At 46.7% G+C, this 288,358-nt stretch overlaps 4 protein-coding genes, 2 long non-coding RNA genes and 1 pseudogene across 14 annotated transcripts in view; 4 read left to right on the forward strand and 3 right to left on the reverse strand.

Annotated features, from left to right (window-relative positions):
* The first annotated feature begins 302 nt into the window (after positions 1–302).
* On the forward strand, positions 303–67,909 carry LOC148144177 (uncharacterized). The gene is made up of 4 exons (XM_087975305.1): positions 303–916; positions 2,112–2,118; positions 4,258–4,519; positions 67,020–67,909. The coding sequence occupies exons 1-4, from the start codon at positions 303–305 to the stop codon at positions 67,562–67,564; spliced, it is 1,428 nt and encodes a 475-aa protein (XP_087831431.1). The 3' UTR covers positions 67,565–67,909.
* Positions 67,910–89,306: 21,397 nt separating this feature from the next.
* LOC148144178 (uncharacterized) lies at positions 89,307–120,841 on the reverse strand (annotated as a pseudogene). The gene is made up of 2 exons (XR_015751403.1): positions 120,761–120,841; positions 89,307–90,744 (listed from the first exon to the last, which is right to left on the reverse strand). The product of XR_015751403.1 is annotated as an uncharacterized LOC148144178 (transcript).
* A 46,231-nt stretch (positions 120,842–167,072) lies between these two features.
* LOC148144179 (uncharacterized) lies at positions 167,073–171,396 on the forward strand. Its single transcript, XR_015751423.1, has 3 exons — positions 167,073–167,117; positions 168,240–168,296; positions 170,703–171,396. It is a non-coding gene; the product is annotated as an uncharacterized LOC148144179 (long non-coding RNA).
* Positions 171,397–180,487: 9,091 nt separating this feature from the next.
* LOC148144180 (uncharacterized) lies at positions 180,488–183,466 on the forward strand. Its single transcript, XM_087974602.1, has one exon. The coding sequence runs from the start codon at positions 180,886–180,888 to the stop codon at positions 182,860–182,862; it is 1,977 nt and encodes a 658-aa protein (XP_087830728.1). The 5' UTR covers positions 180,488–180,885; the 3' UTR covers positions 182,863–183,466.
* Positions 183,467–186,874: 3,408 nt separating this feature from the next.
* Positions 186,875–210,183, reverse strand: LOC148144181 (sulfhydryl oxidase 2-like). Of its 8 annotated transcripts, none has more exons than XM_087974626.1 (3): positions 209,906–210,183; positions 196,979–197,083; positions 186,875–187,255 (listed from the first exon to the last, which is right to left on the reverse strand). In XM_087974626.1, the coding sequence occupies exons 1-2, from the start codon at positions 210,154–210,156 to the stop codon at positions 197,017–197,019; spliced, it is 318 nt and encodes a 105-aa protein (XP_087830752.1). In that variant the 5' UTR covers positions 210,157–210,183; the 3' UTR covers positions 186,875–187,255; positions 196,979–197,016. The 8 variants fall into 8 exon arrangements, 4 of the variants coding, with proteins under 4 accessions (XP_087830752.1, XP_087830750.1, XP_087830748.1 ...); XR_015751402.1 differs by lacking the exon at positions 186,875–187,255 and adding an exon at positions 190,112–193,049 and having other exon boundaries at positions 210,049–210,183; XR_015751399.1 differs by lacking the exons at positions 186,875–187,255; positions 209,906–210,183 and adding exons at positions 190,112–193,049; positions 201,797–203,974.
* Positions 210,184–212,684: 2,501 nt separating this feature from the next.
* The window catches only part of LOC148144182 (uncharacterized), a gene marked incomplete at its 5' end in the record, with an annotated part of 303,554 nt that continues 227,880 nt past the window's right edge, over positions 212,685–288,358 (reverse strand). The window contains 2 exon segments of the mRNA XM_087975306.1: positions 212,685–213,978; positions 241,623–242,056. Of these exon segments, the coding sequence (XP_087831432.1) occupies positions 213,351–213,978; positions 241,623–242,056 (1,062 nt within the window).
* Positions 267,240–279,241, forward strand: LOC148144183 (uncharacterized). Its single transcript, XR_015751420.1, has 3 exons — positions 267,240–267,358; positions 276,118–276,222; positions 279,116–279,241. It is a non-coding gene; the product is annotated as an uncharacterized LOC148144183 (long non-coding RNA).

The following is a 288,358-nucleotide window of genomic DNA, read 5'->3' on the forward strand; positions in this document are numbered from 1 at the left end:
GAAGTTTCAAAATCAACAGATGAAGGGCTCTCCATTGTCTGCAGTCCTCACTTTGACATCAATGTCTGACAGTCACTCAATCCATCGGGACAACAACAATTTTCCAACTATGATTCTGTGAGAAGGAGCAAAGCTTTTTGGTTCCTGTTTGAGTACGTTTTCAGCATCAGTGGGACTGGATGAGAGACCCTACTGTTGCAGTGCACTGAGTGTGGAGCCTGAAGCAGTTATACGGCCTGGAAAAAGAAATTCACGGTGGGGAGGGGCTCCACACGCGTTTGTGTGTGGCTGAAGCGTTGGCCATGGAGAAACCCGAGGAATCCTGCCTCGTAGAGAAACCGTGGAAGTGTGGCGACTGTGGGAAAGGTTTCCATGTCCCGTCTGTCCTGGAGACTCATCGGCGCAGCCACACCGGGGAGAAGCCATTCTCCTGCTATGTCTGCGGGAAAGGCTTCAGCGATTCCTCCACCCTGCTGAGACACCAGCGGATTCACACGAGGGAGAGGCCCTTCAGCTGTCCCGAGTGCGGGAAGGCCTTCAGCAATTCCTCCGCCCTGCTGACCCACCGGCGGGTCCACATGGGGGAGAGGCCGTTCAGATGTCCCAAGTGCGGGAAGGACTTTACCCAGGCCTCTGCCCTGCTGAGGCACCAGCGGATCCACATGGGGCAGAGGCCGTTCCCCTGTACAGAGTACGGGAAGGCCTTCAGCAATTCCTCCAACCTGCTGACCCACCGGCGGGTCCACACGGGGGAGAAGCCATTCCCCTGTCCTGTCTGCGCGAAGGCCTTCAGCAATTCCTCCAACCTATTGACCCATCAGCGGGTCCACACAGGGGAGAGGCCTTTCAGCTGCCCCGAGTGTGAGGAGGGGTTCAGTCAGGTGATCCACCTGCAGAGGCACGAGCAGCTCCACTAGTGGAGAGAGGCCCTTCAGGGGCCCCGAGTGCAGGAAGGGGTTCACCTGCTCGATTAAGCTGCTGACCCACCAGTGTCTCCACACCAGGGAGAGGCCGTTCACCTACTCTCAGTACGGGAAGGGCTTCACCTGCTCCTCCCTACTGTGGACGCACTGAAGCGGCGACGGCCAAATGCCATTATCAACTGGACTATCAACCCAGTTTCGGGACTGCTGGGTTCGAATCCAGCCACGGCAGATGGCGGAATTGGAATTTGGTCAGAAACTGGAGTTCAGAATCTAACGATGAAACCATTTTTTGCGGGGTGGAGAAAACCCCCATTTGATTCACTCACATCCTTTTTAGGGGAGGAAACTGCTGTTGTGGGAAAGGATTCACTCAGTCGTTCCAGCTGCATCCTTTACCCAGGCTGGTCTACACATGACTCCAGACCCACAGCAGTGTGGTTGACTCGACACTGCCTGTCCAACTTACTTGAATACAGGATACAGGTTGAAATTACTGAGTGAGACAATACTTCCCACAGGTTAAGGCTGTACCAAGAATCCAATTACAAAGGGATAACTCGGTGGTGACCAAGACTAAGGAAAGTGTGGTTGTGGGGGGATGTGTGCGCACTTCGGTCTTGAGCTGTTTGAAAAGTAGCTACTTTTTCTCTGCCTTTTTGCTGGGGGGATCTGAAGCTGTAACAAAGCTGGATCGCAATAAAGGTTACCTGAACTTACTGCCGGGCTCAGACTCTCATTGAAAGTTTTGAGCTCCAAGAGGTTTTTGTTTTAAAGCTGCTCATTTCTTTCAGCCTCCTGCACTGAGTTTCCAATGTCATGTATCAGATGGAGCAGTGAATGAGTAGGTAGTATTGTTAGAAATTGTAAATTTTTCAGGAGTGCAGGTACTGCGTCATTTCATCAGCATTGTAAAGTTTCCTGGCAGCACTGGGACGTTTGGGCTGTGTTCACTAGATGTGGAGGTGCCGGTTTTGGACTGGGGTGGATAAAATTTAAAAACTCACACAACACCAAGTTTATTTGAAAGCACCAGCTTTTGGAGTGCTGCTCCTTCATTGGGTAGCTGTGGAGCAGGATTGAAAGACATTACATTTTATAGCGAAAGATCACTATGTCATGGATATATTGAAGAAACCTAGATTGCTGTTAAGTCTTTCATCTTTTAGAATGGGTTGCAGGTTTCAGTTTGTTCGTATGTAAATCATTGAACATCTTTCAAGTCATGTTCTTGAGATGACCTAAGGTTTGATTTTTTAAAAAAGTCACATCTCGGCTCAGACAATGCCTTAAAGGTGTGAGGTTCGAGTCTGTCAGAACCTGTCTAATTCAAGGTTGGGATCCTATTTCCCAAGTAGGAATTTATAAAATATTACATGGATTGAGTGCCTGCAGACAGTGCGCTTTTTAAGCAAAATTGAATGTATCTGCAAATATTCTGCCAATACAAATTCACCCCGTGTGTGTGCGCGTGTGTGTGCGTGGGCGCGCGCGCACGTTTCGTAAAGTGTGAGTGTGATAGAGTATATGTCTGTGAGAGGCTTGGTGTATGTGTGTATGAGATAGGTATGAACGCAAGGGTTTACGTTTTACTAAAACAAGGAAGTGCAGTTAATTGTAGCACCCTGGGTCATGTTGTAAAAGAGAGAGACATAGAGTCATAGAGATTTACAGCATGGAAACAGACCCTTTGGTCCAATCTATCCACACCGACCAGATATCCCAACCCAATCTAGTCCCACCTGCCAGCACCCGGCCCTTATCTCTCCAAACCCGAGACATGGGGTGGGGGGTTAGGTACATAGTTCTTTGAAAGTTGTATCACTGGTAGGCAGAGTGGTTTAGAGTACTGGGTACAGTTCTGGTGGCCCTGTAATAGGAAGGAGACTGTTAGAGAGGGTTTGGTAAAGATTAATCAGGACTGAATACAGTTCTTCCTTCGCGTCGGGAGCTCAAAACTAGGGGGCATATTCTTTCAAGGTGAGAGGAGAGAGATTTAAAAGGAACCCGAGGGGCAACGTTTTGACAGAGGGTGGTTTGTGTGTGGAATGAACTTGCTGAGGAAGTGGTAGATGCAGGTACAGTTACAACATTTAAACGACATTCAGATGGGTGCATGAATAGAAAGGTTTAGAGGGATATGGGCCAAATGCAGGCAAGTGGGACTAGTTTAGTTTGGGAAAGCTGGTCAGCATGGACGAGTTGGACCGAAGGATCTGTTTCTGTGCTGTATACCTCTCTGAATCGGAAGTGATCTTATTGAAACCAGTAGAATTCTGAAAGTGGCTTGACAAGATAGATGCCGATAAAATGCTCCTTTTTTGGGGGGGTGTCATAGAATCCTGACAATGTGGAAGCAGGCCATTCGGCCCATCTATTCCACACTGGCATTCTGAAGAGCATCTCACCCATACCCACCCCCTTACTCTGTATTTCCCATGGCTCATCCACCCTAACCTGCCCATCCCGGGGCACTATGGGTAATTTAGCATAGCCAATCCACCCTAACCTGCACATCCCTGGGCACTATGGGTTATTTAGCATAGCCAATCCACCCTAACCTACCCATCCCAGGGCACTATGGGTAATTTAGCAGGGCCAATCCACCTTAATCTATAAATTAGATTAGTCCACAAGGGTGAAAAGTACAAGGAATTAAAAACAAACAGTGAGGGTAAAAAGCACAAGCCCAGTGACGGGTGTCTGCCCTGGGTCGCGCAGCACCATTTTCCTAACGGCCGCCCTCCCGCCGCTTCCCCGCTCGAGCGACTTCTCCTCCCAACCGCCTTCGCCCCCGCGTGACGTCTGCACGGGGTGATGGGCGGGGCCGGGGGAGCCTCACCGTCACCAAGCAACAGCATCACCAATGGACCAACAATCGAAACTGGATACTGATGTCACAAAACCTGAAACGATACCTGGTGTGTCTGAACGTGTGCCACATTGTAACAAAAGTTATGAAAGATATTAACTTTCAGGTGGAGACATCCAAAATGCAGAGAGATGTCAGTCTTGATGTTTTTGCTTTTCTGCCCCAGTAAGATCCTGAATCAGCACCTTCAGGGGAATTAGAGCGGAGTGAGAACAGAGGGGGAGAGAGAGTGGGATGGAGCACTGAGTGTGGAGTCTGAAACAGCTATACGGCCTGGGAAGAGGAATTCAAGGTGGGGACAGGCTTCACGCCCGTTTGTGTGTGGCTGAAGCGTTGGCCATGGAGAAACCGTGGAAGTGTGGCGACTGTGGGAAAGGCTTTCATTTTCCGTCTGCCCTGGAGACTCATCAGCGCAGTCACACCGGGGAGAGGCCATTCCCCTGCACCGACTGCAGGAAGGCCTTCAGACATTCCTCCCACCTGCTGACCCATCAGCGGATCCACACTGGGGAGAGGCCCTTCAGCTGCACTGTGTGCGGGAAGGCCTTCAGCAAGTCCTCCAGCTTGCTGACCCACCAGCGGGTCCACACGGGGGAGAGGCCATTTCCTTGCCCTGAGTGTGGGAAGGCCTTTACCCAGGCCTCCAACCTGCTGAGGCACCGATGGGTCTACAGATGGGAGCGGCCCTTCAGCTGCCCTGAATGCGGGAAGGCCTTCACCCGCTCCTCCTACCTGCGGAGCCACCAGCAAGTTCACGTACCATCGCAGGGTGATTGAAGGAATGACAGCCGAGTGCCATTATTGACTGGACTATCAAACCATTTCTGGGGATTCCTGGGTTTGAATCCCACCGCAGCAGCTAGTGGAATTGGAATATGGTCAGAAATCTGGAGTGAAACCGTTGTCAGTGGGGTTGGGATGGAAGAAATCCCCATCTGATTCACTCAGCTCCTTTTTAGGGAAGGAAACTTGTTGTGGGAGAGGATTCTCTCAGACATCCCAGCTGTCTCCTTTACCTAGTCTGGCCGACACGTGACTCCAGACCCACAGCAGTGTATTTGACTCTACACTGCCCATCCAACTTACTTGGATACAGGATACAGGTTGAAGTTCCTGAGTGAGGCAAAACTTCTTCTGGGTGAAGGCTCTAGCAAGGATCCAATTACAAAGGGACAACTTGGTGGTGACCAATAATGAAGAAAGTGAGGGGTTGGAGGGAGTGTGTGCACTTTGACCTTGAGCTGTTTTTAAAACATTGCTACTTTTTCTATGCCTTTCTGTTGAGAGATTCTGAAGCTGTAACAAAGTTGGGTCAGAACAAAGATTACCTAAACTTCACACCGAGCTCAGCCTCTCATTGAGAGCTTTGAACTCAACAGGTTTTTGTTTTAAAACTGCTCATTTCTTACTGGCAACAGTGAGAACTGCTGATGCTGGAGATCAGATTCAAGATTAGTGTGGTGCTGGCAAAGCACAGCAGGTCAGGCAACGTTGATTTTCCTGCTCCTTGGATGCTGCCTGACCTGCTGTGCTCATTTCTTACAACCTCCTGTACTATGTTTCCAATGTTGTGTATCGGTTGCAGCAGTGAATGAGTAACCGGTATTGTTAGAAATTGTAAATTTTTCAGGAGTCCAGGTACTACATCATGCCATCGGCATTGTACAGTTTCCTGGCAGCACTGGGAGGTGTGGGCTGTGTCCACTGGAAACGATGTGGAGGTGCCGCTGTTGGACTGGGTGGATAAAGTTAAAAATCACACAACACCAGCTAATCGTCCAACAGGCTTATTTGTAAGCATTCGCTTTCAGAGCGATGCTCCTTCATCAGGTAGCTATGGAGCAGGGTCATTAGACACAGAATTTATAGCAAAAGATCACACTGTCATGCAACAGATAGGACATATTGAACAAATCTAGATTGCAGATTAATCTTTCATCTTTTACCATGGGTTCCAGGATTCAGTTCATTAATATGTAATCCCCCGAACTACTTTTAATTCACCTTCTTGAGATGATTTAAGGTTTTGTAAAAATAGGTGACATCTCAGCTCAGACACTGCACAAAAGTGTCTGTGTCCCAATCTTCAATCAGACTGGTTCTATTAATCAAAGTAGGAATTTATAAAATATTACATGGATTGACGGCCTGCAGTTTGTGTGCTTTTTGAGCAAAATTGAATATATCTGCAAATATAATTCTGCAAATGGAAATTCACCCCATTGATTTATGTGTAATTGTATCTGCATGAGTGTGTGTGTGCGTGCATGCGAGTTTATGCATGCATGCTAATGAAGTGTGTGTGAGATGGCGTATAAGCCTGAGAGATGGTGTGAGTGTTAGGGTGTGTGTGTGTGTCTGAGAGAGCGACAGGTAAAGACATGGGGTGTTTGTGGAGCAGGATCATAAGACACAACCACCTGATGAAGGAGCAGCGCTCCAGAAGCTAATGCTTGCAAATGAGCCTGTTGGAGTATCACCTGTTGTGGTGTGAATTTTAACTTTGTACACCCCAGTCCAACACCGGCATCTCCAAATCGGGGACATCGTTCTTTGAAAGTTGCATCATTGGTAGACTGGGTTGTGAAAGAGGCGTTTAGCACACTTTCCTTCATTGTTCACACCGTTCAGTGCAGGAGTTGGGACATCACGTTGAGGTTGTACAGGATATTGGTGAGACCACGTGGAGAGGACTGAGTACAGTTCTGTTCGCCCTATCGACGACCACAAGTTGATGGGTGACCTTATTTCGATTTATAAAGTCATGGGGCGTATAGGAAAGGTAAATATCGCAGGGGGGGAAAAAATATGCATCTCCCCTTTTTTATTTCTCTTGGCATTTAGACACTTAAATCCTTTCAGTCACAGCCTCATCGCCAGAGAGCATACTGCGCGTGCTCGCCGGCGTCTGGATGAAATTGCGCATGCTCCTCAGTGCCCGCAAGGCACGCCTCGCGACTTTCTTTTGATGGGCCATTCAGGAGGACCGGAAGGTGACTGGTCCTCCTGCCAATCAGAGCCTTCCTATTGTCTGAATGCAGAAGTTGGAACAGGAGCTTCGGAAGTTGCTGCTCTCTCTCTGAATGAAGATTGAGTTTGTTCCAGACTCCCTTACTTCAGCTAATCTAATCGTTTTACCACATCTGTCTGTAGCGTGCAACCCCGCCCCCCCCCCCCCTCCCCAACCGATAACTGGGTCTTATTACTTTTGCTGATGCAACACAGGGTCTTATTTGGTTATCCTCTTCTTACTAACTCCCTATGTGCGTGACCATTGCTACTGTCATGTTAATACGCCTGCTTCTACCAGTCGAGCACCTCCCTTTTCAGTTAGTTATTTCTTGGAATATACCCTCATGATTCTGCCTTGCGATTTTTGCAGAAGCAAGATGCAGCTACTTGTAACTGCTTGCAAGCATATCTAACTTAACATATTCCCCCCAGCACGGACGAGTTGGGCCGGAAGGTCTGTTTCTGTGCTGTAACACTGGAATTGTCTTCGGTGAATGCAGAGTGTGGTTGGACTTTCAGAGCAGCTTTCCAAGATGTTGTTCCCTTACTGGGAGCAAAAGAAGTTGCAATGAAGTCTTTAGTTTGTGAGACAGCAACTGAGTGAGTGAGTACATCTGAGAGTTTGGTGGAAAGTGGGAATTCATTGCACTGTGGGGATGAAGCCCTACCCTATCCAGTCATTTCTGCTGGTGGATGAGACCAGGCCTCAAGTTGAGGGGAGTAGATTTAGGACAGAAATGAGGAGGGACTGCTTTTCCCAGAGAGCAGTCAATCTATGGAATTCTCTGCCCAATGAAGCAGTAGCAGCATCTTCATTAAGTATATTCAAAACACAGTTGAATGGGTACTTGCGTGGTTGGGGAATTAAGGGTAGTTGGGACAATGCAGTGAGAAGGATCTCATACAGTGGATATATCAGTCATGATCGTAATGAATGGTGGAGCAGGTTCGATGGGCCAAATGGCCAACTCCTACTTTGTTTACTATGAAACTATTACCCTGCATTTCCCATGGCTAACCCACCTAATCTTCACATCTCTGGATATTATGAGCAATTTAGCATGGCCAATCAGAAATGTAGTGATGTGGAAAATGAACATCAGAGAACGATATTTAGGGACAAGGTGAGTAAATGTACCAGCAATCAAAACGGGATTCTGAAAATCACAAAACTTGAAACTAAAAACGATGTTTCTGAATGGTGTGGTGCATTGTAACAAAATTGACTGCACACATTGAAGAGAATAATTATGATCTGAGACTCCTTACAGAGGCATGGCTTCAGGATGACAAGGTTGGATCCTGAACATCGAGGTGGTAGTCAATGGGAGGAGAAAGTGAGGTCTGCAGATGCTGGAGATCAGAGCTGAAAATGTGTTGCTGGTAAAGCATAGCAGGTCAGGCAGCATCCAAGGAACAGGAGAATCGACGTTTCGGGCATAAGCCCTTCATCAGGAAAATGGGAAGCTAGGTGAAGGTAGAGGCTTGGCGCTGCTCATCAAAGCACTAATCACAGGGAAGTCTGGCGTCAGCTTGGATTCAGGACCTGATTTCTCTGTCCTCTGATGTCTCTGTTCTCACAGACTAAGATATTGGTCTGTTCTTTGCTCTGCTGGATTTCTGCTGAAGCTTTGACCCCCCACTCCTACACCTTCTGGAACAATAAAACGTTCGGTCAATCAAGACCCAAGCCACGATCTCCCAGCCTGTCAACCATCCAGACACAGAGTGTAGTCCTAGCCAGGAATCAAACAAGAAAAATAGAACAAAATTAAAAATAAATAAATGCTCATGCTTAATATTTGTTCATGAGGAAGTAAACCAGAAATAGGGCTCTCCCACGATTCTTATAGTGCCCCTCTTGAGGCATTCTCTCACCCTAACATCTAACTATTCATACCCAGCTATGATTTACAACAATATTTACACCAGCAGAATTAAAGCATCTGTTATCGAGTAGACATCGGGATATACAGCACAAAATAGACTTTTCTCTGTCTCATTCACACACATACATCCATGGGGGTGAATTTGTATTTGCAGATACATTCTATTTTTCTCAAAAAGTGCACAATATACAGGCAGTCAATCCATGTAATATTTTGTAAATTCCACTTTGGAAATAGAACCAGTCTGATTGGGATACAGACAGATCCTGACTTCACACATTTAATACATTGTCAGAGCTGAGATGTCACCTTTTGTAATAAAACCTTGAGTTATTTCAAGAAGATGTCTTTCAGGAAATTCCACGATTTACAAATGAATGATACGAGCAGCCCATACTAAAAGATGAAAGACTTAACAATCCAGGGTTTTTCAATATATCATTTCAGTGCACTGTAATGTTTTTCCATCCATTCTGTGCCTTATGATTTTATTCTCCACAATCACCTGATGAAGGAGCCATGCTCCGAGTGCTAGTCATAGAGATGTACAGCATGGAAACAAACCCTTCGGTCCAACCCAACCATGCTGACCAGATATCCCAACTCAATCTAATCCCCCCTGGCAGCACCCAGCCCGTATCCCTCCAAACCCTTCCTATTCATATACCCAACCAAACGCCTCTTAAACATTGCAATTGTACCCACCTCCACCACTTCCTCTGGCAGTTCATTCCATACATGCACAACCCTCTGCATGAAAAGTTGTCCCTTAGGCCCCTTTTAAATCTTTCCCTTCTCACCTTAAACCTATGCCTTCTAGTTTTTGACTCCCCTACCCTGGGGGGAAAAGACTTAGGCTATTTGCCCTATCTATGCCCCTCACGATTTTATAAACCTCTCTAAGGTCACCCCTCAGGCTCTGATGCTCCAGGGGTAAAATAAATGCCCCAGCCCCCCTCTCAGTCTGTGTAACTGGTTAAAGCTCCTTCCCATTGTCAGTTCACTGGGACACATACACTCATTCTGTGTAACCAGTTAAAGCTCAGTTCACTGGTGTGTTCCTCTCTGAGTGCTCCTCTGCTCACACTGATGTCCAGTACCTTTTGAAGCAGGTCGAATGGATTTCTCTTTCCAGACTCAACCCCCCCAATGATATTGAGTGACCCTGTCAGATCTTGTTTCGGAATTTCTTCCAAGATTGCTGTCTGCAGATCCTCCCCTTCTGATACCCTGTTAGCAAAGTTGAAACAAGTCATCATTCTCTGTACCGAATAGAAATTCTGATTATATTGTATGTGTCTGTGTTTAAAGTACTAACCCAGTAACATGCAAACGGTACTATTGATTTAAAATACACAGGAGATGTGAGGAGGGAGGTGTCAGGACCTGGCACACTCTGAACCCTAATAGGGTGTTCCAAAACATTTCAAAATGAAGTGGATGGCCATAGAGCTGTACAGTACAGAAACAGTCCATCTCGTCCATGCTGAATAGATATCTGAAATTAATCTATCCTATTTACCAGCACTTGCCCATATCCCTCTAAACCCTACCTATTCACATACCCATCCAGCTGCCTTTTAAAAATTGTATTTGTGCCAACTTCCACCACTTCCTCCAGCAGCTCATTGCACACACGCACCACCCTATGTGTGAAAAAGTACAAATCTATGCCTTCGTCATCCCCTGTTTTACCTGTACTGATACCTTCGGGGATCTCTGAACTTTGACAGCAAGGACCCTTTGTTCCTCAGCACTCTGTAGGGATCTACTATTTATTGCTTACTTCCTTCCCTTATTAAATTTCCCAAACTGCCTGGAGATTAAATTCCATAGTTCTGCCCCATTTACCAGCTGATAGATATCAGAGTGTAGCCGGAGACCATCTTCCTCCCTATGAACAATACCACCTTTCCAGCATTTACTCCTGGACAGAGGGGGCAGCACTGTCTCCAGCTGAGCAGTGTGTTTGTTAGCTTATCAGCATGTTCAACTATATTAATCAAAATACCTCACGCTAGCTACACAATAAACCAGCAATGTTTCCCTCCCCTCCCCTTCACTGTTTTTGATCACACAGCACTGCCCTTTGATGTGAAGGGTAGTGTTTGTCACTGGCCTCTCGGGTATTTTCCTATCTTCCTGGTGGTGGAAATTGAATAAAGATTCGTGCACTTTGTGTCTTTCACTGTGTCTCACACCTGCACACACACACCATGGGTGCTGGGGAAAAAATAAGCACTACCGCACTTAGGTGGTAGTGAAGAAAAATAAACCATGATGTTAGTTCCCATTATCTCTTTAGTTGCGCCCTTATAGTTTTTCCTACACTCTACTTAATGTTATTCTCATGTCACGGTTAGAGATTTAGTGTCAGCTTTTGGAACAATGGTCTTGCATTCCAGACCCTACTTAATATTTTCCTAATGTCATGATTAGATATTTATTATCAATAGTCTCAAGCAGGCTGACTCTACTAATTATTAATTAGGTATTTAATTAATTAGGTATTTAATGTCATGTCCCAATATTTATTGTCCCAATCCTGTCAATCATATTTAGCAGGTGAGGCGAACTTTACTGACTGTCATCTCATCTTGCCATAGTGACCTTTCAGCCTCCAATAGGCAGCATTGGAGGACTGGAAGGAGACTGGTCCTCCTGCCAATCAGAGCAATCCCATTGTCTGAATGCGGAAGTTGGACCATGAGCTTCTCAAGCTGCGACTCCTGATCCTCTATCTCTGAATAAAGATTGAGCTTTACCCAGACTGCAAATTCCTTCCTGTGTCCCAGATATGTGAGTATGGCACTCTCTTATCTCGCCACCTTTTCCATTTTTTTTCATTCTGTGGTTCAATTGTAGACTTGCAGCAACTAAAAGGCAAGAGAGTGAATTCGGCAGGGACAGACTCCAGAAACGTTGATCCAAGTCTGTATCTTAATTGGCAAAATAGTTAGGCAGGAGGCATCAGATGGTAGAGAAGTCGACGTATCAGGTGTAACCCTTCTTCAGGGCTGGGGCTGGGTGCAGAAGCTGCAGATAAAAGGGGGTGGTGGTGAAGTGGGGATAGGTTGAGACAGTTAGAGGGTACGACCTGGTTGGTCAATGGGAGGAATAAATCTGGTTGGTGGCAGGGAGGAGGACGGGGATGGGAATGGAGAGGGAGGTTTTTCTGAAATTGGAAAACTCAACGTTGAGTCCTTTGGGCTGTAGGCTGCCCGGAAGATGAGGTATTGTTCCTCCAATTTGCGGTGAGATTCGTTGTGGTAATGGAGGAGGCCAAAGATGGTCATGTCAGAAAGGGGGTGGGAAGGGAAATTGGAATGGGTGGTTACTGAGAGGTCTGGTCGCCCTCGGCAGACACAGCTGCGATACTCGGCGAAGCGTTGCCCAAGTTTGCACTCGCTCTCCGATATAGAGAAGACCACAATTGGTAAACACATGGCAAATGCAGTACCACAATATGAAGTTATACCCTTGGCTGTGGAAAAAAAATGCAGAAAGGAGGTGCATTGTTTAAATGGAGATGTATTTGAATGTGGAGAAAGTGAGAACTGCAGATGCTGGAGATCAGAGTCAAAAAGTGTGGGACTGGAAGAGCACAGCAGGTTAGATAGCATCCGAGGAGCAGGAGAGCTGACGTTTTGGACACGAGCCCTTTATCAGGAATGATGTGTGGATGGACAAAGAGGCCTCAGCGTCCTTCACCACCAGTCACTGTCATTTGTCAGACAGGTGTAGCAAGCAATCAGCAAGGCAAGTGTATATTAGCAAGAGGAATTGAGTTTAGAAATGGGGATGTCTTCCTGCAGTTAGGGGGTCATTGAATATATTCAAGGCTGAGTTCATCTGATTTTTGAACAACACAGCAATGGATTTTGTGGAGGAAGGCAAGAAAATGGTTTTAAGACCAGTTCCAGAGTCATACAGCACAGAAACAGACCCTTTAGTCCAACTAGTCATAGAGATGTACAGCATAGAAACAGACCCTTCGGTTCAACCCGTTCATGCCAAGCAGATATCCCAACCCAATCTAGTCCCACCTGCCAGCATTTGACCCATATCCCTCCAAACCCTTCCTCTTCATAATACCTGTCCAGATGTCTTTTTAAATGTTGCAATTGTACTAGCCTCCACCATTTCCTCTGGCAGCTCATTCCATACACGTAATACCCTCTGTGTGAAAAAGTTGTCCCTTGGGTCTCTTTTATATCTTTCCCCTCTCACCCTAAACATATGCCCTCTAGTTCTGGACTCTTTCCCCCCGACCCCCTTCCCCGGATAAGGCTTTGTCTATTTATCCTATCCATGCCCTTCATGATTTTATAGGTTACTCCTTAGCCTCCAACGCTCAGGGGAAAACAGCCCTAGCCTCCCTATAGATCAAATCCTCCAACCCTGGCAACATCCTTGTAAATCTTTTCTGAACACTTTGAAGTTTCACAACATCTTCCTGATAGTAAGGAAAATAGAATTGGACACAGTATTCCAAATGTGGCCTTACCAATGTCCTGTACGCTACAACATAACTTCCCAAATCCTATGCTCAGAAGATTGGGAAAGTTTTCAAAACCTACAAAAGACAACTGGGAAAGAATGGAGGGACAAACCGAACCTTTGAGGGTCAGCTTGGAGGCATCAAGGTCTCAGGACAGGGGGTGGGGTTGAACCCAGCTATAGGCCACATACCAGCAAATGGGACTAGATTGATTTAGGATATCTGGTCAGTATGGGACCAGAAGGGTCTGTTTCTGTGCTATATATCTCTATGACTCAGGCTTTCCACTAACATTTGCCACGTCAATAGGTTCACTTTCTCTCTAATGTCGATGTTAATGCCTTGACGTCTCATTTTGCTCCCACCTTCCCGGGGACGTTAACCATTTTGTGTCTGGTTGTTCCTCAAGAAGCTGCGTGGCAGGTTCACCCTGAATTGACACTTTCTTTTTGCTTCCCAAAATCAGACCTGCTCACTCTCAGCAGATCCCAGTGTTGTGAAAGATATTAGCTTTTCAGATGGAAGTATTCAAAATTCAGAGAGATGTCAGTCTTGATGTTTTTGCTTTTCCGCCCCTGAAAGATCCTGATCAGCACCTTAAGGAGAATTAGTTAGAGCGGAGTGACAACAAAGGGGGAGAGAAAGTGGGATGGTGCCTTCAATTTTGTGGAATAACAAAAGAAAAGAATGTTCTGCAAAAAGTAGAATTGCTTGTTCAGAATTTCTACCCTGCACTGGCAGTGATGAGCTTTGTAATCTATTCTGACAGAGTTTTTGAAGATTTGAAGAGGGAAGTTTCAAAATCAACAAATGAAGGGCTTATGCCCGAAACATTGACCCTCCTGCTCCTCGGATGCTGCCTGACTCCCCTGTGCTTTTCCAGCGCCACGTTTTTCGACTGACTCTCCAGCATCTCCGGTCCTCATTTTGATGTCAATGTCTGACAGTCACTCAATCCACTGGGGCCAGCAAACATTTTCAACCGTGATTTCTGTGAGAGGGACCAAAGCCTTTTGGTTCCTGTCTGAGTATGTTTTCAACATCAGTGGGACTGGACGAGAGACCCCACTGTTGCAGCGTACTGTGCGTGGAGCCTGAAACAGTTATACGGCCTGGGAAGGGGATTTCACAGCAGGGAGGGGCTCGACACGTGTTTGTGTGCAGCTGAAGCTTTGGCCATGGAGAAACCAGAGGAATCCCGCCCCGTGGAGAAACCGTGGAAGTGTGGCGACTGTGGGAAAGGCTTCCGTTTCCCGTCTGCCCTGGAGACTCATCGGTGCAGTCACACCGGGGAGAGGCCATTCCCCTGCACCGACTGCGGGAAGGCCTTCAGACATTCCTCACACCTGCTGGCCCACCAGCAGGATCACACTGGGGAAAGGCCCTTCTGCTGCCCCAAGTGCGGGAAGGCCTTCGTGTTTTTCTCCGCCCTGTTGGCCCACCAGCGTGTCCACACAGGGGAGAGGCCATTCAGCTGCCCTGACTGCGCGAAGGCCTTCAGGTATTCCTCCACCCTGCTGAGCCACCAGCGGGTCCACATGGGAGAAAGGCCCTTCAGCTGCCCCAAGCGCGGGAAGGCCTTTACCCAGGCCACCACCCTGCTGAGCCACCAGCGTGTCCACACGGGGGAGAGCCCCTTCAGCGCCCCGAGTGCGGGAAGGCCTTCAGCAGTTCGTCCACCCTGCTGAGGCACCAGCCGATCCACACAGGGGAGAGGCCATTCACCTGCTCTCAGTGCGGGAAAGGCTTCACCTACTCCTCCCACCTGCGGAAGCACCAGCGAGTTCACGTGCCATCGATTGGACTATCAACCTGGTTCCGGGGACTCCTGGGTTTGAATCCCACCACGACAGATGGCAGAATTGGTATTTGGTCAGAAATGTGGAGTTCGGAATCTAACGATGAGACCATTTTAGGGAGAGGGTGGTGCAGGGGAGAAAGCCCCCATCTGACTCCCTCTCTCCCTTGTGAGAGAAGTGAACCGCCATTGTGGGAAAGGATTAACTCAGTCGTTCCAGCTGCATCCTTTACCCAGTCTGGCCTGAACGTGACTCCAGACCCACAGCAGTGTGGTTGACTCTACACTGTCTCCCCCCCCCCTCCCCCCCCCCCCCCCCCCACTGGCAAAGGAGCGGGGAGAAACTTACTTGGAGACAAGGTATAGGTTGAAATTGCTGAGTGAGGCAATACTTCCTCTGGGTTATGGCTGTACTAAGGATCCAATTACAAATGGACAACTTGGTGCTGGCCAATAGTCAAGACAGTGTGGTGGGTGGTGGGGAGGGATGGAGAGGAGGGGAGGTGTGGTGTGGTGTGTGCACTTTGACCTTGAGCTGTTCAAAAAGCAACTACTTTTTCTCTGCCTTTTTGCTGGGGGATCTGAAGCTGTAACAAAGTTGGGTTGCAATAAAGGTTACCTGAACTTAACACCGGGCTCAGACTCTCATTGAAAGCTTTGAGCTCCAAGAGGTTTTTGTTTTAAAGCTGCTCATTTCTTTCCGCCTCCTGCACTAAGTTTAGAACATAGAACAATCCAGCGCAGAACAGGCCCTTCGGCCCTCGATGTTCCGCCGACCTGTGAACTATTCTCAGCTCGTTCCCCTACACTATCCCAAAATAAACCATGCGCTTATCTAAGGATTGTTTAAATCTCCCTAATGTGGCTGAGTTGACTACCTTAGCAGGTAGGGCATTCCACACCCTTACCACTCTCTGCATAAAGAACCTGCCTCTGACATCTGTCTTTAGTCTATCACCCCTCAATTTGTAGTTATGCCCCCTCATACAAGCTGACGTCACCATCCTTGGAAAAAGTCTTTCACTGTCTACCATATCTAATCCTCTGATCATCTTGTATGTCCCTATCAAATCCCCCCTTAAGCCTTCTTCTTTCCAATGAGAAAAGACCCAAGTCTATTAGCCTTTCCTCATAAGACCTTCCCTCCAGACCAGGCAACATCCTGGTAAATCTCCTCTGCACCTTTTCCAATGCTTCCACATCCTTTCTGTAATGGGGCGACCAGAACTTTACACAATATTCCAAGGGTGGCTGCACCAGCGTTTTGTATGGTTGCAGCATGATATTGCGGTTCCGGAACTCAGGCCCTCTACCAATGAAACCTAACACACCGTATGCCTTCTTACCAGCACTATCCACCTCGGTTGCAACTTTCAGGGATTTATGCACATGGACTCCAAGATCCCTCTGCACATCCACACTACCAAGAATCTTTCCATTGACCAACTACTCTGCCATCCTGTTATTCTTCCCGAAGTGCATCACCTCACATTTAGCTTCATTGAACTCCATTTGCCACCTCTCAGCCCAATTCTGCAGTTTATCCAAGTCCCCCTGCAACCTGTAACATTCTTCCAAACTGTCCAGTACTCCACCGACTTTAGTGTCGTCTGCAAATTTACTAATCCACCCACCTATGCCTGCGTCTAAGTCAGTTACAAAAATGACAAACAGCAGTGGTCTCAAAACATCCTTGTGGAACACCACTAGTAACCGGACTCCAGACTGAATATTTTCCATCAACCACCACTCGCTGCCTTCTTCCAGTTTCTAATCTAAGCTGCTAAATCACCCTCAATTCCATGCCTCTACATTTTCTCCATCAGCCTACCATGTGGAACTTTATCGAAGGCTTTACTGAAATCCAAGTATACCACGTCAACTGTCCTACCCTCATCTACATGCTTGGTCACCTTCTCAAAAAACTCAATGAGGTTTATGAGACACGACCTGCCCTTGATGAAACCATGTTGACTTATCTGAAATTATATTGTTGCTTGCTAGATGATTATAAATCTTATCTCTTATAATCCTTTCCAAAATCTTTCCTACAATAGAAGTAAGGCTCACTGGTCTATAATTACCTAGGTCATCTCTGCTGCCCTTCTTGAATAAGGGCATAACATTTGCAATCCTCCAGTCCTCAGGTACTAAACCCGTAGACAATGACGACTCAAATATCAATGCCAAAGGCTCTGCTATCTCCTCCCTAGCTTCCCAGAGAATCCTCGGATTAATCCATCCAGCCCAGGGGACTTGTCCACTTTCACTCCTTCTCGAATTACACCTGTGTGTAACTAACCTCGATCCTTTCTAGTCTAATATCTCGTACCTCATTCTTTTCTTGAGTGAACACTGATGAGAAATGTTCATTTAGCACCTCTCTGATCTCTACAGTCTCCACACTCAACTTCCCACTTCTGTCTTTGACTGGCCCTATTCCTACCCTCATCATCCTTTTATTCCTCACATACCTATAGAAAGCTTTAGGGTTCTCCTTTATTCTATTTGCTAAAGACTGCTCGTGTCTTCTCTTTGCTCTTCTTAACTCTCTTTCAATCCTTCCTCAGTGATCTGTAATTCTCCATCGCCTCATCTGTACCATCTTGCCTCATCGACACATAAGCCTCATGGAACAGCATCATATAACACACAACTTATATCAAAAGATCAGTGTCATGCAACTGATAGAATATATTGAACAAACTTAGATAATCTTCATCTCTTAGAATGGGTGCGGGCTTTGGTTCATTAATATGTAACAATTTTCTTGAGATGACTTAAGGTTTTATAAAAAAAAAGACATCTCCGCTCAGACAATGCATTAAAGGTGTGAAAGTTGAGTCTCAGTATTTCAATTTTGAATCAGACTGGTTCTGTTTCCAAAGTCGGAATTTGTAAAATATTAGATGCATTGACTGCCTGCAGATTGTGTGCTTTTTGAACAAAATTGAATGTATCTGCAAATATAATTCTGCCAATACAATTTCACCCCAAAGAGTAATGTGTGTGCGTGCATGAGAGAGTGAGTGTGCGCAGAAGTGTGTGTGTACATGCTTGGGAAAGTGAGAGTGTGATGGAGTATGAGCCTGCGAGTGTGAGAGAGTGTTGAGGGGTGTGTGCGTGTCTGTCTGAGAGAGTATGTGTTTGAGAGAGAGGCTTAATAAAAGTAAGGGGTTGCATTTTTGCTAAAACAAGGACTTGTACAGATTATGGTCGGACCATGAGTCGTGTTATAGAACAGACAGACATGGTGGGGGGTGTTCAGGTACATAGTTTCTTGGAAGTTGCACGACAGGGTGGTTAAGGTGGCATTTCACAACATTGCCTTCATTGTTCACACCATTGAGTATAGGGGATGGGACATCATGTTGAGGTTGTACAGGATGTTGGTGAGGCCACTTTCAGGGTACTGAGTACAGTTCTGGTGGCCCTGTAATAGGAAGAATACTACTAGAGAGGGTTGAATAAAGATTTCCTAGGATGTTGTAAGGACTGGAGGGTTTGAGTTATAAGGAGAGGCTGGGACTTTAATCACTGCAGCACAGGAAGTTGGGGGTGACCTGATTGAGATTGATAAAATCATGAGGAGTGGAGGTAAGGTGAATAGCAAATGGCTCTTCCTTAGCGTAGGGGAACTCAAAACTAGGGGGCTTTTTTTTAATGTGAGGAGACAGATTTAAAAGGAACCGGAGGGGCAAAAGTTTGAAAGAGGGTGATTTGCATGTGGATATGGTAGATGCAGGGACAGTTACAACATTGAAACAGCATTCGGATGGGTAGATGAATAGAAAGGCTTAGAGGGAAATGGGTCAAATGCAGAGCTTTTCTAAGAAAAATGTCAGTCTGACTCAACATTGGGACACAGACAGAATTCACACCTATTGTCTCTACTTATAAATCGGGCAACGTCTCTTCGAAATGTAGATTCATTTAGATATAACTGCGTCACTTTACATATTAAGATATCCCTTTGAATGTGCCCACACCGCTTTGAAATGTAATCTTGTCCATTTAAACCTCTTTATTTGCAAAAGTAGCCCGTTAAAATGTCCACGTCCCTTTTAAAATGCAGATTGTCCCCTTTAGATATGACACCGTTCCGTTAGATGTCGGAATATCTGTTTAAATTGAGCCGTGAGCTTTCCCAATGTAGACAGGGCTCCTGGAAACGTGGCAGTGACCGCCCTGCAGCTGCAGAGCGAGACAGGAGAGTTTGTTTTTGTGAATGAGCAGTTGTAGCGCGAGGTGGCTGTTGCTTGGTGACGGTGAGGCTCCCCCGGCCCCGCCCATCCTCCGTGCAGACGTCACGCGGGGGCGAAGGCGGTTGGGAGGGGACGTTGCTCGAGCGGGGAAGCGGCGGGAGGGCGGCCGTTAGGAAAATGGCGCCATGCGGCCCGGGGCAGACACCCGTCACTGGGCACCGCCGCCTTCCTGGCGCAGCTGCTGTGTCACGGCCACACCGGCCGGCTGTACAGCAGGCAGGAGCCGGTGAGCATTCTGGAGGCGGATGGGGTTAAGGGCCTGTTTGGGAACTCGTCGGCCGCCTGGGTGGTGGAGTTCTACTGGTCGTGGGGCGGCCCCTGTGTCAACTATGGGGCCACGTGGAAGGTACTGGGCCCGGGAGGTGAAAGGTGAGGCAGGTTGTGGGGGGGACGGAGGGGAAGGAATGTGGGGCCTGTCCTGTCATAGTGACATTTTACACTCACTTTCCATCTGCTTTTACTGGGGCTTGTGCTGTTTCCCCCTCACTGTTTGTTTTAATCCTTGTGCTGTTTACCCCTCACTGTTTGGTTTAATCCTTGCGCTGTTTACCCCCTCACTGTTTGTTTTAATCCTTGTGCTGTTTCCCCCTCACTGTTTGTTTTAATCCTTGTGCTGTTTCCCCCTCACTGTTTGTTTTAATCCTTGTGCTGTTTCCCCCTCACTGTTTGTTTTAATCCTTGTGCTGTTTCCCCCTCACTGTTTGTTTTAATCCTTGTGCTGTTTCTCCCTCACTGTTTGTTTTAATCCTTGTGCTGTTTCCCCCTCACTGGTTTATTCCTTGTGCTGTTTCCCCCTCACTGTTTGTTTTAATCCTTGTGCTGTTTCCCCCCTCACTGTTTGTTTTAATCCTTGTGCTGTTTCCCCCTCACTGTTTGTTTTAATCCTTGTGCTGTTTACCCTTTGCTGTTACTTGTGCAATTGCTGAGGGTAGTGTGTAAATACTAGTGAAGGAGATTATGCACCAGCATGTATATGTTCCTCAGTCATTGAAGGGGCAGGACCTGTTGAGAATGGTTAGTAAAGCATGTGGTGCACTAAGCCTTGTTAACATGGATATAGTTTGTTATTTGGAGAAGTAGACTTTATTATTTAGAGTCACAGATGTACAGCATGGAAACAGACCCATTCGGTCCAACCTGTCCATGCCAACCAGATATCCTAAATTAATCTAGTCCCATTTGCCAGCATTTTGCTCATATCCCTCTAATCCCTTCCTATTCATATACCCATCTAGATGTGTTTTAAATGCTGTAATTATACCGGCTTCCACTACTTCCTCCGGCAGTTCATTCCATACATGCACCACCCTGTGCATGGAAAAGTTGCCCCTCAGATACCTTTAATATCTTTCTGCTCTCACCCTAAACCTAAACCTATGCCCTCTAGTTGTGAACCTCACCCCTACACTGACGAAAAGACATTTTAAAAAAAAAAGTTGAGCAGCCAGAGAAAATGCAATAGCTATAAGAGCCACATGGGGAAAAAGAACTGTGGCTCTACCCTTTAGTTCTCCTCTTGGCATTTGAACACTTAAAATCTGTCAATAACACCAGCATCGCCACAGCATATTGTGTCTGTTCCGCGCACCTGCTCGCTGGTGTCACCCAAAACCTTGTCCATGCTCCTCGTTGTCGGCAGAAAAGGTGACATCGCTTATCTCTGTTCCTAAAGGTCTTCCTTTTATTTTTAAAGCTGTGTCCTCTGGACCTAGTCTCTCCTACCAATGGAAACATCTTCCCAATGTCATTGCATTGTGGGGATGAAGCCCTACCCTGTCTGCTGGTGTGAGAGACTAGGCCTCACGTTTAGAGGGAGGAGCTTTCAGACAGATGAGGAGGAAGTGCTTTTCCCAGAGGGTTGTGAATCTATGGAATAGTCTCGATTAGAGTGGTGCTGGAAAAGCACAGCAAGTCAGGCAGCATCCGAGGAGCAGGAAAATCGATGTTTTGGGCAAAATGCCTTTGTATGTGAGTTTGTGTATAAGACTGTGCATCAGTGAGTGTGTATTTGCATGTGTGCATGCTTGATAAAGTGTGATTGTGATGGAGAATGAGCCTGCGAGAGGGTGAGTGTGTTGAGAGGGTGGTGTATGTGTATGTCTGAGAGAGAGCGTGTGTATGAGAGAGGTATGGATATAAGTGAGGGGTTGCATTTTACTAAAATAAAGGAGGGCAAGACTTGTACAGGTAATGTTAGGGCCTGGGTCGTGTTGTAGAACAGAGACCTGGGGGTGTTCGGGTTCATTGTTCTTGAAAGTTCCATCACTGGTAGACGGGGGTGAAGAAGGTGTTCCGCACACTTGCCTTCATTGTTCACATAGGTCAAACCTACCTCTTGCAAAAATGCCATCCCTTATTCCCAATGCCTCCGCCGTATCTGCTCCCAGGAGGACCAGTTCCACCACAGAACACACCAGATGGCCTCCTTCTTTAGAGACCGCAATTTCCCTTCCCACGTGGTTAAAGATGCCCTCCAACGCATCTCATCCACATCCTGCGCCTCCGCCCCCACCCCTCCAACCGTAACAAGGACAGAACGCCCCTGGTGCTCACCTTCCACCCTACCAACCTTTGCATAAACCAAATCATCCGCCGACATTTCCGCCACCTCCAAAAAGACCCCACCACCAGGGATATATTTCCCTCCCCACCCCTTTCGGCCTTCCGCAAAGATCGTTCCCTCCGTGACTACCTGGTCAGGTCCACGCGCCCCCTACAACCCACCCTCCTATCCTGGCACCTTCTCCTGCCACCACAGGAACTGCAAAACCTGTGCCCACACCACCTCCCTCACCTCCATTCAAGGCCCTAAAGGAGCCTTCCACATCCATCAAAGTTTTACCTGCACATCCCCTAATATCATTTATTGTATCCATTGCTCCCGATGCAGTCTCCTCTACATTAGGGAGACTGGACGCCTCCTAGCAGAGTGCTTTAGGGAACATCTCCGGGACACCCGTACCAATCAACCTCACCGCCCCGTGGCCCAACATTTCAACTCCCCCTCCCACTCTGCCGAGGACATGGAGGTCCTGGGCCTCTTTCACCGCCGCTCCCTCACCACCAGACGCCTGGAGGAAGAATGCCTCATCTTCTGCCTCGGAACACTTCAACCCCAGGGCATCAATGTGGACTTCAACAGTTTCCTCATTTCCCCTTCCCCCACCTCACACGAGTTCCAAACTTCCAGCTCAGCACTGTCTCCATGACTTGTCCTACCTGCCTATCTTCTTTTCCACCTATCCACTCCACCCTCCCCCCGACCTATCAGCTTCATCCCCTCCCCCACTCACCTATTGTACTCTATGCTACTTTCTCCCCACACCCAATCTCCTCTAGCTTATCTCTCCATGCTTCAGGCTCTCTGCCTTTATTCCTGATGAAGAGCTTTTGCCCAAAACGTCGATTTTACTGCTCCGCGGATGCTGGCTGAACTGCTGTGCTCTTCCAGCACCACTAATCCAGAATTCATTGTTCACATGCTGAGTACAGGAGTTGGGACATTATGTTGGAGATGCACACAGGAAGTACTTCACTCAGAGGGTGATAGATGTCTGGAATGCATTGCCAGCAGAAGTAGAGGCAGGGACGGTAGATTCATTTAAGGTGCATCTGGGCGGGGGAGATCCAAGATGGCGGTGACCCAGCAAGTCTGAGTCTGTAGTGCTCTGCCCAAGACTCAGGCAAAGTAGGCTGCCTGCCTCCACCACACCTGCCAAATCATTTAAATAGCTTTTATTTAAATACAGCTAGTTATTTTGCACCAAACTTGAGCAATTTAGTGCCCCATTAAAATGACTAAAGGAAAGAATGCCAGCAGCTCGCAGCACATAGGAACCCCACCCCAGCTGCAGAGGAGGTGTCCGCAGCTGCCCCAGGGAACTTAACTATGGTGGCGAGCCTTGTTGCAGTGATTTCTAAGCTTGAAGAGATAATCGACACCTTCATAGAGTCCAGGAGCAGGTGGGAGTCGCTCTCGGTCACGCTGCAGAAGCACGACCGAGATATTGAAAGAATCGAACATCGAGTCGGAGGGGCGGAGCTAAAGGTCGCCACCTCTGAGGCTGCTGCAGAATCAGCCGTGGGTCGGGTCTGGACTCTCGAACAGCGAATCCGGGCCTTGGAAGATCACATCAACAACCTCAAAAATCGAGGTCGTCTAGAAAATATTTGTTTGCTGGGCCTTCCCGAACGGGAAGAGGAAGGCCAGTTTACGACGTTTCTGGAGCAGTGGCTTCCACAATTATTGAATCTGGAGGCTGGATCAGGCCAGGTCAGGGTAGAATGGGCCCACCGGGTTGCAATACATAGGCCCGGCTTGGACCAGCGCCCCTACCCGGTCCTGTTCTGGCTGCAGTGCTTTTTGGAGAAGCCGATGCTCCTGGAAGCTTCCAGAAATCTTGGGAAAGATCCCCAAGCCATGATTTACAAAGGATCCAAGATTATGCTATTTCAGGACTTTCCCCAGCTCTGGTCCAAAAGAGGAGGGCGTTTAAGGGATTTAAACATTCAGTGCTACCCAGCGGCACTACGTTTTAGCCACGAAGGGTCCGTGTATAACTTTGGATCGCCGGAGAAGGCCAAGGAATGTTTGGACTCTCTTAGTTAAATTGTAAGAGTTAACTCGTGTGGTGAATGATGTTGTTCTGCCCTCCCCCTTCTCTGGTTCACCTTATTTTTTCTCTTTTATTACTTTATTGCTTAATATTATCTCCAGGGAGTAGGGAGGGGGGGGGGGGGGGGGGGCTTATTTGTTCTCCACTCTGCGATTTTCTCCTTTTTTTTTTGTAAATATATATAGGCCGGGTGGTCTAGTAGATTTAGGTGAGGAGGGGTCTTTGCTTTGTCTTATTCTTTCTCTTAAAACGGGGTTATTTCCCCCTGTTATTTTGTATTACCATAATTAATTATTATCTGCTGAGACTGTAATTTTATAGTTTTATATGTTTATACGTGGTATTAACATCACCAAATATATGTAGGTGTTGATGTGGGTGGGTGGGGAGGGGGAGGAGGGTAGGGTACTCATTGTTAACTTTAGCTTGGTCATACACTTGAATTTTCTTCACTTTATTATGGAGTGCCTGGGTCGAGGGTGGGGAACTGGTCAGGAGAGTATATGATGGGTTTTCGGAAAGGAAGTGATTCCCCCGGAAACGTGGGGAAAAAATCTCTGTTTAAACATGTTATGTTTTTTTATTTAGAAATCATTTTTTATTATATTAGTGTGAGTGTTATAAAGAATCTCTATTTTTGTGAATTTTCTATGGTCCATGCTCAGGGTGTTTTGGATGGGGTTTCTCCTCCCGGGGGTCTCTGACTTGCCTGGACGATTATGGTGTGTCATTCGCTTAAATGGTGCACTTGGAATGTCAAGGGGAGTAATTCTCCAATGAAAAGGAAGAAAATATTACCAAACCTCAAAAAAGAAAGGGTTGATATAGCTCTTCTACAAGAGACCCATTTATTGGATTAAGAACACTTGAAATTACAACAGGGTGGATTTGATCAGGCCTTCTTTTCTTCCTTCAGCTCAAAATGTAGGGGAGTAGTCATTCTTATTTGGAAGAATCTCCCTTTCGAAATCCTAAGTCAGATAAAAGATGAATCTGGGCGACATATACTAATTAAAGCCCTTATAAATGGAGAGGAATATGGGATTTTAAATCAGTTTTGTCCCCGGCACATCCTTTCAAATTTATAACGGAAGCCTTCTCCAAACTGATGGTTCTTGGTGCTTGTCATACAATTATAGGGGGAGACTTGAATTGCATTATGGAGCCGGAAATAGACAGGATACCCAAGAGTACTGCGGGTGGATGCCCCAGATCTGGACAATTGGCGGATTTGAATCAAGAATTAGGATTAATAGATGTGTGGAGGTGCATCCACCCGCAAGGCAGAGATTTCTCTTTTAACTCTAATCCACATAAATGTCACACTAGAATTGACATGTTTTTTGCCCCCTCGAGTTTTTTAAATTACATATCATCCTGTAAAATAGGTGATATGATAATTTCTGATCACGCTGCTGTGTACATGGAAATCAAGGCTAGGAACAATGAGGCATTCCCCTGACATTGGCGTATGGATTCCTTCTTAATGAAGGATAGTAAATTTGCAAAATATTTTTCTCAAGAATTTAAAGCTTTCTTGGAAATTAATTCAGGTACGGCTAGTAACCCGTCAATGATGTGGGAGACTATTGAAGCTTATGCGCGAGGACTGATCATTTCATACTCGGTGACCCAGAAAAAATTAAAGGGAGAACAACAGCGTCTACTTGCTGCTCGCTCAAAAGCAGCTGAAACAGCATACGCTGACAGACCTTCTATTGCCAAATTACAAAGGGTTATGACCCTTAGGACAGCTCTGAATACCGACTTCACCCAAACGGCAAAGAGGGAAATATTATTTGCAAAACAAAGATTATATGAATTTAGCGATAAACCTGGGAGATGCTTAGCATTTCTTGCAAGGAAAAAAAAGGGCCCCTCAAGCTATCACAGCTATCAGGGAAGTGCTGGTACTCTGACTCACATCATAAAGGGATCAACACAATCTTCAGAAAGTTTTTTTATTCTGATCGCAGGATTGTGAAGATAGAGCCAGGAGGATGCAGTCCTTTTTTAAAAGCCTGGCCTTTCCGGACTTAATCCCGGAACAGGTATCGGTCCTGAATGCTCCCCCAACAACCCAGGAAATACTTGACACAATCAGGCAACTTCAGAGCAGTAAGGCACCTGGCCCAGAGGGCATTCAGGTTGAATTTTACAAAGAGTTCACAGGAGTATTAGCTGGCCCACTTATGGGCATGTATAACTACTCATATAAGTCAGGGCTGCCTCCTGCCTTTACTAAAAAAGGTGAATATCTCCCTTATTTTCAAAAAAGGAAAGGATCCAGAAGATTGTGCATCATACAGACCAATATCCTTGCTAACTGTAGATTTTAAAATTCTCTCTAAAACATTAGCATTGAGGCTAGAGAGGGCCAGAAAAGAGGAGCAGACTGGGTTTATTAAGGGCCATAGATCATCTGATAATATTAGAAGGGTCTTGAATGTGAATCAAGTCTGTCATCAGGAGAAAATACTGGGAATAGTAGTCTCATTGGACGCGGAGAAGGCATTTGACAGGGTTGAATGGTCATACCTGTTCTATACATTGGAAAGGTTTGGCGTTGGAAACGTATTTGCCAAATGGGTCTCAACACTGTATAATGATCCCAAAACAGTTGTGATCACCAATGGATTAGGCTCAGGTAGCTTCAGTGTGGGTAGGGGCTGCTGTCCGGGATGTCCTCTCTCTCCGTTGCTATTCACGCTAATAATTGAACCACTGGCGGAAGCGATACGGGCTGACTCTAATATAACGGCCCCGAGGGTTGGTACAGGTAAACATAAAATTACCCTATATGCAAATTATCTCCTTTTTCTTAGTAATCCTCTGATGTCCAAGCCCCTCTCCATCCAAGTTATTAATGCATTTATAGGTACAAAATTAATTTTTCAAAATCAGAGGCATGCCTCACTAGTATGTCCCACTTATTGGACCGATCCCACTTCCCCTTTCGGTGGTCTCTTGGGCATTTTTATTACCCCAGTATTTGGCCAGCTATCCAAGGCCAATTTTGTGCATCTATTGGAAAGGGTAAGACAGGACCTTTAACGTTGGGGAGACCTTCCAATTTCCTGGCTAGGTAGAATAGCCCTAATTAAAATGAATGTCTTGCCCCGTCTCTTATACCCTACGAGAATGCTTCCGGTGATGCTGCCGAGGACGGCACTCCGCAAATTGTATGGTTGGCTGGGTTCTTTCATCTGGAATCCTAGACGGCCCCTCATTAAGTTAAGGAAGCTACAACTTCCACAGGCAAGGGGGGAGGGCTGGATTTTTCAGACTTTAGGAAGTCTCAGTTAAGCTACATAGCTGATTGATTGCGGGTCAGACATGACCCAATCTGGATGGACATCGAGGCTTCTCAAGTACAGTGCCCTCTTATTAACCTCTTATTTTTAGATCAGATGAAAATCATTACGAGCCACTGTAGAAACCCTACAATACTCAACACAATTAAAGCTTGGAATATAATGCGGCAAAACGAGGGTAATTCATAAAAAACATCCCCCTATACTCCTATAGTGGGGGCATGGGGCTTACAGATGCCACATTCAAATCCTGGAGATCCAGCGGTATCTCCTGTTTAGGGGATCTGTTTGAGAAGGGGATCCTGATGTCTTTTGAACAGCTGCATCAGAAATTTGGATTACCTAATGGAGACCTCTTTCGATACTTCTACATTCGAGACTACATACAGAAGATGACTGCGTTATTAGATGTTCTTTATAAATCAGATAGAGAAGGTAGATTGTTGTGGCCAATGGGTGTACCCTCGGTCAGCACTCTTTATCATTTATTACGTGATGATGTGTCGGAAGACATGGACCATCTGCTTAGAACATGGGATCAGGATTTGGGGCTGGAAATTTCTACAGAAATGTGGAATGACATCTGGGAAAATGCCAAAAAAAAATCTCCGTTTGTAACAGAACCCAGGCCATTCAGTTAATGATACTTCATAGGGCCCATATGGCCCCGGAACGATTGGCAAAATTTAGGAGCATCTGTAATGCGTCCCAAATGTAAAACAGAGGTGGGCATTCTTACACACCGCTTATGGACATGCCATAAGATCCTCAAATACTGGACCGAAGTAGTAAACGCCCTGACAGAAATCTTGGGAATGGAAATTACAGTGGATCCAGTATCTCCTCTTCTGGGTTTCTCAAGCTTACCTTCTGTGGATGTGCACGGGAGGAAATTATTTTCCATTCTCTCCTTCTATGAAAGGAAAAATATCTTGGTAAACTGGGTGGCTGAGGGCTCTCTAGGACTTCCAAATTGGCACAGATTAATCATGGAATGTATTCCCCGTGACTTCCTTACAAATATGGTGCACCAAAAAACTGAATTATTGTATAAAATGTGGCAGCCCTTTTTGAATTACATAGATACAGATATTTCGGCCATTCTTTCAAGGGCTTTCATTTAGTTGAGGTAACAGTTCTGGCTGGTTCCTTGGGAGAGGAATCCCGCATGAATACGGGTTTTATTACAACTTATGTTAACTCATTACGAGCATGTATTTCACTACTTCATTACCATGTTATCCTTTTTTCTTTTGACTAATGTAAGATATTTGATCATACACTCTGGTTAGTTATAGGTTAGGTTAGTAGTTAGTTGAGTTTTGTCTTTTTCTTTTCTGTATCTCTTTTTGTTTCACAAGTTTTGGGTATTTATTTAAGATTTAATTGTATATTAGTGTTCGTACTTGTGCTTTTCTTACTTGTAAACTGGTAAAAACATGTTAAATTTTCAATAAAAATATCTTTTTTTTTGAAAAGTACATCTGTACAGATGCATGAGTAGGGGGAGAGCAGAGGGATACAGATTCAGAAATTGTGCAATAGGTTTAGACAGGGGATTTGGATCGGCTTAGGCTTGAAGGGCTGAAGGGCCTGTTCCTGGGTTGTAAATTTTCTTTGTTCTATGTTGAGGTTGTACAGGATGTTGGTGAGGCCATTTTGTTTAGAGTACTGAGTACAGTTCTGGTCACCCTGTAATAGGAAGAATATTATTAGAGATGGTTCGGTAAAGATTTACTTTGACGTTGCCAGGAATGGAGGGTTTGAGTTATAGGGAGAGGCTGGGATTTTTTCACTGGAATGGAGGAGGTTGAGGGATGACCTTACTGAGATTTAAAAAATCATGAGGGGTGAAGGTAAGGAGAATAGCGAGGAACATGCGGGGTTATGTAGAGTCAGGGGTGGGGAAGTGAAACAAAATTGTGGCACTACCCTTTTTTCCTCCTTTTGGCATTTGTCCGGAAGGGGCCTGGTCCTCCTGCCAATCAGAACCCCAGCCATTGTCTGAATGCGGAAGTTCGACCATGAGCTTCTGAAGTTGCTGTTGCTCCTCTCTCTCTGAATGAAGATTGAGCTTCAGTCCAGACTGCAACTTCCTTTCTCTGTTTAACATCTGGGAGTACCGCATTCTCTTTTCTCGCCCTCTTTCCCATTTCTTTTCTCATCCTTGGGTTCAGCTGTTGGTTTGTAGGAGCTGAGGGAAAAAGAAAATCAATTGAGGTGAAGGGACAAACTCTGGAAAAGGTTGGTCTAGATCTGTGCCTGTTAATGTTTGACAGGCTTTGTTTCCTGAGCATGACACATTTACTTGTCTGCAAAAAAGGATGGCCTCTTAATCCATGTTGGGGATGGAAGTGGATTATGCTGTGGGTGACTTGCTCGTAGTAGTCCAATAAGCATTGGATAATTAATCATGACACACAAACCTTGGGTTATTGACTGTTTATTCGGAGCTCACGGGGAGAGACAAGTCGACCTAATAGTCTCAAGTCACTCCGACGAGAAACAGAATTGTGTGATTCTATAGGTTACAATCATTTAACAATTAGCAAACTGTTAATTGCAGGAAATTGAGCAAACTGAGACACTTTACCCAGTCACGTAGTGTCTGGACAGTGTTGGTTAGTAGCTGATGTGTACAATAGGTCCTTGCAAAGAGAAAGATATTCCCATGCAAGGAAAGAATTTGTTTATCAGGTAGCAGTACAGCTGCAAGGCAGACTGTCTCTGTTGAGTCTGGGAATTAAGGGTAGCTGGGACAATGGATAGATCAGCCCTGATCTTAATGAATGGCAGAGCAGGCTGGATTGGTCAAATGGCCTACTCCTGCTTCTATTACTATGAAACTGTAACCCTGCATTTCCCATGGCTAACCCACCAAACCTGCACATCCCTGGACACTGTGGCCAATTTAGTATGGCCAATCCAAATCCCTTCAATGTAACTATTAGTATTGGGGCAAAGTAACTTGTGTGTCAAATCGTTTAAAGCAAAGTAGTCAGGAGAGGAGACCTTGAGCAATTAACTAGCTTTATTCATTGCCATTGGGGAATACCTCTTAGTTTAAAACAAAGTCCGACGTATTCCAATAAAATACAGAATGTTACAAGTTTTATGGTAAAACACAAGCCCCACTCTCCATTAATTATGCAACTGAGGGGCAGTCGTAAGGTTCACATACATTGTCGAGACCTACATTTCTTAATGTCTACAAAACTGAATGTTATCTTATACTGCAGGTTCAGCTAGGTTCTAATTACCGATAAGGGACAGAGAGAACGAATCCATCATTCTATGAAGCAGCACAGTCTAATGGCCTGAGGAGCAGAGACAGCCTGCAGTTGCAATGTCAGTCTATCAAAACAGAATTCCTTAGCCAGGGCTCAGACAACATTATGTTAACAGGCTACATTTTACTGCAAACATTGCTTTGTGACAAAATGGCTTCCATGCAGTTTTGTCAATTTTGATCAAATTCTCCCACAATCCCTCCTTTTTATTAAAAAGAAGAGATTGTGGGTGTCAGCAAAAAGGGGGATTATACCCAGAGCCAGTGGGATTGTCAGGGGTTGGTGCTTGGAGATCGGACTGATAGTCCTCGGGTTCAGTAAGGACAGGGGCAGAAAGCTCCAGGGATTGGGAATCATCATCAGGAATGGGAAATCTCGGCATCTGGGAGATCGCTGGAGAGGAGGGCCACAACAGTGAACTGAGCAGAGCACAGGATTGTCTGCGGGGTGACTTTGGTATCCAGTTCCAAAGGCAGGGGGAAAGAAAGCTGCAAGTTGCTCAAACTCCATAAGGGCTCGCTTGGTACGAGTTCAGGATGGATAGGGATATGGGCACATACCTAGCAGCTAGAGTGGTTGACCTAAAAAAAAGCATTATAAAAAAGTATTAAACTGTAATTCCTGTTTACTAGAGGTTATCAGGCCCAATCAAACATAGTTAGTGAAAGAAAGATAAGGAATAGTGCAGTGAAAGGCAGAATGATCAGGCTGAGCCATTCACGGACGAAGGCTGAAGATGTGTCTCTGACGGGGTCTTCTGGTGTTCCTCCAGGAGGTGGCGCTCGTTTGCATTGTGTTGTGTGTGTCCATGCGGCCTCCCCTTGACCCTGACTGCTGACCGGGTAACCAGCAGGACTAGGAATGGGCCCATCCATCTCAGCTCCAATATGCCCCGGTCCTAATGCTGAGGGTTGCCGTACCCATGAATGTGAATTCTGAAGAGTTTTGGTTAACTGATGCAAATATTTACCACTTTTCCAACATTAGAGTGCCAGCTGTTTCAGTCATTGGGATGGTTTGATTCATCTACTAAATACATCTACTCTTATTCGACAATATTCATAACAATGTACGTGAGGTGATTCTATGAAAGCAAGTTGTAGATAGGGAAAAAGGCTGACCAGGCAAGGAGGTGGTTAACAAACACACTCTCTGCCTGCCTGCGGCTCTCTGTCTATTATTTTTCTGTCTCTATTTGCATGCCTGCGCCTCTCTCTCTCTCTGCCTGCCTGCACCCCCTCTCTCTCTCTCTCTCTGCCTGCCTGCGCCTCTCTCTCTCTCTCTCTGCCTGCCTGCGCCTCTCTCTCTCTCTCTCTCTGCCTGCCTGCGCCTCTCTCTCGCTCTGCCTGCCTGCGCCTCTCTCTCGCTCTGCCTGCCTGCGCCTCTCTCTCTCTCTCTGCCTGCCTGCCTGCGCCTCTCTCTCTCTCTGCCTGCCTGCGCCTCTCTCTCTCTCTGCCTGCCTGCCTGCGCCCCTCTCTCTCTCTGCCTGCCTGCGCCTCTCTCTCTCTCTCTGCCTGCCTGCGCCTCTCTCTCTCTCTCTCTGCCTGCCTGCGCCTCTCTCTCTCTGCCTGCCTGCCTGCGCCTCTCTCTCTCTCTGCCTGCCTGCGCCTCTCTCTCTCTCTGCCTGCCTGCGCCCCCCCTCTCTCTCTCTCTCTCTCTGCCTGCCTGCGCCTCTCTCTCTCTCTGCCTGCCTGCGCCTCTCTCTCTCTCTCTGCCTGCCTGCGCCTCTCTCTCTCTCTCTGCCTGCCTGCGCCTCTCTCTCTCTCTCTCTCTCGGCCTGCCTGCGCCTCTCTCTCTCTGCCTGCCTGTCTGCGCCTCTCTCTCTCTCTGCCTGCCTGCGCCTCTCTTTCTCTCTGCCTGCCTGCGCCTCTCTCTCTCTCTGCCTGCCTGCGCCTCTCTCTCTCTCTGCCTGCCTGCGCCTCTCTCTCTCTCTCTCTGCCTGCCTGCGCCTCTCTCTCTCTGCCTGCCTGCCTGCGCCTCTCTCTCTCTGCCTGCCTGCGCCTCTCTCTCTCTGCCTGCCTGCGCCTCTCTCTCTCTCTGCCTGCCTGCGCCTCTCTCTCTCTGCCTGCCTGCGCCTCTCTCTCTCTCTCTGCCTGCCTGCGCCTCTCTCTCTCTCTGCCTGCCTGCGCCTCTCTCTCTCTCTGCCTGCCTGCGCCTCCCTCTCTCTCTGCCTGCCTGCGCCTCCCTCTCTCTCTGCCTGCCTGCGCCTCTCTCTCTCTCTGCCTGCCTGCGCCTCTCTCTCTCTGCCTGCCTGCGCCTCTCTCTCTCTCTGCCTGCCTGCGCCTCTCTCTCTCTCTGCCTGCCTGCGCCCCTCTCTCTCTCTGCCTGCCTGCGCCCCTCTCTCTCTCTCTGCCTGCCTGCCCCCCTCTCTCTCTCTCTGCCTGCCTGCGCCCCTCTCTCTCTCTCTGCCTGCCTGCGCCCCTCTCTCTCTCTCTGCCTGCCTGCGCCCCTCTCTCTCTCTCTGCCTGCCTGCGCCCCTCTCTCTCTCTCTGCCTGCCTGCGCCCCTCTCTCTCTCTGCCTGCCTGCACCTCTCTCTCTCTCTGCCTGCCTGCGCCTCTCTCTCTCTCTACTTGCCTGCGCCTCTCTCTCTCTCTACCTGCCTGCGCCTCTCTCTCTCTCTGCCTGCCTGCGCCTCTCTCTCTCTCTGCCTGCCTGCGCCTCTCTCTCTCTCTGCCTGCCTGCGCCTCTCTCTCTCTCTGCCTGCCTGCGCCTCTCTCTCTCTCTGCCTGCGCCTCTCTCTCTCTCTGCCTGCCTGCGCCTCTCTCTCTCTGCCTGCCTGCGCCTCTCTCTCTCTCTGCCTGCCTGCGCCTCTCTCTCTCTCTCTCTGCCTGCCTGCGCCTCTCTCTCTCTCTCTCTCTGCCTGCCTGCGCCTCTCTCTCTCTCTCTCTGCCTGCCTGCGCCTCTCTCTCTCTCTCTCTGCCTGCCTGCGCCCCTCTCTCTCTCTCTCTGCCTGCCTGCGCCCCTCTCTCTCTCTGCCTGCCTGCGCCCCTCTCTCTCTCTCTGCCTGCCTGCGCCCCTCTCTCTCTCTCTGCCTGCCTGCGCCTCTCTCTCTCTCTCTGCCTGCCTGCGCCCCTCTCTCTCTCTGCCTGCCTGCGCCCCTCTCTCTCTCTCTGCCTGCCTGCGCCCCTCTCTCTCTCTCTGTCTGCCTGCGCCCCTCTCTCTCTCTCTGCCTGCCTGCGCCCCTCTCTCTCTCTCTGCCTGCCTGCGCCCCACTCTCTCTCTCTGCCTGCCTGCGCCCCTCTCTCTCTCTCTGCCTGCCTGCGCCCCTCTCTCTCTCTCTGCCTGCCTGCGCCCCTCTCTCTCTCTCTGCCTGCCTGCGCCCCTCTCTCTCTCTCTCTGCCTGCCTGCGCCCCTCTCTCTCTCTCTGCCTGCCTGCGCCCCTCTCTCTCTCTCTGCCTGCCTGCGTCCCTCTCTCTCTCTCTGCCTGCCTGCGCCCCTCTCTCTCTCTCTGCCTGCCTGCGCCCCTCTCTCTCTCTCTGCCTGCCTGCGCCCCTCTCTCTCTCTCTCTGCCTGCCTGCGCCCCTCTCTCTCTCTCGCTCTGCCTGCCTGCGCCCCTCTCTCTCTCTCTGCCTGCCTGCGCCTCCCTCTCTGTCTCTGCCCGCCTATGCCCCCCTCTGTCTGCACGCCTCTCTCTCTCTTTCTCTCTCTCTCTCTCTCTCTCTCTCTGCCCGCCTATGCGCACCTCTCTCTCTCTCTGCCTGCGCCCCTCTCTCTCTGCCTAGCTGTGTCCCTCTCTCTCTGCCCGCCTCTGTCCCCCTCTGCCTGCGCGCCTCTCTCTCTCTGCCTGTCTGCGCGTCTCTCTCTCTGTAACACTCTTCAGCTTTCTACATGTCTCAGTTAATAGTTGCCCAATGTGTCCTGTATGCCAAATTCATTCAAGTTTGGACATCCTGAAGCGAGCAATTATACTTCAGATTTCTACTCGCCAATTAAAACTAACATTGGGCACTCAAACAGATCGGGGGCACCTTGAAGCATGCCACTGACCTCAGTGTGGGTCCTGGGCTTATCAAATAGGGTTTCACCTCTCGTAACCATGGGGTAAGCAAATTCATTATTACTAACTTTGTAAAGCACAAGTGCTCTCAGCAACATAACGTCAGGACACTAGGACCCTGTTGAGTTCTCTCACTAGTATCTTGTGGCTGAGTAGGGAGAATTGTGTCATCATTTCTAACAGCATTTTTGTCCCTGGCCAGCTTTCCCCTTTATTTTGGACACAACAAAAGCAGCAACCGCCCTCTATATTTCATCTCTCAAACGATATTGGCCGGTGACCTGGCAGGACCCGGGTATCTCCTGCCTGACCCGCCAACTGTGGGGGATGGAAATAAAGCCCCATGTCAGGAAAGAATTTGTTTATCAGGAAGCAGTACAGCTGCAAGGCCAACCGTCTCCGCTGAGCCTGGGAAACACAAGCTTTAGCAAGCAGGCTCTAAGCTGAGATTCAAAATGGTTTCCAGGCTTTAATATGTGACAAAATGGCTGACCCAAATCTAACAATTCTCCCACATCATCGCAGGGAATAAAACAAGAAAAATGAAACAAAATTAGAAATAAGTAGGGGATCGTGCTTAATGTTTGTTCATTACGAAGTAAACAAGAAATAGCAGTCTCCCAGGATTCGTATGGTGCCCTACTTGAGAAATTCTGTCCAACAAGTTTAATTGGAAGCAGTAGCTTTCGGAGTGCAGCTCCTTCATCAGGGGATTGTGGAATATAAAATTGTAAGACACAGAATTTATAGCAACAGTTTATAGTGTGATGTAACTGAAACTATATATTGAAAAAGACGTGGATTGTTTGTTAAGTCTCTCATCTGTTCGAATGACCATGATAGTTTCAGTTCTTTCAAATGTAAATCACAAAACCTTTTAAAATAGTTAAATCCTCAAGTGAACTTTACCAATTGGTGTCGTGTCAGTCCAGATAATGTATTGAAGGTGTGAGCTCCCCTGTGTGAGACTGTCTGTGGCACAATGGTTAAACTGATTTTTTTTTTAGATTAGATTACTTTACAGTGTGGAAACAGGCCCTTCGGCCCAACAAGTCCACACCGACCCGCCGAAGCGCAACCCACCCATACCCCTACATTTACCCCTTACCTAACACTACGGACAATTTAACATGGCCAATTCACCTGACCTGCACATCTTTGGACTGTGGGAGGAAACTGGAGCACCCGGAGGAAACCCACGCAGACACGGGGAGAATGTGCAAACTCCACACAGTCGCCTGAGGCGGGAATTGAACCCGGGTCTCTGGCGCTGCGAGGCAGCAGTGCTAACCACTGTGCCACCGTGCCGCCCACAAATTTACAGAATCATACATGGAGTCATGCAGTTTTTGAGCAAAGTAAGACATAATTCTGCAAGTACGAATTCACCCAACAAATTTGTGCATGTGTGTGTGTATGTGGGGGGTGGGGGGGGGGGGAATGTATATTTGCAGATACATTCTATGTGCATTTTTTTAAGGAAAACTCTGCAGGCAGTCAATACATGTAATAGTTTGTAAATTCGACTTTGGAAACAGAACCAGTCTGACTCAAGATTGGGATACAGGCAGACTCTGACCTCACACCTTTAATGCATTGTCTGAGCTGAGATGTGAGCTTTTGCTATAAAACCTTGTTATCTCGAGAAGGTGACAACAAGAAGTTCTGGGGTTTACATTGTAATGATATCTGCAACCTATTTGAAAAGGTGGAAGACTTAACAATCCAGGTTTGTTCAATATACCATTTCAGTGGCAGGACACTGGAATGTTTTGCTCTAAATTGTGTCTTAGGATCTTATCCTCCACAACCACCTGATGAAGAGGCAGCACTCCAAATGTTACTGCTTCTAAAGAAGCTTGTTGGACTACAGCCTGGAGTTGTGATTCTAGAATCTGGTTTCTAGTATCTGCAGTCCTTGTTTTTACCGAGTTGATTTTAACCTTACAGTGAATCCTCTTGCAAAGATGCCTGCCTTGAAGAAGTTTTCCTCCTCTCTCTACAAGAATCTCAAGGAATCCCTCTCCCACTGCAACTTCCAGGTCATTTCCTCTGATCTGAAGCTCTTCAACCATGTCCTGAAACAGATTTGCTTCCTCAGTGCCTGTCTCCGTAAGCAATTCATCCTACACAGATTCTGGACCACCTTTAAACCAGCAGAGTTCGGATCCGAACAGGCCACTCCATCCTCCTGTCTGACCTATCACCTTCATCCCCACCCCTATTCATCCATTGTACTCTTTGCTACCTTCCCCCACCCTCCTCCCTGACCTATCCCCTCCATCCCCACTCCCATTCACCTATTGTACTCTACGCTACTTTCTCCCCACCCCCACCCTCACCCTCACCCTCACCCTCACCCCCACCCTCACCCTCACCCCCACCCTCCTCTCATTTATCTCTCCACCCTGCAGGCTCTATTCCTGATGAAGGACGTTTTCCTGAAACATCGATTTTCCTGCTCCTCGGATGCTGCCTGAACTGCTGTGCTTTTCCAGTACCACTCTAATCAAAAGTGGATTGGCCATGTTGAATTACCCATAGTGCCCAGGGATGTGCATGTTAGGGTGGATTGGCCATGCTAAATTACCCATAGTGCTGTGAGAAACGAACCCCACTTAATCAATAATTTTCAGTCCGAGTCAAAGAGTTCTGAAGCAGCACTTTTATTCAAACATCTTGCAAGATGGGTGGCTGTATGAAGAGAGACATACCCGACAGTAAAATACAGAGTGTTTTATACTTTTCTGAGGGCTCTCTCGACACCCCTACACTGAGCAATAAACCTATTATGAGTGTCTATTACATTGTATCCCTTTATTTGGTGATTACTTGCGCCCGTTATTCCTTCATTTGGTAATTCACTGCACCCAAGCCTAAGCCTATCATACTTATTAATTACCTCGCTTGTTTTTCTTTAAATCTGCCTTATTTGGCTGTCCTTGTTCGTTACAGCCTTCCTGTTACTTTGTCCAGTTCCTCTTATCTTATCTAAATGTCTGACTTCTGAGATCATCCTTTACTATCTTGATAGTCCAAAAAGCGGACCTACAAACTGAGCTTATTGCGAAATGCCCCTGCTGCCCTTTTTTTTGTGGTCAGCTATAAGTAATTTCCTTGCTTAAAACTATTTCTTAAAAGACCCTTTATATTCTTTAAAATCAACGTACACCTGACAATTTATCTTTCTCAACCCCAACCCCAACCCCGCGCCCCTCTCATTTATCTCTCCACCCTGCAGGCTCTATTCCTGATGAAGGGCTTTTGTGCGAAACGTCAATTTTCCTGCTCCTCGTATGCTGCCTGAACTGCTGTGCTTTTCCAGTACCACTCTAATCTAAAGTGGATTGGCCATGCTGAAATACCCATAGTGCCCAGGGATGTGCAGGTTAGGGTGAATTGGCTATGCTATATTATCCATAGTGCCGAGGGATGTGCAGGTTAGGGTGAATTGGCTATGCTATATTATCCATAGTGCCGAGGGATGTGGAGGTTAGGGTGAATTGGCCATGCTAAACTACCCATAAGCGCCCGGGGATGTGCAGGTTAGGGTGGATTGGCCATGCCTAAATTACCCATAGTGTCCAGGGATGTGCAGGTTAGGGTGGATTGGCCGTGCTAAATTAGGCATAATGTGCAGGTAAGGTGCATGATTCAGGGTTAAATGTAGGGCAGTGGGTGTGGGTGGGTGACCCTTGGGAGGTTCGGTGAGGCCGAATGGCCTGCTTCCACACTGTGGGGATTCTCAGAAGGGAGGGGTTATTTTGGAAAGTGTTTTCTCGTCCTCGTCTGCTGCGGGCGTGGCGCATGCGCGGTGCGGCGGCCCGCTGTTGGCCATGCCCCGCCCCTTCAGCTGTCACTTTTCCTCGCCCCGCCCCTAGTTTCTCTGTGACGTCACAACGCGGAAGTGGCCCTGTCCGTTTCAAAGTGAATCTCCCGCCCTCCTGACGACTCTTCATCCTGGGAGGGAGACAGAGATGGGTGGAGGGTAAATTGGTCACTTGTAGCAACGAGAGTGAATGCAGGGAGGGAGCAGACTCCGCAAACTCAGGTATGTGTCTTAGTTAGCCAGGTGAGGAGGGACTGAAGGATAGAGATTGGGAAGTGGGAGGGCTGGATATCTTTTCTGTTTTTATTTTTAAAATGCACCCGATTCCCACCAATAACTGCAACAGGTACAAGTACAGCACATGCAATATTCCTCATTGCAGCTTCAAGCCGGTTTTGCATCCTCTGTTCTTCCTCCACTTTGGCTCCAGCACATTCAGCTTCTTTCCCTCATCCACATTCCTCCCCCCGCCCCGCCCTGCCCTGATATTCCAAGCTGACCCGCAAAAGATCGGTTTGTCCCTCCATTCTTTCCCGGTGGCGCCCATTACTCTTGTCTATTTCTTGCCTTATTCGGCCTTGTGCGTGAACAAAGTGTTAGCCTATGTCCTCTTTCACTGCCAGCTGCTTCCTTGTTTCCGAAAGCAACATTTCCTCCCATTTTTCGCCGAAACTGAGCCTTCTGACCTCCTTGATTGTGTTTTTTTTGTTTTTGCAGAAGCAGGAAACAGATGGTTATAACTTTGTACGAGCATATCTAGCTTAACCTACACCCCCTCCCCTCACAGCACCTTATCTGTTTGTCTGTAATATCTACCATTGTTTGCAGGCACATTTCATGTATGCACATTTTAGCTAATACAAAAGCAATTATATATTTCCTTCACATAGCTTTCATTCTTGTTAACTCCACTCTTGGCTGAAACAATTATACCCTGGCGTTAGTTCATTTACCTTGCAGAAGCAATTATGGTTGCAGAAGTAACACTGCTTTACCTATATCCCACAGGGGTGACCCTACAACCTTGTATAAAATAATGTGGGGCATGGCAAGGGTAAATAGATAAGATCTTTGATCTGGGATTGCTCGTAGGTTTAGGGTGAGATTTAAAAGAAACCGAAGGGGCAACTCCTAAATACAGAGGGTGGTGTGTGTAAAGAATGAGCTGCCAGAGGAAGTGGTGGCTGCTGGTACAATTACAACCGCTAAAAGGTATATGAATGGGTATATATTGGGAAGCATTTAGAGGGACATGGGCCAAGTGCTGGCAAATGGGATTGGATTGATTTAGGATATCTGGTCAGCATGGACTGAAGGGACTGTTTCTGTGCTGTACATCTGTGATTCTGGCTTGCCACTAATGTTTGTCACGTCTGTATGTTCAGTTTCTCCCTGGTGTTGGTGTTAATGCCTTGGTGTCTTATTTGCTCCCCACATCCTGGGGACATTAACCATTTCCTGCCTGGCTGTTCGGACTGCTAGTCCGGATCTTCGCATTTCTAGGATTGGTCAATAAACACACCTGGAAATGACTCTTTGTCAATCACACAAGCAATAGTTTATTCTTTGATACAGCCAGGTTGCTAGACTCTGATCAGACCAGAAGGATTAGATTAGATTAGATTAGATTCCCAACAGTGTGGAAACGGGCCCTTCGGCCCAACCAGTCCGCATCGATCCTCTGAAGAGTAGCCCACCCAGACCCATCTCCCTATAACTAATGCACCTAACATTATGTGCAGTTTAGCATGGCCAATTCACCAAACCTGCACATCTTTGGATTGTGGGAGGAAACCCACGCAGACACTGGGAGAATGTGCAAACTCCACACAGACAGCCCCCTGAGGCTGGAATCGAGCCTGGGACCTTGGTGCTGTGAGGCAGCAGTGCTAACCACTGGGCCACTGATGAGTACTCCTAGAGTGCCAAAAGAATCTGCCGACTTATACAGAGTTTGTATAGAACTTATGTACATTGTTTAGAGTCAGACATTGAGCATGATCACATAGTAACAACCAATCAGATCCCGCAAGGTCCTCGTGCATTTTTGACTTAGTCTATCATAATTTCTTGTAGACAACCTGTTCTTGGAATCGTATTTGTCTGGATTTACGTCAGTCTGTGGTTTCTTGTTTGCTCTGAGTCACGAGTATCTGCCTGACTCAGTTCTGACCGAGTTAGCCAAGCAGAAGCCATTTTGTCCTACCTCCCATGTTAAAGTGGAGATTTGAGGCGGCCCAGGGAATCCCTCGTGGACTCAGACCTGTAAAGCCTCTCTCTTGGTTTGTCCTGGAGATCGTACTCTTTGGAAGCCTGGAATAAAACCCTCTTACAGTTTAGTTTCATTTTAGTCATCCCCTTTATTCACTGACAGCATCACTGTTGCAGCATAACACTGACACCTATAAGCTGAACTAACCAGGTTCTAATAACTCGGAGAATCGAGTACCAGCTCTTCCAGTGCCCCAGCAGGCTACTCTGATGTATTGATACAAAGTGGCTTCCTTCATACAAAAGTTTGCAAAAATATTGCATGTTTTTAATTAGACAGATAACAGTGAAAGACAACAATTTGTAAGGAAGAAAAGTTAATTAATAGATCTGTGTGCGCTTGACTGATCGCTCGTACAGACTTTGAACTATCCGTCAGGTGGGAAAAACCTACCCAGCTTGCTAGCAAGATAAACTCCTATCATAAAGAGATACCAGTCTGAGCTAATTGGAGAGTTCATAAAGTAAACTTGCACAACTTGCATGTCTGATATTTTTTATTACAAAAATATACTTTATTCATAAAATAATTTGATGGTCTGTACAGTTGGTCATGCCATACATACGTAACCATTTACATACAGAGATCAGAATTTATAATTTTTATATACAGGTCTGTACATTTATCAATCATATGTCCATATATTTAGCTGAGCCATCAGCAGAGCCCAAATGACTGCGTGGGCCCCCTGTTCTTCTTTAGGCAGGCAGATATTACAGGGTGGTCTTTCCCCACCGCGCCTTGGCGGCAGCTGCCCCAAGCTTCAGTACGTCCCTCAACACGTAGTCCTGGACCTTGGAATGTGCCAGTCTGCAACACTCAGTCGGGGTCACCTCCTTCAGCTGGAAGATGAACAAGTTTTGGACCGCCCAGAGAGCGTCCTTCACTGAGTCGATGATCCTCCAGGCACAGGTGATGTTCGTCTCAGTGTGCGTCCCGGGGAACAGACCGTAGAGCACGGAGTTCCGTGTCACGGCGCTGCTCGGGACGAACCTTGACAAACACCACTGCATTCCTCTCCTGACTTCTTCTGCATAGGCACATTCCAGAAGGAGGTGTGTGACAGTCTCGTCCCCCACTGCAGCCACTTCGAGGGCAGCGTGCGGTGTGGCTGAGAGTCCGGGCGAGCATAAAGGATCTCTCAGGCAGAGGCCTTCTCACCACCAGCCAAGCCATGTCTTGGTGCTTGTTGGAAAGTTCTGGCAATGAGGCATTCTGCCAAATGGCTTTGACAGTCTGCTCAGGGAGCCGCTCGATAGGATCCGCCCTCTCCTTTTCCTGAAGGGTCTCAAGGACACTACGTGCTGACCACTTCCTGATGGACTTGTGGTCAAAGGTGTTTTTCTTCATAAACTTCTCCACGAAGGACAGGTGATACGGAATGGTCCAACTACTCGGACCGTTCCGCGGCAGCGAGACCAGGCCCATCCTTTGCAACACCGGGGACACATACCTCAGTACGTAGTGACACTTGGTGTTTGTGTACCGGGGATCCACGCACAGCTTGATGCCACCACACACACAGGTGGCCATTAGAGTGAGGGTGGCATTGGGTGTATTTTTTCCCCCGTTGCCCAGATCTTTGTACAGCGAGTTCCTTCGGACCCAATCCATCTCTGACCTCCATATAAATTGGAAGATGGCCCGGGTGACTGCAGTGGCGCAGGTTCTGGGAAGAGGCCAGACCTGTGCCACGTATAACAGCGATGACAGTGCCTCACACCTGATGACCAGGTTTTTTCCCGTGATGGAGAGCGACTGTAGCTTCCATCTGCCCACTTTGCTGATACGCTCCTCCCAAGACTTGGCCCATGCCCCCCCCCCCCCCCCCAATACCCAGCAACTTCAGGTGGTCAGTTCTGATGGTGAAGGGGACCGAGGATTGGTCTGCCCAGTTCCCGAAGAGCATGGCCTCGCTCTTGCCTCGGTTTCACTTGGCCCCCGAGGCCCGTTCGAACTGGTCACATATGCACATGAGTTTGCGCACGGACAGTGGATCTTAGCAAAAAACGACAATGTCATCCATGTACAGGGAGGCCTTGACCTGCAGGCCCCCGCTGGTGTAGCTAAGTATTTGGTCAGTGTTTGTTGGTTTTCTGTATACGCCGGTTTGTAGTTCTCCGTTGTCCTTTCTTTCGACACCAGCAACCATCCCAACACACACAAACAAAGCTGTATCAGAAGACGATTCCGACGAGCCACCATGAACTTTGGAAAACACAGGAGAGCCACCTATACAATGTCTTCAAGAAGAACAGATACTCAAATAATACAGTGCACAGATTCCTCAAGAACAAACTACGACAAGCAGACCAAACACAGCCAGAAACCCTCACCACCTTATCATACATCAAAGAAGTTTCAGAAATGACAGCCAGACTACTAAGACCCCTCAGAATCCTAGTAGCACACAAACCCACCAACACTCTGAAACAGAAACTAACAAACTTTAAAAGATCCAGTACAACCCATGGACAAAACCAACGTCATCTACAAAATTCCATGCAAGGACTGCCACGAACACTATGTAGAACAAACAGGAAGAAAGTTAGCCACCAGGGTACACGAACACCAGCTAGCTACAAAAAGACACAACCCTCTCTCCCTCGTAGCCCTACACACGGATGAAAACAAAACACCATTTCGACTGGGACAACACATGTATCCTGGGACAGGCTAAGCAAAGACATGCCAGAGAATTCCTAGAGGCCTGGCACGCCAACCACAATGCCATAAACAAACGCATAGATCGAGATGCCATTTATCAACCCCTCAGAAAACGAACAGGAAATGACATCACCACAAACCCCAGGAACCCCATCCAGGAGAAAGATATAAATAGAAAGCAGGAGACAACAGCTTCGCTTCACTTGGAGGTCACCACTGATGTTGTTACCTAACGAGGTAATGAAACGTCTGGATATCAAACCTACAGCTCATCGAGCAAACCTACACCTAAAGTGATATTTCTCTTCGGAGGGTTGGCAGAAGGAAGTCTGATTTAATAGATTGGAATGGGGGACTGGGGACGGGGCAAGTTAGTCATCTACCGATAGAGAGGAGTAACATACTACTACTACCTCTGGGGTGAAGAGGGTTCTGTGGGCCTGTATAAATAAGTTGTTTGTGGACTGAGGAGTTTCCCCTGTCAGGTTTCCCTTTTCTCGAATAGGCCCGTCCTGTAACATTCTTCCAAACTGTCCAGTACTCCATCGACTTTACTGTGGCCCATCCACCTATGCCTGCGTCTCAGTCAGTTATAAAACTGACACAGCAGTGGTCCCAAAACATCCTTGTGGAACACCACTAGTAACTGGACTCCAGACTGAATATTTTCCATCAACCACCACTCGCTGCCTTCTTCCAGTTTCTAATCCAAACTACTAAATCACCCTCAATTCCATGCCTCTGCATTTTCTCCACCAGCCTACCATGTGGAACCTTATCGAAGGCTTTACTAAAGTCCAAGTATACCACGTCAACTGCCCTACCCTCATCTACATGCTTGGTCACCTTCTCAAAAAACTCGATGAGGTTTGTGAGACACGACCTGCATTTCACAAAACCCTATTGACTATCTGAAATCAAATTGTTGCTTGCGAGATGATAAATCTTATAATCCTTTCCAAAATCTTTCCTACAAAAGAAGTAAGGCTCACTGGTCTATACTTACCTGGGTCATCTCTGCTGCCCTAGTTGAACAAGGGCACAACATTTGCAATCCTCCAGTCCTCAGGTACTAAACCCGTAGACAATGACGACTCAAAGCCAAAGGCTCGGCTGTCTCCTTCCTAGCTTCCCAGAGAATCCTCGGATAAATCCCATCCTGCCCAGGGGACTTGTCCACTTTCACTCCTCGAATTGATAACACCTGTGTGTAACTAACCTCGATCCTTTCGAGTCTAATATCTCGTACCTCATTCTTTTCCTGAGTGAACACCGATGGGAAATGTTCGATTAGCACCTCTCAGATCTCTGCAGGGTCCACACTCCACTTCCCACTTCTATCTTTGACTGGCTCTATTCCTCCCCTAATCATCCTTTATTCCTCACATACCGACAGAAAGCTTTAGGGTTCTCCTTTATTCTATTTGCTAAAGACTGCTCGTGTCCTCTCTTTGTTCTTCTTGACTCCCTCTTTAAATCCTTCCTACGTGATTTTGTAATTCTCCATCGCCTCATCTGTACCATCTTGCCTCATCGACACATAAGCCTCATGGAACAGCATCATAAGACACAGAACTTATATCAAAAGATCAGTGTGATGCAACTGATAGAATATATTGAACAAACTTAGATAGTCTTCATCTCTTAGAATGGGTGCGGGCTTTGGTTCATTAATATGTAACAATGTTCTTGAGATTACTTAAAGTTTTATATAAAAAAAACTCCACTCCGACATTGCATTAAAGGTGTGAGATTTGAGTCTGTTGGTATTCCAATCTTGAATCAGACAGGTTCTGTTTCCAAAGTCGGAATTTGTAAAATATTAGATGCATTGACTGCCTGCAGATTGTGTACTTTTTGAACAAAATTGAATGTATCTGCAAATATAATTCTGCCAATACAATTTCACCCCATAGAGTAGTGTGTGTGTGCATGAGAGAGTGGGAGTGTGCATGTGAGTTTGTGCATGAGAGTGCGCAGAAGTGTGTGTGTGCATGCTTGGAAAAGTGTGTGAGATGGAATATGAGCCTGCGAGTGTGAGAGTGTGTGTGTGTGTGTGTGTGAGAGAGAGAGGCTTAATAAAAGCAAGGGGTTGGACAGATGATGGTCGGGCCATGAGTCGTGTTTTAGAAAATAGTTCTTTGGAAGTTGCGTCACTGGGAGGCAGGGTGGTTAAGAAGGCATTTCGCAACATTGCCTTCATTGTTCACACCATTGAGTATAGGGGTTGGGACATCATGTTGAGGTTGTACGGGATGTTGGTGAGGCCACTTTCAGAGTATGGAGTACAGTTCTGGTGGCCCTGTAATAGGAAGAATACTATTAGAGAGGGTTTAATAAAGATTTACCAGGATATTGTAAAGACTGAGACTTTATTCACTGGACCCCGGGGGGGGGGGGGGGGGGGTGGTGACCTCATTGCGATTGATAAAATCATGAGGATTGGAGGTAAGGTGAATAGCAAATGGATCTTGCTTAGCATCGGGGAACTCAAAACTAGGGGGGCATTTTTTTGTAAATGTAAGGAGAGAGATTTAAAAGGAACCGGAGGGGCATTTTGAAAGAGGGTGATTTGCATGTGGAATGAACTTGCTGAGGATGTGGTAGATGCAGGTACAGTGACAACATTGAAACAGCATTTGGATGGGTACACGAATAGAAAGGTTTAGAGGGATATGGGCCAAATGCAGGCAAGTGGGACTGGTTTAGTTTGGAATCCTGGTCGGCATGGACCGAAGGGTCTGTTTCTGTGCTGTATACCTTTATTGAAACCAGTAGAATTCTGAAAGGGGCTTGACAGGATAGATGCAGATAAAATGCTCCTTTGGTGGGGAGGGTCATCGAATTCCGACAATGTGAAAGCAGACCATTCAGCCCATCTGTTTCACTCTGGCCCTCTGAACAGTATCCCACCCATACCCAACCCCTTACTCCGTATTTCCCATGGCCAAGCCACCCTAACCTGTACATCCCTGGTCACTATGGGTAACTTAGCACGGCCAATTCTCCCTAACCTACACCCGAATCGAGAAATTACCTTTTCAAGAATGTAATTTAAATGCAGAGCTTTTCTAAGTAAAATGTCAGTCTGACTCAACATTGGGACACAGACAGAATTCACACCTATTGTCTCTACTTATAAATAGGGCAACATCTCTTCGAAATGTAGATTAATTTAGATATAACTGCGTCACTTTACATATTAAGATATCCCTTTGAATGAACCCACATCCCTTTGAAATATAATCTCGTCCATTTACATCTCTTTATTTGCAGAAATACCCGTTAAAATGTCCATGTCCCTTTAAAATGCAGATTGCCCCCTTTAGCTATGACGCCGTTCCGTTAGATGTCGGAATATCTGTTTAAATTGAGCCGTGAGCTTTCCCAATGTAGACAGGGCTCCTCGGAACGTGGCAGTGTCCCCCCCTGCAGCTGCAGAGCGAGACAGGAGAGTTTGTTTTTGTGAATGAGCAGTTGTAGCGCGAGGTGGCTGTTGCTTGGTGACGGTGAGGCTCCCCCGTCCCCGCCCATCCCCCCCGTGCAGACGTCACGCGGGGGCGAAGGCGGTTGGGAGGAGAAGTCGCTCGAGCGGGGAAGCGGCGGGTGGGCGGCCGTTAGGAAAATGGCGCCGTGCGGCCCGGGGCAGACACCCGTCACTGGGCACCGCCGCCTTCCTGGCGCAGCTGCTGTGTCACGGCCACACCGGCCGGCTGTACAGCAGGCAGGAGCCGGTGAGCATTCTGGAGGCGGATGGGGTTAAGGGCCTGCTTGGGAACTCGTCGGCCGCCTGGGTGGTGGAGTTCTACTGGTCGTGGGGCGGCCCCTGTGTCAACTATGGGGCCACGTGGAAGGTACTGGGCCCGGGAGGTGAAAGGTGAGGCAGGTTGTGGGGGGACGGAGGGGAAGGAATGTGGGGCCTGTCCTGTCATAGTGATATTTTATACTCACTTTCCATCTGCTTTTACTGGCGCTTGTGCTGTTTCCCCCTCACTGTGTGTTTAATCCTTTTGCTCTTTGCTGTTACATGTGCAATTGCTGAGGGTAGTGTGTAAATACTATTGAAGGATACTATGCGCCAGCATGTTTATGTTCCTCAGTCATTCAGAGGGCAGGACCTGTTGAGAATGGTTAGTAAAGCATATGGTCCACTAAGCCTTGTTAACTTGGATATAGTTTGTTATTTGGAAAAATATACTTTTTATTTAGAGTCGTGGATGTGCAGCATGGAAACAGACCCATTCGGTCCAACCTGTCCATGCCAACCAGATATCCTAAATTAATCTAGTCCCATTTGCCAGCACTTGGCTCATATCCTACTAATCCCTTCCTGTTCATATATCCATTCAGATGTGTTTTAAATGCTGTAATTGTACCGGCCTCCACTACTTCCACTGGCAGTTCATTTCATATGTGCACCACCCTCTGCATGGAAAAATTGCCCTTTAGGTACCTTTAATATCTTTCTCCTCTCACCCTAAACCTATGCCCTCTTGTTGTGAACCTCATCCCTAGACTGATGAAAAGACATTTTTTTTTTAAAAAAAAGTGAGCAGCCAGACAAAATGCAAAAGCTATAAAATGTTGAACCACATGGGGAAAAAGAACTGTGGCTCTACCCTTTGTTTCTCCTCTTGGCATTTGAACACTTAAAATCTGTCAATAACAACAGCGCACCTGCTCGCTGGTGTCACCAACACATTATCCATGCTCCTCACTGTCAGCAGAAAAAGCGACATCGCTTATCTCTGTTCCTAAAGGTCTTTCCTTTATTCTTAAAGCTGTGCCCTGTTGTCCTAGTCTCCTACCAATGGAAACATCTTTCCAATGTCATTGCAATTGGGGATGACGCCCTACCCTGTCCAGTAATTTCTGCTGATGGGTGAGACTAGGCCTCAAGGTTAGAGGGATTAGCTTTCAGACAGAGATGAGGAGGAACTGCTTTTCCCAGAGAGTCGTGAATCTATGGAATAGTCTAGATTAGAGTGGTGCTGGAAAAGCACAGCAAGTCAGGCAGCATCCGAGGAGCAGGAAAATAGATGTTTTGGGCAAAAGGCCTTCATCAAAATCTATGGAATACTCTCTGGCCAAGGAAGCAATAGAGGCAGCTTCATTAAGTATATTCAAGACACAGTTAGGTGGGTTTTTGCCTGATAGGGGAATGAAGGGGTTCCTTGTGACAGTGCAGGGAGGAGGAGATGAGACGATGGATAGATCAGCCATGATCTTAATGATTGTGGAGCAGGCTCACTTGTAGCAACTGGAGTGAATCCAGGGAGGGAGCAGACTTTGTGACCTCAGGTATGCGTCTTGGCTACCCGGGTGAGGAGAGACATAAGGACAGGCTGGGACTGTTTTCCGTAGCGTGCCAGAGTCTGATGAGTGACCTTATACGCTTTTATATCGTCATGAGGGACATGCATAAGGTAAATAGACATGGTATTTTCCTTTGGATGGGGGAGCCCAGAACTAGAGGGTAATAAGTTTAGGATCAAGAATGTGGTATTGCAGCAAGTCAGGCAGCATCCGCGGAACAGGAAAATCAACGTTTCGGGGAAAAGCCCTTCATCAGGAAAGTGTGTGTAGTGTGTTTGTGTACAAGACTGTGTGCGTCGGTGAGTGTGTATTTGCATGTGTGCATGCTTGATAAAGTGTGATTGTGATGGAGAATGAGCCTGCGCGAGGGTGAGTGTGTTGAGAGGGTGGTGGATGTGTGTGTCTGAGAGAGAGCTGCAATACCACATTCTTGATCCTAAACTTATTACCCTCTAGTTCTGGGCTCCCCCATCCAAAGGAAAATACCATGTCTATTTACCTTATGCATGTCCCTCATGACGATATAAAAGCGTATAAGGTCACTCATCAGACTCTGGCACGCTACGGAAAACAGTCCCAGCCTGTCCTTATGTCTCTCCTCACCCGGGTAGCCAAGACGCATACCTGAGGGGTTGCATTTTGCTAAATTAGAGGGCAAGACTTGTACAGGTAATATTAAGGCCTGGGTCGTGTTGTAGAACAGAGACCCGAGGGTGGTCGTGTTCATTGTTCTTGAAAGTTCTATCACTGGTAGACGGGGGTGACGAAGGTGTTTTGCACGCTTGCCTTCATTGTTCACATACTGAGTACAGGAATTGGGACATCATGTTGGAGATGCACACAGAAAGTACTTTACTCAGAGGGTGATAGATGTCTGGAATGCATTGCCAGCAGAAGTAGAGGCAGGGACGGTAGATTTATTGAAGGTGCATCTGGGTGGGGGAAATCCAAGATGGCGGCAACCCAGCAAGTCTGAGTCTGTAGTGCTCTGCTGTGGTTCTGTTCGCCGAGCTGGAAGTTTTTGTTGCAAACGTTTCGTCCCCTGTCTAGGTGACATCCTCAGTGCTTGGGAGCCTCCTGTGAAGCGCTTCTGTGGTGTTTCCTCCGGCATTTATAGTGGCCTGTCCCTGCCGCTTCCGGTTGTCAGTTTCAGCTGTCCGCTGAAGTGGCCGGTATATTGGGTCCAGGTCTATGTGTTTGTTGATGGAGTTTGTGGATGAGTGCCAAGCTTCTAGGAATTCCCTGGCTGTTCTTTGTTTCGCTTGCCCTATAATGGTAGTGTTGTCCCAGTCAAATTCATGTTGCTTGTCGTCTGCGTGTGTGGCTACTGGGGATAGCTGGTCGTGTCATTTCGTGGCTAGTTGATGTTCGTGGATGCGGATCGTTAGCTGTCTTCCTGTTTGTCCTATATAGTGTTTTGTGCAGTCCTTGCATGGGATTTTGGACACTACGTTAGTTTTGCTCATGCTGGGTATCGGGTCCTTCGTTTTGGTGAGTTGTTGTCTGAGAGTGGCTGATGGTTTGTGTGCTGTTATAAGTGTGTATTAACATCACCAAATATATCTAGGTGTTGGGGTGGGTGGGGAGGAAGGAGGGTACTCACTGTTAACTTTAGCTTGGTCATACACTTCAATTTTATTCACTCTTATGGGGTGCCTGGGTCAAGGGTGGGGCACTGGTCGGGAGAGGATATGATGGGTTTTTGGAAAGGAAGTGATTCCCCTGGAAACCAGGGGGAAAATCTCCGTTTAAATATGTTTTTGTTTTTTTTATTTAGAAATAGTTTTTTATTATAATAGTGTGAGTGTAATAAAGAATCACTTTTTGTGAATTTTCTATGGTCTATGCTCGAGGTGTTTTGGATGGTGTTTCTCCTCCCAGGGGGTCTCGGACTTGCCTGGATGGTTATGGTTAGTCATTCGATTAAATGGTGCACCTGGAATATCAAGGGGAGTAATTCTCCAATCAAAAGGAAGAAAATATTATCAAACCTACGAAGAAAATATTATCAAACCTTGAAAGAATGGGTTGATATAGCTCTTCTGCAGGAGACGCATTTATTGGATAAAGAACATTTGAAATTACAACAGGGTGGATTTGATCAGGCCTTCTTTTCTTCCTCCAGCTCAAAGTAGGGGGGGTAGTCATTCTTATTTGGAAGAATCTCCCTTTCAAAATCCTAAGTCAGATAAAAGATGAATCTGGACGATATATACTAATTAAAGCCCTTATAAATGGAGAGGAATATGGGATTTTAAACCAGTATTGTCCCCCGGCGCATCCTTTCAAATTTATAACAGAAGCCTTCTCCAAACTGATGGCTCTCGGTGCTCATCATACAATTATAGGGAGAGACTCGAATTGCATTATGGAGCCGGAAATAGACAGGATACCCAAGAGTACTGCGGGTGTATCCCCCAGATCGAGACAATTGGCAGATTTGAATCAAGAATTAGGATTAATAGATGTGTGGAGGTGCCTCCACCCACAAGGCAGAGATTTCTCTTTTTACTAGATTAGATTGATTGCATTACAGTGTAGAAACAGGCCCTTCGGCCCAACAAGTCCACACCGACCCGCCGAAGCGAACCCCACCCATACCCCTACATTTACCCCTTACCTAACACTACGGGCAATTTAGCATGGCCAATTCACCTGACCCTGCACATCTTTTGGACTGTGGGAGGAAACCGGAGCACCCGGAGGAAACCCACGCAGACACGGGGAGAACGTGCAAACTCCACACAGTCAGTCGCCTGAGGCGGGAATTGAACCCGGGTCTCAGGCGCTGTGAGGCAGCAGTGCTAACCACTGTGCCACCGTGCCGCCCACTAATCCACATAAATGTCACACTAGAATTGACATGTTTTTTGCCCCCTCGACTTTTTAAAATTCCATATCATCCTGTAAAATAGATGATATAATTTCTGAACACGCTGCTGTGTACATGGAAATCAAGTCTATGAACAATGAGACATCCCCCCCCCCCCTCCCCCGCCCCCGACATTGGCGTATGGATTCCTTACAAAATATTTTTCTCAAGAATTTAAAGCTTTCTTGGAAATTAATTCAGGTACGGCTAGTAACCCGTCAATGATGTGGGAGACTATTGAAGCTTATGCGAGAGTTGTGATCATTTCATACTCGGTGACCCGGAAAAAATTAAAGGGAAAACAACAGCATCCACTTGAGTTTCGCTTAAAAGCAGCTGAAACAGCATACGCTGACAGACCTTCTATTGCCAAATTACTAAAGGATTATGACCCTTTGGACAGCTCTGAATACCACCTTCACCTAACGGCAAAGAGGGAAATATTATTTGCAAAACAAAGATTATATGAATTTGGCGATAAACCTCGGAGATGCTTCGCATTTCTCGCAAGGATAAAACGGGGCCCCTCAAGCTATCAGGGAAAGTGCTGGTACTCTGACTCACGATCCTAAAAGGATCAACACAATCTTCAGAAAGTTTTATTCTGATCGCAGGATTGTGAAGATAGAGCCAGGAGGATGCAGTCCTTTTTTAAAAGCCTGGCCTTTCTGGACTTAATCCCAGAACAGGTATCATTCCTGAATGCTCCCCCAACAACGCAGGAAATAGTTGACATAATCAGGCAACTTCAGAGCAGTGAGGCACTTGGCCCAGAGGGCTTTCAGGTTGAATTTTACAAAGAGTTCATAGGAGTATTAGCTGGCCCACTTATGGACATGTACAACCACTCATATAAGTCAGGGCTGCCTCCCACCTTCACTGAATGAGGTGAATATCTTCCTTATTCTCAAACAAGGAAAGGATCCAGAAGATTGTGCATCATACAGACCAATATCCTTGCTAACTGTAGATTTTTAAAATTCTCTGTAAATCATTAGCATTGAGGCTAGAGGGGATACTGCCATATATCATAAAAGAGGAGCAGACTGGGTTTATTAAGGGCCGTAGATCATCTGATAATATTAGAAGGGTCTTGAATGTGAATCAAGTCTGTCATCAGGAAAAAATACCAGGAATAGTAGTCTCATTGGATGCGGAGAAGGCATTTGACAGGGTTGAATGGTCATACCTGTTCTATACATTGGAAAGGTTTGGCGTTGGAAACGTATTTGCCAAATGGGTCTCAACACTGTATAATGATCCCAAAACAGTTGTGTTCACCAATGGATTAGGCTTCGATAGCTTCACTGTGGGTAGGGGCTGCCGTCAGGGATGTCGTCTCTCACCGTTGCTATTCACGCGAATAATTGAGCAAATGGCGGAAGCTATATGGGCTGACTCTAGTATAACAGCCCCGAGGGTTGGTACAGGTAAACATAAAATTACCCTATAATTCCGAGCATGTACTTCACTACTTCATTGCTATGTTATCCTTTTTTCTTTTGAATAATGTAAGATATTTGATCATACACTCTGGTTAATTATAGGTTAGATTAGTAGTTGAGTTTTGTCTTTTTCTTCTCTGCATCTCTTCTTTTTGTTTGACAGGTTTTGGCTATTTATTTAAGATTTAATTGTATATTAGTGTTTGTACTTGGTTTTTTTAAATTTGTAAACTTGTAAGAACATGTTAAATTTTCAGTAAAAATATCTATAAAAAGAAAAGGTACATTTGTACAGATGGAGGAGAAAGTGAGGTCTGCAGATGCTGGAGATCAGAGCTGAAAATGTGTTGCTGGAACAGCGCAGCAGGTCAGGCAGCATCCAGGGAACAGGAGAATCGACGTTTCGGGCATGAAGAAGGGCTTGTGCCCGAAACGTCGATTCTCCTGTTCCCTGGATGCTGCCTGACCTGCTGCGCTGTTCCAACAACACATTTTCAGCATCTGTACAGATGCATGAGTAGGGGGAGAGCAGAGAGATACAGATTCAGGAATTACGCGATAGGTTTAGACAGGGGATTTGGATCGGCTTAGGCTTGAAGGGCCTGTTCCTGGGTTGTAAATTTATTTTGTTCTATGTTGAGGTTGTACAGGATGTTGGTGAGGCCATTTTGTTTAGAGTACTGAGTAGAGTTCTGGTCATCCTGTAATAGGAAGAATATTATTGGAGAGGGATTTACTTGGACTTTGCCAGGACTGGAGGGTTTGAGTTATAGGGAGAGGCTGGGCCATTTTCACTGGAATGGAGGAGGTTGAGGAATGACCTTATTGAGATTTGAAAAATCATGAGGGGTGAGGGTAAGGAGAATAGCGAGGAGCATGCGCGGTTATGTAGAGCCGGGGCTGGGAAGGTGAAACAAAATTGTGGCTCTACCTTTTTTCCTCCTATTGACATTTGGCCAGTTGAATCTGTCAGTTACGCCAGCATATCTACAGAGCCTACTGCGCGTGCTCCTCGGTGTCAGCAAGCGCTGCGCATGTTCGCCGGTGTCTGCAAAAAACTGCACATGCTTCTATCTGTCTGTAAAAATGGTGCATGACTTACATTTACCGGCCCAATGAGGAGCCTGGTCCTCCTACCATTCAGAACAGCCCTATTGTCTGAATCGGAGACGTCGATTTTCCTGCTCCTCGGATGCTGCCTGACGTGTGCTTTTCCAGCACCACTCTAATCTTGACCCACGAGCTTCTGAAGCTGCTGCTGCTCCTCTCTCTCTCTCTCTCTCTCTGAATGAAGATTGAGATTCATCCAAGACTGTAATTTCCTTCCTCTGTCCAACAGCACTCTCTTCTCTCACTCCCTTTTCTATTTCTTTTATTTTCATGCTGGGATCCAATTGTTGACTTGCAGCAACGGAAAAGAAAGGGAGTGAATCCAGAAAGAGGACAGACTCTGGAAAAGCTGGTCCAGGTCTGTGCCTCAAACACATGGCAAATGCAGTACCACAGGGTTCCTGGGTTGTAACTTTTGCTGTGGGGAAAAAAAAGCAGAAATGAGGTGTATTGTTTAAATGGTGATATATTGGGAAGTGGAGAAAGTGAGGACTGCAGATGCTGGAGATCAGAGTCAAAATGTGTGGCGCTGGAAAAGCACAGTAGGTCAGACAGCATCCGAGGAGTAGGAAAGTTGACGTTTCTGGTAAGAGCCCTTCATCAGGAATGATGTGTGGATGGACAAAGAGGCCTCAGCGTCCTTCTACACCAGTCACTGCCAGTTGTCAGACAGGTGCAGCAAGCGATCAGCAAGGCAAGTGGGGTATGAGCAAGAGGAATTGAGTTTAGAAGTGGGGATGCCTTCCTGCAGTTAGCCTTGAATATATTCCATGACCCCCTGAGTTCATATCATTTTTGAACAACAGAGAAGTGGATGGTTCTTGGGGAAGGCAAGAAAATAGTTTTAAGGCTAGTACAGAACAGTGACAGTCATACAGCGTAGAAACACACCCTTCAGGTCAACTAATCCATGCTGACTATATTCACAAACTAATCCCATCTGCCTGTGTTTGGCCCATAATCCCTCCGAACCTTTCCTATTCACATACTTATCAAAATGTATTTTAAGCATTGAAACTGTACCTGCATCCACCACTTCCTCTAGACATTCATTCCACACACCAACCACTCTTTTTTTTAAATAAAACATGTGCTCCTCATGTCTTTAGACTCGTTCTACTCTCACTTTAAAAGTTTGCTCCCTAATCTTGAAATGACACCTGCCATTCACCTCACCTATACCTCTCATGATTTTTTAAACCTCTCTAAGGACACCTCATAACCTCCGATGCTCCAGTGAAAAAAGTCCCAGCCTCTGCATCTCAATGTAGGGAGATCCATATCCATTTGTGATCTGTTCAATGCTGGTGCAGACTTAAAAGACCAAATGGCCGACTCCTGCTCCCAATTCTCAATGTCCTGGACAGCAAGAGGCTATAAGACATCGGAGCAGAAAGTAGGTTATTCAGCCCATCAGGTCTGCTCATACAATTCAATCGTGGCTGATCAGTTTCTGAGCGCCATTCTGCTGCTTTCTCCCTGTCACCCTTGATCCCCTCAATACTCAAGAACCTAGCTATCTAAGTCTAAATATCCTCAGTGACCTGGCCTCTGTAGTTTTCTATGCCAATGAATTCCATAGATTCTTCACTCTGACTGAAGAGATTTCTCCTTATCTCCATTCTAGAATGTCTTCCCTTTACTCTAAAGCTGTGCCCTCGGGTCAATGGAAACATCTTCCCAACAACCACTCTGTCCAGGCCATTCAGTATTCTGTATGTTTCAATTAGATCTCCCCTGAGTATGGCCCTGCTAATCAGCATGAACCAGACCCTTCAGGATGAGGTACAGCAGGGATTAGGTTCAGCAAATTGAAAATGGAGGGAGAGTGGGATGGAGATCTTCAGCTTCTAAGGAATAAGAGAGGAAAGAGAGTTCACTATAAATTAGAATTGATTGGATGGGGTGATAGGCTAAGGAGGGGCAGATGGAGTTGAACTTGGAGAAATGTGATGTGTTGCATTTTGGTCAAGCAATGCAGGCAGGATTTACACAGGGGGAGTGTTGCAGAAGAAAGAGACCTTGGCGTGCATGTTCATAGTTCCTTGTAAGTGGAGTTGCAGATAGACAGGATAGTGAAGATGATGTTTGGTATGCTTTCCTCTATTGGTCAGAGCATTGAGTGAAGGAGTTGGGAGGTCATGTTGCGGCTGCACTGGACAATGGTTAGGCCACTTTTGGAATATTGTGTGTAATTCTGGTCTCCATCCTATGGAAGGATGTTGTGAAACTTGAAAGGGTTTGGAAAAGGTTTATAAGGCTGGTGTCAGAGTTGGAGGGTTTGAACGAGAGGGAGAGGCTGAATAGGCTGAGGCTGTTTTCCCTGTAGTGTCGGAGTCTGAGGGGTGACATTATAGAAGTTTTTAAGGGGCATGGATAGGTTGAATAGCCAAGGTCTTTTCCTCTGGGTAGGGGAGTCCAAAATTAGAAGGCAGTGGTTTGAGCTGAGAGGGCAAAGATTTAAAAGGGACCTGAGGGGCCACTTTTTCTCAGAGGGTGCTGCATGTATGGAACGAGCTGACAGGAAGTGGTGGAGGCTGGTACAATTACAACATCTGGATGGGTACATGAATAGGAAGGGTTTTGAGGACTATGGGCCACATGCTGGCAAATGGAATAGATTGATTTTGGATATATGGTTGGCATAGACGTGTGGGCGGAAGGATCTGTTTCTGTGGTGTATGACTAACTGTTTTCGGTGAAAGCAGAAGTGTGGTTGCAAAGGCAGGGCTTTCAGAGCAGCTTTCAAAGATGTTTTGCCCTTACTGGGACCGGAAGAAGGTACAATGAAATCTTTCATTTGTGAGACAGCAAGCAATTAAGTGAGTACATCTGGGAAGTTGGGAGAAAGTGGGAATTTGTTGCAATTTGCGGATGAAGCCCTACCCTATCCAGTCATTTCTGCAGGTGGATGAGACTAGGCCTCAAGCTTTGGGGGAGTAGGTTTAAGACAGAGTTGAGGAGGAGGAAGTGAGGGCTGCTGGTTTTCCCAGAGAGTAGTGTATCTGCGGAATTCTCTGCCCAAGGAAGCAGACTGCAAAATGCCCCGGTCCTAATTCTTCAGCTTGCCGTACCCGTGACTGTAAACTTTGAAGTGTTTTGGTTAACTGATGCAAATATTTCCCACTTGTCCAACAATCCAGTGTCAGCTGTTTCAGTCATTGAGATGGTTTTGATTCATCTACTAAATACATCTACTCTTATTAGACAATATTCATGACTAAGTACGCGAGGTGATACTATATACGCCAGTTGTAAACCAGTAAAAAAGGCCGACCAGGCAAGGAAGTGGTTAACAAACAAAGGGCATCCCTCTTCGAGTATGCATCTTGTTTGTTTACAAATTAAACACGCTTCAGATCTTTTCCTAGCTGCTTACCCAAAATCTGGGTGCCACCAGATTTGTGAGTGTTAACAATAATGTACATTAGCAACTGAAATAGGCAGCAGCAAAGAATGAACACAAACCAGTCCAGCAGGGGTCACCCACATTTTGGTTTGAGTATTGAGGGAGTACCCTTTTTGAGGCCCCTGTGATATCAGTACCATACCCAGGCTAATGTGCATTGAAATCAGATTATGAAGTGTTAACTTTTCTGCAAACTTCTGCCTGTGTGTATCTCTCTGTCACATTTTCCAACTTTCCTCATATCTGTTTGTCAGTTTTTGTTTATTCATTCCTTCCTTCCTTCCAAGGCTAACGAAGCACACACTTTCCAGAACAGTCCAAATTAGGGATTTGAGCCTCCTAAATCCTGGCTATGGCATGTAGCTGCTTAACCAAGTGTGCAAACTCTCAATATCTGTCAGCCGTTCCATTTGCAAATCGAACACTTATCAAAGTAAGTTGTTCGTGTCTCTGCATGAGTCCACAACCCGGTGAAATACAACGGATTCTTTAATGGTTGCCCAATGTGTCCTGTGTCAAATTCATTCGCGTCTGGATGTCCTGAAGCGAGCAATTATACTTCAGATTTCTACTACCCAATTAAAACTAATGTTGGGCACTCCAATGGATCGGGGGCATTTTATATAAATAATTATTCCCTCCGGTGTGGAAACGGGCCCTTCAGCCCAAAAAGTCCACACCGACGCTGCGAAGAGCAACCCACCCAGACCCATTCCCCTACATTCACCCCTGACGAATGCACCTAACACTATGGGGCAATTAAGCATGGCAAATTCACCTAACCTGCACATCTTTGGACTGTGGGAGGAAACCCGCTCAGACACTGGGAGAATGTGCAAATGCCACACAGACAGTTGTCCGAAGCGGGGATTGACCCAAAACACTCCAAAAGTTACTGCTTCCAAAAATAGACAAAGTCTTTTCCCTGGGGTCGGGGAGTCCAGAACTAGAGGGCATAGGTTTAGGGTGAGAGGGGAAAGATATAAAAGAGACCTAAGGGGCAACTTTTTCATGCAGAGGGTGGTACGTGTATGGAATGAGCAACCAGAGGAAGTGGCGGAGGCTGGTACAATTGCAACACTTAAAAGGCATTTGGACGAGTATATGAATAGGAAGGGTTTGGAGGGATATGGGCCGGGTGCTGGCAGGTGGGATTGGGTTGGGATATCTGTTCGGCATGGACAGGTTGGACCGAAGGGTCTGTTTCCATGCTTATGTCTCATATCACTCCAAAGGTTACTGCTTCCAGAGAAGCCTGTTGGACTACAACCTGGAGTTGTAATTTTAACCTTTATCCAAGTTCAGGTGGATTGGCTATGCTAAATTCCCCATAGTGCCCAGGGATGTGCAGGTTAGGGTGGATTGGCTATGCTAAATTCCTCATAGTGTGCAGGTAAGGTGCATGACTCAGGGTTAAATGTAGAGCAATGGGGATAGGGGAGTGGGTGTGGATCGGGGGCCCGTGTGGATCACTGCCCCGTGGCCCAGCATTTCAACTCCCCCTCCCACTCTGCTGAGGACATGGAGGCCCTGGGCGTCCTTCACAGCTGCTCCCTCATCACCAGACGCCTGGAGGAAGAACGCCTCCTCTTCCACCTCGGAACACTTCAACCCCAGGGCATCAATGTGGACTTTTACAGTTTCCTCATTTCCCCTTCCCCCACCTCATCCTAGTTCTAAACTTCCAGCTCAGCACTGTCCCCATTACTTGTCCGGACTTGTCCTACCTGCCTATCTCCTTTTCCACCTATCCACTCCACCCTCTCCTGTCTGACCTATCACCTTCATCCCCTCCCCCACTCACCAATTGAATTCTATGCTACTTTCTCCCCACCCCCACCCTCCTTTAGCTTATCTCTCCACGCTTCAGGCTCACTGCCTTTATTCCTGATGAAGGGCTTTTGCCTGAAACATCGCTTTCGAAGCTCCTTGGATGCTGCCTGAACTGTTGTGCTCTTCCAGCACCACTAATCCAGAATCAGGTTATAGCACTAGCTAGTGCTTCCAATTAAACCTGTTGGGCTGTAACCTGGTGTTGTGATTTTTAACTTTGTACATCCCAGTCCAACACCGGCATCTCCAAATCATTCCGTAGAAAAGGCGCGCAACTTTATTTTGATAGACCAATAGGGAGCCCTGTATCTCGCTCTCTCTCGGGCTCTCTCACTCTCTCTGGCACTGGAAAAGCATACCAGGTTAGGCAGCATCCGAGGAGCAGGAGAGTTGACGTTTCATCTCGAATGATAGTGGATGTAGGAAGGGGTCTCAGCATCTTTCTACACCAGTCACTGCCAGTTGTCAGACAGGTGCAGCCAGCAATTAGCAAGACAAGTGGTATATTAGGAATTGAGCTCAGAAGTGGGGATGCCTTCCTGCAGTTAGGGGGTCATTGAATATATTCAAGGCTGAGTTCATCTGATTTTTGAACAACAATGAAGTGGATGTTTATGGGGGTTGGCATGAAAATGATTTTAAGACCAGTACAGAACAGTTGCAGAGTTATACAGCACATAATAGCATATATGATCTTTTTGAATGCTGGTGCAGGCTTGACCAGCCAGATGGCCTACTCCTGCTTCCAATTCTCGCCCCCTCTGTCCAGGATAGCAAGAGACCGTAAGACACAGGAGCAGAAATTAAGGCCATTTAGCCCATCGGGTCTGCTCCGCCATTCAATTATGGCTGATAGGTTTATCAAACCTGTTCTCCCACTTTGTCCCCATAATCCTCGATCCCCTTGATGCTCAAGAACGTCTCTATCTCAGAATGATCAAAGAAAGAGTAGAGTCGATCAGGGATAGCATAGGGAACTTGTGTATAGAGTCTGAGGAGGTAGGGGAAGCCCCAAATGAGTTTTTTGCTTCTGTCTTTACTAAAGGAAAGGACCTTGTAGTGAATGAAACCATTGAGGAGCAGTTAAGCATGCTGGAGCAGATAGAGATTGAGGAAGCCGATGTATTGAAAATTTTGACAAACATTAAGATTGACAAGTCGCCAGGGCCAGACCAGATTTGTCCTCTGCCGCTTTGGGAAGCGAGAAATGTGATTTCTTCACCGCTTGCGAAGATCTTTGCATCCTCGCTCTCCACCAGAGTCATACCTGAGGACTGGGGGAGGCAAATGTAATTCCTCTCTTCAAGAAAGGAAATAGGGAAATCCCTGGCAATTACAGACCAGTCAGTCTCCCGTCTGTTGTCTGCAAGGTGTTAGAAAGGATTCTGAGGGATAGGATTTATGACCATCTGGAAGAGCATGGCTTGATTAAAGGCAGTCAGCACGAATTTGTGAGGGGCAGGTCATGCCTCACAAATCTTATTGAGTTCTTTGAGGATGTTACTTGACAAGTTGATGAGGGTCGAGCGGTGGATGTGGTGTATATGGACTTCAGTAAGGCATTTGATAAGGTTCCCCATAGTAGGCTCGTTCAGCAGGTCAGGAGGAATGGGATACTGGGAAATTTAGCTGTCTGGATACAGAATTGGCTGGTCGACAAAAGACAGCGAGTGGTAGCGGAAGGAAAATATTGTACCTTGAAGTCAGTGGTGAGTGGTGTTCCACAGGGCTCTGTTCTTGGGCCTCTACTCTTTGTAATTTTTATTAATGACTTGGATGAGGAGATTGAAGGATGGGTTCGCAAGTTTGCAGACGACACAACGGTTGGAGGTGTCGTTGACAGTATAGAGGACTGTTGTAGGCTGCAGCGTGACATTGACAGGATGCAGAGATGGGCTGAGAGGTGGGAGATGGAGTTCAACCTGGATAAATGCGAAGTGATGCATTTTGGAAGGTCGAACTTGAAAGTTGAGTACAGGATTAAAGACAGGATTCTTGGCAGTGTGGAGGAACAGTGGGATCTTGGTGTGCAGGTACGTAGATCCCTTAAAATTGCCACCCAGGTGGACAGGGTTGTTAAGAAAGCATATGGTGTTTTGGCTCCCATTAACAGGGGGATTGAGTTTAAGAGCCGTGAGAGCTTGTTGCAGCTCCATAAAACTTTGGTTGGACAGCACTTGGAATACTGTGTCCAGTTCTGGTCGCCCTATTATAGGAAAGATGTGGATGCTTTGGAGAGGGTTCAGAGGAGGTTTACCAGGATGCTGCCTGGAATGGAGGGCTTATCTTACGAAGAGAGATTGATTGAGCTCGAACCTTTTTCATTGGAAAAAGGAAGGAAGAGAGGGGACCTAATTGAGGTGTACAGGATAATGAGAGGCATAGATCGAGTTGATAGCCAGAAACTTTTTCCCAGGGCATAAATTGTTAACACGAGGGGTCATAGTTTTAAGCTGTTTGGTGGAAAGTATAGAGGGGATGTCTGAGGCGGGTTCTTTACGCAGAGAGTTGAGAGAGCTTGGAATGCATTGCCAGCAGCAGTTGTGGAGGCAAGGTCATTGGGGATATTTAAGAGACTGCTGGACATGCATATGGTCACAGACATTTGAGGGTTTGTACATTAGGTTTACCTCACATGAGGATCAATGGTCGGCACAACATCGTGGGCTGAAGGGCCTGTTCTGTGCTGTGCTGTACTGTTCTACGTTCTAATTATCCTCAGTGACCTGGCCTCCACAGCGTTCTGTGGCAGTGAATTCCATAGATTCACCACTCTCTGGCTGAAGAAGTTTCTCCTTACCTCCATTCTGAAAGGTCTTCCCTTTACTCTAAGGCTGTGCCCACTGGTTCTAATCCCTCCAACCAATGGAAACATCTTCCTAACTTCCACTCTTTCCAGGCCGTTCAGTATTCTTTGTTTCAGTTAGAACCCCCCTGCTTGTGGGCCTATTAACCAGCGTCAACTGCATCCTTCAGGATGAGTTACAGCAGGGATTAGGTTCAGCAAACTGAGAATGGAGGGAGAGTGTGTGGGAAAGAGATTTTCAACTTCTAAAGAATAAGCGAGGAAAGAGAGTTCATTATAAATTAGAACTGATCAGGTGGGCTGATTGGCCAAAGTGTGGTAGATGGAGTTTAATTCAGAGAAATATGTGGTTTGCATTTTGGTCAAGCAATCCAGGCAGGACTGACACCGTTAAGGGGAGTGTTGCAGAACAAAGAGACCTTGGAGTGCAGGTTCATAGTTCCTTGAGAGTGGAGTTACCAGTAGACAGGATAGTAAAGGAGGCATTTCCTTTATTGGTCAGTGCATTGAGTATAGGAGTTGGGAGGTCATGTTATGGCTGTGTAGGACATTTGTTAGTCCACGTTTGGAAGACTGCATTCATTTCTGGTCACCCTTTTACGGGAAAGATGTTGTGAAACTTTGAAAGATGTCGGAAAAGATTTACAAGGTTGCTGTCAGAGTTGGAGGGTTCGAGCTACAGGGAGAGGCTCATTCGGCCGGGGATATTTTCCTGAGAGCATTGGAGGCTTAGGGGTGACCTTATAGACGTTCATAAGAGGCATGGATAGGGTGAATATCCAAGGTCTTTTCCCCAAGGTAGGAGAGTTCAAAACTAGAAGGCATATGTTTGAGAATTTCTAAAGGCACCTGGATGCGTACATGAATAGGAAGGGTTTAGAGGGATATGGGCCACTTGCAGGCAAATTGGACGAGATTAATTTAGGATAATTGTTTGGCCGGGCAAGTTGGACCAAAAGGCCTGTTTCCGTGCTGTATGACTCTAATTTTCTTTGGTGAAAGCAGAAGTGTGATTGTGAAGGCTGGAGTTTCAGAGCAGCTTTCAAAGATGCTTTGCCCTTAATGGGAGCAGAATAAGTTACAATGAAATCCTGCATTTGTGAGACAGCAACTGAGTGAGTGAGTACATCCAGGATTTTGGTGGAAAGTGGGAATTCATTGCACTGTGGAGATGAAGCCCTACCTATTGAGTCATTTCTGCTGGTGAATGAAACCAGGTCTCAAGATTAGGAGGAGTAGATTCAGGACACAGATGAGGAGGAATTGCTTTTCCTGGAGTGTAGTGAATCTATGGAATTCTCTGTCCAAGGAAGCAGTAGAGGCAGCTTTGTTAAGTATGTTCAAGACACAGTTGGATGGGTTTTTGCAATGGTAGGGGAATTAGGGTAGTTGGGACAATGCAGGGTGGGGAGGATCTGAGAGAATGGATAGATCAGCCATGATCTTAATGAATGGCAGAGCAGGCTGGATATGAAACTACAACCCTGCATTTCCCATGGCTAACCCACCTAACCTCAATATTATGGACAATTTAGCATGAACAATCCAAAACAAGGCCAGTGAGCAGTGTAGTGATGTGGGAAATGAACTTTAGAGAATGATAGGGACAAGGAGAGTAAATATACCAGCAATAAAAACTGGATTCTAAAGATCACAAAAATTGAAACCAGAAACAGTATCCGAATGTGTGCTGCATTGTAACAAAAGTGAATGAGTTGACTGCACACATTGAAGAGAATAATTATGATCGGAGACTCCTTACAGAGACATGGCTTCAGGATGGCAAGGATTGGATCCTGAATATCGAGGGTTTGGTCAAATGGGAAGTGAGGTAAAGGTATAGGGTTGGTGCTGCTAATGAAAGCACTGATCACAGGGTGTCAGCTCGGATTTCAGGTCCTGATTTCTCTGTCCTGTGCTGATCTCCCTGTTCCCACAGCGTAAGATGTCGGTCTGTTCTCCGCTTTGCTGGATTTTTGCTGAAGATTTGCCCCCCCCACCCCCCCCGCCGCTTCTTTTTTTCACTTTCCGGAACAATACAGCATTCAGCCAATCAAGCCCCAATCCACAATTTCCCAGCCTGTCAACCATCCAGACACATAGTATCATCATAGCAGGGAATCACACGAAAAATGAAATCAAATTTGAAACAAATAGGTGCTCACGTTTAATGTTTGTTCATTCGGAAGTAAACCAGAAATGGGGGTCTCCCAGGATTCTGATTCTGTCCTACTTGAGGAATTCTCTCTCTCTTACATCTATCTATGAGAACCCAGCTATGATTTACAACAATATTTACACCAACAGAAGTAAGGCATCTGTTCTCAAATAGACAGAGATAAACAGGATGGAAATAGACATTTTCTCTCTCATGCGCGCACGCACACAAGTCCACAGGAGTGAATGTATATATGCAGAGCTGAGCAGAAATGACACTTTGTTATTAAAATTATATGGAGAAGGTGCCTTCCAGGAAGACTGGGGTGTGCATATTAATGATACCTGCAACCCATTTGAAAAGATGAAAGACTTAACAATCCAGGTTTGTTAAATGTATCATTTCAGTGGCAGGACACTGTCATGTTTTTCTATAAATTCTGTGTCTTATGATCTTATTCTCCACAATCACCTGATGAAGGAACAGCGTTCCAAAAGCTAGAGCTTCTAAATAAACCTGTTGGGCTATAACATGGTATTGTGATTGTTAACTTTGTCCAAGTTAGGGGGGATTGGCTATGCTAAGTTATCCATTGTACCCAGGGACGTGCAGATTAGGTGTGATAGTCAGGGAGTAGAGCAACAGGTCTAGCGGAATCGGTGTGGGTGGGTTACCCTTCGAGTGTTGGTTTGGACTCGTTGGGCTGAGTGGCTTGCTTCCACGCTGTGGGGATTCTGTGAAGGGAAGGGATTCCTGCAAACTGTGCACCTTGCCCTGACCCTTTTGTTTCGTCCCTTCTCCCTCCCCCTCCCTCACCCATTGGCGTCACAACACGGAAATGGCCCTGTCAGTTTGAGTGAAACTCCCTCTCTTTGGGCAACTTTTCATCCTGGGAGGGACAGAGAGGGGAGGGGGGAAATCTATTCACTTGTGGCAATTGGAGTGAATCCAGGGAGGGAGCTGACGCTGCAAACTCAGGTATGTGTCTTAATTACCTGGGTGAGGAGGGACAGAAGGATGGGGAGGGGCTGTTTTCCCCATTGCGCCACAGCCTGAGAGGTGACATTATAGACTTTTATAAAATCATGAGCATGGATAGGATAAATAGTCAAGGTCTTTCCCTTGGGATGGGGGAGTCCCGAACTGGAGGGTCATAGGTTCAGGGTGAGGGCAGTGGGGAGATGTAAAAGAGACCTCAGGGGCAACGTTTTCATGAAGAGGGTGATGTGTATATGGGATGAGCTGCCAGAGGAAGTGGTGGGGGCTGGTACAATTCCTACAGTTAAAAGGCATCTGGATGGGCGGATGAATACAAAGGGTTCAGATGGAGAGCGGCCACGTGGTGGCATATGCGACTGGCGTCATAGAGATGTACAGTACGGAAACAGACCTTTCGATCCAACTCGTCCTTGTCGACCAGACAGCCAACCCAATTTAGTCCCAGCTGCCAGCACCCGGCCCATATAGGGGCCAAGTGATGGCAAATGTGACTAGATTAATTTAGGAAATCTGGTCAGCTCGGACAGGTTGGGCCCAAGGGTCTGTTTCCGTGCTGTGTGACTCTAATCGTCTTCAGTGAAAGCAGAAGTGTGGTTGTGATGACTGGACTTTGAGGATGTTTTGCTCTGACAGGAAGCAGCAGAGCTTGACTGAAGTGTGTAGGTGTTAATGCCTTGATGTCTCCGTTTGCTCCCACCTTCCTGGGGTCGTTAACCAAGAAGCTGCATTGCAGGTTCACCCTGAATTGACACTTTTTTGTTTGCTTCCCAAAAGCAGACCTGCTCACTCTCAGCAGTATCCCAGTGTTGTGAAAGATATTAACTTTCAGGTGGAATTATCCAAAATTTGGAGAGATGTCAGTCTTGATGTTTTTGCTTTTTCTGCCCCTGTAAGATCCTGAATCAGCACCTTCAGGGGAATTAGTTATATCAGAGTGAGAACAGAGTGGGATGGTGCTTTCAATTTTGTGGAGTAACAAAAGACCAGAATATTCCGCAGAAAGTAGAATTGCTTGTTTTGAATTTTTACCCTGCACTGACAGTGATGACTTTTGTAATGTCTTTTAAACAGTGGATTTGAAGATAGAAGCTTCAAAATCAACGCATGAAGTTCTTATGCCCGAAACATTGACTCTCCTGCTCCTCGGATGCTGCCTGACCTGCTGCGCTTTTCCAGTACCACACATTTCGACACTGACTCTCCAGCGTCTGCAGTCCTCACTTTGATGTCAATGTCTGACAGTCACTCAATCCATCGGGACCGGAAACAATTTTCAACTATGATTCTGTGAGAAGGAGCAAAGCATTTTGGTTCCTGTTTGAGTACGTTTTCAGCATCAGTGGGACTGGATGAGAGACCCTACTGTTGCAGCGCATTGAGTGTGGGGTGTGTAGCAGCATCTACAGCCTGGAAAGAGGAATTGACGACAGGGAGGGGCTGGAAGTGTGTGTGTGTGTGTGTGTGTGTGTGTGTGTGTGTGCAGCTGAAGCTTCGGCCATGGAGAACCCTGAGGAATCCCGCCCCGTGGAGAAATGGTGGAAGTGTGGTGATGGCGGAAAAAGCTTCCATTTCCCGTCTGTCCTGGAGACTCATCGGCGCATCCACACAGGGGAGGGGCCGTTCTCCTGTCCAGAGTGTGGGAAGGCCTTCAGCAAATGCTCCGACCTGCTGAGGCACCAGCGGTCCCACACGGAGGTGAGGCCCTTCAACTGCCCCAAGTGCGGGAAGAGATTTACCCGGGCCTCCCACCTGCTGAGGCACATGCGGGCCCACACAGGGGAGAGGCCGTTCTCCTGCCCTGAGTGCGGGAAGAGATTTGCCCAGGTCTCCAACCTGCTGACCCACCGGTGGACCCACACCGGGGAGAGGCCCTTCAGCTGCCCTGAGTGTGGGAAGGCCTTCAGCGATTTCTCTTCCCTGCTGACCCATCGGCGGGTCCACACTGGGGAGAGGCCCTTCAGCTGCCCCGAGTGTGGGAAGGCCTTCAACAATTCCTCTTCTCTGCTGATCCACCAGCGGATCCACACTGGGGAGAGGCCCTTCAGCTGCCCCGAGTGTGGGAAGGCCTTCTGCCATTCCCCCAACCTGCTGAGGCACCGGCGAATCCACAATGGAGAGAAGCCTTTCAGCTGCCCTGAGTGCAGGAAGGCCTTCAGCAATTCCTCCAACCTGCTGACCCACCAGCGGTTCCACACCGGGGAGAGGCCCTTCAGCTGCCCCGAGTGTGGGAAGGCCTTCAGCAATTCCTTCAACCTGCTGACCCACCGGCGGGTCCACACAGGGGAGAGGCCCTTCAGCTGCCCCGAGTGCGGAAAGGACTTCACGCGCTCCTCCCTCCTCCAGAGGCACCAGCGAGTTCACATAGGGTGATTGAAGGCATGACGGCTGAGTGCCATTATCGACTGGACTATTAACCCAGTTCCAGGGGGTCCCGGGTTTGAATCCCACTGCAGCAGATGGCGCTATACAGGGTATGGGTTGAAATTGCTGAGTGAGTCAATGCTTCCTCCAGGTTAAGGCTGTACCGAGGATCCAATTACAAAGGGACATCTTGGTGCCTGACCAATAGTAAAGAAAGTGATGGGGGGGTGCGGGGAGTGTGTGCGCTTTGACTTTGAGCTGTTTAAAAAGCAGCTACTTTTTTCTCTGCCATTTTGCTGAGCGGATCTGAAGCTGTAACAAAGTTGGGTCGCAATAAAGGTTATTTGAACTTGCTGCGGGGCTCAGACTCTCATTGAAAGCTTTGAGCTCCAAGAGTTTTTGTTTTAAAGCTGTCATTTCTTTCAGCCTCCTGCACTAACCTTCCAATGTTGCGTATCAGATGGAGTCGTGAATGAGCAGCCAGTATCGTGAGAACTTGTCAATTTTTCAGGAGTGCAGAGTGTGTCATTTCATCGGCGTTATAAAGTTTCCTGGCAGCATCAGGAGGTGTGGGCTGCGTTCGCGAGAAATTATATGGAGGAGCCGATGTTGGACTGGGCTGGATAAAGTTAAAAATCACACAACACCAGGTTATAGTCTAACAGGTTTACTTGGAAGTATGAGCTTTTGGAGCACTGCTCCTTCATCGGGTAACTGTGGAACAGGATCATAAGACACAGATTTTATAGCAAAAGATCACAGTGTCATGCAACTGAAATGACATATTGAACAAACCAAATTGCTGTTAAGTCTTTCACCTTTTAGAATGAGTTGCAGGTTTCAGTTCATTAATCTGTAAATCCCAGAACTACTATTAATTCACATTCTCGAGATGACTTAAGGTTTTTTTTTAAAATAAGTGACATCTCAGCCCAGACAATGCATTAAAAGTGTGAGGTTCGAGTCTGTCTGTATCCCAATCTTGAATCAGACTGGTTCTAGTTCCCAAGTAGGAAATTATAAAATATTACACGGATTGACTGCCTACAGTTTCTGCACTTTTTGAGCAAAGTAGAATGTATCTGCAAACATAATTCTGCCAATACAAGTTTGCCCAAAAAGTGATGTGTGAATGCGTGCATGTGAGTTTGTGCATGAGAGTGCACGTAAAGTGTGTGCATGTTTGGTAAAGTGACTGTGTGATGGAGTATAAGCCTGAGAGAGTGTTGGGGGCGTGTATGTGTGGGTGTCTCAGAGAAAGCATGTGTATGAGTGAGCTATTAAAAGCGAGGTCTTGTGTTTTGCTAAAACAAGGAAGGGCAGGACTTGTACAGATAATGCTAGGGCCCTGTGTAGTGCTGTAAAAGAGAGACATGGTGGGGTTCAGGTACATAGTTCTTTGAAAGTTGCATCGTTGCTAGACAGGGTGGTCAAGAAGGCATTTAGCATACTTTGTACTCAATGTAGCATACTCAATGTTCACCCCATTGAGTATAGGGGTTGGGACATCATGTTGAGGTTGTACAGGATGTTGGTGAGGCCACTTGTAGAGTACTGAGTACGATTCTGGTGAACCTGTAATATGAAGAATTCTATGAGAGAGGGTTCGGTAAAGATTTACCAGGATGTTGCCAAGACTGGAGGGTTTGAGTTATAAGAAGAGATTGGGACTTTATTTATTGGAGCACAGGAGGTTGAGGAGTGACATTATTGAGATTGATAAAATCATGAGGAGTGGAGGTAAGGTGAATAGCAAAGGGCTCTTCCTTAGCATAGGGGAGCTCAAGACTCAGGGGCATATTTCTTTAAAGTGAGAGGAGAGAAATTTAAAAGGAACGTGAGGGGCAACGTTTTGACAGAGGGTGGTTTCCATGTGGAATTTGGATGAGTACATGCATAGAAAGGTTTAGAGGGATATGGGCCAAACACAGGCAAGTGGGACTAGTTTAGTTTTGGAATCCTGATTGGCATGGATGAATTGAACCAAAGGGCCTGTTTCTGTGCTGTATACCTCTCTGAACCAGAAGTGATCTTATTGAAACCAGTAGAATTCTGAAAGGGGCTTGACAGGATAGATGCAGACAAAATTCTCCTTTGTTGGGATTCTATGACTCCCCCGACAATGTGGAAGCAGGCCATTCAGCCCATTTATTTTACTCTGGCCCTCCGAAGAGTTTCACCCATATCCATTTCCATCCTCCGTATTTCCCATGGACAATCCACCCTAAATTGCACATCCCTGGTCATTATGGGTAATTCAGCACAGCCAATCCACCCTAACCTCTACACCCTAATCTATAAATTACCTCCTCAAAAATGAAATTTAAATGCAGAGTTTTTCTCTAAGAAAAATGTCACTCTGACTCAATATTCGGATGCAGACAGAATTCACACCTATTGTTAGAAAAGCTCTGCATTTGAATGATATTCTTGAGAAGATAATTAAAATCAAATTCTGGGATGAACATACCAAAGAACAGAAACCCATTCGAAAGGTGAAAGATTTAATCTAAAATTGTTTGATGTATTACATTTCCATGACACTGGACTCCATTGGCTGTAAATTCCATAATCATGATCTCATTCTCCACAACCACCTGATGAAGGAGCGGCGCTCCGAAAGCTAGTGCTTCCAAACAAACCTGTTGGATTATAACCTGGTGGTGTGTGATGTTTAACTTTGTCCGTGGGAAGCACATGAGTTGTGGGACTGGAAACAGTTCTTATTTTGTGATCTATTCCAAGTGAAATTTCTCCTCTGCGCAGGCACGGGTGAACAGTTTGGCTTTTGTGCTTTGTGAGAGATCGGGCTAGCAGCTTTTAAATCCTTATGTTAAACAGTTCAAGTAAACTGTTGATCAGCAATTGTATTCCGAGAGTGGTACTTCCAGCTCTGGTAATCCTGTTGCATCAACAGAGAGAGGGAGAGGATGTCACATCTAAAGAGCAGACAGAAAAGTTATTTCGCTTGTTCAGTCAGTTGAGTTGGTTCCGCACTCAGATGAGACTGGATACTGCTTTTAATGGATCATAATTAAATGCTACAATGGAACACCTTAAATTCGAGGAATTTTGAAAGGGCAAATGGAACAGTAACTTTGAAGAGAGATGTTCTTCCATTTCTAACCTTGGGTGAACCATATGAGGCATTTTTATTGATAGCTCCATAATCATCATCCTGCTGGATTTTTTTCAGGGCAAACAATTTCTGGTGGGAGAAATTCTGTATCCTGGGAAGGTGGGGAAATTTAAAAAAAAAAAGGCTGTTAAAAGCATTTGAACTGTGGGCCCACAAGCTCTTGTGGGAGCAGTGCATTTGCCAAAAACATTTCGGAGGAATTCTGTCTAACTGTTGGACTGAAAGTAGTTTCCCACTGAACGTTAAACAGGTATTGAGAACGTTGTGCATTATAGAGTGTGTTCCAGAGGACCGGAGGAGGATTGAACTTGCCAACGTGAACACCACTTTGCAGAGAGAGGAAATTTCTCAGGAGGTTGATGGAAGTCAACAATTGTCAGATTATTTCATGAAAATAACAGCTTATATGGGGATCCCAGAAGAGGGGTATCTGTAATGAGCACACAGAAACAAACCCTTCAGTCCAGGCCAGCCAGATATGCTAAATTAATCTAGTAACCCATTTGCCAGCATTTGGCCCATATCCCTCTGAATACTTCCTATTCATGTCCCCATCCAGATGTATGTTTTTCTTTGGAGAATACGGTGAGAGCCTAGATATGCTATTACTCAGCCTTTCCCCACTGAGCTTCACCTTTCCTTCATGCTAATTGTAGCTGGAGAAGCCCGAAAGTTGAAAAGGATTTCCTGGGGGAAAAAAACGTTTATTTAAGATCGGGCTCAGTGATGGATTTTCTAAAGCTTGGCTATTGTAGATTTCAATCAGACAAAAAAAAAACTTTCAGTTGTTCTTGTCCAAGGCAGAGTAGATATTCTTTTAAGGTATAATTGAGATATCTACATTCTTTACAATGTTTTTCCATCATTACCAGTGATTGTCCATCATTTGGTTTATTGAGCATCATCTTTTTGTGATTCGCCAGAGATGATTTGAAGTGAATTCTGTAAGATGCTTTTCTATTTTATTTAACTTTACCTGGCTCTTTAAGGCAACCATTTTCTTTTCATGCGATTGGTATTAAAATATCTGTGTATAATAATGAAGCAGCTCATTTATTCTGAAATTATTTCAATTAGTTGGTCAATTGCCAAATAATTGCTGCACAACTGTTGTCAATATTGATACCCAGGAAAGCTATTTTGTTTATTTTGTTTAATATATTTCCTTTCTAAAGATCTTATCCAAATTATAAAATGATTGTATTTTCATTTGAAATAAAGTTTGCAGTGTCTTATTAAATAGTTGAAAGTAACTTTGTACTTAATTGCTCCGTTTGGGATTAAACATTGTGACTTTGATAAAAGTGGTCTTTCACAATTTATGGTGAATCTATTAACAAACGAATGTTGCCATTTGCTCTTGAATTACCACAAATTCAATTTGAAATTCTTGAATGAGTTGAACAAGGGGTAAAAAGTGAATATTTATTGCACTTTTTCTGAAATTCTCTGCACTGCCATTGTATTTGGTTAAATGTATGTAACCCTCTTCATACCTTTGTATTTCTTTGATATTTCATTTGTCAGTGCTACTGCCCAAATAGCCTAAAAAAAATGTTTTGGCAGTTGGTGAAGTTGTGAATTTTTAGTCTAGTAACATTGTTTCACAATTGAATAATCTGAAGATTAATTTAGGCACATACAAGAACGTCAAAGAGATTGTGATGATAGAAAGTCAACATGCAGAATTGCCAATGAAATGTAAACTGGCTGCTCTTAATTTGGTACAGACTAAGTAGAAATAATGGCATTGTACACAAACTGTGTGTAGTGTGAGTTCAGAATTGTTCTGATCCTTTTAATTCTGGCACATGCAGTGATAGCAGCACCATAATCTGTTTTATTTGTTCGTGGAATGTGAGCATCACTGGCAGAGCCAGTATTTGACTGCTAAGAACACAGATATGAATATTCGGTGAGGTTGAGTTGCAAGTTCGACTGTGGCATAACAAATTGTACTGGCTTGCACTGTACTCTGACAAGACAGAGACTTTGGGAGGAGAACAAAAATAGGAATTTCTTCTTCAATATTGATGCTCCCATTTATATCTCTCAAAAGGAGATTGTTTGGTCCATCAAATTAATAATGGCTCTTTTGTTGAATTATTTCCCTGCATCCGCATATATCTGGAATCGTTTTCTTTTCAAGAATTTTGCAATTACCTTTGCCATTTACTGGTTACATTACCCCTTCAAGATCATTTCAAATCGTAATAACTTGCTTATTTCCTTAAAAATTAACCATCTCACGGCAACCCCAAACCCCTTTTTCAAAGTGGCTGCACTATTTCCAATATGGTCATGCTTTGTAAATATTACCATATACCATTAATTATGTCCAAGTCTCTTTAGATTTCAATGTATCGTTTTAAATATAAAAATGCCCCGTACTTGTAGCTCAGCCCTTTAAATATGTTCTGCTCCTCTAAGCGCAATGTATATTTACCCCTTTAGATATGAATATGTCTCTTAAAGGGATATTTCTGCTTACAAATAGGCAACATCTCTTCGAAATGTAGATTCATTTAGATATAACTGCGTCACTTTACATATTAAGATATCCCTTTGAATGTGCCCCCATCCCTTTGAATGGTAATCTTGTCCATTTAACCCTCTTTATTTGCAGAAATAGCCCGTTAAAATGTTCACGTCCCTTTAAAATGCAGATTGCCCACTTTATATGTGACGCCGTTCCGTTAGATGTCGGAATATCTGTTTAAATTGAGCCGTGAGCTTTCCCAATGTAGACAGGGCTCCTCGAAACGTGGCAGTGTCCCCCCTGCAGCTGCAGAGCGAGACAGGAGTTTGTTTTTGTGAATGAGCAGTTGTAGCGCGAGGTGGCTGTTGCTTGGTGACGGTGAGGCTCCCCCGGCCCCGCCCATCCCCCCGTGCAGACGTCACGCGGGGGCGAAGGCGGTTGGGAGGAGAAGTCGCTCGAGCGGGGAAGCGGCGGGAGGGCGGCCGTTAGGAAAATGGCGCCGTGCGGCCTGGGGCAGACACCCGTCACTGGGCACCGCCGCCTTCCTGGCGCAGCTGCTGTGTCACGGCCACATCGGCCGGCTGTACAGCAGGCAGGAGCCGGTGAGCATTTCGGAGGCGGATGGGGTTAAGGGCCTGCTTGGGAACTCGTCGGCCGCCTGGGTGGTGGAGTTCTACTGGTCGTGGGGCGGCCCCTGTGTCAACTATGGGGCCACCTTTTTTTTAATTTCAAAAATATACTTTATTCATAAAATAATTTGATGGTCTGTACAGTTGGTCATGCCATACATATGTAAACATGTACATACAGAGATCACAATTTATCATTTTTATATACAGGTCTGTACATTTTTCAATCATATGCCCATATAATTAGCTGAGGTGTCAGCAGAGCCCAAATGACTGCATGGACCTTGGAATGTGCCAGTCTGCAACACTCAGTCGGGGTCAACTCCTTCAGCTGGAAGATCAGCACGTTTCGGACCACCCAGAGAGCGTCCTTCACCGAGTTGATGATCCTCCAGGCACAGTTGATGTTTGTCTCGGTGTGCGTCCCGGGGAACAGGCCGTAGAGCACGGAGTCCCGTGTCACAGCGCTGCTCGGGACGAACATCGACAAACCTCTCCAGACTTCCTCTGCATAGGCACATTCCAGAAGGAGGTGTGTGACAGTCTCGTCCCCCCGCAGCCGCTTCGAGGGCAGCGCGCGGTGTGGCTGAGAGTCTGGGCGTGCATAAAGGATCTCACAGGCAGAGCCCTTTTCACCACCAGCCAAGCCATGTCTTGGTGCTTGTTGGAAAGTTCTGGTGATGAGGCATTCTGCCAAATGGCTTTGACAGTCTGCTCAGGGAACCGCTCGATAGGATCCGCCCTCTCCTTTTCCTGAAGGGTCTCAAGGACACTACGTGCTGACCACTTCCTGATGGACTTGTGGTCAAAGGTGTTTTTCTTCATAAACTTCTCCACGAAGGACAGGTGATACAGAACGGTCCAACTACTCGGAGCGTTCCGCGGCAGCGAGGCCAGGCCCATCCTTCGCAACACCGGGACAGGTAGAACCTCAGTACGTAGTGACACTTGGTGTTTGCGTACCGGGACGCACAGCTTGATGCAGCCACACACACAGGTGGCCATCAGGGTGAGGGTGGCATTGGGTGTATTTTTTCCCCCGTTGCCAAGATCTTTGTACAGCAAGTCCCTTCGGACCCGGTCCATCTTTGACCTCCATATAAACTGGAAGATGGCCCGGGTGACTGCAGCGGCACAGGTTCTGGGAATAGGCCAGACCTGTGCCACGTATAATAGCAATGACAGTGCCTCACACCTGATGACCAGGTTTTTTCCCGCGATGGAGAGCGACCGTAGCGTCCATCTGCCCAGTTTCTGCCTCACTTTGCTAATACGCTCCTCCCAAGACTTGGCGCACGCCCTAGCCCCCCCGAACCAAATACCCAGCACTTTCAGGTGGTCGGTCCTGACGGTGAAGGGGATCGAGGATTGGTCGGCCCAGCTCCCAAAGAGCATGGCCTCACTCTTGCATCGGTTTACTTGGTCCCCGAGACCCGTTCGAACTGGTCACATATGCACATGAGTCTGTGCACGGACAGCGGATCCGAGCAGAAAACGGCGACGTCATCCATGTAGAGGGAGGCCTTAACCTGCAGGCCCCCGCTGCCAGGAATAGTCACCCCTCTCAGACTCGCATCCTTCCTGATGGACTTGGCAAATGGCTCTATGCAGCACACAAACAAGGCAGGAGAGAGAGGGCAGCCTTGCCTGACTCCAGATCTGACTGGGAAGCTATCTGATTCCCACTCATTGATTGAGACTGCACTGACAATGTTGGTGTAGAGCAGTCTGATCCAATTGCAGATTCCCTCACCAAAGCCCATTTTGGAGAGAACATCTCTCATATACCTGTGTGATATCATGTCAAAGGCTTTCTCCTGGTCCAGGCTGACCAGGCAGGTGTCCAACCCTCTGTCCTGCACGTAGGCGATCATATCCCTGAGGAGTGTGAGACTCTCAGCGATCTTCCTGCCCGGCACAGCACAGGTTTGGTCAGGGTGAATCACCGACCCCAGAGCAGACCTGACCCGGTTGGCGATTACCTTTGACAGAATTTTGTAATCCGCATTCAACAGTGAGATTGGTCTCCAATTTTTGAGTTCCTCCCAGTCCCCCTTCCGCTTGTAGATGAGGGTGATAATGCCTTTCAGTGCAACACTTAACAATCCAAGTTTGTTCAAAATATCGTTTCTGTGGCAGGACACTGATATTTTTGTAGAAATTCTGTGCCTTATGATCTTATTCTCCACAATGTGGAGCAATAGGGGTAGTGAAATGGGTGTGGCTTTGGAGGGTCGGTGTGGACGTGTTGGGCTGAGTGGCCTCTTCCATACTGTGGGGATTTTCTGAAGAGAAGGGGTTATTGCAAACTCATTGTTTTTTTTTGCTTCCAAAAATCAGACCTGCTCACTCAGCAGTATCTCAATGTTGTGAAAGATATTAACTTTCAGATGGAGGTATCCAAGATGTAGAGAGATGTTTTTGCTTTTCTGCCCTTGTAAGATCCTGAATCAGCACCTTCAGGAGAATTAGTTAGAGTGAAGTAAGAACAGAGGGGGAGAGAGGCTGGGATGGTGCTTCAATTTTGTGAAATAACAAAAGAAAAGAATATTCCACAGAAAGTAGAATTGCTTGTTCTGAATTCCTACCATGTACTGACAGTGATGACTTTTGTGATCTCTTTTTACTGATTATTTGAAGATCTGAAGATGGAAGTTTCAAAATTAACAGATCGATCTCCTGCTCCTCGGATGCTGCCTGACCTTCTGTGCTTTTCCACCGCCGGACTTTCCTACACCGACTATCCAGTAACCACTGTCCTCACTTTGACGTCAATGTCTGACAGTCACTCAATCCATCGGGACTAGCACGATTTTTGACTGTGATTCTGTGAGAAGGAGCAAAGCTTTTTGGTTCCTATTTGAGTGCGTTTTCAGCATCAGTGGGATTGGATGAGAGACCCACCTTTGCAGCCTACTGAGTGTGGAGCCTGAAACAGCTATATGGCCTGGAAAGAGGAATTCATAGCAGGGAGGGACTCTATATGTGTTTGTGTGCAGCTAAAGGTTTGGCCATGGAGAAACCGGAGGAATTCTGCCCCATGGAGAAACCATGGCAGTATGGCGACTGTGGGAAAGGCTTTTATGCCCCGTCTGACCTTGAGACTCATTGGCAGTCACACCAGGGAGAGGCTCTCCACTGCCCAGAGTGCGGGAAGACCTTTACCCAGGCCTCCCACCTGCTGACCCACTGGCACATCCACACGGGCGAGAGGACCTCCAGCTGCCCCGAGTGCGGGAAGGCCTTCAGTAATTCCTCCGCCCTGCTGATCCACCGGTGGATCCACACAGGCGAAAGGCCCTTCAGCTGCCCCGAGTGAGGGAAGGCCTTCAGTTATTCCTCTGCCCTGCTGAGGTACTGACAGGTTCAGTGCGGGAAGGGCTTTACCCACACCTTCCACCTGCAGAGCCATCGCAAGAGGTTTGAAGGAGCGACGGCCGAGTGCCATTATCGACTGGACTATCAACCCAGTTCCGGGGACTCCCAGATTTGAATTTCACCACGGCAGATGGTGGAATTGGAAATCAGTCAGAAATCTGGAGTTCAGAATCTAACGATGAAACCATTTTTGGGGAGTGGGGGTCGAGAAATTCCTATCTGATTCACTCACTTCCTTTTTAGGGAAAAGATTCACTCAGTCGTCCCAGCTGCATCCTTTATCCGGTCTGACCTGCACATGACTCCAGACCCACAGCCATGAAAAACTTAGTTGGAGACAGGGTATAGGTTGAAATTGCTGAGTGAGGCAATACTTCCTATGGGTTCAGGCTTTACCACGGATCCAATTACAAAGGGACAACTCAGTGCTGACCAATAGTAAAGAAAGGCAGGGGGATGGGAGTGTGTGGGCTTTGACCTTGAGCTGTTTTTTAGAAAAGCTACTTTTTGTACACTTGTTTGCTGGGAGGGATCTGAAGTTGTAACAAGGTTGGGTCACAATAAAGGTTACCTGAACTTACCCTGGGCTCAGACTCTCATTGAAGGCTTTGAGCTTCAAGAGGTTTTTTTTTAAAGCTGCTCATTTCTTTCAGCCTTCTGCACTAAGTTTCCAATGTTGTGTATCAGATGGAGCAGTGAATGAGGAGCTAGTATCGTTAGAAATTGTAAATTTTTCACGACTGCTGGTACTGCGTCATTTCATCAGCATTGTAAAGTTTACTGGCAGTTCTGGGAGGTGTGGGCTGTGTTCATGAGAAACTATGTGGAGGTGCTGGTATTGTACTGAGGTTGATAAAGTTATAAATCACACAACACCAGGTTATAGTCCAACTGGTTTATTTGGAACTACCAACTTTAGTGTCAACTGCAAACTTACCCATCCACCTATGTCTACGTCCAAGTCATCTATAAAAATGACAAATAGCAGTGGTCATAAAACACATCTTTGTGGCACACCACTAGTAACGGGACTCCAGGCTGATTATTCTCCATAAATCACCACTCACTGTCTTCTTTCAGCAAGCCAGTTTCTGATCCAAACTGCTAAATCACCCCCCGTCCCATGCCTCTGCATTTTCTCCAACACCTACAATGTGGAACCCTATCAAAGGCTTTACTAAGGTCCATGTACACCACGTCAACTGCCATAACCTCATCCACATGCTTGGTCACCTTCTCAAAAAACTCAATGGGGTTTGTGAGAGATGCCCTGCCCTTGATGAAACCATGTTGACTATCTGAAATCAACTTGTTACTTGCTAGATGATTATAAATCCGATCTCTTATACTCCTTTTCAAAAGCTTCCCTGCAACAGACGTAGGGTCACTGGTCTATAATTACCTGGGTCATCTCTACTGCCCTTCTTGAACAAGGGCATAACATTTGCACCCCTCCACTCCTCTGGTACTAAACCTGTAGACAATGATGACTCAAAGATCAAAGCCAAAGGCTCCACCATATCCTCCCTAGCTTCCCAGAGAATCCTCAGATAAATCCCATCCGGCCCAGGGGACTTGTCTACTTTCACTCCTTCTAGAATTGATAGCACCTCCTCCTTACTAACTTTGATCCTTTCTAGTCTAATATCTCGTATCTCATTCTTCTCCCCTACAATAGTCTCCTTTTCCTGAGTGAAGACCGATGAGAAATATTCATTAACAGCTCTTGGATCTCCACAGGGCCCACACACAACTTCCTAATTCTGTCTTTGGCTCTATTCCTACCTTAGTCATCCTTTTATTCCTCATATACCTATAGAAAGCTTTAGGGTTCTCTTTTATTCTACCTGCTAAAGACTGCTCATGTCCTCTGTTTACTCTTAAATCTCTCTTTAAATCCTTCCTAACTAATCTGTAGCTCTCCATGGCCTCATCTGAACCGTCTCATCTCATTGTCACAAAAGTCTCCTTCTCCTGCTTAACAAGAGATGCAATTTCTGTAGAAAACCATGGTTCCCTTACCTATCACTTCCTCCCTATCTGACAGGGACATACAAACCAAGGACACACAATATCTGTTTCTTAAACCAGCTCCACATTTCAATTGTCCCCATCCCCTGCATTTTGCTACCTCATTCTATGCATCCTAAGTCTTGCCTCATTGCATTAGAATTGCCCTTGCCCCATCAATAATTCTTGCCCTGCGGCACGTTCCTATCCCTTTCCATCGCTAAATGAAACCTAACTGAATTATGGTCACTCTCTCCAAAGTGCTCACCTACCATTAAATCAAACACCTGGCCTGGTTCATTACCAAGTACCAGATCCAGTGTGGCCTTCCTTCTTGTCAGCCCTTTGACATACTGTGCCAGAAAACCCTCCTGCACACACTGGACAAAACTGATCCATAAGACGTACCAGAGTGAAAGCATTTCCAGTTAATGTTGGGCAAGTTACAGTCCCCCATAATGATCACCCGTCTACCTTAAATAAAAATTGATTTCGCCCTCTCCTCCCTCTCCCTCCCACTTCCCCTCCCCCTCCCAGGATGAAGAGCTGCCCAGAGGGAGGGAGTTCCACTCAAACCTGACAGGGACACTTCCGCCTTGTGACATCATCAATGGAGTGAGGCCCAAAAACATGCTGCCGCACTGCGCTTACTCCGGACGGCCGCTTGCACGCACTGCGCCAGTGCTGCCCTGTACAGTTTCCAAAAATCCTTTCCCTTCAGCGAGGCCATTCGGCCTAACGAGTCCACGCCAACTCTCCAAAGGGTAACCCACCCACACCTATTCCCCTACCCCTAGTGCTCTACATTTACCCCCCCTGACTAATACACCTAACCTGCACATCCCTGGGCACTATGGGTCAATCCACCCTAACCTGCACAACCCCTGACCCTACATGAACACACTGGTGCCTCTACAGTTGGGTGCAGTGTGTGAAGCCCTTCCTGAACTGAAAGCGGGTGAATGGCCACTACCCCCACCAGTGGGTCAGCAGCTTTACCGAGCAGGTGAACCCCTTCCCGAAGGGCCTGTCCCTCTCGTGGAGCTGCTCATGCCTCCACAGGTCGCTCAGCTGACTGAACCCCTTCCCACACTGAGCAAGTGAACAGCCTCTCCCCTGTATGGACCCGCTGATGTTGCGGAGGAATCGCTGAAGGCCTTCCTGCACTCGGGGCAGCTGATGGGTCTCTCCCCTTTAGCAGGGTAGAGGAAGCACTGAAGGCCTTCCAGCAGACTGGGCAAGTGAATGGCCTCTCCCCGGTGTGGATCCGTCAGTGGGTCAGCAGAGTGGAGGCCCAGGTAAATCCCTTCCCGCACTCGGTGCAGCTGAAGGGCCTCTCCCCTGTGTGGACCCGCTGATGCTTCAGCAGGGTGGTGGAATAGCTGAAGGTCTTCCTGCACTCTGGGCAGCTGAAGGGCCTCTTCCCCCGTGTGACCTGCTGGTGGGTCAGTAGGTTGCAGGCCCGGGTAAAGCTCTTCCTGCACTCGGTGCAGGGGAACGGCCTCTCCCCGGTGTGACTGTGCCGATCAGTATCCAGGACAGGCGGGAAACGGAAGCTTTTCCCGCAGTCGCCACACTTCCATGGTTTCTCCACGGGGCGGGAGTCCTTGGGTTTCTCTATGGCTGAAGCTTCAGTTACACACAAACACGTGTAGAGCCCCTCCCTGCCGTGAATTCCTCTTCCCAGGCCGTATCCCTGTTTCAGGCTCCACACTCAGTGCACTGCAACGGTAGAATCTCTCATCTAGTCCCACTGATGCTGAAAATTTACTCAAACAGGAACCAAAAAGCTTTGCTCCTTGGCACAGAACCATAGTCAAAAATTGTTGTGGTCCTGATGGATCGAGTGACTGTCAGACTTTGATGTCAACGTGAGGACTGCAGACACTGGAGAGTTAGAGACAGAAAGTGTGGCGTTGGAAAAGCACAGCAGGTTAGGCTGCATCCGAGGAACAGGAGAGTCAATGTTTCTGGCCTAAGCCTTCCATCTGTTGACTTTGATACTTTCGTCTTCACAACTTCAAATATTCTGTGAAAAGAGATTACAAAGGTCATCAGTGTCAGTCCCTGATAGAAAAGAAAAGATAAAGTAAAAACAGAAAAGACATCTATCCCATCCCCTTCCCAATGTTTTATCCTTCTGTCCCTCCTCACTGTGTAATTAAGACACATACCTGAGTTTGCAAGTGAAAATCAGACCCCTGGTGGGGTCACTCGGTTCCGCGATCAATGAACCCTCACCATCGGTGTGACTGTTTTAGACTTCACTCTTTATTTCTTCATATGGCTGGATACAGTGTGTCCGGAAACATTTCTGTATTCCTCAGAGGAACTGCACACATGGCTTAATACAGAGGCACTTGTACACTTTTCTTAAAGGAAAACATGGGCCGTGATCGCATTGTATATTCAGACAATTACCAATCAATACATGATATCACTTCATTGACAGATAGTTGATCCACTGATATTAACTGGTAAATAACTGAGGTCATAACGTTGAGGTCACTTTTATCTTGTGATTCAGTGACACTGCACCTGCATCGAGAGCCAACAGTGTGGTTAACATTTCCTTATCGTATCAAGCTCCTTCTGTATTCTAGTGGATGCATTAGTTATGCTACTCCCTGTGGCCTTATTTCAGGTGCGATCCACGTCTGTAGGTGAGACACGACTGTCTCCAGCTGAGATTCCCTGCAGTTGCCCGCTCCGTACCCCTCGGAACAATTCGGCTCCCTCCTCAGTCCACTTCCACCACATGACCGAAGCAATGATTGGCTATGTTCTTGCTCTAACTAACGTTGTGCGTGCGGCCTACGGCAATGTTCCCTCCCTTTCAGCCTTGTCATGGATAGAGCCTGGTTCATTGGTGCTCGTTAAGATGGGATGGCTCCTTCTAGGTTTTACTTCCCACCCCTACGGTGGTCAAAGTCGCTGGGCGCACGGCTTGGGTCCACCTGGACCATTGTAAATTGACTGGCCGCACCAATCAAAAGGGGGGAAGAGGAGGAGAGAATACTGGAATCCCAAGACAAGGAGTGGACCCTGTCCATTTGGGTTTTTGAATTTTGCTGTTGTTCTAATGCTATTCTTAGTTCAAGTATCTGTAATAAGAGAAGGGACATGTGGGAGATTGCACATCTACTGACCTGTTTGATCACATACAACATCCTGATGGAGAAAGCCACTAAATATGGATGCGACCAGGAATGATCAGAGATTATCCACCACCCGTGCTGAGGAGATGTCGTCCAGTGCACTGGACCAGACGCCTTCGACGTGTGGAACGTGATGAAGATTGATTATTGCAATGGACTCTTACATCAGAAAGACCAGATGGTCCATCTGGACAGTAGAAATCATGTCGTTACCGAACCTGTCTTTTTGATTTTACCTGCAGACGCAAGCCGAGTGAGGATAAAACTGATCCATTCCGTTATTATGGTAAATATTTTAAGGACGCCTGGGAACACCATCCCTTTTTGCAGGACAGGCCTGCTCGAGAAAAGGGAAGCCTGATAGGGGAAACTCCTAAGTCTACAAACAACTTATTTATACAGGTCCACAGAACGCTGCTCACCCCAGAGGCAGTAGTACGTTACTCTTCTCTATCGGTAGATGACTTTCTTGACCCATCCCCAGTCCTCTGATCCCAATCTATTTGTCAGACTCCCTACTGCCGACTCTCTGAAAGAAATACAGTATCACTTTCCAATACTGTATTAGCCCTGCTGCTACCTGTTTACAGACACCTTTTAACTCCACTGTCGTATGAGAATTTCTTTAATGGTACCAGCTATGGGTGTGCAATTGTTCATGTTCCACATAACATCTCCTGCCTAATTGAGACTTGTCTCACCCACTTGCGTAAGGCAAATGAGCCTCAGACCTCCTCACTGTGTACATCAACGGCTTGCGTTCTATTGGCTGGGGGACAACAGGCCTTTTGCGGCATAAGTAACTACACCCATATCCATGTATGGACCCGGAACAGAACCCCTCCCTTGCACATATTTTAGGTCTTTTCTCATTTCAGAATCTGATGCTGTCGCCAAGGCCATGTGCAACAGAACTAAGCGCCAGCCTAATAGGAACAGAACTCTGAGGACCATTGTCTACCAGCTATACAGCACAGGATTAGTCCCTTCGGTTCAACTCATCCATGCCGATCAGATATCCTTAATCAATCTGGTCCCGTTTGGCAACACTTAGCCCATATCCCTCCACACTTCCTATTCATATACCCATCAAGACGCCTTTTAAATGTGGAATGGAGTGGGGATGGGAAAGGAAGCCAAATGTGCTGGAACCAAGGCAGAGGAATATCAGAGGATGCACAGCCGGCTTGAAGCTGCATGTGCTGTACTTATACCTGTTGCAGTTACTTGTGGAAATTGGGTGCATTTCGCAAAGGAAAACAGAAAAGATATCTAACCCTCCATCTTCCCAATCTCTACCCTTCTGCCCCTCCTCACCTGGTAATTAAGTCCCATACCTGAGTTGACAGGGTCTCCTCCCTCCTTGGATTCACTCCCGTTGCTACAAGTGAACAGATTTCCCCGCCCCTCCCACCCCAGGATGAAGAGTTGCCCAGACGGAGAGATTTTCACTCAATCTGTTTGTCACTTCCACGTTGTGACGTCATAAAAGGAACGGGTGGGCGTGGTGAAGCAGCAGCCAGCTGTCCCACACTGCGCCTGCGCTGTCCTGCACCGTTTGCAAACATCCCTTCGCTTCAGAGAATCCCCACAGTGTTGGAGCAGGCCACTCGGCCCAACGAGTCCTCACCGACCCTCTGAAGGGGAACCCACCCATACCCATTCCCCTACCGCTCTACATTACCCTGACAAATACACCTAACCTGCACATCCCTGGGCACTATGGGTAATTTCTCACGGCCAATCCCAATCAAAGCTGAAAAATGTGTTGCTGGAAAAGTACAGCAGGTCAGGCAGCATCCAAGGAACAGGGGGTGGGGGCGGAGAGGTCAGGAAGAAGATTGCAGGTCAAGAAGAAGGCGGTGCTGAGTCCAGGGTTGGGAATGAGATAAGGTGGGGGGAGGGGGAAAATGAGGAAGCTGAAGAAATCTGTATTCATCCCTAAGCAGAAGATGAGGCGCTTTTCCTCCAGGCGTCGTGTTGCCATGGTCTGGCAATGGAGGCGGGCAAGGACCTGCATGTCCTTGGCGGAGTGGGAGGGGGAGTTAAAGTGTTCCGCTATGGGGCGGGTGTCCCAGAGGTGTTCTCTGAAACGTTCTGCAAGTAGGCGGCCAGTCTCCCCAATGTAGAGGAGGCCACATCGGGTGCAGCGGCTGCAATAAATGATGTGTGTGGAGGTGCAGGTGAATTTGTGACAGATATGGAAGGATCCCTTGGGGCTTTGGAGGGAAGTGAGGGGGGTGGTGTGGGCGCACATTTTGCATTTCTTGCGGTTGCAGGGGAAGATGCCGGTAGTGGAGGTTGGACCTGACGAGGGAGTCACGGAGGGAGTGGTTTTTCCGGAATGCTGATAGGGGAGGGGAGGGAAATATAGCCTTGGTGGTGGGATCTGTTTGGAGGTGGCAGAAATGACGAAGGAAGCTGAAAAATGTGTTGCTGGAGAAGTGCAGCAGGTCAGGCAGCATCCAAGGAACAGGAGAATCGATGTTTCGGGGACAAGCCCTTCTTCAGGAATGAGGAAGGTGTGCCAAGCTGGCTAAGATAAAAGGTAGGGAGGAGGGACTTGAGGGAGGGGCGTTAGGAATGCGATAGGTGGAAGGAGGTTAAGGTGAGGGTGATAGGCCGGAGAGGGGGTGTGGGCAGAGAGGTCAGGAAGAAGATTGCAGGTCAAAAATGCAGTGCTGAGTCCGAGGGTTGGGACTGAATAAGGTGGGGGGGACCCAATCAAGGCCAGTGAGCAATGTAGTAACATGGGAAATGAACATCAGAGAAACGATGGAGACAAGGAGAGTATTTGGATTCAAAACTGGATTTTAACGATCATAAAAATTGAAACTAAAAACAGGGTATCTGCACGTGTGCTGCATTGTTACAAAAGTGAATGAATTGACTGCACACATTGAAGAGAATAATTATGACATGGCTTCAGGATGACAAGGATTGGATCCTGAATATCAAGAGAGTAGTCAAATGGGAAGCTAGGTAAAGTCAGAGGGTTGGCACTGCTAATCAAAGCACTGATCACAGGGCAGTCGGTGTCAGCTCGGATTTCAGGTCCTGATTTCTGTCCTCTGTTGATCTCCCTGTTCCTACAGAGTATGATGTTGGTCTGTTCTCGGCTCTGCGGGATTTCTGCTGAAGTTTTGACCCCTCCCCGCTTTACATCTTCCAGAACAATAAAACATCCAGTCAATCGCAACCTAACCCACCATCTCCCAGCCTGACAACCAACCAAACACAAAGTGTAATCATACCAGGGAATCAAACAAGAAAAATGAAACAAAAATTAGAAATAAATAGGTGCTGATGCTCAATGTTTGTTCATTAGGAAGTAAACCAGAAATAGGGGTCTCCCAGGATTCTGATAGTGCCATACTTGAGGAATTCTCTTTCCCTTACATGATTTACAACAATAATAAAGCACCTGTTATCAAATAGACAGATATACAGCACGGAAATAGACGTTTTTGTTGTCTCATGCATGTAAGCACACACAAGTCCTTGGGGGTGAATTTGCAATTGCAGAATTATATTTTCAGATACATTGCTCAAAAATGTACAATCTGCAAGCAGTCAGAACATATTGTATTTTATAAACTCCTACTTTAGAAACAGAACTAGTCTGATTCAAGATTGGGATATAGACAAACTCTGACCTCATACTTTTAATGCATTGTTTGAGCCGAGATTAGATTAGTTTCCTACAGTATCAAAATAGGCCCTTTGGCCCAACAAGTCCACACCGACACTCCGAAGAGTAATCCACCAGGATTCATTCCCTGTATTTACTTCTGACTAATGCATGTAACACAATAGGCAATTTAGCATGGCCAATTTACCTAACCTGCACATTTTTGGATTGTGGGAAGAAACCGGAGCACCCAGAAAAAACCCACGCAGACACGGGGAGAATGTGCAAACTCCACCCAGACTGTCGCCAGAGGCTGGAATCGAACCCAGGTCCTGGGGCTGTGAGGCAGCAGTGCGAACCATTGAGCCCAGATGTCACCTTTTGTGATAAAACCTTATGTGATCACAATTTGCATACGAATAATAGTTGCAACCCACTGTACAAGATGAGAGAGGTAACAATCCAGGTTTGTTCAATATATCATTTTAGTGGCAGGACACTGTGCCTTATGATCTTATACTCCACAACCACCAGTGCTCTGAAAGCTAGTAATTCCAAATAAACCTGTTGGGCTATAACCTGGTGTTGTGTGATGTTTAACTTTGTCCAGGTTCGGGTGGATTGACCATGCTAAATTACCCAGTGTTCAGTGTTGTGCGGATTCGGTTGGATTGGCTGTGCTAAATTACCCATGGTGTCCAGGTAGGTGCAGGTTAGAGTGAATTCATCATGTTAATTACCCATAGTGCCCAGTGATGTGCAGATTAAGTAGGTTAGCTATGGGAAATAGTTTCGTAGAAATAAAAGCAGGAGTTGGCCATTTGGCCCTTCTAGCCTGCTCCATTATTCATTGCGATCATGGTCAACCTATCCATCATCTCAGCTCCTCCTACCTGCATTGCCCCAACTAACCTCAGTTCCCCTACCATGCAAAAACCCATTCAACTGTGTCTTGAATATACTTCATGAAGACAATTCCCTAGATTCACTACACTCCAGGAAAAGCAGCAGTCCTCACTGTCTCCTCCTCATCTCTGTTCTAAATCTACTCCCCCTAATCTTGAGGCCTGGTCTTACCCACCAGCAGAAATGACTGGATAGGACACGGCTTCATCCCCACAGTGCAATGAATTCCCACTTTCCACCAAAATCCCAGATGTACTCACTCACTCAGTTGTTGTCTCACACATGAAAGACTTCATTGTAACAACTTCTGCTCCCAGTAAGGGCAAAACATCTTTGAAAGCTGCTCTGAAAGTCCCGTCTTCACAACCACACTTCTGCTTTCTCCAAAGACAATTAATGCTAGTGTCATATAGCACGGAATCAGACCCTTGGTCCAATTCGTCCAATCAGATATCCTAAACTAATCTAGTCTCATTTGTCTGCATGTAGCCCATATCCCTCTGAACCCTTCCTATTCATATTCCCATCCAGATGCTTTTTAAAATGTTGTAATTGTACCAGCCACCACCACTCCCTCTGGCAGCTCATTCCATACATGTACCACTCTCTGCCTGAAGTTGCCCCTCAGATCCCTTTGAAATCATTCCCATCTCACCTCAAACAGGGTAGGACTCCCCTACCCTGGGGAAAAGACCTTGGGTATTCACCATATCCATGCCTCTTACAAACGTCTATAAGGTCACCCCTCAGACTCTGATGCTTCAGGTGAGGATCCAAAATTTGAATTTAGGTTATTGTCAGATGCAACAAGTATATGTAGATTTTTACTAACCACAAAATGGCTTTTCAATTTAAAATAATACAACAAAATGGCTGAGAATAATGATTGAACTCTGAACTTGTCCTGCTGTTTTGCAGAATTAAGCTAAAATCCAAAGATAAGAGGACAATGGACTTTTCTTAAAATGAACACTGACACATTAATTGACCATTTGAACTAACCTTGAACTGCTACCATGGCATGATGATTTACGTACTTAAGACCCCTTTCCCAGGAAATAACATTGGATTAACCTACTGTAAATCATGTCACCTTTTTACATTTGATTGGTCTTTTGTAATTAAGACTGTACTGTTAAAAAAAACACAAATAAATAATGTGTAATTTTCTAATGTAATCACGCAACATCGCCATGGAACACAGAAGCTTTAATCACTGTGTTGCTGGACAGAATTGCGTCAAGCTGCCTTATTAAACTGATAACCTTGCTTTGTACAGACTGCATTTAATTGATTCTTTTGACCAATCTCCAACCAAAAGGCCCCTTAAGAGAGGTCAAGATCTTCACTATGGGTAACTTAGCCTTGCCAATTCACCATAACCTGCACATCCCTGAACACTATAATTTAGCACAGCCAATCCACACAAACCTGCACCTCCTTGGGCACTATGGGTACTTTAGCACGGTCAATCCACCCTAAACTGGACAAAGTTAAAAATCACACAAACCCGGGTTATCATCCAACAGGTTTATTTGGAAGGACCAGCATTTGGAGTGCTGCTCCTTCATCAGGTGGTTGTGGAGAATAGGCACAGAATTTATAGAAAAAACATTACAGTGTCTTGCCACTGAAATGATATATTGAACAAACCTGGATTGTTAAGCCTTTCAACTTTCAGATTGGGTTGCAGATATTTCTACTTTGCTCAAAAAGTGCACAAACTGCAGGCAGTCAATCAGTGTAATATTTTATAAATTCCTACTTTGAATTAGACTGGTTTTAGTTTCAAGATTGGGATACTGACAGACTCGAACCTCACACTTTTAATGCATTGTCTGGGCTGAGATGTCACTTATTTTAAAAAAAACCTTAAGCCATCTCGAGAACGTGAATTAATAGTAGTTCTGGGATTTACAGATTAATGAACTGAAACCTGCAATTCATTCTAAAAGGTGAAAGACTTAACAGCAATCTTGGTTTGTTCAATATGTCATTTCAGTTGCATGACACTGTGATCTTTTGCTATAAAATCTGTGTCTTATGATCCTGTTCCACAGTTACCCGATGAAGGAGCAGTGCTCCAAAAGCTCATGCTTCCAAATAAACCTGTTGGACTATAACCTGGTGTTGTGTGATTTTTAACTTTATCCAGCCCAGTCCAACATCGGCTCCTCCACATAATTTCTCGTGAACACAGCCCACATCTCCTGATGCTGCCAGGAAACTTTACAACGCCGATGAAATGACACACTCTGCACTCCTGAAAAATTGACAAGTTCTCACGATACTGGCTGCTCATTCACGACTCCATCTGATACGCGACATTGGAAGCTTAGTGCAGGAGGCTGAAAGAAATGAGCAGCTTTAAAACAAAAACCCCTTGCCGCTCAAAGCTTTCAATGAGAGTCTGAGCCCAGCAGCAAGCTCAGGCAACCTTTATTGCGACCCAACTTTATTACAGCTTCAGATCCCCTCAGCAAAAAGGCCGAGAAAAAGTAGCTTTTTTAACAGCTCAAAGTCAAAGCGCGCACACTCCCCACCCCACCCCCAACCACTTTCTTTACTATTGGTCACCACTGAGTTGTCCCTTTGTAATTGGATCCTTGGCACAGCCTTAACCTGGAGGAAGTATTGACTCACTCAGCAATTTCAACCCATACCCTGTATAGCGCCATCTGCTGCAGTGGGATTCAAACCCGGGACCCCCTGGAACTGGGTTGACAGTCCAGTCGATAATGGCACTCGGCCGTCGCTCCTTCAATCCCCCTGCGATGGTATGTGAACTCGCTGGTGCCTCCGGAGATGGGAGGAGCGAGTAAAGTCCTTTCCGCACTCGGGGCAGTTGAACGGCCTCTCCCCCATGTGGACCCGCCGGTGGGTCAGCAGGTTGGAGGCCTGGGTAAATCTCTTCCCACACTCGAGGCAGGAGAACGGCCTCTCCCCCGTGTGAATCTGCTGGTGGGTCAGCAGGTGGGAGGAATCGCTGAAGGCCTTCCCGCACTCGGGGCAGGGGAATGGTCTCTCCCCCGTGTGGACCCGCCGGTGCTTCAGCAGGGTTGAAGAATTGTTGAAGGCCTTCCCACAGTCGGGGCAGCTGAAGGGCCTCTCCGCCGTGTGGACCTGCTGGTGCCTCAGCAGGCGGTAGGAATCGCTGAAGGCCTTCCCACACTCAGGGCAGCTGAAAGGCCTCTCCCTGGTGTGGACCTGCCAGTGCCTCAGCAGGTTGGAGGAATTGCTGAAGGCCTTCCCACACTTGGGCAGCTGAAGGGCCTCTCCCCCGTGTGGACCCGCCGGTGGGTCAGCAGGTCGGAGCAATTGCTGAAGGCCTTCCCGCACTCGGGACAGGGGAATGGCCTCTCCATTGTGTGGATGCGCCGATGAATCTGCAGGGCAGACGGGAAACAGAAGCCTTTCCGGCCATCACTACACTTCCACCGTTTCTCCACGGGGCAGGATTCCTCGGGTTTCTCCATGGCCGAAGCTTCAGCTGCACACAAACACGTTTCCAGTCCCTCCCTGCCGTCAATTCCTGCTGCTACACACCCCACACTCAATGCGCTGCAACAGTAGGGTTTCTCATCCAGTCCCACTGATGCTGAAAATGTACTCAAACAGGAACCAAAACGCTTTGCTCCTTCTCACAGACTCAGTTGAAAATGGTTTCCGGTCCCGATGGATTGAGTGACTGTCAGACATTGACGTCAAAGTGAGGACTGCAGACGCTGGAGAGTCAGTGTCGAAATGTGTGGTACTGGAAAAGCGCAGCAGGTCAGGCAGCATCCAAGGAGCAGGAGAGTCAATGTTTCGGGCATAAGGACTTCACGCGTCGATTTTGAAACTTCTATCTTCAAATACACTGTTAAAAAGAGATTACAAAAGTCATCACTGTCAGTGCAGGGTAGAAATTCTGCACAAGCAATTCTACTTTCTGTGGAATATTCTTGTCTTTTGTTATTCCACAAAATTGAAAGCACCATCCCACTCTCTCTCCCCCTCTGTTCTCACTCTGATCTAACTAATTCCCCTGAAGGTGCTGATTCAGGATCTTACAGGGGCAGATGAGCAAAAACATCAAGACTGACATCTCTCTGAATTTTGGATACTCCACCTGAAAGTTAATATCTTTCACAACACTGGGATACTGCTGAGAGTGAGCAGATCTGATTTTGGGAAGCAAAAAAAGTGTCAATTCAGGGTGAACCTGCAATGCAGCTTCTTGAGGAAGGACCAGACACAAAATGGTTATCGACTCCGGGAAGGTGGGAGCAAAATGAGACATCAAGACATTAACACCGACACACTTCAGTCAAACGCTTCTGCTCCCAGTCAGGGCAAAACATACTCTGAAAGTCCAGCCTTCACGACCACACTTCTGCTTTCACTGAAGACAATTAGAGTCACACAGCACAGAAACAGACTCTTTGGCCCAACCTGCCCAGATATCCTAAATTAATCTAGTCACGTTTGCCATCACTTGGCCCCGATGTGGGCCGGGTGCCGGCAGCTGGGACTAAATTGGGTTGACTATCTTGTCAGCAAGGACGAGTTGGATCGAAGGGTCTGTTTCCGTGCTGTACATCTCTGACTCCAGTCGCATTTGCCACCACTTGGCCACTCTCCATCTGATCCCTATCTATTCATATGCCCATCCAGATGCCTTTTAACTGCAGGAATTGTACCAGCCCCCACCACTTCCTCTGGCAGCTCATTGCATATACGCATCACCCTCTTCATGAAAACGTTGCCCCTGAGGTCTCTTTTACATTTCCCCACTGCCCTCACCCTGAACCCATGACCCTCCAGTTCGGGACTCCCCCATCCCAAGGGAAAGACCTTGACTATTTATCCTATCCATGCTCATGATTTCATAAAAGTCTATAATGTCACCTCTCAGGCTGTGGCGCAATGGGGAAAACAGCCCCTCCCCATCCTTCTGTTCCTCCTCACCCAGGTAATTAAGACACATACCTGAGTTTGCAGCGTCAGCTCCCTCCCTGGATTCACTCCAATTGCCACAAGTAAATAGATTTCCCCCCTCCCCTCTCTGTCCCTCCCAGGATGAAGAGTTGCCCAAAGAGAGGGAGTTTCACTCAAACTGACAGGGCCACTTCCGTGTTGTGACGCCAATGGGTGAGGGAGGGGGAGGGAGAAGGGACGAAACAAAAGGGTCAGGGCAAGGTGCACAGTTTGCAGGAATCCCTTCCCTTCACAGAATCCCCACAGCGTGGAAGCAAGCCACTCAGCCCAACGAGTCCAAACCAACCCTCAAAGGGTAACCCACCCACACCCATTCCCCTACACCTGATGCTCTACTCACTGACTATCACACCTAATCTGCACGTCCCTGGGTACAATGGATAACTTAGCATAGCCAATCCCCCCTAACTTGGACAAAGTTAACAATCACAATACCATGTTATAGCCCAACAGGTTTATTTAGAAACTCTAGCTTTTGGAACGCTGTTCCTTCATCAGGTGATTGTGGAGAATAAGATCATAAGACACAGAATTTATAGAAAAACATGACAGTGTCCTACCACTGAAATGATACATTTAACAAACCTGGATTGTTAAGTCTTTCATCTTTTTAAATGGGTTGCAGGTATCATTAATATGCACACCCCAGTCTTCCTGGAAGGCACCTTCTCCATATAATTTTAATAACAAAGTGACATTTCTGCTCAGCTCTGCAAATATGCATTCACTCCTGTGGACTTGTGTGTGTGCACGCATGAGAGAGAAAATGTCTATTTCCATGTCTATTTGAGAACAGGTGCCTTACTTCTGTTGGTGTAAATATTGTTGTAAATCATAGCTGGGTTCTCATAGATAGATGTAAGAGAGAGAGAATTCCTCAAGTAGGACAGAATCAGAATCCTGGGAGACCCCCATTTCTGAATGAACAAACATTAAACATGAACACCTATTTGTTTCAAATTTGGTTTCATTTGTCATGTGATTCCCTGCTATGATTACACTATGTGTCTGGATGGTTGACAGGCTGGGAAATTGTGGGTTGAGGCTTGATTGGCTGAATGCTTTATTGTTCCGGAAAGTGAAAAAAAAAAGGGGGGACAAAGCTTCAGCAGAAATCCAGCAAAGCGGAGATCAGAACAATATCTTACTCTGTGGGAAGAGGGAGATCAGCACAGGACCAAGAAATCAGGACCTGAAATGCGAGCTGACACCCTGTGATCAGTGCTTTCATTAGCAGCACCAACCCTATACCTTTACCTCGCTTCCCATTTGACCAAACCCTCGATATTCAGGATCCAATCCTTGTCATCCTGAAGCCATGTCTCTGTAAGGAGTCTCGGATCACAATTATTCTCTTCAATGTGTGCAGTCAACTCATTCACTTTTGTTACAATGCAGCACACATTCAAATACCGTTTCTGGTTTCAATTTTTCTGATCTTTAGAATCCAGTTTTGATTGCTGGTATATTTACTCTCCTTGTCCCTATCATTCTCTAAAGTTCATTTCCCACATCACTAGACTGCTCACTGGCCTTGATTTGGATTGTTCATGCTAAATTGCCCATAATGTCGAGGTTAGGTGGGTTAGCCATGGGAAATGCAGGGTTGTAGTTTCATATCCAGCCTGCTCTGCCATTCATTAAGATCATGGCTGATCTATCCATTGTCTCAGATCCTCCCCTCCCTGCATTGTCCCAACTACCCTTAATTCCCCTATCATTGCAAAAACCCATCCAACTGTGTCTTGAACATACTTAACGAAGCTGCCTCTACTGCTTCCTTGGGCAGAGAATTCCATAGATTCACTAAACTCCAGCAAAAACAGTTCCTCCTCATCTCTGTTCTGAATCTACTCCTAATCTTGAGACTTGGTTTCACTCACCAGCAGAAATGACTCAATAAGTTGAGCTTCATCCCCACCGTGCAATGAATTCCCACTTTCCACCAAAATCCTGGATGTACTCACTCACTCAGTTGCTGTCTCACAAATGCAGGGTTTCATTGTAACTTCTGCTCCCATTAAGGGCAAAACATCTTTGAAAGCTGCTCTGAAACTCCAGCCTTCACAATCACACTTCTGCTTTCACCAAAGAAGATTTGAGTAATACAGCACGGAAACAGACCCTTTGGTCCAACTTGTCCGGCCAAACAGATATCCTAAATTAATCTACTTCCAATTTGCCTGCACGTGGCTCATATCCCTCTAAACCCTTCCTATTCATGTACCCATCCAGATGCCTTTAAAAATTCCCACTCACCTCAAACATATGCCTTCTAGTTTTGGACTCTCCTACCTTGGGGAAAAGAGCTTGGATATTCACCCTATCCATGCCTCTTATGAACGTCTATAAGGTCACCCCTCAGCCTCCAATGCTCTCAGGAAAATATCCCCAGCTGAATGAGCCTCTCCCTGTAGCTCGAACCCTCCAACTCTGACAGCAGCCTTGTAAATCTTTTCCGACACCTTTCAAAGTTTCACAACATCTTTCCTGTAAACGGGTGACCAGGAATGAATGCAGTCTTCCAAACGTGGACTAACCAATGTCCTACACAGCCACAATATGACCTCCCAACTCCTATACTCAATGCACTGACCAATAATGGAAAGCATACCAAATGCCTGCTTCACTATCCTGTCTACTGGTAACTCCACTTTCAAGGAACTATGAACCTGCACTCCAAGGTTTCTTTGTTCTGCAACACTCCCCTTAACGGTGTCAGTCCTGTCTGGATTGCTTGACCAAAATGCAAACCACACATTTCTCTGATTTAAAATCCATCTACCAGACTTTGGCCAATCAGCCCACCTGATCAGTTCTAATTTATAGTGAACTCTCTTTCCTTGCTTATTCCTTAGAAGTTGAAAATCTCTATCCCACACACTCTCCCTCCATTCTCAGTTTGCTGAACCTAATCCCTGCTGTAACTCATCCTGAAGGATGCAGTTGACACTGGTTAATCGGCCCACAAGCAGCGGGGTTCTAACTGAAACGTAATGAATACTGAATGGCCTGGAAAGAATGGAAGGTGGGAAAAAGTTTCCATTGACTCGAGAGACTAGAACTAGTGGGCACAGCCTCAGAGTAAAGGGAATGGAGGCAAGGAGAAACTTCTGGCATTTTGGAAATAGAACCAGTCTGACTCAAGATTGGGATACACACAGACTCTGACCTCACTCTTTTAATGAATTGTCTGAGTTAAGATGTCACATTTTGTTATAAAGCCTTATGTTTTCTCGAAGGTGCCTTACAGGAAGTTCTGAGATTTACATTAATGATACCTGTAACCCATTCTAAAAGATGAAAGACTCAACAATCCAGGTTTGTCAAGATATCATTTCAGTGGCAGGACTCTATAATATTTTTCCATAAATTCTGTGCCTTATGACCTTATTCTCCACAACCATCTGATGAAGGAGCAGCGCTCCAAATAGGAGCCCTTCCAAATAAATCTGCTTAACTCTAACCCGGTGTTAGTCCAGGTGAAGGATGTATTGACCATGCTAAATTACCCATAGTACCCCGGGATGTGCAGGTTAGGGTGGATTGGCTGCGCTAAATTACCCATACTGCCCAGTTCGGTGTATTAGTTGGGGGTAAATGTCGAGCAATCGGGATAGGGGAACGGGTGTCGGTGAGTTACCCTTTGGTGAGTCAGTGTGGACCCATTGGGCAGAGTGACCTGCTTCCACAATGTGAGGATTCTCTGAAGGGAAGGGATTTTTGCAAACTCTGCAAGGCAGCGCGGACCATCCGGCCGGCCATGTGCAGCAGGTGCAGTGTGGGGGCCCGCCTTCAGCTTGGCCCTGCCCCTTCCCCAGCACATTACCCAGACACCTCGCCCCAACCTCTTGCTCCATTGTTGATGTCACTGTGTGGAAATGATCTTCTGAGTTTCAGAGTGAAACCTCCTCCCTCTGGGCAACTCTTCATCTTGGGAGGGAGAGAGGGAAGGTGGGGGTTGGGGGAACCTTATCAAGCAGAGGATGGTGCGTGTATGGAATAAGCTGCCAGAGGAAGTGGAGGAGGCTGGTACAATTACAACATTTAAAAGGCATCTCGATGGGGATATGAATAGGAAGGGTTTAAGAGGGACATGGGTCAAATTCTGGCGAATGGGTCACTAGGTTAATTTAGGATATCTGGTCGGCGTGGACTGAAGGGTTTGTTTCCATGCGATACAACGCTATGACTATTTCTGCATCGTCAGAACCCATGTCACAAGACTAGGAACAGGCCATTCACCCCTTCCAGCCTATCCTGAGCTGTGGCCTAACTGCACATATTTCAGTGCAAGTTTCAGAAAGATTCCAGCAGCTCTTAAAAAATTGAACATGCTTTCAGACTTTAATAATGTTTCTGAATGTATAATTTTACCTGTTCTCAATTTTAAATATAACCTATTTCTGGCCCCTCCTGTCTCCCAGCATCCATTCTCTCTCTTCATCAGCTTGATACACAGCGATCAAAGAGGGCTGCAGGAGGGGCACACAGCAGGGAAAGACAATGGACGGGGGTGAGCTGAGGGAGGGGGACAAGAGAGAGAAAATGGACAAGGGTGCAGAGGGTGGCATGACAGAGAGAATGGAGGTGTTGGGCGAGAGATGGAATGGACACAATGCTGTGGAACATGGAGGGCAGTGGATTGGGGGCATAGTGGGTGGCAGGCGAGAATGCACAGGGGCACCGTGGGTGGTGGTGATATATTTCATTTCAATGCAGAACTTTTCTAACAATAGTTGTGAATTCTGTCTGGGTCCCAATGTCGAGTCAGACTTGACATTGTTAGAAAAGCTCTGCATTTAAATTACATTCTTGAGAATGCTATTTAAAACACGTTCTGGGATTAACAAACCAAAGAGCAGAAATCTATTCTAAAAGATTTAAATCTAGAATTGTTTAATGTATCACATCTCTGTGACACTAGACTCCTTTGGATATAAATTGTGATCATGATCTTATTCTCCACAACCACCTGACGAAGGAGCAGCGCTCCGAAAGCTAGTATTTCCAAATAAACCTGTTGGACTATAACCTTGTATTGCGTGATTTTTAATTTTACCCACCCGAGTCCAACACCGGCTCCTCCACATTATTTCTACTGAACACAGCACCCAGCTCCCGGTGCTGCCAGTAAACTTTACAATGCGATGAAATGACAAACTCTGCACTCCTGAAAAATTTACATCTGATACACAACATTCGAAACTTAGTGCAGGAGGCAGAAACAAATGAACAGCTTTAAAATAAAAAGCTTTGCAGCTCAACTGAGAGTCTGAGCCCAGGAGTAAGTACAGGTAACCTTTATTGCGATCCAACTTTGTTACAGCTTCAGATCCCCTCAGCAAAAAGGCAGAGAAAATGTAGCTGCTTTTTAAATAGCTCAAGGTCAAACACTCCTTCTCCCCCTCCTCCCCCTCACCGAGTACCGGGGGGCTGGAAGGATCGGCTGGGGTGATAAGTCAAAAGAACCACAATTCCCGCTGTTACAGCCTGACTATTCTCGGGAATAAGACTAAAGAGGCTCTGGAACAGAATAAACTGGGATTATCAGATCTGCATCTTTACTCTATGCAGAATCGGTATGCCTTAGACTATATACTCGCCCAGGAAGGTGCGGTCTGCACCATTGTCCAAGATAAATGCATTATGGGCATTCCTGATCGCACTATTACTAAGATACAAGACGAGATCCAGGTATTCCTTGAAGGTACCAGTTGGGGAAAATGGGGATCGGGCTCTTGGTACAATTGGCTTATCAATTTAGCTACGTATGTCAGAATAATTTTCTTCTGTTTGTCGGTATTGTTAGGTATTTAATTGCTAGGCTTATGAGGTCCCTTAGTGATATAGATTTGCCCCAGAAGATGCTCCTTTTGCAATCCCATGGCTCACCCACATGTTGATGGCCATGATAAATATGACCAGATGAGCTGCAAAGATGGTGGTGCCACTCTACAGGATGTTGATGGCTGGTCCACCTTGAAGGGCATTTAGAGCCACAGATGTACAGCATGGAAAAAGACACCGGTCCAACCTGTCCATGCCGACCAGATATCCCAACCCAATCTAGTCCCACCTGCCAGCAGCCGGCCCATATCCCTCCAAACCCTTCCTATTCATGTACCCATCCAAATGCCTCTTAAATGTTGCAATTGCACCAGCCTCCACCACATCCTCTGGCAGCTCATTCCATATACGTACTACCCTCTGCGTGAAAAGGTTGCCACTTAGGTCTATTTTATATCTTTCCCCTCTCACGCTAAACCTATGCCCTCTAGTTCTGGACTCCCCAACCCCAGGGAAAAGACTTTGTCTATTTATCCTATCCATGCCCCTCATAATTTTATAAACCCCTATAAGGTCACCCCTCAGCTTCCGACTCAGCTCCAGGGGAAAACAGCCCCAGCCTGTTCAGCCTCTCCCTGCAGTTCAGATCCTCCAACCCTGGCAACATCCTTGTAAATCTTTTCTGAACCCTTTCAAGTTTCACAACATCCTTCCGATAGGAAGGAGACCAGAATTGTATGCAATATTCCAACAGTGACCTAACCAACGTTCTGTACAGCCGCAACATGACCTCCCAACTCCTGTACTCAATACTCTGACCAATAAAGGAAAGCATACCAAACTATCCTATCTACCTGCGACTCCACTTTCAAGGAGCTATGAACCTGCACTCCAAGGTCTCTTTGTTCAGCAGCACTCCCTAGGACCTTACCATTAAGTGTATAAGTCCTGCTAAGATTTGCTTTCCCAAAATGCACACCTTGCATTTATCGGAATTAAACTACATCTGTCACTTCTCAGCCCATTGGCCAATCTGGTCAAGATCCTGTTGTAATCTGAGGTAACCCTCTTCGCTGTCCATGACACCTCCAATTTTGGTGTCATCTGCACACTTACTAACTGTACCTCTAATGCTTGCATCCAAATCATTTATGTAAATGACAAAACGTAGGAGGGCCCAGCACCGATCCTTGTAGCACTCCACTGGTCACAGGCCTCCAGTCTGAAAAACAACCCTCCACCACCACCCACGGTCTTCTACCTTTGAGCCAGTTCTGTATCCAAATGGCTCGTTCTCCCTGTATTCCATGAGATCTAACCTTGCTAAACAGTCTCCCATGGGGAACCTTGTCGAACGCCTTACTGAAGTCCATATACATCACATCTACTGCTCTGCCCTCATCAATCTTCTTTGTTACTTCTTCATGTAAGACATGATTTCCCATGCACAAAGCCATGTTGACTATCCCGAATCAGTCCTTGCCTTTCCAAATACATGTACATCCTGTCCCTCAGGATTCCCTCCAACAACTTGCTCACCACCGAGCTCAGGCTCACTGGTCTATAGTTCCCTGGTTTATCCTTACCATCCTTCTTAAACAGTGGCACCACGTTTGCCAACCTCCAGTCTTCCGGCACCTCACCTGTGACTATCAATGATACAATTATCTCAGCAAGAGGCCCAGCCATCACTTCTCTAGCTTCCCACAGAGTTCTCGGGTACACCTGATCAGATCCTGGGGATTTATCCACCTTTAACCGTTTCAAGACATCCAGCACTTCCTCCTCTGTAACCTGGACATTTTGCAAGATGTCACCATCTATTTTCCTACAATCTATATCTTCCATATCCTTTTCCACAGTAAATACTGATGCAAAATATTCATTTAGTATCTCCCCCATTTTCTGTGGCTCCACACAAAGGCCGCCTTGCTGATCTTCGAGGGCCCTATTCTCTCCCTAGTTACCCTTTTGTCCTTAATATATTTGCAAAACCCCTTTGGATTCTCCTTAATTCTATTTGCCAAAGCTCTCTCATGTCCCCGTTTTGCCCTCCTGATTTCCCTCTTAAGTATACTCCTACTTTCTTTATACTTTTCTAAGGATTCACTCCATCTATCCTGTCTATACCTGACATATGCTTCCTTCTTTTTCTTAACCAAACCCTCAATTTCTTTAGTCATCCAGCATTCCTTATAGTTACCAGCTTTGCCTTTCACCCTGACAGGAATATACTTTCTCTGGATTTTTGTTATCTCATTTCTGAAGACTTCCCATTTTCCAGCTGTCCCTTTACCTGCGAACATCTGCCTCCAATCAGCTTTTGAAAGGTCTTGCCGAATACCGTCAAAATTGGCCTTTCTCCAATTTAGAACTTCAACTCTTAGATCTGGTCTATCCTTTTCCATCACTATTTTAAAACGAATAGAATAATGGTCACTGGCCCCAAAGTGCTCCCCTACTGACACCTCAGTCACCTACCTTGCCTTATTTCCCAAGAGTAGGTCAAGTTTTGCACCTTCTCTAGTAGGTACATCCACATACTGAATCAGAAAATTGTCTTGTACACATTTAAGAAATCCCTCTCCATCTAAACCTTTAACACTATGGCAGCCCCAGTTGATATTTGGAAAGTTAAAATCCCCTACCATAACCACCCTATTATTCTTACAGATAGCTGAGATCTCCTTACAAGTTTGTTTCTCAATTTCCCTCTGACTATTGAGGGGGGTCTATAATATAATCCCAATAAGGTGATCATCCCTTTCTTATGTCTCAGTTCTACCCAAATAGCTTCCCTGGATATATTTCCAAGAATATCCTCCCTTAGCACAGCTGTAATGCTATCCCTTATCAAAAATGCTATTCCCCCTCCTCTTTTGCCTCCCTTTCTATCCTTCCTGTCGCATTTGTATCCTGGAACATTAAGCTGCCAGTCCCCTGAGCCATGTTTCCGTAATTGCTATGATATCCCAGTCCCATGTTCCTAACCATGCCTTGAGTTCATCTGCCTTCCCTGTTAGGCCCCTTGCATTGCTACGTTCCCCTGAGAATCCATCACCCCCTACATTTTCCAAAATAGCATACCTGTTTGGAGTCTTTTGTGGATATACCCATTTCAAACAGTTTTGCTGTTTTGGAAAATGTAGAGGGTGATGGATTCTCAGGGGACGTAGCACAAACAGCCAAGTTTCTGGTATTGAGACTGGCTCTAATGCAACGAGGGGTACGTCGGCTTCCAAGAGATCAATCGTGTTAGGGGATTCTGTAGTCCGAGGTACAGACAGACGTTTCTGTGGCCAGCAGAGAAAAAGCAGAATGGTGTGTTGCTTCCCTGGTGCCAGGATCAAGGATGTCCCAGAGAGGGTGCAGAATATTCTCACGGGGGAGGGGGGCCAGCAGGAGGTCATTGTCCACATTGGAACCAACGACATTGGAAGGGAAATGGTTGAGACTTTGAAGGGAGATTAGAGAGAGAGAGTTAGGTAGAATTTTAAAAAGGAGGTCCTCAAGGATGGTAATATCTGGATTACTCCCAGTGCTACGAGCTAGTGAGGGCAGGAATAGGAGGATAGAGCAGATGAATGCATGGCTGAGGAGCTGGTGTATGGGAGAAGGATTCACATTTTTGGATCATTGGAATCTCTTTTGGGGTAGAAGTGACCTGTACAAGGAGGATGGATTGCACCTAAATTGGAAGGGGACTAATATACTGGCAGGGAAATTTGCTAGAAACTGCTTGGGAGGATTTAAACTAGTAAGGTGGAGGGGTGGGACCCAGGGAGATAGTGAGGAAAGAGATCGAACTGAGACGGGTACAGTTGAGAACAGAAGTGAGTCGAACAGTCAGGGCAGGCAGGGACAAGGTAGGACTAATAAATTAAACGCATTTATTTCAATGCAAGGGGCCTAAAAGGGAAGGCAGATGAACTCAGGGTATGGTTAGGAACATGGGACTGGGATATCATAGCAATTACTGAAACATGGCTCAGGGATGGCAGCTTAATGTTCCAGGATACAAATGCCATAGGAAGGATAGAAAGGGAGGCAAAAGAGGAGGGGGAGTGGCATATTTGATAAGGGATAGCATTGCAGCTGTGCTAAGGGAGGATATTCCTGGAAATACATCCAGGGAAGTTATTTGGGTGGAACTGAGAAATAAGAAAGGGATGATCACCTTATTGGGATTGTATTATAGATTTGTTTGGATTAGCCTTCCCTTTCCATTATCGTGGTGCGATCAAAGGGAGGAATGAGGGTGTGGGCATCTGGGAGGTAGGACAAAATGGTTTCTGCTTGGCTAACTCGGTTGGAACTGAGTCAGGCAGATACTCATGACTCAGAACAAATGTGAAACCATAGACTGACGTAAATCCGGTGAAAAAAATTGCAAATGCCGAAGTAACAATGTGAACCTAACCATTAATTGCAGAAGTAACAGCTTAGCCCTAATCACCAGAGAGGACAAATACAATTCCAAGAACAGGTTGTTTACAAGAAATTATGATAGGCTAAGTCAAAAGTGGACAAGGACTTTGTGGGATCTGATTGGTTGTTAATATGTGATCATGCTGCATGTCTGACTATAAACAATGTACACAAGCTCTCTGCAAACTCTGTAAAAGTCGGCGGATTCTTTTGGCGGTCTAGGAGTACTCATCCTTCTGGGCTGATCAGAGTCTACCGACCTGGCAGTATCAAAGAATAGACAATTGCTTGTGTGATTGACAGAGTCATTTCCAGGTGTACCTATTGACAGGACGTGGGGAGCAAAATGAGACATCATGGTGTGGAAAATAAGAAATGTAGTTTGCTGCAGGCGATATAGAAAGGTAGTTGTTGTAAGAGCTAGTGGAGTGTCATTTCTGTAGATGGGGAGGGGTGGGACATTATACAAACGGTCATGGAATTCTTGTTGCATGTAGTATACTTAAGGCTAAGACTTTAATGAATATAGGGGTCTTTTAAAGAAGTAGTTTTAAAGAAAATAGTTTTAAGCTCGGAAATAACTATGGAGTGTTGTAGCTGACCACAAAAGGAAGAAGTAAGGGCATTTTCACAATAAAGCTTATAGTAACAAGACAAAGAATGCAGTCATCCAAGGGCAGCCTGGTACAGAGATAAGGAAAGAGAAAAACAAGTGAAGTAATTATCTTAAGGTTTGTCCAAATAAGGGAATGAAATGAAATAAATGATTATGATAGGGTAAGAATAGGGAAAGGGATGTGAGCCTGCAACACACAAACCGTATAAAAATGATTGCATAACTTTGCACTCTTTGCCAGGCTGGCGGGGTGCCCGGACTTGCAAGTTTGTAATAAATTGTCCTTGTTTCCACGGCTTTGTCTCCGATTTATAAGTGAGTTTTGATTCTAACAATGGCATTTACATTAACAGCAGAGAGAAACTGAGCATTAGTGGCAAGCCAGAATCACAAACATACAGCACAGACACAGTCCCTTCAGTCCAACTTGTTCATGCCGACCAGATATCCTAAATCAATCTAGTCCCATTTGCCAGCACTTGGCCCATGTCCCTCTATCCCTTCCTCTTCAAATAGCCATCCAGATGCCTTTCAAATGTTGTAATTGTACCAACCATCACCACTTCCTCTGGCAGCTCATTCCTTGCACGCACCAACTGCTGAATATAGGAGTTGCCCCTTTTAAATCTCACCCTCACCCTGAACCTATGACCCATCCAGGGAAAAGATCTTGTCTATTTACCCTATCCATGCCCCTCCTGATTTTATAAAAGTTTGTAGGGTCACCCCTCAGCCTCTGGCGCTCGAGAGAAAACAGCCCCAGCCTGTTCAGCTCAAGCCCTGACAACATCCCTGTCAATCTTTTCCGAACACTTTCAAGTTTCACAACATCTTTCCTCTAGCAGAGAGACCAGAACTGCACACAACATTCCAAAAGTGGCCTAACCAATGTCTGGTGCAGCTACAACATAACTTCCCAACTCTTATAATTAGAGGATTGGGAAAGCTTTCAAAACCCACAAAAAAAGAATGGAGACACAAACCGATCTTTTGAGGGTCAGCTTGGAACATCAGGGCGGGGGGATGGGAATGAGGGAAGGAAGCTGAATGTGCTGGAGCCAAGGTGGAGGAAGAACAGAGGATGCCAAACCGGCTTGAAGCTGCAATGAGGAATATTGCATGTGCTGTACTTGTTGCAGTTATTGGTGGGAATCGGGTGCATTTTAAACATAAAAACAGAAAAGCTATCTACCCCTCCGCCATCCCAACTCGATTCTTCAGTTCCTCCTCACCCGGGTAACTAAGACACATACCTGAGTTTGCAGAGTCTGCTCCCTCCCTGCATTCACTCCAGTTGCTACAAGTGACCAATTTCCCCTCCTCCCATCTCTCCCTCCCTCCCAGGATGAAGAGTTGCCCAGAGGGAGGGAGACTCACTTTGACAGGGCGACTTCCGCGTTGTGACGTCAATAAAGGAACCAGGGGCGGGGCGAGAATAGTGACGGAAAGAGGACTGGGCGAGACCGTCAGCGGGCCACTGCGCATGCGCTGCCCTGCAGCAGGGGAAGGACAACACTTTCCATAAACCCCTTCTTCAGAGAATTCCCAGAGTGTGGAAACAAACCTCTCGGCCTCACCGACCCGACCCTCCCAAGGGTCACACCCACACCCACTCCCCTATCCCCACTGCTCGACATTTCACCCTGAGTCATGCACATTATGCCTAATTTGCATAGCCAATCCACCCTAACCTGCACATCCCTGGTCACTATGGGGAATTTAGCATGGCTAATCCACTTATTAACCTGGATAAAGGTTAAAATTACACAACTGCAGGTTGGAGTCCAACAGGCTTCTTTGGTCGCAGTAACTTTTGGAATGTCAGAGACGTACAGCATGGAAACAGACCCTTCGGTCCAACCTGTCCATGCCAACCTGCCCCACCTGCCAGCACCCGGCCCATATCCCTGCAAACCCTTCCTATTCATATACCCATCCAAATGCCTCTTAAATGTTGCAATTGTACCAGCCTCCACCACATCCTCTGGCAGCTCATTCCATACATGTACTACCCACTGCGTGAAAAGGTTGCCCCTTAGGTCTCTTTTATATCTTTCCCCTCTCACCCTAAACCTATGCCCTCTCGTTCTGGACTCCCCGATCCCAGGGAAAATAATTTGTCTATTTTTGGAAGCAGTAACTTTTGGAGTGATTTGGGTCAATTCCCGCTTCGGGCAACTGTCTGTGTGGCATTTGCACATTCTCCCAGTGTCTGAGCGGATTTCCTCCCACAGCCCAAAGATGTGCAGGTGAGGTGAATTTGCTATGCTTAATTGCCCCGTAGTGTTAGGTGCATTCGTCAGGGGTGAATGTAGGGGAATGGGTCTGGGTGAGTTGCTCTTCGCAGCATCGGTGTGGACTTTTTGGGCTGAAGGGCCCGTTTCCACACCGGAGGGAATACTTATTTATATAAAATGCCCCCAATCCATTAGAGTGCTCAACATTAGTTTTAATTGGGTCGTAGAAATCTGAAGTATAATTGTTTGCTTCAGGACATCCAGACTTGAATGAATTTGGCACAGGACACATTGGGCAACCATTAAAGACTCCGTTGTATTTCACCGGGTTGTGGACTCATGCAGAGACACGAACAACTTACTTTGAAAAGAGTGTTCGAGCAGCAAATGGAACGGCTGACAGATATTGAGAGTTTGCATACTTGGTTAGGCAGCTATGTGTCATAGCCAGGACTTGTGGGCGGCACGGTGGCACAGTGGTTAGCACGACTGCCTCACAGCGCTAGAGACCCGGGTTCAATTCCCACCTCAAGCGACTGACTGTGTGGAGTTTGCACGTTCTCCCCGTATCTGCGTGGGTTTCCTCTGGGTGCTCTGGTTTCGTCCCACAGTCCAAAGATGTGCAGGTCAGGTGAATTGGCCATGCTAAATTGCCCGTAGTGTTAGGTAAGGGGTAAATGTAGGGGATTGGGTGGGTTGCGCTTCGGCGGGGCGGTGTGGACTTGTTGGGCCGAAGGGCCTGTTTCCACACTGTAAGTAATCTTATCTAATCTAATCTTTACGAGGCTCAACTCCCTAATTTGGACTGTTCTGGAAAGCGTGTGCTTCATTAGCCTTGGGAGGAAGGAATAAACAAGAGCTGACAAACTGAGATATGAAGAAAGTTGGAAAATGTTACAGAGAGACACACAGGCAGAAGTTTGCAGAAAAGTTAACACTTCATAATCTGGTTTCAATGCACATTAGCCTGGGTATGGTACTGATATCACAGGGGTTTCAAAAAGGGTAATCCCTCAATACTCAAACCAAAATGTGGGTGACCCCTGCTGGACTGGTTTGTGTTCATTCTTTGTTGCTGCCTATTTAAGTTGATGATGTACATTATTGTTAACATACTCAAACCTGGTTGCACCCAGGTTTTCGGAAAGCAGCTAGGAAAAGATCTGAAGCGTGTTTAATTTGTAAACATACCTGAAGAGGGATGCCCTGTGTTTGTTAACCACTTCCTTGCCTGGTCGGCCTTTTTTACTTGTCTACAACTTGCATATATAGTATCACCTCGCATACATTGTCATGAATATTGTCTAATAAGAGTATTTAGTAGATGAATCAAAACCATCTCAATGACTGAAACAGCTGATATTGGATTGTTGGACAAGTGGAAAATATTTGTATCAGTTAACCAAAACCCTTTTCTTTTCACAGCAGAAAGCGGCGGGAGCTGGGCGGAAGTTCAGGCGGAGCGCAAAGCCGGTCGGGAAGGTAAGTGATTGCTATTAGAGTGGGTGAGTTCTAAACCCCAGGTCCACAGACTTGCCACAAAAAGAGGGTCTAAGGAAGTTTGGATCGAAGAGTGAGGCTTCAGCTCAGGAATCTTTGACAAGAAGTTTGAGTGAAGTGATTACACCACAGTTGAAGAGGGTGAAGACATGACTGCCCAGCTGGTTCAGTGCGCTACGTGCTTGATGTGGGAGGTCAACGACTCTGGTGTGTCTGGCTCGTATATGTGTGGAAAGTGTGTGCACATTCAGCTATTGACCGAGCATATTGCAGCGCTGATGAAAGAACTCGAGGACCTTAGGCTCATCCGAGAGAACGAGATCTTTCTGGATAAGACCTTCAGTGAGGTTATTACACTGACCATACCAGAAGAGAGCAGACGATGAGGAAGGCAGAGAGGAGACAGGTGCAAGAGACCCCGGGAGAAGTACCTGTGAGGAAGAAGTTGAAGCTTTTGGAAACAGTAGAGACTGATGACACTGCCAGTTCGCAAGGCGGCCAGGTCTGTCAATCAAAAGTTGGCGCAGAGGCAGAGCGGAAGAGTTGGACATCGCACAGAGCCGTGGTAATAGGGGACTCCATCGTGAGAGGAACTGACCGGGGTTTTTGTGGCAGCAGATGGGATTTAAGGATTGTGTGTTGCCTTCCTGGTGCCAGGGTGAAAGACATCGTGTACAGAGTGCAGGAAATCCTCAAGGACGAGGGTGAAGAGCCAGAGGTGGTGGTACATGTCGGCACAAATGATGTCGGGAAGAAGAGGAGGAACATACTACAGCGGGACTTCGGAGAACTAGGAAGAAGGCTGAAAAGCAGGACGTCCAAAGTGGTTATCTCTGGTTTGCTTCCAGTTCCTCGTGCTGGTGTGGCCAGAAACAGGGAGATAATGGACTTGAACGTGTGGTTGGGGAACTGGTGCAGGAAGCAAGGATTTAAGTTCTTGGATCATTGGGGTATATTTTTTGGTAAACATAAATTCTACAAGAGAGACGGTTTGCACCTTAATAGGTTAGGGACCAGCATTCTGGCAGGCAGGTTTTCTACTGCAGCACCGCTACATTTAAACTAAGTAGCAGGGTGGAGGGGACAAACTAGATGGTTAAAAAGGAAATTGAGGGGAAAGTTAGAACAAGAGAAGTCCAGAAAGACAACTGTACCAATGAGGCAGAAAACTCGGAAAGGGATCATGCTGTAAGGTTGAGTGAAATAGGGGTTGATGGGAAGGGTGAGAGCAGTAACAAATTAAAAATACTATACATGAATGCACGAAGCATTAGACATAAGATGGATGAGCTTGAGGCTCTTTTGGAAATTGGCAGATACGATATTGTGGGGATAACTGAGACGTGGCTTCAAGTGGACAGGGCCTGGGAAATGAATATTCAAGGCTACATGTGCTATCGTAAGGACAGACCGGCAGGCAGAGGGGGTGGGGTGGCCTTGTTAGTAAGGGCATATATTCAGTCCCTTGCGCGGGGGGACCTAGAGTCAGGGGATGTAGAGTCAGTGTGGATAGAGCTGCGAAATACTAAGGGTAAAAAAACCCTCTTGGGAGTCATCTACAGGCCCCCAAACAGTAGTCTGGATGTCGGATGTAAGTTGAATCAGGAGCTGAAATTGACCTGTCTTAAAGATGTTACTACAGTTGTTATGGGGGATTTTAACATGCAGGTAGACTGGGAGAATCAGGATGGTATTGGACCTCAAGAAAAAGACTTTGTGGAGTGCCTCAGAGATGGATTCTTAGAGCAGCTGGTGCTGGAGCCGACCAGGGAGAAGGCAATTCTGGATCGGGTATTGTGTAACGAACCAGAATTGGTCAGAGACCTCGAAGTGAAGGAGCCATTGGGAAGTAGTGACCATAATACATTAAGCTTCAATCTGCAATTTGAGAGGGAGAAGGTACAGTCGGAAGTGACAGTACTTCTGTTGAATAAAGGGAAATATGGAGCTATGAGGGAGGAGCTGGCCAAAGTTCAATGGTGCAATACCTTAGCAGGGATGGCCGTGGAGGAACAATGGCGGATATTTCTGCATATAATGCAGAAGTTGCAGGATCAGTTCATTCCTAAAAGGAAGAAAGATCCCAGGAGGCGACATGGGTGGCCGTGGCTGACGAGGGAAGTTAAGAAACATATAAAGTTAAAAGAGAAAAAGTATAACATAGCTAAGATAAGTGGGAAAACTGAGGACTGGGAAGCTTTTAAAGAGCAACAGAGGATTACTAAGAAGGAAATATGCAGAGGAAAAATGAGGTACGAAGGTAAATTGGCCAATAATATAAAGGAGGATAGTAAAAGCTTATTTAGGTATGTGCAAGGCAAAAAATGGTTAGGACTAAAATTGGGCCCTTGAAGACAGAAACAGGGGAATATATTACGGGGAACAAAGATGGCAGAGGAATTAAATGGGTACTTCAGATCTGTGTTCACTGGGGAAGACACAAGCAATCTCCCTGAGGTAACAGTGGCTGAAGGACCTGAACTTAAGGGAATTTATATTTGCCAGGATTTGGTGTTGGAGAGACTGTTAGGTCTGAAGGTTTATAAGTCTCCGGGGCCTGATGGTCTGCATCCCAGGGTACTGATGGAGGAGGCTCGGGAAATCGTGGATGCGTTGGTGATTATTTTCCAGAGTTCGATAGATTCGTGGTCGGTTCCTGAGGATTGGAGGGTGGATAATGTTATACCACTTTTTAAGAAAGGTGGGAGAGAGAAAGCAGGAAATTATAGACCAGTTAGTCTGACCTCAGTGGTTGGAAAGATGCTGGAGTCTATTATAAAGGATGAAATTACGGCACATCTGGATAGTAGTAACAGGATAGGACAGAGTCAGCATGGATTTATGAAGGGAAATCATGCTTGACTAATCATCTTGAATTTTTTGAGGATGTAACTCTGAAGATGGACAAGGGAGATCCAGTAGATGTAGTGTATCAAAAGCTTTCTGAAAGTCCAGATAAAGTCCCACATAGGAGGTTAGTGAGTAAAGTTAGGGCGCATGGTATTGGGGGCAAAGTACTACATTGGATTGAAAATTGGTTGGCTGATAGGAAACAAAGTGTAGTGATAAACGGCTCCATTTCGGAATGGCAGGCAGTGACCAGTGGGATACCGCAGGGATCCGTGCTAGGACCGCAGCTTTTTACAATATATGTTAATGATATAGAAGATGGTATCAGCAATAACATTAGCAAATTTGCTGATGATACAAAGCTGGGTGGCAGGGTGAAATGTGATGAGGATGTTAGGAGATTACAGGGTGACCTGGACAAGTTAGGTGAGTGGGCAGATGCATGGCAGATGCAGCTTAATGTGGATAAATTAGATTAGATTAGATTACTTACAGTGTGGAAACAGGCCCTTCGGCCCAACAAGTCCACACCGACCCGCCGAAGCGTAACCCACCCATACCCCTACATTTACCCCTTACCTAACACTATGGGCAATTTAGCACGGCCAATTCACCTAACCTGCACATCTTTTGGACTGTGGGAGGAAACCGGAGCACCCGGAGGAAACCCACGCAGACACGGGGAGAACGTGCAAACTCCACACAGTCAGTCGCCTGAGGCAGGAATTGAACCCGGGTCTCTGGCGCTGTGAGGCAGCAGTGCTAACCACCGTGCCACCGTGCCGCCCACAAATGTATGGTTATCCACTTTGGTGGCAAGAACAGGAAGGCAGATTACTACCTCAATGGAATCAATTTAGGTAACGGGGCAGTACAGAGAGATCTGGCTGTTCTTGTACACCAGTCAATGAAGGCCAGCATGCAGGTACAGCAGGTAGTGAAGGCGGCTAATAGCATGCTGGCCTTCATAACAAGAGGAATTGAGTATAGAAGCAAAGAGGTGCTTCTGCAGCTGTACAGTGCCCTGGAGAGACCACACCTGGAGTAATGCATGCAGTTCTGGTCTCCAAATTTGAGGAAAGACATTCTGCCTATTGAGGGAGTGCAGCGTAGATTCATGAGGTCAATTCCTGGAATGGCGGGATTACCTTACACTGAAAGACTGAAGCGACTGGGCTTGTATGCCCTTGAGTTTAGAAGACTGAGAGGGGATCTGATTGAGACAGCTCAAACCACTGCCTTCTAGTTTTGGACTCCCCGACTCAGAGGAAAAGACCTTGACTATTCACCCCTATCCATGCCCCTTATAAACTTCTATGATGTCACCCCTCAGCCTCCGACACCAAGGGAAAACAGCCCCAGCCTATTCAGCCTCTCCCTCTCGCTCAAACCCTCCAACTCTGACACCAGCCTTATAAACCTTTTCCAAACTCTTTCAAGTTTCACAACATCCTTCCATAGGATGGAGATCAGAATTACACACAATATTCCAAAAGTGGCCTAACCAATGTCCTGTGCAGCCGCAATATGTCCTCCCAACTCCTTCACTCAATGCTCTGACCAATAGAGAAAAGCATACCAAACATCATCTTCACTATCCTGTCTATCTGCGACTCCACTTACAAGGAACTATGAACATGCACTCCAAGGTCTCTTTCTTCTGCAACACTCCCCCTGTCTAAGTCCTGCCTGCATTGCTTGACCAAAATGCAACACATCACATTTCTCCAAGTTCAACTCCATCTGCCCCTCCTTAGCCTATCAGCCCATCCAATCAATTATAATTTATAGTGAACTCTCTTTCCTCTCTTATTCCTTAGAAGCTGAAGATCTCCATCCCACACACTCTCCCTCAATTTTCAATTTGATGAACCTAATCCCCTGCTGTACCTCATCCTGAAGGGTCTGGTTCATGCTGATTAGCAGGGCCAAAGTCAGGGGAGATCTAATTGAAACATACAGAATACTGAACAGCCTAGACAGAGTGGATGTTGGGAAGATCTTTCCATTGATAGGAGAAACTAAGATCCGAGGGCACTGCTTTAGAGTAAAGGGAAGACTTTTTAGAATGGAGATAAGGAGAAACTTCTTCAGAGTGGTGAATCTATGGAATTCATTGGCATAGAAGACTGCAGAGGCCAGGTCACTGAGGATATTTAGACTTAGATAGCTAGGTTCTTGAGTATTGAGGGGATCGAGGGTGACAGGGAGAAAGCAGCAGAATGGTGCTCAGAAACTGATCAGCGACGATTGAATGGTATGAGCAGACCCGATGGGCTGAATAGCCTACTTTCTGCACCGATTTCTTATAGTTGAAACTTTATTGCTGAAACAGCACAGGTCAGGCAGCATCCAGGGAACAGGAGATTCGACGTTTCGGGCACAGGCCCTTCTTCAGGAATGTGCCCGAAACGTCGAATCTCCTGTCCCCTGGATGCTGCCTGACCTGCTGTGCTGTTCCAGCAATAAAGTTTCAACTTTGATCTCCAGCATCTGCAGACCTCACTTTCTCTCCGATGTCTTATAGCCTCTTGCTGTCCAGGACACTGAGAATTGGGAGCAGGAGTCGGCCATTTGGTCTTTTAAGCCTGCACGAGCATTGAACAGATCACAAATGGATATGGAACTCCCTACATCGAGATGCAGAGGCTGGGACTTTTTTCACTGGAGCATCGGAGGTTAAGAGGTGTCCTTAGAGAGGTTTAAAAATGATTTAAAAATCATGAGGGGTATAGGTGACGTGAATGGCAGGTGTCATTTCAAGATTAGGGAGCAAATGTTTAAAGTGAGAGTAGAACAAGTCGAAAGACATGAGGAGCACTTTATTTAAAAGAAAAATGGTTTGTGTGTGGAATGAATGTCTAGAGGAAGTGGTGGATGCAGGTACAATTACAATGTTTAAAATACATTTTGATAAGTACGTGAACAGGAAAGGTTCAGAAGGATATGGGCCAAACACAGACAGGTGGGATTAGTTTAATTTGTGAATATAGTCAGCATGAATAGAAGGGTGTGTTTCTATGCTGTATGACTGTCACTGTTCTATACTAGCCTTAAAACTATTTTCTTGCCTTCCCCAAGAACCATCCACTTCTCTGTTGTTCAAAAGTGATATGAACTCAGCCTTGAATATATTCCATGACCCCCTAACTGCAGGAAGACACTCCCACTTCTAAACTCAATTCCTCTTGCTCATATACCACTTGCCTTGCTGATTGCTTGCTGCACCTGTCTGACAACTGGCAGTGACTGGTGTAGGAGGACATTGAGGCCCCTTTGCACATCCACACATCATTACTGATGAAGGGCTCGTATCTGAAACGTCAACTTTCCTACTCCTTGGATGCTGTCTGACCTGCTGTGCTTTTCCAACGCCACACACATTTTGACTCTGATCTCCAGCATTTGCAGTCCTCACTTTCTCCACTTCCCAATATATCACCATTTAAACAATACACCTCATTTCTGCTTTTCTTTTCCACAGCAAAGGCTATAACTTCACACTGTGGTACTGCATTTGCCATGTGTTTGAGGCACAGACCTAGACCAGCTTTTCCACAGTCTGTCCTCTTTCTGGATTCACTCCCTTTCTTTTCAGTTGCTGCAAGTCAACAATTGGATCCCAGCATGAAAATAAAAGAAATAGAAAAGGCAGTGAGAGAAGAGAGTGCTGTTGGACAGAGGAAGGAAATTACAGTCTTGGATGAATCTCAATCTTCATTCAGAGAGAGAGAGAGGAGCAGCAGCAGCTTCAGAAGCTCATGGGTCAAGATTAGAGTGGTGCTGGAAAAGCACACGTCAGGCAGCATCCGAGGAGCAGGAAAATCGACGTCTCGGATTCAGACAATAGGGCTGTTCTGAATGGTAGGAGGACCAGGCTCTTTCCGGTGTTCCAGTGCTCCTCATTGGGCCGGCAAATGAAATTCATGCACCATTTTTACAGACAGATAGAAGCATGTGCAGTCTTTTGCTGACACTGAGGGGCACGCGCAGTAGGCTCTGTAGATATGCTGGTGTAACTGACAGATTCAACTGGCCAAATGCCAATAGGAGGAAAATAGGGTAGAGCCACAATTTTGTTTCACTTCCCCACCCCCAGCTCGACATAACCGCGCATGCTCCTCGCTATTCTCCTTAACCTCACCCCTCATGATTTTTCAAATCTCAATAAGGTCATCCCTCAACCTCCTCCACTCCAGTGAAAAAGTCCCAGCCTCTCCCTATAACTCAAACCCTCCATTCCTGGCAACGTAAATCAAAGTAAATCTTTACCGAACCCCCTCTAATAGTATTCTTCCTATTACAGGATGACCAGAACTGTACTCAGTACTCTAAACAAAATGGCCTCACCAACATCCTGTACAACCTCAACATAGAACAAAGAAAATTTACAACCCAGGAACAGGCCCTTCAGCCCTTCAAGCCTAAGCCGATCCAAATCCCCTGTCTAAACCTATCGCGCAATTACTGAATCTGTATCCCTCTGCTCTCCACGTACTCATGCATCTGTACAGATGAACCTTTTTCTTTTTATAGATATTTTTATTGAAAATTTAACATGTTTTTACAAGTTTACAAATAAAAAAAAACCAAGTACAAACACTAATATACAATTAAATCTTAAATAAATAGCCAAAACCTGTCAAACAAAAAGAAGAGATACAGAGAAGAAAAAGACAAAACTCAACTACTAACCTAACCTATAACTAACCAGAGTGTATGATCAAATATCTTACATTATTCAAAAGAAAAAAGGATAACATAGTAATGAAGTAGTGAAGTACATGCTCGGGATGAGTTAACATCAAGTCGTAATAAAACCCGTATTCATGCGGGATTCCTCTCCCAAGGGACCCCGGACCAGCCAGAACTGTTACCTCAACTAAATGAAAGCCCTTGAAAGAATGGCCGAAATATCTGTATCTATGAAATTCAAAAAGGGCTGCCATATTTTATAGAATAATTCAGTTTTTTGGTGCACCATATTTGTAAGGAAGTCGAGGGGAATACATTCCATGATTAATCTGTGCCAATTCAGTTTACTAAGATATTTTTTCTTGCATAGAAGGAGAGAATGGAAAATAATTTCCTCCCATGCACATCCAGAGAAGGTAAGCTCGAGTAGCCCAGAAGAGGAGATACTGGATCTACTGTAATTTCCATTCCCAAGATTTCTGTCAGGGCGTTTACTACTTTGGTCCAGTATTTGAAGATCTTATGGCATGTCCATAAGCGGTGTGTAAGAATGCCCACCTCTGCTTTACATTTGGGACACATTGGCAAAATTTAGGACAGGAGCATCTCCAATCTTTCCGGTGCCATATGGGCCCTATGAAGTATCTTTAACTGAATGGCCTGGGTTCTGCTACAAATGGAGATTTTTTTTGGCATTTTCCCCGATGTCATTCCACATATCTGTAGAAATTTCCAGCCCCAAATCCTGATCCCATGTTCTAAGCAGATGGTCCATATCTTCCGACACTTCATCACGTAATAAATGATAAAGAGTGCTGACCGAGGGTACACCTATTGGCCACAACACTCTACGTTCTCTATCTGATTTATAGAAAACATCTAATAACGTAGTCGTCTTCTGTATGTAATCTCAAATGTAGAAGTATCGAAAACGAGGTCTCCATTCGGTAATCCAAATTCCTGATGCAGCTGTTCAAAAGACATCTGGACCCCCTTCTCAAACAGATCCCCTAAACAGGAGATACCCCTGGATCTCCAGGATTTGAATATGGCATCTGTAAGCCCCGGTTGAAAACCCCATGCCCCCACTATAGGAGTATAGGGGGATGTTTTATGTGAATTACCCTCGTTTTGCCGCATTATATTCCAAGCTTTAATTGTGTTTAGTACTGTAGGGTTTCTACAGTGGTCCGTAATGATTTTCATCTGATCTAAAAATAAGAGGTTAATAAGAGGGCACTGTACTTGAGAAGCCTTGATGTCCATCTAGATTGATTGCGGGTTAGACGTGACCCAATCGGCTATGTAGCTTAACAAGGAACTTAACTGATACTTCCTAAATTCTGGAAAGTCCAGCCCGACCTCCTTGCCTGTGGAAGCTGTAGATTCCTTAACTTAATGAAGGGCCGTCTAGGATTCCAAATGAAAGAACCCAGCCAACCATACAATCTGCGCAGTGCCGGCCTCGGCAGTATCACCGGAAGCATTCTCATAGGGTATAAGAGACGGGGCAAGACACTCATTTTAATTAGGGCTATTCTACCGAGCCAGGAAATTGGAAGGTTTCCCCAACGTTGAAGACCCTGTCTTACCCTTTTCAATAGATGCACAAAATTGACCTTGTATAGCTGGGCAAATACTGCGGTGATAAAAACGCCTAAGTATAAGAAACCCTCCGTCCAATAAGTGGGACAGACTAGTGAGGCATGGCCTCTGATTTTGAAAAATGAATTTTGTAGCCTGAAAATGCACTACATGTATTAATAACTTGGATTAAGTGAAGCACGGACATCAGAGGATTACTAAGAAAAAGGAGGTCATAATCTGCATATAGGGTAATTTTATGTTTAACCTGTACCAACCCTCGGGGCCGTTATATTAGAGTCAGCCCGTATAGCTTCCGCCATTTGCTCAATTATTAGCGCGAAGAGCAACGGTGAGAGAGGACATCCCTGACGGCAGCCCCTACCCACACTGAAGCTATCCAAACTTAATTCATTGGTGATCACAACTGCTTTGGGATCATTATACAGTGTTGAGACCCATATCTCTAGCCTCAATGCTAATGTTTTAGAGAGAATTTTAAAATCTACAGTTAGCAAGACACACAATCTTCTGGATCCTTTCCTTTTTTGAGAATAAGGGAGATATTCACCTCTTTCAGTGAAGGCAGGAGGCAGCCCTGACTTATATGAGTAGTTATACATGTCCATAAGTGGGCCAGCTAATACTCCTGTGAACTCTTTGTAAAATTCAACCTGAAAGCCCTCTGGGCCAGGTGCCTTACCGCTCTGAAGTTGCCTGATCGCGTCAAGTATTTCCTGGGTTGTTAGGGGAGCATTCAGGACCGATACCTGTTCCGGGGTTAAGTCCGGAAAGGCTTTTAAAAAAGGACTGCATCATCCTGGCTCTATCTTCACAATCCTGCGATCAGAATAAAACTTTCTGAAGATTGTGTTGATCCTTTTAGGATCGTGAATCAGAGTACCAGCACTTTCCCTGATAGCCGTGATAGCTTGAGGGGCCCTTTTATTCCTTGCGAGAAATGCTAAGCATCTACCAGGTTTATTGCCAAATTCATATAATCTTTGTTTTGCAAATAATATTTCCCTCTTTGCCGTTTGGGTGAGCGCGGTATTCAGAGCTGTCCTAAGGACCATTATCCTTTGTAATTTGGCAATAGAAGGTCTGTCAGCGTATGCTGTTTCAGCTGCTTTTAAGCGAGCAGCAAGTAGACGCTGTTGTTCTCCCTTTAACTTTTTCTGGGTCACCGAGTATGAAATGATCAGACCTCGCGCATAAGCTTCAATAGTCTCCCACATCATTGACGGGTTACTAGCCGTACCTGAATTAATTTCCAAGAAAGCTTTAAATTCTTGAGAAAAATATTTTGCAAATTTACTATCCTTCATTAAGAAGGAATCCATACGCCAATGTCAGGGGAATGCCTCATTGTTCCTAGCCTTGATTTCCATGTACACAGCAGCGTGATCAGAAATTTTCATATCACCTATTTTACAGGATGATATAGAATTTAAAAAAGTCGAGGGGGCAAAAAACATGTCAAATCTAGTGTGACATTTATGTGGATTAGAGTTAAAAGAGAAATCTCTGCCTTGCGGGTGGAGACACCTCCACACACCTATTAATCTTAATTCTTGATTCAAATCCGCCAATTGTCTAGATCTGGGGGATACACCCGCAGTACTCTTGGGTATCCTGTCTATTTCCGGCTCCATAATGCAATTCAAGTCTCCCCCTATAATTGTATGACGAGCACCGAGAGCCATCAGTTTGGAGAAAGCTTCCGTTATAAATTTGAAAGGATGTGCCGGGGGACAATACTGGTTTAAAATCCCATATTCCTCTCCATTTATAAGGGCCTTAATTACTATATATCGTCCAGATTCATCTTTTATCTGACTTAGGATTTTGAAAGGGAGATTCTTCCAAATAAGAATGACTACTCCCCTACTTTTTGAGCTGAAGGAAGAATAGAAGGCCTGATCAAATCCACCCTGTTGTAATTTCAAACGTCCTTTAACCAATAAATGGGTCTCCTGTAGGAGAGCTATATCAACCCTTTCTTTTTTGAGGTTTGGTAATATTTTCTTCCCTTTGATTGGAGAATTACTCCCCTTGACATTCCAGGTGCACCATTTAATCAAATGACTCACCATAATCGTCCAGGCAAGTCCGAGACCCCCCCGGAGGAGAAACACCATCCAAAACACCACAAGCATAAACCATAGAAAATTCACAAAAATAGAGATTCTTTAATACATTCACAATATAATAAAAAACTATTTCTAAATAAAAAAAACAAAAACATATTTAAACGGAGATTTTCCCCCTCGTTTCCGGGGGAATCACTTCCTTTCCGAAAACCCATCATATCCTCTCCCGACCAGTGCCCCACCCTCGACCCAGGCACCCCATAATAAAGTGAAGAAAATTCAAGTGTACTACCAAGCTAAAGTTAACAGTGAGTTAACTTTACAATACAACGGATACAATAAATGATATTAGTGGATGTCCAGGTAAAACTTTGATCGATGTGGAAGGCTCCTTTGGGGCCTTGGATGGAGGTGAGGGAGGAGGTGTGGGCGCAGGTTTTGCAGTTCCTGCGGTGGCAGGGGAAGGTGCCAGGATGGGAGGGTGGGTTGTAGGTAGTCACGGAGGGAACGGAAGGTGGAAAGGGGTGGGGAGGGAAATATATCCCTGGTGGTGGGGTCTTTTTGGAGTTGGCGGAAATGTCGGCAGATGATTTGGTTTATGTGAAGGTGGTAGGGTGGAAGGTGAGCACTAGGGGAGTTCTGTCCTTCTTACGGTTGGAGAGGTGGGGTCTGAGGGCAGAGGTGCGGGATGTGGACGAGATGCATTGGAGGGCATCTTTCACCACGTGGAAAGGGAAATTGCGGTCTCTAAAGGAGGAAGACATCTGGTTAGTTCTGTGGTGGAACTAGTCCTCCTGGGAGCAGATACGGCAGAGGAATTAGAAATACAGGATGGCATTTTTGCAAGAGGTAGGTTTTACCTATGTGAACAATGAAGGCAAGTGTGCGAAACACCTTCTTCACCCCCGTCTACCAGTGATGCACCTTTCAAGAACAACGAACCCGAACACCCCCGGGTCTCTGTTCTACAACACAACCCAGGCCCTAACATTACCTGTACAAGTCCTGCCCTCCTTTATTTTAGTAAACTGCAAACCCTCACTTATATCCATACCTCTCTCATACACACGCTCTCTCTCAGACATACACATACACCATCCTCTCAACACACTCACCCTCTCGCAAGTTCATTCTCCATCACAATCACACTTTATCAAGCATGCACACATGCAAATACACACTCACTGACTCACAGTCTTATACACAAACTCACATACACACACACTTTCCTGATGAAAGTCTTTTTCCCCGAAACGTTGATTTTCCTGCTCCTCGGATACTGCCTGACTTGCTGCAACACCACATTCTTGATCCTAAACTTATTACCCTTTAGTTCTGGGCTCCCCCAGCCAAAGGAAAATACCATGTCTATTTACCCTATCCATGTCTCTCATGACGATATAAAAGCGTATAAGGTCACTCCTCAGACTCTGGCACACTACGGAAAACAGTCCCAGCCTGTCCTTATGTCTCTCCTCACCCGGGTATCCAAGACACATACCTGAGGTCGTAAAATCTGCTCCCTCCCTGGATTCACTCCAGTTGGTACAAGTGAGCCTGCTCCACGATCATTAAGATCATGGCTGATCTATCCATCGTCTCATCTCCTCCTCCCTGCACTGTCACAAGGAACCCCTTAATTCCCCTACCAGGCAAAAACCCACCGAACTGTGTCTTGAATATACTTAATGAAGCTGTCTCTATTGCTTCCTTGGCCAGAGAGTATTCCATAATTTTGATGAAGGCCTTTTGCCCAAAACATCTATTCTCCTGCTCCTCGGATGCTGCCTGACTTGCTTTCCAGCACCACTCTAATCTAGACTATTCCATAGATTCACGACCCTCTGGGAAAAGCAGTTGCTCCTCATCTCTGTCTGAAAGCTCCTCCCTCTAACCTTGAGGCCTAGTCTCACCTACCAGAAGTTACCGGACAGGGTAGGGCTTCATCCCCACAGTGCAATGACATTGGGAAGATGTTTCCATTGGTAGGAGAGACTAGGACCAGAGGGCACAGCTTTAAGAATAAAAGGAAGACCTTTAGGAACAGAGATAAGCGATGTCGCCTTTTCTGCCAACAGCGAGGAGTATGGACAATGTGTTGGTGACACGAGTGAGCAAGCGTGCTGTTGTTCACACCACGGAACAGACACAATGTGCTCTGTGGCGATGCTAGTGTTATTGACAGATGTTAAGTGTTCAAATGCCAAGAGGAGAAATAAAGGGTAGAGCCACAGTTCTTTTATCCAATGTGGCTCAACATTTTATAGCTTTTGCATTTTGTCTGGTTGCTCAACTTTTTTTTAAGTGTCTTTTCGTCAGTGTAGGGGTGAGGTTCACAACTAGAGGGCATAGGTTTAGGGTGAGAGCAGAAAGATATTAAAGGTACCGAACGGGCAACTTTTCCATGCAGAGGGTGGTGCATGTATGGAGTGAACTGCCAGAGGAAGTAGTGGAGGCCAGTATAATTACAGCATTTAAAACACATCTGAATGGATATATGAACAGGAAGGGATTAGTAGGATATGGGCCAAGTGCTGGCAAATGGGACTAGATTAATTTAGGATATCTGGTTGGCATGGACACGTTGGACCAAATGGGTCTGTGACTCTAAATAATAAAGTCTACTATTCCAAATAACAAACTATATCCATGTTAACAAGGCTTAGTGCACCACATTCTTTACTAACCATTCTCAACAGGTCCTGCCCCTTCAATGACTGAGGAACATTTACATGCTGGTGCATAATCTCCTTCAGTAGTATTTAAACACTAACCTCAGCAATTGCACAAGTAACAGCAAAGGGTAAACAGCACAATGATTAAACAAACAGTGAGGGGGAAACAGCACAGGCGCCAGTAAAAGCAGATGGAAAGTGAGTGTAAAATGTCACTATGACAGGACAGGACAGGCCCCACATTCCTTCCCCTCCGTCCCCCCGTCCCCCCCAACCTGCCTCACCTTTCACCTCCCGGGCCCAGTACCTTCCAGGTGGCCCCATCGTTGACACAGGGGCCGCCCCACGACCAGTAGAACTCCACCACCCAGGCGGCCGACGAGTTCCCAAGCAGGCCCTTAACCCCATCCGCCTCCAGAATGCTCACCGGCTCCTGCCTGCTGTACAGCCGGCCGGTGTGGCCGTGACACAGCAGCTGCGCCAGGAAGGCGGCGGTGCCCAGTGATGGGTGTCTGTCCCGGGCCGCACGGCGCCATTTTCCTAACGGCCGCCCTCCCGCCGCTTCCCCGCTCGAGCGACTTCTCCTCCCAACCGCCTTCGCCCCCGCGTGACGTCTGCACGGGGGTGGGGGGGGTGGGGGGGATGGGGGGATGGGCGGGGCCGGGGGAGCCTCACCGTCACCAAGCAACAGCCACCTCGCGCTACAACTGCTCATTCACAAAAACAAACTCTCCTGTCTCGCTCTGCAGCTGCAAGGGGGACACTGCCACGTTTCCAGGAGCCCTGTCTACATTGGGAAAGCTCACGGCTCTATTTAAACAGATATTCCGACATCTAACGGAACGGCGTCATATCTAAAGGGGGCAATCTGCATTTTAAAGGGACATGGACATTTTAACGGGCTATTTCTGCAAATAAAGAGGTTTAATTGGACAAGATTACATTTCAAAGGGGTGTGGGCACATTCAAAGGGATATCTTAATATGTAAAGTGACGCAGTTATATCTAAGTGAATTTACATTTCGAAGAGACGTTGCCCTATTTATAAGCAGAAATATCCCTTTAAGAGACAAGAAGTGTGAATTCTGTCTGTTTCCCAATGTTGAGTCAGACTGACATTTTTCTTAGTAAAGCTCTGCATTTAAATTACATTCTTGAGAAGGTAAGTTATAGATTCGGGTGTAGAAGTTAGGGAGGATTGGCCGTGCTAAGTTACCCATAGTGACCAGGGATGTACAGGTTAGGGTGGAATGGCCATGGAAATATGGAGTAAGGGGTTGGGTATGGATGGGATACTGTTCAGAGGGCCAGAGAGGAATGGATGGGCTGAATGGCCTGCTTCCACATTGTCACACTTCTATGACCCTTTCCACAAAGGAGCATTTTATCTGCATCTATCCTGTCAAGCCCCTTTCAGAATTCTACCGGTTTCAGTAGAGGTATACAGCACAGAAAAAGACACTTCGGTCCAATTCGTCCATGCCAACCAGGATTCCAAACTAAACCAGTCCCACTTGCCTGCATTTGGCCCATATCCCTCTAAACCTTTCATTCATGTACCCATCCAAATTTTGTTTCAATGTTGTCACTGTACCTGCATCTACCACATCCTCAGCAAGTTCATTCCATATGCAAATCACCCTCTTTCAAAATATTGCCCCTCCGGTTCCTTTTACATCTCTCTCCTTACATTAAAAAAAACGCCCCCCTAGCTTTGAGCACGCCGATGCTAAGCAAGAGCCCTTTGTTATTCACCTTTCCTCCACTCCTCATGATTTTATCAATCTCAAGGAGGTCACCCCCCACCCCAACTTCCTGTGCTCCAGTAAATAAAGTCCCAGCCTCTCCTTCTTACTCAAACCCTCCAATCCTTACAACATCCTGGTAAATCTTTATTAAACCCTCTCTAATAGTATTCTTCCTATTACAGGGCCACCAGAACTGTACTCAGTACTCTGAAAGTGGCCTCACCAACATCTTGTACAACCTCAACATGATGCCCCAACCCCAATACTCAATGGTGTGAACAATGAAGGCAATGTTGCGAAATGCCGCCTGAACCACCCTGTCTAGCAGTGATGCAACTTCCAACAAACTATGTACCTGAACATCCCCCACCACCCCCATGTCTGCCTGTTCTATAACACGACTCATGGCCCGACCATTATCTGTACAAGTCCTTGTTTTAGCAAAAATGCAACCCCTTGCTTTTATTAAGCCTCTCTCTCTCACACACATACTCTATCTCTCAGACAGACACACACACACCCCTCAACACTCTCTCACACTCGCAGGCTCATACTCCATCACACTCACTTTCCCAAGCATACACACACACTTCTGCGCACGCTCACGCATAAACTCACATGCACACACACACTATTCTATGGGGTGAAATTGTATTGACAGAATTATATTTGCAGATACATTCAATTTTGTTCAAAAAGTACACAATCTGCAAGCAGTCAATGCATCTAATATTTTACAAATTCCGACTTTGGAAACAGAAGCAGTCTGATTCAAGATTGGAATACTGAGACTCAAATCTCACACCTTTAATGCACTGTCTGAGCGGAGATATCTTTTTTTTATAAAACCTTAAGTCATCTCAAGAACATTGTTACATATTAACGAACCAAAGCCCGCACCCATTCTAAGAGATGAAGACTTTCTAAGTTTGTTCAATATTTTCTATCAGTTGCATGACACTGATCTTTTGACATAAGTTCTGTGTCTTGTGATGCTGTTCCATGAGGCTTGTGTTGATGAGGCAAGATGGTACAGATGAGGCGATGGAGAATTACAGATTACCTTGGAAAGATTTAAAGAGAGAGTTAAGAAGAGCAAAGAGAGGACACGAGCAGTCTTCAGCAAATAGAATAAAGGAGAACCCTAAAGCTTTCTGTAGGTATGTGAGGAATAAAAGGATGATTAGGGTAGGAATAGAGTCAGTCAAAGACAGAAGTGGGAAGTTGAGTGTGGACCCTGTAGAGATCGGAGAGCTGCTAAATGAACATTTCCCATCGGTGTTCACTCAGGGAAAGAATGAGGTCCGAATTATTAGACTCGAAAGGATCGAGGTTAGTTACACACAGGTGTTATCAATTCGAGGAGTGAAAGTGGACAAGTCCCCTGGGCTGGATGGGATTTATCCGAGGATTCTCTGGGAAGTTAGGAAGGAGATAGCAGAGTCTTTGGCTTTGATATTTGAGTCGTCATTGTCTACAGGTTTAGTACCTGAGGACTGGAGGATTGCAAATGTTGTGCCCTTATTCAAGAAGGGCAGCAGAGATGACCCAGGTAATTATAGATCAGTGAGCCTTATTTCTATTCTATGAAAGATTTTGGAAAGGATTATAAGAGATAAAACTTATAATCATCTAGCAAGCAACAATTTGATTTCAGATAGTCAACATGGTGTCATCAAGGGCAGGTCGTGTCTCACAAATCTCATTGAGTTTTTTGAGAAGGTGACCAAGCATGTAGATGAGGGTAGGGCAGTTGATGTGGTATACTTGGACTTCAGTAAAGCCTTTGATAAGGTTCCACATGGTAGGCTGATGGAGAAAATGCAGAGGCATGGAATTGAGGGTGATTTAACAGTTTGGATTAGAAACTGGAAGAAGTCAGCGAGTGGTGGTTTATGGAAAACATTCAGTCTGGAGTCCAGTTACGAGTGGTGTTCCACAAGGATGTTTTGGGACCACTGCTGTTTGTCATTTTTATAACTCATTTAGACGCAGGCATACGTGGATAGATTAGTAAATTTGCAGACGACACTAAAGTCGGTGGAATACTGGACAGTTTGGAAGAATGTTACAGGTTGCAGGGGGATTTGGATAAACTGCAGAATTGGGCTGAGAGGTGGCAAATGGAGTTCAATGCAGGTAAATGTGAGGTGATGCACTTCGGGAAGAATAACAGGATGGCAGAATAGTTGGTCAATGGAAAGATTCTTGGTAGGGTGGATGTGCAGAGGGATCTTGGAGTCCATGTGCATAAATCCCTGAAAGTTGCAACCCAGGTGGATAGTGCTGGTAAGAAGGCACATGGTGTGTTAGGTTTCATTGATAGAGGGATTGAGTTCTGGAACCGCAATATCATGCTGCAACTATACAAAACGCTGGTGCAGCCACACTTGGAATATTGTGTACAGTTCTGGTCACCCCATTACGGAAAGAATGCAGAAGCATTGGAAAAGGGGCAGAGGAGATTTACCAGGATGTTGCCTGGTCTGGAGGGAAGGTCTTATGAGGAAAGGCTGAGAGACTTGGGTCTTTTCTCATTGGAAAGAAGGCGGCTAAGGGGGGATTTGATAGAGACATAAAAGATGATCAGAGGATTAGATAGGGTAGACAGAGAAAGAATCTTTCCTAGGATGATGACATCAGCTTGTACGAGAGGACATAGAGCTATCACCCTCAATTTGTAATTAAGACAGATGTCAGAGGCAAGTTCTTTACACGGAGAGTGGTAAGGGCGTGGAATGCCCTACCTGCTAAGGTAGTCAACTCAGCCACATTAGGGAGATTTAAACAATCCTTATTTAAGCGCATGGATGATTTTGGGATTGTGTAGGGGAACGAGCTGAGAATAGTTCGCAGGTCGGCGCAACATCGAGGGCCGAAGGGCCTGTTCTGCGCTGGATTGTTCTATGTTCTAAACTTAGTGCAGGAGGCTGAAAAAAATGAGCTTTAATACTAAAACCTCTTGGAGCTCAAAGCTTTCAATGAAAGTCTGAGCCCGGTGGTAAGTTCAGGTAACCTTTATTGCAACCCAGCTTTGTTACAGCTTCAGATCCCCCCAGTAAAAAGGCAGAGAAAAACTAGTTGCTTTTTGAACAGCTCAAGGTCAAAGTGCACACACCACATCTCACCTCCTCTCCCGGCCACCACACTTCCCCTCCTACTCACCCACCACCAACCCCCACCCCCACCCCCCACCACCACACTGTCTTTGCTATTAGCCAGCACCAAGTTGTCCATTTGTAATTGGATCCTTGGTACAGCCTTAACCCGGAGGAAGTATTGCCTCACTCTGCAATTTTAACCCATACTCTGTCTCCAACTAAGTTTCTCCTCGCTCCTTTGCCAGTGGGGGGAGGGCAGTGCAGAGTCAACCAGACTGCTGTGGGTCTGGAGTCACGTGTAGGCCAGACCGGGTAAAGGATGCAGCTGGAACGACTGAGTGAATCCTTTCCCACAATGGCGGTTCCCTTCCCTAACAAGGGAGATGGTGAATCAGATGGGGGCTTTCTCCCCCCCACCACCCCTCCCTGAAACGGTCTCATTGTTAGATTCCGAAATCCACATTTCTGACTGAATACCAATTCTGCCATCTGTCGTGGCGGGATTCGAACCCAGGAGTCCCCAGAACCGGGTTGATAGTCCAATCGATAATGGCACTCGGCCGTCACTCCTTCAATCCCCCTGCGATGGCACGTGAACTCGCTGGTGCTTGTGCAGGTGGGAGGAGTAGGTGAAGCCCTTCCCGCACTGAGTGCAAGTGAACGGCCGCTCCCCGGTGTGGACCCACTGGTGCCTCAGCAGGGTGGAAGATGTGCTGAAGGCCTTCCCACACTCGGGGCAGCTGAAGGGCCTTTCCCCCGTGTGGACCCGCCGGTGGCTCAACAGGGTGGAGGAATACCTGAAGGCCTTCCTGCACTCTGGGCAGCTGAACGGCCTCTCTCCTGTGTGGACCCACTGGTGGGCCAACAGGGCGGAGAAAAACATGAAGGCCTTCCCGCACTCGGGGCAGCAGAAGGCCTTTCCCAGTGTGGTCCTGCTGGTGGGCCAGCAGGTGGGAGGGATGTCTGAAGGCCTTCCCGCAGCGGTGCAGGGGAATGGCCTCTCCCCGGTGTGACTGCACCGATGAGTCTCCAGGGCAGACGGGAAACGGAAGCCTTTCCCACAGTTACCACACTTCCACAGTTTCTCCACGGGGCGGGATTCCTCTGGTTTCTCCATGGCCAAAGCTTCAGCTGCACACAAACACGTGTAGAGACCCTCCCCGCCGTGAAATCCCTTTCCAGGCCGTATAACGGTTTCAGGCTCCACACACAGTGCGCTGCAACAGTGGGGTCTCTCGTCCAGTCCCACTGATGCTGAAAACGTACTCAGACAGGAACCAAAAAGCTTTGATCCCTCTCACAGAAATCACAGTTGAAAATCTTTGCTGGCCCCAGTGGATTGAGTGACTGTCAGACATTGACATCAAAATGAGGACCGGAGATGCTGGAGAGTCAGTCGAAAAATGTGGCACTGGAAAAGCACAGGGGAGTCAGGCAGCATCCGAGGAGCAGGAGGGTCAATGTTTCGGGCATAAGCCTGCATCTGTTGATTTTGAAACTTCCCTCTTCAAATCTTCAAAAACTCTGTCAGAATAGATTACAAAGCTCATCACTGCCAGTGCAGGGTAGAAATTCTGAACAAGCAATTCTACTTTTTGCAGAACATTCTTTTCTTTTGTTATTCCACAAAATTGAAGGCACCATCCCACACTCTCTCCCCCTCTGTTCTCACTCCGCTCTAACTAATTCTCCTGAAGGTGCTGATTCAGGATCTTTCAGGGGCAGAAAAGCAAAAATGTCAAGACTTGATATCTCTCTGAATTTTGGATACCTCCATCTGAAAAGCTAATATCTTTCACAACACTGGGATCTGCTGAGAGTGAGCAGGTCTGATTTTGGGAAGCAAAAAGAAAGTATCAATTCAGGGTGAACCTGCCACGCAGCTTCTCGAGGAACAACCAGACACAAAACGGTTAACGTCCCCGGGAAGGTGGGAGCAAAATGAGACGTCAAGGCATTAACACCGGCATTAGAGAGAAAGTGAACCTATTGACGTGGCAAAAGTTAGTCGAAAGCCAGAGTCATAGAGATATATAGCACAGAAACAGACCCTTCTGTCCAACACGACTGTACTGACCAGATATCCTAAATCAATCTAGTCCCCACTCCCTGTCCTGAGACCTTGATGCCTCCAAGCTGACCCTCAAAGGTTCGGTTTGTCCCTCCATTCTTTCCCAGTTGTCTTTTGTAGGTTTTGAAAACTCTCCCAATCTTCTCCCAAGCATAGGATTTGGGAAGTTATGTTGCAGCTGTACAGGACATTGGTTAGGCCACATTTGGAATATTGTGTGCAATTCTAGTTTCCTTACTATCAGGAAGATGTTATGAAACTTCAAAGTGTTCAGAAAAGATTTACAAGGATGTTGCCAGGGTTGGAGGATTTGATCTATAGGGAGGCTAGGGCTGTTTCCCCTGAGCGTTGGAGGCTAAGGAGTAACCTATAAAATCATGAAGGGCATGGATAGGATAAATAGACAAAGCCTTATCCAGGGAAGGGGGTCAGGGGGAAAAGAGTCCAGAACTAGAGGGCATATGTTTAGGGTGAGGGGAAAAGATACAAAAGAGATCTGAGGGGCAACTTTTTCACACAGAGGGTATTACGTGTATGGAATGAGCTGCCAGAGGAAATGGTGGAGGCTAGTACAATTGCAACATTTAAAAAGACATCTGCCGAGCATCGCAGCTGTGTCTGCAGAGGGCGACCAGACCTCTCAGTAGGTGGGCGGCACGGTGGCACAGTGCTTAGCACTGCTGCCTCACAGCGCCAGAGACCCGGGTTCAATTCCTGCCTCAGGCGACTCTCTGTGTGGAGTTTGCACATTCTCCCCGTGTCTGCGTGGGTTTCCTCCGGGTGCTCGGGTTTCCTCCCACAATCCAAAAATGTGCAGGTTAGGTGAATTGACCATGCTAAATTGTCCATAGTGTTAGGTGAAGGGGTAAGTGTAGGAGTATGGGTCTGGGTGGTATACGCTTCGGAGGGTCAGTGTGGACTTGTTGGGCCGAAGGGCCTGTTTCCACACTGTAAGTAATCTAATCTAACCACCCATTCCAATTTCCCTTCCCACCCCTTTTCTGACATGACCATCTTTGGCCTCCTCCATTGCCACAACGAATCTAACCGCAAATTGGAGGAACAACACCTCATCTTCCGGGCAGCCTGCAGCCTGAAGGACTCAACATTGAGTTTTCCAATTTCAGAAAAACCTCCCTCTCCATTCCCATCCCTGTCCTACTCCCTGCCACCAACCAGATTTATTCCTCCCATTGACCAACCAGGTCGTACCCTCTAACTGTCTCGACCTATTCCCACTTCACCACCAACCCCTTTTATCTGCAGCTTCTGCACCCAGCCCCAGCCCTGAAGAAGGGTTACACCTGATACGTCGACTTCTCTACCATCTGATGCCTCTTGCCTAACTATTTTGCCAATTGAGATACAGACCTGGATCAACGTTTCTGGAGTCTGTCCCTGCCGAATTCACTCTCTTGCCTTTTAGTTGCTGCAAGTCACCATCCCTCCAGAACTACCCCTCTCTGAGGATGAAAGATCAGTCCTCAGCAGAGGCCTCACCTTCATTCCCCTACGCTCCCGGATTAACGAGTTCAACACACGGCGTGACATCGAACAATTCTTCCGCCGCCTTCGCCTCCGCGCCTACTTCTTCAACCAAGACTCCCGCCCACCCCCTGACGACCCCTTCACCTGCCTCCAACACACCCCATCCACCTGGACACCCCGTGCTGGCCTCTTACCCGCCCTCAATCTCATCATAGCCAACTGCTGCCGCGAAATTAACCGCCTCAACCTCTCCACCCCTCTCACCCACTCCAACCTCTCTCCCTCGGAACGTGCAGCCCTCCACTCCCTCCGTTCCAACCCCAACCTCACTATCAAACCAGCAGACAAGGGAGGTGCGGTAGTAGTTTGGCGCACCGACCTTTACACCGCTGAGGCTAAACGCCAGCTCGCGGACACCTCCTCCTACTGCCCCCTTGACCATGACCCCAGCTCCCACCACCAAACCATCATCTCCCAGACCATCCAGAACCTCATCACCTCAGGGGATCTCCCATCCACCACCTCCAACCTCTTAGTCCCACAACCCCGCACCGCCCGTTTCTATCTCCTGCCCAAAATCCACAAACCTGACTGCCCCAGCCGACCCATTGTCTTAGCCTGCTCCTGCCCCACCGAACTCATCTCTGCATACCTCGACACGGTCCTGTCCCCCTTAGTCCAAGAACTCCCCACCTACGTTCGGGACACCACCCACGCCCTCCACCTCCTCCATGATTTTCGCTTCCCTGGTCCCCAACGCCTTATCTTCACCATGGACATCCAGTCCCTGTACACCTCCATCCCCCATCACGAAGGACTTAAAGCCCTCAGCTTCTTCCTTTCCCACCGTACCAACCAGTACCCTTCCACCGACACCCTCCTTCGACTGACTGAACTGGTCCTCACCCTGAACAACTTCTCTTTCCAATCCTCCCACTTCCTCCAAATCAAAGGAGTAGCCATGGGCACCCGCATGGGCCCCAGCTATGCCTGCCTCTTCGTAGGATATGTGGAACAGTCCATCTTCCGCAACTACACTGGCACCATGCCCCACCTTTTCCTCCGCTACATCAATGACTGTATCGGCGCTGCCTCGTGCTCCCACGAGGAGGTTGAACAGTTCATCCACTTTACCAACACCTTCCACCCCGACCTCAAATTCACCTGGACCGTCTCAGACTCCTCCCTCCCCTTCCTAGACCTTTTCGGGTGACCGAATCGACACGGACATTTACTATAAACCGACCGACTCCCACATACCTAGACTACACCTCCTCCCACCCTGCCCCCTGTAAAAACGCCATCCCATATTCCCAATTCCTTCGTCTCCGCCGCATCTGCTCCCAGGAGGACCAGTTCCAAAACTGTACAATCCAGATGGCCTCCTTCAAGGACTGCAATTTCCCGCTAGACGTAGTCGACGATGCCCTCCATCGCATCTCTTCCACTTCCCGCTCCTCCGCCCTTGAGCCCGGCCCCTCCAACCGCCACCAGACAGAACCCCACTGGTCCTCACCTACCACCCCACAAACCTCCATGTACAACATATCATCCGCCGTCATTTCCGCCACCTCCAAACGGACCCCACCACCAGGGATATATTTCCCTCCCCTCCCATATCAGCGTTCCGAAAAGACCACTCCCACCGTGACTCCCTCGTCAGGTCCACATCCCCCACCAACCCAACCTCCACTCCTGGCACCTTCCCCTGCAACCGCAAGAAATGTAAAACTTGCGCCCACACCTTACTTCCCTCCAAGGCCCCAAGGGACACTTCCATATCCGCCACAAATTCACCTGCACCTCCACACAAATCATCTATTGCATCTGCTGCACCCGATGTGGCCTCCTCTATATTGGGGAGACAGGCCGCCTACTTGCGGAATATTTCAGAGAACACCTCTGGGACACCCGGACCAACCAACCCAACCACCCCGTAGCCCAACACTTTAACTCCCCCTCCCACTCCACCAAGGACATGCAGGTCCTTGGACTCCTCCATCGCCAGACCATGGCAACATGACGGTTGGAGGAAGAGCACCTCATCTTCTGCCTGGGAACCCTCCAACAACAAGGGATGAACTCAGATTTCTCCAGTTTCCTCATTTCCCCTCCCCGCACCTCGTCTCAGTCAAATCCCTCAAACTCAGCACCGCCTTCCTAACCTACAGTCTTCTTCCTGACCTCTCCGCCCCCACCTCACTCCGGCCTATCACCCTCACCTTGACCTCCCTCCACCTATCGCAATTCCAACGCCCCTCCCCCAAGTCCCTCCTCCCTACCTTTTACCTTAGTCTGCTGGACACACTTTCCTCATTCCTGAAGAAGGGCTTATGCCCGAAACGTCGATTCTCCTGTTCCTTGGATGCTGCCTGACCTGCTGTGCTTTTCCAGCAACACATTTTCAGCTCTAAATCTACTCCCCTCAACTTGAGGCCTGGTCTCATCCATCAGCAGAAATGACTGGCTAGGGTAGGGCTTCATCCCCACAGTGCAATGAATTCCCACTTTCCACCAAACTCTCAGATGTACTCTTACTCAGTTGCTGTCTCACAAATTAAAGACTTCATTGTAATTTCTTTTGCTCCCAGTAAGGGCACAACATCTTGGAAAGCTGCTCTGAAAGTCCAACCACACTTCTGCATTCACCGAAGACAATTCCAGTGTTATAGCACAGAAACAGACCTTCCGGCTCAACTCGTCCGTGCTGGGGGGAATATGTTAACCTAGATATGGTTGCAAGCAGTTACAAGTAGCTGCATCTTGCTTCTGCAAAAATCGCAAGGCAGAATCATGAGGGTATATTCCAAAAAATAACTAACTTAAAAGGGAGGTGGTCGACTGGTAGAAGCAGATGTATTGACATGACAGTAGCAATGGTCACGCACATAGGGAGTTAGTATGAACAAGGTAACCAAATAAGACCCTGTGTTGCATCAGCAAAAGTAATAAGACCCAGCTATCGGGGGGGTTGCACACTACAGACAGATGTGGTAAAACGATTAGATTAGCAGAAGTAAGAAGGGAGTCTGGAACAAACTCAATCTTCATTCAAAGAGAGAGCAGCAACTTCCGAAACTCGTGTTCCAGCTTCTGCATTCAGACAATAGGAAGGCACTGATTGGCAGGAGGACCAGTCACCTTCCGGTCCTCCAGCGCTCCTGATTGGCCCATCAAAAGAAAGTGGCGAGGCGTGCCTTGCGTGCAGTGAGGAGCATGCGCAATTTCATCCTGACGCCGGCGAGCACGCGCAGTCTGATCTCTGGCGATGAGGCTGTTACTGACAGAATTTAAGTGTCCAAATGCCAAGAGAAGTAAAAAAGGGGAGCTGCATACTTTTTTCTCCCCTGTGATATTTACCTTTCCTACACGCCCCATGACTTTATAAATCGAAATAAGTTCACCCGACAACTTGTGGTCGTCGATAGGGCGAACAGAAGTGTACTCAGTCCTCTCCACGTGGTCTCACCAATATCCTGTACAACCTCAACGTGATGTCCCAACTCCTACACTGAACAGTGTGAACAATGAAGGAAAGTGTGCTAAACGCCTCCTTCACAACCCTGTCTACTAATGATGCAACTTTCAAAGAACTATGTACCCGGTTTGGAGATGCCGGTGTTGGACTGGGGTGTATGAAGTTAAAATTCACACCACACCAGGTGATACTGCAACAGGCTCATTTGCAAACATTAGCTTCTGGAGCGCTGCTCCTTCATCAGGTGGTTGTGTCTTATGATCCTGTTCCACAAACACCCCATGTCTTTACCTGTCGCTCTCTCAGACACACACCCTAACACTCACACCATCTCACAGGCTTATACTCCATCTCACACACACTTCATTAGCATGCATGCACAAACTCGCATGCACGCACATACACACTCGTGCAGATACAATTACACATAAGTCAATGGGGTGAATTTCCATTTGCAGAATTATATTTGCAGATATATTCAATTTTGCTCAAAAAGCACACAAACTGCAGGCCGTCAATCCATGTAATATTTTATAAATTCCTACTTTGATTAATAGAACCAGTCTGATTGAAGATTGGGACATAAACACTCTGGTGCAGTGTCTGAGCTGAGATGTCACCTATTTTTACAAAACCTTAAATCATCTCAAGAAGGTGAATTAAAAGTAGTTCGGGGGATTACATATTAATGAACTGAAACCTGCAACCCATTCTAAAAGATGAAAGATTAATCTGCAATCTAGATTTGTTCAATATGTCCTATCTGTTGCATGACAGTGTGATCTTTTGCTATAAATTCTGTGTCTAATGACCCTGCTCCATAGCTACCTGATGAAGGAGCACCGCTCCAAAAGCTAATGCTTACAAATAAGCCTGTTGGACTATTAGCTGGTGTTGTGTGATTTTTAACTTTATCCACCCAGTCCAACAGCGGCACCTCCACATCGTTTCCAGTGGACACAACCCACACCTCCCAGTGCTGCCAGGAAACTGTACAATGCCGCTGGCATGATGTAGTACCTGGACTCCTGAAAAATTTACAATTTCTAACAATACCGGTTACTCATTCACTGCTGCAACCGATACACAACATTGGAAACATAGTACAGGAGGTTGTAAGAAATGAGCACAGCAGGTCAGGCAGCATCCAAGGAGCAGGAAAATCAACGTTGCCTGACCTGCTGTGCTTTGCCAGCACCACACTAATCTTGAATCTGATCTCCAGCATCAGCAGTTCTCACTGTTGCCAGTAAGAAATGAGCAGTTTTAAAACAAAAACCTGTTGAGTTCAAAGCTCTCAATGAGAATCTGAGCTCGGCGGGAAGTTCAGGTAATCTTTGTTGTGACCCAACTTTGTTACAGCTTCAGAATCTCTCAACAGAAAGGCATAGAAAAAGTAGCAATGTTTTAAAAACAGCTCAAGGTCAAAGTGCACACACTCCCTCCAACCCCTCACTTTCTTCATTATTGGTCACCACCAAGTTGTCCCTTTGTAATTGGATCCTTGCTAGAGCCTTCACCCAGAAGTATTGCCTCACTCTGGAACTTCATCCTGTATCCTGTATCCAAGGAAGTTGGATGGGCAGTGCAGAGTCAACTACACTGCTGTCGGCCAGACTAGGTAAAGGAGACAGCTGGGATGTCTGAGTGAATCCTCTCCCACAACAACAGTTTCCTTCCCTAAAAAGGAGCTGAGTGAATCAGATGGGGATTTCTTCCACCCCAACCCCACTGACAATGGTTTCACTCCAGATTTCTGACCATATTCCAATTCCACTAGCTGCCGCGGCGGGATTCAAACCCAGGAATCCCCAGAAATGGTTTGATAGTCCAGTCAATAATGGCACTCGGCTGTCATTCCTTCAATCACCCTGCGATGGTACGTGAACTTGCTGGTGGCTCCGCAGGTAGGAGGAGCGGGTGAAGGCCTTCCCGCATTCAGGGCAGCTGAAGGGCCGCTCCCATCTGTAGACCCATCGGTGCCTCAGCAGGTTGGAGGCCTGGGTAAAGGCCTTCCCACACTCAGGGCAAGGAAATGGCCTCTCCCCCGTGTGGACCCGCTGGTGGGTCAGCAAGTTGGGGCAAGCTGAAGGGCTTCCCGTACACAGTGCAGCTGTAGGGCTTCTCCCCCTTGTGGACCCGCCGGTGCCTCAGCAGGGCAGAGGCCTGGTAAAGACCTTCCTGCATTCGGGGCAGGGGAATGCCCTCTCACCCGGGTGGGTCAGCAAGCTGGAGGACTTGCTGAAGGCCTTCCCGCACACAGTGCAGCTGAAGGGCCTCTCCCCAGTGTAGATCCGCTGGTGGGCCAGCAGGTGGGAGGAATGTCTGAAGTCCTTCCCGCAGTTGGTGCAGGGGAATGGCCTCTCCCCAGTGTGACTGCGCCGATGAGTCTCCAGGGCTGACGGAAAATGGAAGCCTTTCCCACAGTCGCCACACTTCCACGGTTTCTCCATGGCCAACGCTTCAGCCACACACAAACGGGCGTGGAGCCTGTCCCCACCTTGAATTCCTCTTCCCAGGCCATATCGCTGTTTCAGGCTCCACACTCAGTGCTCCATCCCACTCTCTCTCCCCCTCTGTTCTCACTCCGCTCTAATTCCCCTGAAGGTGCTGATTCAGGATCTTACTGGGGCAGAAAAGCAAAAACATCAAGACTGACATCTCTCTGCATTTTGGATATCTCCACCTGAAAGTTAATATCTTTCATAACTTTTGTTACAATGTGGCACACGTTCAGACACACCAGGTATCGTTTCAGGTTTTGTGACATCAGTATCCAGTTTCGATTGTCGGTCCATTGGTGACACTGTTGCTTGGTGACGGTGAGGCTCCCCCGGCCCCGCCCATCCCCCCGTGCAGACATCACGCGGGGGCGAAGGCGGTTGGGAGGAGAAGTCGCTCGAGCGAGGAAGCGGCGGGAGGGCGGCCGTTAGGAAAATGGTGCCGCGCGACCGAGGGCAGACACAAGTCACTGGGCTTGTGCTTTTTACCCTCACTGTTTGTTTTTAATTCCTTGTACTTTTCACCCTTGTGGACTAATCTAATTTATAGATCAAGGTGGATTGGCCCTGCTAAATTACCCATAGTGCCCTGGGATGGGTAGGTTAGGGTGGATTGGCTATGCTAAATAACCCATAGTGCCCTGGGATGGGCAGGTTAGGGTGGATTGGCTATGCTAAATTACCTATAGTGCCCTGGGATGGGCAGGTTAGGGTGGATTGGCTATGCTAAATTACCCATAGTGCCCCGGGATGGGCAGGTTAGGGTGGATGAGCCATGGGAAATACAGAGTAAGGGGGTGGGTATGGGTGAGATGCTCTTCAGAATGCCAGTGTGGAATAGATGGGCCGAATGGCCTGCTTCCACATTGTCAGGATTCTATGACTCTCCCCCCGAAAAAGGAGCATTTTATCGGCATCTATCCTGTCAAGCCGCTTTCAGAATTCTACTGGTTTCAATAAGATCACTTCCAGTTCAGAGAGGTATACAGCACAGAAACAGATCCTTCGGTCCAATTCGTCCATGCTGACCAGGTTTCCCAAACTAAACTAGTCCCACTTGCCTGCATTTGGCCCATATCCCTCTAAACCTTTCTATTCATGCACCCATCCGAATGTCGTTTAAATGTTGTAACTGTACCTGCATCTACCACTTCCTCAGCAAGTTCATTCCACACACAAACCACCCTCTGTCAAAACGTTGCCCCTCGGGTTCCTTTTAAATCTCTCTCCTCTCACCTTGAAAGAATATGCCCCCTAGTTTTGAGCTCCCCGACGTGAAGGAAGACCTCTTTGGTATTCAGTCCTGATTAATCTTTACCAAACCCTCTCTAACAGTCTCCTTCCTATTACAGGGCCACCAGAACTGTACCCAGTACTCTAAACCACTCTGCCTACCAGTGATACAACTTTCAAAGAACTATGTACCTAACCCCCCACCCCATGTCTCGGGTTTGGAGAGATAAGGGCCGGGTGCTGGCAGGTGAGACTAGATTGGGTTGGGATATCTGGTCGGTGTGGATAGATTGGACCAAAGGGTCTGTTTCCATGCTGTATACCTCTATGACTCTATGTCTCTCTCTTTTACAACATGACCCAGGGTCCTACAATTAACTGCACTTCCTTGTTTTAGTAAAACGTAAACCCTTGCGTTCATACCTATCTCATACACACATACACCAAGCCTCTCACAGACATATAATCCATCACACTCACACTTTACCAAACATGCGCGCGTGTGCACACACACACACACACACACACACACACACGGTGAATTTGTATTGGCAGAATATTTGCAGATACATTCAATTTTGCTTAAAAAGGGCACAGTCTGCAGGCACTCAATCCATGTAATATTTTATAAATTCCTACTTGGGAAATAGGATCCCAACCTTGAATTAGACTGGTTCTGACAGACTCGAACCTCACACCTTTAAGGCATTGTCTGAGCTGAGATGTGACTTTTTAAAAAAATCAAACCTTAGATCATCTCAAGAACATGACTTGAAAGATGTTCAATGATTTACATACGAACAAACTGAAACCTGCAACCCATTCTAAAAGATGAAAGACTTAACAGCAATCTAGGTTTCTTCAATATATCCATGACACGGTGATCTTTTGCTATAAAATGTAATGTCTTTGATCCTGCTTCACAGCTACCCAATGAAGGAGCAGCACTCCAAAAGCTGGTGCTTTCAAATAAACCTGGTGTTGTGAGAGTTTTTAAATTTTATCCACCCTAGTCCAAAACTGGCACCTCCACATCTAGTGAACACAGTCCCAGCTGCCAGGAAACTTTACAATGCTGATGAAATGACGCAGTACCTGCACTCCTGAAAAATTTACAATTTCTAACGATACTAGCTACTCATTCACTGCTCCACCTGAAACACAACATTGGAAACTCAGTGCAGGAGGCTGAAAGAAATGAGCAGCTTTAAAACAAAAACCTCTTGGAGCTCAAAACTTTCAATGTGAGTCTGAGCCCGGCAGTAAGTTCAGGTAACCTTTATTGTGAACCAGCTTTGTTACAGCTTCAGATCCCCCCCAGCAAAAAAGCAGAGAAAAAGTAGCTACTTTTCAAACAGCTCAAGACCGAAGTGCGCACACATCCCCCCACAACCACACTTTCCTTAGTCTTGGTCACCACCGAGTTATCCCTTTGTAATTGGATTCTTGGTACAGCCTTAACCTGTGGGAAGTATTGTCTCACTCAGTAATTTCAACCTGTATCCTGTATTCAAGTAAATTGGACAGGCAGTGTCGAGTCAACCACACTGCTGTGGGTCTGGAGTCATGTGTAGGCCAGCCTGGGTAAAGGATGCAGCTGGAACGACTGAGTGAATCCTTTCCCACAACAGCAGTTTCCTCCCCTAAAAAGGATGTGAGTGAATCAGATGGGGATTTTCTCCACCTCCCCCCCCCCCCCCCCTCCCCACCCCGCAAAAAATGGTTTCATCGGCACGGTGGCACAGTGGTTAGCACTGCTGCCTCACAGCGCCGGAGACCCGGGTTCAGTTCCCGCCTCAGGCGACTGACTGTGTGGAGTTTGCACGTTCTCCCCGTGTTTGCGTGGGTTTCCTCCGGGTGCTCCGGTTTCCTCCCACAATCCAAAGATGTGCAGGTCAGGTGAATTGGTCATGCTAAATTGCCCGTAGTGTTAGGTAAGGGGTAAATGTAGGGGTATGGGTGGGTTGCGCTTCGGCGGGGCGGTGTGGACTTGTTGGGCCGAAGGGCCTGTTTCCACACTGTAAGTAATCTAATCTAATCTAATCTAATCGTTAGATTCTGAACTCCAGTTTCTGACCAAATTCCAATTCTGCCATCTGCCGTGGCCGGATTCGAACCCAGCACCCCGAAACTGGGTTGATAGTCCAGTCGATAATGGCACGTGGCCGTCGCCGCTTCAGTGCGTCCACAGTAGGGAGGAGCAGGTGAAGCCCTTCCCGTACTGAGAGTAGGTGAACAGCCTCTCCCTGGTGTGGAGACACTGGTGGGTCAGCAGCTTAATCGAGCAGGTGAACCCTTTCCTGCACTCGGGGCCCCTGAAGGGCCTCTCCCCCTAGTGGAGCTGCTCATGCCTCCGCAGGTGGCTCACCTGACTGAACCCCTCCCCACACTCGGGGCAGCTGAAAGGCCTCTCCCCCGTGTGGACCCGCTGGTGGGTCAGCAGGTTGGAGGCCTGGGTAAAGTCCTCCCCGCACTTGGGGCAGCTGAACGGCCTCTCCCCCGTGTGGACCCGCCGGTGCCTCAGCAGGTTGGAGGCCTGGGTAAAGTCCTTTCCGCACTTCAGGCAGCTGAATGGCCTCTCCCCTGTGTGGACCCGCTGGTGGGTCAGCAGGTTGGAGGAATTGCTGAAGGCCTTCGCGCAGACAGGACAGGGGAATGGCCTCTCCCCCGTGTGGACCCGCCGGTGGGTCAGCAGGTTGGAGGAATTGCTGAAGGCCTTCCCGTACTCTGTACAGGGGAACGGCCTCTGCCCCATGTGGATCCGCTGGTGCCTCAGCAGGGCAGAGGCCTGGGTAAAGTCCTTCCCGCACTTGGGACATCTGAACGGCCTCTCCCCCATGTGGACTCGCCGGTGGGTCAGCAGGGCGGAATATTTGCTGAAGGCCTTCCCGCACTCGGGACAGCTGAAGGGCCTCTCCCTCGTGTGAATCCGTTGGTGTCTCAGCAGGGTGGAGGAATCGCTGAAGCCTTTCCCGCAGACATAGCAGGAGAATGGCTTCTCCCCGGTGTGGCTGCGCCGATGAGTCTCCAGGACAGACGGGACATGGAATCCTTTCCCGCAGTCGCCACACTTCCACGGTTTCTCCACGGGGCAGGATTCCTCAGGTTTCTCCATGGCCAACGCTTCAGCCACACACAAACGCGTGTGGAGCCCCTCCCCACCGTGAATTTCTTTTTCCAGGCCATATAACTGCTTCAGGCTCCACACTCAGTGCACTGCAACAGTAGGGTCTCTCATCCAGTCCCACTGATGCTGAAAACGTACTCAAACAGGAACCAAAAAGCTTTGCTCCTTCTCACAGAATCATAGTTGGAAAATTGTTGTCGTCCCGATGGATTGAGTAACTGTCAGACATTGATGTCAAAGTGAGGACTGCAGACAATGGAGAGCCCTTCATCTGTTGATTTTGAAACTTCTGTCTTCAGATCGTCCAATACTCTGTTAAAAAGAGATTACAAAAGTCATCATTGTCAGTGCAGGGTAGAAATTCAGAACAAGGAATTCTACTTGCTGCGGAATATTCTTTTCTTTTGTTATTCCACAAAATTGAAAGCACCATCCCACTCTCTCTCCCCCTCTGTTCTCACGCCACTCTAACTAATTCCCCTGAAGGTGCTGATTCAGGATCTTACAGGGGCAGAAAAAGCAAAAACATCAAGACTAATGTCAAGATAAATCTACCTGAAAGTGAATATCTTTCACAACACTGGGATACTGCGGAGAGCGAGCAGGTCTGCCCCTCAGGTTCCCATTAAATCATTCGCCTCTCAGCTCAAACATATGCCCTCTAGTTCTGGACTCCCATACCCAGGGGAAAAGACCTTGGATATTCACCCAATCCATGCCCCTATGAACATCCCAGTCCTCCGATTTCCCATTCATCTTTGCTATGTTATACTTTTTCCCCTTTGTCTTTACATGGTCCTTAACTTCCCTCGTCAGCCACGGCCACCCCTTCCTCTCCTTAGGACCTTTCTTCCTTTCTGGAATGAACTGATCCTGCATCTTCTGCATTATACCCAGAAATACCTGCCATTGTTCCTCCACTGCCATCCTTGCTAGGGGATTGCACCATTGAACATTGGCCAGCTCCTCCCTCATACCTCCATAGCTTCCCTTATTCAACTGAAATATTGTCACTTCCGATTCTACCCTCTCCCTTTCAAACTTCAGATTAAAGTTTATTGTATTGTGGTCACCACCTCCTAATGGCTCCTTTACTTCGGGGTCCCTGAGCAAATCCGATTTGTTGCACAACACCTGGTAGGCTCCAGCACAAGCTGGTCTAAGAATCCATCTCAGAGGCACTCCACAAACTCCCTGTCTTGGGGTCAAGTACCATCCTGATTCTCCCAGTCTACCTGCATGTTGAAATCCCCCATAACAACTGTACTAATATCTTTGTGACAGGCCAATTTCAGCTCCTTATTCAACTTACACACTACATCCAAGCTACTGTTTGGGGGCCTGTAGATAACTCCCATTAGGGTCTTTCTACCCTTAGAATTTCTCAGTTCTCGCCATACTGACTCTACATCCCCTGATTCTGGTCCCCCCATGCAAGGGACTGAATATCATTCCTTACCAACAAGGCTACCCCACCCCCTCTGCTAGTTAGTCTGTCCTTATGATAGCACGTATACTCTTGAATATTCATTTCCCAGGCTCTGTCCACTTGAAGCCACATCTCAGTTATCCCCACATCATCGTAACTGCCAATTTCCAAATGAGCTTCAAGCTCTTCCACCTTATTTCTAATGCTTCGTGCATTCATATTTAATATTTTTAATTTGTTACTCCCCTCACCCTTCCTATCAATCCCTATTTCACTTGACCTTATGGCATGATCCTTTTCTTTTGAGTTTTCTGCTCCATTGATTCCATTGTCTTTTTTGACTTATCTTGTTCTAACTTTCTTCTTAAACTTCCAGTTTGTCCCCTCTACCCCCCCCCCCCCCCTGCTATTTAGTTTAAACGCAGCTGTGTTGCAGTGGCAAACCTACCTGCCAGAATGCTGGTCCCCCACCTTTAAGGTGCAACCCATCCCTCTTGTATAATTTATTCTTACCCCTAAACATCAGCCCCTCATGCTCCAGGGAAAATATCTCTGGCCTATTCAGCCTTCCCCTGCAGCTCAAACCCTCCAACTCTGGCAACAGCCTTGTAAATCTTTTCCAACTCCTGTCAAAGTTTCACAACATCTTTCCTCTAGCAGAGAGACCAGAACTGAATGCAGTATTCCAAATGTCGTCTCACCGATGTCCTGTACAGCTGCAACATGACCTCCCAACCCCTGTACATAATGCTCTGACCAATAAAGGAAAGCATCCCAAACGCTTTCTTCACTATGTTCCTGAGACTCTGCTCTCAAGGAACTATGAACCTGCCCTCCAAGGTCTCTTCGTTCTACAACTTAACATTTGGATAAGTACATGAATAGGAAAGGTTCGGAGGGATATGGCCCAATCTAGGTGGGACTAGCTTAGTTTCTGAATATAGTCAGCATGGACTAGTTGGACTGAAGGGTCTGTTTCTGTGCTGTCTGACTAACTATTCTGGACTGGTCTTGAAACCATTTTCTTGCCTTCCCCCACAAACATCCACTTCTTTGTTGTTCCAAAATCAGATGAGTTCAGCCTTGAATATATTCAATGACCCTCTAACTGCAGGGAGACATTCCCACTTCTGAACTCAATTCCTCTTGCTAATATACCACTTGCCTTGCTGATTGCTTGCTGCACCTGTCTGACAACTGGCAGTGACTGGTGTAGGAGGACGCTGAGGCCCCTTTGCACATCCACACATTATTCCTGATGAAGGGCTGGTGCCTGAAACATCAACTCTCCTGCTCCTCGGATGCTGTCTGACCTGCTGTGCTTTTCCAGCACCACACTTTTCGACTCTGATCTCCAGCATCGGAAATTCACCTCCTTTCTGCTTTTTTTTCCACAGCAAAGGCTGTAACTTTACATTGTGGCACTCCATTTGCCATGTGGTTGCCAACTGTGGTCTTCTCTACATCGTGGAGACTGAGTATAAACTTGGGGAATGGTTCGCCGAGCATCGCAGCTGGGTCCACAGAAGCTGACTGGACCTCCCAGTCACCACTCATTTTAATTCCCCTTCCCAATATGACCATCTTTGGCCTCTTCCATTGCCACAACAAAGCAAACTGCAAATTGGAGGAACAACACCTCATCTTGTGCCTGGGCAGCCTGCAGCCCTGAGGATCAACATTGAGTTCTCCAATTTCAAATCACCTCCCTTCACCATCTGGAAAAAGGTGGTGAGAAAAGAGAGTACCGTGCTCAGAGATGTTGGACACTGGAAGGGCATTGCAGTCTGGGGTGAAGCTCAATCTTCATTCAGAGAGAGAGAGGGGAGCAATAGCAGCTTCAGAAGCTCATGGTCCAACTTCTGCATTTAGACAATGGGGGGGGGGGGTCTGACAGGCAGGAGGACAATTCCAACTCTGGACTCCTCCTGTGGGTTAAACTTGTATGTCTGATGATCTTGCTCTATGGGTTATTGACTGTGTACATTATGCAACTCACGATGGTGCCCGTTCGGTCGCACTCTTTCTCCTGACGGCTTGGTGGCATCCCCGCCTCCAACAACGAGCTCAAAGGGTTAGCAGCCAGTGTCTTATTTGTCAGGAACATAACCCCGGAAAAGGCTTGCCTTGCACTCCGGGTAGAACTCCCTTGCCGGAGGGTCCCTTTGAGACACTTCAACTGGACTTCATTGAGTTGCAGAAATGTCAGTGTTATAAATATGTTTAGCTTATTGTTGATGTTTTTTCTAAGTGGATTGAAGTCTACCCTTCCCCTAACACTGCTGCTGAGACTGTGAAGATTTTGCTTAAGGAAATTATTCCCTGCTTCGGTATACCTGCGTGCATTAGCTTGGACAATGGATCGCACTTTGTTGGTAATAGTAATGAAGAACTCTTGATGAAGTACAGATTTGAGACGGCCCAAGGAATTCCTTATGAACTCAACTTGTAAGCCTTTCTTGGTTCATCCCGGAGATTGTACCTTTGGTAGTCTGGAATTTTACAAAAACTCTTGCAGACAGTTTTAGTTTAATTTTAATCATCCCTTTAATTTACTAATAGCATCACTGTAACAACATAACACTGATACCTATAAGCCAGGCTAACTGGATTCTAATAACCCAGGAGAGTAGGACATTGTTCTTCCTTCAAGAGCCCTGGCAGGCTACTCTGTTGTACTATCACAAACAGACTATCTTTATAGCTGAAAACGTGTTGCTGGAAATGTGCAGCAGGTCAGGCAGCATCCAAGGAGCAGCAGAATCGACGTTTCGGGCATGAGCTTCTGCTCCTTGGATGCTGCCTGACCTCCTGCGCTTTTCCAGCAACACATTTTCAGCTCTGACCTCCAGTCCTCACTTTGTCTTAGAAGACTACCTTTATACACAAGTTTACAAAGACTATACTGTCACAAACACAAAAAGTTAACAAAAGCACTGCATGTACTGAACTAGACAGATAATAGTGAAGGACAATAATTCAAGGGAGAAGTCAATTTGTAGCGAGTTTCATTTTGAGGTCAGAATCAAACATTGTTATTAATTTCACAAAGGAACAGCCATGAATGTTATCACTCGGTGTCCTGTTTATACAGATTCACTGATGTTCAGGCAAACGTTCTTAATTGTCTTACTCTCCCTGCCTATTTGCTATTGTGCAGCAAATGTGTTGTATAATTCAAAATTAAACATTTTAGTCAAAATGCTTAAGGATAAGTTTTCCAATACTGTATGAGCCCTCCTGCCACCTGTTTGCTGATGTCTTTTAACTCTTCTGCAGGGTCGTATGAGAATTGCTTTAATGGAACCAGCTATGGGTGTGTATGTTCCACATAACATCTCCTGCCTATTTGAGACTTGTCTCACCCACTCCTGTGAGACAAAGGGCCATATACCTCCTGCCCGTATAGACAAACAGCTTGCGTTCCACTGGCTGGGATACAGCAGGCCTTATGCGGCATAAGTAACTATACCCATCTCCATGTACGGAATCCTTCCCTTGCGCATTTATGGGTCCTGTTTCTTTTCAGAATCTCATACTGTCACCAAGACCATTTGCAAGAGAGTTAAGGGAAAGCCTAATGGGAACAGAATTTTGAGGACCACTGTCTACCAGATGTACAGCACAGAAACAGGCCCTTTGGTCCAACTCATCCATGCTGATCAGATATCCTAAATCAATCTGGTCCCATTTACCAACACTTGGCCCATATCCCTGTAAACCCTTCCTATTTGTGAAGGGCACTGCTTGTCATTGGCCACTCGGGTGTTTCCTTTCTTCCTGGTGGTGGAAATTGAATAAAGATTCATACACCTTGTGTCTCTCACTGTGTCTCACACCTGCGCACACACAACATGGGTTCTGGGGAAAAAATAAGCACTACCGCAGTTAGGCGGTATCGTGGGGGTTAAAAGGAAAAAAGATTTTTTTTAAAATACACAGGAGTGACAGACATCCTGTTCATTCTGAGAGCTGCCAATTTAAAAAAATAGAACCCTTCCTATTCATTTACACATCCAGATGCCTTTTAAATGTTGTGATTGTACCAGCCTCCACCACTTCCTCTGGCAGCTCATTCCTTACATGCACTACCCTCAACATAGGCATTGCCCCAAAGGTCTCTTTTAAATCTTCCCCACACCCTCACCCTAAACCTATTACCCTGTAGTTCTGGACTCCCCCATCCCAGGGAAAACACCTTGTCTATTTATCCTATCCATGCCCCTCATGATTTTATAGAAATCTGTCGGGTCACCCTTCAGCCTCTGGCGCTCGAAGGAAAAACAGCCCAACCCTGTTCAGCTCAAACCTTGACACCATTCTTGTCAATCTTTTCTGAATCCTTTCAGGTTTCACAACATCCTTCCTCTAGCAGAGAGACCAGAACTGCACACAACATTCCAAAAGTGGCCTAACCTGGTGCAGCTACAACATAACTTCCCAACTCATCTACTCAATTAAAGGATTGAGAAAGTTTTCAAAACCCACAAAAGACACTGGAGAAAGAATGGAGGAACTTTTGCGGGTCAGCTTGGACATCAGGGCGGGGGGATGGGAATGAGGGAAGGAAGCTGAATGTGCTGGAGCCAAGGTGGAGGAAGAACAGAGGATGCATAATCGGCTTGAAGCTGCAATGAGGAATATTGCAAGTGCTGTACTTGTACCTGTTGCAGTTACTGGTGGGAATCGGGTGCATTTTAAACATCAAAACAGAAAAAATGTCCACCCCTCCCCCTTTCCAATCTCTATTCTTCCGTCCCTCTTCGCTGGGATAATTAAGAAACCTACCTGAATTTGCGGAGACTGCTCCCTCCCTGAATTCACTCCTGTTCTACCAAGGGAACAGACTTCTCCGCCTCCCGTCTCTCCGGACCTCCCTGGTTGAGGAGTTGCCCAGAGGGAGGGAGTGTCACTCAAACTGACAGGGCCACTTCTGCCTTGTGACGTCATTACAGGGGCGGGGAAAGGTGACGGTAAAGGGGCGGGGCGAGGTGGACAGTGGGCCCCCTCACTGCACCTGTGCGGCCCTGCAGCAGAAGGGGAGGAGAATCCCTTCCCTTCAGGGAATCCCCACAGTGGGGAAGCAGGCTACCCTGACCCACGGGTCCACACTGACCCTCCCAAGGGTAACCCACCCATACCCATTCCCCCACCCCCACTGCTCTACATTTAACCCTGAGTACTACACCTAACCTGCACACCCCTGGATATTATGCGGAATTTGGCATAGCCAATCCACCCTAACGTGCACATCCCTGGGCACTATGGGTAATTTAGGATCACCAATACACCCTAACCTGCACATCCCTGGGCACTATGGGTAATTTAGCATGACCAATCCACCCTAACCTGCACATCCATGGGCACTATGGGTAATTTAGCAACCAATCCACCCTAACCTACACATACCTGGGCACTGTGGGTAATTTAGCATGACCAATTCACCCTAACCTGCACATCCCTGGGCACTATGGGTAATTTAGCATGACCAGCTATCCTTAGTAGCCACACACGCAGACAACAAGCAACATGAATTCGACTGGGACAACACTACTATCATAGGGCAAGCCAGACAGAGAACAGCCAGGGAATTCCTAGAGGCATGGCATTCATCCACAAACTCCATCAACAAACACATCGACCTGGACCCAATATACCAACCACTACAGCGGACAGCTGAAACTGACAACCGGAAGCGGCAGGGACAGACCACTATAAACACCGGAGGAAACATCAAAGAAGCGCTTCGCAGGAGGCTCCCAAGCACTGATGATGTCGCCTAGCCAGGGGACAAAACGTTTGCAACAAAAACTTCCAGCTCGGCGAACAGAACCACAACAACGAGCACCCGAGCTACAAATCTTCGCACAAACTTTTAATACTTTTCTTTATGCGCAGAAGGTCAACCACTCTAGCTGCTGGCTATGTGCCCATATCCCCATCCATCCCAAATTCGTACCAAGCAAGCCCTTATGTAATTTGAGCAACTTGAAGCTTTCTTTCCCCCTGCCTTTGGAACTGCTCGATTGGAAATCAAAGTCACCCCGCAGACAATCCTGTGCTCGGCTCAGTTCACTGTTGTGGCCTCCTCTCCAGTGGCCAAGATTTCCCCTTCCTGATGAAATCCCTGATGATGATTCCCAATCCCTGGAGCCTTCTGCCCCTGTCCTTACTGAACCCGAGGACTAACAGTCCGATCTCCCAACACTACCTCCTGACAATCCCCCTGGCTCTGGGTATAATCCCCCTTTTGCTGACACCCCCAATCTCCTCTTTTTAATAAAAAGGAGGGATTGTGGGAGAATTTGATCAAAATTGACACAAAACTGCGTGGAAGCCATTTTATCACAAAGCAATGTTTAGAAGAAAATGTAGACTGTTAACAGAATGCTGTCTGAGCCCTGGCTAAGGAATTCTGTTTTGATAGCCTGACCTTGTAGCTGCAGGCTGTCTCTGCTCCTCAGGCCATTGGACTGTTCTGCTTCATAGAATGATGGATTGGTTCTCTCTGTCCCTTATTAGTAATTCAAGCCTAGCTGAACATGCAGGATAAGAAAATATTCAGTTTTGCAGGCATTAGGAAGTGTAGGTCTGGACAATGTATGTGAACCTCACAACTGCCCCTCAGTTGTATAATTAATGGAGAGTGGGGCTTGTGTTTTACATAAAACTTGTAACATTCCGTATTTTATTGGAATACGTCAGACTTTGTTTTGAACTAAGAGGTATTCCCCATGGCAATGAATAAAGCTAGTTAATTGCTCAAGGTCTCCTCTCCTGACTACTTTGCTTTAAACGGTTTGACACACGAGTTACTTTGCCCCAACAATACTAATAGTTACATCTAGGGAGAGAGAATTCCTCAAGTAGGGCACTCTCAGGATCCTGTGAGACCCCTATTTCTGGTTTACTTTCTAATGAACAAACATTAAGCATTTATTTATTTCTGATTGTTTCATTTTTCCTTGTTTGATTCCCTGCTGTGACTACACTCTGTGTCTGGATGGGTGACAGGCTGAGATTGTAGGTTTGCTTTCGATTGACTGAATGTTTTCTTGTTCTGGAAGCTGTAAAAGAGGCGTGAAAGCTTCAGCAGAAGTCCAGCAAAGCTGAGGACAGACCGACATCTTATTCCGTGGGAACAGGGAGATCAGAGGACAGAGAAATCAGGCCCTGAAACCCGAGCTGACACCAGACCACCGTGTGCTCAGTGCTTTGGTGAGCAGTGCCAACCCTCTGCCTTTACCTCGCTTCCCATCTGACTACACCTCAATATCCAGGATCCAATCCTTGCCATCCTGAATCCATGACTCTGTAAGGAGTCTCAGACCATAATTATTCACTTCCAATGTGTGCAGTTATTTCATTCACTTTTGTTACAATGCGGCACACATTCAGACTCACCATGTATCATTTCAATTTTTGTGACATTAGTATTCAGTTTCGATTGCTGATACATTTCCTCTCCTTGTCCCTTTCTATTGTTCATTTCCCACATCACTACATTGTTCACCGGCCATGATTTGGTTGGCCATGCTAAATTGGCCACAGTGTCCAGGGATGTGCAGGTTAGGTGGGTTAGCCATGGGAAATGCAGGGTTATAGTTTCATAGTAATAGAAGCAGGAATAGGCCATTTGGCCCTTCCAGCCTGCTCCACCATTCATTAAGATCATGGATGATCTATCCATTGTCTGACCTCCTCCTCCCTGCATTGTCCCAACTACCCTTAATTCCCAGACTCAACAGAGACACTCGGCCTTGCAGCTGTACTGCTACCTGATAAACAAATTCTTTCCTTGCATGGGAATATCCTTCTCTTTGCAAGGACCCATTGCACACTTATCAGCTACTGACCAACACTGTCCAGACACTACGTCGCTGGGCAATGTGACTTAGTTACTCAATATCCTGCAATTAACAGTTTGCTAATTGTTAAATGACTGTAACCTATATAATCACATAACTCTCTGTTTCTCGTCGGAGTGACTTGTGACTATTAGGTCGACTTGGCTCTCCCCGTGAGCTCCCGAATAAACAGTCAATAACTCAAGGTTTGTGTGTCATGATTACTTATCCAATGCTTATTGGACTACTACGAGCAAGTCACCCACAGCATAATCCACTTCCATCCCCAACATGGATCAAGAGGCCATCCTTTTTTGCCAGACAAGTGAATGTATCAAGCTCAGGAAACAAAGCCTGTCAAACATTAACAGGCACAGATCTAAACCAACCTTTTCCAAAGTCTGTCCCTTCCTTTTTCCCTCAGCTCCTACAAACCAACAGCTGAACCCAAGGATAAGAAAAGAAATGGGAAAGGGGGCGAGAAAAGAGAGTGCGGTACTCCAGATGTTAAACAGAGAAAGGAAGATGCAGGATGTACTGAAACTCAATCTTCATTTAGCGAGAGAAGAGCTTCAGAAGCTCATGGTCAAACTTCCGCATTCAGACAATGGCGGGGGTTTTATTTGGCAGGAGGACCAGACTCCTTCCGGTCCTCCTGGGATTCCCAAAGGTTGGTCGCACCGTCCATCAGAACGACGAGGGACGGGGCCCCATACCGATCTCACACATGCGCACCATGAACATTGCTCACAGCAGATAGAGCAGTATCTGGGTCGCATGGGATTGTGGGTAGGACATCAGCCATGAACGAGATGAAATCAAGAGTCCCATATGCCTTCTTAACGGTCCTTTTACATGTGTTCATGACACACACGCCAGGAGACAATCTTTAATCGATTTTCAATTGATCCACTGAGTGAAACACTACAGATGTTTAACTCGAAACTCTATTTCCAATTCAGTGTCAGTATATCGCTCTTTGTCCGTCCTCAAATAAGGACCAAATCATGCCTGCCTTGAAGAAGTTTTCCTCCTCTCTCTACAAGAATCTCAGGGAGTCCCTCTCCCACTGCAACTCCCAGGTCATTTCCTCTGCCCTGAAGCTCTTCAAACTTCCAGCTCAGCACTGTCCCCATGACTTGTCCGGACTTGTCCGACCTGCCTAGCTCCTTTTCCACCGATCCACTCCACCCTCTCCTCCCTGACCTATCACCTTCATCTCCTCCCCCACTCACCCATTTTACTCTATGCTACTCTCTCCCCACCCCCACCCTCCCCTCGCTTATCTCTTCACGCTTCAGGCTCACTGCCTTTATTCCTGATGAAGGGCTTTTGCCTGAAACATCGATTTCAAAGCTCCTTTGATGCTGCCTGAACTGCTGTGCTCTTCCAGCACCACTAATCCAGAACCAAATCCACCTGAACACTGATTTGTTTTTAGTTTGCAGATTCCAACCATTTATTAAAAGTTATTCATGGTACATGAGCTTTGCTGGCTGGCCAGCATTTAGTTCCGCTTGAAAAGGTAATGGTGACCTGCCTTCTTCAACTGCTGTGGTCCACACGCTGGACGGTGACCCATAATGTCCTTACGGAGGGTATTCCAGGATTTAGACCCAGCAACACTGAAGGAACAGCAATATATTTCCAAGTCAAGATGGTGAGTGGCTTGGAGGGGTACTTGCAAGAGGTTGTGTTCCTAAGTATCTGTTGCCTGATCTTTCTAGATGGAAGTGGTTGTTGGTTTGGAAGGTATTTTCTAAGGATCTTTGGTGAATTTCTGTGTTGTGTCTTGTAGATCATATGCACTCCTGCTTCTGAACAGTGGGGCAGAGGGAGTGGATGTATGTGGAGATGGTGCCAATCAGGCAGGCGACTTTGTCCTGGATGGTATCAAGCTTTTTGAATGTTGTTGAAGCCGCACCCATCCAAGCTGGTGAGAGAGTAGTCCGTTATACTGTTGACTACTGAAGAAGGGCATGTGCCCGAAACGTCGAATCTTCTGTTCCCTAGATGCTGCCTGACCTGCTGTGCTGTTCCAGCAATAAAGTTTCAGCTTTGATCTCCAGCGTCTGCAGACCTCACTTTCTCCTCCATACTGTTGACTACTGCCTTGTAGAAGATGGGCAGGATTTGGGGAGGTTCTTGCCACAATATTCCTGACTTGTTGCCTGCACTTGTTGCCATTCTGTCTGTTCTTAGTCTAGTTGAGTTTCTGGTCAATGGTAAACCCCAAGGATGTTGATAGTGGGGTGTTTAGTGAGAGTAACACTGTTAAATATCACGGGGCAGTGGTCAGATTATCTCTTTTTGGGATGAGTCATTGTTTGGCATTGGCGTGGCATAAATGTTACTTGTCACTCATCAGCCCATTGGATATTGTTAAGATCTTGTTGCATTTCAAACTGAACTGCTTCAGTTTGTGAGGAATTGTGAACATCGTGCAATTATTGGTGAATATCACCTCCTCTGACCTTATGATGGAAGAAGGTCATTGATGAAGATGGTTGAGCCTAAGACACTACCCTATGAATTCTTGCAGAGACGGTCCTGGAACTGAGGTGACTGACCTCCAACAACCACAGCCATCTCTCTGGGTGCCAGGTACACCTTAACAATTAAGATACATAACAATTATTTTAAAACAAATTGAAGGAATACATACGAGACACCCCTCTTCTGGGAGACGCCAGTGCAAGTTTTTCTGTTCCAGAAACAATCTGATAAATGTTTACTGTCATCAAATTTTTTGATCTTGGCCAGCCACAGCTCTCCCTGTCCATTCCCCCATCACCCACAGATCCCACTGTCTATTCTCCCCCGCCATCCACAGCGCCCCTTGTCCATTCTCTTTCCATCCCCAGCTTCTTGTCCATTCTCCCTCTATACTTCAAACAGCCTGACCATTCTCTCTCACGCAACCCTCTGCAACCCTGTCATTTCATTCCTCACCCTCTGCCTTCTGACCAGTCCTTCTACACACCCTCTGCCCCATCTATTCTCTCTCCACCACACCTTCTGCCCCCATCTATTCTCTCACCACACCCTCTGTCCCATTTCTATTCTTCCAGGCCTCCACCATCTCCTCTCTATCCATTCTCTCTCTCTCCCTCCCTCCCCCCACCATCTGCCACCCCCGCCCATTCTCTCTCCCCTGTTGTGGGGAAAAACACTAGGCTCGGATTCAGAATTGAGGTTCAATGACAGAGTTTATTGCACGAGGAAATACCGTGGCTCCGGGGAGAGAAAGGCACCAACCGAACAGTGTCAGCTGCGAGACTTCTCTCGACCTGGCGCACACGTCAAGAAATTTTTATACATCTTATGATCCAATCGGTCAGGGATGAGATTATTGTCTTTGTAACATGATTTGTTTATGGTAATCCTTGTAGAATTGTTGATAGTTTCGGTACAGTCTTTGTCAGTTCAGGCACAGCCTTTGTTAATTTCCGCACAGTCGTTGTCAGTTTCAGTGCAGATATTGTCCATTTCAATGTCTGCATGGAAATCCATTGTTGTAGTAATGGGCGCTAATTGCTCTTCCTGAGAAGGGGGATTCCTGCAGCCCTGGCTATTAGCATTTGGTATTGAGTCTGTATCAAGCTGTTAGCACTTCTATAATGGGTGTTGGCTGGACCCAGACAATTCGGCGGGCAGTGTTCATTACTCATGTGTATTCTCTCCCCCACCCGCCTTAAACTAATCACCTGGGTTGTGAGTCCATTGTGCTGGCATTCTGGTGGCCCCAGGCAGTGTCTGTATCAGCTCTGCTGTTTCTCTCCGTATTGTCATCTGGCGGCCATCTTGTGTGTCAAGTTGGCTAACTGATGGCTCAGTGATCATCTTGTGTATCTGTGTGCCTAGTATCACCCTGCCCTGTGCCATCTCCCACTTCTCCGCCACGCCCACTCTCTCTCCCCCGCCCAATCTCTCTATCAACCCCACTTATTCTCTCTCTCTCTGTTCCCCCCCACAGTTTCTCTCTGTCCCCCATCCATTCTGTCTCTTTTCTCCCCAGCCCCCACCACACCCGTCCTTTCTCATGCCTCGAACCAGCGTTGACCGCTGTATCAAGCCCTTCAAAGGACACACACACAGAGAAAATGGATGGTGATGACTCTACCTGGGAGTCGGGAGGGGTTAAAAATGGAGAAAGTGAGGACTGCAGATGCTGGAGATCAGAGTTGAAAATGTGTTGCTGGAAAAGCACAGCAGGTCAGGCAGCATTTAAGGCTTTTGTCTGAAACGTCGATTTTCCTGCTCCCTTGGATGCTGCCTGATCTGCTGTGCATTTCCAGCACCACTCTGATCTTGACTGTAAGGGGTGAATGGCCTAATGAAGTTGTTCCAACTATCTAGAAATAGCGTCACAGAGCACAGAAACATGCCCTTCGGTCTATGCCGACCAGATATCCTGAATTAATCTAGTGACCCATTTGCCAGTATTTGGCCCCTTATCCCTCCGAATCTGTCCTATTCATATCCCCATGCAGATGCATTTTAAATATTATCATACGTACTAGCCTCCACCAATTCCTCTGGCTGACACGCACCACTGTCTGTGCAAAAAGGTTACCCCTCAGAAACCTTTCCCCTCTCACCCTAAACCCATGCCCTCCAGTTCTGGACTCGCCCCCCAACGTGGTGAAAAGACATACAAAAGTTGAGCAGCCAGACAGAATGCAAAAGCAATGAAGTGTCGAACCACAGCGAAAAAACAAATTGTGCCTCAACCCCTTTTTTACCCATTGGCATTTGGCCTCTTAAAATCTGACAGGAACAGCAGCATCCCCAGTGAGCATACTGCGCATGTTACCCGGTGTCAGCAACGCAGTGCGTATGCCCACCGGTATCAGCAAAACTCTGGGCATGCTCATCGCGTTCCGCAAAAAAAGGCTCGCGACCTTCCTTTGATGGCCCAGTAGGGAACCCTGGAGGACCGGAAGGAGAATGGTTCTCCTGCCAATCAGAGCCACAGCATTGTCTGAATGCGGAAGTTGGACCATGAGTTTCTGAAGCTGCTACTCCTGCTCCTCTCTTTCTGAATCAACATTTAGCTTCACCCAGACTGCAAATTCCTTCCTCTGTCTAAGATCTGTGAGTACAGCACTCTCTTTTCTCGCCCCCTTTTCCGTTTCGTTTTCATTCTGGGATTCAATTGTTGATTTGCAGGAACTGAAAGGAAAGGGAGTAAACCCAGGGAGGGGACAGACTCTGGAAACATGGTCGAGGTCTGTGTCTCAATTGGCAAAATAGACAGGCAGGAGGCTGGAACGACACAGCAAACCAGGAAGCATCAGGAAGTGGAGAAGTTGATGTTTTGGGTGTAATTCTTCTTCAGGACTGGGGATGGGTGCTGGGGCAGGGGTCTAAAGTGGGGATAAGTGAAGACAGGGAGAGGTTACGGCCTGATGAGTCAATGGGTGAAAGAAATCAGGTTAATGAAAGGGAGGCACGGTGGCACAGTGGTTAGCACTGCTGCCTCGCAGCGCCAGAGACCCGGGTTCAATTCCCGACTCAGGCGACTGACTGTGTGGAGTTTGCACGTTCTCCCCGTGTCTGCGTGGGTTTCCTCCGGGGGCTCCGGTTTCCTCCCACAGTCCAAAGATGTGTAAGTCAGGTGAATTGGCCATGCTAAATTGCCCGTAGTGTTAGGTAAAGGGGTAAATGTAGGGGTATGGGTGGGTTACGCTTCGGCGGGTCGGTGTGGACTTGTTGGGCCGAAGGGCCTGTTTCCACACTGTAAGTAATCTAAGAAGTGGAAATGAGGGGCACGGGGCTGAGAAGGGAGTCGGGGGATGGAAAGGGAGGTTATTTGAAATTGGAGAACTTGATGTTGAGTCCTACAGGCTGTAGGCTGCCCGGGCGGAAGATGGGGTGTTGTTCCCCCAATTTGCGGTTTGGTTCGTTGTGGCAATAGAGGAAGGCTAAGATGTTCTTGTCAGAAAGGGAGTGGGAAGGGGAATTAAAATGAGTGGTGACTGGGAGGTCTGGTCAGCCTCTGCAGACCCAGCTGTGATGCTCGCCAAACTGTTCCCCAAGTTTACACTTGGTTTTCCCAATGTAGAGAAGACCACAATTTACAAACACGTGACAAATGCAGTATCTCAATGTGAAGTTATAGCCATTGCTGTGAAAAAAAAAGCAGAAAGGGGATGTATTGTTTAAATGGTGATATATTGGGATGTGGAGAAAGTGAGAACTGCAGATGCTGGAGATTAGAGTTAAAGTGTGGGGCTGGAAAAAGGCAGTAGGTCAGGCAGCATCCGAGGACCAGGAAAGTTGACATTTCGTTCCTGAGCACTTCATCAGGAATGATGTGTGGATGTATAAAGGGGCCTCTGCATCCTTCTACACCAGTCACTGCCAGTTGTCAGACAGGTGCAGGTGAAGAGCTTTTGCCTGAAATGTCGATTTTTCCTGTTCCTCAGATGCTGCCTGATCGGCTGTGCTTTTCCAGCATCACTCTAATCTAGATTCTGATTTCCAGCATCTACAGTCCTCACTTTTGCCTGGATAGGTGCAGCAAGCAATCAGCAAGGCAAGGGGTATATTAACAAGAGGAATTGCGTTCAGAAGTGGGGATGTCTTCCTGCGTTAGGGGGTCATTGAATATTATTCAAGGCTGAGTTCATCTGATTTTTGAACACCAAAGAAGTGGATGTTTCTGGGGGAAGGCAAGTAAATGATTTAACCCCAGTATAGAACAGTTACAGAGTCAGACACCAACAAAACCAGACCCTTTAGTCAAACTAGTCTAAGGCCGACTATATTCACAAACTAAACTAATTCCACCTACCTGTGATTGGCACATATTCCTCCGAACCTTTCCTATTCATATACTTATCCAAATGTCTTTTAAATGTTGTTACTCAACCTGCATCCACATTCATTCCACATACAAACCACTCTGTGTAAAAAAGAAAAGTGCCCCCCCCCCCCCCCGCCTTTTTAAAATCCTTTCTCCTCGCACCTTCAAATTTGCTGCCTAATCTTGAAACCCCCACCTTAGGGAAAGGATACCAGCGGTCACCTCATCTCTGCCCCTCGTGATTTTATAAACCTCTGTCAGGTCACCTCTAAACCTCCTGTGATCCAGTGAACAAGTCCCAACCTATTCATCTCGATGGTTGTGAATCTGCCGATAATCTGTTGAATGTTGGTGCAGGCTTGAAAGACCAAACAGCCTACTCCTGCTTCCAATGCACTGTGTGTGTGTCCAGGACAGCAAGAGAACATAAGGCATCGGAGCAGAAATTGGACCATTCAAGGTTTGCTCTGCCATTCAATCATGGCTGATAGGTTCCTCAGCCACATTCTCCCACTTTATCTCCGTAACCTTTCATCACCTTGAGACTCAAGAACGTCTCCATCTCAATCTTGAATATCCTCGGTGACCTGGCCTGCACAGCCTTCTGTGGCAGTGAATTCCATAGATTCACCGTTCTCTGGCTGAAGAAGTTTCTCCTTATCTCCATGCTGAAAGGTCTTCCCTTTACTCTAAGGCTGTGCCCACTAGTTCTAATCCCTCCAACCAATGGAAACACCTTTCCAAATTCCACTCTGTCCAGGCTGTTCAGTATTCCTTGTTTCAATTAGGTTCCCCCCCCCCCCCCCCCCCCCCCGAGTGTGGGCCTGTTAATCAGCATGAAGCAGACCCTTCAGGATGAGGTCCAGCAGGGATTAGGTTCAGCAAACTGAGAATGGAGAGAGGGTGTGTGGGGTGGAGATTTTCAACTTCAAAGGAATAAGAGAGGAAACAGAGTTCACTATGAATGAGAATTGATCAGGTGAGCTGATGGGCCAAGAAGTGGCAGTTTAGTTTAAGAGGTGTGTAGTTTGCATTTTGGTCAAGCAATCCAGGCAGGACTGACACAGTTAAGGGGAGTGTTGCAGAACAAAGAGACCTTAGAGTGCAGGTTCATAGTTCCTTGAAAGTGGAGTCACCGGTAGACAGGATAGTGAAGAAGGCATTTGGTATGCTTTCCTTTATTGGTCAGAGCAGAGAGTACAGGAATTGGGAGGTCATGTTGCAGCTGTGTAAGTCCACATTTGGAAGACTGCATTCATTTCTGGTCTCCCTGTTATAGAAAAGATGTTGTGAAACTTTGAAAGGGGTCGGAAAAGATTTTTAAGGCTCCTGTCAGAGTTGGAGGGTTCGAGCTACAGGGAGAGACTCAAATGGCTGGGGATATTTTCCCGCGAGCACTGGAGGCTGAAGGGTGACCTTATAGACGTTCGTAAGGGGCATGGATAGGGTGAATAACCAAGTTACTTTTGCCAAAGTAGAAAGGTCCAAAACTAGAAAGTATATGTTTGAGGTGAGGGAGAATTTTAAAAGGCATTTGGATGGGTACATGAAAAGGAAGGGCTTTGAGGGATATGAGCCACATGCAGGCAAATTGGATTAGGTTGATTTAGGATATCTGTTTGGCCGGACAAGTTGGACCAAATGTGCTGTTTCCGTGTTGTATGACTCTAATCTTTGGTGAAAGCAGAAGTGTGATTGTGAAGGCTGGAGTTTCAGAGCAGCTTTCAAAGATGTTTTGCCCTTAATGGGAACAGAAGAAGTTACAATGAAATCTTGCATTTGTGAGACAGCAACTGAATGAGTTGCATCCAGGATTTTGGTGGAAAGTGGGAATTCATTGCACTGTGGGGATGAAGCTCTACCTATTGAGTAATTTCTGCTGGTGAATGAAACCAGGCCTCAAGATTAGGAGGAGTAAATTTAGGACAGAGATGAGGAGGAACTGCTTTTCCTGGAGAGTAGTGAATCTTTGGAATTCTCTGCCCAAAGAACCAGTGGAGGCAGCTTCATTAAGTATATTCAAGACACAGTTGGATGGGTTTTTGCAATGGTAGGGGAATTAAGGGTAGTTGGGATAATACAGGGAGGAGGAGCTGAGAGAATGGATAGATCAGCCATGATCTTAATGAATGCCGGAGCGGCTGGATGGGCCAAATGGCCTATTCCTGCTTCTATTACTCCGAAACTATAACCCTGTATTTCCCATGGCTAACCCACCTAACCTGCACGTCCCTGGACATTATGGCCAATCCAAATCAAGGCCAGTGAGTAATGTAGTGATGTGGAAAATGAACATCAGAGAACAATTGAAAGGGACAAGAAGAGTAAATGTACCAGCAATCAAAACTAGATTCTAAAGATCACAAAAATTGAAACTAAAAATGGTGTGTCTGAATGTGTGCTGCATTGTAACAAAAGTGAATGAATTGACTACATACATTGAAGTGAATAATTGCGATCTGACACTCCTACAGAGACATGGCTTTAGGATGACAAGGATTGGATCCTGAATATTGAGGGTGTCCTCAAATGGGAAGTTAGGTAAAGGTGGAGGGTTGGCACTGCTAATCAAAGCACTGATCACAGGGTAGTCTGGTGTCAGCTCAGATTTCAGGTCCTGATTTCTCTGTCCTCTGTTGATCTCCCTGTTCCCTTCTACACCTTCTGGAACAATAAAACATTCAGTCAATCAAACCCCAACCCACAATCTCCCAGCCTGTCAACCATCCAGGCACAGTGTAGTCACAGCAGGGAATCACACAAGAAAAATGAAACCAAATTTGAAATAAATAGGTGCTTGTGTTTAATGTTTGTTCATTAGCAAGTAAACCAGAAATAGGGCTCTCCCAGGATTCTTATACTGCCCTATTTGAGGAATTCTCTTCCCCCTTATATCTAACTATTAGTACCCAGCTATGATTTACAACAATACTTACACCAACAGAAGTAAGGCATCTGTTCTCAAATAGGTAGAGACATACAGGATGGAAATAGACATTTTCTCTCTCTCATGACCGCACCGCACTACACTTCACTTGCAGAGCTGGGCTAAAATGTCACTTTTTGTTATAAAACTTTAAGTTCTCTTGAGAAGGTGCCTTACAGGTAGTTCTGGGATTTGCATGTTAATGATGCCTACAACCCCATTGAAAAGATGAAAGACTGAACAATCCAGGTTTGTTCAACATGTCATTTCAATGACATGGACATTGTCATGTTTTTCCATAAATTCTATGTCTTATGACCTTATTCTCGACAACCACCTAATGAAGGAGCAGCGCTCCAAATGCTAGTGCTTCCAAACACACCTGTTGGTCTCCAACCTGGTGTTGTGATTTTTAACTTTATCCTTTTTAGGGGGGGATTTGCAATACAAAATTATCCATAGTGTGTAGGGATGTGCAGGTTAGGATGGATTGGCAGTTCTAAATTACCCATAGTGCCCAGGGATGTGCAGGTTAGGTGCATTAGTCAGGAGCGTTAGTATTGTTAGAAACATGTTTAATAAAATTTAGACGAGACCACCAAAACTGGAAACAAGATAATTTATCCTACGATCTTGCAAGAAAGGGCATCAAATGCAGAAGCAAATGAGCAAATTAGAACTTAGGTTAATGTACAGTTATACCCTTTGAGCTGAGTGAGGGCATCTCTCCAGACTCCTAATTACCCAATCTCTCTTACTGTACCAGACCACTGCCCAGGTGCACTCCACCCTTATTACTTCCCCCTTCCCCAGGTTGGCAACCTTCCTTTCTGTAAATGCTGACACATACATTTATTTTGTCAAGATCTGGGCGGCACGGTAGCACAGTGGTTAGCACTGCTGCTTCACAGTGCCAGAGACCTGGGTTCAATTCCCGCTTCAGGCGACTCTCTGTGTGGAGTTTGCACATTCTCCCCGTGTCTGCGTGGGTTTCCTCCGGGTGCTCCGGTTTCCTCCCACAATCCAAAAAAATGTGCAGGGGTTAGGTAAATTGGCCATGCTAAATTACCCGTAGTGTTAGGTGAAGGGGTAAATGTAGGAGAATGGGTCTGGGTGGGTTACGCTTCGGTGGGTCGGTGTGGACTTGTTGGGCCGAAGGGCCTGTTTCCACGCTGTAAGTAATCTAATCTGGTTTAACATTTTGAATCAATTCTGCTGGTACATTCCACCCTCGGACATTTCATTAACTTGTATCGTTTTGTATAGCTCAAACATTTCGGTTATCTCAGCTTTTTGCTGAAAGCATAACTTTAAAAAAAGAACTTTTTGTTATAGTAATTACACACCAAAGTTAGCATTTAATTAACCACAATTATACACTGAAAAGTCCCTAAATACCTGCTGTACTCCTTTTCTGTATGCTTTTTCTATATCTGCAAAAACGTACTTTACCCATTTCTAACAATTCCCCCATTTCTTTTCTTAACCATTTGTTGTTTTTGCAATCTTATGTTCTGCCCTCTTTTCACCCTATGGTGTCAAGGTTCACAATCTAGTCATTTCTGACCTTCTAAGTTTGTACCATTATTGGTTGTTGTCCTCACAAAGACATTACCAGCTTAGTCATTATTCATTTTATCACATTAAACCGTATCAGTAAACCTACAATTATTAGTAGCTCATAAATGCCTAAATTCACTAACCGTTTTCCCACCCGGTCAATCTCCAGTTACCCCATCCCCATCCTTCATCTTTTCGGAGTTCATCTTCAATTTCTCTATTTACTATTTCCACCTTATCTTCCACTATGGAAGAGATGTCTGGGATGAAGGTGCAGCATTCTTTACCAATCAGAGCACAGGTTCCCCCTTTTTCGGCCAAAAGATAGTCTAAAGCCATTCGATTCTGTAAAGCTGTCAGTCTTGTGGCAATCATTTCAGTGGTTATGGCCGATATTTGGGATTGAGTTTCTCCCATCGCGCCGGTGGTATCATTAATTAAATTTTCAAGGGCAACCGCTATTTCTGTATTTTCACCCCTGCCCTTGTAGTGCCGTATTGGGAGTAGTGTCCACAGTAGACGGTCTCCTTCTGAGACCTCTCTGGTCTTGCGTCTTATCCCCCCCTCCTTTCTCAGGTTGGGCTCATGCTTTTCTATTCGGAGGTGAGGGACTATATAAGCGAGGTAACAGCAGCCACTCCAACCTTTCTGGTTTTGGGGAAGTGTTTCGTCAACTTCATAACATGACACATTTGATCACACGAACATATTTTTCCCCGGGAATAAATGGATAGGCCTTCAGACCGCATACCCAATATGTTCCGTTTAATATTTGGGGAGTGGTCGTGGCAGTGGCTTGACTGGTGTGGACACAAGATGATTTTCCCAGTTGGAAAGGTGCAGCATCATTCTGATTACAGAAACAGGTGGTATTTACTGCTCCTTTGGTGGGGAAATTCTAAGACTATCAATAGCGCCCTGATGCTTTGGAGCTGGCCTTGGGAACCATCCCGCAAAGCTATATTTGCTTCTTTCAAACCTCCACTTTGTATTATTTGAACCCACATCAAAGTATTGTACATCGTATACTTCTTTTTTAGTGAGCGGTATTACCGAGGTGGGGATCCCAGATTCGCCATGGTGTGGGACCTCTGCACAGACCCAACAGTCGGCAAGTCCCTTTTGTTTAGCATAATTCTGGCACAGCGTAGTGAAGTGATTTTTCCCACTTCCTTGAATAGTTAGTACTACTAACATTACAATACTCTACCAGTATCTACCCATCTCTGAACTCTGCCTACCGTCCTGTCTTAACATTTTAGGTGTCACACAGCCCCTACAATCAATAACAATATATATATATATATCAGCAAACGTTAAAAGAGTCTTTTGTCTCCGTTCATTCTTTCTTTCTTAACTTTCAGAGGGTTGTCTGTAGGATGAGCGTGCCACTCCACCTTTGGGGCATTCACAGGACCTTTAACGTGAGTGTGATGACTCCACCCTTTCTCAGCAGTCCGAATAGCTGTTTCACTAGTCAGGAGGGTTAGGAATGGTCCCTCCCAGCTCGGGTGCAGTTTGGTATCTTTCCAGGTCATGATTAGGACCCAATCACCCGGGTGTATTCGATGTACTGCAAACTCGAGTGGCAGTGTCTGTACCAACAGGCCTTTATTCCTAAGAATAGACAAAGAAGAGCCGAGCGCCACAATACAGTTCGTTAAAAACTTATCATTGAACTCTGACCAGCCGTTAGGCAGTCTTTCAGCCTCGATAATGCTTCCCTCTATCCTGTCTACTACAGTATATTCATTGTGCTTTTTACCCTCAATCATCCGGGAGGACCCGTCGATAAACAACCGAGCTCCCGCATGCAACGGTACGTCTCTTAAGTTCATTCGCACTTTAGTCTGATATTCAGTAATATCAAAGCAGTCATGTTCTGGATTGACAGGGGCCACCCCCCTCTCTCCGCCACAGAAATGCAGCTGGATTCAAGCAACTGTCTGTGACTAACACAAGGTCATCCTGTTCTATTAAGATTGTCTCATATTTCAAGATCCTAGAGTCTGTGAGCCATTGTCCTGCATTCTGATTTAAGAATTCTTTGCCTTTTACTCCAGGAACCTTGAGACCTTTGTTAGTTAATTTAACACCGCTAGGTCTAAAGCTTAGGGATGATCGTGCTGCTCCCGTATCCACTAAGAACACTGTTTCCTCTCCTTCAGGTCCCACCTTTAAATTTATCAAGGGTTCCCGGTGGGTCACAGGAGGAGGGAACCCCTGACTCCCCTAATCTTCATCAAAAATCATCAATGATACCGCTTCTCTTTGTCATCCGAACCTTGGACATTGTCTTTTAAAATGTCCTGTTTTTCCGCAGTAATAACATCCTGCCAGTTGCTTCCTTCCCCTACCATCTGCTCTCTGTCTCTCTTGTCCTCCTCTGTTCTCTGATTCTAACTTTCTCGTCGTAATTTCTTCAACTGCTACAACCATTATTTTAGCTTTTTGTTTTTGTTTCTCCACTTCCCTTCTCACACACACTTTCTGTGCCTCATATAACAGATCTTCTATCTGTTTTTCACTCCAGCCTTCTAATTTCTGTAATTTCTTTTGTATGTCCGGCCATGATTTAGTTACAAATTGGACCTTTAAAGGTCCCTGTGCTACCGGATCATTGGGATTCATTCCCGAATATTTTCTACAGGCTTCTTTTAATCCCTGTAAAAAGGCTGATGGGGCTTCCTCCTTTTCCTGTCTTACTTCAAAAGCTTTAAAAGAATTCTGAGATTTAGGTGCTGCTTCTTTAACACCCAAAATGACCATTTCTCGAAAGTCCCTCATTTTTCCTCTATCGTGTTCATCCATACCCTTCCAATGGGGGTCCACATTGGGGAATTTGTTTTTGGCTGGTATCACTCCCTCACCCACCGGATCTCTCTTTTCCATTCCCTCAGAGTAGCTCTTCTAATCATGCCCCTTTCTTCTCCTGACCGTACCTGATGTGGGGTGCTGACTACTAAGGCTCCCCTAAAGGTAAGTTTCCGACTCTCCTCTACCAATAAGGCTATTGCTACCACTGCCTGCACACACTCTGGCCAGTAATGTAGCTTTCCATTCTTTAATTAACAATGAATTAATGCAGTCATGTTTTAAATTAACCATGAATCAATAAGACAGGTCACTGAGAATGTATGAAGGAATCCTGCCAATTAATATTGATTCAGGCTAACACAATTGAATTATTATAAATATTAATTATTAATTATATATATTATATAATTCAGGATGGAAACACAACCAAGTGATTAAAACATTTTTAAAACTGTAATCGCGCAGTTCTGTTTGTTTACCAGTCACTTGTGACTTCTCGTTCTGTTTCTGTAATTGTTTTGCTCGAGCACATTCATTTTTAAGAACCTCAACAGATTCCATAACACCTTTTGCAGTTAATTCGATCCCCAATTTGGTGGCAATATCTCGTCATGAACGCAAATCTGATTCTTCATGCCTCTCACCACAAAACTGTTGCCATAATCCAATTAACTTTTGTTTTTGTTCCCACTCCCTTGGGCTTAAAATTTAAGGATGACCTTGCTGCCCCCGTCTCGACTAGGAAAACTACGTCCTCTTTGTAAGGTCCCACCTTTAAATTTATCAAGGGTTCCTGGTGGGTCCCCAGGGGCAGGAACTCCTGACACCCCTATTTTTCATCAAGGTTCATCAAGGTTCATCAACGACACTGCCTTTACTTCCTTTTTCGGATCTGGACACTCTCTCTTAAAGTGACCTGTCTTTCCACAGTAATAACATCCCGCCTGTGGGGATTTCCACTTTGATCCTTGATCCTTGTTCCTGTCTACCAGCCCCCTTAACATCTCCTCCCCGATCCTTTCTCCTCACTTTATTTTCAACATGCTGCCCGCCACCATTCCGGTTTCCTTATCCTTTTAGTTTTCTCCTTTTCTTTATTACCTCATTAACCGTGGCTTATCATTATTTTTGCCTTCTGTTTCTGCTTCTCATGTTACGTTACCAGATTAATTACTGAGCTGATTTAACCAACTGAACAGCTTTAGGGCCACCTCATGGCCATTCCTCATCACCCAATGTTTTGTTTAGACCTTGATTCTTTTCAAGAAATATTGCAATTTTTCTTGCTCCCTGTAATCTCAAATACAGGGAGCAAGAAATTGATGCTTGCTTTTCTTTAAAGCCTGTTCCTAACTATACATTTTGGAATCTTACTTGTAAATATATATTTATATATTATAAATTCACTTAGTCAGTGTTTAATATTCAAAATGCAAAATGCACACAGTTCCCAACTCTGAAATCCACCACAATCACCCGGTTCCAGTCCCCTGATTCAAATCCAAAACTAGTCCTCCCAAGTAGTCCTGATCAGTCATTGCTCAATTACAATGCTATAGGTCATGAAATAACCAGAGCTGCCTTAAAAGGATTTGTCGATTCAAATTAAAACTTCAACTGTCCTCCATAAATCGCTTTTATGTAAGGATAAAAGAGATTAGTTAGAAACTGATAGTAAAGCAGTTATGACCTGTAAAAAGAACAGTTTATTTCATAATCTTGCAAAATCCTTAACCTTAAAAGAAATCATGTTAAAATTTCCATAATAGAAATCAGATTCAAAACAATCCCCGGATCTCAAGCTCCAGGGAACATTCAATCACCAACAAACAAATGTGCATTCACACTGAATCATAAAGGGTTAAACTTTCTACGAGCTGTACAGCTCTTTTCTCTCACTCTCTCACTCTCTCACTCTCTCACTCTCTCACTCTCTCACTCTCTCACACTCTCACACTCTCACACTCTCACACTCTCACACTCTCACACTCTCACACTCTCACACAGACACTTTTTGAGTTTCCCGCAACAACTCCTCTAGCTTTTGAATATTTTTTCTGGACGTCTGGCCATAAGTTAGTTAGGAAGTGCACCCTCAGAAGCCCTTCAGCTACTCGCCCTTCTGACACGAAGCATAATCTGATTCCTCTTGACTTTAAGGCTGTTTTTCATTGACATTTTATCATTTTTTTTATCCTTTCCTCGCGTCCAGGATTGTACTTCCAATCTCTTAACATTTTTCCTAAAGGACTGTCCATTGGAATGTGTTCCTCGGACGTCCCTCTCATGTCCCCTTCGACACTTAAACAACTATTCTTGTTTCCCATTTTAATACTCGGCCGTTTCTTTATGTAATTTAGTTAACCTTACTGAGGTCCGGTGTCACCTTCTTCCACACCCACTTCAGGGTCCTAACCTTCACGTGGGGGATTTTCTCTCTTAACAACCGGTCTAAGGCTGGGTGATCGAATCAGGTAGACACCTTACTCATCAGATTAATCTAGCCAATTAAACACTTTATTTTGAAAGTTGCCAATTTCCCATACTTCTCGTACGTCCCGTACTTCTCGTACATCCCCGACCACCAAGGCAATACTTAAAGATCCCTTTTCTTACCTTGGTCTGTGCACAAGAGTTACCTGGTCGAATCCGCGCACCCTTATCCCACGGTAATACCTGGCAACCACTACCGTTGACTATCCCGGTCGCTTACCGACCGAACTTCCCGCCGCGTGTTTGTGCACCCTGTCCCGCAGCAATTCCCCGGATATATCCACCTGGCAACAGTGACAACTGCTACCTACCCTGGTTGATTGGGTTCGCCTAACCCGGTCGCCCAGAACCCCGGTTCCCTGGATACCCAGATATATCTGACTGGCAACAACTGCCGCTGCCGGCCACCCGGATATATCCACCTGGCAACAGTACCAACGGCCATCCACCCTGGCTGACCAGGTTCGCCTATTCCAGTCACCAGCACTCCGGTTCCCCGGATATATCCAACTGGCAGCAACTACCGCTGCCTACCCCGGTCGCCCGGATAAATCTTTTAAGACCTTTCTTACCCGGGTCTTGTGCACAGAAGAGTCACCCGACCGAACCTGCCGTGTCTGCCCATCTTGTTTTCAGGGTCTCTCAGTCCGGATCACGCTCTCCCAAAGCCGCTGCGGAAACAAGGGGAAACCAGAGATCCCGAAATCAGCAAGGTGCACCTTTTCCGTTTCTCCAAGAATGCCGAGCGACCGGAGTTTGGGATCCCAGAACGAGCCCCCAAATCTGTTAGAAACAAAATTCAATAAAATTTAGACGAGACCACCAAAACTGGAAACAAGACAATTTATTGCGAACTTGCAACTAAGGGCTTCAATTGCAGAAGCAAATGGGCAAATTAGAACTCAGGTTAGTGTACAGTTATACCCTTTGAGCTGAGTGAGGTCATCTCTCCAGACTCCTAATTACCCAATCTCTCTTACTGTGCCAGACCACTGCCCAGATGCACTCCACCCTTATTACTTCCCCCTTCCCCAGGTTGGCAACCTTCCTTTCTGTAAATGCTGACACATACATTTATTTTGTCGACAGTACATCAAGATCTGGTTTAACATTTTGTATCAATTCTGCTGGTACATTCCATCCTCGGACATTTCATTAACTTGTATCGTTTTGTATACCTTAAGCATTTTGATTATCTCAGCTTTTTGCTGAAAGCATAATTTTTAAAAAATAACTTTTTGTGATAATAATTACACACCAAAGTTAGTGTTTAATTAACCACAATTATACACTGAAACGTAAAGATACTCTTCCCTAAATACCTGTAGGGTTAATAGTTCTCTTGCTGTACCCCTTTTTTGTATGCTTTTTCTTTATCTGCAAAAACAACACTTTACCCCATTTCTAACAGACTATCATTAATTTCACAAGGGAACGGCTGTGAATGTTATCACTTGGTGTCCTGTTCACACAGATTCACCGATGCTGAGGCAAACGTTCTTAATTGCCTCACAACATCCTGTTATCACTTGGTGAGCCCAGGTGTGCCTATCTTTAAGTTCTCTCCTCTTTCTGAGCCTTCCTGCCTGTTTATTTTCTAGTGCAGTAAATGCATTCAATAATTGTGGGTGGCACGGTGGTACAGTGGTTAGCACTGCTGCCTCACAGCGCCGGAGACCCGGGTCCAATTCCCGCCTCAAGCGACTGACTGTGTGGAGTTTGCACGTTCTCCCCGTCTCTGCGTGGGTTTCCTCCGGGTGCTCTGGTTTACTCCCACAGTCTAAAGATGTGCAGGTCAGGTAAATTGCCCGTAGTGTTAAGTAAGGGGTAAATATAGGGGTATGGGTGGGTTGCGCTTCGGCGGGTCGGTGTGGACTTGTTGGGCTGAAGGGCCTGTTTCCACACTGTAATGTAATCTAATTCAGCATTACGTTTTAGTCTGAATGTTTAAAGATAAGTTTTAAGACTATATACTTTCTCACCCAGATGCCCACACCCTCATTCTTCCCTTTGATTGCACTGCGATCACTGAAAGAGAAGGCTAATCCAAACGAATGCCCTTCAAGGTGGTCCTGCCATCAACATCCTGCAGAACGGCACCACCATCTTCGCAGCTCATCTGGTCATATTTATCATCGCCATCGACACGTGTGGGTGAGCCATCGGATTGCAAAAGGAGCATCTTCTGGGGCAAATCTATATCACTAAGGGACCGCATAATCTTAGCAATTAAATACCTAACAATACCAATACCGACAAACAGACATAGCTAAATTGATAAGCCAATTGTACCATCAGCCCGATCTGCAGTTTCCCCAACTGGTCCCTTCAGTCATTCTGTCAAGGAATGCCTGGATCTCTTCTTATATCTCAGTAATATTGCCAGTGAGATCGGGAATGCCCATAGTGCATTTATCTTGGACAATGGTGCAGACCTCACCCTCCTGGGGGAGTATATAGTCTAAGGCATACTGATTCTGCACAGAGTAAAGACACAGGTCTGATAATCCCAGTTTACTCTGTTCCAGAGCCTCTTTTAGTCTTATTTCCTTGAATGATCAGGCCGCAAAAGAGGGAATTGCGGTTCTTTTAACTTGTCACTCCGGCCGATCCTTCCAACCCCAGGGTACTCTGGATTCCCCAGCCTATCGGGTGTCCTGTATTGTCACCCAGTCCCTTGGGATCCTTCCAGTTGGAGCAAGGTTGGCTGAGACCGACCGCTGCATCCTCCTCAGATGGAGGTTCCATAGACTTGTCCACTGGCCAGGACAAGGTACTGTTGTGGGAACAAGGGCTCTGATAGTGACCTTATGAGGGACATCTTTGCCATCCAGGACAAGGAAATTGGTAGCTTTACCTTAGCTGAAGAAATAATAGTCTGGTTTGGTGTATATTAGGGAGAGTTTGTCAAAATAGGTTACTGAAATGTTACAGCAGGGGGTCTGGTCAGGTCTACAGGAGTAAAGGGTCGACGTTTTGCAAGAGGAGTTGCTTGAGCGCTGTAAAAATGGGCCAAGTGACTCGAGCACTCGCACTGTATGGGAGACAATGGTCCTCAGAATGCTGTTCCCATTGGGCTCTCCCTTAGCTCTATTGTACATGGTCTTGGTGACAGTATCAGGTTCTGAAAAGAGAAAAGGCCTATAAATGCGCATGGGAAGGGTTCAGTTCCAGGAACATGTGCCACATAAGGCCTACTGTACGCCAGCCAGTGTTACACCAGCTGTTTGTATACACAGACCCGAGGTTATTGGAAAACGATATTTCTCTTCGCAGGGTCGGCAGTAGGAAGTCTGACGAATAGAATGGAATCGGGGACTGAGGACGGGGCAAGTAAGTCATCTCCCGATAGAGAGGAGTAACATATTACTACCTCTGGGGTGAAGAGCGTTCTGTGGGCCTGTATAAATACGTTGTTTGTGGATTGAGGAGTTTCCCCTATCAGGCTTCCCTTTTCTCAAGTCGGCCCGTCCTGCAAAATGGGATGGTGTTCCTGGGCATCCTTAAAATATTTACCATAATAACGGGGTTGATCATTTTTATCCTCACTAGGCTTGCGTCTGCAGGTAAAATCAAGAAAACATGGTAACGACATGGTAACTCCCACTGATTTCTACTGTCCAGATGGACCATCTGGTCTTTCTGATGTAAGAGTCCATTGCAATAATCAATCTTCATCACGTCAAAGGCGTCTGGTCCGGTGCACTGGACGACATCTCCTCAGCATGGGTGGTGGATAATCTCTGATCATTTCTGGTCACATCCATAGTTAGTGGCTTTCCCCATCAGGATGTTGTACGTGATCAGAAAGGTGAGGAGATAAGCGATCCCCCACATGTCCCTCCTCTTAGTTCAAGTACCTGTAATAAGATTAACATTAGAACAACAGCAAAATTCAAAACCCATCGACAATGGTGCAGTTGGACCCAAGCTGAGTGCCCAGTGACTTTGACCACCATAGGGGTGGGAAGTAAAACCTGGAAGGGGCCATCCCAACGAGGTTGGAGACCTTTGCCAGTCCAGGTCTTGACGAGCACGAACGAACCAGGCTCTACCCGTGACGAGGCTGAAAGGGAGGGTACATCGCTGTAGGCCGTACGCTCCTGGGAGTAAAAGGCACGCATAACACTAGTTAGAGCAAGAACATAACCAATCATTGCTTCGGTCATGTGGTGGAAGTGGACTCAGAAGGGAGTTGAATCGTTCCAAGGGGTATGGAGGCGGTGACCAGAGAGACTCTCAGCTGGAGACAGTCGTGTCTTGCTCGCAGACATGGATCGCATCTGGAATAAGGCCACAGGGATTAGCATAACCAGGAGAGGCCATACTCTGCCACTAATTTGGCAAGTTTAGTCTTGAGTCTGGTTAAAACATTCAACAAGGCCGGCCGTCTGAGGATGATAAGCACCATGCAGTTGCCGACAAATACAAAGCTGGGAACAGAGTTCTCCGTTAATATTACCTACAAAGTGTGGTCCATTGTCCGAGCCAATGCACGCAGGTATACTGAAGCGGGAATTATTTCCTTAAACAAAATTTTCATCACAGTCTCAGCAGTAGCATTAGGAGGAGGGTAGGATTCAATCCACTTCGAAAAGACATCAGCAATAAGCAAAACACATTTATAGCAACTCAACTCATTTCTCCAACTCAATGAAGTCCAGTTGAAGTGTCTCCAAGGGACCCTCCATCAAGGGAGTTCTCGTAGAGATACTTGAACTAAGAGGTGGAGGATCGTCTACCCACAAACCTGTTTGATCACGTCCAACATCCTGATCGGGAAAGCCACTGACTGAGTATCGATGCAATCCGGTACAATCTGAGATTATCCTGATGTCATATGGTGCACCAGATCAGACGCTTTCAACGTGGAGTCGCTTGAGCGATGGCGTGAGCTGCCAGAGGAAGTGGTGGGTGCTGTTACGATGACAAGTTAAAAGGCTCCTGGACGGTCATCTGAATATGAAGGGTTCAGTTGGGTCAGGGCCAAGTGATGGCAAATGCAACTGGAGTCATAGAGATGTACAGCACAGAAAGAGACCCTTCGGTCCAACTCGTCCTTGCTGACAAGATAGCCAACCCAATTTAGTCCCAGCTGCCAGCTCCCGCCCCAATAGGGGCCAAGTGATGGCAAACGTGACTAGATTAATTTAGGATATCTGGGCAGGTTGGGTCAAAGGGTCTGTTTCCGTGCTGTGTGACTCTAATTGTCTTCAGTGAAAGCAGAAGTGTGGTTATGAAGGCTGGACTTTCAGAGCATGTTCTGCCTGACTGGAAGCAGAAGAGTTTGACTGAAGTGTGTCAGTGTTAATGCCTTGATGTCTCATTTTGCTTCCACCTTCTCGGGGTCGATAACCATTTTGTGTCTGGTCCTTCCTCAAGAAGCTGCGTGGCAGGTTTACCCTGAATTGACACTTTTTTTTTGCTTCCCAAAATCAGACCTGCTCACTCTCAGCAGTATCCCAGTGTTGTGAAAGATATTAACTTTCAGTTGGAGGTATCCAAAATTCAGAGAGATGTCAGTCTTGATGTTTTTGCTTTTTCTGCCCCTGTAAGATCCTGAATCAGCACCTTCAGGGGAATTAGTTAGAGCGGAGTGAGAACAGAGGGGGAGAGAGAGTGGGATGGTGCTTTCAATTTTGTGGAACAACAAAAGAATATTCCACAGAAAGTAGAATTGCTTGTTCTGAATTTCTACCCTGCACTGATAGTGATGACTTTTGTAATCTCTTTTTGCAGAGTATTTGAACATCTGAAGATTGAAGTTTCAAAATCAACAGATGAAGGGCTTATGCCCGAAACATTGACTCTCCTGTTCCTCAGATGCTGCATGACCTGTTGTGCTTTTCCAGCGCCACATTTTTTGACTGACTCTCCAGTGTCTGCAGTCCTCACTTTGACGTCAATGTCTGACAGTCACTCAATCCATCGGGACCGCAACGATTTTTGACTGTGATTTCTGTGAGAGGGATCAATGCTTTTCGGTTCCTGTTTGAGGACGTTTTCAGTATCATTGGGACTGGACGAGAGCCCCCACTGTTGCAGCGCACTGTGTGTGGAGCCTGAAACAGTTATACAGCCTGGAAAGGGGATTTCACGGCAGGGAGGGGCTCTACATGTGTTTGTGTGCAGCTGAAGCTGTGGCCAAGGAGAAACCTGAGGAATCCTGCCCCGTGGAGGAACCGTGGAAGTGTGGCGACTGTGGGAAAGGTTTCCGTGTCCTGTCTGCCCTGGAGACTCATCGGCGCAGTCACACCGGGGAGAGGCCATTCCCTTTCACCCACTGCGGGAAGGCCTTCAGACATTTCTCCCAACTGTTGGCCCACCAGCGGGTCCACACGGGGGAGAGGCCTTCAGCTGCCCCAAGTGCGAAAAGGGCTTCAGCACATCTTCCACCCTGCTGAGGCATCAATGGATCCACACCGGGGAGAGGCCCTTCACCTGCTCTCAGTGCGGGAAGGGCTTCACCTACTCCTGCAACCAGCGGAATCACCACCGAGTTCACGTGCCATCGCAGGGGGATTGAAGGAGTGACGGCCGAGTGCCATTATTGATTGGATATCAACCCGGTTCTGGGGACTCCCGGGTTCGAATCCCCCCACGACAGATGGCAGAATTGGTATTCGGTCAGAAATGTGGAGTTCGGAATCTAACGATCAGACTGTTTCAGGGAGGGGGTGGTGCGGGGGAGAAAGCCCCCATCTGATTCACTCTCCCCCTTGTTAGGGAAGGGAACCGCCATTGTGGGAAAGGATTCACTCAGTCGTTCCAGCTGCATCCTTTACCCGGTCTGGCCTACACGTGACTCCAGACCCACAGCAGTCTGGTTGACTCTACACTGCCCCTTCCTGGCAAATGAGCGGGGCGAAACTTACTTGGAGACATGGTATGGGTTGAAATTGCTAAGTGAGGCAATACTTCCTCCGGGTTACGGCTGTACCAAGGATCCGATTACAAAGGGACAACTTGGTGCTGACCAATAGTAAAGACAGTGAGGGGGGTGGGACAGGGGAGGTGTGGTGTGTGCACTTTGACCTTGAGGTGCTCAAAAAGCAACTGCTTTTTCTCTGCCTTTTTCCTGGGTGGGGGGGATCTGAAGCTGTAACAAAGTTGGGTTGCAATAAAGGTTACCTGAACTTACCGCCGGGCTGACTCTCATTGAAAGCTTTGAGCTCCAAGAGGTTTTTGTTTTAAAGCTGCTCATTTCTAAGTTTAGAACATAGAACAAAGAACATAGAACAACACAGCGCACAACAGGCCCTTCGGCCCTCAATGTTGCGCCGACCTGTGAACTATTCTCAGTTCGTTCCCCTACACTATCCCAAAATCAACCATGCGCTTATCTAAGGAATGTTTAAATCTCCCTAATGTGGCTGAGTTGACTACCTTAGCAGGTAGGGCATTCCACACCCTTACCACTCTCTGCATAAAGAACTTGCCTCTGACATCTGTCTTAAATCTATCACCCCTCAATTTGTAGTTCTGCCCCCTCGTACAAGCTGATGTCACCATACTAGGAAAGAGTCTTTCACTGTCTACCCTATCTAATCCTCTGATCATCTTATATGTCTCTATCAAATCCCCTCTTAGCCTCCTTCTTTCCAATGAGAACGGACCCAAGTCTCTCAGCCTTTCCTCATAAGACCCTCCCTCCAGACCAGGCAACAACCTGGTAAATCTCCTCTGCACCGTTTCCAATGCTTCCCACATCCTTCCTGAAATATGGGGACCAGAACTATACACAATATTCCAAGTGTGGCCGCACCAGCGTTTTGTATAGTTGCAGCGTGATATTGCGGTTCCCCGGAACTCAATCCCTCTACGAATGAAACCTAACACACCGTATGCCTTCTTAACAGCACTATTCACCTGCGTGGCAACTTTCAGGAATCTATGCACATGGACTCCAAGATCACTGCCTTCCTGTTATTCTTCCCAAAGTGAACCACCTCACATTTAGCTGCATTGAACTCCATTTGCTACCTCTCAGCCCAATTTTGAGTTTATCCAAGTCCCCCTGCAACCTATAACATTCTTCCAAACTGTCCAGTACTCCACCGACTTTAGTGTCATCTGCAAATTTACTAATCCATCCACCTATGCCTGCGTCTAAGTCATTTATAAAAATGACAAACCGTAGTAGTCCCAAAACAGATCCTTGTGGCACACCACTAGTAACCAGACTCCAGGCTGAATATTTTGCATAAACCACCACTCGCTGCCTTATTTCAGAAAGCCACTTTCTAATCCAAACTGCTTAATCACCCTCAATCCCATGCCTCTGCATTTTCTCCAACAGCCTACCATGTGGAACCTTTACGGAGGTCCATGTACACCACGTCAACTGCCCTATCCTCATCTACATGCTTGGTCACCTTCTCAAAAAGCGCAATGAGGTTTGTGAGAAACGATCTGCCCTTGATGAAACCATGTTGACTATCTGAAATCAAATTGTTGCTTGCTAGATGATTTTAAATCCGATCTCTAATATTCCTTTCCAAAAGCTTTCCTTCAACAGAAGTAAGGCTCACTGGTCTATAATTACCTGGGTCATCTCTGCTGCCCTTCTTGAACAAGGGCACAACATTTGCAATCCTCCACTCTGGTACTAAACCTGTCGACAATGACGACTCAAATATCAAAGCCAAAGGTTCTGTGATCTCCTCCCTCGCTTCCCAGAGAAACCTCGGATAAATCCCATCTGGCCGAGGGCACTTGTCTACTTTCACTCCTTCTAGAATTGATAACACCTGTGTGCAACTAACCTTGATCCTTTCGAGTCTAATATCTCGTACCTCATTCTTCTCCTCTACAATATTCTCCTTTTCCTGAGTGAAGACCGATGAGAGATATTCATTAACACCTCTCCAATCTCCACAGGGCCCACACTCAACTTCCCACTTCTGTCTTTGATTGGCCCTATTCCTACCCTAATCATCCTTTTATTCCTCACATACCTATAGAAAGCTTTAGGTTCTCCTTTATTCTATTTGGTAAAGACTGTTCATGTCCTCTCTTTGCTATTAACTCTCTCTTTAAATCCTTCCTAGCTGATCTGTAACTCTCCATCGCCTCTTCTGAACCATCTTGCCTCATCAACACATAAGCCTCCTTCTTCTTTGTCACAAGAGATGCAATGCAATTTCTGTTGTAAACCACGGTTCCCTTACCTTATCACTTCCTGACTGACAGGGACATACCTGTCAAGGACACACAATATCTGTTCCTTAAACCAGCTCCACATTTCAATTGTTCCCATCCCCTGCATTTTGCTACCCTATTCTATGCATCCTAAGTCTTGCCTAATTGCATTATAATTGCCCTTGCCCCATCGATAACTCTTGACCTGCGGCATGTTCCTATCCCTTTACATCGCGAAATGAAACCTAACTGAATTATGGTCACTCTCTCCAAAGTGCTCACCTTCCACTAAATCAAACACCTGGCCTGGTTCATTACCAAGCACCAGATCCAGTTTGACCTCCCCTCCTGCACACACTGGACAAAAACTGATCCATACGACGTACTAGAGTGAAAGCATTTCCAGTCAATGTTGGGGAAGTTAAAGTCCCCCATAATGACCACCCTGTTCCTTTCACTCCTACCCAGAATAATTTTGCTAATCCCCTCTTCCACCTCCCTGGAACTCTGCGGAGGCCTTTAAAAAAACTCCAAGCAGTGTGACCTCTCCTCTCCTGTTTCTAACCTCAGCCCACATTACCTGAGTAGATGAGTCCTCATCAAAAGTTCTGTCAGCCACCGTTATACTATCCTTGACTAACAAGGCCACGCCTCTCCCTCTTTTACCGCCTTGGCTGTTCTTAATGAAAGATCAAAACCCTGGAACCTGCAACATCCATTCCTCACCCTGCTCTATCCATGTCTCCAAAATGGCCACAACATCCAAGTCCCAGGTACCTAGCCGTGCTGCAAGCTCACCTACCTTATTGCAGATACTCTGGCGTTGAAGTAGACACACTTCAAACCAGTTCGCTGTCTGCCAGCACATTCCTGTGACCCTGAAATCCTGTCCCTGTGATTCCTACTCTCATCCTCCTATGCACTACAGCTACACCCCCGGTTCCCATCCCCCTGTTGCTCTAGTTTAAAGCCACCCGAATAGCACCAGCAAATTTCCCACCCAGGATATTAGTACCCCTCGGTTCAAGTGAAGACTGTCCTGTTTGTACAAGTCCCACCTTCCCCAGAATGAGCCCCAATTATCCAAAAACCTGAAACCCTCCCTCCTGCACCATCCTTGCAGCCACGTGTTCAGCTGATATCTCTCCCTATTCCTTGCCTTGCTATCACGTGGCACGGGTAACAAACCAGAGATAACCACTCTGTTTGTTCTAGCCCTCAGCTTCCACCCGAGCTCCCTGAAATCCTGCCTTACATCCCTATCCCTCTTTCTGTGGGAGATTAGAAATGTTGTTTTTGCAGATGGGTGAGGTGGGGTAGTGGGGGGAAGGGAAGCGAAATTCTTGTAGTATGTAGCATACGTAAGGCTAAGACTTTAATGAATATAGAGGGTCTTTTCAAGAAAATAGTTTTAAGCTAGGAAATAACTTGAAAGTGTTGTAGTTGACCACAAAAAGAAGCAACAGGGGCATTTCACAATAAAGCTTATAGTATGATAAGAGAAACTGGATAAAAGAATAAGATGTAACAAACAAGGAACAAAGAATGCAGACAAGGACAGCAGGATGGCCAGATAAGAAAATAACTCACAAGTGAGGTAATCGGCTTATGATCGGATGGGAAAAGGGAGGCGTGATTCCGCAACTTGTAAACTGAATAAGAAAGCTAACATGCTCTGTTTTGGCGCGCATTTCTGCTTGATTGCAGAAGCGTCTGGTACTTGCAAGACTGTAATAAATTGTTCTTGTTTCCAAGGCTTTGTCTCACGCTGATTGATTTGTGAGTGAGTTCTGTTTCTCACAATTGGGGGCCTCGTTCCGGGAACCAAAACTCAGACCGCTTGACACTCTTGGGATGACGGGGAGGTGTACCTCGCCGATTTCGGTGATCTCCGACTCCCTTGCTTGTCGTTGGCGGTTTGGGCGAGTACGATCCGGACTGGGAGATTTATGGCCGGACGTCCAGAAGAATATTCAAAAGCTCAAGGAGTCGTTGCGGGAAGCTCAAAGTGTCTGTGAGATACGGTGTCTGTGTGTGTGTGAGATAGAGAGAGAGAGAAAGAGAAAGAGCTGTACAGCAACTAGAAAGTTTAACTCTTTGTGATTTGGTTTGAATGCACATTTGCTTGTTGGTGATTGAATGTTTCTACTTTGTTCCCTGGAGCTCGAGATCCGGGACTGTTTTGAATCTGATTTCTGCTATGGAAATTTTAACATGATTTCTTTTAAGGTTAAGGATTTTACAGATTATAAAATAAAATGTTAACTCCTGTTCTTTTTACAGGTCATGACTGCCTTACTATCAGCTTCTAACTAATCTCTTTTATCCTTACATAAAAGTGATTTATGGAGAACAGTTGAAGTCTCAAAAAGCATATAGTTGGTCAGATTAATCGGACGAGTAAGGTGTCTAGTCAGGACCCTGAAGGGGGTGTGGAAGAGGGTGACACCGGACCTCGTTAAGATTAATTAAATTAGCAACAATGGTAGGCAAGGTAAGTTGCCTGGGTAACGATCGATCTGTAAATAACGTTAAAGGGGAATATATTTCACCTGACAGTCCTTTGGGGAGAATGTTGGGAAATTGGGAACACAACTCCCAGACGCGGGGGAAAGATAAGGCTATAATGGTAAATTACTATTGTTGTTTTGTCTGGACTAGATAAAATATTAAGGCGCCTGGTATTTTTTGGCCCAAATATGGGTCCGATGAGGATTGGCTGTGTCAAGATCTTAATATATATGTCAATCGGAAAGAAGCGTACAGTCAAAAAGTGTCCAATTATGCGGTTTGTTGGATAGGGAGCGCAGGAGTAAAATTATGTCCCATGAATAGGGAGGAATCAGGGAAAGAACAGAAAAAGAATGAACAAGGGAAGCCACAATGGGACCCCTTAATGTGTTTGCCGCCCCCATGTACTACAATCGGGTATGTAAATGCTCCCTTAACTAGCAGTGAAGTTAGGGTCTTTACAAAGGAAATGAAAAGTTTAATAGAGGATCTGGTTGGACTAGCCGAATAATTAGAGCAATTCTTAGGGCCTAATTTATATACCTGGGGAGAACTGATGGCAATTTTAGGAACGTTATTTTCAGGGGAAGAACGAGGTATGATTAGGAGGAGAAAGTGAGGTCTGCAGATGCTGGAGATCAAAGTTGAAACTTTATTGCTGGAACAGCACAGCAGGTCAGGCAGCATCCAGGGAACAGGAGATTCAACGTTTCGGGCACAGGCCCTTCTTCAGGAATGATTAGGAGAGCAGCTTTATAGGAATGGGAAACCAGGCACCCAGTTGGGGAAGAAGGGGCCCCAGCTGAACAGAAATTCCCAAATGTTGACCCACATTGGGAAAATAATGACAGAGAAGACAGGGAGTCAATGCGGGATCTATGAGAAATGGGAATATTAGGAATTAAAGAGGTGGCACCAAGATCATAAAACTTTGTTAAGGCCTTTGAAGTACGACAAGAGAAGGATGGAACCCCTTCTGCATTTCTTAAAAGGCTCAAGGAGGCCACAAGGAAGTGTTTGGGAATGGATCCCGATAATCAGATAGCACAGGGACTCTTAAAGGTCCAGTTTGTAACGGAATCATGGCCGGACATACAAAAGAAATTACAGAAATTAGATGGATGGAGTGAAAGACTGATGGAAGAGGTGTTACGAGAGGCACAGAAAGTGTATGTGAAAAGGGAAGACGAGAAGCAGAAACAGAAAGCCAAAATGATGGTGGAGGCAGTAGAAGAAATAACAAAAAGGAGACTGGGGTCAAGGGATAACAGGAAGGGTTGGGGAGGACACGAAAGACAAGGGTCAGATACCTGGGAAAGGAGGCAACAAACCAGAGATAACCACTCTGTTTGTTCTAGCCCTCAGCTTCCACCCTAGCTCCCTGAAAGCCTGCCTTACATCCCTATCCCTCTTTGTTTTGTGGTTAGCACTGCTGCCTCACAGCGCCAGAGCCCCCGGTTCAATTCCCCTCCCACGTCTGCGCGAATATCCTCCCATTTTCCAAAGACGTGCAGGTTAAGGTGAATTGGCCAAGCTAAATTGCCCCGTAGTGTTAGGTGACGGGGAATGGGGCTGGGTGTTTTGCTCTTCGGCAGGTCGGTGTGGACTTGTTGGCCCGAAGGGCCTGTTTCCACACTGGAGGGAATCTGATCTAAAGTTCTGGAATTTATATATTGATGAACTGAAACCTGCAACCCATTCTAAAAGATGAAGGACTCAGCAGCGGTCGAGGTTTGTTCCAAATATTGCATCGGTTGCATGACAGTGTGATGTTTTGCTATTAATTCTGTGTCTTAGGATCCTGCAGCACAGCTACCGGCAGAAGAAGCAACGCTGCAGAAGCCAGTGCTTCCAAATACACCTGGGTGGGCGGGGAGTACCATAAGGGGCGTGGTTTAGATTGGAGGGTGGGCGGAGCACATGGGCGGGGCGTGCTCGTGATTTGGTCGCGAGCTAGTAGGCGGGGCAAGGCGGCTATCCTGGAGGCGCGCGGCTTTGTGGGCGGTTGAGCGTGAGGGCAGGGGGCGTGGTTTGACTCGCGCGGGGTCCGCGGCGTAGGGGCGGGGTTTGGTTCGCGAGGTGGAAAGGAGTTTGTGCCCTCGAGCCGGGGCTTGGTATCGATGGGGCGGGTTTACATGCAGCGTTCCAAAGTGCGGGGTGAGCGAACTGCGTTCGGAAGGGGCGGGGTTTACGAGTGCGTCCGGAAGGGGCGGGGTTTACGAGCTGCGTCCGGAAGGGGCGGGAGTTTACCATCGGCGTTCGGAAGGGGCGGGGTTTATGTGCCGCTTTGGCGGAGGGGGCGGGACCAGGGCCAGGTGGCGTTGACACACCCGAAGCCGGAAGTGTGCCCGCGGCCTGTTTCCTCCGCTGGAGCTTCGGCTGCAGTAAGTAAGGTAAAGCTTTATCAATATTTCCTTTTAAAGAGTTTGTATTTAATAACCAGTAATGGTTACTCAATATCATCATAAAGTCCCAAAATGCAATTCTTTTCAATCCATAGCAGATCAGCACTAAGAGTTAATTTTCTACGGGATTCAACAGCCTCAGCACTAAAACGGCTGTGAATGTTGCCACTCCGTTAATATTACCTACAAAGTTGGTCCATTGACCGAGCTAATGCACGCAGGTATACTGAAGCAGGGAATTATTTCCTTAAACAAAATCTTCACCACAGTCTCAGCAGTAGCATTAGGAGGAGGTTAGGCTTCAATGCACTTCGAAAAGACATCAGCAATAAGCAAAACACATTTATGGCAACTCAACTCATTTCTCCAACTCAATGAAGTCCAGTTGAAGTGTCTCCAAGGGACCCTCCATCAAGGGAGTTCTCGTAGAGATACTTGAACTAAGATGTGGGGGATCGCCTACCCACTAACCTGTTTGATCACGTACAACATCCTGATCGGGAAACCAGACTGAGTATCGATGCGATCTGGAACGATCCAAGATTATCCTGATGTCATCTGGTGCACCAGATCAGACGCTTTCAACGTGGCGTCGCTTGAACGATGGCGTGAGCTGCCAGAGGAAGTGGTGGGTGCTGGTACGATGACAAGTTAAAAGGCTCCTGGACTGGCATCTGAATATGAAGGGTTCAGATGGGTCAGGGCCAAGTGATGGCAAATGCAACTTGAGTCATAGAGATGTACAGCCCAGAAAGAGACCCTTTGGTCCAACTCGTCCTTGCTGACAAGATAGCCAACCCAATTTAGTCCCAGCTGCCAGCATCCGGCCCAGAGAGAGGCTAAGTGATGGCAAACGTGACTAGATTAATTTAGGATATCTGGGCAGGTTGGGCCAAAGGGACTGTTTCCGTGCTGTGTGACTCTAATTGTCTTCAGTGAAAGCAGAAGTGTGGTTGTGAAGGCTGGACTTTCAGAGCATGTTTTGCCCTGACTGGGAGCAGAAGAGTTTGACTGAAGTGTATTGGTGTTAATGCCTTGATGTCTCATTTTGCTCTCACCTTCTCGGGGTCATTAACCATTTTGTGTCTGGTCCTTCCTCAAGAAGCTGCATTGCAGGTTCGCCCTGAATTGACACTTTTTTTTTGCTTCCCAAAATCAGACCTGCTCACTCTCAGCAGGATCCCAGTGTTGTGAAAGATATTAACTTTCAGGTGGATGTATCCAAAATTCAGAGAGATGTTAGTATTGATGTTTTTGCTTTTTCTGCCCCTGTAAGATCCTGAATCAGCACCTTCAGGGGAATTAGTTAGAGCTGAGTGAGAACAGAGGGGAGAGAGAGTGGGATGGTGCTTTCAATTTTGTGGAACAACAAAAGAATATTCCACAGAAAATAGAATTGCTTGTTCTGAATTTCTACCCTGCACTGATAGTGATGGCTTTTGTAATCTCTTTTTGCAGAGTATTTGAAGATCTGAAGACTGAAGTTTCAAAATCAACAGATGAAGGGCTTATGCCCGAAGCATTGACTCTCCTGCTCCTCGGATGCTGCCTGACCTGCTGTGCTTTTCCAGCGCCACATTTTTTGACTGACTCTCCAGCGTCTTCCGTCTTCACTTTGATGTCAATGTCTGACAGTCACTCAATGCATCGGGACCGCAACGATTTTTGACTGTGATTTCTGTGAGAGGGATCAACGCTTTTTGGTTCCTGTTTGAGGACGTTTTCAGCATCAGTGGAACTGGACGAGAGACCCCACTGTTGCAGCGCACTGTGTGTGGAGCCGGAAACAGTTATACGGCCTGGAAAGGGGATTTCACGGCACAGAGGGGCTCTAAACGTGTTTGTGTGCAGCTGATGCTGTGGCCATGGAGAAACCCGAGGAATCCCGCCCCGTGGAGAAACCGTGGAAGTGTGGCGACTGTGGGAAAGGCTTCCGTGTCCCGTCTGCCCTGGAGACTCATCGGCGCAGTCACACTGGGGAGAGGCCATTCCCCTGCACCGACTGCGGGAAAGCCTTCAGACATTCCTCTTACCTGTTGGCCCACCAGCGGGTCCACACGGGGGAGAGGCCCTTCAGCTGCCCCAAGTGCGGGAAGGCCTTCAGCAATTCCTGCACCCTTTTGAGGCACCAGCATGTCCACACCGGGGAGGGGCCGTTCACCTGCTCTCGGTGCGGGAAGGGCTTCACCTGCTCCTCCACCCTGCAGAGTCACCAGCGGATCCACACAGGAGAGAGACCCTTCAGCTGCTCTCAGTGCGGGAAGGCCTTTACCCACGTCTCCTCCCTGATGACCCACCAGCGTATCCACACGGGGGAGAGGCCATTCACCTGCTCTCAGTGCGGGAAGGGCTTCACCTGCTCCTTCAACCTCCAGACCCACCAGCGGGTCCACACGGGGGAGAGGCCCTTTAGCTGCCCAGAGTGCGGGAAGGCCTTTACCCAGGTCTCCACCCTGCTGAGGCACCAGCGGGTCCACACGGGGGAGAGGCCCTTCAGCTGCCCCGAGTGCGGGAAGGCCTTCAGGAATTCCTCCACCCTGCTGGCCCACCAGTGGGTCCACACGGGGGAGAGGCCCTTCAGCTGCCCCGAGTGCAGGAAGGGCTTCAGGTATTCCTCCCACCTGCTGACCCACCGGCGGGTCCACACGGGGGAGAGGCCCTTCAGCTGCCCAGAGTGCGGGAAGGCCTTTACCCAGGCCTCCACCCTGCTGAGGCACAAGCGGGTCCATACGGGGGAAAGGCCTTTCAGCTGTCCCGAGTGCGGGAAGGCCTTCAGCAATTCCTCCACCCTGCTGACCCACCAGCATGTCGACACGGGAGAGAGGCCCTTCAGTTGCCCTGAATGCGGGAAGGCCTTTACCCAGGTCTCCAACCTGCTGAGGCACCAGCGTGTCCATACGGGGGAAAGGCCTTTCAGTTGCCCTGAATGCGGGAAGGCCTTCAGCGATTCCTCCACCCTGCGGAGTCACCGGCATGTCCACACGGGGGAGATGCCGTTCACCTGCTCTCAGTGTGGGAAGGGCTTCACCTGCTCCTCCAATCTGCGGATCCACCAGCGTATCCACACGGGGGAGAGGCCCTTCAGCTGCCCCAAGTGCGGGAAGGCCTTCAGCAATTCCTGCGCCCTGTTGAGGCACCAGCATGTCCACACCGGGGAGGGGCCGTTCACCTGCTCTCGGTGCGGGAAGGGCTTCACCTGCTCCTCCACCCTGCAGAGTCACCAGCGGATCCACACAGGAGAGAGACCCTTCAGCTGCTCTCAGTGCGGGAAGGCCTTTACCCACGTCTCCTCCCTGATGACCCACCAGCGTATCCACACGGGGGAGAGGCCATTCACCTGCTCTCAGTGCGGGAAGGGCTTCACCTGCTCCTTCAACCTCCAGACCCACCAGCGGGTCCACACGGGGGAGAGGCCCTTTAGCTGCCCAGAGTGCGGGAAGGCCTTTACCCAGGTCTCCACCCTGCTGAGGCACCAGCGGGTCCACACGGGGGAGAGGCCCTTCAGCTGCCCCGAGTGCGGGAAGGCCTTCAGGAATTCCTCCACCCTGCTGGCCCACCAGTGGGTCCACACGGGGGAGAGGCCCTTCAGCTGCCCCGAGTGCAGGAAGGGCTTCAGGTATTCCTCCCACCTGCTGACCCACCGGCGGGTCCACACGGGGGAGAGGCCCTTCAGCTGCCCAGAGTGCGGGAAGGCCTTTACCCAGGTCTCCACCCTGCTGAGGCACCAGCGGATCCACACCGGAGAGAGGCCGTTCACCTGCTCTCAGTGCGGGAAGGGCTTCACCTACTCCTCCAACCTGCGGAAACACCAGCGAGTTCACGTGCCATCGCAGGGGGATTGAAGGAGTGACGGCCAAGAGCCATTATCGATTGGACTATCAACCCGGTTCTGGGGACTCCCGGGTTCGAATCCCGCCACGACAGATGGCAGAATTGGCATTCGGTCAGAAATGTGGAGTTCGGAATCTAACGATGAGACTGTTTCAGGGAGGGGGTGGTGCGGGGGAGAAAGCCCCCATCTGATTCACTCTCTCCCTTGTTAGGGAAGGGAACCGCCATTGTGGGAAAGGATTCACTCAGTCATTCCAGCTGCATCCTTTACCCGGTCTGGCCTACACGTGACTGCAGACCCACAGCAGTCTGGTTGACACTACACTGCCCCTTCCTGGCAAATGAGCGGGGAGAAACTTACTTGGAGACAGGATATGGGTTGAAATTGCTGATGAGGCAATACTTCCTCCGGGTTTTGGCTGTACCAAGGATTCGATTACAAAGGGACAACTTGGTGCTGGCCAATAGTAAAGACAGTGAGGGGGGTGGGACAGGGGAGGTGTGGTGTGTGCACTTTGACCTTGAGGTGCTCAAAAAGCAACTGCTTTTTCTCTGCCTTTTTGCTGGGGGGGATCTGAAGCTGTAACAAAGTTGGGTTGCAATAAAGGTTACCTGAACTTACCACTGGGCTCAGACTCTCATTGAAAGCTTTGAGCTCCAAGAGGTTTTTGTTTTAAAGCTGCTTATTTCTTTCAGCCTCCTGCACTAAGTTTAGAACATAGAACAAAGAACATAGAAAAATACAGTGCACAACAGGCCCTTCAGCCCTCGATGTTATGCAACCTGTGAACTATTCTCAGCTCGTTCCCTGACGCTATCCCAAAATCAACCATGCGCTTACCTAAGGATTGTTTAAATCTCCCTAATGTGGCTGAGTTGACTACCTTAGCAGGTAGGGCATTCCACGCCCTTACCACTCTCTGCATAAGGAACATGCCTCTGACATCTGTCTTAAATCTATCACCCCTCAATTTGTAGTTATGCCACCTCGTACAAGCTGACGTCACTATCCTAGGAAAGAGTCTTTCACTGTCTACCCTATCTAATCCTCTGATCATCTTATATGTCTCTATCAAATCACCTCTTAGCCTCCTTCTTTCCAATGAGAACGGACCCAGGTCTCTCCGCCTTTCCTCATAAGACCCTCCTTCCAGACCAGGCAACAACCTGGTAAATCTCTTCTGCACCGTTTCCAATGCTTCCCACATCCTTCCTGAAATATGGGGGCCAGAACTATACACAATATTCCAAGCGTTTTGTATAGTTGCAGCGTGATATTGCGGTTTACTGGAACTCAATCCCTCTACGAACGAAACCTAACACACTGTATGCCTTCTTCGCAGCACTATCCACCTGAGTGGCAACTTTCAGGGATCTATGCACATGGACTCCAAGATCACTGGCTTCCTGTTATTCTTCCCAAAGTGAATCACCTCACATTTAGCTGCATTGAACTCCATTTGCCACCTCTCAGCCCAATTCTGCTAATCCATCCACCTCTGCCTGCACCTAAGTAATTTTAAAAATGACAAAACGCAGTAGTCCCAAAACAGATCCTTGTGGCACACCACTAGTAACCAGACTCCAGGCTGAATATTTTCCATAAACCACCACTCGCTGCCTTCTTTCAGAATGCCAGTTTCTAATCCAAACTGCTAAATCACCCTCAATCCCATGCCTCTGCATTTTCTCCAACATCCTACCATGTGGAACCTTTACGGAGGTCCATGTACACCACGTCAACTGCCCTATCCTCATCTACATGCTTGGTCACCTTCTCAAAAAACTCAATAAGGTTTCTGAGCCACGATCTGCCCTTGATGAAACCATGTTGACTATCTGAAATCAAAATTGTTGCTTGCTAGATGATTATAAATCCGATCTCTAATATTCCTTTCCAAAAGCTTTCCTTCAACAGAAGTAAGGCTCACTGGTCTATAATTACCTGGGTCATCTCTGCTGCCCTTCTTGAACAAGGGCACAACATTTGCAATCCTCCACTCTGGTACTAAGCCTGTAGACAATAACAACTCAAATATCAAAGCCAAAGGCTCTGCTATCTCCTCCCTCGCTTCCCAGAGAAACCTCGGATAAATCCCATCTGGCCGAGGGCACTTGTCTACTTTCACTCCTTCTAGAATTGATAACACCTGTGTACAACTAACCTTGATCCTTTCGAGTCTAATATCTCGTACCTCATTCTTCTCCTCTACAATATTCTCCTTTTCCTGAGTGAAGACCGATGAGAGATATTCATTAACACCTCTCCAATCTCCACAGGGCCCACATTCAACTTCCCACTTCTGTCTTTGATTAGCCCTATTCCTACCCTAATCATCCTTTTATTCCTCACATACCTATAGAAAGCTTTAGGGTTCTCCTTTATTCTATTTGTTAAGGACTGCTCATGTCCTCTCTTTGCTCTTAACTCTCTCTTGAAATCCTTCCTAGCTAATCTGTGACTCTCCATCGCCTCATCTGAACCATCTTGCCTCATCAACACATAAGCCTCCTTCTTCTTTGTAACAAGAGATGCAATTTCTGTTGTAAACCACGGTCCCCTTATCACTTCCTCCCTGCCTGACAGGGACATACCTATCAAGGACACACTATATCTGTTCCTTAAACCAGCTCCACATTTCAATTGTTCCCATTCCCTGCATTTTGCTACCCTATTCTATGCATCCTAAGTCTTGCCTAATTGCATTATAATTGCCCTTGCCCCATCGATAACTCTTGACCTGCGGCATGTTCCTATCCCTTAACATCGCTAAATGAAACCTAACTGAATTATGGTCACTCTCTCCAAAGTGTTCACCTTCCACAAAATCAAACATCTGGCCTGGTTCATTTGCCAAGCACCAGATCCAGAGTGACCTCCCCTCTTGTCGACCTTCGACATACTGTGTCAGAAAGCCCTCCTGCGCACACTGGACAAAAACTGATCCATACGACGTACTATAGTGAAAGCATTTCCAGTCAATGTTGGGGAAGTTAAAGTCCCCCATAATGAACACCCTGTTCCTTTCACTCCTACCCAGAATAATTTTGCTAATCCCCTCTTCCACCTCCCTGGATCTCTGCGGAGGCCTATAAAAAAACTCCAAGCAGTGTGACCTCTCCTCTCCTGTTTCTAACCTCAGCCCACATTACCTGAGTAGGTGAGTCCTCATCAAAAGTTCTGTCAGCCACCGTTATACTATCCTTGACTAACAAGGCCACGCTTCTCCCTCTTTTACCGCCTTGGCTGTTCTTAATGAAAGATCAAAACCCTGGAACCTGCAACATCCATTCCTCACCCTGCTCTCTCCATGTCTCCGAAATGGCCACAACATCCAAGTCCCAGGTACCTAGCCGTGCTGCAAGCTCACCGACCTTATTGCGGATACTCTGGCGTTGAAGGAGACACACTTCAAATCACTTCGCTGTCTGCCAGCACATTCCTGTGACCCTGAAATCCAGTCCCTGTCCTTCCTACTCTCATCCTCCTGTGCATTGCAGCTACACCCCCCGGTTCCCATCCCCCTGCTGAGCTAGTTTAAACCCACCCGAATAGCACCAGCAAATTTCCCACCCAGGATATTAGTACCCCTCTGGTTCAAGTGAAGACTGTCCTGTTTGTACAAGTCCCACCTTCCCCAGAATGAGCCCCAATTATCCAAAAACCTGAAACCCTCCCTCCTGCACCATCCTTGCAGCCACGTGTTCAGCTGATATATCTCTCTATTCCTTGCCTTGCTATCACGTGGCATGGGTAACAAACCAGAGATAACCACTCTGTTTGTTCTAGCCCTCAGCTACCACCCGAACTCCCTGAAATCCTGCCTTACATCCCTATCCCTCTTTCTGTGGGAGATTAGAAATGTTGTTTTTGCAGATGGGTGAGGGGGTGTAGTAGGGGGAAGGGAAGCGGAATTCTTGTAGCATGTAGCATACATAAGGCTACGACTTTAATGAATATAGAGGGTCTTTTAAAGAAAATAGTTTTAAGCTAGGAAATAACTTGAAAGTGTTGTAGTTGACCACAAAAAGAAGCAGCAGGGGTATTTCACAATAAAGCTGAAGTTTATACTGATTCCTCAATAAAGTGATTCCGCAATTTGTAAACTGAATAAGAAAGCTAACATGCTCTGTTTTGGCGCGCATTTCTGCTTGATTGCAGAAGCGTCCAGTACTTAGAAGACTGTAATAAATTGTTCTTGTTTCCAAGGCTTTGTCTCAGGCTGATTGATTTGTGAGTGAGTTCTGTTTCTCACAATTGAGGACCTTGTTCCGGGGTCCAAGACTCAGACCGCTCGACACTCTTGGGATGACCGGGGATGTGCACCTCGCCGATTTCGGTGATCTTCGACTCCCTTGCTTGTCGTTGGCGGTTTGGGCGAGTACGATCCGGACTGGGAGACCCTGGAAACAAGGCGGGCAGACGCGGCGGGTTAGGTCGGGCAGCTCTTGTGCACCGGACCCGGGTAGGGAAAGGTCTTAAAGGATATATCCGGGTGACCGGGGGCAGCAGTATTTGCTGCAAGAATTGCTGCGAGACGGGGCACACCGAAATTACCAGGTAACTCTGTGCACAGACCAAGGTCAGAAGAGAGACCTTTTATGTCTTGCCTTGGTGGTCGGGACATATAAAAGTATGGGGAATTGGTGATATATAAAATTAAGCATATGTCAATGGAAAACAGCCAGTGTCAGAAGGGCTAGTAGTTGAAGGGCTACTGAGGATGCCCTTCATAACTAACTTATGACCAGACGTCCAGATGAATATTCAAAAGCTAGAGGAGTCGTTGCGGAAAGCTCAAAGTGTCTGTGAGACACGGTGTCTGTGTGTGTGTGTGTGTGTGAGAGAGAGAAAGAGCTGTACAGCAACTAGAAAGTTTAATCCGGTGTGATTTGGTTTGAATGCACATTTGTTTGTTGGTGATTGAATGTTTCTGCTTTGTTCCCTGGAGCTTGAGATCCGGGACTGTTTTGAATCTGATTTCTACTATGGAAATTTTAACATGATTTCTCTTAACGTTAAGGATTTTATAGATAATGAAATAAAGTGTTAACTCCTGTTCTTTTTACAGGTAATGACTGCCTTACTATCAGTTTCTAACTAATCTCTTTTATCCTTACATAAAAGTGATTTATGGAGGACAGTTGAAGTCTCAAAAAGCATATAGTTGGTCAGATTAATTGGACGAGTAAGGTGTCTAGTCAGGACCCTGAAGGGGGTGTGGAAGAGGGTGACACCGGACCTCTTTAAGATTAATTAAATTAGCAACAATGGGAGGCACGGGGAGTTGGCTGGGTAACGATCGATCTGTAAATAACGTTAAAGGGGAATATATTTCACCCGACAGTCCTTTGGGGAGAATGTTGGGAAATTGGGAACACAACTCCCGGACGCGGGGGAAAGATAAGGCTACAATGGTAAACTATTGTTGTTTTGTCTGGACTAGATAAAATATTAAGGCGCCTGGTATTTTTTGGCCCAAATATGGGTCCGATGAGGATAGGCTGTGTCAAGATCTTAATATATATGTCAATCGGAAAGAAGCGAACAGTCAAAAAGAGTCCGATTATGCGGTTTGTTGGATAGGGAGCGCGGGAGTAAAATTATGTCCCATGAATAGGGAGGAATCAGGGAAAGAACAGAAAAAGAATGAACAAGGGAAGCCACAATGGGATCCCTTAACATGTTTGCCGCCCCTATTTACTAATCCCCGGAACGAGCCTACAGCTCCTGAAGTAGAACCGTGTCCAGACACAGAAATGGGAACGGACTCTGAACTAAAAGATGCAGAACCTGGGGGGGGGGGGGGGCAGAGTCACTCGAGCCACCACATGTAAAGGAGGGGCAGAGATATTGGAAAATGTAAAATTATGTCCCTTACAAGAGGTTCCGATTGGGGAAGGTACAATCGGATATGTAAACGCTCCCTTAACGAGCAGTGAAGTTAGGGTCTTTACAAAGGAAATGAAAAGTTTAATAGAGGATCCGGTTGGACGAGCCGAACAATTAGAGCAATTCCTAGGGCCGAATTTATATACCTGGGGAGAACTGATGGCAATTTTAGGAACGTTATTTTCAGGGAAAGAACGAGGTATGATTAGGAGAGCAGCTTTATAGGAATGGGAAAAGAGGCACGCAGTTGGGGAAGAAGAGGCCCCAGCAGAACAGAAATTCCCAAATGTTTTTTTTAGATTAGATTACTAGATTAGATTAGATTACATTACAGTGTGGAAACAGGCCCTTCAGCCCAACAGGTCCACACCGACCCGCCGAAGCGAAACCCACCCATACCCCTACATTTACCCCTTACCTAACACTACGGGCAATTTTAGCATGGCCAATTCTCCTGACCCTGCACATCTTTTAGACTGTGGGAGGAAACCGGAGCACCCGGAGGAAACCCACGCAGACACGGGGAGAACGTGCAAACTCCACACAGTCAGTCGCCTGAGGCGGGAATTGAACCCGGGTCTCTGGCGCTGTGAGGCAGCAGTGCAAACCACTGTGCCACCGTGCCGCCCACAAATGCTGACCCTCATTTGGAAAATAATGACAGAGAAGATAGGGAGTCAATGCGGGATCTATGAGAAATGGGAATATTAGGAATTAAAGAGGTGGCACCAAAATCATAAAACTTTGTTAAGGCCTTTGAAGTACGACAAGAGAAGGATGGAACCCCTTCTGCATTTCTTAAAAGGCTCAAGGAGGCCACAAGGAAGTGTTTGGGAATGGATCCCGATAATCAGATAGCACAGGGACTCTTAAAGGTCCAGTTTGTAACGAAATCATGGCCGGACATACAAAAGAAATTACAGAAATTAGATGGATGGAGTGAAAGACAGATGGAAGAGCTGTTGCGTGAGGCACAGAAAGTGTATGTGAAAAGGGAAGACGAGAAGCAGAAACAGAGAGCCAAAATGCTGGTGGAGGCAGTAGAAGAAATAACAAAAAGGAGACTGGGGTCAAGGTCTAACAGGAAGGGTACGGGAGGACACGAAAGACAAGGGTCACATACCTGGGAAAGGAGGCAACAAACCAGAGATAATCACTCTGTTTGTTCTAGCCCTCAGCTTCCACCCTAGCTCCCTGAAATCCTGCCTTGCATCCCTATTCCTCATTTTTTTGTGGTTAGCACTGCTGCCTCACAGCACCAGAGCCCCCGGTTCAATTCCCTCCCCCCCCCCCCCCCACCCCCGTGCCGTGTCTGCGTGGTTTCCTCCCACAGTCCAAAGACGTGCGGGTTAGGGTGAATTGGCCAAGCTAAATTGCTCCGTAGTGTTTGGTGACGGGGAATGGGGCTGGGTGTTTTGCTCTTCGGCAGGTCGGTGTGGACTTGTTGGCCCGAAGGGCCTGTTTCCACACTGGAGGGAATCTGATCTAAAGTTCTGGAATTTATATATTGATGAACTGAAACCTGCAACCCATTCTAAAAGCAAAGCAGCGGTCCAGGTTTGTTCCAAATATTGCATCGGTTGCATGACACTGTGATGTTTTGGTATTAATTCTGTGTCTTATGATCCTGCAGCACAGCTACCGGCAGAAGAAGCAGCGCTGCAGAAGCCAGTGCTTCCAAATACACCTGGGTGGGCGGGGTTTACCCTGGGGGCGGGAGTTTACGATCTGCGTTCTGAAGGGGCGGGGCTTACGCGTCGCCTTGTCGGAGGACGGGGCGGGACCAGGGCCATGGGGCGTGGCCACCCCCGAAGCCGGAAGTGTGCCCGCGGCCTGTTTCCTCCGCTGGAGCTTCGGCTGCAGCAAGTAAGGTAAAGCTTTATCAATATTTCCTTTTACAGAGTTTGTATTTAATAACCAGTAATGGTTACTCAATATCATCATAAAGTCCCAAAATGCAATTCTTTTCAATCCATAGCAGATCAGCACTAAGAGTTAATTTTCTACGGGATTCAATAGCCTCAGCACTAAAATGGTCTCACAAGGAAACTGCTGTGAATGTTATCACTTGGTGTCCTGTTCACACAGATTCACCGATGCTGAGGCAAATGTTCTTAATTGCCTCACAGCATCCTGTTATCACTTGGTGAGCCCAGGTGTCCCTATCTTTAAGTTCTCTCCTCTTTCTGAGCTTTCCTGCCTGTTTATTTTCTAGTGCAGTAAATGTATTCAACAATTCAGCATTACATTTTAGTCTGAATGTTTAAAGGCAAGTTTTAAGACTATATACTTTCTCACCCAGATGCCCACACCCTCATTCCTCCCTTTGATTGCACCGCGATCACTGAAAGAGAAGGCTAATCCAAACGAATGCCCTTCAAGGTGGTCCAGCCATCAACATCCTGTAGAGCAACACCACCATCCTCGCAGCTCATCTGGTCATATTTATCATCGTCATCGACATGTGTGGGTGAGCCATCGGATCGCAAAAGGAGCATCTTCTGGGGCAAATCTATATCACTAAGGGACCTCATAAGCCTAGCAATTAAATACCCAACAATACCAATACCGACAAACAAACATAGCTAAATTGATAAGCCAATTGTACATGAGCCCAATCTGCAGTTTCCCCAACTGGTCCCTTCAGTCATTCTGTCAAGGAATGCCTGGATCTCTTCTTGTATCTGAGGAATATTGCCAGTGAGATCGGGAATGCCCATAGTGCATTTATCTTGGACAATGGTGCAGACCTCACCCTCCCAGGTGAGTATATAGTCTAAGGCATACCGATTCTGCATAGGGTAAAGACACAGGTCTGATAATCCCAGTTTACTCTGTTCCAGAGCCTCTTTAGTCTTATTTCCGCGAATGGTCAGGCCGCAAAAGAGGGAATTGCGGTTCTTTTGACTTGTCACTCCTGCCGATCCTTCCAACCTCAGGGTACTCTGGATTCCCCAGCCTATTGGGTGTCCTGTATTGTCACCCAGTCCCTTGGGATCCTTCCAGTTGGAGCAAGGTTGGCTGACACCGACCGCTGCATCCTCCTCAGATGGACGTTCCATCGACTTGTCCACTGGCCAGGACAAGGTACTGTTGTGGGAACAAGGGCTCCGATGGTGACCTTATGAGGGACATCTTTGCCATCCAGGACAAGGAAATTGGTAGCTTTACCTTTACCTTAAGAAATAATAGTCTGGTTTGGGGTATATTAGGGAGAGTTTGTCAAAGTAGGTTACTGAAATGTTACAGCAGGGGGTCTGGTCAGATCTACAGGAGTAAAGGGTCGACGTTTTAGATTAGATTAGATTAGATTACTTACAGTGTGGAAACAGTGATGAATAGATTGGAATTGGAGACTGGGGACAGGCAAGTAAGTCATCTCCCGATAGAGAGGAGTAACATACTACTGCCTCTGGGGTGAATAGCGTTCTGTGGGCCTGTATAAATACGTTGTTTGTGGATTGAGGAGTTTCCCCTATCAGTCCACACCGCCCTGCCGAAGCGCAACCCACCCATACCCCTACACATCTACCCCTTACCGAACACTACAGGCAATTTACCATGGCCAATTCACCTGACCTGCACTTCTTTGGACCGTGGGAGGAAACCCACGCAGACACGGGGAGAATGTGCAAACTGCACACAGTCAGTCGCCTGAGGCGGGAATTGAACCCGGGTCTCTGGCGCTGTGAGGCAGCAGTGCTAACCGCTGTGCCACCGTGCCGCCCACGGTGGCACAGAGGAGTCGCTTGAGCACTGTAAAAATGGGCCAAGGGATTCGAGCACTCGCACTGTATGGGAGACAATGGTCTTCAGAATGCTGTTCACATTGGGCTCTCCCTTAGCTCTATTGTACATGGTCTTGGTGACAGTATCAGATTCTGAAAAGAGAAAAGGCCTATAAATGCACAAGGGAAGGGTTCCGTTCCAGGTCCAGGCCGCATAAGGCCTGCTGTACCCCAGCCAGTGTTAGACCAGCTGTTTGTATACACAGACCCGAGGTATTGGAAAGTGATATTTCTCTTCACGGGGTCGACAGTAGGAAGTCTGATGAATAGATTGGAATCGGGGACTGGGGACGGGGCAAGTAAGTCATCTCCTGATAGAGAGGAGTAACATACTACTGCCTCTGGGGTGAAGAGCGTTCTGTGGGCCTGTATAAATAAGTTGTTTGCGGATTGAGGAGTTTCCCCGATCAGGCTTCCCTTTTCTCGAGTCGGCCCGTCCTGCAAAATGGGATAGTGTTCCTGGGCATATTTACCATAATAACAGGGTTGATCATTTTTATCTTCATGAGGCTTGCGTCTGCAGGTAAAATCAAAAAAACATGGTAACGACATGATAACTCTCACTGATTTCTACTGTCCAGATGGACCATCTGGTCTTTCTGATGTAAGAGTCCATTGCAATAATCAATCTTCATCACGTTCCACACGTCAAAGGCGTCTGGTCCGGTGCACTGGACGACATCTCCTCAGCATGGGTGGTGGATAATCTCTGATCATTCCTGGTCGCATCCATAGTTAGTGGCTTTCCCCATCAGGATATTGTACGTGATCAGAAAGGTGAGGAGATAAGCGATCCGCAAATGTCCCTCCTCTTAGTTCAAGTATCTGTAATAAGATTAACATTAGAACAACAGCAAAATTCAAAACCCAACTGGACAGGGTCCACTCCTCTTGTTGAGATCCAGGATTCTCTCCTCCTCTTCCCCCCTTTTGATTGGTGCGGTCAATCAATTTACAACGGTGCAGTTGGACCCAAGCTGAGCTCCCAGCGACTGGGACCGCCGTAGGGGTGGGAAGTAAAACCTGGAAGGGGCCATCCCAACGAGGTTGGAGACCTTTGCCAGTCCAGTTCTTGACGAGCACCAACGAACCAGGTTCTGCCCGTGACAAGGCTGAAAGGGAGGGAACATCGCTGTAGGCCGCACGCTCCTGGGAGTGAAAGGCACGCATAACATTAGTTAGAGCAAGAACATAACCAATCATTGCTTCGGTCATGTGGTGGACGTGGACTGAGAAGGGTGCCGAATCGTTCCAAGGGTACGGAGGCGGTGACCAGAGAGACTGTCAGCTGGAGACAGTCATGTCTTGCCCGCAGATATGGATCGCATCTGGAATAAGGCCACAGGGATTAGCATAACCAGGAGAGGCCAGACTCGGCCATTAATTTGGCAAGTTTAGTCTTGAGTCTGGTTAAAACATTCAACAAGGCCGGCCGCCTGAGGATAAGCTCCATGCAGTTGCTGACAAATACAAAGCTGGGAACAGAGTTCTCCGTTAATATTACCTACAATGTTGGTCCATTGACCGAGCTAATGCACGCAGGTATACTGAAGCGGGAATTATTTCCTTAAACAAAATCTTCACCACAGTCTCAGCAGTAGCATGAAGAGGAGGAAAGGCTTCAATCCACTTACAAAAGACATCAACAATAAGCAAAACACATTTATAGCAACTCAACTCATTTCTCCAACTCAATGAAGTCCAGTTGAAGTGTCTCCAAGGGACCCTCCAGCAAGGGAGTTCTCGTAGAGATACTTGAACTAAGAGGTGGGGGATCGCCTACCCATGGACCTGTTTGATCACGTCCAACATCCTGATCGGGAAAGCCACTGACTGAGTATCGATGCGATCTGGAATGATCTGAGATTATCCTGGTGTCATTTGGTGCACCAGATCAGACGCTTTCAACATGGAGTCGCTTGAGCGATGGCGTGAGCTGCCAGAGGAAGTGGTGGGTGCTGATACGATGACAAGTTAAAAGGCCCCTGGATGGGCATCTGAATATGAAGGGTTCAGTTGGGTCAGGGCCAAGTGATGGCAAATGCGACTGAAGTCATAGAGATGTACAGCACAGAAACAGACCCTTCGGTCCAACCCGTCCTTGCTGACAAGATAGCCAACCCAATTTAGTCCCAGCTGCCAGCACCCGGCCCATATAGGGGCCAAGTGATGGCAAACGTAACTAGATTAATTTAGGATATCTGGGCAGGTTGGGCCAAAGGGTCAGTTTCCATGCTGTGTGACTCTAATTGTCTTCAGTGGAAGCAGAAGTGTGGTTGTGAAGGCTGGACTTTCAGAGCATGTTTTGCCCTGACTGGGAGCATAAGAGTTTGACTGAAGTGTGTCGGTGTTAATGCCTTGATGTCTCATTTTGCTCCCACCTTCCCGGGGTCGTTAACCATTTTGTGTCTGGTCCTTCCTCCAGAAGCTGCGTTGCAGGTTCACCCTGAATTGACACTTTTTTTTTGCTTCCCAAAATCAGACCTGCTCACTCTCAGCAGGATCCCAGTGTTGTGAAAGATATTAACTTTCAGGTGGAGGTATCCAAAATTCAGAGAGATGTCAGTCTTGACGTTTTTGCTTTTCTGCCCCTGTAAGATCCTGAATCAGCACCTTCAGGAGAATTAGATAGAGCAGAGAGGGAACAGAGGGGGAAGAGGGTGTGGGAGTGCTTTCAATTTTGTGGAACAACAAAAGAAAAGAATATTCCACAAAGTAGAATTGCTTGTTCTGAATTTCTACCCTGCACTGATAGCGATGACTTTTGTAATCTGTTTTTAACCGTGTATTTGAAGATCTGAAGACTGAAGCTTCAAAATCAACAGATGAAGGGCTGATGCCCGAAACATTGACTCTCCTGCTCCTCAGATGCTGCCTGACCTGTTGTGCTTTTCCAGCGGCACACTTTTCGACACTGACTCTCCAGCGTCTGCAGTCCTCACTTTGACGTCAATGTCTGACAGTCATGCAATCCATCGGGACTGCAACGGTGTTCATCTATGATTCTGTGAGAAGGAGCAAAGCATTTTGGTTCCTGTTTGAGTAAGTTTTCAGCATCAGTGGGACTGGATGAGAGACCCTACTGTTGCAGCGCACTGAGTGTTGAGCCTGAAACAGTTATACGGCCTGGGAAGAGGAATTCACGGTGGGGAGGGGCTCCACACGCATTTGTGTGTAACTGAAGCTTCGGCCATGGAGAAACCTGGGGAATCCAGCCCCGTGACAACTGCAGGAAAAGCTTCTGTGTCCCGTCTGTCCTGGAGACTCATCGGCGCAGCCACACCAGGGAGAGCCCGTTCCCCTGTCCCATCTGCGGGAAGGGCTTCAGCACTTCCTCCACCCTGCTAACCCACCAGCGGATCCACACTGGGGAGACGCCCTTCAGCTGCCCAGTGTGCAGGAAGGCCTTCAGCGATTCCTCCACCCTGCTGAGGCACCAGCGGGTCCACACGGGGTAGAGGCCCTTCAGTTGCCCCGGGTGCGGGAAGAGATTTACCCAGGCCTCCAACCTGCTGACCCTCCAGCGGATCCACACAGGAGAGAGGCCCTTCAGCTGCCCCCTGTGCGGGAAGGGCTTCACCAGCTCTACCAACCTCCAGAGGCACCAGGGAGTTCATGTACCATTGCAGGGGGATTTAAGGCACGATGGCTGAGTGCCATCGTGCCTTAAATCGCTGCAGGTTATAGTCCAACAGGTTTATTTGTAAGTGTAAGCTTTTGGAGCACTGCTGCTTCATCGGGTAGCTGTGGAGCAGGATCATAAGACACAGATTTTATAGCAAAAGATCACAGTGTCATGCAACTGATAGGATATATGAAACAAACCAAGATTGCTGTTAAGTCTTTCACCTTTTAGAATGTGTTGCAGGTTTCAGTTCATTATTATGTAAATCCCAGAACATCTTTTGATTCACATTCTCAAGATGACTTAAGTTTTTTTTAAAAAAAGTGACAACTCAGCCCAGACAGCCCCGATAAAGGTGTGAGGTTCGAGTGTGTCAAATGTCTCAATTTTGAATCAGACTGGTTCTATTTCCAAAGTAGGAATTTATAAAATATTACATGGATTGACTGCCTGCAGACTGTGCACTTTTTGAGCAAAATTGAATGTATCTACAAACATAATTCTGCCAATACAAATTTGCCCAAAAAGTGATATGTGAGTTTATGCATGAGTGCACATAAGAGTGTGATGGAGTATATGCCTGAGAGTGTGTTGAGAGTGTATGTGTGCGTGTCTGAGAGAGCACGTGTGTATGAGTGAGGTATGAATAAAAGCAAGGGCTTGCGCTTTGCTAAAGTAAGGTAGGTCAGGACTTGTACAGTTAATGGTAGGGCCCTGTGTCATGCTGTAAGAGAGAGACATGATGGGGTTCAGGTACACAGTTCTTTCAAAGTTGCTTCACTGCGAGACAGGGTGGTTAAGAAGGCGTTTAGCATACTTGCCTTCATTGTTCACCCCATTGAGTATAGGAGTTGGGACATCATGTTGAGGTTGTACAGGATGTTGGTGAGGCCACTTTCAGAGTACTGAGTATGGTTCTCGTGTCCCTGTAACAGGAAGAATACTATTAGAGAGGGTTTGGTAAAGATTTACCAGGATGTTGCCAGGACTGGACGGTTTGAGTTATAATGAGAGGCTGGGACTTTTTTCACTGCAGCACAGGAGGTTGGGGGGTGACATTATTGAGATTGATAAAATCATGAGGAGTGGAGGTAAGGTGAATAGCAAAGGGCTCTTCCTTAGCATTGGGGAGCTCAAGACTAGGGGGCATATTTCTTTAAAGTGAGAGGAGAGAGATTTAAAAGGAACCCAAGGGGCAATGTTTTGACAGAGGGCGGTTTACACGTGGAATGAACTTGCTGAGGATGTGGTCAATGCAGGTACGTTTACAAAGTCTAAACGACATTTGGATGGGTACATGAATAGAAAGGTTTAGAGGGATTTGGGCCAAACGCAGGCAAGTGAGGCTAGTTTAGTTTGGGAACCCTGGTCGCCATGGATGAGTTGGACCAAAGGGTCTATTTCTGTGCTGTCTACCTCTCTGAACCAGAAGTGATCTTATTGAAACCAGTAGAATTCTGAAAGGGGCTTGACAGGATAGATGCAGATAAAATGCTCCTTTGTGGTGGGAGTCATAGAATCCCAACAATGTGGAAACAGGCCATTCAGCCCATCTATTCCACACTGGCCCTCTGAACAGCATCCCACACATACCCACCCCCTTACTCTGTATTTCCCATTGCCAATCCACCCTAAGTTTCACATCCCTGGTCACTATGGGTAATTTAGCACAGCCTATCCACCCTAAGGTCTACACCCTAATCTGTAAATTACTTTCTCAAAAAATGTAATTTAAATGTAGAGTTTTTCTCTAAGAAAAATGTTAGTCTGACTCAACATTCGGGCGCAGACAGAATTCACACTTATTGTTAGAAAAGCTCTGCATTTGAATGACATTCTTGAGAAGGTAACAAAAAAGAAGTTCTGGGATTAACAAACCAAAGAGCAGAAACCTCTTCTAAAAGATGAAGGATTTAATCTAAAATTGTTTGATATGTCACATTTCCATGACCCTAGACTCCTTTGGATATAAATTGTGATCATGATCTCATTCTCCACAACTACCTGATGAAGGAGCGGCGCTCCGAAAGCTAGTGCTTCCAAACAAACCTGCTGGATTATAACCTGGTGTTGTGTGATGTTTAACTTTGTCCATGGGAAACACATGAGTTGTGGGACTGGTAACAGTTCTTATTTTGTGATCTATTCCAAGTGAAATTTCTCCTCTGTGCAGGCACGGGTGAACAGTTTGTTTTTGTGCTTTGTGCGAGATCGGGCTAGCAGCTTTTAAATCCTTATGTTAAGCAGTTCAAGTAAACTGTCAATCAGCAATTATATTCCGAGAGTGGTACTTCCAGCTCTGGTAATCCTGTTGCATCAACAGAGAGGGAGAGGTTGTCACATCTAAAGAGCAGACAGAAAAGTTATTTCGCTTGTTGAGTCGGTTCCTCACTCAGATGAGACCGGATACTGCTTTTAATGGATCATAATTAAATGCTACAATGGAACACCTTAAATTCAAGGAATTTTGAAAGGGCAAACGAACAGTAACTTTGAACAGAAATGTTCTTCCATTTCCAACCTTGGTTGAGCCAAATGAAGCATTTTTACTGATAGCTCCATAATCATGTTCCTGCTGGATTTTTTTCAGGGCAAACCATTTCTGGTGGGAGAAATTCTGCATCCTGGGAAGGCGGGGAAATGAGAAAAAAAGCTGTTGAAAGCTTTGAACTGTGGGCCCATGAGCTCTCGTGGGAGCAGTGCATTTGCCAAAAACATTTCGGAGGAATTCTGTTTACCTGTTGGACCGAAAATAGTTTCCCCACTGAACGTTAAACAGGTATTGAGAACGTTGCGCATTATAGAGTGTGTTCCTGAGGATCGGAGGAGGATTGAATTTGCCAACGTGAACCACACTTTGCAGAGAGAGGAAATTTCTCTGGATGGAATAGGTTGATGGAAGTCAATAATTGTCAGATTATTTCATGAAAATAACAGCTGGTATGGGGATCCCAAAAGAGGGGCGTCTGTAATGAGCTTTCATAATTTATGGTGAGTCTATTAACAAACGAATGTTGCCATTTGCTCTCAAGTTAGCTCAGATTCAATTTGAAATTCTTAAATGAGTTGAATAAGTGGTAAAAAGTAAATATTTATTGCACTTTTCTGAAATTCTCTGCACTGCCATTGTATTTGGTTAAACAAAATATGTATCTCTCTTCATAACTTTGATATCACCACAAATCCTAGGAACCCCATCCAGGACAAACATATAAATAGAAAGTAGGAGACAACAGCTTCGCTTCACTTGGAAGTCACCACTGATGATGTTACCTAGCCAGGTAATGAAATGTCTGGATATCAAACCTACAGCTCAGCGAGCAAACCTGCACCCTAAACATTCTACTTTGCTGAAAGACTGCACAATCTGCAGGCAGTCAATACATGTAATATATTGTCAATTCCACTTTGAAAATAGATAATGGGCCCACTACCTTTTGGATGTGAGCATAAGTGGTATAGTAAGTAAGTTTGCTGATGACACCAAAATTGGAGGTGTAGTGGACAGCGAAGGAGGTTACCTCAGATTAAAATGGGATCTTGATCAGATGGGCCAATGGGCTGAGAAGTGGCAAATGGAATTTAATTTAGATAAATGTGAGGTGCTGCATTTTGGGAAAGCAAATCTTAGCAGGACTTATACACTTAATGGAAAGGTCCTAGGGGGTGTTGCTGAACAAAGAGACCTTGGAGTGCAAGTTCATAGCTCCTTGAAAGTGGAGTCGCATGTTGATAGGATAGTGAAGATGGTGTTTTGCATGCTTTCCTTTATTTGGTCAGGATATTGAATACAGGAGTTGGGAGGTCATGTTACTGCTGTACAGTTGGAATATTGTGTGCAATTCTGGTTTCCTTCCTATCAGAAAGATGTTGTGAAACTTAAGGGTTCAGGAAAGATTTACAAGGATGTTGCCAAGACTGGAAGATTTGAGCTCTTGGGAGAGACAGAACAGGCTGGGGCTGTTTTCCTGGAGCGTCAGAGGTTGGGGTCTGACCTTATAGAGGTTTATGAAATCATGAGGATCATGGATAGGATAGATAGACAAAGTCTTTTCCCTGGGGTGGGAGAGTCCAGAACTAGAGGGCATAGGTTTACAGTGAGAGGGGAAAGATATGAAAGAGACCTAAGAGGCAACCTTTTAATTTAGAGGGTGGTACGTGTATGGAATGAGCTGCCAGAGGAAGTGGTGGAGGCTGGTACAATTACAACACTTAAAAGGCAACTGGAGGGATATGGGCCCCATGCTGGCAGGTAGGACGAGATTGGGTTGGGATATCGTGCACAGGGATGTGCAGGTTAGGTGCATTAGTCAGGGGTAAATGTTGAGCAATAGGGGTAGGGGAATTGTGTGGGTGGATTACCCTTCGGAGGATCGGTGTGTAGTCTTTGGACCGAGTGGCCTGCTTCCACACTGTGGGGAGTTTCTGAAGGGGAAGGGATTTTTGTAAACTGTGCAAGGTAACGCAGGTGTAGTGCGGGGGCCTGCTGTTGGCCTTGCTCTGCCCCTTGCTCCTCCCCCTGTTGTTGAGCTGTCTAACAAACAGCTACTCTTTCTCTGCCTTTTTGCTGGGGGCATCTGAAGCTGTAACAATGTTGGGACACAATAAAGGTTACCTGAACGTTCTGCCGGACTCAGACTCTCATTGAAAGCTTAGAGCTCCAAGTGGTTTTTGTTTTAAAGCTGCTCATTTCTTGCAGCCTCCTGTACTAAGTTTCCAATGTTGTGTATCAGATGGAGCAGTGACTGAGTAGCTGGTTTCGTTAGAAGTTTAAATTTTTCGGGAGTGCAGGCACTGCATCGTTTCATCGGCAGTTTACTGGCAACACTGGGAAGTATGGGTTGTGTTCATTAGAAAGGAGGTGGAGGTGCTGCTGTTGGACTAGGTGGGACAAGGTTTAAAAACCACAACACCGGGTTATAGTCCAACAGGTTTATTTGGAAGCACTAGCTTTCAGAGTGCTGCTCCTTCATCGGGTAGCTGTGGAGCAGGATCATAAGACACAGAGTTAAGAGCAAAAGATCAGTGTCATGCAACTGATATGATATATTGACACATGTAGATTGCTGTTAAGTCTTTCATCTTTTAGAATGGGTTGCAGGTTTTATTTCATTAATGTGTACATCGCAGTACTATTATTAAGTCGTATTCTCAAGATCACTTAAGGTTTTTTTTAGAAACAGGTGACAGCTCAGCCCAGACAATGCATGAAAGGTGTGTCAGTATCCCAATCTTAAATCAGACTGGTTCTATTTCCAAACTCGGAATTTATAAAATATTATATGGACTGACTACCTGCATGTTGTGCGCTTTTTGTGCAAAATTGAATATATCTGTAAATATTATTCTGCAAATGCACCCCATCGTTATATGTGTGTGCGCGCGTGTGTGTGTGCATATGCTTTGTAAAGGGAGTGTGATGGAGGAGAAGCCTGTGAGAGGGTGTGTGTACATCTGAGAGAGAGCGTACGTATGAGAGAGGTATAGATAGAAGTGAGGGGTTGCATTTTCCTAAAATCAGGGCAGGACTTGTACAGAGGATATGTGGTGGGGGGGTGGGGGGGGGTTCAGGTACATACTTCATTGACAGTTGCATCACTGGTTGGAAGGGTGCTTCAGAAGGCATTCAGCCCACTTACCTTATTTGTTCACACCATTGAATAAAGGAGTTGGGACATCATTTAGAAGTTGTACAGGATGTTGGTGAAGCCACTTGTAGAGTACTGAGAACACTTCTGGTGGCCCGGTAATAGGAAGAATACTATTACAGAGGGTTCAGTAAAGATTTACCAGGATGTTGCCAGGACTGGAGGGTTTGAGTTATAAGGAGAGGCTGAGACTCTTCACTGGAGCACAGGAGGTTGAGGGGTGACCTCATTGAGATTGATATAACCGTGAGGGTTCTCGGTAACATGAGCATCAAAAATAGCGAGGACGCTGCACGGTTATGTCAAGTGACGGGGGGGGGGGGGGGGGTAGAAATTGTGGCATTTGGACACTTTAAATCCATCAGGAACAGCATCTCCATACAGCATACTGCGCATGTCAGGTGAGGTGCCAGAAGACTGGAGGTTGGCTAATGTGGTGCCACTGTTTTAGAAGGGTGGTAAGGACAAGCCAGGGAACTTTAGACTAGTGAGCCTGACGTCAGTGGTGGGCACATTGTTGGAGGGAATCCTGAGGGACAGGATGTACATGTATTTGAAAAGGCAAGGACTGATTAGGGATGGTCAACATGGCTTTTTGTGTGGGAAATCATGTCTCACAAACTTGATTGAGTTTTTTGAGGAAGTCACAAAGAGGATTGAGGTAGGCAGAGCAGTAATGTGATCTATATGGACTTCAGTAAGGCGTTTGACAAGGTTCCCATGGGAAACTGATTAGCAAGGTGAGATCTCAAGGAATACAGAGAGAACTAGCCATTTGGATACAGAACTGGCTCAAAGGTAGAAGACAGAGGGTGGTGGTGGAGGGTTGTTTTTCAGACTGGAGGTCTGTGACCAGTGGAGTGCCACAAGGATCGGTGCTCGGTCCTCTACTTTTTGTCATTTACATAAATGATTTGGATGCGAGCATAAGAGGTACAGTTAGAGGGAGAGGCTGAACAGGCTGGGGCTGTTTTCCCTGGAGTGTCAGAGGCTGAGGGGTGACCTTATAAAGGTTTACAAAATTATGAGGGGCATGGACAAGATAAATAGACAAAGTTTTTTCCCTTGGGTTGGGGAGTCCAGAACTAGAGGGCATAGGGTGAGAGGGGAAAGATATAAAAAAGAGACCTGCGGGGCAATTTTTTCACACAGAGCGTGGTACGTGTATGCAATGAGCTGCCAGAGGGTATATGAATAGAAAAGGTTTGGAGGGATGTGGGCCAGGTGTTGAGGGGCGGGACTAGATTGGGTTGGGATATCTGGTCGGCATGGACGGGTTGGACCGAAGGGTCTGTTTCCATGCTGTACACTTCTGACTCTATGCTGGTTCAGCAAAAGCCGCGCATGCTCTGTCTGCAGAAACATTACAAACCCTTCTTCAAATGGACCAATGAGAAGCCAGACAAGGAGCCTGGTCCTCCTGCCAATCAGAACTCCCCAATTGTCTGAATGCGGAAGATGGACCATCAGGTTCTGAAGCTGCTGCTCTTCTCCAAATGAAGATCGAGCTTCACCTCAGACTGCAATTTCCTTCCTCTATCCGCCATCTGTGAGTACGGCACTGTCTTTACCATTTCATTTTTTCATTCTGGGATTAAATTGTTGACTTGCAGCATCTGAAAAGAAAGCGAATGACTCCAGGGAGGGGACAGAGTCAGGAAACGTTGGTCCAGGTCTGTGTCTCAATTGGCAAACGCACAGCAAATGCAGTCCCACAGTGTTAAGTTATAACCTCGGTTATGAAAAAATAACTGCCAAAAGGAGGTACGTTGTTTCAATGGTGACGTATTGGGATGTGGAGAAAGTGAGGACTGCAGATGCTGGACGTGAGAGTCGAAAAGTGTGGCACTGGAAAAGCACAGGAGGTCAGACAGCATCCGAGGAGCAGGAGAATCGACGTTTCAGGCACGAGCCCTTCCTCAGGAATGATGTGTGGATGTAAAAAGTGGCCTCAGCGTCCTTCCACACCAGTCACTGCCAGTTGTCAGACGGATGCAGCAAGCAATCAGCAAGGCAAGAGGTATATTAGCAAGAGGAATTGACTTCAGAAGTAGGGATGTCTTCCTGCAGTTAGGGGGTCATTGAATATATTCAAGGCTGAGTTCATCTGATTTTAGAACAACCATGAAGTGGATGTTTATAGGGGAAGGCAAGTAAAATGGTTTTAAGACCAGTACAGAACAGTTAGAGTCATACAGCACAGAACAGACCCTTTAGCCCAACTAGTCCATGCTGACTATATTCACAAACTAAACTAGTCCCACCTGCCTGTGTTTGGCCCATATTCCTCTGAACCTTTCCTATTCATGTACTTATCCAAATATCTTTTAAACGTTGTTACTCAACCTGCATCCACCATTTCCTCTGGACATTCATTCCACACAAACCACGGTTTAAAAAAAAGGTGCTCCTCGTGTTTTTTAAATCTTTCTCCTCTCACCTTAATTTGCAGCCTAATCTTGAAACGACACATGCCAATCACCTTATCTACGCCCCTCATGGTTTTGTAAACCTCTATAAAGAGAGCAACGAACCTTATAGCACAGGAACAGGCCCTTCAGCCCTCCCAGGCTATGCTGATCGAGATACTCTATCTAAACCTGCCGCCTATTTTCTAAGGATCTGTATCCCTCTGCTCCTTGCCCATTCATGTCTCTGTCTAGATACATCTTAAATGACGCTATCGATCCCACCCCTACTGCCTCCACTGGCGATGCATTCGAGGCGCCCACCACCCTCTGTGTAAAGAACTTTCCATGTATATCTCCCTCAAACCTTTCCCCTCTCACTTTGAACTTGTGACCCTGAGTAATTAAGTTTTCCCCTCTGGGAAAATAATTCTTACTATCCACCCCTGTTTACACCCCTCATGGTTTTTAGGCCTCAATCAGGACCCCCCCTCAACCTCCTTATTTCCAATGAAAATAATCCTAATCTACTCAATCTCTCCTTATAGCTCGCGCTCTCCAGAACAGGCAACATCCTAGTGAACCTCCTCTGCACTCTCTCCAAAAGTATCCACATCCTTTTGGAAATCTGGTGACCGGAATTGTACGCAGTATTACAAATGCGCCAAACCAAAATCTTATATAACTTTAACATGACCTGCCAGCTCTTTTACTCAATCCGTCCGATAATGGAACGCATGTTGTATACTGCCTTGACCACTCTACTGACATGCATTGCCACCTTCAGAGAACAATAGACCTGAACACACAGATCTCTCTGTACATCAATTTCCCCGTAGGACCTTTCCATTTACTGTATAGCTCACTCTTGAATTGCATCTTCCAAAATGCATCACCTCACATTTGTCTGGATTGAACTCCATCTGCCATTTCTCTTCCCAACTCTCCAATCTACATTCTGCTGTATCATCTGACAGTCCCCTTCACTATCTGATATTCCATCAATCTGAATGTCATCTGCAAACTTGCTAATGAGGCACCCGACACCTTCACCTTTCAACCTCCTGTGCTCCAGTGAAAAAAGTCCCAGCCTCCCCACCAATAGGTGTGAATTCTGTCTGGGTCCCAATGTAGAGTCAGCCTGACATTTTTGATAGAAAAGCTCTGCATTTAAATTACATTCTTGAGAAAGTTACTGAAAACAGGTTCTGGGATTAACATACCAAAGAACAGAACCCCATTCTAAAAGATGAAAGATTTAATCTAAATTGTTTAATGTATCACATCTCCATGAACTGGACTCTGTTGGCTATAAATAGTCTCATCATGATCTTATTCCCCACAACCACCTGAAGCAGCAGCACTTCAGAGATCCGGGTTCAATTCCCACCTCGGGCAACTGTCAGTGTGGAGTTTGCACATTCTCCCAGTGTCTGCGTGGGTTTCCTCCCACAGTCCAAAGATGTGCAGGTTAGGTGAAGTGGCCACGCTAATTTGCCTGTAGTGTTAGGTGAAGGGGTAAATGTTGGGGAATGGGTCTGGGTGGGTTGCTCTTCGAAGGGTTGGTTTGGGCTGAAGGGCCTGTTTCCACACTAAGTAATAAAATCTAAAATAAATCGAATCACTCCGAAAGCTAGGGCTTCCAAACAAACCACGTTATGGCAGCGGCGGGAGGTGTGGATTATATTCACTAAAAACAGTTAAGCAGTTAGATAACACGTTCGAGTGGGAAATGTGTATAACATGATCTCACAACTCCTATACTCAATGCTATGAGCAATGAAGGAAAGCAAACCAAACACCGCCTTCACTACTCTGTCCACCTGAGACTCCAGCACTCCAAGGTCTCTTTATTCTGCAACACACCCCTTAACCGTGTCAGTCCTGCCTGGATCGCTTGACCAAAATGCAAATCTCTGATTTCTCTAAATTAAACTCCAACTGACACTCCTCGGTTCATCAGCCGATCCCATAAATTCCAATTTATAGTGAACTCTTTCCTCTCTTATTCCCCGGAAGCTGAAAATCTCCATCCCACACACTCTCCCTCCATTTTCACTTTGCTTATAGCGGAAGAATGTAACTGAGAAACTTATCAGCCACGATTGAATGGAATGAGCAGACCTGATGGCCTAATTTCTGCTCCTATGTCTTGTGGTCTCTTGCTGTCCTGGACACCGAGAGAATTGGGACCAGCATTGAACCGATCATGACTGGATATGGATCTACCTGCATCTAGGTGGATGGGCTGGGACTTTTTCACTGGCGCATAGGAGGAGGAGATGTGACCTTATCAAGGTTTATAAAATCATGAGGGGAGAGAGGAGGTGAACGACGGGTGTCCTTCCCCTAGGGTTGGGGTTTCAAGATTAGGGAGCAAATTTTGATGGTGACAGGAGAAAGAGATTTTAAAAAGACTTGAAGGGCACAATTTGTTTTATACAGAGTGGTTCACATGCGGACTAAATGTCTCAAGGAAGTGGTGGGTGCAGGTACAGTAACGACGATTAAAAGACATTTGGATAAGTTCATGAATAGGAAAGGTTTGGAGGGATATGGGCCAAAACACTGGCAGGTGGGACTGGTTTAGTTTGAGAATATATTCAGCATGGACTAGTTGGACTGAAGGGTCTGTTTCTGTGCTGTATGGCTCTGTAACTCGGTCCTATACTAGTCTTAAAACCATTTTCTTGCCTTCCCCATAAACATTCACATAAAAATCAGATGAACTCAGCCTTGAATATATTCAATGACCCCCTAACTGCAGGAAGACATCCCCATTTCTGAACTTAATTCCTCTTGCTAATACACCACTTGCCTTGCTCCTTGCCTGCTGCACCTGTCTGACAACTGGCACAGAAGGACACTGATGCCCCTCTGAACATCCACGCATCATTCATGATGAAGGGCTTGTGCCCAAAACGTCAACGTCCTACTTCTCGGATGCTGCTTGACCTGCTGTGCTTTGCCAATTGTGGTCTTCTCTACATCGGGGAGACCGAGCGTAAACTTGGGGAACGGTTTGCTGAGCATCACAGCCGGGTCCACAGAGGCTGAGCGGACTTCCCAATCTCCACCCATTTTAATGCCCCTTCCCACTCCCCTTCCACAACAAACCAAACCACAAATTGGAGGAACAAAACCTCATCTTCTGTCTGAGCAGTCAACAGCCCGGAGGACTCAACACTGAGTTCTCCAATTTCAAATAATCTCCCATCCCATCCCCCAAGTCACTTCCCAGCCCCTTCCATTCTTCCCTGCCAACTAGATTCCTTCCTCCGATTCACCAACCAGGTTGTACCAGGTTATGGGGATAAGGCAGGAACAGGATATTGATTGAGGATGATCAGCCATTATCACAATGAATGGTGGTGCTGGCTCAAAGGGCAGAATAGCCTACTCCTGCACCTATTGTCTATTGTACCCTCTACCTGTCTCCACCTATCCCCACTTCAGTACCCTGCCCCCAGCACACCCTTGTTCCACAGCTCTCCCTATACCCACCCCCAGTCCTGAACAAGGGTTACACCAGATACCTCGACTTCTCCACCTCCTGATACTGCCTGGCTTGCTGCGTTCTTTCAGTCTCCTGCCTGTCTATTTTGCCAGTTGAGAACAAAAGCCTGGACTAACTTTCCCAGAGCCTGTCCCCTCGCTGGATTCACTCCCATTCCTTACAGTTGCTCCAAGTCAACAACTGAACCTCAGAATAAAACATAAATGGAAATGGGGGTGAGAAAAGAGAGTGCCGTACTCTCAGATGTTGGACAGAGGAAAGAAGTTGCAGTCTGAGGTGAAGCTCAATCTTCATTCAGAGAGAGGATGAGCAGGAGCTTCAGAACCTCATGGTCCAACTTTCACATTCACCAATAGGGGAGTTTAGATTAGATTAGATTAGATTACAGTGTGGAAACAGGCCCTTCGGCCCAACAAGTCCACACCGACCCGCCGAAGCGAAACCCACCCATACCCCTACATTTACCCCTTATCTAACACTACGGGCAATTTAGTATGGCCAATTCACCTGACCCTGCACATCTTTGGACTGTGGGAGGAAACCGGAGCACCCGGAGGAAACCCACGCAGACATGGGGAGAACGTGCAAACTCCACACAGTCAGTCGCCCGAGTCGGGAATTGAACCCGGGTCTCTGGCGCTGCGAGGCAGCAGTGCTAACCACTGTGCCACCGTGCCGCCCACTTCCGAATGGCAGGAGGACAATTCTCCCTCCGGTCCTCCAGTGCTCCTTATTTCTCCACCAAACGTAGGTCTCGCCCCTTTTCTGCCAACAGCGAGGAACATGCCCAATGTTTTGGTGACACCGGCAAACATGTGCCCTGCTTGTTGACACTGAGGAGTGTACACAATATGCACTGTAGCAATACTGGTGTCATTGACAGATTTTAAGTGTCCAAATTCCTATGGGAGAACAAAAAGGGTAGAGCCATAATTTTTTTTTCCATGTGGCTCAATATTTGATTGCTTTTGCATTTGTCTGGCTGCTCAATGTTTTTATGTCTTTTCCTCAGTGTTGGGGTGAGATTCACAACTAGAGGGCATAGGTTTAGGGTGAGACCACAAAGGTACCTCAGGGGCATCGTTTCCGTGCAGAGGGTGGTGCACGTATGGAATGAACTGCCAGAGGAAATAGTGGAAGCCGGTATAATTACAGCACTTAAAACACATCTGGATGGGTATATGAATAGGAAGGGATTAGTGGGATATGAGCCAAGTGTTGGCAAATGGGACTAGATCAATTTAGGATATCTGGTTGGCATGGACAGGTTGGATCAAACGGGTCTGTTTCCGTGCTGTACATCTGTGACTTTAAATAATAAAGTCTATTTTTCCAAATAACAAACTATATCCATGTTAACAAGGCTTAGTGCACAACATGCTTTACTAACCATTCTCAACAGGTCCTGCCCCTTCAATGACTGAGGAACATATACATGCTGGTGCATAATCTCCTTCACTAGTATTTACACACTACCCTCAGCAATTGCACAAGTAACAGCAAAGAGCAAACAGCACAAGGATTAAACAAACAGTGAGGGGCAAACAGCACAAGGATTAAAACAAACAGTGAGGTGAAAACAGCACAAGGATTAAAACAAACAGTGAGGGGCAAACAGCACAAGGATTAAAACAAACAGTGAGGGGCAAACAGCACAAGGATTAAAACAAACAGTGAGGGGCAAACAGCACAAGGATTAAAACAAACAGTGAGGGGAAAACAGCACAAGGATTAAAACAAACAGTGAGGGGAAAACAGCACAAGGATTAAAACAAACAGTGAGGGGAAAACAGCACAAGGATTAAAACAAACAGTGAGGGGCAAACAGCACAAGGATTAAAACAAACAGTGAGGGGAAAACAGCACAAGGATTAAAACAAACAGTGAGGGGCAAACAGCACAAGGATTAAAACAAACAGTGAGGGTCAAACAGCACAAGGATTAAAACAAACAGTGAGGGGAAAACAGCACAAGGATTAAAACAAACAGTGAGGGGCAAACAGCACAAGGATTAAAACAAACAGTGAGGGGAAAACAGCACAAGGATTAAAACAAACAGTGAGGGGAAAACAGCACAAGCCCCAGTAAAAGCAGATGGAAAGTAAGTGTAAAATGTCACTATGACAGGACAGGCCCCACATTCCTTCCCCTCCGTCCCCCCACAACCTGCCTCACCTTTCACCTCCCGGGCCCAGTACCTTCCAGGTGGCCCCATAGTTGACACAGGGGCCGCCCCACGACCAGTAGAACTCCACCACCCAGGCGGCCGACGAGTTCCCAAGCAGGCCTTTAACCCCATCCGCCTCCAGAATGCTCACCGGCTCCTGCCTGCTGTACAGCCGGCCGGTGTGGCCGTGACACAGCAGCTGCGCCAGGAAGGCGGCGGTGCCCAGTGACGGTGTCTGCCCCGGGCCGCACGGCGCCATTTTCCTAACGGCCGCCCTCCCGCCGCTTCCCCGCTCGAGCGACTTCTCCTCCCAACCGCCTTCGTCCCCGCGTGACGTCTGCACGGGGGGGATAGGCGGGGCCGGGGGAGCCTCACCGTCACCAAGCAACAGCCACCTCGCGCTACAACTGCTCATTCACAAAAACAAACTCTCCTGTCTCGCTCTGCTGCTGCAGGGGGGACACTGCCACGTTTCCAGGAGCCCTGTCTACATTGGGAAAGCTCACGGCTCAATTTAAACAGATATTCCGACATCTAACGGAACGGCTTCATATCTAAAGGGGGCAATCTGCATTTTAAAGGGACGTGGACATTTTAACGGGTATTTCTGCAAATAAAAAGGTTTAAATGGACGAGATTACATTTCAAAGGGATGAGCCACATTCAAAGGGATATCTTCATATGTAAAGTGACGCAGTTATATCTAAATGAATCTACATTTCGAAGAGACGTTGCCCTATTTATAAGTAGAGACAATAGGTGTGAATTCTGTCTGTGTCCCAATGTTGAGTCAGACTGACATTTTTCTTAGAAAAGCTCTGCATTTAAATTACATTCTTGAGAAGGTAATTTATAGATTCGGGTGTAGGTTAGGGAGGATTGGCCGTGCTAAGTTACCCATAGTGACCAGGGATGTACAGGTTAGGGTGGCTTGGCCATGGGAAATACGGAGTAAGGGGTTGGGTATGGTTGGGGTACTGTTCAGAGGGCCAGAGAGGAAAAGATGGGCTGAATGGTCTGCTTCCACATTGTCGGAATTCGATGACCCTCCCCACAAAGGAGCATTTTATCTGCATCTATCCTGTCAAGCCCCTTTCAGAATTCTACTGGTTTCAATAAAGATATGCAGCACAGAAACAGACCCTTCGGTCCAATTCGTCCATGCCGACCAGGATTCCAAACTAAACCAGTCCCACTTGCCTGCATTTGGCCCATAATCCCTCTCAACCTTTCTATTCATGTACCCATCCAAATGCTGTTTCAATGTTGTAACTGTACCTGCATCTACCACATCCTCAGCAAGTTCATTCCACATACAAAGCCACCCTCTTTCAAAATGTTGCTCCTCAGGTTCCTTTAAAATCTTTCTACTCCAAGCAATATGCCCCCAAGTTTTGAGCTCCCCGACGCTAAGCAAGACCCCTTTGCTATTCACCTTACCTCCATTCCTCATGATTTTATCAATCTCCTGCACTCGAATGAATAAAGTCCCAGTCTCTCCTTATAACTCAAACCCTCCAGTCCTGGCAACATTCTGGTAAATCTTTACCAAACCCTCTCTAATAGTATTCTTCCTATTACAGGGCCACCAGAACTGTACACAGTACTCTGAAAGTGGCCTCACCAACACCCTATACAACCTCAACATGATGTCCCAACCCCTATACTCAATGGTGTGAACAATGAATGCTATGCTGCTAAATGCCTTCTTAATCGCCCTGTCTACCTGTGATGCAACTTCCAAAGAACTATGTACCTGAACACCCCCCGCCACCCATGTCTGTCTGTTCTATAACATGACCCAGGGCCTTACCATTATCTGGACAAGTGCTGCCCTTCCTTGTTTTAGCAAAATGCAACCCCTTGCTTGTATTAATACCTCTCACACACATGCTCCCCCTCAGACACACACAAACATTTCCCCCGCCAATGCTCTCACAGTCTTATACTCCATCACACTCACACTTTACCAAGCATGTACACACTCTCACGCACAAACTCACATGCACGCACCCACAATTCTTTGGAGTGAATTTGTATTGGCAGAATTATATTTGCAGATACATTCAATTTTGCTCAAAAAGCATACAATTTCCAGGCAGTCAATCCATGTAATATTTTATGAATTCCTCCTTTGGAAATAGAACCAGTCTGATTCAAGATTGAAATACTGACAGACTCAAATCTCACACCTTTAATGCATTGTCTGAGCTGAGATGTTATCTTTTTTATAAAACCTTAAGTCATCTCAAAAATGTGACTTAAGAGATGTTCTGGCAGTTACACATTAATGAACCAAAACCTACACCCATTCGAAGAGATTTAAGACTTGACAGCAATCTAGGCTTGTTCAATATATTCCATCAGTTGCATGATACTGACCTTTTGATATACCTTCTGTGTCTTACAATGCTGCTCCACAGCTACCCGATGAAGGAGCAGCACTCAGAAAGCTAGTGCTTCCAAATAAACCTGTTGGACAATAACCTGGTATTGTGTGATTTTTTAAACTTTATCAACCCAGTCTAATACCGACACCTCCACATCATTTCTAGTGAACACAGCCCACACCTCCTGGTGCTGCCAGTAAACTTTACAATGCTGATGAAACAACACAGTACCTGAAAGATTTACAATTTCTAATGACACTAGCTACTCATTCACTGCTCCATCTGATACACGACATTGGAAACTCAGTGCAGGAGGCTGAAAGAGAGAAGCAGCTTTAAACAAAAAACCTCTTGGAGCTCAAAGCTTTCATTGAGAGTCTGAGCCTGGCGGTAAGTTCAGGTAACCTTTATTGTGACCCGACTTTTTTTTTACAGCTTCAGACTCCCCCCCTGCAAAAAGGCATAGACAAAGTAGTTGCTTTTTAAACAGCTCAAGATCAAAGCCCACACAAACCCCACTGTCTTTACTATTGGGCAGCACCAGGTTGTAATTAGATCCTTGGCACAGCCGTAACCCGGAGGAAGTATTGCCTCACTCAGCAATTTCAACCCATTCCCTCTCTCCTACTAAGTTTCTCCCCGCTCATTTGCCAGTGGGGGAAGGGCAGTGTAGAGTCAACCAGACTGCTGTGGGTCTGGGGTCACATGTAGGCCAGTCCGGGTAAAGGATGCAGCTGGAATGACTGAGTGAATCCTTTCCCACAATGGCGGTTCCATTCTCTAACATGGGAGAGAGTGAATCAGATGGGGGCTTTCTCCCCTGTACCACCCCCCTCCCTGAAACGGTCTCATCGTTAGATTCCGAACTCCACATTTCTGACCGAATACCAATTCTGCCTTCTGTCGTGGCGGGATTCGAACCCGGGAGTCCCCAGAACCGGGTTGATAGTCCAATCGATAATGGCACTCGGCCGTCACTCCTTCAATCCCCCTACGATGGCACGTGAACTCGCGGGTGCTTCCGCAGGTTGCAGGAGTAGGTGAAGCCCTTCCCGCACTGAGATCAGGTGAACGGCCTCTCCCTTGTGTGGACATGCTGGTGGGTCAGCAGTTTGCAAGAATTGCTGAAGGCCTTCCTGCACTCGGGGCAGCTGAAGGGACTCTGCCCCGTGTGGACCCGCTGGTGCTTGTGCAGGTGGGAGGAATACCTGAAGCCCTGCCCGCACTGAGATCATGTGAACGGCCTCTCCCCTGTGTGGATCCGCTGGTGCCTCAGCAGGGTGTAGGATGTGCTGAAGGTCTTCCCGCACTCGGGGCAGCTAAAGGGTCTTTCGCCCGTGTGGATCCGCTGGTGCCTCAGCAGGTTGGAGGAGTAGGTGAAGCCCTTCCTGCACTGAGAGCAGGTGAACGGCCTTTCCCCTGTGTGGACCCGCTGGTGGGTCAGCAGGGAGGAGGAATTGCTGAAGGCCTTCCCACACTCATGGCAGCTGAAGGGCCTCTCCCCGGTGTGGACACGCTGGTGCCTCAGCAGGGTGGAAGAAGTGCTGAAGGCCTTCCCGCACTCGCGGCAGCTGAAGGGTCTCTCGCCCGTGTGGACCCGCTGGTGGGTCAGCAGGGTGGAAGAATTGCTGAAGGCTTTCCCGCACTCGCGGCAGCTGAAGGGTCTCTCGCCCGTGTGGACCCGCTGGTGCCTCAGCAGGTGGGAGGAATGTCTGAAGGCCTTCCTGCAGTCGGTGCAGGGGAATGGCCTCTCCCCGGTGTGACAGTGCGATGAGACTCCAGGACAGACGGGAAACGGAAGCCTTTCCCACAGTCGCCACACTTCCACAGTTTCTCCACGGGGTGGGATTCCTCGGGTTTCTCCATGGCCACAGCTTCAGCTGCACACAAACGCGTGTAGAGCCCCTCCCTGCCGTGAAATCCCCTTCCCAGGCCGTATAACTGTTTCAGGCTCCACACACAGTGCGCTGCAACAGTGGGGTCTCTCGTCCAGTCCCACTGATGCTGAAAACATCCTCAAACAGGAACCAAAAAGCGTCGATCCCTCTCACAGAAATCACAGTCAAACATAGTTGCTGTCCCGATGGATTGAATGACTGTCAGACATTGACATCAAAGTGGGTGGCACGGTGGCACAGTGGTTAGCACTGCTGCCTCACAGCGCCAGAGACCCGGGTTCAATTCCTGCCTCGGGTGACTGACTGTGTGGAGTTTGCACATTCTCCCTGTGTCTGCGTGGGTTTCCTCCGGGTGCTCCGGTTTCCTCCCACAGTCCAAAAATGTGCAGGTCAGGTGAATTGGCCATACTAAATTGCCCGTAGTGTTAGGTGTAGGGGAATGGGTCTGCGTGGGTTGCGCTTCGGTGGGTCGGTGTGGACTTGTTGGGCCGAAGGGCCTGTTTCCACACTGTAAGTAATCTAATCTGTAAGTAATCTAATCTGAGGACTGCAGACGCTGGAGAGTCAGTCAAAAAATGTGGCGCTGTAAAAGCACAGGAGAGTCAGGCAGCATCCGAGGAGCAGGAGAGTCAATGTTTCGGGCATAAGCCCTTCATCTGTTGATTTTGAAACTTCAGTCTTCAGATCTTCAAATACTCTGCAAAAAAAGAGATTACAAAAGTCATCAGTCTCCGTGCAGGGTAGAAATTGAGAACAAGTAATTCTACTTTCTGTGGAATATTCTTTTGTTGTTCCACAAAATTGAAAGCACCATCCCACTCTTCCCACCCCCCTTTGTTCTCACTCCATTCTAACTACGAGAACTCCCTTGCTGGAGGGTCCCTTGGAGACACTTCAACTGGACTTCATTGAGTTGGAGAAATGAGTTGAGTTGCTATAAATATGTTTTGCTTATTGCTGATGTCTTTTCAAAGTGGATTGAAGCCTACCCTTCTCCTAACGCTACTGCTGAGACTGTGGTGAAGATTTTGTTTAAGGAAATAATTCCCTGCTTCAGTATACCTGCGTGCATTAGCTCGGACAATGGACCAACTTTGTAGGTAATATTAACGGAGAACTCTGTTCCCAGCTTTGTATTTGTCGGCAACTGCATGGTGCTTATCATCCTCAGGCGGCCGGCATTGTTGAATGTTTTAACCAAACTCAAGACTAAGCTTGCCAAATTAATGGCAGAGTCTGGCCTCTCCTGGTTATGCTAATCCCTGTGGCCTTATTCCAGATGCGATCCATATCTGCGATCAAGACACAACTGTCTCCAGCTGAGAGTCTCTCTGGTCACCCTCTCCGTACCCCTTGGAACGATTCTGCTCCCTTCTCAGTCCACTTCCACCACATGACCGAAGCAATGATTGGTTGTGTTCTTGCTCTAACTAGTGTTACGCATGCCTTTCACTCCCAGGAGCTTGCGGCCTACAATGATGTTCCCTCCCTTTCAGCCTCGACACGGGTAGAGCCTGGTTCGTTGGTGCTCGTCAAGAACTGGACTGGCAAAGATCTCCAACCTCATTGGGATGGCCCCTTCCAGGTTTTACTTCCCACCCCTACGGCGGTCACAGTCGCTGGGTGCTCAGCTTGGGTCCAACTGCACCATTGTAAATTGATTGGCCACACTAATCAAAAGGTTTGGGGGAAGAGGAGGAAAGAATCCTGGAATCCCAACAAGAGGAGTGGACCCTGTCCAGTTGGGTTTTTGAATCTTGCTGTTTTTCTCATGTTGATCTTATTGCAGATACTTGAACTAAGAGGAGGGACATGTGGGGGATCGCCTATCTCCTCACCTTTCTGATCACGTACAACATCCTGATGGGGAAAGCCACTAACTATGGATGCGACCAGGAATGATCAGAGATTATCCACCACCCATGCTGAGGAGATGTCGTCCAGTGGACCGGACCAGACGCCTTTGACGTGTGGAACGTGATGACGATTGATTATTGCAATGGACTCTTACATCAGAAAGACCAGATGGTCCATCTGGACAGTAGAAATCAGTGAGAGTTACCATGTCGTTACCATGTTTTTTTTATTTTAACTGCAGACGCAAGCCTAGTGAGGATAAAAATGATCAACCCTGTTATTATGGTAAATATTTTAAGGACGCCCAGGAACATCATCCCTTTTTGCAGGACGGGCTTCCTTGAGAAAAAGGGGAAGCCTGATAGGGGAAACTCCTCAATCCACAAAGAACTTGTGTATACAGGCCCACAGAACGCTCTTCACTCCAGAGGCAGTAGTATGTTACTCCTCTCTATCGGGAGATGACTTACGTGCCCTGTCCCCAGTCCCCGATTCCATTCTATTCGTCAGAATTCCTACTGCCGACCCTGTGAAGAGAAATATCACTTTCCAATAGCTCCGGTCTGTGTATACAAACAGCCGGTGTAACACTGGCTGGCGTACAGTAGGCCTTATGCTGCACATGGACCTGGAATGGAACCCTTTCATTGCACATTTATAGGCTTTTTCTCTTTTCAGAATCTGATACTGTCACCAAGACCATGTACAATAGAGCTAAGGGAGAGCCCAATGGGAACAGCATTCTGAGGACCATCGTCTCCCATACAGTGTGAGTGCTCGAGTCACTTGGCCCATTTTTTACAGCGCTCAAGCAACTCCTCTTGCAAAACATCGACCCTTTACTCCTGTAGACCTGACCAGACCCCCTGCTGTAACATTTCAGTAACCGATTTTGACAAACTCTCCCAAATATAAACCAAACCAGACTATTATTTCTTCAGCTGAAGTAAAGCTACCAATTTCCTTGTCCTGGATGGCAAAGATGTCCCTCATAAGGTCACTATCGGAGCCCTTGTTCCCACAACAGTACCTTGTCCTGGCCAGTGGACAAGTCGATGGAACCTCCATCTGGGGAGGATGCAGCGGTCGGTCTCAGCCAACCTTGCTCCAACTGGAAGGATCCCAAGGGACTGGGTGACAATACAGGACACCCGATAGGCTGGGGAATCCAGAGTACGCTGAGGTTGGAAGGATCGGCAGGGGTGACAAGTCAACAGAACCGCAATTCCCTCTTTTACAGCCTGACCATTCGAGGAAATAAGAGTAAAGAGGCTCTGAAACAGAGTAAACTGGGATGATCAGACCTGTGTCTTTACTCTGTGCAGAATCAGTATGCCTTAGACTACATACCTGCCCAGGAGGGTGAGGTCTGCACCATTGTCCAAGATAAATGCACTATGGCCATTCCCAATCTCACTGGCAATTTTAATTAAGATACAAGAAGAGATCCAGGTATTCCGTGACAGAATGACTGAAGGTGTGTTGCTGGAAAAGCGCAGCAGGTCAGGCAGCATCCAGGGAACTAGAGAATCGATGATTCGGGCATAAGCCCTTCCTGAAGAAGGGCTTATGCCCGAAACGTCGATTCTCCTGTTCCCTGGATGCTGCCTGACCTGCTGCACTTTTCCAGCAACACATTTTCAGCTCTGATTTCCAGCATCTGCAGACCTCACTTTCTCCTCCAGAATGACTGAAGGGACCAGTTGGGGAAATTGCAAATCGGGCTCATGATACAATTGGCTTATCAATTTAGCTATGTCTGTTTGTCGGTATTGGTATTGTTAGGTATTTAATTGCTAGGCTTATGAGCTCCCTTAGTGATATAGATTTGCCCCAGAAGATGCTCCTTTTGCGATCCGATGGCTCACCCACACATGTCAATGGCGATGATAAATATGACCAGATGAGCTGCGAAGATGGTGGTGCCGCTCTGCAGGATGTTGATGGCTGGACCACCTTGAAGGGCATTTGTTTGGACTAGCCTTCTCTTTCAGTGATCGCGGTGCAATCAAAGAGAGGAATGAGGGTGTGGGCATCTGGGTGATAAAGTCTATAGCCTTAAAACTTGTCTTTAAACATTCAGACTAAAATGTAATGCTCAATTATTGAATACATTTACTGCACTAGAAAATAAACAGGCAGGAAGGCTCAGAAAGAGGAGAGAACTTAAAGATAGGGACACCTGGGCTCACCAAGTGATAACAGGATGCTGTGAGGCAATTAAGAACGTTTGCCTCAGCATCGGTGAATCTGTGTGAACAGGACACCAAGTGATAACATTCACAGCCGTTCCCTTGTGAAATTAATGATAGTACCAAGTCTTGTTTCAGGGTCAGATTCAAAGACTATCCATAGCTTTGTAATTCATGGTTGGATCTTGTCCATTATGATGGATTCTTACTACCCCTTGCAAGCGGGGCATTCAGAAAATAAATCTTTGCTGTCTTGAGAGTTCAAAAGGACACGAGAGAGAGAGACCATTTTATTGCTGAGGCTGTTGAATCCCGTAGAAAATTAACTCTTAGTGCTTATCTACTATGGATTGAATTGAATTGCATTTTGGGACTTTATGATGAGAGGTTTTTATTCCAGGCTTCAAAGAGTATGATCTCCAGGACAAACCAAGAGAGAGGCTTTACAGGTCTGCGTTCTCAAAGGATTCCCTGGGCCACCTCAAATCTCCACTTTAACATGAGAGGTAGGACAAAATGGCTTCTACTTGGCTAACTCAGGCAGATACTCACGACTCAGAACAAACAAGAAACCACAGCCTGATATAAATCCAGTGAAAAAAACTGCAAATGCAGAAGTAACAAATGTGAACCTAACCATCAATCGCAGAAGCAACGGTTTAATCCTAACCACCAGACAGGACAAATACGATTCCAAGAACAGGTTGTCTACAAGAAATTATGATAGATTAGATTATATTCCCGACAGTTTGGAAACAGGCCCTTCGGCCCAACCAGTCCACATTAACCCTTCAAAGAGTAACCCACCCAGAATCATTTTCCCTCTGACTAATGCACCTAACACTATGGGCAATTTAGCATGGCCAATCCACCTGACCTGCACATCTTTGGACTCTGGGAGGAAACCGGAGCACCCGGTGGAAAGCCACGCAGACACGGGGAAAATGTGCAAACTCCACACAGACGGGCACCCAAAGCTGGAATCGAACCTGAGACCCTGGTGTTGTGAGGCAGCAGTGCTAACCACTGAACCACCATGCCACCCTAGGCTAAGTCAAAAATGCATGAGGACCTTGCGGGATCTGATTGGTTGTTACGATGTGATCATGCTCAATGTCTGACTCTAAACAATGTTCATAAGTTCTATCCACACTCTGTAAAGAATGAGCTGCCAGAGGAAGTGGTGACTGCTGGTACAATTATAACCTTTAAAAGGTATCTGGAAAAGTCGGCGGATTCTTTTGGCACTCTGGGAGTACTCATCAGTGGCCCAGCGGTTAGCACTGCTGCCTCACAGCACCAGGGGTCCCAGGTTCGATTCCAGCCTCGGGGGGCTGTCTGTGTGGAGTTTGCACATTCTCCCAGTGTCTGCGTGGGTTTCCTCCCACAATCCAAAGATGTGCAGGTTTGGTGAATTGGCCATGCTAAACTGCCCATAATGTTAGGTGCATTAGTCAGAGGGAGATGGGTCTGGGTGGGCTACTCTTCAGAGGATCGGTGTGGACTGGTTGGGCGAAAGGGCCTGTTTCCACATTGTTGGGAATCTAATCTAATCTAATCCTTCTGGGCTGATCAGAGTCTACCGACCGGGCCATATCAAAGAATAAACTATTGCTTGTGTGATTGACAAAGTCACTTCCAGGTGTGTTTGTTGACCAATCCCAGAAATCCGATCCAGACAGCAGTCCAGATCAGAACAACCAGATAGGAAATGGTTAATGTCCCCAGGATGTGGGGAGCAAAATAAGACACCAAGGCGTTAACACCAACACCAGGGAGAAACTGAACATACAGACGGGACAAACATTTGTGGCAAGCCAGAAGCACAGATGTACAGCACAAACAGTCCCTTCAGTCCATGCTGACCAGATATCCTAAATCAATCTAGTCCCATTTGCCAGCACTTGGCCCATGTGGGTGGCACGGTGGCACAGTGGTGAGCACTGCTGCCTCACAGCGCCAGAGACCCGGGTTCAATTCCCGCCTCAGGCGACTGACTGTGTGGAGTTTGCACGTTCTCCCCGTGTCTGCGTGGGCTTCCTCCGGGTGCTCCGGTTTCCTCCCACAGTCCAAAGATGTGCAGTCCAGGGTCAGGTGAATTGGCCATACTAAATTGCCCGTAGTGTTAGGTAAAGGGTAAACATAGGGGTATGGGTGGGTTTCGCTTCGGCGGGTCGGTGTGGACTTGTTGGGCTGAAGGGCCTGTTTCCACACTGTAATCTAATCTAATCTAATCTAAAAAAAAATCTAAATGCTTCCCAATATATACCCATCCAGATACCTTTTAAAGGTTATAGATTAGATTTTTTAGATTAGATTAGATTAGATTACAGTGTGGAAACAGGCCCTTCGGCCCAACAAGTCCACACCGATTTGTCGAAGCGAAACCCACCCATACCCCTACATTTACCCCTTACCTAACACTACGGGCAATTTAGTATGGCCAATTCACCTGACCCTGCACATCTTTGGACAGTGGGAGGAAACCGGAGCACCCGGGGGAAACCCACGCAGACACGGGGAGAACGTGCAAACTCCACACAGTCAGTCGCCTGAGGCGGGAATTGAACCCGGGTCTCTGGCGCTGTGAGGCAGCAGTGCTAACCACTGTGCCACCCATGGTTATAATTGTACCAGCAGTCACCACTTCCTCTGGCAGCTCATTCTTTACACACACCACCCTCTGTATATAGGAGTTTCCCCTTAGGTTTCTTTTAAATCTCACCCTAAATCTATGAGCAATCCCAGATCAAAGATCTTGTCTATTCACCCTCACCATGCCCCACATTATTTATACAAAGTTGTAGGGTCACCCCTGTGGGATATAGGTAAAGCAGTGTTACTTCTGCAACCATAATTGCTTCTGCAAGGTAAATGAACTAACGCCAGGGTATAATTGTTTCAGCCAAGAGTGGAGTTAACAAGCATGAAAGCTATGTGAAAGAAATATATAATTGCTTTTGTATTAGCTAAAATGTGCATACATGAAATGTGCCTGCAAACAATGGTAGATGTTACAGACAAACAGATAAGGTGCTGTGAGGGGATGGGGTGTAGGTTAAGCTAGATATGCTCGTACAAACAGTTATAAGCATCTGTTTCCTGCTTCTGCAAAAACAAAAAAAAAACACAATCAAGGAGGTCAGAAGGCTCAGTGTCGGCGAAAAATGGGAGGAAATGTTGCTTTCGCAAACACGGAAGCAGCTGGCAGTGAAAGAGGATATACGCTAACACTTTGTTCACGCTCAAGGCCGGATAAGGCAAGAAATAGACAAGAGTAATAGACGCCACCGGGAAAGAATGGAGGGACAAACCGATCTTTTGAGGATCAGCTTGGAACATCAGGGCGGGGGTGGAGGAATGTGAATGCGGGAAAGAAGCTGAATGTGCTGGAGCTCCAGTGGAGGAAGAACAGAGGATGCAAAACCGGCTTGAAGCTGCAATGAGGAATATTGCATGTGCTGTACTTGTACCTGTGGCTGTTAAGGGTGGGAATCGGGTGCATTTTAAAAATAAAAACAGAAAAGATATCCAGCCCTCCCCCTTCCCAATCTCTATCCTTCAGTTCCTCCTCACCCGGCTAACTAAGACACATACCTGAGTTTGCAGAGTCTGCTCCCTCCCTGCATTCACTCCAGTTGCTACAAGTGACCAATTTCCCCTCCTCCCATCTCTGTCTCCCTCCCAGGATGAAGAGTTGCCCAGAGGGCGGGACATTCACTTTGAAACTGACAGAGCGACTTCCGCCTTGTGACGTCCCAAATGAACTAGGGGCGGGCCAAGGAAAAGTGACGGTTGAGGGGGCGGGGCATGGTCAACAGCGGGACGCCGCACTGCGCATGCAGCAGACGAGGACGAGAAAACACTTTCCAAAAAAACCCCTCCCTTCAGAGAATCCCCACAGTGTGGAAGCAGGCCACTCGGCCTCACCAACCCTCCCAAAGGTCACCCACCCACACCCATTCCCCTACATTTAACCCTGAGTAATGCACCTTACCTGCACATTATGCCTAATTTCGCATAGCCAATTCACCCCTACCTGCACATCCCTGGGCACTGTGGGTAAGTTAGCATGGCCAATTCATCCTCACCTGCACATCATTGGGCACTATGGGTATTTCAGCATGGCCAATCCACTTTAGATTAGAGTGGTACTGGAAAAGCACAGCAGTTCAGGCAGCATCCGAGGAGCAGGAAAATTGACGTTTCGGGCAAAAGCCCTTCATCAGGAATAGAGGCTGCAGGGTGGAGAGATAAATGAGAGGAGGGTGGGGGTGGGGAGAAAGTAGCATTGAGTACAATAGGTGAATGGGGGTGGGGGGATAGGTCAGACAGGAGGGTGGAGTGACCTGTTCGGATCCGAACTCTGCTGGTTTAAAGGTGGCCCGGAGTCCGTGGAGGATTATTTGGTAACGGAGGCAGGTAATGAGGAAGCAAATGTGGCTGTGGTAGCGAGTCTGTTTCAGGACATGGTTGAAAAGCTTCAGGGCAGAGGAAATGACCTGGGAGTTGCAGTGGGAGAGGGATTCCTTGAGATTCTTGGAGAGAGAGGAGGAAAACTTCTTCAATGCAGGCATCCTTGCAAGAGGATTCACTGTAGGGTTAAAATCAACTAAGTAAAGACAAGGATTGCAGATACTAGAAACCAGATTCTAGAATCACACAACTCCAGGTTGTAGTCCAACAGGCTTCTTTGGAAGCAGTAACGTTTGGAGTGCTGCCTCTTCATCAGGTGGTTGTGGAGGATAAGATCCTAAGATGCAATTTAGAGCAAAACATTCCAGTGTCCTGCCACTGAAATGGTATATTGAACAAACCTGGATTGTAAAGTCTTCCACCGTTTCAAATAGGTTGTAGGTCTCATTACAATGTAAATCCCAGAGCTTCTTGTTGTCACCTTCTCGAGATAACAAGGCTTTATTGCAAAAGCTCACATCTCAGCCCAGACAATGCATTAAAGGTGCGAGGTCAGAGTCTGCCTGTATCCAAATCTTGAGTCAGACTGGGTCCGTTTCCAAAATCGAATTTACAAACTATTACATGTATGGACTGCCTGCAGATTTTTCCTTAAAAAAAATGCACATAGAATGTATCTGCAAATATACATCCACCCCCCCACACACACACATGCACAAGTTTGTTGGGTGAATTCGTACTTGCAGAATTATGTCTTACTTTGCTCAAAAACTGCATGAATCCATGTAAGATTCTGTTAATCAGTTTAACCATTGTGGCACAGAGTCTCACACAGGGGAGCTCACACCTTCAATACATTATCTGGGCTGACGCGACACCAATTGGTAAAGTTCACTTGAGGAGTTAACTATTTTAAAAGTTTTTCTGATTGACATTTGAAAGAACTGAAACTATCATGGTCATTCGAACAGATGAGAGACTTAAACAATCCAGGTCTTTTTCAATATATAGTTTCAGTTACATCACACTATAAACTGTTGCTATAAATTCTGTGTCTTACAATTTTATATTCCACAATCCCCTGTTGAAGGAGCTGCACTCCGAAAGCTACTGATTCCAATTAAACTTGTTGGACAGAATTTCTCAAGTAGGGCACCATACGAATCCTGGGAGACTGCTATTTCTTGTTTACTTCGTAATGAACAAACATTAAGCACGATCCCCTATTTATTTCTCATTTTGTCTCATTTTTCTTGTTTTATTCCCTGCAATGATGTGGGAGAATTGTTAGATTTGGGTCAGCCATTTGGTCACATATTAAAGCCTGGAAACCATTTTGAATCTCAGCTTAGTGCCTGCTTGCTAAAGCTCATGTTTCCCAGGCTCAGCGGAGACGGTTGGCCTTGCAGCTGTACTGCTTCCTGATAAACAAATTCTTTCCTGACATGGGGCTTTATTTCCATCCCCCACAGTTGGCGAGTCAGGCAGGAGATACCCGGGTCCTGCCAGGTCACCGGCCGATATCCTTTGAGAGATGAAATATCTGGTTGCTGCTTTTGTTGTGTCCAAAATAAAGAGGAAAGCTGGCCAGGGACAAAAGTGCTGTTAGAAATATTGATACAATTCTCCCTACTCAGCCACAAGATACTAGTGAGAGAATTCAACAGGGTCCTAGCATCTGGACATAATACTGCTGAGAACACTTGTGCTTTACAAAATTAGTAATAAATAATTTGCTGACCGCACGGTTATGAGTGGTGAAACCCTATTTGATAAGCCCTGGACCGACACTGAGGTCCATGGCATGCTTCAAGATGCCCTCAATCTGTTCGAGTGCCCAACATTAGTTTTAATTGGCGAGTAGAAATCTGAAGTATAATTGCTCACTTCAGGATGTCCAGACTTGAATGAATTTGGCATACAGGATACATTGGGCAACCATTAAAGACTCTGTTGTATTTCCCTGGGTTATGGACTCATGCAGAGACACAAACAACTTGTGTTGAAAACAGTGTTCGATTTGCAAATGGAACAGCTGAGAGGTATTTAGAGTTTGCATACTTGGTTAAGCAGCAATGTGTCACAGCCAGGATTTATGAGGCTCAACTCCCTAACTTGGGCTGTTCTGGAATGTGAGTGCCTCATTAGCCTTGGAAGGAAGGAAGGAATAAACAAAAGCTGACAAACTGAGATATGAAGCAAGTTAGAAAATGTTACAGAGAGACACACACAGGCAGAAGTTTGCAGGAAAGTTAACACTTCATAATCTGGTTTCAATGCACATTAGCCTGGGTATGGTACTGATAGGAGAAAGTGAGGTCTGCAGATGCTGGAGATCAAAGTTGAAACTTTATTGCTGGAACAGCACAGCAGGTCAGGCAGCATCCAGGGAACAGGAGATTCGACGTTTCGGGCACAGGCCCTTCTTCAGGAACTGATTCAGGTACTGATAGCGCAGGGGCCTCAAATAGGGGATTCCCTCAATACTCAAACCAAAACATGGGTGCCCCTGCTGGACTGGTTTGTGTTCATTCTTTGCTGCTGCCTATTTCAGTTGATAATGTCCATTATTGTGGCACCCAGATTTTCGGAAAGCAGCTCGGAAAAGATCTGAAGCTTGTTTAATTTGTAAACAAACAAGATGCATACTCTAAGAGGGATGCCCTGTGTTTGTTAACCACTTCCTTGCCTGGTCAGCCTTTTTTACTGGTTTACAATTTGCGTATATAGAATCACCTCGCGTACATTGTCATGAATATTGTCTAATATGAGTAGATGTATTTAGTAGATGAATCAAAACCATCTCAATGATTGAAACAGCTGACACTGCATTGTTGGACAAATGGGAAATATTTGCATCAGTTAACGAAAACTCTTCAAAGTTTACAGTCACGGGTACGTCAAGCTGAAGAATTAGGACCGGGGCATATTGGAGCCTGCTTCCCCGGGCAGAGGATTCCACAGATACATTACTCTCTGGGAAAACCAGCAGCCCTCACTTCCTCCTCCTCATCTCTGTCCTAAACCTACTCCCCCAAAGCTTGGGGCCTAGTCTCAGCCACCAGCAGAAATGACTGGATAGGGTAGGGCTTCATCCTCTCAGTGCAAAGAATTCCCACTTTCCAGCAAAATCCCGGATGTACTCACATAGTTGCTTGCTGTCTCACAAATGAAAGGTTTCGTTGTAACTTCTTCCGGTCCCAGTAGGGCAAAACATCTTTGAAAGCTGCTCTGAAAGCCCTGTCTTCACAACCACACTTCTGCTTTCACCGAAGACAGTAAGAGTCATGCACCACAGAAACAGATCCTTCCACCCAACTAGTCTATGCCAACCATATATCCAAAATCAATCCATTCCATTTGTCAGCATGTGGCCCATATTCCTCAAAAACCTTCCTCTTCGTGTACCCATCCAGATGCTTCTTAATTGTTGTAATTGTACCAGCCTCCACCACTTCCTGTCAGCTCGTTCCATAAATGCAAAACCCTCTGAGAAAAAGTGGCCCCTTGGGTCCCTTTTAAATCTTTGCCCTCTGAGCTCAAACCTCTGCCTTCTAATTTTGCACTCCCCTACCCGGAGGAAAAGACTTTGGCTATTTACCCCATCCATTCCCCTTATAAACTTCTATAATGTCACCCCTGAGCCTCTGACACGAAGGGAAAACAGTCCCAGCCTATTCAGACTCTCGCTCAAACCCTCCTACTCTGACACCAGCCTTATAAACCTTTTCCAAACCCTTTCAAGTTTCACAACATCCTTCCATAGGATGGAGATCAGAATTACACACAATATTCCAAAAGTGGCCTAACCAATGTCCTGAACAGCCGCAATATGTCCTCCCAACTCCTTCACTCAATGCTTTGACCAATAGAGGAAAGTATTCCAAACATCATCTTCACTATCCTGTCTACCTGGGACTCCACTTACAAGGAACTATGAACATGCACTCCAAGGTCTCTTTCTTCTGCAACACTCCCCCTGTGTAAGTCCTGCCTGCATTGCTTGACCAAAATGCAACACATCACATTTCTCCAACTTCAACTCCATCTGCCCCTCCGTAGCTTATCAGCTCATCCAATCAATTCTGATTTATTGTGAACTCTCTTTCCTCTCTTATTCCTTAGAAGCTGAAGATCTCCATCCCACACACTCTCCCTCCATTTCCAATTTGCTGAACCTAATCCCTGCTATACCTCATCCTGAAGGTCTGGTTCATGCTGATTAGCAGGGCCATACTCAGGGGAGATCTAATTGAAACATACAGAATACTGAACAGCCTGGACAGAGTGGATGTTGGGAAGATGTTCCCCTTGATAGGAGGAACTAAGACCAGAGGGCACAGCTTTAGAGTAAAGGGAAAACTTTTTAGAATGGAGCTAAGGAGAAACTTCTTCAGCCAGAGAGTGGCGAATCTATGGAATTCATTGGCACAGAAGACTGCAGAGGCCAGGTCACTGAGGATATTTAGACTGAGATAGGTAGGGTCTTGAGTATTGAGGGGATCGAAGGTGACAGGGAGAAAGCAGCAGAATGGCACTCAGAAACTGATCAGCCACGATTGAATGGTATGAGCAGACCTGATGGGCTGAATAGCCTACTTTCTACTCCTTTGCCTTATCGTCTCTTGCTGTCCAGGACACAGAATTGGGAGCAGGAGTCGGCTATTTGGTCTTTTAAGCCTGCACCAGCATTGAACAGACCACAAATGGATATGGACCTCCCTACATCGAGATGCAGAGACTGGAACTTTTTTCACTGGAGCATCAGAGGTTAAGAGGTGTCCTTAGAGAGGGTTAAAAAATCATGAGGGGTATAGGTGAGGTGAATGGCAGGTGTCATTTCAAGATTAGGGAGCAAACTTTTAAAGTGAGAGTAGAACAAGTCTAAAGACATGAGGAGCACTTTTTTTTAAAAGAAAGAGTGTGGTTGTTTGTGGAATGAATGTCTAGAGGAAGTGGTGGATGCAAGTACAGTTACAATGTTTAAAATACATTTTGATAAGTACGTGAATAGGAAAGGTTCGGAGGGATATGGGCCAAACACAGGCAGATGGGATTAGTTTGTGAATATAGTCAGCATGGATTAGTTGACCTGAAGGGTGTGTTTCTATGCTGTATGACTGTCACTGTTCTGTACTAGCCTTAAAACTATTTTCTTGCCTTCCCCAATAACCATCCACTTTTCTGTTGTTCAAAAATGATATGAACTCAGCCTTGAATATATTCAATGACCCCCGAACTGCAGGAAGACATCCCCACTTCTAAACTCAATTCCTCTTGCTCATATACCACTTGCCTTGCTGAATGCTTGCTGCACCTGTCTGACAACTGGCATTGACTGGTGTAGGAGGACGCTGAGGCTCCTTTGTCCATCCACATATCATTCCTGATGAAGGGCTCTTACCCGAAACGTCAACTTTCCTACTCCTCGGATGCTGTCTGACCTGCTGTGCTTTTCCAGCGCCACACATTTTGACTCTGATCTCTAGCATTGCAGTCCTCACTTTCTCCACTTCCCAATATATCACCATTTAAACAATACATCTCATTTCTGCTTTGTTTTTTCCACAGCAAAGACTATAACTTCACCCTGTGGTACTGCACTTGCCAGGTGTTTGAGGCACAGACACCTGGCAAGTGCAGTACCACAGAGTCTGTCCTCTTTCTGGATTCACTCCCTTTCTTCTCAGTTGCTGCAATTCAACAATTGGATCCCAGCATGAAAATAAAAGAAATAGAAAAGGCAGTGAGAGAAGAGAGTGCTGTTGGACAGAGGAAGGAAATTACAGTCTTGGATGAATCTCAGTCTTCATTCAGAGAGAGAGGAGCAGCAACAGCTTCAGAAGCTCATGGGTCCAGATTAGAGTGGTGCTGGAAAAGCACAACAGGTCAGGCAGCATCCGAGGAGCAGGGAAACGGCAAAAGAAATTCATGCACCATTTTTAGACAGATAGAAGCATGTGCAGTTTTTTGCAGACACCGGCGAACATGCGCAGTGCTTGCTGACACCGAGGAGCACGTGCAGTAGGCTCTGTAGATATGCTGGTGTAACTGCCAGATTCAACTGGCCAAATGTCAATAGGAGGAAAAAAGGGTAGAGCCACAATTTTGTTTCACCTTCCCACCTCTGGCTTTACATAACCGCGCATGTTCCTCGCTTTTCTCCTTACCCTCACCCCTCATGATTTTTCAAATCTCAATAAGGTCATCCCTCAACCTCCTCCGTTCCAGTGAAAAAGTCCCAGCCTCTCCCGATAACTCAAACCCTCCAGTCCTGGCAACGTCCAAGTAAATCTTTACCGAACCCCCTCTAATAATATTCTTCCTATTACAGGGTGACCAGAACTGTACTCAGTACTCTAAACAAAATGGCCTCACCAACATCCTGTACAACCTCAACACAGAACAAAGAAAATTTACAACCCAGGAACAGACCCTTCAGCCCTTCAAGCCGAAGCCGATCCAAATCCCCTGTCTCAACCTATCGCGCAATTCCCGAATCTGTATCCCTCTGCTCTCCCCCTACTCATGCATCTGTACAGATGTACCTTTTCTTTTTATAGATATTTTTATTGAAAATTTAACATTTTTACAAGTTTACAAATTTAAAAAAGACAAGTACAAACATTAATATACAATTAAATTTTAAATAAATAGCCAAAACCTGTCCAACAAAAAGAGATACAGAGAAGAAAAAGAAAAAGACAAAACTCATCTAGCTACTAATCTAACCTATAACTAAGGTAAAAACAATAACTGCAGATGCTGGAAACCAGATCTAACCTATAACTAACCAGAGTGTATGATCAAATATCTTACATTATTCAAAAGAAAACAGGATAACATAGTAATTAAGTAGTGAAGTACACACTTGTAATGAGTTAACATCAAGTTGTAATAAAACCCGTATTCATGTGGGATTCCTCTCCCAAGGGGCCCCGGACCAGCCAGAACTGTTACCTCAACTAGATGAAAGCCCTTGAAAGAATGGCCGAAATATCTGTATCGATGTAATTCAAAAAGGGCTGCCATATTTTATAGAATAATTCAGTTTTTTGGTGCACCATATTTGTAAGGAAGTCAAGGGGAACACATTCCATGATTAATCTGTGCCAATTCTGAAGTCCTAGAGGGCCCTCAGCCATCCAGTTTACTAAGATATTTTTCCTTGCATAGAAGGAGAGAATGGAAAATAATTTCCTCCCGTGCACATCCAGAGAAGGTAAGCTCGAGAAGCCCAGAAGAGGAGATACTGGATCTATTGTAATTTCCGTTCCCAAGATGTCTGTCAGGGCGTTTACTACTTCGGTCCAGTATTTGTGGATCTTATGGCATGTCCATAAGCGGTGTGTAAGAGTGCCCACCTCTGTTTTACATTTGGGACACATTGGAGATACTCCTGCCCTAAATGTTGCCAATCTTTCCGGTGCCATATGGGCCCTATGAAGTATTTTTAACGGAATGGCCTGAGTTCTGTTACAAATGGAGATTTTTTTGGCATTTTCCCAGATGTCATTCCACATTTCTGTATAAATTTCCAGCCGCAAATCCTGATCCCATGTTCTAAGCAGACGGTCCATATCTTCCGACACTTCATCACGTAATAAATGATAAAGAGTGCTGACCGAGGGTACGCCCATTGGCCACAACACTCTTCGTTCTCGATCTGATTTATAGAGACTATTTAATAGCGTAGTCGTCTTCTGTATGTAATCTCGTATTTCGAAGTATCAAAAGAGGTCTCCATTAGGTAATCCAAATTTCTGATGCAGCTGTTCAAAAGACATCAGGACCCCCTTCTCAAACAGATCCCCTAAACAGGAGATACCCCTGGATCTCCAGGATTTGAATGTGGTATCTGTAAGCCCCGGTTGAAAACCCCATGCCCCCACTATAGTAGTATAGGGGGACGTTTTATGTGAATTACCCTCGTTTTGCCGCATTATATTCCAAGCTTTAATTGTGTTTAGTACTATAGGGTTTCTACAGTGGTCTGTAATGATTTTCATCTAATCTAAAAATAAGAGGTTAATAAGAGAGCACTGTACTTGAGAAACCTTGATGTCCATCCAGATTGGGTCATGTCTGACCCGCAATCAATCGGCTATGCAGCGTAACAAGAAACTTAACTGATACTTCCTAAAGTCTGGAAAATCCAGCCCTCCCCCCTTGCCTGTGGAAGCTGTAGCTTCCTTAACTTAATGAGGGGCCGTCTAGGATTCCAGATGAACGAACCCAGCCAACCATACAATTTGCACAGTGCCAGCCTCAGCAGCATCACCGGAAGCATTCTCATAGGGTATAAGAGATGGGGCAAGACATTCATTTTAATTAGGGCTATTCTACCTAGCCAGGAAATTGGAAGGTCTCCCCAGCGTGAAGGTCCTGCCTTACCCTTTCCAATAGATGCACAAAATTGGCCTTGTATAGCTGGCCAAATACTGGGGTGATAAAAATGCCTAAGTATAGGAAACCCTCCAGAGACCACCGAAAGGGGAAGTGGGATCGGTCCAATAAGTGGGACATACTAGTGAGGCGTGGCCTCCGATTTTGAAAAATTAATTTTGTAGCCTGAAAATGCACTAAATGTATTAATAATTTGGATTAAGGGACGCACGGACATCAGAGGATTACTAAGAAAAAGGAGATCATCATCTGCATATAGGGTAATTTTATGTTTACTTGTACCAACCCTCAGGGCCGTTATATTAGAGTCAGCCCGTATCTCTTCCACCAGTGGCTCAATTATTAGCGTGAATAGCAATGGTGAGAGAGGACATCCTTGACAGCAGCCCCTACCCACACGGAAGCTACCTGAGCCTAATCCATTGGTGATCACAACTGCTTTGGAATCATTATACAGTGTTGAGACCCATTTGGCAAATACGTTTCCAACACCAAACCTTTCTAATGTATAGAACAGGTATGACCATTCAACCCTGTTAAATGCCTTCTCTGCGTCCAAAGAGACTACTATTCCTGGTATGTTTTCCTGATGACAGACTTGATTCACATTCAAGACCCTTCTAATATCATTAAATGATCTATGGCCCTGAATAAACCAAGTCTGCTCCTCTTTTATGATATATGGCAGTACCCTCTCCAGCCTCAATGCTAATGTTTTAGAGAGAATGTTAAAATCTACAGTTAGCAAGGATATCGGTCTGTATCATGCACAATCTTCTGGATCTTTTCCTTTTTTGAGAATAAGGGAGATATTCACCTCATTCAGTGAAGGCAGGAGGCAGCCCTGACTATTTCTGTAGTTTTACATGTTCATAAGTGGGCCAGCTAATACTCCTGTGAACTCTTTGTAAAATCCAACCTGAAAGCCCTCTGGGCCAGGTGCCTTACCGCTCTGAAATTGCCTAATTGCATCAAGTATTTCATGGGTTGTTAGGGAAGCATTCAGGACCGATACCTGTTTCGGGGTTAAGTCCGGAAATGCCAGGCTTTTAAAAAAGGACTGCATCCTCCTGGCTCTACCTTCACAATCCTGCGATCAGAATAAAACTTTCTGAAGATTGAGTTGATCCTTTTAGGATCGTGAGTCAGAGTACCAGCATTTTCCCTGATAGCTGTGATAGCTTGAGAGGCCCTTTTTTTTACTTGCAAGAAATGCTAAGCATCTACCAGGTTTATCACTAAATTCATATAATCTTTGTTTTGCAAATAATATTTCCTTCTTTGCCGTTAGGGAGAAGGCGGTATTCAGAGCTGTCCTAAGGGCCGTAATCCTTTGTAATTTGGCAATAGAAGGTCTGTCAGCGGATGCTGTTTCAGCTGCTATTCAGCGAGCCTCAAGTAGACGCTGTTGGTTTCCCTTTAATATTTTCTGGGTCACCAAGTATGAAATGATCAGACCTCGTGCATAAGCTTCAATAGTCTCCCACATCATTGACGGGTTATTAGCCGTACCTGAATTAATTTCCAAGAAAGCTTTAAATTCTTGAGAAAAATATTTTGCAAATTTACTATCCTTCGTTAAGAAGGAACCCATACACCAATGTCAGGGGGATGCCTCATTGTTCCTAGCCTTGATTTCCATATACACAACAGCGTGATCAGAAATTATCATATCACCTATTTTACAGGATGATATGGAATTTTAAAAACTCGAGGGGGCAAAAAACATGTCAATTCTCGTGTGACATTTATGTGGATTAGAGTAAAAAGAGAAATCTCTGCCTTGCGGGTGGAGGCACCTCCACACATCTACTAATCCTAATTCTTGATTCAAATCCGCCAATTGTCTATATCTGGGGGATACACCCGCAGTACTCTTGGGTATGCTGCCTATTTCCGGCTCCATAATGCAATTAGAGTCTCCCCCTATAATTGTATGACGAGCACCAGTGCCATCAATTTGGAGAAGGCTTCCTTTATAAATTTGAAAGGACGCGCCGGGGGACAATACTGCTTTAAAATCCCATATTCCTCTCCATTTATAAGGGCTTTAATTAGTATATAATCGCCCAGATTCATCTTTTATCTGACTTAGGATTTTGAAAGGGAGATTCTTTTAAATAAGAAGAACTACTCCCCTACTTTTTGAGCTGAAGGAAGGAAAGAAGGCCTGATCAAATCCACCCTGTTGTAATTTCAAGTGTTCTTCATCCAATAAATGGGTCTCCTGTAGGAGAGCTATATCAACCCTTTCTTTTTTGACATTTGATAATATTTTCTTCCTTTTGATTGGAGAATTACTCCCCTTGACATTCCAGGTGCACCATTTAATTGAATGACTCACCATAATCGTCCAGACAAGTCTGAGACCCCCCGGGAGGAGAAACACCATCCAAAACACCACGAGCATAGACCATAGAAAATTCACAAAGAGATTCTTTATTACACTCACACTAACATAATAAAAAACTATTTCTAAATAAAAAAACAAAAACATATTTAAATGGAGATTTTCCCTCTCATTTCCTTTCCGAAAACCCACCATATCCTCTCCCAACCAGTGCCCCACCCTCGACCCAGGAACCCCATAATAAAGTGAAGAAAATTCAAGTGTATGCCCAAGCTAAAGTTAACAATGAGTACCCTCCCTACCCGCCCACACCAACACTTAGATATATTTGGTGATGTTAATACCACGTATAAACATATAAAACTATAAAATTACAGTCTCAGCAGATAGTAATTAATTATGATAATACAAAATAACAGGGGGTAAACAACCCAGCTTTAAAAGAAACAGAAAAAATAAGACAAAGCAGAGACCCCTCCTCACCTAAATCTACTAGGCCACCCAGCCTATATATATAGAAATACAAAAAAAAGGGGAAAATCGCAGAGTGGAGAACAAATAAGCCCCCTCTCCCTACTCCCCGGAAATAATATTAAGCAATAAAGTAATAAGAGAAAAACAAAGGGTGAACCAGAGAAGGGGGAGGGCAGAACAACATCATTCACCACACGAGTTAACTCTTACGATTTATCCAAGAGGCCAAACATTCCGTGGCCTTCTCCGGCGATCCGAAGTCATACACTGACCTTCGTGGCTAAAACGTAGTGTTGCTGGGTAGCGCAGGGAGTACTGAATGTTTAAATCCCTTAAACGCCCTCCTCTTTTGGACCAGAGATATGGAAAAGTCCTCAATCAGCATAATCTTGGATCCTTTGTAAATCATGGCTTGGGGATCTTTCCCAAGATTTCTGGAAGCTTCCAGGAGCATCTGCTTCTCCTAAAAGCACTGCAGCCGGAACAGGACTGGGTGGGGGCGCTGGTCCAAGCTGGGCCTATGTATTGCAACCCGGTGGGCCCATTCTACCCAGACCTGGCCTGATCCAGCCTCCAGATTCAATAACTGTGGAAGCCACTGCTCCAGAAACGTTGTAAACTGGCCTTCCTCTTCCCATTCGGGAAGGCCCAGCAAACAAATATTTTCGACGACCTTGATTTTTGAGGTCGTTAATGTGATCTTCCAAGGCCCGGACTCGCTGGTCGAGAGTCCAGACCCGACCCTCGGCTGATTCTGCGGCAGCCTCGGAGGTCGCAGCCTTTAGCTCCGCCCCTCCGACTCGATGTTCGATTCTTTCAATATCTCGGTCGTGCTTCTGCAGCGCGACCGAGAGCAACTCCCACCTGCTCCTGGACTCTTCTATGAAGGTGGCGATCTTCTCTTCAAGCTTAGAAATCACTGCAACAAGGCTCGCTACCATAGTTAAGTACCCTGGGGCAGCTGTGGACGCCTCTGCTGCAGCTGGGGATGGGTTCCTTTGTGCTGCGAGCTGCGGGCATTCTTTCCTTTAGTCATTTTAACGGGGCACTAAACCGCTCAAGTTTGGTGCAAAATAACTAGCTGTATTTAAATAAAACCTATTTAAATGATTTGGAAGGTGTGGTGGAGGCAGGCAGCCTACTTTGCCGGAGTCTTGGGCAGAGCACTACAGACTCAGACTTGCTGGGTCGCCGCCATCTTGGATTTCCTCCACCCAGATGGACCTTAAATGAATCTACCGTCCCTGCCCCTACTTCTGCTGGCAATGCATTCCAGACATCTATCACCCTCTGAGTAAAGTACTTTCTGTGTGCATCTCCAACATGATATCCCAACTCCTGTACTCAGCATGTGAACAATGAAGGCAAGTGTGCAAAACACCTTCTTCACCCCCATCTACCAGTGATGTAACTTTCAAGAACAATGAACCCGAACACCCCCAGGTCTCTGTTCTACAACACGACCCAGGCCCTAATATTACCTGTACAAGTCCTTTATTTTAGTAAAATGCAAACCCTCACTTATATCCATACCTCTCTCATCACAATCACACTTTATCAAGCATGCACACATGCAAAGACACACTCACTGATGCACAGTCTTATACACAAACTCACATACAAACACACTTTCCTGATGAAAGGCTTTTCCCCGAAACGTTGATTTTCCTGCTCCTCGGATGCTGCCTGACTTGCTACAACACCACATTCTTGATCCTAAACTTATTACCCTTTAGTTCTGGGCTCCCCCATCCAAAGGAAAATACCATGTCTATTTACCCTATCCATGTCCCTCATGATGATATAAAAGTGTATATGGTCACTCCTCAGACTCTGGCACACTACGGAAAACAGTCCCAGCCTATCCTTATGTCTCTCCTCACCCGGCTAACCATGACACATACCTGAGGTCGTAAAGTCTGCTCCCTCCCTGGACTCACTCCAGTTGCCACAAGTGAGCCTGCTCCACAATCATTAAGATCACGGCTGACCTGTCCATCGTCTCATCTCCTCCTCCCTGCAGTCACAAGGAACCCCTTAATTTCCCTACCAGGCAAAAACCCACCTAACTGTGTCTTGAATATACTAAATGAAGCTGCCTCTATTGCTTCCTTGGCCAGAGTATTCCCTAGATTTTGATGGAAGCCCTTTTGCCCAAAACATTGATTTTCCTGCTCCTCGGATGCTGCCTGACTTGCTGTGCTTTTCCAGTACCACTCTAATCTAGACTGTTCCATAGATTCATGGCCCTCGGGGAAAAGCAGTTCCTCCGCATCTCTGTCTGAAAGCTACTCCCTCTAACCTTGAGGCGTAGTCTCACCCACCAGCAGAAATGACCGGACAGGGTAGTGCAATGACATTGGGAAGATGTTTCCACTGGTAGGAGAGACTAGGACCAGAGGGCATAGCTTTAAGAATAAAGGGAAGACCTTTAGGAACAGAGATAAGCGATGTCGCCTTTTCTGCCAACAGCGAGGAGCATGGACACCAGCGGGCATGCATGCTGTTGTTCACACCGAGGAGCAGACACAATATGCTCTGTGGCGATGCTGGTGTTATTGACAGATGTTAAGTGTTCAAATGCCAAGGGGAGAAATAAAGAGTAGAGCCACAGTTCTTTTTCCTCATGTGGTTCAACATTTTATAGCTTTTGCATTTTGTCTGGCTGCTCAACTATTTTTTAAATGTCTTTGCGTCAGTGTAGGGTTGAGGTTCACAACAAGAGGGCATAGGTTATAGGGTGAGAGCAGAACGATATTAAAGGTATCTAAGTTGCAACTGTTCCATGCAGAGGGTGGTGCACGTATGGAATGAACTGCCAGAGGAAGTAGTGGAAGCCGGTATAATTACAGCACTTAAAACACATCTGGATGGGTATATGAATAGGAAGGATTTAGAGGGATATGAGCCAAGTGTTGGCAAATGGGACTAGATCAATTTAGGATATCTGGTTGGCATGGACAGGTTGGATCAAACGGATCTGTTTCCGTGCTGTACATCTGTGACTTTAAATAATAAAGTCTACTTTTCCAAATAACAAACTATATCCATGTTAACAAGGCTTAGTGCACAACATGCTTTACTAACCATTCTCAACAGGTCCTGCCCCTTCAATGACTGAGGAACATATACATGCTGGTGTATAATCTCCTTCACTAGTATTTACACACTAACCCCAGCAATTGCACAAGTAACAGTAAAGGGCAAACAGCACAAGGATTAAACCAAACAGACAGCGAGGGGTAAACAGCACAAGGATGAAACAGACAGCGAGGGGTAAACAGCACAAGGATGAAACAGACAGCGAGGGGTAAACAGCACAAGGATGAAACAGACAGCGAGGGGTAAACAGCACAAGGATGAAACAGACAGCGAGGGGTAAACAGCACAAGGATGAAACAGACAGCGAGGGGTAAACAGCACAAGGATGAAACAGACAGCGAGGGGTAAACAGCACAAGGATGAAACAGACAGCGAGGGGTAAACAGCACAAGGATGAAACAGACAGCGAGGGGTAAACAGCACAAGGATGAAACAGACAGCGAGGGGTAAACAGCACAAGGATGAAACAGACAGCGAGGGGTAAACAGCACAAGGATGAAACAGACAGCGAGGGGTAAACAGCACAAGGATGAAACAGACAGCGAGGGGTAAACAGCACAAGGATGAAACAGACAGCGAGGGGTAAACAGCACAAGGATGAAACAGACAGCGAGGGGTATACAGCACAAGGATGAAACAGACAGCGAGGGGTATACAGCACAAGGATGAAACAGACAGCGAGGGGTAAACAGCACAAGGATGAAACAGACAGCGAGGGGTAAACAGCACAAGGATTAAACAAACAGTGAGGGGAAAACAGCACAAGGATTAAACACACAGTGAGGGGAAAACAGCACAAGGATTAAACAAACAGTGAGGGGAAAACAGCACAAGGATTAAACACACAGTGAGGGGAAAACAGCACAAGGATTAAACACACAGTGAGGGGAAAACAGCACAAGGATTAAACACACAGTGAGGGGAAAACAGCACAAGGATTAAACAAACAGTGAGGGGTAAACAGCACAAGGATTAAACAAACAGTGAGGGGAAAACAGCACAAGGATTAAACACACAGTGAGGGGAAAACAGCACAAGCGCCAGTAAAAGCAGATGGAAAGTGAGTGTAAAATGTCACTATGACAGGACAGGCCCCACATTCCTTCCCCTCCGTCCCCCCACAACCTGCCTCACCTTTCACCTCCCGGGCCCAGTACCTTCCAGGTGGCCCCATAGTTGACACAGGGACCGCCCCACGACCAGTAGAACTCCACCACCCAGGCGGCCGACGAGTTCCCAAGCAGGCCCTTAACCCCATCCGCCTCCAGAATGCTCACCGGCTCCTGCCTGCTGTACAGCCGGCCGGTGTGGCCGTGACACAGCAGCTGCGCCAGGAAGGCGGCGGTGCCCAGTGACGGTGTCTGCCCCGGGCCGCACGGCACCATTTTCCTAACGGCCGCCCTCCCGCCGCTTCCCCGCTCGAGCGACTTCTCCTCCCAACCGCCGTCGCCCCCGCGTGACGTCTGCACGGGGGGATGGGCGGGGGCAGGGGCGGGGGCAGGGGCAGCGGCGGGGGCGGGGCCGGGGAGCCTCACCGTCACCAAGCAACAGCCACCTCGCGCTACAACTGCTCATTCACAGAAACAAACTCTCCTGTGTCGCTCTGCAGCTGCAGGGGGGACACTGCCACGTTTCCAGGAGCCCTGTCTACATTGGGAAAGCTCACGGCTCAATTTAAACAGATATTCCGACATCTAACGGAACGGCGTCATATCTAAAGGGGCAATCTGCATTTTAAAGGGACATGAATATTTGCGGAAATACCGTTAAAATGAAGAGATGTAGATGGACGAGATTACATTTCAAAGGGATGTGGCACATTCAAAGGGATATCTTAATATGTGAAGTGATGCAGTTATATCTAAATGAATCTACATTTCGAAGAGACGTTGCCCTATTTATAAGTAGAGACAATAGGTGTGAATTCTGTCTGTGTCCCAATGTTGAATCAGACTGACATTTTTCTTAGAAAAGCTCTGCATTTAAATTACATTCTTGAGAAGGTAAGTTATAGATTCGGGTGTAGGTTAGGGAGGATTGGCCGTGCTAAGTTACCCATAGTGACCAGGGATGTACAGGTTAGGATGGCTTGGCCATGGAAATATGGAGTAAGGTTCAGAGGGACAGAGAGGAATAGATGGGCTGAATGGCCTGCATCCACATTGTTGGGATTGTATGACCCTCCCCATAAAGTATCCATTTTATCTACATCTATCCTGTCAAGCCCCTTTCAGAATTCTACTGGTTTCAGTAAACGTATGCAGCACAGAAACAGACACTTCGGTCCAATTCGTCCATGCCGACCAGGATTCCAAACTAAACCAGTCCCACTTACCTGCATTTGGCCCATATCCCTCTAAACCTTTCTATTCATGTACCCATCCAAATGCTGTTTAAACGTTGTAAATGTACCAGCAACTACCACATCGTCAGTAAGTTCATTCCACATACAAAGCCACCCTCTTTCAAAATGTTGCCCCTCCGGTTCCTTTTAAATCTCTCTCCTCACCTTAAGTAATATGCCCTCAAGTTTTGAGCTCCCCGATGCTAAGCTAGAGCCCTTTGCTATTCAGCTTACCTCCAGTCCTGGCAGCTTCCTGGTAAATCTTTACCGAACCCTCTGTGATAAGAATACTTCAGATTACAGGGCCATCAGAACTGTACTCAGTACTCTGAAAGTGGCCTCACCAACATCCTGTACAACCTCAACATGATGTCCCAACCCCTGTACTCAATGGTGTGAACAAGAATGCTATACTGCTAAATGCCTTCTTAACTGCCCTGTCTATCAGTGATGCAACTTCTAACGAACTATGTACCTGAACACCACCCCCCCATGTCTGTCTGTTCTATAACATGACCCAGGGCCCTACCATTATCAGTACAAGTCCTGCCCTTTCTTGTTTTAGCAAACTGCAACCCCTTGCTTGTATTAATACCTCTCTCACACATGCTCCCCCTCAGACACACACACACACATATATACCCCCCAATACTCTCTCAGGCTTATACTCCATCACACTCACACTTTACCAAGCATGTACACACTCTCACACACAAACTCACATGCACCCACACACAATTCTATGGAGTGAATTTGTATTGGCAGAATTATATTTGCAGATGTATTCAATTTTGCTAAAAAAGCACACAATTTCCAGGCAGTCAATCCATGTAATATTTTATGAATTTGGAAATAGAACCAGTCTGACTCACGATTGGAAAACTGTCAGACTCAATTCTCAGGAAGAAAGTGAGGACTGGAGATGCTGGAGATCAGAGCTGAAAAGGTGTTGCTGGAAAAGCGCAGGTCAGGCAGCATCCAAAGAGCAGGAGAATCGACGTTTTGGGCATGAGCCCTTCTTCAGCCCTTTCCTGAAGAAGGGCTCATGCCCGAAATGTCAATTCTCCTGCTCCTTGGATGCTGCCTGACCTGCTGTGCTTTTCCAGCAACACATTTTCAGACTCAATTCTCACACCTTTAAATGCATTGTCTGAGCTGAGATTTCATCTTTTTTATAAAACCTTAAGTCACATTCTTGAGATGACTTAAAAGATGTTCTGGCAGTTACACATTAATGAACCAATACCTGCACCCATTCTAAGAGATGAAAGACTTGACAGCAATCTAGGCTTGTTCAATATATTCCATCAGTTGCATGATACTGATCTTTTGATATACGTTCTGTGTCTTACAATGCTGCTCCACAGCTACCCGATGAAGGAGCAGCACTCAGAAAGCTAGTGCTTCCAAATAAACCTGTTGGACAACAACCTGGTATTGGGTGATTTCTTTTTAACTTTATCAACCCAGACTAATACCGACACCTCCACATCATTTCTAGTGAACACAGCCCAAACGTCCTGGTGCTGTCAGTAAACTTTACAATGCTGATGAAACAACACAGTACCTGAAAGATTTACAATTTCTCAAGATACTAGCTTCTCATTCACTGCTCCATCTGATACATGACATTGGAAACTCAGTGCAGGAGGCTGAAATGAAGGAGCAGCTTTAAACTAAAAATCTCTTGGAGCTCAAAGCTTTCAATAAGAGTCTGAGCCCGGCGGTAAGTTCAGGTAACCTTTATTGTGACTCAACTTAGTTACATCTTCAGATTCCCCCCTGCAAAAAGGCATAGACAAAGTAGCTGCTTTTTAAACAGCTCAAGATCAAAGCCCACACACACCCCACTGTCTTTACTATTGGGCAGCACCAGGTTGTAATTGGATCCTTGTTACAGCCGTAATCCGGAGGAAGTATTGCCTCACTCAGCAATTTCAACCCATACCCTGTATCCTGGTAAGTTTCTCCCTGCTCATTTGCCAGTGGGGAGAGGACAGTGTAGAGTCAACCAGACTGCTGTGGGTCTGGAGTCATGTGTAGGCCAGACCGAGTGAAGGATGAAGATGGAACGACTGAATGAATACTCTCCCACAATGGCGGTTCCCTTTCCTAACAAGGGAGAGAGTGAATCAGCTGGGGGCTTTCTCCCCCGCACCACCCACTCCCTCTGCCATCTGTTGTGGTGGGATTCAAACCCGGGAGTCCCCGGAACCGGATTGATAGTCCAATCGATAATGGCACTTGACCGTCACTCCTTCAATCCCCCTGCGATGGCACATGAACTCGCTGGTGCTTCCGCAGGTGGGAGGAGCGGGCGAAGCCCTTCCCGCACTGAGAGCAGGTGAACGGCCTCTCCCCGGTGTGGATCCGCTGGTGCCTCAGCAGGGTGAAAGATGTGCTGAAGGCCTTCCCACACTCGGGGCAGCTGAAGGGCCTCTCCCCCGTGTGGACCCGCTGGTGGGCCAACAGGGTGAAAGATGTGCTGAAGGCCTTCCCGCACTCGGGGCAGCTGAAGGGCCTCTCCCCCGTGTGGACCCGCTCGTGGCTCCGCAGGTGGGAGGAGCAGATGAAGCCCTTCCCGCACTGAGAGCAGGTGAATGGCCTCTCCCTCGTGTGGATGCGCTGGTGGATCAGCAGGGTGGAGGAAGTGCTGAAGGCCTTCCCGCACTCAGGGCAGGTGAATGGCCTCTCCCCCGTGTGGACCCGCCGGTGGGCCAACAGGGCAGAGAAGGGCAGTGAAGGCCTTCCCACAATCTGGGCAGTTGAAGGGCCTTTCCCCCGTGTGGTCCCGCTGGTGGGCCAGCAGGTGGGAGTAATGTCTGAAGGCCTTCCCGCAGTCGGTGCAGGGGAATGGCCTCTCCCCGGTGTGACTGCGCCGATGAATCTCCAGGGCAGACGGGAAACGGAAGCCTTTCCCACAGTCACCACACTTCCACGGTTTCGCCACGGGGCGGGATTCCTCAGGTTTCTCCATGGATGAAGCTTCAGCCACACACAATCGAACTTCCAGCCCCTTCCTGTCGTGAATTCCTCTTTCCAGGTTGAATAGCTGCTACACGCTCCACGCACAGTGCGCTGCAACAGTGGGGTCTCTCGTCCAGTCTCAGTGATGCTGAAAACATACTCACTCAGTCAGGAACCAAAAAGCTTTGATCCCTCTCAGAGAAATCAGTCGAAAATCGTTGCGGTCCTGGTGGACTGAGTGACTGTCAGACATTGACGGCGAAGTGAGGATCGCAAATGCTGGAGAGTCAGTCGAAAAATGTGGCACTGGAAAAGTACAGGGATGTCAGACAGCATCCGAGGAGCAGGAGGGTCAATGTTTTGGGCATAAGCCCTTCATCTGTTGATTGAGAAACTTCCGCCATCAGATCTTCAAATACGCTGTAAAAAGAGATTACAAAAGCCATCACTGTCAGTGCAGGGTAGAAATTCTGAACAAGCAATTCTACTTTCTGTGGAATATTCTTTTCTTTTATTATTCCACAAAATGGAAAGCACCATCCCACTCTCTCTCCCCCTCTGTTCTCACTCCGCTCTAACTAATTCCCCTGCAGGCGCTGATTCAGGATCTTACAGGGGCAGAAAAAGCAAAAACATCAAGACTGACATCACTCTGAATTTTGGTACCACCACCTGAAAGTTAATATCTTTCACAACATTGGGATCCTGCTGAGGGTGAGCAGGTCTGATTTTGGGAAGCAAATACAATGTGTGTCAATTCAGGATGAACCTGCCACGCAGCTTCTTGAGGAACAACCAGACACAAAATGGTTAACATCCCTGGGAAGGTGAAGCGAAATGAGACATCAACGTCTTAACACTGACACCAGAGAGAAATTGAATATACTGACATGGCAAACATTAGTGGAAAGCCAGAGTCATAGAGGTATACAGTACAGAAACAGACCCTTCGATCCAACTCGTCTGTACCGACCAGATATCGTAAATCAATCTGGAACCGTTTGCTCACACGTGGCCCATAGCTGGGGTCATCCCCACCCCCCTGTCCTGAGACCTTGATGCCTCCAAGCTGACCTTCAAAGGTTTGGTTTTTCCCTCCATTCTTTCCCGGTTGTCTTTTGTAAGTTTTGAAAACTTTCCCAATCCTCTGAGTATAGGATTTGGGCAGTTGTGTTGTCGCAGTACAGGACATTGGTTAGGCCACATTTGGAACATTGCGCACAATTCTGGTTTCCTTCCTATCAGTAAGATGTTGTGAAACTTGAAAGGGCTCAGAAACATTTACAAGGATATTGCCAGGGTTGGAGGATTTGAGCTAAAGGGAGGCTAGGGCTGTTTTCCCTGGAGCGTTGGAGGCTAAGGGGTGACCTTATAGAGGTTTATAAAATCATGAAGGGCATGGATAGGATAAATAGGCAAAATCTTTTCCCTGCAGTGGGGGGAAGGGGAGGTCCAGAACAAGAGGGCATAGGTTTAAGGTGAGGGGGGGAAAGAAACAAAAGAGATCTGAGGGGCAACCTTTTCACACAGAGGGTAGTAAATGTATAGAATGAGCTGCAGGAGGAAGTGGTGGAGGCTGGTACAATTGCAACATTTAAAAGGCACCTGGATGGGTATATATGAATGGGAAGAGTTTGGAGGGATATGGGCTAGGTGCTGGCAGATGGGACTAGATTGCGATGGGATATCTGGTCGGCATGTACAAGTTGGACCGAAGGGTCTGTTTCCATGCTGTATATCTCTATGACTAGTTGGACTTAAGGGTCTGTTTCTGTACTGTATGACAACTGGCAGCGACTGATGTAGAAGGACGCTGAGGCTCCTTTGTCCATCCACACATCGTTCCTGATGAAGGGCTCGTACCCAAAAAGCCAACTGTCCTGCTCCTCAGATGCTGCCTAACCTACTGCTCTTTCAGTACCACACTTTTTGACCCTGATCTCCAGCATCTGCAGTTCTCACTTTCTCCACATCCAATTACATCTCCATTTAAACAATGCACTTCCTTTCTACTTTTTGTTTCCCACAGCAAAGGCTATAACTTCATATTGTGGTACTGCATTTGCCATGTGTTTGCCAGTTGTGGTCTTCTCTATATCGGGGAGAGCGAGCGCAAACTTGGGGAATGGTTCACTGAGCATCATATCTGGGTCCACAGAGCCGACCAGAGTTCCCAGTCACCACCCATTTCAATTCCCCTTCCCACCCCCTTTCTGACATTACCATCTTTGGCCTCCTCTATTGCCACAACGAATCAAACCGCAAACTGGAGGGACAACATCTTAATAGAGAAGGAAGTAAGCAATAAATAATAGACCCCTACAGAGTGCTGAGGAAAAAAGGGACCTTACTGTCCAAGTTCAGAGATCCCCAAAGGTATCAGTACAAGTAAAACGGGGAATGAGGAAGGCAGATGGATGGGTATGTGAATAGGTGGGGTTTAAAGGGATATGGGCCAAGTGCTGATAAATAAGATAGATTAATTTCAGATATCTAGTCAGCATGGACGAGATGGACTGTTTCTGTGCTGTACAGCTCTATGGCCATCCACTTCATTTTGAAATGTTTGCACTACCACTTGGAACATCCTGTTAGGGTTCAGAGAGTGCCAGGTCCTGACATCTCCTTCCTCATGTCTCCTATGTATTTTAAGTCAAAAATACCATTTGTATGTTCCTGGGTTAGTACTTTAAATACATAGACACATACAATATAATCAGAGTTTCTACTCGGTAGAGACAGTGATGATTTATTTCAACTTGCTAACAGGTATCAGAAGTGGAGGATCTGCAGACAGAAATCTTGGAAGAAATTCCATAACAAAATCTGACAGGGTCACTCAATATCATTGGGGGGTTGAATCTGGAAAGAGAAATCCATTCGACCTGCTTCAAAGAGGAACTACCAGTGAACTGAGCTTTAACTGGTTACACAGAATAAGTGTATGTGTCCCAGTGAACTGACAATGGGAAGGAGCTTTAACCAGTTACACAGACAGAGGGGCTGGGGCATTTATTTTACCCCTGGAGCATCAGAGCCTGAGGGGTGACCGTAGAGAGGTTTATAAAATCATGAGGGGCATAGATAGGGCAAATAGCCTAGGTCTTTTCGGCCCAGGGTGGGGGAGTCGAAAACTAGAAGGCATAGGTTTAAGGTGAGAAGGGAAAGATTTGAAAGGGACCTAAGGGACAACTTTTCATGCAGAGGGTTGTGCATGTATGGAATGAACTGCCAGAGGAAGTGGTGGAGGTGGGCACAATTGCAATGTTTAAGAGGCATTTGGTTGGGTATATGAATAGGAAGGGTTTGGAGGGATATGGCCTGGGTGCTGCCAGGGGGAATTAGATTGGATTGGAATATCTGGTCGGCATGGATGAGTTGGAGCGAAGGGTCTGTTTCTGTGCTGGTTATGCTAATCCCTGTGGCCTTATTCCAGATGCGATCCATATCTGCAGGCAAGACACGACTGACTCCAACTGAGAGTCGCTCTGGTCACCGCCTCCGTACCCCTTGGAACGATTCGGCTCCCTTCTCAGTCCACGTCCACCACATCACCGAAGCAATGATTGGTTGTGTTCTTGCTCTAATTAATGTTATGCGTGCCTTTTACTCCCAGGAGCGTGCGGCCTACAGCGATGTTCCCTCCCTTTCAGCCTTGTCACGGGTAGAGCCTGGTTTGTTGGTGCTCATCAAGAACTGGACTGGCAAAGGTCTCCAACCTCGTTGGGATGGCCCCTTCCAGGTTTTACCTCCCACCCCTACGGCGGTCACAGTCGCTGGGCGCTCAGCTTGGGTCCAACTGCACCATTGTAAATTGATTGACCGCACCAATCAAAAGTGGGGTAGAGGAGGAGAGAATCCTGGAATCCCAACAAAAGGAGTGGACCCTGTCCAGTTGGGTTTTTGAATTTTGCTGTTGTTCTAATGTTAATCTTATTACAGATACTTGAACTAAGAGGAGGGACATGTGGGGGATCGCTTATCTCCTCACCTTTCTGATCACATACAACATCCTGATGGGGAACGCCACTAAGTATGGATGCAACCAGGAATGATCAGAGATTATCCACCGCCCATGCTGAGGAGATGTCGTCCAGTGCACCGGACCAGACGCCTTTGACGTGTGGAATGTGATGAAGATTGATTATTGCAATGGACCCTTACATCAGAAAGACCAGATGGTCCATCTGGACAGTAGAAATCAGTGGGAGTTACCATGTCGTTACCATTTTTTTTTTATTTTACCTGCAGACGCAAGCCTAGTGAGGATAAAAATGATCAACTCAGGAACACCATCCCTTTTTGCAGGTCGGGCCAACTTGAGAAAAGGGAAGCCTGATAAGGGAAACTCCTCAATCCACAAACAACTTATTTATACAGGCGCACAGAACGCTATTCACCCCAGAGGCAGTAGTATGTTACTCCTCTCTATCAGAAGGTGACTTACTTGACCCATCCCCAGTCCCCGATTCCATTCTATTCATCAGACTTCCTCCTGCTGACCCTGTGAAGAGAAATATCACTTTCCAATACCTCGGGTCTGTGTATACAAACGGCTGGTGTAACACTGGCTGGCGTACAGTAGGCCTTATGCTGCACATGGACCTGGAACGGAACCCTTCCCTTGCACATTTATAGGCCTTTTCTCTTTTCAGAATCTGATACTGTCACCAAGACCATGTACAATAGAGCTAAGGGAGAGCTCAATGGGAACAGCATTCTGAGGACCATTGTCTCCCATACAGTGCGAGTGCTCGAGTCACTTGGCCCATTTTTTTTTTTTACAGAGCTCAAGCAACCCCTCTTGCAAAACGTCAACCCTTTCCTCCTGTCAACCTGACCAGACCCACTGCTGTAACATTTCAGTAACCTATTTTGACAAACTCTCCGTAATATACACCAAACCAGACTATTATTTCTTCAGCTAAGGTAAAGCTACCAATTTCCTTGTCCTGGATGGCAAAGATGTCCCTCAGAAGGTCACTGTCGGAGCCGTTGTTCCCACAACAGTACCTTGTCCTGGCCAGTGGACAAGTCGATGGAACCTCCATCTGAGGAGGATGCAGCGGTTGGTCTCAGCCAACCTTGCTCCAACTGGAAGGATTCCAAAGAGTATGATCTCCAGGACAAACCAAGAGAGAGCTTTACAGGTCTGAGTTCTCAAAGGATTCCCTGGGCCACCTCAAATCTCCACTTTAACATGGGAGGTAGGACAAAATGGCTTCTGCTTGGCTAACTCGGTGGGACTGAGTCAGGCAGATACTCACGACTCAGAACAAACAAGATACCACAGACTGATATAAATCCAGTGAAAAAAACTGCAAATGTGAACCTAATCATCAATCGGTTTAATCCTAACCGCCAGACATGACAAATACGATTCCAAGAACAGGTTGTCTACAAGAAATTATGATAGATTAGATTATATTCCCGACAGTTTGGAAACAGGCCCTTCAGCCCAACCAGTCCACACTGACCCTCCAAAGAGTAACCCAGCCAGAACCATTTTCCCTCTGACTATTGCACCTAACACCATGGGCAATTTAGCATTGCCAATCCACCTGACCTGCACATCTTTGGACTCTGGGAGGAAACCGGATCACCCGGAGGAAACCCACGCAGACAGGGGGAGAATGTGCAAACTCCATACAGACGGTCACCCAAGGCTGGAATCGAACCTGGGACCCTGGGACTGTGAGGCAGCAGTGCTAACCATTGAGCCACCGTGCCGCCCTAGGCTAAGTCAAAAATGCATGAGGACCTTGCGGGATCTGATTGGTTGTTACTATGTGACCATGCTCAATGTCTGACTCTAAACAATGTACATAAGTTCTATACAAACTCTGTAAAAGTTGGCGGATTCTTTTGGCACTCTAGGAGTACTCATCGGTGGCCCAGTGGTTCGCACTGCTGCCTCACAGCACCAGGTGTCCCAGGTTCGATTCCAGCCTCCGGGGGCTGGCTGTGTGGAGTTTGCACATTCTCCCCATGTCTGCAGGTGCTCTGGTTTCCTCCCACAATCCAAAGATGTACAGTTTGGTGAATTGGCCATGCTAAATTGCCCATAATGTTAGGTGCATTAATTATAGGGAGATGGGTCTGGGTGAGCTACTCTTCAGAGGATAGGTGTGGACTGGTTGGGCCGATGGGCCTGTTTCCACACTGTTGGAATCTAATCCTTCTGGGCTGATCAGAGTCTACTGACCCGGCTGTATCAAAGAATAAACTATTGCTTGTATGATTGACTAAAGAGTCATTTCCAGGTGTGTTTATTGACCAATCCCAGAAATCCGAAGATCCGGGCAGCAGTCCAGATCATCAGAACGACCAGATAGGAAACGGTTAATGTCTCCAGAATGTGGGGAGCAAAATAAGACACCAAGGTGTTAACACCAACACCAGGGAGAAACTGAACATACAGACGTGACAAACATTTGTGGCAAGCCAGAATCACAGATGTACAGCACAGAAACAGTCCCTTCAGTCCATGCTGACCAGATATCCTAAATCAATCTAGCCCCATTTGCCAGCACTTGGCCCATGTCCCTCTAAATGTTTCCCAACATATACCCATCCAGATACCTTTTAAAGGTTGTAATTGTACCAGCAGTCACCACTTCCTCTGGCAGCTCATTCTTTACACACACCACCCTCTGTATCTGGGAGTTGCCCCTGAGGTTTCTTTTAAATCTCAGCCTCACCCTAAACCTATGAGCAATCCCAGATCAAAGATCTTGTCTATTTACCCTCGCCATGCCTCACATTATTTTATACAAGGTTGTAGGGTCTCCCCTGTGGGATATAGGTAAAGCAGTGTTACTTCTGCAACCATAATTGCTTCTGCAAGGTAAATGAACTAACGCCAGGGTATAATTGTTTCAGCCAAGAGTGGAGTTAACAAGAATGAAAGCTATGTGAAGGAAATATATAATTGCTTTTGTATTAGCTAAAATGTGCATACATGAAATGTGCCTGTAAACAATGGTGGATGTTACAGACAAACAGATAAAGGTGCTGTGAGGGGAGGGGGTGTAGGTTAAGCTAGATATGCTCGTACAGTTATAACCATCTGTTTCCTGCTTCTGCAAAAACAAAAAAAAACACAATCAAGGAGGTCAGAAGGCTCAGTGTCGGCGAAAAATGGGAGGAAATGTTGCTTTCGCAAACAAGGAAGCAGCTGGCAGTGAAAGAGGATATACGCTAACACTTTGTTCACGCACAAGGCCGGATAAGGCAAGAAATAGACAAGAGTAATGGGCGCCACCGGGAAAGAATGGAGGGACAAACCGATCTTTTGCGGGTCAGCTTGGAACATCAGGACAGGGGGGAATGGGAATGAGGGAAAGAAGCTGAATGTGCTGGAGCAAGGCGGAAGAACAGAGGATGCAAAACCGGCTTGAAGCTGCAATGAGGAATATTGCATGTGCTGTACTTGTACCTGTTGCAGTTACTGGTGGGAATCGGGTGCATTTTAAACATCAAAACAGAAAAGATATCCAGCCCTCCCCCTTCCCAATCTCTATCCTTCAGCCCCTCCTCGCCTGGCTAACTAAGACACATACCTGAGTTTGCAGAGTCTGCTCCCTCCCTGCATTCACTCCAGTTGCTACAAGTGACCAATTTCCCCTCCTCCCATCTCTGTCTCCAACCCAGGATGAAGAGTCGTCCTGAGGGCGGGAGATTCACTTTGAAACTGACAGGGTCACTTCCGCGTTGTGACGTCATAAAGGACCGAGGGGCGGAACGAAACCAACAGCGGGACGCCGCACTGCGCATGCGCTGCCCCTGCCGCGCGCGGTGGGGGCGGGGGGGAGAACACACTTTCCAAAAACCCTTCCCTTCAGAGAATCCCCACAGTGTGGAAGCAGGCCACTCGGCCTCACCGACCCTCCCAAGGGTCACCCACCCACACCCATTCCCCTGCCCCCATTGCTCTTCATTTATCCCTGAGTCATGCACCTTGCCTGCATATTATGCCTAATTTAGCATGGGTAAAAACAATGACTGCAGATGCTGGAAAGCAGATTTTGGATTAGTGGTGCTGGAAGAACACAGCAGTTCAGGCAGCATCCGAGGAGCAGCAAAATCGACGTTTCGGGCAAAAGCCCAACATCAGGAATAAAGCATAGCCAATCCACCCTAACCTGCACATCCTTGGGCATTATGGGTAATTTAGCATGGCCAATCCACCCTCACCTGCACATCCCTGGGCACTATGGGTAATTTAGCATCGCCAGTCCACCCTAACCTGCACATCCTTGGGCACTATGGGTAATTTAGCATGGCCAATCCACCCTAACCTGCACATCCCTGGGGACTATGGGTAATTTAGCATGGCCAATCCACCCTCACCTGTACATCCCTAGGCACCATGGGTAATTTAGCACGGCCAATCCACCCTAACCTGCACATTCCTGGGCACGATGGGTATTTCAGCATGGCCAATCCACCCTAACCTGCACATCCCTGGGCACTATGGGTAATTCAACATGGCCAATCCACTTTTGATTAGACTGGTGCTGGAAAAGCACAGCAGTTCAGGCAGCATCCGAGGAGCAGGAAAATCGACGTTTCGGGCAAAAGCCCTTTATCAGGAATAGAGCCTGCAGGGTGGAGAGATAAATGAGAGGAGGGTGGGGGTGAGGAGAAAGTAGCATAGAGTACAATAGGTGAATGGGGGTGGGGATGGAGGGGATAGGTCAGAGAGGAGGGTGGGGGAAGGTAGCAAAGAGTACAATGGGTGAATGGGGGTGGGAATGAAGGTGATAGGTCACACAGGAGGGTGGAGTGGCCTGTTCGGATCCGAACTCTGCTTGCTTAAAGGTGGTCCGGAGTCCGTGTAGGATGAGTTGGTTACGGAGGCGGCACTGAGGAAGCAAATGTGGCTGTGGTAGCGAGTCTGTTTCAGGACATGATTGAAGAGCTTCAGGGCAGAGGAAATGACCTGGGAGTTGCAGTGGGAGAGGGATTCCTTGAGATTCTTGTAGAGAGAGGAGGAAAACTTCTTCAAGGCAGGCATCCTTGCAAGAGGATTCACTGTAGGGTTAAAATCAACTAGGTAAAAACAAGGACTGCAGATACTAGAAACCAGATTCTAGAATCACATAACTCCAGGTTGTAGTCCAACAAGCTTCTTTGGAAGCAGTAACTTTTGGAGTGCTGCCTCTTCATCAGGTGGTTGTGGAGGATAAGATCCTAAGACACAATTTAGAGCAAAACATTCCAGTGTCCTGCCACTGAAATGGTATATTGAACAAACCTGGATTGTTAAGTCTTCCACCTTTTCAAATCGGTTGCAGGTCTCATTGCAATGTAAATCTCAGAATTTCTTGTTGTCACCTTCTCGAGATAACAAGGCTTTATTGCAAAAGCTCACATCTCAGCTCAGACAATGCATTAAAGATGTGAGGTCAGAGTCTGCCTGTATCCTAATCTTGAGTCAGACTGGTCCTGTTTCCAAAGTCGAATTTACAAACTATTACATGTATTGACTGCCTGCAGTTCCTTAAAAAAATGCACATAGAATGTATCTGCAAATATACATCTACCCACCCCCCCCCCCCCCCCCCCCCCCCCCCCCACACACACACACATACGCACAAGTTTGTTGGGTGAATTCGTACTTGCAGAATTATGTCTTACTTTGCTCAAAAACTGCATGAATCCATGTAAGATTCTGTAAATCGGTTTAACCATTGTGGCACAGACAGTCTCACACAGGGGAACTCACACCTTCAGTACATTATCTGGGCTGACGCGACACCAATTGGTAAAGTTCACTTGAGGATTTAACTATTTTAAAAGGTTTTGTGATTTACATTTGAAAGAACTGAAACTATCATGGTCATTCGAAAAGATGAGAGACTTAACAAACAATCCGGGTCTTTTTCAATATATAGTTTCAGTTACATCACACTATAAACTGTTGCTATAAATTCTGTGTCTTACAATTTTATATTCCACAATCCCCTGATGAAGGAGCTGCACTCCGAAAGCTACTGCTTCCAATTAAACTTGTTGGACAGAATTTCTCAAGTAGGGCACCATTCGAGTCCTGGGAGACTGCTATTTCTTGTTTACTTCGTAATGAACAAACATTAAGCACGATCCCCTATTTATTTCTCATTTTGTCTCATTTTTCTTGTTTTATTCCCTGCGATGATGTGGGAGAATTGTTAGATTTGGGTCAGCCATTTTGTCACATATTAAAGCCTGGAAACCATTTTGAATCTCATCTTAGTGTCTGCTTGCTAAAGTTTGTGTTTCCCAGGCTCAGCGGAAATGGTTGGCCTTGCAGCTGTACTGCTTCCTGATAAACAAATTCTTTCCTGACATGGGGCTTTATGTCCATCCCCCACAGTTGGCGAGTCAGGCAGGAGATACCCGGGTCCTGCCAGGTCACCGGCTGATATCCTTTGAGAGATGAAATATAGAGGGTGGTTACTGCTTTTGTTGGGTCCAAAATAAAGGGGAAAGCTGGCCAGGGACAAAAGTGCTGTTAGAAATGTTGATACAATTCTTCCTACTCAGCCACAAGATACTAGTGAGAGAACTCAACAAGGTCTGGACGTAATGTTGCTGAGAGCACTTTTGTTTACAAAGTTAGTAATAATGAATTTGCTTACCCCAGGATTACGAGAGGTGAAACCCTATTTGATAAGCCCTGGACCCACACTGAGGTCCGTGGCATGCTTCAGGATGCCACCAATCTGTTCGAGTGCCCAACATTAGTTTTAATTGGCGAGTAGAAATCTGAAGTATAATTGCTCGCTTCAGGACGTCCAGACTTGAATGAATTTGGCACACAGGACATTGGACAACTATTAACTGAGACATGTAGAAAGTTGAAGAGTGTTACAGAGAGAGAGAGAGGCGCACAGGCAGAGGGGGGCATAAGCGGGCAGAGAGAGAGAGAGAGAGGTGCAGGCAGGCAGAGAGAGGTGCAGGCAGGCAGAGAGAGAGAGAGGTGCAGGCAGGCAGATAGAGAGAGGGCGGCGCAGGCAGGCAGAGAGAGAGAGAGAAAAAAGAGAGCCGCAGGCAGGCAGACATAGAGAGCTTTATTCCTGATGAAGGGCTTTTGCCCGAAACGTCGATTTTGCTGCTGCTCCTCGGATGCTGCCTGAACTGCTGTGCTCTTCCAGCATCATTGATCCAGAGAGAGTGTGTTTGTTAACCACCTCCTTGCCTGGTCGGCCTTTTTCCCTGTCTACAACTTGCTTTTATAGAATCACCTCGCGTACATTGTTATGAATATTGTCTAATATGAGTAGATGTATTTAGTAGATGAATCAAAACCATCCCAATGGCTGAAACAGCTGACACTCTAGTGTTGGTCAAGTGGGAAATATTTGCATCAGTTAACCAAAACTCTTCAGAGTTGACATTCATGGGTACGCCAAGCCTCAGCATTAGGACCGGGACATATTGGAGCTGAGATGGAAAGGCCCGTTCCTCGTCCTGCTGGGTTACCCGGTCAGCAGTCAGGGTCAAGGGGAGGCCGCATGGACACACACAACACAATGCAAACGAGCGCCACCTCCTGGAGGAACACCAGAAGACCCCGTCAGAGACACATCTTCAGCCTTCATCCGTGAATGGCTCAGCCTGATCATTCTGCCTTTCATTGCACTCTTTCTTATCTTTCTTTCACTAAATATGTTTGATTGGGCCGGATAACCTCTTGTAAACAGGAATTACAGTTTAATACTTTTTTTATGCACAGAAGGTCAACCACTCTAGCTGCTAGGTATGTGCCCATATCCCCATCCGTCCCGAACTCGTACCAAGCGAGCCCTTATGGAGTTTGAGTAACTTGCAGCTTTCTTTCCCCCTGCCTTTGGAACTGCTCGATTGGAAATCAAAGTCACCCTGCAGACAATCCTGTGCTCGGCTCAGTTCACTGTTGTGGCCCTCCCCTCCAGCGATCTCCCAGATACCGAGATTTTCCATTCCTGATAAAACCCCTGATGATGATTCCCAATCCCTGGAGCCTTCTGCCCCTGTCCTTACTGAACCCGAGGACTATCAGTCCGATCTCCAAGCACCGACCCCTGGCTCTGGGTATAATCCCCCTTTTGCTGACACACCCAATCTCCTCTTTTTAATAAAAAAGGAGGGATTGTGGGAGAATGTGATCAAAATTGACAAAACTGCGTGGAAGCCATTTTGTCACAAAGCAATGTTTGCAGTAAAATGTAGCCTGTTAACATAATGCTGTCTGAGCCCTGGCTAAGGAATTCTGTTTTGATAGCCTGACCTTGCAGCTGCAGGCTGTCTCTGCTCCTCAGGCCATTAGACTGTGCTGCTTCAGAGAATGATGGATTGGTTCTCTCTGTCCCTTAGTGGTAATTCGAGCTGAGCTGAACCTGCAGTATAAGATAACATTCAGTTTTGTAGAAATTAAGAAACGTAGGTCTGGACAATGTATGTGAACCTTACGACTGCCCCTCAGTTGCATAATTATTGGAGAGTGGGGCTTGTGTTTTACCATAAAACTTGTAACATTCTATATTTTATTGGAATACGTCGGACTTTATTTTGAACTAAGAGGTATTCCCCAATGGCAACGAATAAAGCTAGTTAATTGCTCAAGGTCTCCTCTCCTGACTACCTTGCTTTAAACGATTTGGCACACGAGTTACTTTGTCCCAACAGTACTAATAGTTACATCGAATGTAGAGAGAATTCCTCAAGTCGGGCACTATCAGAATCCTGGGAGAGCCCTATTTCTGGTTTACTTCCTAATGAACAAACATTAAGCCTTTATTTATTTCTGATTTTGTTTCATTTTTCTTGTTTGATTCCCTGCTGTGACTACACTCTGCGTCTGGATGGTTGACAGGCTGAGATTGTGGGTTGGCTTTCGATTGACTGAATGTTTTATTGAAGAAGGGTTTATGCCCGAAACGTTGATTCTCCTGTTCCCTGGATGCTGCCTGACCTGCTGTGCTGTTCCAGCAACACATTTTCAGCTCTGAATGTTTTCTTGTTCTGGAAGCTGTAAAAGAGGCGTGAAAGCTTCAGCAGAAGTCCAGCAAAGCTGAGAACAGACCAACATCTTACTCAGTGGGAACAGGGAGATCAGAGGACAGAGAAATCAGGCCGTGAAACCCGAGCTGACACCAGACTACCGTGTGCTCAGTGCTTTGGTGAGCAGTGCCAACCCTCTGCCTTTACCTAGCTTCCCATCTGACTCCCCCCCCTCAATATTCAGGATCCAATCCTTGCCATCCTGAAGCCATGTGTCTGTAAGGAGTCTCAGATCATAATTATTCATTTCAATGAGTGCAGTTAATTCATTCACTTTTGTTACAATGTGGCACATGTTCAGACTCACCATGTATCATTTCAGTTTTTGTGACATTAGTATCCAGTTTCGATTGCTGATACATTTCCTCTCCTTGTCCCTTTCTGTTGTTCTCTGACATTCATTTTCCACATCACTACATTACTCACCGGCCTTGATTTGGATTGGCCATGCTAAATTGCCCATAGTGCCCAGGGATATGCAGGTTAAGTGGGTTAACCATGGGAAATGCAGGGTTATATTTCATAGTAATAGAAGCAGGAGTAGGCCATTTGGCCCTTCCAGCCTACATTAAGATCAGGGCTGATGCATCCATTGTCTAAGCTCCTCTTCCCTGCATTGTCCCAACTACCTTTAATTCCCTGACTTAACAGAGACACTGAGCCTTGCAGCTGTATTGCTACCTGATAAACAAATTCTTTCCTTGCGTGGGAATATCCTTCTCTTTGCAAGGACCTATTGTACACTTATCAGCTACTAACCAACACTATCCAGACACTGTGTCGCTGGGCAAAGTGACTTAGGTTGCTCAAATTCCTGCAATTAACAGTTTGTTAATTGTTAAATGATTGTAACCTATATAATCATACAACTCTCTGTTACTCGTCAGAGTGACTTGTGAGCTCCCAAATAGACAGTCAATAACCCAAGGCTTGTGTGTCATGATTACTTATCTAATAATTATTGGTCTACTACGAGTAAGTCACCCACAGCATCATCCACTTCCATCCCCAACATGGATCAAGACGCCATCCTTTTTTGCCAGACAAGTAAATGTGTCAAGCTCAGGAAACAAAGCCTGTCAAACATTAATAGACACAGATCGAAACCAACCTTTTCCAGAGTCTGTCCCTTCAACTTGATTGACTTTCTTTTTCCCTCAGCTCCTACAAACCAACAGCTGAACCCAAGGATGAGAAAAGAAATGGGAAAGAGGGCGAGAAAAGAGAGTGCGGTACTCCCAGATATAAAACAGAGGAAGGAAGTTCCAGTCTGGGCTGAAGCTCAATCTTCATTCAGAGAGAGAGGAGCAACAACAACTTCAGAAGCTCATGGTCGAACTTCCGCATTCAAACAATGGCGGGGGGGACTCTGATTGGCAGGAGGACCAGGCCCCTTCTGGTCCTCCAGGATTTCCAAAAGATTGGTCTCCCCTTCATCTGAACGACGAGGGGCGGGGCCCCATTCCAAGCTCACACATGCGCACTATGAACACTGCTCACGGCCCATAGAGTGGTGTCTGGATCGCATAGGATTGTGGGTACTGCAACAGCCATTAAAGAGATGAAATCAAGAGTCCCATATGCCTTCTTAACCGTCCTTTTTTATATGTTAATGACGAACACGGCAAGAGCTAATCTTTAATCGATTTTCGATTGATACACTGAGTGAAACACTACAGGTGTTTAACTCTCTATTTCCAGTTCAGTGTCAGTATAACACTCTTATCTGTCCTCAAATAAGGACCGAATCAAAGCCCGACGTCTGTTCCACCTAAAGGTTGTTTTTTTTAGTTTGCAGTTTCCAATCCTCCGTTTCAATCATTTATTAAAAGTTACTCGTGGTACATGAGCATTGCTGGCTGGCCAGCATTTAGTTCCCCTTGAGAAGGTGATGGTGAACTGCCTTCTTCAACTGCTGTGGTCCACACGCTGTACGGTGACCTATAATGTCCTTTCGGAGGGTATTCCAGGATTTAGACCCAGCAACACTGAAGGAACAGCAATATATTTCCAAGTCAAGATCGTGAGTGGCTTGGAGGGGTACTTGCAAGAGTTGTGTTCCCAAGTATCTGTTGCCCTGGTCGTTCTAGAGGAAGTGGTTGTTGGTTTGGAAGGTATTTTCTAAGGATCTTTGGTGAATTTCTGTGTTGTGTCTTGTAGATCGTACACACTCCTGCTTCTGAACAGTGGGGCAGAGGGAGTGGATGTATGTGGAGATGGTGCCAATCAAGCAGGCGACTTTGTCCTGGATGGTATCAAGCTTTTTGAATGTTGTTGAAGCTGCACCCATCCAAGCTGGTGGGAGAGTATTCCATTACACTGCAGACTTGTGATTTGTAGAAGATGGGCAAGGTTTGGGGAGTCACAGTATGCCTGACCTGTTGCCTGCTCTTGTTGCCATTGTGTCTGTGATTAGTCTAGTTGAGTTTCTGGTCAATGGTAAACCCCAAGGATGTTGATAGTGGGGTGTTTAGTGACAGTAACACTGTTGAATATCACGGGGCAGTTGTCAGATTCTCTCTTTTGGGGATGAGTCATTGTTTGGCATTGGCATGGCATACATGTTACTTGCCACTCCTGAGCCCATTGGATATTGTTAAGATCTTGTTGCATTTCAAACTGAACTGCTTCAGTTTGTGAGGAGTTGTGAATCGTGCTGAACATTGTGCAATTATTGGCGAATATCTCCACCTCTGACCTTATGATGGAGGACGGTCATTGATGAAGATGGTTGAGCCGAAGAAGACACTACCCTATGAATTCCTGCAGAGACGTTCTGGAACTGAGATGACTGACCTCCAACAACCAAAGCCATCTCTCTATGTACCAGGTATCCCTGAACAATTCAGATACACAACAATATTTCAAAACTAATTGAAGGAATACAGATGCAACACCCCTCTTCTGGGAGTCTCCAGTGCAAGTTTTTCTGTTCGGGAAACAATCTGATAAGTGTTGACTGTCATCAACCTTTTTGATCTTGGCCACACACAGCGCCCCCTGTCTATTAGCCCCCGCCATAAACAGCACCCCCGTTCTTTCCTCCCACCACCCAGAGTTCCCCCTGTCCATTCCCACCACCAGCCACAGCGCCCCTTGTCCATTCTCTCTCCATCCCCAGGTTCTTGCCCATTCTCCCTCTATACTCCAAACACCCTGTCCATTCTCTCTCACGCAACCCTCTGTACCCCTATCGTTTCATTCCTCAGCCCCTGTCCAGTCCATCTCTCCACCTTCTACACCCATCTGTTCTCTCTCATCCCACCCTCTGACCCATGTCCATTCTTCCAGCCCCCACCATCCATTCTCTCTCTCTCGCTCCCCCCACCATCTGCCACCCTACCCATTCTCTCTCCCCTGAAATACACCAGGCTCGGAGTCAGAATTGGGGTTCAATGACAGAGTTTATTGCACAAGGAAAGACCGGGGCTCCGGGGAGAGAAAGACTTTTTTTAAATTTAAAAATATACTTTATTCATAGAAATAAATCTTTGGTACTTGTACAATTTGTCATGTCGTTCATAGATATATACATTGCATGTCTTCACATTACAAAGAACAGATTGAATTAATCGAATTTACAGTTATCCTATTTACAGTTCCCTTTATTAACCATCCAGTCTCTTAGTATTTAGCTGTGGCTTCAGCAGAACCCACCTATTGAGTGGGTGCCCTGTTAAGAACAGAATTTTTTTTATTTCAAAAATATACTTTGTTCATAAAATACTTTGGTGATCTGTACAACTGGACATGCCATATATATGTAAACATTCCATTTGTTTGCATTCCGAAAACAGAGTAATCATTCCTATTTACAGGTCTGTACGATTACATTTTTAGCTGAGGTATCAGCAGAGTCCAAATGACTGCGTGGGCCCCCTGTTCTTCTTTAGGCAGGCAGGTGTTACACTGTGGTCTTTCCCCACCGCGCCTTGGCAGCAGCGCCTTGGCAGCCAGTCTGCAACACTCAGTCGGGGTCAACTCCTTCAGCTGGAAGATCAGGTTTCGGACCGCCCAGAGAGCATCCTTCACCGAGTTGATGATCCTCCAGGCACAGTTGATGTTCGTCTCGGTGTGTGTCCCTGGGAACAGGCCGTAGAGCACGGAATCCCGCGTCACAGTGCTGCTTGGGACGAACCTCGACAAACACCACTGCATTCCTCTCCAGACTTCTTCTGCATAGGCACATTCCAGAAGGAGGTGTGTGACAGTCTCGTTCCCCCCACCCCCACCCCGCAGCCGCTTCGAGGGCAGCGTGTGGTGCAGCTGAGAGTCTGGGCGTGCATAAAGGATCTCTCAGGCAGAGCCCTTCTCACCACCAGCCAAGCCATGTCTTGGTGCTTGTTGGAAAGTTCTGGCGATGAGGCATTCTGCCAAATGGCTTTGACAGTCTGCTCAGGGAACCGCTCGATAGAATTCGCCCTCTCCTTTTCCCAAAGGGTTTCAAGGACACTACGTGCTGACCACTTCCTGATGGACTTGTGGTCAAAGGTGTTTTTCTTCACAAACTTCTCCACGAAGGACAGGTGATACGGAACGGTCCAACTACTCGGAGCTTTGTGTGTGCCGCCCAGCACCGCTCAGTGCTGGGCGGCACGGTGGCACAGTGGTTAGCACTGCTGCCTCACAGCGTCAGAGACCCGGGTTCAATTCCCGCCTCAGACGACTGACTGTGTGGAGTTTGCACGTTCTCCCCGTGTCTGCGTGGGTTTCCTCCGGGTGCTCCGGTTTCCCCCCAAAGTCCAAAAGATGTGTAGGTTAGGTGAATTGGCCATGCTAAATTGCCCGTAGTGTTAGGTAAGGGGTAAATGTAAGGGTATGGGTGGGTTGCGCTTCGGCGGGGCGGTGTGGACTTGTTGGGCCGAAGGGCCTGTTTCCACACTGTAAGTAATCTAATCTAATCTAATCTAATCTAATCTAATCTATTGTCCATTTCAATGTCTGCGTGGAAATCCATTGTTGAAGTAATGGGCGCTAATTGCTCTTCCTGAGAAGGGGGATTCCTGCAGCCCTGGCTATTAGCATTTGATATTGAGTCTGTATCAAGCTGTTAGAACTCCTATAAGAGGTGTTGGCCGGACCCAGACACTTCGGCGGGCAGTGTTCATTACTCGTGTGTATTATCTCCCCCACCCGCCTTAAACTAATCACCTGGGTTGTGAGTCCATTGTGCTGGTATTCTGGTGGCCCCAGGCAGTGTCTGTATAAACTCTGCTGTTTCTCTCCATATTGTGATCCGGCGGCCATCTTGTGTGTCAGTGTGCCTAGTATCACCCTGCTCAGTGATCATCTTGTGTATCCGTGTGCCTAGTGTCTCCCTGCCCTGTGCCATCTCCCACTTCTCCGTCACGCCCACTCTCTCTCCCCCGCCCAATTTCTCTATCAACCCCACTCATTCTCTCTCTCTGTACCCCCTAGTCTCTCTCTACCCCCACCCTTTGCCCCCCTGTCCATTTTCTCTCTCTCTGTCCCCCATCCATTCGGTCTCTTTTCTCCCCAGCCCCCACCACACCGTCCTTTCTCGAGCCTCGAACCATCTTTGACCACTGTATCAAACCCTTCAAAGGACAGAGAGAGAGAGAGAGAGAGATAATGGATAGTAATGACTCTACCTGGGAGTCGGGAGGGGTGAGAAATGGCTGATCCTCAAAATTGAGAATACCTAAAATGATATATTCAGAAACATCATTAAAGTCAGAAAGCACGTTCAAGTTTTTTAAAAGAGCTGCTGAAATCTTTCTGAAACTTTCACTGAAATAAGCGCAGTCAGGCCACTGCTCAGGAGAGGAAAAAAGAATCTTTCCTGAAGAAGGGCTTATGCCCGAAAGGTCGATTCTCCTGTTCTCTGGATGCTGCCTGACCTGCTGCGCTTTTCCAGCAACACATTTTCAGCTCTGATCTCCAGCATCTGCAGACCTCACTTTCTCCACTGCTCAGGACAGGCTGGAAGGGGTGAATGGGCGAAGGTGAGCACTGCGGATGCTGGAGATTAGAGTCAAGATTAGAGTGGTGCTGGAAAAGCACAGCCGGTCAGGCAGCATTTGAGGTCTTTGCCTGAAACGTTGATGTTCCTGCTCCTTGGATGCTGCCTGACCTGCTGTGCATTTCCAGCACCACTCTGATCTTGACTGTAAGGGGTGAATGGCCTAGTCCTCGTCTTGTGAAGTTGGTTCCAACTATCTAGAAATAGCATCTGCTCCTTCACCGGGTAGCTGTGGAGCCGGATCAAAAGATACAGAATTGATAGCAAAAGCTCACAGTGTCATGCAACTGATAGGATATACTGAACAAACCTAGATTGCTGTTCAGTCTTCCATCTTTGAGAATGGATTGCAGGTTTTGGTTCATTAATCTGTAAATCCCAGAACATCTTTTAAGTTACGTTCTTGAGATGACTTAAGGTTTTATTTTAAAAAATGCTTACAGCTCAGACAATGCATTAAAGGTGTGAGGTTCGAGCCTGTCATATCTTGGATCAGACTGGTTCTAGTTCCAAAGTAGGAATTTATAAAATATTACATGGATTGACTGCCTGCAGTTTCTGCACATTTTTGAGCAAAGTAGAATGTACCTGCAAATAATTCTGCCAATTCAAATTCACTTCTTGGAGTTATTTGTGTGTGTGCATGTTTGGTATAGAGTATAAGCCTGTGAGAGTGTTGGGGGGTGTATGTGTGTGTATATGTATGAGAGAAGAATGAATAAAAGCAAGGGGTTGCATTTTGCTGAAACAAGGAAGGGTGGACCTTGTTCCCTGGGTCATTAACCATTTTGCTCCCACCTTCCCTGGGTCATTAACCATTTTGTGTCTGGTCCTTCCTCAAGAAGGTTCACCCTGAATTGACACTTTTTTTTAAATTGCTTCCCAAAATCAGACCTGCTCATTCTCCGCAGGATCCCAGTGTTGTGTAAGATATTAACTTTCAGGTGGAGGTATCCAAAATTCAGAGAGATGTCAGTCTTGATGTTTTTGCTTTGCTGCCCCTGTAAGATCCTGAATCAGCACCTTCAGGGGAATTAGTTAGAGTGGAGTGAGAACAGAGGGGGAGAGAGAGTGGGATGGTGCTTTCAATTTTGTGGAACAACAAAAGAATATTCCACAGAAAGTGGAATTGCTTTTTCTGAATTTCTACCCTGCACTGATAATCCCTTTTGTAATCTCTTTTTGCAGAGTATTTGAAAATCTGAAGACTGAAGTTTCAAAATCAACGAATGAAGGGCTTATGCCCGAAACATTGACTCTCCTGCTCCTCAGATGCTGCCTGACCTGCTGTGCTTTTCGACTGACTGTCAAGCGTCTGCAGTCCTTATTTTGATGTCAATGTCTGACAGTCACTCAATCCATCGGTACAGCAACGATTTTTGACTGTGATTTCTGTGAGAGGGATCAACACTTTTTGGTTCCTGTTTGAGGATGTTTTCAGCATCAGTGGGACTGGACGAGAGACCCCACTGTTGCAGCGCACTGTGTGTGGAGCCTGAAACAGTTATACGGCCTGGGAAGAGGATTTCACGGCAGGGAGGGGCACTACACGTGTTTGTGTGCAGCTGAAGCTGTGGCCATGGAGAAACCTGAGGAATCCCACCCCGTGGAGAAACCGTGGAAGTGTGGCGACTGTGGGAAAGGCTTCCGTGTCCCGTCTGCCCTGGAGACTCATCGGCGCAGTCACACTGGGGAAAGGCCCTTCAGCTGCCCCGAGTGTGGGAAGGCCTTCAGTTATTCCTCCACCCTGCAGAGTCACCGGCGTGTCCACACGGGGGAGAGGCCCTTCAGCTGCCCCGAGTGCGGGAAGGCCTTTACCCACGTCTCCTCCCTGATGAGGCACCAGCGGATCCACACGGAGGAGAGGCCCTTTGCCTGCTCTCAGTGCCGGAAGGCCTTTAGCGATTCCTCCACCCTGCTGATCCACCAGCGGGTCCACACGGGGGAGAGGCCATTTACCTGCTCTCAGTGCGGGAAGGGCTTCACCCGCACCTCCCACCTGCGGAGCCACCAGCGAGTTCACGTGCCATCACAGGGGGATTGAAGGAGTGACAGCCGAGTGCTATTATCGATTGGACTATCAACCCAGTTCCGGAGACTCCCGGGTTTGAATCCCGCCACGACAGATGGCAGAATTGGTATTCGGTCAGAAATGTGGAGTTGGGAATCTAACGATGAGACCGTTGCAGGGAGGTGGTGGTGCAGGGGGGAAAGCCCCCATCTGATTCACTCTCTCCCTTGTTAGGCAAGGGAACCGCTATTGTGGGAAAGGATTCACTCAGTTGTTCCAGCTGCATCCTTTGCCCGGTCTGGCCTACACGTGACCCCAGACCCACAGCAGTCTGGTTGACTCTACACTGCCCCTTCCTGGCAAATGAGCGGGGAGAAACTTACTTGGAGACAAGATATGGGTTGAAATTGCTGAGTGAGGCAATACGTCCTCCAGGTTACGGCTTTACCAAGGATCCAATTACAAAGGGACAACTTGGTCCTGGCCAATAGTAAAGACAGTGGGGGGGGGGGGGGGTCGGACAAGGGGAGGTGTGGTGTGTGCACTTTGACCTTGAGCTGTTCAAAAAGCAACTACTTTTTTCTCTGTCTTTTTGCTGGGGGGATCTGAAGCTGTAACAAAGTTGGGTTGCAATAAAGGTTACCTGAACTTACCACCGGGCTCAGACTCTCATTGAAAGCTTTGAGCTCCAAGAAGTTTTTGTTTTAAAGCTGCTCATTTCTTTCAGCCTCCTGCACTAAGTTTAGAACAAAGAACATAGAACAATCGAGCGCAGAACAGGCCCTTCGGCCCTCAATGTTGCGTCGACCTGTGAACTATTCTCGTCCCCCTACACTATCCCAAAATCATCCATGCACTTATCTAAGGATTGTTTAAATCTCCCTAATGTGGCTGAGTTGACTACCTTAGCAGGTAGGGCATTCCGCTCCCTTACCACTCTGTGTAAAGAACTTGTCTCTGACATCTGTCTTAAAGCTATCATCCCTCAATTTGTAGTTATGCCCCCTTGTACACGCTGACGTGATCATCCTAGGAAAACGTCTTTCTCTGTCTACCCGATCTAATCCTCTGATCATCTTGTATGTCTCTATCAAATCCCCCCCTTAGCCGCCTTCTTTCCAATAAGAAAAGGCCCAAGTCTCTCAGCCTTTCGTCATAAGACCTTCCCTCCAGACCAGGCAATATCCTGGTAAATCTCCTCTGCTTTTCCAATGCTTCCACAATAGATGTAAGGCTCACTGGTCTATAATTACCTGGGTCATCTCTGCTGCCCTACTTGAACAAGGGCACAATATTTGCAATCCTCCAGTCCTCTGGTACTAAACCTGTAGACAATGACGACTCAAAGATCAAGGCCAAAGGTTCTGCTATCTCCTCCCTAGCTTCCCAGAGAATCCTCAGATAAATCCCATCCAGCCCAGGGGACTTGTCTACTTTCACTCCTTCTCAAATTGATAACACCTGTGTGGAACTAACCTCGATCCTTTCGAGTCTAATATCTCGTACCTCATTCTTTTCCTGAGTTAACTCCGATAAGAAATGTTCATTTAGCACCTCTCCAAACTCTACAGGGTGCATGCTCAACTTCTCACTTCTGCCTCTGACTGGCCCTATTCCTACCCTAATCATCCTTTTATTCCTCACATATCTATAGAAAGCTTGAGCGTTCTCCTTTATTCTATTTGCTAAAGACTGCTCGTGTCCTCTCTTTGCTCTTCTTAACTCTCTCTTTAAATCCTTCCGAGGTGATTTGTAATTCTCCATCGCCTCATCTGTTCCATCTTGCCTCATCTACACAAACACAAAAGCCTCATGGAACAGCATCATAAGACACAGAACTTATGTCAAAAGATCAGTGTCATGCAACTGATAGAATATATTGAATAAACTTAGATAGTCTTCATCTCTTAGAATGGGTGCGGGCTTTGGTTCATTAATATGTAACAATGTTCTTGAGATGACTTAAGGTTTTTTTTAAAAAAAGACATCTCCGCTCAGACAATGAATTAAAGGTGTGAAATTTGAGTCTGTTGGTATTCCAATCTTGAATCAGACAGGTTCTGTTTCCAAAGTCGGAATTTGTAAAATATTAGATGCATTGACTGCCTGAAGATTGTGTGCTTTTTGAACAAAATTGAATGTATCTGCAAATATAATTCTGCCAATACAATTTCACCCCAAAGAGTAGTGTGTGTGTATCTGAGTTTGTCCATGTGTGTGTGTGCATGCTTGGGAAAGTGAGAGTGTGATGGAGTATGAGCCTGTGAGTGTGATAGAGTGTTGAGGGGTGTGTATATGTGTGTGAGAGAGAGGCTTAATAAAAGCAAGGGGTTGTACAAATAATGGTCGGGCCATGAGTCGTGCTATAGAACAGGCAGACATGGGGGGGGGGCGGGGATGGTGTTCAGGTACATAGTTCTTTGGAAGTTGCATCACTGCTCGACAGGGTGGTTAAGGTGGCATTTCGCAACATTGCCTTCATTGTTCACACCATTGAGTATCGGGGTTGGGACATCATGTTGAGGTTGTACAGGGATGTTGGTGAGGCCACTTTCAGAGTACTCAGTACAGTTCTGTTGGCCCTGTAATAGGAAGAATACTATTAGAGAGGGTTTAATAAAGATTTACCAGGATGTTGTTAGGACTGGAGGGTTTGAGTTAGAAGGAGAGGCTGGGACTTTATTCACTGGAGCACAGGAAGTTGGGGGGGTGACCTCATTGAGATTGATAAAATCATGAGGATTGGAGGTAAGGTGAATAACAAAGGGCTCTTGATTAGCGTCGACGTGCTCAAAGCTAGGGGCATTTTTTTTAAATGTGAGGAGAGAGATTTAAAAGGAACCGGAGGGGCAACATTTTGAAAGAGGGTGATTTGCATGTGGAATGAACTTGCTGAGGATGTGGTAGATGCAGGTACAGTGACAACATTGAAACAGCATTTGGATGGGTACATGAATAGAAAGGTTTAGAGGGATATGGGCCAAATGCAGGCAAGTGGGACTGGTTTAGTTTGGAATCCTGGTCGGCATGGACGAATTGGACCGAAGTGTCTGTTTCTGTGCTGTATACCTTTACTGAAACCAGTAGAATTCTGAAAGGGGCTTGACAGGATAGATGCAGATAAAATGCTCCTTTGGTGGGGAGGGTCATCGAATTCCGACAATGTGGAAGCAGACCATTCAGCCCATCTATTTCAATCTGGCCCTCTGAACAGTATCCCACCCATACCCAACCACTTACTGCGTATTTCCCTTGGCCAAGCCACCCGAACCTGTACATCCCTGGTCATTATGGATAACTTAGCACAGCCAATTCTCCCTAGCCTACACCCGAATCTAAAACTTAGCTTCTCAAGAATGTAATTTAAATGCAGAGCTTTTCTAAGAAAAATGTCAGTCTGACTCAACATTGGGACACAGACAGAATTCACACCTATTGTCTCTACTTATAAATAGGGCAACGTCTCTTAGAAATGTAGATTCGTATAGATATAACTGCATCACTTTACATATTATGATATCCCTTTGAATGTGCCCACATCCCTTTGAAATGTAATCTCGTCCATTTAAACCTCTTTATTTGCAGAAATACCCGTTAAAATGTCCATGTCCCTTTAAAATGCAGATTGCCCCCTTTAGATATGACGCCGTTCCGTTAGATGTCGGAATATCTGTTTAAATTGAGCCGTGAGCTTTCCCAATGTAGACAGGGCTCCTGGAAACGTGGCAGTGCCCCCCCTGCAGCTGCAGAGCGAGACAGGAGAGTTTGTTTTTGTGAATGAGCAGTTGTCGCGCGAGGTGGCTGTTGCTTGGTGACGGTGAGGCTCCCCCGGCCCCGCCCATCCCCCCCGTGCAGACGTCACGCGGGGGCGAAGGCGGTTGGGAGGAGAAGTCGCTCGAGCGGGGAAGCGGCGGGAGGGCGGCCGTTAGGAAAATGGCGCCGCGCGGCCCGGGGCAGACACCCGTCACTGGGCACCGCCGCCTTCCTGGTGCAGCTGCTGTGTCACGGCCACACCGGCCGGCTGTACAGCAGGCAGGAGCCGGTGAGCATTCTGGAGGCGGATGGGGTTAAGGGCCTGCTTGGGAACTCGTCGGCCGCCTGGGTGGTGGAGTTCTACTGGTCGTGGGGCGGCCCCTGTGTCAACTATGGGGCCACCTGGAAGGTACTGGGCCCGGGAGGTGAAAGGTGAGGCAGGTTGTGGGGGGGGACGGAGGGGAAGGAATGTGGGGCCTGTCCTGTCCTGTCATAGTGACATCTTACACTCACTTTCCATCTGCTTTTACTGGCGCTTGTGCTATTTCCCCCTCACTGTTTGTTTAATCCTTGTGCTGTTTACCCCTCTGTGTGTTTAATCCTTGTGCTGTTTACCCCTCTGTGTGTTTAATCCTTGTGCTGTTTACCCCTCTGTGTGTTTAATCCTTGTGCTGTTTCCCCCTCACTGTGTGTTTAATCCTTGTGCTGTTTCCCCCTCACTGTGTTTAATCCTTGTGCTGTTTCCCCCTCACTGTGTTTAATCCTTGTGCTGTTTCCCCCTCAGTGTGTTTAATCCTTGTGCTGTTTGCCCCTCACTGTGTGTTTAATCCTTGTGCTGTTTCCCCCTCACTGTGTGTTTAATCCTTGTGCTGTTTGCCCCTCACTGTGTGTTTAATCCTTGTGCTGTTTGCCCCTCACTGTGTGTTTAATCCTTGTGCTGTTTCCCCCTCACTGTGTGATTAATCCTTGTGCTGTTTCCCCCTCACTGTGTGATTAATCCTTGTGCTGTTTCCCCCTCACTGTGTGTTTAATCCTTGTGCTGTTTCCCCCTCTGTGTGTGTTTAATCCTTGTGCTGTTTCCCCCTCTGTGTGTGTTTAATCCTTGTGCTGTTTCCCCCTCTGTGTGTGTTTAATCCTTGTGCTGTTTCCCCCTCTGTGTGTTTAATCCTTGTGCTGTTTCCCCCTCTGTGTGTGTTTAATCCTTGTGCTGTTTCCCCCTCTGTGTGTGTTTAATCCTTGTGCTGTTTCCCCCTCTGTGTGTGTTTAATCCTTGTGCTGTTTCCCCCTCTGTGTGTGTTTAATCCTTGTGCTGTTTCCCCCTCTGTGTGTGTTTAATCCTTGTGCTGTTTCCCCCTCTGTGTGTGTTTAATCCTTGTGCTGTTTCCCCCTCTGTGTGTGTTTAATCCTTGTGCTGTTTGCCCCTCTGTGTGTGTTTAATCCTTGTGCTGTTTGCCCCTCTGTGTGTGTTTAATCCTTGTGCTGTTTGCCCCTCTGTGTGTTTAATCCTTGTGCTGTTTGCCCCTCACTGTGTGTTTAATCCTTGTGCTGTTTGCCCTTTGCTGTTACTTGTGCAATTGCTGAGGGTAGTGTGTAAATACTAGTGAAGGAGATTATGCACCAGCATGTATATGTTCCTCAGGCATTGAAGGGACAGGATCTGTTGAGAATGCAAGTGTGTGGTGTACTAAACCTTGTTAATATGGGTATAGTTATGATTTGGAGATGCCAGTGTTGGACAGGGATGTACAAAGTTAAAAATCACACAACACCAGGTTATAGTCCAACAGGTTTAATCAGCTGATGAAGTAGCATCGCTCCGAAAGCTAGTGTGCTTCCAATTAAACCTGTTGGACTATAACCTGGTGTTGTGTGATTTTTAACTGGGTATAGTTTGTTACTTGGAAAATATACTTTTTATTATTTAGAGTCATAGAGATGTACAGCACGGAAACAGACCCATTTGGTCCAACCTGTCCATGCCAGCCAAATATCCTAAATTAATCTAGTCACATTTGTCAGCACTTGGCTCATATCCCTCAAACCTTTCCTATTCAAAGACCCATCCAGATGCCTTTTAAATGCTGTAATTATACCGGCTTCCACTACTTCCTCTGGCAGTTCATTCCATACATGCACCACCCTCTGCATGGAAACGTTGCCCCTTAGGTACCTTTTCTATCTTTCTGCTCTCGCCCTAAACCTATGCCCTCTAGTTGTGAACTTCACCCCAACACTGAGGAAAAGACATAAAAACATTGAGCAGCCAGACAAATGCAAAAGCAATAAAATATCGAGGCACATAGTGTAAAACAAATTATGGCTCTAATCCTTTTTGTTCTCTGAGGCATATGGACACTTAAAATTTGTCAATAACATCAGCATTGCTACAGAGCATATTGTGTACACTCCTCAGTGTCAACAAGCAGGGCACATGTTTGCCGGTGTCACCAAAACATTGGGCATGTTCCTCGCTGTCGGCAGAAAAGGGGCGAGACCTACTTTTGATGGACAAATAAGGAGCACTGGAGGACCAGAAGGAGAGTTGTCCTCATGCCAATTGGAGCTCCCCTATTGTCTGAATGCGGAAGGTGGACCATGAGCTTCTTAAGGTCCTGCTCCTCCTCTCACACTGAATGAAGATTGAGCTTCACCTCAGACTGCAACTTCCTTCCTCTGTCCAACATCTGTGAGTACAGTACTCTCTTTTCTCACCCCCTTTTCCATTTACGTTTCATTCTGGGGTTCAATTGTTGACTTGGAGCAACTGAAAGGAATGGGAATGAATCCAGCGAGGGGATAGACTCTGGAAAAGTTAGTCTATGCCTGTGTCTCAATTGGCAAATCAGACAAGCAGGAGTCTGGAAGAATGCAGCAAGCCAGGCAGTATCAGGAGGTGGAGAAGTCGACGTTTCGGGTGTAACCCTTGTTCAGGACTAGGGGTGAGTATAGGGAGAGCTGCAGAACAAGGGTATGCTGAGGGCAGGGTGATGAAGTGGGGATAGGTGTAAATAGGTAGAGGGTACGACCTGGTTGGTGAATGTGAGGAAGGAACCTAGTTGGTGGCAAGGAGGTGGAGGGGCAGGGGCACGGAAGGGAGGTTATTTGAAATTGGAGAACTCACTGTTGAGTCCTTCGGGCTGTGGACTGCTCAGGTGGAAGATGAGATGTTGTTCCTCCAATTTGCACTTTAGTTTGTTGTGGCAATGGATAGGGCCAAAAATGGTCATGTCAGAAAGGGAGTGGGAAGGGGAATGAAAATGGGTGGTGACTGGGAGGTCCGGTCGGCCTCTGCAGACCTTGCTGCGATGCTCGGCGAACCGTTCCCCAAGTTTATGCTCATGCTCCCCGATGTAGAGAAGGCCACAGTTGGCAAATACAGTACCCCAACGTAAAGTTACAGCCTTTGCTGTGAAAAAAAGTAGAAAGGTATATTGTTTAAATGGTGATATATTGGGATGTGGAGAAAGTGAGGACTGGAAATGCTGGAGATTAGAGTCAAAAAGTGTGGTGCTGGAAAAGCACAGTAGGTCAAGCAGCATCCGAGCAGTAGGACAGTCAAGGTTTTGGGCGCAAGCCCTTCATCAAGAATGATACGTGGATGTTCAGGGGGCATCAGTGTCCATCTGTGCCAGTTGTCAGACAGGTGCAGCAGGCAATGAGCAAGGCAAGTGGTGTATTAGCAAGAGGAATTAAGTTCAGAAGCGGGGATGTCTTCCTGGAGTTGGGGGATCATTGAATATTCGAGGAGATAGTGAGGTCTGCCGATGCTGGAGATCAGAGCTGAAAATGTGTTGCTGGAACAGCGCAGCAGGTCAGGCAGCATCCAGGGAACAGGAGAATTGACGTTTGATTCCTAAAGAAGGGCTTATGCCTGAAATGTCGATTCTCCTGTTCCCTGGATGCTGCCTGACCTGCTGCGCTGTTCCAGCAACACATTTTCAGGTCATTGAATATATTCAAGGCTGAGTTCATCTGATTTTTATGTGAGAGGGGAAGGCAAGAAAATGGTCTTGAGACAAGTACAGAACCGAGTTACAGAACCATACAACACAGAAACAGACCCTTCAGTCCAACTAGTCCATGCTGACTATGTTCACCAGCTAAACCAGTCCCACCTGCCAGTGTTTTGTCCCATACCCTTCTGAACACTTCCTAATCATGTAATTATCCAAATGTCTTTTAAACCTTGTAACTGTACCTGCACCCACCACTTCCTCTGGATATTCAGTCCACACGTGAACCACACTCTGTATATAAAAAATATTGTGCCCTTCAAGTCTTTTTAAAATCTCTTTCTCCTCTCACATTCAAAATTTGCTCCCTCATCTTGAAACCCCCAGCCTAGGGGAAGGACACCTGTCATTCACCTCATCTCTCCCCTCATGATTTTATAAACCTTGATAAGGTCACATCTCCACCTCCTATGCTCCAGTGAAAAAGTCCCAGCCCATCCACCTAGATGCAGGTAGATCCATATCCAGTCATGATCGGATCAATGCTGGTCCCAATTCTCTCTCACGGTGTCCAGGACAGCAAGAGACCACAAGACATAGGAGCAGAAATTAGACCACCAGGTCTGCTCATTCCATTCAATCATCGCTGATCAGTTTCTCAATCCCATTCTTCCACTTTCAACAAAGTGAAAACGGACGAAGAGAGTGTGGGATGGAGATTTTCCGCTTCTAGGGAATAATAGAGGAAAGAGAGTTCACTATAAATTAGAATTTTTGGGATCGGCTGATGAGCCGAGGAGTGTCAGTTGGAGTTTAATTTAGAGAAGTCTGAGGTTTGCATTTTGGTCAAGCAATCCAGGCAGGACTGATGCAGTTAGGGGAATGTTGCAGAATAAAGAGACCTTGGAGTGCAGGTTCATAGTTCCTTGAAAGTGGAGTTTCAGGTGGATAGAATAGTGAAGAAGGCGTTTGGTTTGCTTTCCTTCATTGCTCAGAGCATTCAGTATAGGAGTTGGGAGGTCATGTAATACACCCTTCCCCCTCAAATGTGTGGTATCTAACTGCTTCATTGTTTCTAGTGAATACAGCCCACACCTCCCGCTACTGCCATAACATGAAAGCACTAGCTTTTGGAGTTCTGTTCTTTTATCAGGTGATTGTGGAGAATAAGATCATGATCACAGAATTTATAGCCAATGGAGTCCAGTGTCATGGAGATGTGATACATAAAACAATTTAGATTAAATCTTCCATCTTTTAGAATGGGGTTCTGTTCTTTGGTATGTTAATCCCAGGACCTGTTTTCAGTAACTTTCTCAAGAACGTAATTTAAATGCAGAGCTTTTCTATCCAAAATGTCAGGCTGACTCGACATTGGGACCCAGACAGAATTCACACCGATTGAAGGTTAGGCTGGGACTTTTTCACTGGAGCACAGGAGGTTGAAAGGTGAAGGTGTCGGGTGCCTCGTTAGCAAGTTTGCAGATGACGCTCAGATTGATGGAATATCAGATAGTGAAGGGGACTGTCAGATGATACAGCAGAATATAGATTGGAGAGTTGGGAAGAGAAATGGAGTTTAATCCAGACAAATGCGAGGTGATGCATTTTGGAAGGTGCAATTCGAGAGCAAACTATACATTAAATGGGAAGGTCCTGGGGGAAATTGATGTACAGAGAGATCTGGGTTTTCAGATCTATTGTTCTCTGAAGATGGCAATGTCTGTCAGTAGAGTGGTTAAGGCAGCATACAACATGCTTTCCATCATCGGACGGAGTATTGAGTACAAGAGCTGGCAGGTCATGTTAAAGTTATATAAGATTTTGGTTCGGCCACATTTGGAATACTGCTGTACAATTCCGGTCGCCAGATTTCCCAAAGGATGTGGATGCTTTGGAGAGGGTGCAGAGGAGGTTCACCAGGATGTTGCCTGTTATGGAGAGCGCTAACTATGAGGAGAGGTTGAGTAGATTAGGATTATTTTCATTGGAAATAAGGAGGTTGAGGAGGGGTCTTGATTGAGGCCTATAAAACCATGAGGCATGTAGACAGGGGTGGATAGGAAGAATTTTTTTTTCCCCCATAGGGGAAGACTTAATTACTAGGAGTCACGAGTTCAAAGTGAGAGGGGAAAGGTTTGAGGGAGATCTACATGGAAAGTTCTTTACGCAGAGGGTGGTGGGTGCCTCATGCAGTGGAGGCAGTAGGGCTGGGATCGATAGCATCATTTAAGATGTATCTAGACAGATACATGAATCGGCAGGGAGCAAAGGGATACAGATCCTTAGAAAATAGGCGGCAGGTTTAGATAGAGAATCTCGATCAGCATAGCCTTGGAGGGCTGAAGGGCCTGTTCCTGTGCTGTAGGGTTCTTTGTTCTCTTTATAGAGGTTTCCAAACCATGAGGGGCATAGATAAGGTGAACGGCATGTGTCATTTCAAGATTAGGCCGCAAATTAAGGTGAGAGGAGAAAGATTTTAATAAGAGATGAGGAGCACCTTTTTTGTAAACAGAGTGGTTTGTGTGTGGAATAAATGTCCAGAGGAAATAGTGGATGCTGGTTGTGTAACAACATTTAAAAGACATTTGGATAAGTACATGAATAGGAAAGGTTCAGGGGGATATGGGCCAAACACAGGTAGGTGGGACTAGTTTAGTTTGTGAATATAGTCAGCATGGACTAGTTGGGCTGAAGGGTCTGTTTCTGTGCTGTATGACCCTTTAACTATTCTGTACTGGCCTTAAAATCATTTTACTTGCCTTCCCCCAGAAACATCCACTTCTTTCTTGTTCTAAAATCAGACGAACTCAGCCTTGAATATATTCAATGACCCCCTAACTGCAGAGACTTCTGAACTCATTTCCTCTTGCTAATATACCACTTGCCTTGCTGATTGCTTGCTGCACCCGTCTGACAACTGGCAGTGACTGGTGTGGAAGGATGCTGAGGCCACTTTTTACATCCACACATCATTCCTGAGGAAGGGCTCATGCCTGAAACGTTGATTCTCCTGCTTCTCGGATGCTGTCTGATCTGCTGTGCTTTTCCAGTGCCACACTTTTCAACTGTCATCTCCAGCATCTGCAGTCCTCACTTTCTCCGCATCCCAATATGTCACCATTTAAACAACGTACCTCCTTTCAGCAGTTATTTGTTCGTAACTGAGGCTCTAACTTCACACTGTGGGACTGCATTTGCCATGTGTTTGCCAATTGAGATACAGACCTGGACCAACGTTTCCCGACTCTGTCCCCTCCCTGGATTCACTCACTTTCTTCAGTTGCTGCAGGTCAACAATTGGCTTCTCATTGGTCCATTTGAAGAAGGATTTGCGCCATTTTTGCAGACAGCGAAGAACATGAATGGCTTTTGCTGAACCAGCATGGAAACAGACCCTTCGGTCCAACCCGTCCATGCCGACCAGATATCCCATCCCAATCTAGTCCCACCTGCCAGCATTTGGCCCATATCCCTCCAAACCCTTCCTATTCATGTACCCATCCAAATGCCTCTTAAATGTTACAATTGTACCAGCCTCCACCACTTCCTCTGGCAGCTCATTCCATACACGTACCACTTTCTGTGTGAAAAAGTTTCCCAGTAGGTCTCTTTTATATCTTTCCCCTCTCACCCTAAACCTATACCCTTGACTTCTGGACTCCCCCACCCCAGGGAAAAGACTTTGTCTATCTATCCTATCCATGCCCCTTTGTAGATCTCAGCTTCCGACGCTCCAGGGAAAATAGCCCCAATCTGTTTAGCCTCTCCCTATACCTCAAATCCTCCAACCCTGGCAACATCCTTGTGAATCTTTTCTGAACTCTTTCAAGTTTCACAAAATCTTTCCAATAGGAAGGAGACCAGAATTACACACAATATTGCAACAGTGGCCTAACCAATGTCCTGTACAACCGCCACATGACCTCCCAACTTCTGTACTCAATACTCTGACCAATAAAGGAAAGCATACCAAACACCACCTTTACAGTTCTATCTATCTGCGACGCCAGTTTCAAGGAGATATGAACCTGCACTCTGAGGTGTCTTCGTTCAGCAACACTCCCTAGGACCTTACCATTAAGTATATAAGTCCTGCTAAGATTTGCTTTCCCAAAATGCAGCACTTCACATTTATCTGAATTAAACTCCATCTGCCACTTCTCAGCCCATTGGCCAATCTGGTCAAGATCCTGTTGTAATCTGAGGTAACCCTCTTCACTGTCCACTGCACCTCCAATTTTGGTATCATCTGCAAACTTACTAACTGTACCTCTTATGCTCGCATCCAAATCATTAATGTAAATGACAAAATGTAGAGGGCCCAGCACCGATCCTTCTGGCACTCCACTGGTCACAGGCCTCCAGTCTGAAAAACAACCCTCCATCACCACCCTCTGTCTTCTACCTTTCAGCCAGTTCTGTATCCAAATGGCTAGTTCTCCCTGTATTCCATGAGATCTAATCTTGCTAATCAGTCTCCCATGGGGAACCTTGTTGAACGCCTTACTGAAGTCTATATGGATCACATCTACCGCTCTGCCCTCCTCAATCCTCTTTACTTCCTCAAAAAACTCAAAATTTGAGACATGATTTCCCACACAAAAAGCCATGTTGACTATCCCTAATCAGACCTTGCCTTTCCAAACACATGTACCACCTGTCCCTCAGGACTCCCTTCAACAAGGTGCCCGCCACCGATGTCAGGCTCACTGGTCTATAGTTCCCTAGCTTGTCCTTACCACCCTTCTTAAACAGTGGCACCACGTTAGCCAACCTCCAGTCTTCCGGCACCTCACCTGACATGCGCAATATGCTCTATGGAGATGCTGTTCCTGATGGATTTAAAGTGTCCAAATGCCACAATTTCTTCCCCTGTCACTCGACATAACCACGCACGCTGCTCGCTGTGTTTGATGTTCATCTTCCCTATAACTCTCATGATTTTATAAATCTCAAATGAGGTCACCCCTCAACCTCCTGTGCTCCAGTGAAGAGTGTCTCAGCCTCTCCTTACAACTCAAACCCTCCAGTCCTGGCAACATCCTGGTAAATCTTTACTGAACCCTTTCTAATAGAATTCTTCCTATTACAGGGCCACCAGAAGCGTTCTCAGTACTCTACAAGTGGCTTCACCAACATCCTGTACAACTTCAACATTATGTCCCAGCTCCTTTATTCAATGGTGTGAACAATTAAGGTAAGTGTGCTGAATGCCTTCTGAAGCTTCCTTCCAACCAGTGATGCAACTTTCAAAGAAGTATATATCTGAACCCCCCCCCCCCCCCCCCGCCCCCCCACCATATCCCTCTGTACAAGCCCTGCCCTTCCTTATTTTGGCAAAATGCAACCCATCACCTTTTATCTATACACATGTTCTCTCTCAGACATACACACATACACGCCCCCCCCAACACACACACCCTTTCACAGGCTTCTCCTCCATCACACTCACTTTACCAAGCATGTGCACACATACTCTCTTACACGCACTCTCATGCTGCACACATACATATAACAATGTGGTGCATTTGCAGAATTATATTTGCAGATATATTCAATTTTGCACAAAACGCACAATATGCAGGTAGTCAATCCATGTAATATTTTATAAATTCCTAGTTTGGAAATAGAACCAGTCCGATTTAAGATTGGGATACTCTCACACCTTTCATGCATTGTCTGGACTGAGATGTCACCTGTTTTTTAAAAAGACCTTAAGTGATCTTGAGAATATGACTTAATAGTAGTACTGCGATGTACACATTAATGAACTAAAACCTGCAACCCATTCTAAAAGATGAAAGATTTAACAGCAATCTACGTTTGTCAATATATCATCAGTTGCATGACATTGATCTTTTGCTCTTAACTCTGTGTCTTATGATCCTGCTCCACAGTTACCCGATGAAGGAGCAGTACTCCGAAAGCTGGTGCTTCCGAATAAACCTGTTGGACTATAACCTGGTGTTGTGATTTTTAAACCGTGTCCAACCTAGTCCAACAGCAGCACCTCCACCTCGTTTCTAGTGAACAGAGCCCATACTTCCCAGTGCTGCCAGTAAACTGCCGATGAAACGATGCACTCCTGAAAAATTTATAGTATCTAACGAAACCAGCTACTCATTCACTGCTCCATCTAATACACAACATTGGAAACTTAGTGCAGAAGGCTGCAAGAAATGAGCAGCTTTAAAACAAAAACCGCTTGGAGCTTTCGATGAGAGCCTGAGCCCAGCAGTATGTTCTGGTTACCTTTTATTTTGTGTCCCAACATGGTTACAGCTTCAGATCCCCCTCCCCCCTCCCCAGCAAAAAGGGCAGAGAAAGAGTAGCTGTTTTTTAGACAACTCCACAACAGGGGAGAGGAGCAAAGGGCGGGGCAAGGCCAACAGCAGGCCCCCACACTAAGCCTGCATTGCCTTGCACAGTTTACAAAAATCCCTTCCCCTTCCGAGACTCCCCACAGTGTGGGAGCATGCCAACTGGCCCAAAGACTACACACCGATCCTCCGAAAGGTAACCCACCCACACAATGCCCCTATTGCTCAACATTTACCCCTGACTAATGCACCTAACCTGCACATCCCTGGGCACTATCTGAACCTGGACAAAGTTAAAAATCTCACAACACCAGGCTAAGTCCGACAGTTTATTTGGAACACGAGCTTCGGAGCACTGCTTCTTCATCAGGTGATTGTGGACAATAAGATCATATGGCACAGAATTGATAGGAAAACATTACAGTGCCCTGCCACTGAACTGATATATTGAACAAACCTGGATTGTTAAGTCTTTCATATTTTAGAATAGGTTGCAGCAATCATTAATTAGATTACTTACAATGTGGAAACAGGCCCTTTGGTCCAACAAGTCCACACCGCCCCGCCGAAGCGCAACCCACCCATACCCCCTACATTTACCCTTTACCTAACACTACGGGCAATTTAGCATGGCCAATTCACCTGACCTGCACATCTTTGGACTGTGGGAGGAAACCAGAGCACCCGGAGGAAACCCACGCAGACACGGGGAGAACGTGCAAACTCCACACAGTCAGTCGCCTGAGGCGGGAATTGAACCCAGGTCTCTGGAGCTGTGAGGCAGCAGTGCTAACCACTATGCCACCGTGCCGCCCGCTAAACAAAAACAAACATTGCATAGGGCTTTCTGATAGGAAGGAAACCAGAATTGCATGCAATATTCCAACTGTACAGCTGTAACATGACCTCCCAACTCCTGTACTCAATACTCTGACCAATAAAGGAAAGCATACCAAATGCCATCTGCACTATCCTATTGACCTGCGACTCCACTTTCATAGAGCTGTGAACCTGCACTCCAAGGTCTTTTTGTTCAGCAACACTCCCTCGGACCTTACCATTAAGTGTACAAGTCCTTCTAAGATTTGCTTTCCCAAAATGCAGCACCTCACATTTACCTAAATTAGATTCCACTTGCCACTTCTCAGCCCATTGGCCCATCTGATCAAGATCCCATTGTAATCTGAGGTAACCTCCTTTGTTGTCCACTACACCTCCAATTTTGGTGTCATCAGCAAACTTACTTACTACACCACTTATGCTCACATCCAAAAGGTAGTGGGCCCATTATCTATTTTCAAAGTGGAATTTACAATATATTACATGTATTGACTGCCTGCAGATTGTGCAGTCTTTGAGCAAAGTAGAATGTATTTGCAAACATCATGCTACAAAGACAAACTCCCACCATGGATGATCTATCATGTGTGCATGAGATAGAGGAAAAAGTCTATGTCCGTGCTGTATATCTCTGTCTATTTGATAGCAGATGCTTTATTCCTGTTGGTGTAAATGTTGTTGTAATTCATAGCTGGGTACTAATAGATGTAAGGGTGACAGAATTCCTCAAGTAGGGCACTGTAAGATTCCTGAGAGACCCCTATTCCTGGTTTATTTCCTCATGAACAAACATTAAGCACGTGCGCCTATTTATGATTTTTGTTTCACTTTTCTTGTTTGATTCCCTGCTATGACTGCACCTTGTATCAGGATGGTTGACAGGCTGGGAGATTGTGGGTTGGGTCTTGATTGAATATTTTATCGTTCCAGAAGTTATAAAAGGCGGGGTCAAAGCTTTAACAGAAATCCAGCAGAGCTGAGAACAGACCGACATGTTAGTCTGTGGGAACAGGAGGATCAACACAGGACAGAGAAATCAGGGCCTCAAACCCGAGCTGACACCAGACCACCGTGTGATCAGTGCTTTGATTAGCAGCATCCTTTTACATCAGTCAATGCCAGTTGTCAGACAGGTGCAGCAAGGCAAGTGGTATATTAGCAGCTGAACTGAGATTAGAAGTGGGGATGTCTTCCTGCAGTTAGGGGGTCATTGAATATATTCAAGGCTGAGTTCATCTGATTTTTGAACAATAAAGTGTGGATTTCTTTGTGCGCAGGAGGTGTTTTTTTTTTATTTTGAATGGTTTATGTGTTGGATGCAGGTACAGTATCCACGTTGAAGGTGGAAGGCAAGAAAATGGTTTTAAGACCACGACAGAACAGTTACGTTAGACAGCACAGTAACGGACCCTTCAGTCCAACTATTCCATGCTGCCTACGTTCTCAAACTAAACTGGTGCCACTTGCCAGTGTTTGGCCCATATCCCTCCGCACCGTGCCTCTTCATATACTTATCCAAATGTCTTTTAAACGTTGCATCTGAATGTGCATCCACCACTTCCTCTTTACATTCACTCCACACATGAAACACTCTGTTTAGAAACAAACTTTTCCTGATTCTGTCCGCTCCGTGAATTCATTCCCTTTCCTTTCGGTTGCTGCAAGTCGTAAATTGAAGCCCAGAATGCAAAACATGGAAAAGGAGTTGTGAAGAGAGTACCATACACTCAGGTGGTTGACAGAATAAGGAGGTTACAGTCTGGAGCAAACTCAGTCTTCAGTCAGAGAGAGCAGCAGCAGCTTCCGAAGCTCATGTTCCAACGTCTGCATTCAGACAATAGGAAGGCTCTGATTGGCAAGAGGACCAGTCACCTTCCGGTCCTCCAGGGCTCCTGACTGGCCTCTTTCACTACCCTGTGTCCCAATGATGCAACTTTCAAAGAACTATGTACCTGATTTGGAGATGCCGCTGTTGGACTGGGGTGTGCGAAGTTAAATTTCACACAATACCAGGTGATACTCTAACAGGCTCATTTGTAAGCACTAGCATTTGGAGCACTGCTCTTTCATCAGGTGGTTGTGTCTTATGATTCTGTTCCACAAACACCCAATGAAGAAGCTCGTGCTTCCAAATAAGCCAGTTGGACGATAACCTGGTGTTGAGTTTTAACTTTATCCACCCCAGTCCAACACCGGCACCTCCACATCATGTCTAGTGAACCAAGCACACACTTCTCCGTGCTGCCAGGAAACTACAATGCTGATGACATTGCACCCCTGAAAATTTTACAATTTCTAACAATGCTGGCTACTCATTCACTGCTGCAACCGATACACAACATTGGAAACATAGTACAGGAGACTGTCAGAAATGAGCACAGCAGGTCAGGCAGCATCTGAGGAGCAGGAACATCAACGTTTCTGGCAAAAACCTGAGGAAGGGCTTTTGCCCGAAATGTCAATTTCCCTGGTCCTCGCATGCTGCCTGACCTGCAGTGCTTTGCCAGCACCACTCTAATCTTGACTCTGATCTCCAGCATCAGCAGTTCTCATTTTCACATGTAAAATGAGCAGTTTTAAAACAAAAACCTGTTGCAGTTTAAAGCTCTCAGTGAGAGTCTGAGCTCAGTGTGAAGTTCAGGTAATCTTTATTGTGACCCAACTTTGTTACAGCTTCAGAATCTCCCAGCAGAAAGGTGTAGAAAAAGTAGCAATTTTTTAAAAATCGCTCAAGGTCAAAGTGCAACCCCTCACTTTCTTCATTATTGGTCACCACTGAGTTGTCCCTTTGTAACTGCATCCTTGGTACAGCCTTAACCTGGAGGAAGTATTGCCTCACTCAGCAATTTCAACCTGTATTCCAATCAAGTTGGATGAGCAGCGTAGAGTCCACCAGACTGTTGTGGGGCTGGAGTCACGTGTCGGCCAGACCGGGTAAAGGATGCAGCTGGGACGACTGCTCTAATAACTGCTCAAGTCTTCCCTAAAAAAGAACTGAGTGAATCAGATGGGGGTTTTCTTCCACCCCCACCCCACCGACAATGGTTTCACCATTAGATTCTGAACTCCAGATTTCTGACCAAATTCGAATTCCACCATCTGTCGCGGTGGGAATCGAACTCGGGAGCCACTGGAACTGGGTTGATAGTCCAGTTAATAAAGGCACTCAGCCGTCATTCTTTCAATCCCCTGCAATGCCACATGATCCCGCTGGTGGCTCCGCAGGTGGGAGGAGCAGTTGAAGGCCTCTCCCCTGCGTGGACTCACGGTGCCTCAGCAGGGCAGAGGCCTGGAAAAAGGCCTACCCCCACACTGTGTAGGGGAACGGCCTCTTCCCCCTTGTGGACCCACTGGTGGATCAGCAAGAAGGAAGCCTGGGTAAAGGCCTACCCGCACTCTGGGCAGCTGAAGGGCCTCTTCCCCTGTGTGGACCCGTTGGTGCCTCAACAGGTTGGAGGATTCACGGAATGTCTTTCTGCACTCGGGGCAGCTGAAGGGCCTCTCCCCTGTGTGGACCCACCGGTGCCTCAGCAGGGCAGAGGCCTGGGTAAAGGCCTTCCCGCACTCAGGGCAGCTGATTCCCTGCTGTGACTACACTGTGCCTGGATTGTTGACTGGCTGGGAGATTGTGGATTGAGGCTTGATTGACTGAATGTTTGTTTAACCCAGAAGGTGTAGAAGGGGGGGGTTCAAAGCTTCAACAGACATCCAGCAGAGCTGAGAACAGACAGACATCCACATGCCTTTTAAATGTTGTAATTGTGCCAGCCTCTACCACTTCCTCTGGCAGTTCGTTCCATACATGCACCACCCTCTGAAGTGGTTGCCCCTCCAATCTCTTAAATCATTCCACTCTCACTTCAAACATATGCCTTCTAGTTTTGGACTGCCATACCCTGGGGAAAAGACCTTAGGGTTTCCCCTCTATCCATGGCCCTTACAAAGGTCTATAAGTTTACCCCTCAGCCTCCGGTGCTCCATGGAAAATGCCCCTGGCCTATTCTTTTCTGACCCCTTTCAAAGTTTCATAACATCTTTCCTACAGCAGGGAGACCAGAACTAACTGCAGTATTCCAAAAGTGGCTTAACCAACATCCTGGACAGCCACAACATGACCTCCCAACTCATCTACTCAATACTCTGACCAACAAAGGCTATCCTGTCTACCTGAGAACTATGGAACCTGCACTCCAAGGACTCTTTGTTCTGCAACATTCCCCTTAACTGTGTCAGTCCTGCCTGGATTGCTTGACCAAAATGCAACAACTCACATTTCTCCAAATTAAATTCCATTTACCACTCTTTGGCCCATCCGATCAATTCTAATTTATAGCGAACTCACTTTTCTCTCTCATTCCCTAGAAGCTGAAAATCTCCATCCCACACACACTCCCTCCATTCTCACTTTGCTGACCCTAATCCCTGCTGTACCTCATCCTGAAGGGTCTGGTTCATGCTGATTAACAGGCCCGCACTCGGGGGCGGGGGGGGGTGTCTAATTGAAACATACATAATCTTCAAAGCCTGGACAGTGTGGACATTGCGAAGATGTTTCCATTGGTAGGACAGACTCGGGCCAGAGGGTACAGCCTTAGAGTAAATGGAAGACCTTTTAGAACGGAGAAACTTCTTCAGCCAGAGAGCGGTGAATCTGTGGAATCTATTTCCACAGAAGGCTGTGCAGGCCAGGTCACTGAGGATATTTAAAACTGAGACAGATAGGTTCTTGAGTATCAAGGGGATCAAAGGTTACGGGGAGAATGGGGTAGGTGGGACTAGTTTAGTTTGTGAACACAGTCAACATGGTCTAGTTGGATTGAAGGGTCTGTTTGTGCTCTCTGGCTCTGTAACTGTTCTAAACTGGTCTTGAAACCATTTTCATGCCTTCCTCTTGTTCAAAAATCCAATTAAGATCATGGCTAATCTATTCACCATCTGAGATCCTCCTCCCTGCATTGTCCCAACTACCCTTAATTCCCCTGCCATTGCAAAAACCCATCCAATTGTGTCTTGAATATACTTAATGAAGCTGCCTCTACTGCTTCCTGGGGCAGAGAATTCCATAGATACACTACACTCCAGGAAAAGCAGTTCCTCCTCATCTCTGTCCTAAATTTACTCCTCCTAATCTTGAGCCTGGTTTCATTCACCAGCAGAAATGACTCAATAAGTAGAGTTTCATCCTCACAGTGCAATGAATTCCCACTTTGCACCAAAACCTCGGATTTACTCACTCACTCAGTTGCTGTCTCACAAATGCAAGATTTCATTGTACCTTCTACTCCCATTAAGGGCAAAACATCTTTGAAAAGTCCTCAGAAACACTTCTGCTCTCACCGAAGATGATTAGAGTCATACAGCACAGAAACAGACCCTTTGTCCATCCACATTAAGGGCAAAGCATCTTTGAAAGCTGCTCTGAAACTCCAGCCTTCACAATCACACTTCTGCTCTCACTGAAGATGATTAGAGTTATATAGAACCGAATCAGACCCTTTGTCCATCCACACATCATTCCTGATGAAGTGCTCGGGACCAAAATGTCGACTCTCCTGGTCCTCAGATGCTGCCTGACTTACCACCTTTTTCAGCACCACACTTTGACTCTAATCTCCAACATCTGCAGTTCTCACTTTCTCCACATCCCAAAGTATCACCATTTAAACAATACATCTCCTTCCTGCTTTTTTGTTTCATAGCAAAGACTATAACTTCACATTGAGATACTGCATTTGCCACGTGTTTGTAAATTGTGGTCTTCTCTACTTCGGGGAGACTGAGCATAAACTTGGGGAACGGATTGGCGAGCATCACAGCTGGGTCCGCAGGGGCTGACCAGACCTCCCAGTCACCATCGATTTTAATTCCCCTTCCCACTCCCTTTCTGACAAGAACATCATAGGCTTCCTCTATTGCCACAACGAACCAAACCGCAAATTAGGGAACAACACCCCATCTTCCGCCCAGGCAGCCTACAGCCTGCAGGACCCAACATCGAGTTCTCCAATTTCAAATAACCTCCCTTTCCATCACCCGACTCCCTTCTCAGCCCCATGCCCCTCACTACCACTCCTTCCTGCCACCAACCTGATTTCTTCCACCCAATGATTAATCTGACCGATTCTTCACCTATCCCCACTTTAGCCCCCGACCCCGGCACCCATCCCCAGTCCTGACGAAGGGTTACACGCGAAATATCGACTTCTACACCTTGTGATGCTGCCTGATTTGTTGTGCCCTTCCAGCCTCCTGTCTGTCTGTTTTGCCAATTGAGACACAGACCTCGATCACTTTTCCATAGTCCGTCCCCTCCCTGGGTTCAATCCCTTTCCTTTCAGTTGCTGTAAGTCAGCAATTGAACTCCGGAAAGAAATAGAAATGGCAAAGGGGACGAGAAAAGAGAGTGCTGTACTCACAGATCTTAGACAGAGGAAAGAATTTGCAGTCTGGGTGAAGCTCAATGTTGATTCAGGAAGAGGAGCAGGAGTAGCAGCTTCAGAAATTCATGGTCCAACTTCCACATTCAGACAATGGGGTGGCTCTGATTGGCAGGAGGACCAGTTTTGTTTTGGTCCTCCACGGTTCCCTATTGGACCATCAAAGGAAGGTCGCGCGCCATTTTTTGCGGAAAGCGATGAGCATGCCCAGTGTTTAGCTGACACCGATGGGCATGTGCACTGCGTTACTGACACCGGGAAACATGCGCAGTATGCTCACTAGGGATGCTGGTGTTCCTGTCAGATTTTAAGAGTCCAAATGCCAATACGACAAAAAAGGGGTCGAGCTACAATTTGTTTTTCCCTGTGATTCGGCATTGTATTGTTTTTGCATTCTGTCTGGCTGCTCAACTTTTGTATGTCTTTTCCCCACGTTGCGCGAGTCCAGAACTGGAGGGCATGGGTTTAGGGTGAGAGGGGAAAGATTTCTGAGGGGCAACCTTTTTGCACAGAACACTGGTGGGGGTCAGCCAGAGGAAGTGGTGGAGGCCAGTACAATGATAATATTTAAAATGCATCTGGATGGGGATATGAATAGGACAGATTCAGAGGGATAAGGGGCCAAATGCTGGCAAATGGGTCACTAGATTAATTTAGGATATCTGGTCGGCATAGACCGAAGGGTATGTTTCTGTGCTCTGTGACGCTATTTCTAGATAGTTGGAACCAACTTCACAAGACTAGGACTAGGCCATTCACCCCTTACAGTCAAGATCAGAGTGGTGTTGGAAATCACAGCAGGTCAGGCAGCATCCAAGGAGCAGGAAAATCGATGTTTCAGGCAAAAGCCTCGAATGCTGCTTGACCGGCTGTGCTTTTCCAGCACCACTCTAATCTTGACTCTAATCTCCTGCATCTGCAGTGCTCATTTTCGCCCATTCACCCCTTCCAGCCTGTCCGAGCGGTGGCCTGACTGCGTTTATTTCAGTGAAAGAATCAGACAGATTTCAGCAGCTCTTTTAAAAAACTTGAACACGCTTTCTGGCTTTAACGATGTTTCTGAAGATATCATTTTAGGTTTAGGGTGTAGGTTTGATATCCAGACGTTTCATCACCTGGCTAGGTAACATCTTCAGTGGCGACGCCAAGTGAAGCGAAGCTGTTGTCTCCTGCTTTCTATTTATTTCTTTCTCCTGGATGGGGTTCCTGGGGTTTGTGGTGATGTCATTTCCTGTTCGTTTTCTGAGAGGCTGATAGATGGTATCTCAGTCTATGTGTTTGTTTATGGCGTTGAGGTTGGAGTGCCAGGCCTCTAGGAATTCTCTGGCAAGTCTTTGCTTAGCCTGACCCAGGATAGATGTGTTGTCCCAGTCGAAATGATGTTTTTTTTCATCCATGTGTAGGACTACGAGGCCTGGCACTCCAAGCACAACACCATAAACAAACACATAGATCTACATGCCATCTATCAACCCCTCAGAAAACGAACAGGAAATGACATCACCACATACCCCAGGAACCCCATCCAGGTGAAAGATATAAATAGAAAGCAGGAGACACAGCTTCGCTTCACTTGGAGGTCGCCACTGATGATGTTACCTAGCCAGGTGATGAAACATCTGGATATCAAACCTACAGCCCAGCGAGCAAACCTACACCCTAAACCTCAACCTGAGCTACAAACCTTGCAAAAATCATTTTAGGTATTCTCAATTTTGAAGATCAGCCATTTATCACCCCTCCCAACTCCCAGGTAGAGTCATTACTATCCATTATCTCTCTCTCTCTCTCTCTCTCTCTCTCTCTCTGTTCTTTGAAGGGCTTGATACAGCGGTCAAAGATGGTTCGAGGCTTGAGAAAGGTCGGGTGTGGTGGGGGCTGGGGAGAATAGAGACCAAAAGGATGGGGGACAGAGAGAGAGAGAAAATGGCGGTCAGAGGGTGGGGGTAGAGAGAGAGAATGAGTGGGGTTGATAGAGAGATTGAGTGGGGAAGAGAGAGTGGGCGTGGCAGAGAGGTGGGGAAGGGCAGGGTGTTACTAGGCACACAGATACACAAGATGGCTACTGAGCCATCAGTTGGCCAACTTGACACACAAGATGGCCGCTGGATCACAATATGGAGAGAAACAGCAGAGCAGATACAGACACTGCCTGGGGCCACCAGAATGCCAGCACAATTGACTCACAACCCAGGTGATTAATTTAAGGCGGGTGGGGGAGAGAATACACATTAGTAATGAACACTGCCCGCTGAAGTGTCTGGGTCCAGCCAACACCTCTTATAGAAGTGTCAGCGGAGCAGGTAAGGGCTGTTTGGCAGGGGCTGCTTGAAGGCTCGGTGACGTTTGTTTAACGGTTTAAATTTGAAAGTTTTTTTTTAAAAAGCGCGAAGCGGATCTGGAAGTTGGTGTAGCGTAAGCTTACCTGGGTAGGTTTCTTTCCCTATAAAAGCACGCAGGAGAGGAACCCGAGGCACTGCAGAGGTGCCTAACCTAATAATAAGAAACGTTGTGGTAAGTAGGTAAGTGCTGCATTTTGCTTGTTCTATTCTTGGACCTAGTTTGTTTTTAAAAGGTTACTTTTAGAGGGATGTCAGTGAAGGCAGTGCAATGTTCCTCTTGCAACATGTTTGAGGTGAGGGATGCCATGGTCATCCCTGCTGATTACTCTTGCAGGAAGTGCACCCATCTCCAGCTCCTCCAAGACCATGTTAGGGAACTGGAGCTGGAGTTGGATGAACTTAGGATCATTCGGGAGGCAGAGGGGGTCATAGATCGGAGCTTTAGGGAAGTAGTAACTCCAAAGATTGCAAACAGATGGATGACAGTGGGGGGGACTGGGAAGAAGCAGCCAGTGCAGGGACCCCTGCGGCCGTTACCCTCAAGAACAAGTATACCATTTTGGATACTTGTGGGGGGGACGACTTACCAGGGGTAAGCAATGGGGTTCAGGCCTCTGGCATGGAGCCTGTCCCCGTTGCTCAGAAGGAAAGGGTGGAGAAGAGCAGAGCAATAGTTCGGGGCACAGATAGGCGGTTCTGTGGGGGCGAGAGAGACTCACGTTTGGTATGTTGCCTCCCAGGTGCAAGGGTACGTGACGTCTCTGATCGTGTTTTCCGGATCCTTAAGGGGGAGGGGGAGCAGCCTGAAGTCGTGGTCCACATTGGCACAAACGACATAGGTAGGAAGAGGGTTGAGGATGTTAGGCAGGCTTTCAGGGAGCTAGGTTGGAAGCTCAGAGTTAGAACAAACAGAGTTGTTGTCTCTGGTTTGTTACCCGTGCCACGTGATAGAGAGTCGAGGAATAAGGAGAGAGAACAGTTAAATGCGTGGCTACAGGGATGGTGCAGGAGGGAGGGTATCTGGATAACTGGGGTTCTTTCTGGGGAAGGTGGGACCTCTATAAACAGGATGGTCTACACCTGAACCTGAGGGGCACCAGTATCCTTGGGGGAAAGTTTGCTAGTGCTCTTCAGGGGGGTTTAAACTAATTCTACAGGGGCATGGGAACCTAGACTGTAGCTTTAGGGTGCAGGACCTGGAGTGTAGGGAGGTTAGGAACATGGCATCAATCTCAAAGGAGGGTGCCTGTAAACAGGAAAGTGGCTTGAAGTGTGTCTCCTTCAATGCAAGAAGTATATGAAATAAAGTAGGTGAACTTGCAGCATGGATTGGTATCTGGGATTTTGATGTTGTGGCTATTAGGGAGACATGGGTAGAACAGGGACAGGATTGG

Source organism: Chiloscyllium plagiosum, unplaced genomic scaffold (assembly GCF_037043375.1).
Source record: "Chiloscyllium plagiosum isolate Xiang-an unplaced genomic scaffold, Cpla_swu_hap1 HiC_scaffold_27, whole genome shotgun sequence".
NCBI lineage: Eukaryota > Metazoa > Chordata > Chondrichthyes > Orectolobiformes > Hemiscylliidae > Chiloscyllium > Chiloscyllium plagiosum.

Coding starts and splice junctions, on each gene's coding strand:
- LOC148144177 (XM_087975305.1), top strand. CDS start 303: ATGGAGAAACCCGAGGAATCCTGCCTCGTAGAGAAACCGTGGAAGTGT. Junction 4,520..67,019: donor CGGGAAGGCCTTCACCCGCT/CCTCCTACCTGC, acceptor GATTTGCCCAGG/TCTCCAACCTGCTGACCCAC.
- LOC148144180 (XM_087974602.1), top strand. CDS start 180,886: ATGGAGAAACCCGAGGAATCCCGCCCCGTGGAGAAACCGTGGAAGTGT.
- LOC148144181 (XM_087974622.1), bottom strand. CDS start 210,156: ATGGCGCCGTGCGGCCCGGGGCAGACACCGTCACTGGGCACCGCCGCC. Junction 193,050..209,905: donor CTGGGCCCGGGAGGTGAAAG/GTGAGGCAGGTT, acceptor TTTTACCTGCAG/ACGCAAGCCTCATGAAGATA.